This window comes from Acromyrmex echinatior, unplaced genomic scaffold, assembly GCF_024713525.1.
Source record: "Acromyrmex echinatior isolate Ae372 unplaced genomic scaffold, ASM2471352v2 Scaffold22, whole genome shotgun sequence".
NCBI classification, from domain to species: Eukaryota; Metazoa; Arthropoda; class Insecta; order Hymenoptera; family Formicidae; genus Acromyrmex; species Acromyrmex echinatior.
The window spans coordinates 65,380-353,737 of NW_028259056.1; the positions used below are offsets into that span (position 1 = coordinate 65,380).

Below are 288,358 nucleotides of genomic sequence, written 5' to 3' on the forward strand. Positions count from 1 at the left end.
TTAAACAAGAATAAGATAATACACGATGATACACGGCAGAGAGAATCAAGGGAGAGTGGAGCGGAGAATATTCTCTTCTATGATTGATTCCGTCATTTATTATGCACTTCTGCAAATGCGTATATGTACATACACACAATATCAGTGCTGTACAATACTAGTGTGTGCAGCATTGTATGTTCTATCACGCTGCCATATCTTCTACTCACTCCAACCATGATGTAATCCGCTCTAGAATTTCTAGAATTACCAGAGTCTGGCCGTGCTCTAAAAATGGCGTGCGTGTCCGAAATATATATTTGTTTTCAATTGATGATATGAATGTATGTGCGTTCTCGATTGGTACTGCCATTGTGGGCACGACAATCATAAGAGAGGGATGACCACACTAGTTTTAGGGACTCCAGTCCGTTCCATTCTCCGTCTCCCTTGATTCTCCAACCTCCTCTCAGGATTGTGTTCAGATTCCTCATGAATGCATCCAGAGACCCAGAAAGCGTTCAGATTCCTTTTGAGTGCCTTTATTAGGCGCTTAGGTGAAACGTTCAAATTCCTATTCTATCCACTCGAGAGGATGGAAAAATCACTCGGTTCCTTGAGTCGGATGGAATGAGTGGTAGTGGCGCATTAAAGACTTCCTATTCTATCCCAGCATGTTTGATGTGTATCTATACGAAAATTTAAATGTCAGGTTATGTCTGTATCATAAACGATATAATCATAAATCATAACTCAAAGGAGGCCAAGTGCCAAATATTTAATCATTTATTAAATTTTACAGGTTGGGACTTAAGATATTGATAAGATATTTATCTTATATTGCAATTAGAAATAATTTCTCGAAAAACGTCATTTCGATGTCGAAAATAAAAGTCGAAAGTTTTCAAAATTTCTATTGATTTCGATGGATTTTTGGCTCTAATTTCGATAAGTAAATTCGACAAGTAGTGTTAAGGCACTATAAACGTGAGTATTTGCATATCCGCCATTTTTAAATAATAATCGCTCCTTTCCCTACTCCTTGTTCTGTTCCCACTCCGCCGCTGAGCTGAGAAGGTTATGGTTGTTACGGTTGTTAGGTTATAGCTTCTAAGCTGTTGGAAACATTGTAGCTTCGTATTTAAGTATTTCTGCACTTCGAAATTTTACCATAAAACTAAGAGACGAAAAGAAGGATATAAAAAAAAACTAAAATATTATTGGATCATCTAAAAAGTATCCGCGGTTTTTGTCACTAAATGGTGTTGACATCAACACCATCTAGTGACAAAAAACCGCGGATACTTTTTAGATGACCCAATATATTAACGAAGGCAAAAAAATTTATAAAATGCCTTGTTGCGTTGCGGTAAACTATATCAATACATCAGAAAAAGATATTCGATTATTTAAATTTCTTGCGAATAATATTCGTCGATAACTTGCTGCATTGCTGTAAAATAAATACATGACTCATCGAATGAAGTTGTCGCAAGTCGGCTGTCGTTGTCGGAATAGAAGATGGTCAATTTCCATCTTTCCGACTACGATTAGATGAAACATAACTTTCGGATACATTTGTGTATGGATAAACAGATATTTTTATACGGATATATGGATATATTTATATTATATTATGGAATCACTGAATCCGAATAAACAAGAATGGATTAAAATAAATTGAAATGTTTTTCTATTCAAATGCGTTTTAAACAGCGAATATTTTTTTGGATTTAATTGGATTCAATTGGATTTAATTAGATTTAATTAGATGCAATTGGATTGAAAAACTGCATTTCCTATTCAAAATTTTGAATTGATCAGTATTCATGCACAAAAAATTAATATTATTTTTAGATTGAAAGGCATATAGATATGCTCCATGCAATACCTATAAATGAATAAAAATGCATTCAGGGTTGAAAAATATTCATTTTAATATTCGTGAATCAATATTTCTGAAAATCTGAATCCATTTCAATTCATTTCAATCCATTCTCGTTTGCTAGGATGTAAATGAAATAATTATTGATTTTATTCGCGAAAATCATTGCTTGTGTGATAAACGCGATGTGAATTTTAAAAATGTTAGCAAAAAAAGAAATGTGTCAAAAATATCTACAAATTTGAGAAATTGTTATGATATAAATGTCAGGTAATTTTTTATTTGTTAAATTATTATTATTTAATATAAAAATATATTATTTAATATAAAAATATTTTGTAATTTAATTCTTTTGTATCAAACTTAAGAAATACCTATAAGAGCTGACACTGGATGAATTCATGTATATAAATTTATTCAAGTTTAATAACTTGAATAATATATATTAATCATCATTTTGATCTTTTTCAATATTATAAAACTAATTAAATCAATACATAATAGTCGTCAAGTGGAGTCGCATTATTCTACAATTACATGTGTTGTCCATATGTGGTTGTGTAAAATTTGTTTCAAGTCCGAGTATACAAGTACCAGTATACATTTCCAGATTAAATAAGCATTTGTAACGCTGCGTTTAGTAATATTGACAAATTGCTCGCTCGATGTCATTTTAATGACAATCTGTCAATATTATCATGAACAAGAAAGCTAAAAATAAATTTAAATTTGTAATAAATTTCATATCTTTGAAAACAAATAAAATATAAGTAAATTGTATTAACAATATTCATAATAGAGGATAATGAATAAACTAACCTCAATGTGGCTGCAAGACGTATCTCTGTTGGCAAAGGTTTTTCTATGACTATTTTTCTGTAATTTTGGCTTTAGTAAATCATGTAAATAATCAAATTGTGTTACTGACTTATAAGTTTAAAAAATTCATGATCATTCATTTGAAAGTATATAAATAATGCGTGATGAGCATCAAAATTCTGTCTCATATTTGTGATATGAGGTTTTATCCACCATCTTCTTGTACTTTTCTTTTTACGTTTCTTTAAAAGTAAACTTATTTTCATAATTTGCGTCCAAATTAATAATAAATTTGAATATATATTCAACGTTTCAATATTCATTCTTTACATTTGTTCCGACTTTCCGAAAAAATACGACTACAACGAATACGACGAAGTCATGTGCGACATACAACATACGACAAACGACTAGCGACAGCCGACATCGACATACGATTGATTGTAGAACGGGCCTAATGGATGTATAGTTATAACATATCTGTTCTGATGTTATGAAAGAGGCGGACACATAAAAAAAATATAATTAATGTTAAATATAGTAATAAATAACAATAAATAAAGGGCAAAGAAAGAGTCAAATACATTTTAAATTGTAACACAATTAAATAGAATATATTAAGGAAATAAAGGAAAATAAAAATAAAAAACAGTTTAAAATTCAAATATAAAACATTACAAGTTTCGGCTACCGGATTGAGCCCTCTTTAGACATTTACATTTCACAAAAATCGCTGTACAAAATTAGTTCTTGAAAATGCCCGCATATTCCTTAAATTAATAGTTCAAATGAGTCTTGATGTACAATTCGACATTATTCGCGTACTATTGAACAATCAAATGTGTTTCATATCTCTTGGAAAAAAATCAAAAGTCATGTGTAAATTATTCAAACAAGTACGTCCATATACAGGTAAGTACCAAATCCAATCAAAATGTATACAGTTTAGTGGAACATAGTTATGTAAGACAAACATAGTGTATCGATTACAATGTACTCTCGCTGATACGGATTAATACGAATCAATTAAATGTAGTAGTAATGTACAAATGATGATACTTATGATAATAACTTGTTTTTAATAATACTGTAAAATATTATTTTTATTAGCTGAAATAATACTAATTGCTCTAAATGATATATATATATTGTATATATATGTATCATATATATATATATATATGTGTGTATCATATATATATATATATATATATATATATATATATATATATATATGGGTCATCTAAAAAGTATCCGCGGTTTTTTGTTACTACATGTGTGTTGATGGTCATATATCTAGTGACAAAGTACCGCGGATACTTTTTAGATCCAATATGTATCATATATCACTAGATATATGACCATCAACACACATCTAGTGACAAAAAACCGCGGATACTTTTTAGATGACCCAATATATATATATATATATATATATATATATATATATACACAGTGCGACAAATATGTTCCCGGTCACGAACCACATCTCAGCAACCAGTGGCGACATCTGTGCGTTCAAACATGCATTTTAAACATTGAACATTTTGCTATCATCTGTCAAAGTTTCATTCATTTTGGTTGACATATAACGAAAATATGACAGTTCATGTTAAATAAGATTTTGGTCGAGAAATTTACCAATTACTAGTGCATATTATCTCGAAGTTTTAAAGCGATTGATGGGCAGAATTCATTGTATTCGCCCCGAATATCGTGATCCAGAAGATTGGTCTTTGTTGCATGATAATGCACCGAGTCACACTTCATTGATTGTCCGTCAATGTTTGGCTCTTCTTTGGAAATCGTGTCTCTGTGTTAAACTATCCACCGTATTCACCTGATTTGGCCCCCTGCGACTTCTCATTATTCCCAAAATTGAAATTGAAATTGAAAGGACGCTTTTTTGATGACATTCCGATATATATATATATATATATATATATATATGTATTTTTTACTCTAATAAATTTTTTATACCAAATACAATATAATTACTGGAAGTAGTTCTATGTTACGTCATATATCGTTAAATATACTACTACTGTAATAAGTAATAGTGACACTAGTAGTATTTTTATACTTTCAAATGATATTGGAAACTTGTATATAGATCAACATTTAAATTTCATTAATTTAAAAATTGAGGTCGTTTCGATATCGATTCGAGCTAGATTAGTTTAGCTAGACTTTGATAGAGTCAATGATATTTTTCCTTGATTTCGTGCTCATTTATAATAAGAGACAGTTAATAGATTATTCCCTAAAATTCCTCAATAAAAGTGACGTATTAAGATTATATTGGGTCACTAAAAAGTATCCGCGGTTTTTTGTCACTAGATGTGTGTTGATGGTCATATATCTAGTGACAAAGTACCGCGGATACTTTTTAGATGACCCAATATTAAATAAACTACGAAGTACAAATAAAAGTAATGTTATTTAACGGGAGTAGAACAATAAAATAAGATACAAAGAATTACTAGAAGAAAAGATGTAAACTTTATTGACAGTTGTAAAAAATGTTTCGATTCATAAAAAAATTCCACAATTTTCTAAAAAATTATAAAATTATTTATAAATTCTGAAAAATTTTGAGAAAGCTTTTATGATTAGAGCGATATTGCAATTATCGAAATGAAATCGAAAATGTCCTTTCGATCTTTGAACGAAAATATTCAAAATATAAGATCACGTATCACATATTTATACCAAAAATATTAAAAATATATCAAATTCCTTGCACTCTCTACATATGTAATTTTTATCACTCGAAAATGTTGAAATTTCGATGCAAGAATCGACTTTTCCATCGTAACGACGTCGAAACGACGTCTTTTCTGACTTCTGAGAAACTATTTCTAACTGAGATCTTTTATTATTATTGTATTGTATATATTGGGTCATCTAAAAAGTATCCGCGGTTTTTTGTGTGTTGACCATCAACACCATCTAGTGACAAAAAACCGTGGATACTTTTATCCACTATGGACCCAATATTTTAGTTATATATTGGATCATCTAAAAAGTATCCGCGGTACTTTGTCACTAGATATATGACCATCAATACACATCTAGTGACAAAAAACCGCGGATACTTTTTAAATGACCCAATATATTTGAACATGTTTTAGTTTTGAAAATGACAAGTTGCTGTGCGGATTATTGCACAAATTCCTCAAAAAAAAAAAGATTTCGTATGTGCCGAATCCCGAGAGGGGAGAGGAGAAAAGTTTGGTTGAAGCATATTAATTGTGAAGATTTGGATATTGAAAATTGTGAAAATATGCATTTATGTCATGTAAGTAAAAATAATTACGTGTAATGATTAGATAAGTACCTTAATAAGAAAGGAGTGATTCCGGTTACACAAATCGATAAATAAATAAGTTTAATATTGAATCAACATATTTCCAATCAATTTAAGTCCATTTGTTAGATTTTAATTAATATCAGTAATACAAAATTCAATAATTTAAAATATTTAAAATACATCAATTGGTATTGTTTAAAAATACATTTCAATATATTTGAAAACTATTGAATATGATATATTGATATCGATTAAAATCTACATTTTAATTGATACCAATTGATATGAAATCGATAGATATTAAGATTTACTTGAGAATATTGAAAATATCAATTGGAGTCAATCTCTTATTGTACAAGAGTGTTTGAGTGATATGTAAAACATTAATTCATTTTATTTCATAGGTCCATTTTTCTCCTGATATGTGGGAAATATACTCAGATGGTAAACCAAGTTTGTTTTGAAAGCAAATGCTGTACCTACAATTTTCAAACATATGCTTTGGCTGCAACAGGTGCATATAATGAAACATTTCAGAATAAAAATTGTGAATATTTGAATGTGATACAAGCAGATGTACTAATGTGTGTGTGTTGACATTATTTATTAATAATTAAAAATTTTGTTAAAAGTTTTAGGAACTCGAAAAAGTCTTTCTTTAATTATGTTACTTTTTACTTAATCACATGTAAGAATTTGGAGAAATTCTATCATAATTGTTTGTTCATTTATTACAACTTCTGATTGATATTTATTTTATTAATGCATTTACAGACATTTCTACAATAATAACTTGAAAAGACATTTATTCATTTTATTAAGTATATCAGAAATTAAATACAATATCTAAAATTGCACATTAAATTCGTGTATCAAGATATTATAGTAAATGTTAATATTTATAATAAATAGGTGTATCTGAAACTTTCCTGGGAGCTGAAGGTGCATCACAATCGGGTCATGAAATGAATTTTAAGATGATTGAAGTCAGCAATGACATACATGATGCAACAGGTATGTGTAATGAAACTGATTATGATGATTGCAAAAATAATGATTTACAAATGATAAAATAATAAAATAGGATGTAATAATGATTATGTGTTAACATTCATAAAATCAATAAGAAGTAGATTGTAAAAAGAAGTTATTTATAAATGCTGTCATATTTTTAAGTTTACTACTTCATCGCATGTCAGAAAGACCTTTATCATTTATATTTTGAATCAATATCAATATTTTTATCAATATCAAAATTTGTTAAGTTATATTATATTTAGTAATATTGTATCAATAATTGCAAATCTTTATGAAGGACAGTAGCACTTAAAATTTGTTATCATATGTACAAAATGTACATTGATAAATTATAATAAATTATCTTGTTTATTAGTGACAGATACAATTGAAGACTCCCAAGAACCTGTATTAAATTCGGATAATGAAAACACATTAAGCAGGACTACGACATATTTAACGTTTGGTCATTGCAACTGCACTACATCACAGAATTTGAAGAAGCTGCTAAAAAGAAGTGAACAGTTGAGGGTTAAAATGAAAAAAAAGTTTGTAACTATGAAGAAGGAACTGAAGCATTTAAAAAATGAAGTGCGTTTTAATAAAGATCTGTCAAAAATTTTTGATAAAAATCAGATGAAATTGCTTCTTTATGACTATAAAAGAATGCCATTGGTCTAACGAACTCTAGTAAAAGCTTATTCACTAAAGTTTGAATGTGATACGACGGGGTACATCGAACAATATTTTTTAATGCATGCGAACAAAAATATAATTTGTGATTTGCATCGCAAATATATTGGCAATAATGATTAATTTGTATTCGCGATATTTTTATGCTGAATTCTTTCCACATTGACTGATTGTTAGTACTCATATCTAAAATAACAGTTTGAACTGATAAGCCAATATTTTCCTTTACCAAGTATTAGAACTTTAAGGAGAAAATTGGAAAATTTTAAATTTAATAGTGGGATAAGTAAGGAAATTTTTTTATTTTTAAAGATTAAAGTTTCTCAATTAAAAAACCAAAGATAAATATTGTGTGTTAGTGCTGGATGAAATGTCTATTACTCCGAGAAAATTTTACGACCATAATTCCGATACTGAGTATGAACATGTCATTATATCAGAGAAAAAATAAAAGAATACTGTAACTCATGCATTGTGTTTCATGTTAGCTGGGTTGGCTAGTAGATGGAAGCAGACAGTGGCATATTATTTTATAGGAACGAGGATCCCAGAAGATGTTTTGAAATTAATAATAACCAAAATTATTTCAAAATATTGGCTTATCAGTTCAAAGTACCACATGGTTTATTTCAGTTGTACGGCAATGGTTTGATTTAATGTCTAACCGAAAATTATCATTGGCTTTAAGTAAATTAAAAAATGAAAAGTTCAAAGAAGTTATAGATTTTCTTAACGAAGTAATAATATTATTTAGAGACTTAACTGTAGCAGATAAAGGTCATTGGAAACCAACGTTCCAAAGTGCTGTAATTTTATCCATGACTGTAATTAATTTATCACAATATCTTTTAAATGATTGTGACTTTCTATTTCTTTTAACATCGCGTTTAACTCAAGATTGTCTAGAAAATCTATTTTCTGCTGTCAGAAGAAAAAACGTAACTCTAAATGCTGTTCAATTTAAGAATAATTTAAAATTAATTACTATTCCTCAATATATGAAAGATATTAAAAACAGTAGTTACCAAAAAGATGACCGAGAGTATCTTTCAGAATTTTTAAATGTCATACAAAACCATACTTCTAGTACTCACGATACAATCCGACCAGCAATTCGCACAAAGATTTACAATTACTGCAAAATACGCATTATTACTTTAAACAATATAGATATAAACTATAAATTCTACTATATAACTGGTTATTTTATAATGAATATCGAATCTTCAAAAACGATAATGCTTGCAAAGCATGTATATTTGCAACAGGAAATAAAAATGTAAATTTATATATAGTACATTTTATTAACGCGCATTAGAGCTCGTCAAAATAATATCTTATTTTTTATTAATGCAATAACATTACGTTTTTTCATTCAAATCGAGACAAATATATGAACAATCACAAAGAAAGCGTCAACTTAAAGAAACTTTTTATGGAAATCTGTCAAGATATACTATTCACTCTTCCATCTTGTCACAATTTGAAAACTAAAATTATTTTACGATACTATACATTACGTATGAGATTATCATCTAAAAAAATGCGACAAAAAATATAACTTATTCTAGTAAGAGCATGGCAATGCATCATTGTGTGTTGTGATTTAAACATTTTAATTTATGATAAATGTTTATTTTTAATAGTTTTTATAAAATTTATAATAATTTTTATTTGAAAATTTATATAAATTTATAATAAATTTGTTTTTAATATATATTCTTTGTGTTTTCCTTTTTTATTTTTTCTTTAATTACAATCTTAGTCATTAAGAGTAAGAAACTAAATTATGTATTGTGTTTCAAGTGATATAATCATCACTTAGGAATGATTTCATTAATATCGATTAGAAGAAATTGAATAAAACACGGGCACTAGAAGTCAGGTGCAGAAGACGTCGCGCAAATAATACACATACAAAGCATAAAACTTCTTTATTTTACCAAAACGCGCTTATATGTTTCGGCTCACTTTGGAGCCTTCCTCAGAGACAACAAAAACTGACATATAAAAGTTATCCTGTCATGGTGAGTTCCCTTACCTCGAGAATTTAAATGCCAGAAATTAAACTCAAAAAGAGTGAAAGAAAAAGAAAAAGAAAAATGAAAAAAGCAAGGAAATATTGGTTAAGGTAATATCGATTAATTTAATAATTTTCAAATAATTTTCTTATTTAATATATTGAATAAGGTAACATTTCTTATTTTATTTAATATATTGAAAAAACTTATTATTATTGACGTACGAAGATTTTAAATTTGGACCACATTAATTATTGTATTAGGTGTTGGAATTAATTCGTAGCGTTTTACAAGTGATGGGAAGTACTTTCATTAATGTATTTTTTAATGCTCATGTGAAATAAATAACATTCTTTCATTAAAAACGCTACGAATTAATTCCAACACCTAATAATTTTATATCACTGTGACTCTCTACATTAGCATACTTTACAATATACATTTTTCGATTGTGTCAATTTGCTTCTGAAGATGATCAAAATATCTAATTTGTTAATAAAGTACATTTTTTACACATGTATAACCTGTCGGCTTGTATATTGGCGTGATTCTAATTATTTTTATTATTATAAACATATTGAACTATTCCTTATTCTCTATTTCCTATTTCCTACTTCAGCTATTAATTCCTTTTATTGTGTCTTGAAATTCCTTTTATTATGTTTGAGCCTTAATATTTGCAACTGCTAGATCTTAAATTATCGCAATTATTCTCATTTGTACACACTTTTTAAAAATTGTAATTGAATAATACAAGATTTATAAGAAGAATTTAATAATAAAGAGAATTAATTGCAGCATAAACAAACTAATCTTGTATAAATTTTCGGAAAAATAAATTTAGTTGTTTTTCATACTAAAACATTAGGTAATTTTCATTTGTGACGTCATAACTCAGTTGAATGCACATTCCTTTTTCATTCTGGCAATTCAACTGAGTTTTTGTCAACAATTGCACAAACTCGAGACCGTGTGTTTTACCAAGTCTTCTTAACTCACATTAAATATAAGGTTAGAAATCTGTGTTATTATGCGATAAGTTTTCATCAAAATAAACAAGTAGTAAAGTCATTATTTGAATATAAAATATTCATATCACTTCAGATTTAGTATCACTGTGTGTAAATGGAAAGCAACTTTTGTATTTGAATTTAATATGTTTTGCACGTTTTGTCAATTTTGTCTATTTTATCCACAATTCTATATTTACGAAAAACGAACTTTTTCTATTAATTATTCATTATTATTCATTAACTTTGATATAACAAAGTTATAACAAACAAATAGTGATGTATCGAAATTGGCGTTGATATATTGGCGCGCATCTCCAATTTTCCAATCACGTGATTTTCGATTTCATAACATCATGTCGAACTTTGGTCGATTTCTCCTTTTAGTATTTCTAGCTCCATCCACTCACCCAATCACACGCAAATTACGTTTACCCTCTTATCCACTTCACACCTAATAACGCGGACCTCAATGGCCCAATAACAGTCCGATGACTTCCGGGCCAATCAACAAGAAGAAGAGAGGGTCTTCTACATAGAAGTCGAAGACGGTCGTGAAGTATTGTACAATATTAACTCGTAGGAAACTAACCAATCAAATATAAGAATACTTGATTAGAATTGTCAGTTTCCTACGACTCCACGATCGTCTACGACTTCTAAGGTGCTTTCCATTTGATGCTACAAATCGACACAAGTTAATACAAATGTCGTTCTATCTTTGTCACTCTCTGAATGTCAACAAAGATAGAATGACGCTAGTGTCGACATGTGTCATCAAATGGAAAGTACTCTATGTAGAGGACCTTGAAAAAGTCCCTTGATTCTCTGATACACGCAGATGATATTTCCGAACGCAACCCATGCGATGTGAATAATGGAATATTGCCGAATGGAATATTGTAAACGACGCATTACATAAAAATCGTGTTACAGTGTTTTTTTTCTAAATTGTCAATAATTGTCATGTAAAAAATGCCATGTAGTGTAAAAAAATGCGTAAGCAATCTTAAATCAAAAAATAAAGTACATTCTTTCCGGTAAGTAATATTGTAAAGACAGGTTAGATCTCAGCAAACCAATTAACAGTTATAACAGTTATAAGAACCCCGCTCATTTTCATAAGGATTTTGAATTCGCATTTAGTCATTAACTATATATATTTTTATAGATAATAATGGTTTAAGAAGAAATAGTTCAGATCATCAATCTCCAGCCGAAAGTAGTTCTGACTTCCCAATGATGCAATATTATTAATTTGTTAGCTTATCATCAGAACTATCCAACGCGACAAATATGTCATGTACTCAAAAGGTATTAATTCATATGTCATTAGGAAGATATTTAGTCTAAATACTAAATGATCAACATATAATAAGGATAAAGCAGCAGTACGAAAATATCACCATTCTACATGAGCAATAGTATTCTTTAATAACATCTTTTCCTTCATTATTATGTTCTGCTACAATCTTGTAGACATAGTATCATGTCTTATTAACACATTTGTACTGTATTCGAGCTTTAAGAATTATCAATATCAATATGATAATAATTAGGAAGAACAGTTTCTACATTACGGCTGAGTTCTATTCTGTATCATCCAGCCTAGAAAGTAGTTCAGTATTGCTCATCTTGGATGTCTTGATTTTATTATTTATGCTTACATGGTATATACTTCTGAACATATCAATAACATATTTATCGTATTGGACAGCTTTGATAAGCCAACAAATGAATAAAATCATATCATTAAGAGATCAGAATTACTTTTGATAGGGATTTGAGAATCTAAACTTTTTTTAAATGCTATTGTTATCTACAAAGAATATATAATGATAAAACAGGCTCTGTATTTAAAGTAATAATAATAAATAAATTTCAAGGCTAATGAGAATCAATGCAGAAGGAATTGTGCACAGTTATCAATAAGTAAAATTACTTCATAACATTCAAGTCTTCTTTAATTTCGTAATCTTGAATGTTTCAATTCGCTTTGGAGTCATCCTCAGCAATATTACAATTGAATTTCGTTTAATTTGGTTAAAAATGTTAAACGATCCATCTAGAATGAATCGCTCTCAGATTTCAAGAATTGTAATGGATTCTGATATGCAAATATATAATATATGTTATTAATACTAAATCAAATAAAGGAAAGAAAGAAGTAACTCACCTCGAATAGAGCACTCAACAATGTAAGAAGCTTTGGAAATTTGATTTTATTATGCGATAATTCACATCGATAAAATAATGATATGTTAGGAACATTTATAATAAAAACAATTTCAATACGTCTGTACTAGGAATGTTTATCATTATTCGATAATATCGAATATTCGATATTTTTTGCTGCTCAATATAAAAATATCGAATAAAAAATTATGAATAAAATATCGATTAGATATTTTTTTATTATTCATATTCACTCTCCATTTTTATGAATTACTTATAGAGCGAATCTATAGACGTTGCTCAAGATTCAAAATGGTCTTAAGCTAGTGTATGAACCAATCATATTAGCATCTTAAGACATTGCTTGAGATAATGGACTATGATTTCCTTAGGGAATTTTGAGTGCATTCGGTAATCGGTAGGTCGGTACTACGCTGAACCTCAATGAGCTCTTACATTTGTTTGGTTGTACTTTTAGATCCAACAAAATATGCCAATTAGATGCAGGAACGCTCAGTATAAGTGGTGTCGAGTTTATAAAAAAATGATCATTGAATACATTTTTCACCAATTATATTTCTTAATTTTTATTTTTATTTTAGATTTTTAAGTTAATATTTAAAAGCTAATGATTAGTTATTGAGACATAAAAGAAGGAGTTCTATTTATTATAACATTGATTAGGACTATAATAAACGGAACCACCCCCTTTCCTACATCAAATGATCAAATATCACAGATCTTTGTTCGTTTTAAAAAAATTTTTTTTAAATCTATTTGTTGTGCAATATATTCGATATAATGTCTATTCCTTCGGAATAAATATAGATAATTTTAAAAATATCTGAATATTTTAATATCTGAATATATTCATAATCGATATTTTTGCTCGATATTGACATGTCTAGTCTGTACGGTTTTGTGTTATATACGCCTAACAAATACTATTTTATTGTACAGAGGTCAATTCAAAAGAAAAATATTGTTATGTCATAAGTATTACATATAAAAGAGAGATACATCAAGAGACATACATCAAGTCATAAAATAAAAAGTATAAGACCTATAACTGTGATAAAGTTAGTTAAAAACGGAAATTGTAAAATCTAATTAATAAACTCAATAATGATAATATAAGGAAATGCTTGTGTGAGTCAACACTAGATATTCGTATATAATAATATATTACATACATATATTAAAAATTTTAATACAGACGTTTCGATCATAATATTGGGTCCTTTTCAATATAAAAATATTGATAGCCATCCATAGAGATATAAAATAATGTATTTACTCGCTAAGTCGTCAAATCATCGTTAAACTGTTGTCAATAATTGTAAACTTCTATGTTCGCTTGTTATATTTTGTCAGATAAACTGATCATGTTAGATGTACTTTACTAAAATTGAGTCAATAGAATAAAATGGTATGATTAAAATTTAAAATTATATGAGTCAAATTCTCTAAAAACACATTAAAACCAGATTAACAATGGTCTGTTACAAACTATGTGATTACAAAGAGATGTCATTATCGAGTGTAAGGTCGGAACGTAAGAATAACGCAAGTATAGTAATAATGCAATAAGATGTGAAATCTATCACATCAGAGTTCATCAAACACATTGAAAATAATCTATTAAAATTAAAAACCAATAATGTAAATACTCTTTCAGAAATAAGTTTTTTCCATACTTATAGAATATTAAAAATATAACAAAAAACAGATCGACGATGAAATTTTAGATTCTTTAAATGCTACTAAACAATTCGTTAAAGATAATCCATAAATATTACTAATGCGTGCAGACAAAGGAAAATCGTAGCTATGGACAAATTTAATTATATTAACAAAGCTTTATTATCAGACTATAGATTAATATCTACATAATTGTAAAACGTAATCCGAGCAACAAAAATTTGAGGGATCTAAAATCATTGTTAAAAAATTGGAAACGACAAGAATACATACATAATTATCTTAATTCGACGAATACAATATATAGGTTAATGTTCGATTCTACATATTTCGTTTTTAACAGTAATATAAACAGTATTATAAACAATTTTTTGGAATTCCTATGGGATCCTCATTGTTTTCTATTGCAGCGAATTTAGTTATATAAGATTTGGAGATGGTTTCTCTCAATAAATTAAAATTTACTTTAGAATTTTGCTACAGATATGTAGTCGATATTGCTCTATCCATTCAGGAACAAAATATGATGAATTATTTAATCCTTACCCTACTAAGGAAAGGGGAGAGTCACTAATTGCTGAGCGATTCCTGTTCAAGTTTCTTTGCGTCTTTCGGTAATTATAGATTATACATTTTATTATTTTTCAAAATGAAGGGCCAATATTTATTCTAGAAAATTGAAAGTATGTTGGTGAATTTTTAGAGATTTTTTTTATCATTCTGAATACGTGAAAAAAACGGACGGATTCTAGTGTTCCCGTTATTGGATGAAGCAAATTGTATCTAGTAGGGTAATGGTTAATATTGACTTTCAATGATTTTTATCTCAGACTGAAGTTCACAGTGGAATTGGGGGGCGACAGATTGAATTTCTTGGATCTAATTTTGATAAAAAAAAAAGAAATTTATACGTGATGATTGGTATCACAAACCGATTTTCTCGGCACGTTACTTGAACTTTTTTTCTTAGCCATTCATTGTGTCATAAAATAGGCACAATTATCAATTTAATTGACAGAGTAATTTTTTATTGCATCCTGTGTTTTATAACAAAAATTCATTAATATTTTATTGAGAAACATCCGTAGAAGGATAAATTACCAATTTGTTCACGTTCTAACATAATATACAAGATTCATTGTAAGAATTGTAATGCATCCTACATGAGTCAAACGATTGTTAAAGACAAGAATGAATGGAATCACATTAATAGAAACACAGCAGCGAAGTCTGTCATCAATGAACATAGAATTGAGTAAACTATGATTTTGAACGTTTTAGATGAAGAAAAGAACTATAATAAAAGATTAATTTCAGGGGTAATTTTCATCAAAAAACAAAGAAATGGTTTAAACCTACAAAATGACAGGGATTTATTAAATCCCTTGTATCACGAAAACTTAAAGTTTCTTTGTTTTAAATTCTAAATATTTATTAATAATTTTATGTTTATATTTATTTTTATTTCTGTACTGTTGATTGCGTTCTCATACTTGCGTTATTCTTATTGCATTCTGACCTCACACTCAATAATGACATCTCTTTGTAATCATATTTGTAGTCACAGTTTATAATAGACCATCGTGAATTTGGTTTTAATGTAAGTTTTTAGAGAATTTGACTTATATAATTTTAAATTTTGATCATTTTATTCTATTGACTTAATTTTAATGAAGTACATCTAACTAGTCGGTTTGTATATTCAATAAAATATAACAGACGACATAGAAGTTTTCAATTATTGACAACAGTTTAACGATGATTTGATGACTTGGCGAGTAAACACATTATTTTATATCTCTATAGATGGTTATTAACATTTTTACATTGAGGAGAACGCAATACTAGAGTCGAAACATTTTTATTTAAATTTTTAATATATGTATTATATAATATATGAATATCTAGTGTTGACTCACACAGGCATTTCCTTACATTATCATTATTGAATTTATCTGTGAAGCCTTATATTGTAATTTAAACCTTTATATTGCTAATTAATAAACTTATTTAACATTGTCGCGTAGGCGTAATGGAGACCATGTGTGTCTGAATGCAAATTTAGATCATTTTTTGCATATGTACAGTGAGTGCAAAAAACATTTGTACAGAGAAAATATTTTTTAAAAAAGCCTTATTTTTAAAAAGTAAATATTACTCAACGAGAAATGGGTCATCAAATTGATGTCGAGTCGATATCGATACAATGATTTCAATACCAATTCGATGTGAATTTGATGTTTAATTGACGTCCATTTTTTGCTAAGTAATTAACAATTTATTCATAAAGAATAAAATAGATTGTATATTTCTTAAAATTATATATACCAAAAAGATGTATATTAATTATAGAAAATATATCATTTGAAAAATAAGCGAAAATTACAAATTCTCTTTGGATGCTCAAAAAATATTCGTACAGTCGAGAAATTTAGCTTCTAGAATCAAGAATACATGCGAAGCTCATTTGTTTATGTTAGAATAGAATATGTTCATTGTATAAAATTGCTAATTAATGTTTATTTTTTACAAATAAGACTGTTTTTATAAAAAATTTCCTTGTACGAATACTTTTTGCTCTCAGTATATGCGCTTTTTCAGAAAATATTCCAAAGCGAGTTGAAAAGTTCAAGATTACTAAATAAAGAAGACATCAGTGTTATGAAGAAGTAATTTTACTTGTCGATAACTGTGCGCAACCTCTTCTGTGCTGACTCTCATCAGCCTTAAACCTTATTTATTATTATTATTATTACATTATTTGCAAAATTGTATACGATTGATGATGCAGTAAGAAAGAACTTCGTCCAAAAAGAAAAATTCTTTCTTACAATATAATTGACTAATTTAATAACATCTGTAGTTATTGATCTGTATTCATAACACGCTTTTATCGATAAACACTTCATAATTACTTACAGATCACAGTTTTTCATATCAGTTATTATAAAATCAGGTTTGAATCATGTTTATATGATATTTTATGTCAATAATAGTAATACGGATGTTATACTAAACTCGATTAATGCGTAACATATAACAAAAGATTCTAGTTTTAGTTCTACTATAAAAAGAAAGTTTGTGAAGTGTTTTAATACATTGAAAAATATACCAATTGAAAAATATATCAATAAAAATTAAATATTTTATTTATAATTATTAATTTAAAACTATTAATTAATATTTTGCAAAAAAATAAATCATTTTTGTTTAAAATTTAGAAAAGTGTTAAATAATTGTATAAAGAAAGCGCCAAATTCAGTTGAGGCTAGATATTGGTACTTATAAATATTTTTATATAAATTTTAAATATATTTTCCAGTTCATATATAAAACTGAATATTATCGTTAATCAAACTTGAGCAAAATAACAAATTGAAGCTGTTAAAATAATATTATAAGTTAAATTAATTTGATAATGTTCACCTTATCTTTCAGCGTTTGTGCAAAGTAACGAAAGTGGTAGAGAATTCAATTATCTCTTTCAAATAAAATCAGAATTGTAATAGATTCGTTTCATAGATTTTCGAATAATTTCAAATGTACAAAAATATTTTTTCAGCTATCGACTAGAACTTTTGTAAAAATATTCTTCATGTAGGAAGAATAGAAAGTGAAACAAAATTAATTCTTTAAAAAATCAGAGTATTTTATAATTGTTTTCTTTCGCCGCTGTGCGTAACTTGCTGTTTATAATATATTGTAATAAATAACTTCCCGCGTGCCTAGCGATCACAACCGATGAGGATGCATTTAGCATTCACGCTAGTTACATATAGTGTTCCTAATAGTGTTCCTAGATAGAAATACTAGTTGCATACCTTGAGCAGCGCTATCTATTTTTCTATTTGAGTAATTTTTGGATTATCTGTCAAAAGTTGTATACTTCAGCAAGACAATTGAAACGCTATCTGAGCGACAGAAGAATACATTTCTTAGATTTTTTCAAAGATCGATGTCATCCACATCCTAATATAATTATTAGGATCCAATTCTGATACAATTACTAGAAAATAATAAATTAATTATTAAAAATGATTATTATTGAATATGGATTTCAAGAAAAGTGATGGATTTCGAAAAGTATTTCCAAAGGTAGCTGACTTGTAAAAAGTCGTCAATGTATACAACGTGTCCAAATATTGATCTTGAAAATAGATTGGTTGAAGGATCTGTTATCCGAGAAACTAATGCAAATGAATCACCCTATGGAATTAAAATAGAGATAGGTGGGGTGAAAAGTAACCTCCTTGGGAATGAAAAAAATTTTTTTCTTATGCAGAATCTCGCCCAAAATATGGCGTGTTCGCTCAGTACTAATCTTTGTAGCATCTGCTAGCTCGCGCACCTTCACTTTCCGGTCAGCCAACACCATTTCATGTATTTTTTTGACATTTTCCTTGGTAACCGCATCGGAGGGCCTGCCGCTGCGGACTTCATCGGTAGTGGAGTTGCGGCCACCACGAAACTCTCGAAACCAATATTTGACGGTGTAATCTGACGGAGTATTAGCCACATAATATTTATCCAACTTTTCTTTTGTTTCCTTCGCCGTTTTGCCTCTCAAAAAATAATGTTTTATGAGAGAACGAAAATCGTTTTCGCAAACACGTCAACAACAATCAGCTCTCAAAACAAAACTAAGGGCAGTATCGCACTGCCACTTGGCATGTCTGCCTAAATATGAACGGACTACAAGGCACCATAAACTTTTTTGCAGTAGTGGCGCATTCTGGCGGTCAAGGAGGTTACTTTTCACCCCATCTAGTAAATAGATATAAATTATAATCCGAATAATATTTTTTTTATTAAAAATATTTAAAGCTAAATACTGATTGATTATTAACTTATTATTTAGCTAATCAGTCTTAATGTCAACAAATCCATTGAATCAATCTAATATTGTTAAATCTGTATCAGAAGCTGTGCTTCTCATTTCTGATTTTGTTTCAATATTATGTAATTAATCGTGCTTTTTCTTTTAATAGTGATTTTAGTTTATGTAGATACTTCTGTTCATATTGTAACAGAATAGGATACTCAGTTCTTTCGTCTCCAGAGCTTCTGAAAGGTCTGTCCAGCAATTTTCATCTGTCTGAATAGCAATTTTTCGAGTATTTGAGATAAGTTCTAAATCAAATATCTACGTATGCATTTGTAGTAGAATTATTAAAAATTTTGCGTCGCAATATTTCCGCTTATAGCGTACGTAAAGAAAAAATAAAAGCACGTATAATACAATTGGAGTGTAAGCTATCGATTAAGTGTACTTAAAACTCAATCGGAACAGCCGTTATTGAAATCCGATAATCTCGATTTGGCGCAACTCGCCGGTCCACGTAAAGAAGGCATGGCAGTGTCTCAAGCCATGTTTTAGCGTCGAATTTCCAGATTATTTAAGGCCAGATAATTTGCTTGTTTACTCCGGTTTCTTGCTCATACAAATTATTTCATATGAGCCTCAGATACTTTTTATCTCTATCCGAAAAAGTAGATCGTAAATAAATGGATTTCTCATGGGATTATCAGACTTTTTTCCACCAACAAAATGAGCACTGCATATTCTTGAATTTTTACTCTGTGTCTATAGCTTGCCATTTTTTCTGAAATGAATAAAAATATTTTAAAACAAAGATACTGAATCTCTATTCGAATTAATTTTAATTTAATGAAATAATTACTTACTTCAAACGATTCATAGCTCGAATTCATTTTCCTTTTCATTCAAATTCCCATTTCTTACCAAGAAATGAATAAAAATGGAGATCGAGATTTTTTAATTCACTATTTCTGCAATTAGAAATACTTTCGAGTAGAACGGTTCATTTTTAAAAAGATCAACTATTTAACGGATTACTATATTTTGACAAATGTATTTTGACAAAAATTACCCAAATATAACAGTAGATAGCGCTGCTTAAGGTATGCAACTAGCATTTTAAAAAAAGATCCAAGAAAAAATATATTCTTCTGCCACTCAGATAACGCTTCAATTATCTTGCTCAAATACGCAACTAGGATACGCGCGCTTATTTGGCGATTTTTATGAATTAATATCTCGTTAACTATTACATAAATTGCAAAATGATACAAGACTTTTCGACTCACAATCAGTTTAATCCGCTCTATCTTCTCACGAACATTTTCGACAAAATTACTAAACATACTATATGTGTATAAAATTCCAAACTGTATACATGTCCAAAATGGGGATACAAGACATTTAAAGACATAATATGATATAAAATAAAAAATATTATGTAAAATACAAGGGATAAAAGATGTCTTAATGATATTTTTAACATACTTAAAATTTATCTTTTTTTACGTTTTTATCCTAGAAAAAGTTACATATAATTACTCTTCTCTGGAACTGTAACTATTTAGAATGGGTTCTAATTTAACCTCTGAAACGTGTAATATATTTATCGCCAATAACCATATATTTAAAGACAAAACGCATTGAAAGCATGTACAAATAATTGCCTCCACCGCATTTGACATTTTCTTACTTGACATTTTCTCTTTGACATTTTCTTTGTTTATATAAGCATATTATTTATATAAAAAGTACCGGACGGCGAAATTTCTCGAAAACTAAACATTTTAGAAAAAAATATTTCAGATAAAAGTTGTAGGGGATTTAAAGTTATAAGATTTAAAAGTTCTACACTTTTCACTATATGACTTCTGACGTTCTAACATTATTATACGAAGCAGCGTCGCATTGATGCAAACACGATTTTTACAATTATAACACACGACGGTTGAATTTTATTCCAACTTGATGTAACTCTACGTCTTAAGAATATTATTAATTTTACTGAAGATGGCCAGATTGTGGTCGAAACGTTTAATGTTTTTATTGTAATTCGTAATGCAAGAATAATTAAATATCACTAACTATATCTTGTGCTGTGGTTCTTTATGCTCTTTCTTTTCATATTTTTGAAATTATAACCACATTCGTTTTTTACATTTTTTACATTATTTAAAAGATCTATTTATTGGCTATGAGTTTGATTTGAGTGGTGATCGACAAGGTTAGATCAAGGTTACATCAATTTTTTACATCTATTATTAATTTTAGAATCTAATAGCTCGTGTCAAGAGTTTTTCAAAACATTACAATAAAGTTCATTTTTAAGTACTTTTCGAGTTACGAGATTTGAAAGTTACAGTCGCCGATGTTAGCGTTTCCCAAGGTGTCTGACTTATTAAAATCTCTTGTTGTTCAGAGTCCTGAGCAACATTTGTTAAGATCAAGGTTATTAGAGGTTGCTTCTCTTATTTTTATTGCACTAAAAATTTATTTTTAAAAATGAAAATAATAGGAACAATCTCCATTGATCTTGATTCTGATAAATATTATTCAGATCATAATCCTGAACAACATTCAAGAAGTTTTAACCATTGATTGGACACCTTTAGGTAATGCTAACGATGGCGGTACAGTAACTTTCAAGTCTCATAACTCGAAAAGTACTTAATAAAAATTGACCTTCATTGTAATGTTTTGAAAAGCTCTTGACATTAGTTAGATTTTGGAATTAAAAATAGATTTAAAACATCGATCTGACTTTGGCGACGTCACTCAAGGCATCAGTCACTCATAGCATCAGTAAGTAGATCTTTTGAAATTCTACTTTTATTTGAAACATTTTTTCCTTGAATGCTTATGGTGATTTCTGCTCACATGCACTGCTGGGGGAGCGGTGCACTTGCACACAGTTCAATTGTACATACCATATCGGCCGATTCTTAGTATTTCTTTAAATTAGCCGATTAGTCATGTGGGCAAATAATATACATCCCACTCTGGTACTGCTCTTAACATGGTACGAGTGCAGAACCACTTTGGTACTATACCAAATTGCACTGTCAAAAATGTCAATGCAACATTTTTTGGACTCGTTTCAGTTCGTTCGATCGATTCAAATATTAATTCAGCATTACACTGGATTAATTTTCATTTGCCAAATATGACAACAATCTGAACGCACTAATACAGTGTGCATAATCCAAATGTGTGGCATCGAAAAAGTTTGCACTCAGTGCGCACTAGGACGGTCTATTAAATCCGCTATTAGTTTTCGAAATATTTCGCCATCCCAACTTTTTATATATCCTGTATATAGATGCATGTAAATTTTAAAAATACTATTACACCAATATTTAGCTTCAACAGCATTTGACGCTTTCTTATTTGATTTATTGATCTATAAGTGATCCGGTTTAACTTATTGAATAAGCATTGTTTTGAATGTCATAGGTTTCCTCTAAACGATAAAAATCGTCTTGACAAATGGATTGCTGCTGTTGGAAAACCGGATTGGAAACCGACAAAAGCAAGCAGAATTTGTAATCTACATTTTAATAAAAAAGACATTATAGAAGGGATGGGATATCAACGTTCTTATTTACGTAAAAATGCTGTACCAAAAGATTATTCTTCATTTGTCACAGAAAATGAACTGGTTGATACTGTAATGTTAAAGCCAAAAAAGGTTTGCAATACTACAAGTATTAATAAATCTATAAACATTAATGAAACTTGTAGCTTGGAGAAAAGTGTTGCATGGGATAGCAATAATTTAAAGAATAATGTTAGCACGATTGAAAATAATAAATCAAATACATTTGATATTCAAGACCAAAATCAATCAGTTCAAAAAACAATTCCTCATCCTAACACATTTCTCACAAATGAAAAATATAAAATTCAAACTTATCCAAAAGAGATCTGCAATTCTGCAAGCATTAAATCTCTAAGCTCTAAATCTGAAACTTGTGTTTTTGACAAAAATGCTGTACGAAATCACACTAATTTAAAGAACGATGTTAAAACTATAATTGAAAATTATGGATTGCGTATATTTGACACCGAAAACCAAAATCAATCGATTAAAAATCCAATTTCTCATCTAGATAAAAAATGCAGCTTTTTTCAATCTGATTCAAATAAGATCTACAATTCTACAAGCAGTAATAAATCTGTAAGTTCCAATGAAACTTATGTCTCAGAGAAAAGTGTTGCATTAGATCATAACTATTCAAAATATCATAATGTTATTATGAAAAAAAATAATGGATCAAATATATTTGATACTCAAAATCCAAATCAGCAAGCAATTCTTCAGCCAGGTCAAAAACGTAAATTTATTCGAATTGGTTTAAAAAATGTGCCTATTTTGCCCAGTTCCATTAATTTCAACTATAAAATAAGAAGGGAAATAGACTTTATTAATGCAACAAAAAAAATTAATGAATTATCACAAAATGTAAAAGATATGAAAGTAAAGAATAGAACATTACAACAGAAGTTGAGAAGATATAACGAAAGAGTTACTTTAATTAAAAAATTGTTTGACCTATTGCAACAGGAAAAACTGATTTCTGGTGACTCTTTACAATTAATAAGAAAACAGCTTGAACGTCTTATATTACAAACTTCCCAAAATAAAGATAAAAATGAAAGTCAACTACAAATAAAAAAAGAAAATTGAAGAAGGTGTTATATGAATAAGGTAAAAGTATTTGTTTTCTCGATGTACTATATCTTCCCTAAAGTTTATGAATTTTGTCGATAACGTTTTTTCTCTTTCTTTTTGCAGCATTTTTACGAATTACTTTTATAAAAAAAATAATCAAGTTGAGTATTATTGAAAATGTATATTTCGTAATTGCACAAACATGTTCTTTCGAATTTATCATTAAATAAATTGCTGTACAGTCATGGATACTGATGTTGTTACACTTTTTTTTTTGATGGTTTTTCCAGAATACGCAAAAATTTTCAGAGTACGAGTCACTATCTACGAGTGTATGTAATAACACTAAGCGGTTATGCCAGTTGTCGAAGTAATACGGAATTGAAATATACAAGATGAAATTAAGAAATATACCTTGTATGACGCGAAAAACATTTAAAATATTAATTGGGTACTGCAAGATTATATGTACCATTATATGATACATATAAAAAAAGTAAGCCACATGGATAATTTTATTTAATAAAGAGTAGCATAAGGAAGGGATTTCAGGCCTCGCACGTAATCAATTGCCGGGAAGGGTTCCGATAACGCACCGCTATTGGCAAATTTAAAATAAAATATTCTTATTGATAAAGTAGTAAAAAATTACTAGACATTGGTCGATATGAATAGATGTGTGCTCGCACTGTGCGCTAACGGAACCTTCCCGATTGCCACAGGAGGCAAAATGAATACTCAGATGAAAAAATATTATGTACGAAGTTTCATTCCAAAAAAAGCTACATCATTTTCAGATATCGAAAAAAATGTGATTTTTCATTATCTTTTTTCTCCGCTAAATCCAAATGGAGCTTTAAAAGAAAAATCATGGACATAAAGAGATAATCAAAAAGATTAGAGTAAGAAATGTTTTGTTATTTTTGGTCCAAAATTCTGTTTTTAAAAAAATTCAAGAATTAAAAATCGCATTTTTTATATAATCTGAATATTTAACTACTTCTATAATAATTCAGCAATTTATCATATATTCAATACTTTTTCAGATTTTTGCATTTGGTGAAAAATGTCGAAAAAAAATAACCATTTTTTGCCATTTTTTGACCTAAAATATATCAGTTGACATATTTTAAGTTCTTAAATTATACTTACCTTTGATTCTACATTTGCAGACAATAATTTAGAACTTTAATATTATAGAGTTCGCGTAGATTAAACAAGAATCCCATTTTTTTTTGTTTTGGAAATTAAATTTTCGGCGGACAAGTTTTTAATGAACAAATAGCTTTTTGTAAAATATTTTAGGTTTAAACAGTGAATTTTTTCATCATAAGGTCATATTTTACGAGAATTTCAAAGTCTTGCGTTCAAATCTCGCTGAATAGAGAGCGAGTAAAAAGATTTTTTGGTGATCTTTATTTTTCTTTTCAATTTAATTAATGGACCGTTCTCAATATTTTACGTTTCATTTTGTAGATATTTTGAATATCTACATTAGCAATGGATAAAAACAATAACAATAACAATATACCGCAATAAACCGCAACCTTCTGACAATAACCCGTAAACCTTTGAATATTTATATTTTTTATACTGAATTTTTTTTCATACTATCATCGTCTTTCGTTTTATGAGCGAAAAATCTGCTTTTTGCAATCATTCGAATTCTTTTTCATATATTTTTTATATGAGTCACGAGTCTTAAACATATACATTTCTTTTCTGATAGCCTAAAAAATTTTTCGTGAAACGAAATGCCGGCTAAAATTTTTTTCTCCGTTCAAATTCTAATTTTACTGGATTATAAAAAGGAAGAAGCCGTTTGACTTACGCTGAGAATGTGTAGGTATATCTGCAAAAATTAACGAATAATACGATGGAATTTATCACTGGGTTATACTCTAGTACACAGCGTCTAGATTTCATGAGAAATATATTGATTAGATTTTGATTAAATAAGTTTTTTTTTCTTAGTTGCAATTTAGGTATTTTAAAGAAATATAAGTAAATATCCTATTTAGAAGAGTCTCCTCCAATGACTATATATGTTGTCAAGGTCATGACCATAGTGGAATTAATAAGCTAAAACATTGCGCATAATAGTGTATAAAAGGTGATTAAGAATAACCCAAGTGTCCCTGAAAAGACGTACTTCTGATTCTAAGACGATTTTTCTTTTGCGAAAATTTTGTTCGAAATTTAGTTTTCAAATTACAAGAAGAAATAATTAGCATATCGCGGGCTGCGTAGAGGAGCAGGAGTGGCGCTCACGGTTAGATATAGGCACTTTACGCGCGGGGCACAAACTAATCGGACGCATTCACACATTTATAAAAACACGTTTCTTACCTTTCTCCTCTGTCACACTATCTCTTTGTCTTTCACTTTATTCAAATATACTTTATTTAAATATACTAATTTCGTTACATTATAATTAGAATGATGAAATGAATATTGAACTCTTGAAGTATCGGATTGTTTTTTAATTACACTGTTAAAATTGTTAGAGAAATGTTGTAATAGAGCAAAATTAGACAATAATTACGTACGATAAGCATATATAAAACTATCATTGATATACAATTATTTCAGTACGTCGAATTCTACCCAGTGAGAAATGATAATGCAATCGACATCGAATCGATATCGATTCGACGTCGAAAACATCAAATTGACATCGATTCGATATCGATTTCATTCCCAGCAAACGAGAATAGATTAAAATGGATTAAAATTTTTTTAATGCGTACTTTAAATCCATGAAAATAGATTGGATCTGAGCTGACACTAGTTTAATATTCGAAAAAAAACATTCATATTAAGGATTACAAATTTTATTCCTAAGACATTCATAATAATTATACCTCAAATTAATATACTTCAAATTGGTATTAAAAAAAACGCACCTTAGTAGGATTCGAACCTGGGACCTCTGGATTATGAATCTTCTATTGTGCGAGAGCGCACCGCGCGAAAGATTCGAGTGAGAAAACGGCACACGGTTGATATGATAAGCGACAGTAAAGAGAACTTCGTTTCTTTGTAATTTAACAAAATAATTTTCTTTAATATGCACAGTTACAAAGTCAAAAAATATAATTAATTAAATATTAGATTAACAGAATATTGAATGCGATCACCTTTACCAAATTGTATTTGGAATCGCGGTGATAGAAAATCTCGGTGATTTTCTCGGCACTTCTCGAAAAGATTCGTTTTATAGCGGTTTTCACTAAGCAATAGCACGGCGGTTTTACGAAGCGATATAGTAGCAAGACTATGACTCTAAGAACTCTAAGAACTTTTAGAAGTAAGAAGGAGGACGGCGAGATCGAAGCATTTATTGCTTTCGGCCTGGGCTTTCTTCTTGGAAAAAAATCCAATAAAATTTTGCCACAATCGTAATTATTACGTGGCATTAGGTGTGCAAAATTGATTGGCGCTTTGGATTCTTTTCTAACGACGTTCAACGTAACAGTCATGCGCGACAGAAAATCCGTACGTGGGATTGGTGACAGCGCGTGATGTATTCGTCGGAGCGCGGCGCTCGCGTGCGCGAATTGAATTGTTCTAGAACTTTCGATTGTCCGTTGCCGGTAACGACAACTTGTTTGCGTGTAACGAATTGTTTTAAAAAGAACAAAGAACGACGAATCGATGATTTTAACGAGGATTAAGATCATGCTCGAGATGAAATCACGAGCTCAATTTATGCATGCGTTCAATGACAATTAATGTCGATCGACTGAAAGAATTCTTGCCTTTCTTTCGAATTACCGATCTCAAACATCTATGTTACCTACTATACTATTCCTTCAATTGGTAAATGTGTTATTCATTCTCTACTTCAGTTACAACCAGCTAGTAACGAAATTATATAGATGTAATAAAAATATTATAATTTAACAGATATAATAAAGTATAAACAATTTACATTACTATGGGACAACATTGGGTAAGTGTCAAATAATCTAATCTCGCTTGGCCGATGTCGCGCGCCATGATTAGCCTAATATTCGGGCTGTATTCGACTTGATTTGCGAGTGTTTACATCGATCATTTTACTTCTAATCAAAGAGAAACAAAAGAACATAGCTTAATTATTTTTACGTTACAACTTTTTTTAATTTAGTTGGATTAAAACGAAAAATTTCCTACTTATATAATTTTGAATAATTTAAGTAGCATTTATGATCCATTTTTAAATAAAAACTTTTTTATTCAATTAGATTGAAAAACTGCATATTCAGATAATTCAATAATTAAAAAATAATATCAGCAATTTCTGTGCAATGTGAATACTGCTTAATTCAATATTCAGAATATTGAATTGAACAGTATTCACATTGCACAGAAATTGCTGATATTTTTTAATTTAAAAAAACTTTCTATTCACAATTCTGAATTAAGTAGTATGCATAAAAAATGCTAATATTATTTTTAGATTTAGAGATATGTTTTATGCAATTCCTATAAATGAATGAAAATGTATTGAAAAAGATTCATTTTAACATTCATGAATCGTATTTCTAAAAACCTGAATTCATTTTAATCCATTTCAATCCATTCTCGTTTGTTGGGTTGTCATTTCTCACTGGGTAAGAGCGTTTCTTACAATTCGACGTATTGAAATATTTGTTAGACTTAATTGTCAATATAGTCCAGTAGAATTAGACTAAAAAAGTTTCATGAAAAAATTGTAAGTTGACATTTCTTTCGACGAAAATTTTCTGAAGGCCATCAGAAAAGGAATGCATATGTTTGAGATTCGCAACTCGTGTGGGAAATATGCTAAAAAAAATTCGGATAGTTGCAAAAAGCAGATTTTTAATAATATAAAACGATAAAGCGAAAGATATCGATTATATGGAAAAAAGTTTAGTATGAAAAGTGTAGGTATTTGAAATACCTACAAAATGAAACGTCAAACGTAGGGTCCATTAGTTAAATTGGAAAAAAAAAATCACCGAAAAAGGCCTTTTTTTCACTCGCTCTCTATTCATCAAGATTTGAACGTATTTTGAAATTTTTGTGAAATGTAGTTTATTATGACGAACAAATCCAGTCCTGAATGATTGAAATACTATTAACGAGATACTATTAAAGTATTCTTACGGGAGTTTGCATTGTGATTAATGAATTAAGAATTAAAAACTGATAAGATTGTACTAATTTTATGATTTATTAGTTTAGTAGATGTATTTATGCATTTAAGACTCAATAATACTCGATTTTTCTTCTTTTAAGTGTTCTTTCTTTAATTGTGATTTCCGTGTTATCATTAAAGTTTAATTATTATTAACAGAGATGATAGCTGCAGAGAAAAATTTTTTGTAATTTACAATTATTGTATTATAATTTTACAATTAAATAATTGTAATTTTTCTGCATTATATAGGGTATTATGGCTTTACGTATGTATATTTATTTATGGAATAAAAAATCATGAATTTAATAATGTATGAGCCAAATATTTATGTTAATAATGACAAATTTATATTAATTGTTGATAATGTCAGTGATCTTCAATTATCTCCGGGCCCTTGAAACTCTTTTTATATCATCAAAAATTTGCCCATGATTAACGGTCTTTAATAATATCTCGTCTGTGGTACCAGTCAATATTTCTATGATAGCTACTGACTTTAAAGAATACACTCCTATCCTCCCTCTCCTAAAACATAATTCGATCAAGAACAAGAGCAGAAAAAGAGTTCCATATCCAAATATCTACCTTATTCTTTTTAGGTCCGTCTAGAGTCTCTATAAGAGAGTCGCGTCAATCTGAAATAAAATCGCGTCTAACAGGGATTCTATTAGAGAAGAGTTCTAGACTCTTTACTATGTAAAGCGTAGAATCATAGTGAAAGCTGTAATGCGAAGTGATCAGAAGTGAAATTATTTTAGTTTTATCAAAATTATAAATAGGTAAGCCTATATATCATTATAAAGGTTTCGAATTAAAAATATATCAAAGATATAAATATTATGTAGTAGGAAAGTGTCGAAAGTAATATTCTAATCTTGTCTTCAATTATACATTCTGTCAAAAAAGTACCGGGAATTGATCATTTAAAAAGCCCGCTTAAAGGAATTGTCAAAATTCTTTTTGTCGCTAAGTTGGCATAACTGTCCTCTATACTGACGCGGAGTTGGAGTGCCATCTGTCATTTAATGTGATTATAGTGCTCGATTTTATCGAGATGAACTGATAAAACACACTTGAGATGGTTTTGCGATTTTTACAATGAATGAAAAGATCGAACAAAGAATTTGTCTCAAATTTTGTATTGCAAATGGAATTTCGTGTGCCGAATCGCTGAAGATGTTACAGAAGGCTTACGGTGAATCGACTTTATCAAAAACACGTGCATATGAATGGCGCCTTCCAACTGAGCCAAAACCGAAAAAACCACGTCAAAGTCGATCAAAAGTCAAAGTGATGTTAACTGTTTTCTTTGATTGTCGTAGTGTTGTGCACTCGGAATTTTTGCCAGAAGATCAGACGGTAAATAAAGAATATTATCTGGGCGTTATGCGGCGTTTGAGAGAGCAAATTCGTCGAAAAAGGCCAGATTTGTGGAAAACAAACTCATGGATTTTGCACCATGATAATGCACCATCTCACAAGGCTATCATTGTGAACGAATTTCTGACCAAAAACTCAACAAATATCATCGAACAACCACCGTATTCACCAGATATGGCTCCGGCTGACTTTTTTCTCTTTCCAAAACTCAAATTACCACTTCGAGGCACTCGTTTTCAGTCGATAGAAGACATAAAAGAGAATTCGCGGCGAGAACTGAAGTCGATTCCGGAAAATGCGTTTAAAAAATGTTTTGATGATTGGATTATTCGTTGGCATAAATGTATTATTTCGAAAGGAGCCTACTTTGAAGGCGATACAATAAATTTGAATGAATAATAACTATTTTGTGTTTTATTGACCAATTCCCGGTACTTTTTTGACAGAATGTATAAGACACTACAAGACACTTAAAAATTGGCATAATATTTCATATAAAATCAAGAAACGATTTATTATATTTAGGATTAAAATATATTGTCAAAATTTAAAATTACCAATATATAACAATTTGACGATGGCAAGACATTTTATCATAAAATAAAAGTATTGTTAAATGAAAGTGTTATTTCATTACTGTTTCGTATCATTATTTGAATTCCAAAAGTGTAAAACTAGTTCAGCTATAGAAAATAAATCTACTTCTGTCAATATTTTGTATTTTAATATTAATTCTACTTGTTATTGTTATTATATAATATTATAGTATTATTAATATTGTTATTATATAATATAATAGTATTTAATATAAATTCTACTCTTATAATTTCTAAAATCTAAATTACCGCGTTCACGATACTCAAAGTGGGGATATAATAGCATCGATGATTGGTTCCGCCATTTTACTTCAAACCAATGAAAATTTTGACAAAATTGACGCGACTCTCTTATAGGGACTTTAGGTCTGTCAAGACATAAGATCAAAGAGATTTCGTCGCATGCTCCATCCAGTACTATAGATTTGTTCGTGTCGCATGCTCCAAATTAACCCAGAGAGCACTTAGATCACAGGTAAGGTGGCGGTTGCATTCATGTGCTCCAATATTCAGTGACACGAACGGATTTAGGACAAGTAAGCATGTCACCTAACCTAATCCGTGAAACCACTCGAATGGGTCGGACATGTGCCTCGTTTCGTTTCGGGTGTTTTGTGTTATCTCGATTATTTGAAAAGCGTTTTTATAAAAATTAATGCGTTTTTAATAAATATAAAAGTTATATTATATTTTTATATTATATTATATTTTATTATATTAATATTATTTTATTTAATTTTTTAAATTTTATTTATTTTATTTATTTATTCTTTTTATTTTATTAATTTTATTTATTCATTAATTTTATTTTTTATTTTATTTTATTATTTTAATTTATTAATATTAGGTGTAGTAAAAAGAAATCCATTATTTTTCCAATAGATGGCTTTAGTAATCTGTATCCGTCTACGCGTGATACAGATTACTAAAGCCATCTATTGGAAAAATAATGGATGTCTTTTTAGTACACCTAATATTATTGTTATTAGGTGTTGGAATTAATTCGTAGCGTTTTTTAATGAAAGAATGTTATTTATTTCACGTGAGCATTAAAAAATACATTAATGAAAGTACTTCCCATCACTTGTAAAACGCTACGAATTAATTCCAACACCTAATATATTATATTTTTATATTTATCAAAAACGCATTTATTAAATACGTTTCTATTAGGTGTTGGAATTAATTCGTAGCGTTTTACAAGTGATGGGAAGTACTTTCATTAATGTATTTTTTAATGCTCATGTGAAATAAATAACATTCTTTCATTAAAAACGCTACGAATTAATTCCAACACCTAATATATAAAATAAATTTGAAATCTTAGGTGCGCAACTAAGTTCTCGCTGTTATTTTGATGCAACTTTATTGTGAAAAAATGGTTACAAATGAATCATTGAAAGTATTGCCCATCGCTAGCTACTACTTTTTCCCATCTTTCTGGCAGAGCTCGTATACCATCACGATAAAACTGTTCACTTACTGCTGAAGCCATCTTGACAAACAGCGGGAACTTAGTTGCGCACCTAATACTTTTTTCGATATAGTCGTTTTCAACCATTACGCATGCGTGCCTCAATCATCACCTTCTGAGATGAGGCAAATGGAACGTGCTCTTAATTGATCCATGGAGTATGCTCTAACGCGACGCGAACATCTAGTCGTCATATTGGTTCCGGTGATGCGAACATATTGGACATATTGGAGCGTGCGACATGAACAAACCTATTATAAGTGTATTATAGGCGATCATGAATGTATCGTAGTATTTGTGAATTGTGTTTTGACAGCCAGCCGATGTAATCCCCCCCCCCCAGTTTTAATCAATGAAATCTCTCTATCAGATCTAGTGATTGGATTGAAGACATTTCAAGATTTCTCCATCCGGAAAAAGACAGCAAAAGTTTTTTCAGAGAAATATCTGAAATACTCCAAAGCTTAATTGAAAGGAAGCGGATCGGAGCTTCAATATATCAGATAAGTTGTAGTTTCGAAAAAATATAATTGTTTTTACTTGCCAATAAGAAAATATACTTTGTGAGTTGTTTTTCTTACACAAGTAATAATATAAATAAGCGAATAAGATGGTCAACGATGGAGTGTTTGTGGCGAGAAGTGTTTTATTAGAGATAAGTATGGAACTAGGTGGGGTGAAAAGTAACCTCCTTGGGAATGAAAAAAATTTTTTTCTTATGCAGAATCTCGCCCAAAATATGGCGTGTTCGCTCAGTACTAATCTTTGTAGCATCTGCTAGCTCGCGCACCTTCACTTTCCGGTCAGCCAACACCATTTCATGTATTTTTTTGACATTTTCCTCGGTAACCGCATCGGAGGGCCTGCCGCTGCGGACTTCATCGTCATAGTGGAGTTGCGGCCACCACGAAACTCTCGAAACCAATATTTGACGGTGTAATCTGACGGAGTATTAGCCACATAATATTTATCCAACTTTTCTTTTGTTTCCTTCGCCGTTTTGCCTCTCAAAAAATAATGTTTTATGAGAGAACGAAAATCGTTTTCGCAAACACGTCAACAACAATCAGCTCTCAAAACAAAACTAAGGACAGTATCGCACTGCCACTTGGCATGTCTGCCTAAATATGAACGGACTACAAGGCACCATAAACTTTTTTGCAGTAGTGGCGCATTCTGGCGGTCAAGGAGGTTACTTTTTACCCCATCTAGTACATGATAATATTAAATTATATACATTATTATATACGTTAAATTATACACATGATATTATTTATACATATTTCAGAAAAGATATTGGAGATACAAGTCGATGGATAGGTATGCAACTCTGTTTCCATATAATAACAATAAGCATATCTAATTTGAGCTCCGGAGCTAAAACACAAAATCATCAACGCAAAAATTTCAATATGGATAAGATTTCGGGGACTGTAAAGTATTAATACGCTCTTGAGTGATGTTTATCAACACTTTACAGACCCCAAAATCTTATCCACATCGAATCTCTTTGCATCGATGGTTTTGCATTTCGGCTCTGGAGCTTAAATTACATTTATAATTGCTGATGTAACATCCGGTCATATCAAATTTTAACAGTCATAAATGTAAAAATAACTAAGAAATGTGAACCTCTAAAATCAAACCTCAGACATTCCTGCTACGGGGTGTAGATGAGCAGACAAAACTTCTGGTTGTAAAAATTACTATATTAAAGAATTTGTATTTCGTATGAAGAGTTTTGAAGTGCAATTAAAAAGGTTTGTGAATCATTCTATTATAATTAATGAATCTTTTTTTGGACCATGTATTTGAAGAGTTATGAATTAAAAATTTGTGAGTCTTCCACTCTTAATTAAATATTTAAATGTTATGTATTTGACCGAAATATATATTCAGCCGCTACGGTCATGGAAATTTCGTTAGATGCAATTGGTAGTCTAGTATTTCGATACTCCTGATTTTTTTCCGATCATATTCATAACAAAATTGCTCCGTTCGGCAGGAAAAGTAGTTGAGGTTAGAAAATCTGTCATATAGACAATGTAGACAATGGGATTTGTAGACTAGTGCTTATTGGTTCAGGGCGGCTGCGCTGCTCCGAATAAAAAAAATAACATCCTACTCGCTTGGGGTCTAACCGCCTAGAAGTTGCAGCGTAGACAGTATCTGCTTGGAATATTTCTAACCCATGAAGACAATGAGATGTGAGAACAATCTTTTTATAGCGGTCTTTTTACTGTCTAGGCTTCCAGCAAATGAGAATGGATTAAAATGAATTGAAATTTTTTTTTATCCGAATGCGTATTTTAAATAGCGAATACTTTTTTTTTATTTAATTGGATTCAATTGGATTCAATCAGATTTAATTGGATGCAATTGGATTGAAAAACTGCATTTCCTATTCAAAATTTTGACAGAAAAATGCACAGAAAAAGCTAATATTATTTTTAGATTGAAAGACATAGAGATATGCTCAATGCAATTCCTATAAATGAATAAAAATACATTTAGAAAAGCATTCATTTTGACATTCATGAATCAATATTTCTGAAAATCCATTTCAATTCATTTCAATCCAATCTCGTTTACTGGGCTGTAACTTCTAGGTAGTTAGGCCCCAAATGGATAGGATATGGTTTTTTTGTTCGGGCGTAGCCGCCCCGAACCAATAAGTCTATACATTCCACTAGTAAGCGAAAAACAGTTTTTTGCAACTATTCGATTTTTTTTCGCATACTTTCGTCTCAAATCTCGAGTCTCAAATATACGTGTTTCTTTTCTGATGGCCTTTCGTGAAGAGAAATGCTGGTTATAATTTTTTTTTGGTAAAATTCTACTTCTATTGAACTATTCTACTCGAATTTATGAAGGAGATATACTATGTAACGCGCATAAAAAATCGCAAACAATTAAATATCTCGTAAACTTGCGTTTTAACATGATTTATACTATTCTGGATTAATAAGAGATTATACTATTCCTAAAATTTATTAAAACTTATGTTATTTAGAATGCTCCCCACTCTTTATTTATGCTTACGGCCATCGAGCGGCCGAGATTGCCGAGAAAGCATTTTCGGTTGCTTGAAACAAAAGTGATTAGTGTGAGAAGGAGCTTACTGTCTCGTTCACTCTCGGCGCGCCACAGCACATGGACATGGGCTCGTGCTTAAGTGTGTGGCTACCATTTCGCCAGGCCGCCGTCTGATTCTGTGTCAACATAGAGTTCTTGGCTGAGTAGTCAGGAGTCTTAATTAAAACTGTTTGGAAGACTCACAAATGTTTTTAATGGTACTTTATAACTTTTCATATAAAATACGATTTCATGTATGCACATTGTTGAATTTAGATCTGGCTGATTATTCGGTCAAGCACGTGGTCCAAAAAAGATTCATTAATTATAATTAAGAGAATGAAAAATTTTTATAAACTTTTTTAATTGCACTTCAAAACTTTTTATATGAAATACAATACAATTTTAAAATAGTAATTTCTACAACCGGATGTTTTGTCCGATCATATACATTCGAATGAAATATGTTGCCCGCGGTGAGTGCGCACCAGTTCTCTCAGTGAAAAACGCTATTAGTTTACATCGTGCACTTGATATGGGTACTACTGTAGTAACTTTTTATTGAATAATCTTAATTGTAGCGATACGTTGTGTTCGAGATACAGCCGAGACAGACAGTTTTTTGTAGATTCGGCGTACGTGCGACATGCGGATCGGAAGCTTCTAGAAGAATTCCAAGCGTCTTTAGAGTTTTCCAAAACACAACTTGACCATCACCTCGTCAATAAAGTCAAAAAATATAAGCTAAGCTGCATGTCGTACGTACACAAATCTCAACCGCTATAACGGCAAGCTAACTCAAATCGGTCGCAGCGCACGCACGCTCGCTTGACGCGAAACGCGTAACATGCGTACATCCCAATCAGGATTCCTGATTTAGTGGGCGCGCATGGCAATAGCGTACCGCTTGGCCATCACGCTCGAAAATCACCAATCGCCGCCCGAAACAGGGGGCACCTCAAATTTTTTAATTTTGCAAGAATCTCATAGGCGATTAAAAGGAAGCCTTTGTTCTTCAAAGAGGATAAAAGGCAAAAATGAGCAGCAATGCCTGTCTTCGCTGTTCTCGGTCAGAGTCAACACTTCGCATAAGTGCAATCGCCTAGGAGACGCTCCGCCGCCAGAAAACCGCCGCGTTTGACTCGCAATCGACAATTCGCGTAAATCCAACTTCAGCTAAACCGCCGTTTCACTCAAAATTTTTTCGCTAGCGCTCTCGCTCTAACTCGCTCTCGAACACGTTGAAACATATGATATGTGTATTTAATTAATCATTATTGTGGAAAGGTGCTCCTTAATTAAGAAAGTTCCACAAATAAAAATATATTACTCTTTATTCAACTTTACCATATATTATATCATATATTATACAAAGATACCTTTCGATATTTATGATATTTATTGTGGCGCCTTGCGGTGCGTGCGTGCGTGCATGCGTGCGTGCGTTAGCGTCTTATATTTTTTCCTCGGAGTTGGAGTTGGTTCCAAAAAGCTGGTCGCGGGTTGATCTTCCTCTTCTTCTTTCGTTCCGGTGTCCTTGGTCGTAGATTGCTGAGAGAGGGTTAAGCAAATCGGCGACCCGATTTCCCACTCCCGTAATTTCTTCGGCAGCAGTAGCGACGGTACAAGCGGCCACAAGGTGCTCGTGCTCATCTGTTTATTGATACTAGACCGTCATCGTGGATCCCTGACGAGGGTATTTTCTCTCGAAAGCTCTATTGGTATAAGTCTCCACGGAAGGAGAGTAATATCTGGATCGAGCGTCTTCTCCATCGGTAGTTCCTCTAGTGTGCGTGGGAGACCGTAGTGGTCCCGGCGACGCTTCCGTGGTAGTGTGTAAATCTCTCGTTGCCAGGAAGTGAATACCATAAAGGCCCGAATGAGGCTCACTCTGTTTCGCGAAGGCCCGGTAACGAGCTTGCTTCGCGGGGAAATACAAAGGCCCGAAGTGAGTGAGTGAGTTCACTTTGTGGAGTGAAATTCAAAGGCTATTAGAACAGGAACTCGCTTAGCGTGAAGGCCCGAGGGACTCACTTTACCAGGATATGTCTACTACTAGAGTAGAGGCCCTTATCGAGCTCACTCTAACTCTAATGAGAAGATGCAGAAAACCTCCCGCAGAGCCCTTCTTATAAATGGTGAACCATTCTTGCGCGCGGATTACTATGTCGCGTGGCCGTCTCGCGGTCGGTACTTACGCCAGGCGGACGTTCGGTCAGCATCAAGCGCGACACTGGGCGAACGACTCAGTGGCGGCGCGGATCGCGCGCACGCCCCGGCGACTCGATTAGTAGTGTTTTAAGCCGCCACAATTATGATGTATATTGTATCAATTTAGTACATCATTCTTTAAATACATTGCTGAAATTAAAATAATTTAATAAAAAGTTATTAATTAGTACGTGTATCAAGTGCTCGATGTAAACATCGCTAGGCCACTAGCATTGTACTGCACTAGTATTGTGTATAGCCAATATTTGTCGTACGATAAAGATTTAAAATTTATTGATTGACTATATGATAGAGAGATCCGACAACTTCTCTTTCTTGCAACTAATCAATAGACTTGAAATGTTTTGTCGTACGACAAATATAATATTGATAATATTGATAACATATATGTACATACATAATACATACATATACACGCATACACATTTGCGGAAATACACTATAAATGGCGGAACCAATCGGAGTAGAGAACACTTTCCGCTCCACTCTCCCTTAAGGGGATGCTGGAGTGTCCTGTTTTATCATTAAATTTTAAAAGCACCTTTCTCATAACTGTGTTTATGGACTGAAAAATCCTTCTCCACAATTAAAGTATCGACAACAACGCAAAGCGCCAGCTACATTTGTATACGAAAAACGAAAAAAAATTAAAGACTTACAGTTTTGTTATCGGCTTCTGTAGTCAACACATCACAATATGTGTTGCATATAAGAGTTTCAGATCTTGCACGTTCATGAAAAGTAGCTAGCGTATTGTAGAAAACCTAAACGAACAATCCCATGCTTTTAGAAACGCGGTAGGAGTTTTAGTTTAAGAGAAAGGTGCATCCAAAAATTTCGTTTGTATATTACGAGTGAAATTGACGTGAAGCCATGAAACTGAGCAGTATTTTAGTTCCGCGATATTCCGACAGCGGCGCTGTCATGAAAAGTGCGTCGCTGAACCATAGAAATGATCTGAATTATTGACCTACTCAGGCCCATATCAATCAAAACGTGCCCTGGTCAAAGTTTTTTCTTTTGAGAGGAAAAATAATAAAATAAATATGATATTAGTTATTTCAATTTTGTTGAAATAATTTCTTCCTAAACAAGAAACATACCATATTATTTACATATGAATACAAATGAAGATAATTATTTTAATTATACTGTTCTGTCTTTTACATACATTTTATTTAGTAAATTATTGATGCATATATATAAAATAACATATACATATATATATATATATATATATGTATGTATATGTATGTATGTGTATATATGTATATATATATATATATATATATATATATATGCATATATAATAGCATACATACATACGCGTGTGCGTATGTATGCGTGTGCGCGCGCGCGCGTGTGTGTGCGTGTACATATAATATATACAACACATGTTTAAACTTTATTTACTGAATTATTTACACATGCATATCAAGGTTCGGAACGTAATGTGTTTCGGTTGAGCTTTCTTTCTGCTCGGATGTCGGAACGACAAGCGGCAATCTCGTAACAGACGTAGCATATAAATGAAATTTTCGAATACACTTTGTTCTTATACTAAAGCTCGTAACTCGTTTCTGCAAGCATAGTATTGTTCTTTGAGGTTTTCTGTAAATCGCCAGCTACTTATGCAAGGTCTGAAATTATTGTATACAGCACATTTTTGACTCGGATGTCGAGTCTTAGTAAGAAGCGCCATTCCTCCTATCGGTCGCGCGCAAACGAAGTAGTATTGCTATTGAACTATAGAAATGGATTGAACCATTGTAAATAAACCAGCAATATATTATCAGCCAGAAACGCCATAATATTATATATTTTTGTATATATAGAAATATATATCAGGATCGTTGTTTAGAGAAGGAATCGTGCGTCCTTACTGCATCGACGATGATGCCAGAATCGATAGAAATCACATTCTTGAATTGCAGAACGAATTATTGAAACAGAAGTACGACAGAGTGAGACAGAGAAAAAACAAAAAAGGATAGAAACTCCGATTGTAATCGGTGAGACTTCGCATGCCGAGCTGGGCTCGTCGAACGAAACAGCGAGTCTATCCTTCAGAGTCTCTCTCTCTCTCTCTCTCTCTCTCTCTCTCTCTCTCTCTCTCTCTCTCTCCTCTCCTCTCCTCTCCTCTCCTCTCCTTTCCTCTCCTCTCCTCTCCTCTCCTCTCCTCTCCTCTCCTCTCCTCTCCTCTCCTCTCCTCTCCTCTCCTCTCTTCTCCTCTCCTCCCCCCCCCATCTCTCTACGGTCGCTTGTTTCTAGCGACCGAAAATGCTTTCTGGAAAATTTCGGTCGCTCAATGTGTATAATTAAGAGGAGAAGGAACATTATAGATAAAATATAAGTTTTAATAAATTATGCTAATCCTATATCCCTCCAATTTATGTATAATAGCAAAAATAATTTCAAAACACGAATTTACGGGATATTTCTATGATTTTCCATGAGCCTTATATACCACGTTCATAGAAAAGATTTGCAAGACCTCGGCGTGGTCTCACGCGTAAGATACGAGATCTGAATGTTAGAGATCTCATGATCAATTCCTTTTTTCTTTTTTCATAATTTTTTTTTTTAAATAAGTGATTGAAGACATTGTTAACAAACATATATTACAGGCTAAATATATTTTTATTTAATTATTGAAATTATATGTGTATTTCTAAACGTTTTAATTTACCTTTAGAAAAAATCCAAAAAAAAATTATGTTTCTGTAATAATGTAACGTCGATCAGTACTTTCTGTGAAATGTTTTTTTTATAATTATCATCCGAAAGAAAATTCTGATAATCAATCAAATCGCAAAAGTGCGATTAATATAATTATAAGGATGATTAATATAATTATAAGGATGATGTCAATATAATTTTATAATTAACAAATCAAAAAGCCTTATATGTGCCTTTATATGCAACATACAAATAATTTTTTATTTATCTATTAAAGTGATTCGGTATTCTTCCTATAGTTATTGGAATACATTAAATTTTGGGTCGACTTTTGAGGCACTTTTGGGTCGCCTTCTTTTGCCTTCATAAACCTGGAGAATACATTTAAATGACGTATCAATAATAGAACTTCAAAGATAATAGAGAGTCTTTTTACAATAACGTGAATTTAGATACGGTGAACGCCTTTTCTTAATTAGTCGCTAAGGAAAAGATAATGTGATCATGATATCGATTATGTATCTTTTTTCTTAGAGTGATAAATAACAATTTTTTGTATGTATGTGTATTATATATATATATATATATATATATATATATATATGCATACATATATCATTTTGCGTGACGCTGTATGTGTAGAAAACAACGGCATTATACGAGTCAATCAGCTGTAACCAGTATGACCCGCGTTCACAGTATCATTGCCGCAACAGTACTATCAATGTAGTGTAGTGTAGTAGTGTTCTACACATACCATATATATATATGTGTGTATGTGTGTGTGTGTATGTGTATGTATATATGTGTATATGTGTATATATATATATATATATATATATATATATATATATATATATATATATTTATATAGTGTTTTTTGTTCACAAAATAGAAAAAATAGTAGCAGAATATTGTCTGCCTTTGATAAGAGAAGGTTATGGGTGCTTTATAACAAGCGACTCAATACAATATCTCATCCTTGTACAGGGTGGGCCATCTATTGGTACGTTTTTAAAAATGCGATCAAATGAGCATACATTGATATTTTTTATTAATTTTTTTTTTGTTGTGAAGCTAAAAGTATCCGCGTCAAGAATGAAAAACGATTTCGTTCATGTGGCTCCCTCTACTGGCCTTACAGTATGCCATTCGGTCACCCCAATTATTAATGACATTTTGGACTATTGTTTTTCAAAGCTGGAATTGTCTCACACTTTGGGCCACAGCCTCAATATTCTCGGGTGTGCGCACTGTCCGAGCTCTGGGACCACTTCTGTCATCCACTAACATCCCTTTCTCACGAACTTTCCTCACCAATTTGCGTATAGCTCCTTCGGTGCTCCATATTTCTTTTCAAAATTCGTACAGTTTCGGCGACACAGCACTGACTTTGAAAATAAGTTTTTAAAATTTCAAAACGCTCTTCAAGAGAAAACATGTTGTTTCGTGCCGCGGACGGTATGACTAATAAACTGTCAAAATTTCGGGTCTGTAGCTCGTTCGGTGTTGCCATACGACGAAATTCAAAAACGTACCAATAGATGGCCCACCCTATATTATCGTAATATACAAGATTGTAATAATACACCGTGTCACACTGTCTTTTGTTGGAAAGCACTCTAGAAGACCAAAATTGGTTATTATGATGTGTGTTTTTTGTTGGCACCCTATAAAGCCAGAATGAGAAAGGTTAGCATCTTTATGTTATTCGTAAAAATATCACTTTTATTTATCATACAAGTGATATGATTAAATTTATTGTTATAACAATAAATTGCGCTTTGCCTAATTATGATCCAATGTCAGAGGCGTTCATCGTGGGCTGACTATTTTTAATTTACTGCCAGAGGCGTTAATCGTGAGCTGGCTAGCTATAATAAAATGTCACAGCCATAAATCATATTTTGGCTAGTTATAGACAAATGTCAGAGGCGTTCATCGTGGGCTGACTATTTTTAATTTACTGCCAGAGGCGTTAATCGTGAGCTGGCTAGCTATAATAAAATGTCACAGCCATAAATCATATTTTGGCTAGTTATAGACAAATGTCAGAGGCGTTCATCGTGGGCTGACTATTTTTAATTTACTGCCAGAGGCATTAATTGTGAGCTGGCTAGTTATAACAAAATGCCACAGCCGTAAATCGTGCTTTGGCTAGTTACAAATAAATGTCAAAGGCGTTTATATATGTACTGACTATTTTTAATTTATTGGCAGAAGCATTTCGATTATTAAATTTGGTGAAATACAATTACGGAACCAATTTATAGAATTTTGCGTCTGCAATTAAAGAAATGCAAATAGATGCATTGTCATGATGGAATCAAAAGCTAATTGCTTGACATAACCGAAACAAAGAAACTAATGAAGAAAAAAAACTGAATATCAGTAAATAGTTTCTTTGAAACCTTACAACTTTTGTCTGAAACGTTTTTTCTAAAAACGTTATGTAATAGCCTTAGCACAAGGATTGTCGTAATTGAATCGTAGAACGTGAATCATAGGGCAACGCATTATATTTTGGCGTACTATGCATGCCGATACACGTTCACATTCCTTTACGATTAGTTATAGTCATCTTTATATTCAGCTCCTAAATCCGGAGTCTTTTTGGACACCCTATATAATATATATGTTATACATATATGTATGTATACATATTAGGTGTTGGAATTAATTCGTAGCGTTTTACAAGTGATGGGAAGTACTTTCATTAATGTATTTTTTAATGCTCATGTGAAATAAATAACATTCTTTCATTAAAAACGCTACGAATTAATTCCAACACCTAATATATATATATATGTATATATATATATACAACATACATTACACAGTCAATAGTCACATGCATAATTTTTGTACGATGCTGTACGTTTATGAAATGTATGTAAGTATATCATATTCAAAGTGTTTTAGCAAATATATACACTTACAGGTCAATGTACGTTGACTAACAGCAAGTTACAATAAGTATATTTTTACTAAATGAACACTCTGACTGTGACTTAGATATATTTTCGGATGCAACCATGTATTTGAAATACATGTATACACGTGTAATGTAATAGCACTTTTTCCTTTATTCCCAATGTCATTTTAACTTAGGATGTAACATGTCAGTACGTAAATACATTGCACATACATATGTAACTATTCCATCTCTTTTTATTATGTTTAATGGGCCTTTTACAATTATAAGCCATAAATCAGCCATAAATAAGAAGTCAAACGCTAAAAATTGGCTGTGATTGATCAATTTTTAGCTTCTGACTTCTGATTTGTAACTAATGTGTTATTGTAGAAGGCCCATAATAAAAAGAGATAGAAGTTACTCATACTTAGCTTTTCATGCAGATATAATATAGACACAGTCTATTAGTGAATATTAGAATTATATTTTATGTGCATTATGATGTGTACACACATTATAAAATATATTTCTAATTCATATTCACATATGTGTGTAGCTACTTCATCTCTTTTTGTTACGTATAACAAAAAGGTGTACTGATGTCTTCTTTTTTCTACGTTTAATAAAAAGAGATATATTTTTTTAGGATCAAATATTAGTGATATATACTTTTATATTTCAATATCAGAATATACAACGAACATCAGACGTAACATCTTAAAAAAAATAATCAAATTACGAATCCTCTGATAAATCCTCATTTTATGTGTGTGTATGTATATATATATATATATATATATATATATATACATGCATTATATATATTTTATATATGTATACAATTTTAATATTGCACATTTAAACACAGAGAATGCATAAACAGCTTAGCATTGATAATTTCTATCTGCAACGTATGTATATTCACACATTATAGTACATATATGCAATATTGTACAATATTGCCTATGTGTGTATTATATTTAAGTACATCACTAATATTTTAACATGATTAACTTCTACATATTTTTATTAAACATAGCAAAAAATGGTATAGCTATGTATATTATATGTGTAATATATCTATATATAGCTAATACATATCACATCCTGACCTAAAATGACATTGTACGACAGGAAAAATGCTATTATATAGGCCCATGTGTCAATGTACACTGTCAATACTGAAAATCTATAGTTACGTATTTTCAGTACTCGCAATGAATATCGAAATACAGTTGTAGTATCACTTTTTCCTATGATTTTTCCTATCATTTAGAGTTTAGTCAAGATGTAACATATATTACTGTCAATATATGGACACGTGTTTCATATATATATATATATATATATATATATATATAAATGAATACGACATTGCACATACATAATGTAACTCTTTTTACTCTGTCTAATAAAAAGAGATAGATACTTATAGTACTTATACATTACTAATATGTCGACTATATATCTAATATAGAAAATTGTATGTACATTATACTATGATAATTCTAACATTGTTGTAACATATAACAAAACATTATTAGTGAATATAAATTATAATTATATTTTATATGTATTATAATGTACATATACACAATAATGTACAAAATATAATTTTAATATTGCATATATCATTAATTCATTAACATGTTTATGTCTTCACTAATATGTCAATAATATTTTTTGTGTTATTGTGTATATACACATATATTATAATACACATAAAATGTAATTGTAATTCGTATTCATGAATGTCTTTTTATATACAACATTAGAATTACATTTTATATATCATTATACATATTATAATATAAAATTTTAATATTGCAAAAATGGACATAGAGAATATCTGCATGAATATCTATATATATATATATATATATATATATTATGATATTCATTTATGATAATATATTATCGTAACCTAAAATGGCATTGGATGTAAGAAAAAAGTGCTATTACGGTTTCGTATCGATATATCTAATTTAATTAAAAATCTGTATTTTATATATATTACAGACTTTTAGTACTGATGATATATATTAGAACACGGTCTACATTGCATGTGTATATAATAACTAAATATGTATATAATGCAACTAAATTTCTAAGGTCCGATTCTACAAATATAAGATTAACTTCAATTATGTTTATTTTTTTTTCAATTCTAAAATTGGAAAATTTTCCAAAATAAATCTTACATTGTGGGACCGATCCTAATACACGTCCCTGTTAAGATGGTAATGTAGGAAACGGAATAAAAATATCGATAATTAATCGATCGAATTTCCTGCATGATCATATTAACTTCAGAGGGCGTAAGCAGATTATACATTGGAAATGAAAACCTGTAATATCGACCTTGATCAAGTTCGGCCTTCGCTCCAGCATCCCCTTAATTCTCTGAGCGAATCATTTCATCCTTGTTGTTTATCAAATGTTAAATAAGGACAAACGAGCATTGCGATTGTGGAACGCAGCTTCAGTTTTAGCACTTAGTGATTTTTTAATACGATTAGTTCCTACATTTAGGTTTAGCACGAACTAAAGGCAAGAACCAATCATATTATAAAGAATCACTAAGTGCTAACTGAGAGCTTATTACGGTTCTTGAAACGAAATGAAAATTACGAAAGTGAATTTGCTAGAATTACAAAGAGTCAAATTTACTATATATATAATTATATATATATTTACTAGAATATTTATAACTTCATTGGTTAACAATCTCTTATTTACTTTATTGGCTAATACCTAGTAAGTTTGCTCATTTTCGTAATTTTCACTTCGTCTAAAGAACTGTAATCCCGGATCCTCATACGAGCAACAGCGCTTTGATACCAAAAGCTAATTGATGAAAAACGGGTGATGGAAGTAAATTTTTACCCCCACAACTGGCTTTTCAGAAATCAGCGTTCTGTGTTAAAGCGCTGTTGTCTGTATGAAAATCCGGGCTAAGGATGCTTACCCATGCAGCAAAATAGCGTAACGCGGAACGAGAGCGGAACCAATCACAAGTAGGTCTGTACCAATTGCAGTTGATATGGAACGCTTGTAATTTGTTCTGTTCTTGTTTTGCATTATGCTATTTCGCTGTATAGATAGATACCCTAATAAGTCTCCAGGAGACTTATGTTTCCGGCACATTAGCGCGATGTTCGTCGCGTGCGACACGCGATATCTAATGAGTATACAGCTTTATCGATATTCTTATTCTAAAGGTATACTGTCATTGAATATCGCACGTCGCGCACGACTGGTGTGCCGGAGTTATTATTAGGTCTCCGTCCTATAAGTGGAAATTTACAGCGGAACGGAACAGCGTGACTAATCACAACTCTGCAGTTAGCTTTTTTTCTGTAATTGTGATTGATCTCGCTGTTCCGTTCCGTTGTAAATTTCTGTTAATGGGACAGCGGCCTACGGTTCTTTAGACGAAGTGAAAATTACAAAAATGAAACAAACTCACTAGGCATTAACCAATGAAGTTATAAATATTCATTAGTAAATTTGATTACTTTCATAATTTTCACCTTATTTCAAGAACCATAATAAACTCCTTAATTAATTTTTCTTTGTAGGCATTAGCTTCAGTAGATTCAACAGTTGAGTGACCACTCACTGCTATTGATGTATTCTTTCAGACCTAAAATGTTGATTGGATGATCTAAACGAATAATACACCCAATAATAGCGAACGCTTACTCAACTGTTGAATCTACTGAACGCAGCTAATGAAACGCAGTCATTGAGTGCATTCAGTACTACAATCGTTTACTGAGCGCTTAGTGAGCTCTTGCATCTATTTGGTCTATATTTTTGGATCTATTGGAATATATCAATTAGATACAAGAACTCGCTGAGCGCTCAGTGAGCGGTTGAAGTATTGAATTTTTTTCTATCTAAATGCGTATTTTAAATAGCGAATATTTTTTTGAATTTAATTGGATTCAATTGGATTCAATTAGATTCAGTTGGTTGCAATTGGATTGGAAGATTGTATTTTCTATTCAAAATTTTGAATTGAACAGTATTCACAATGCACAGAAAAAGCTAATGTTATTTTTAGATTGAAAGGCATAGAGATGCTTTATGCAATTCTCATAAACAAAAATGCATTCAGGATTGAAAAGCATTTGTTTTAACATTCATGAATTAATATTTTTGAAAATCTGAATGCATTTTAATTTATTTCAATCCATTCTCATTTGTTGTATATAGATATATATTGGGTCATCTAAAAAGTATCCGCGGTTTTTTGTCACTAAATAGTGTTGTATCAACACCATCTAGTGACAAAAAACCGCGAATACTTTTTAGATGACTCAATAGATATATAGATATATAGATATATAATAAAAATATCATCATTTAACAGATATAATAAAGTATAAACAATTTACATTACTATGAGACAACATTGGGTAAGTATCGGATAATTTAATTTCACTTGGCCGATACGCATCGTGATTAGTCTAATATTCGGGCTATGTTCGACTTAGTTTGCGAGTGTTCACATCGATCATTCATTTTACTTCTAATCAAAGAAAAACAAAAGAACATAGCTCAATTATTTTTATGTTATAACTTTTTTGAACTTAGTTGGATTAAAACGAAAAATTTCCTACTTATAATTTTGAATAATTTAAGTATAATTTATGATCCATTTTTAAATAAATACTTTTTTTATTCAATTGGATCGGAAAACTGTATTTTATATTTAGAATATTGAATTGAGTTTTATTTACGTTGCACAGAAATTGCTGATATTATTTTCGAATTTAACTGAATTAAAAAAATTGTACTTCCTATTCACAATTCTGAATTGAGTAGTATTCACGATGTGCACAGAAAAATGCTAATATTATTTTTAGGTTGAAAGGCATAGAGATATGCTCTATGCAATTCCTATAAATGAATAAAAATGCATTCAGGATTGAAAAGAATTCATTTTAACATTCATGAATACATTCCTTATTTCTGAAAATCTGAATCCATTTTAATCCATTTCAATCCATTCTTATTTGTTCAGTAGAAAAAGCAGTTTGCAATTTGTTTGTTCTTTAATAAAATTCTTTAATATGATTAGTTTTGGCCTTAGTTTCTCACTAGATCTAAATGTATAAACCAATCATATCTAAGAATTTTATAACAGTTACAAAGCTGCTTTCTCTACTAAATGCAGTCATTGATATATTCTTCCAAATTTAAAATATTGATTGGATGATCTAAAAGAATACACCAATAGCGAGCGCTCACTCAATTGTTGAGTCCGCTGTTAATAAGCATTTAATGCATTTAGTACTACAACCCCTCACTGAGCGCTCGCTGAATGCAACCATTGTAAAGCCAGCGACACATGATACTTGTTTTTCTTGCAGGATTGTTAGCTGGATTAGAATCTTGCTACCGTATTGGCTGTGGTGCTGTCAATGCTATCATTTTGAGAATATGACAATTGCTCATAAGCCAATCACAGCGTTAAAAAAAAATAATCCTAAATTCCCTATGCAGAAGTTGCTGTGATTGGCAATAGGCAATTGCTACAGTGCGCAATTGCACCGTTCCCCAGCATCGCAGCCATACGGTGGTAAAGAGAAAGATTCTAATCCAGTTAGCAATCTTTTTCTTAGGAAAACAAGCTTGGCAGGCTTAAGGTTCTGCTCATAGTAGAAGGAATAAGGAATTAAGAATAAAGAATAAACGATTTCAACCTATGATCGTGTATTCCGATGTATCCGATTTCTGATAGGTTAGGGGTTCCGTACAATAAAAGGAATATGGAATAAGAATTTCAATCTATCAGAAACTGTGTATTTCACAATACATGATTTCTGATAGATTGAAATTCTTATTCCGTGTTCCTTTTATTGTGCGGAGTCCCTAACCTATCAGAAATCGGAAACCCCTTAAAATCGTTTATTCTTTATTCTTATTATTTCTTATTCGTATTATTGTGTGCAGGGCCTAAAATAATACTCGAGGGCACCCAGGTGATATTTCTGAACGCAGCTATGCCACGGTTCACCGTGACCGTGCCACACTCAACACTGTGTCATTTGCGTCTCTTGTTGAAAAGCTTTCATGCTGCAGACTACCTTCTTGTGAAATCAGCATGTTCCTTTGATTATTTTAAGGCAGCGCGGTCAGTGCTTATTTAACGTTGTATATACAAAGTAATGGTAAAAACTCAATAAATTTTGACATTGTCGATAAATTTGTTATATAAATTCGTAATATATATATATTTTTATACATTATGTCTTTTCTCGAGATGATTTAATTTCAGGATATCATTTCACTTTACTATTAGGAACATTGTAGATATGCATCTATATGATTCAACAATTTGTCGTTTGTGCGCGGCGGACAATGGCAACGAGCATCTATTTATCAGTGAGACAGGCGAGTCGAATCTATGCTCGCTGGTGAATCGTTACCTGCCATTGAAGGTAAGGCGTTGTGTTTTCGAAACGCCGGTTATACGGACTGCAACTTGATTTCCTACTCTGATTTTCATGCCTTCCATACAGTGCTACTGCACTGATCAAATGTTCATCATTTTATACATAGCATGTTTAATTATTTCTCAACTTTTTATTATGGACTTTCTCTCTCTCTCTCTCTCTCTCTCTCTCTCTCTCTCTCTCTCTCTCTCTCTTTCTCTCTCTCTCTCTCTCTCGTTTCCTTTTTGCTAACAAGGATATTTTAATTATTCATATCTTGAACATATTTGTATTGCCTCTATATTACCACTTCGATATAATCATAGATGAATAGTTTTTTAATTAATTGTATATATATATATATATATATATATATATGTATAATATATATATATATATGTATATAGTTTTGTTTACTTAAATTTCTTGCGTGGTTCATCCTTTTTCTTTATTTAATATAAAGAGAGAAAAAAATAAACTGTACAAGATGTTTACCTAAAAAGAATAAACAATATTATCTTCATTTTGTATGTGAACATTAGAATATAATTTAAATTATTACAATGTAGATTATAAATTTATACTTATGTATTAATTATGGTTTTATGATAACATATTTGTAAATTTATAAATGTATAAATTTAAGATTTATGATGATGGAAAATTACCATGTACAATTTGTCCGGGTTGTAATATCCAATTGGAAGCAACAGCGCAATTCTTTGAGTTATTGGTGGCTGGTCAATGTAAAATACGTGAACTGTGGAAACATCAAGTCGAGCAGCAGCGGAAAGCAGAACATTTGCGTAATAGAAAGGAAAATGTAGAATTTGAAGAAATGGAAATGGATACTGCAACTGATAATCAGGATGATCAATATGAGCAACAAATGGTTATTAAAAGTAAGAATTTTTTCTTTGAGTATCTTTTTTTCTTGTGAAACTGTTATATTTCATATTATATTTCATAATATTGATATATGTACATATATATATACAGGATGTTCAGTGAGTTCTTGCCAACTGCTTTTGTGTAGATAGAGCATACTAAACTGAGTCAAAAAGTCTTATACCATTTTGCAATTTTCGCAATCGTTATCAAGATATTAATTGCTAAAAGTCACTAAATATTGTTTTTAATAATTTTTTATTCAAATGTTATCAATTTTATAGAAAAATTGCAAGAGACAAATATCATTAATTTTTTTCTCATAGAATTCTAAGAATATTTTCAGAATTTTTTATTAACTTTTTAGTACTACGTTTTCTTATTTTTCCCAATATGAGAAAATACGATATTAAAAAATTTTGAAAAAATTCTGAAAATATTCTCTGAGAATTTTTTTTTTGCGCACGCACGCACGCACGCACGCACGCACGCACGCACGCACGCACGCACGCACGCACGCACGCACGCACGCACGCACGCACGCACGCACGCACGCACGCACGCACGCACGCACGCACGCACGCACGCACGCACGCACGCACGCACGCACGCACGCACGCACGCACGCACGCACGCACGCACGCACGCACGCACGCACGCACGCACGCACGCACGCACGCACGCACGCACGCACGCACGCACGCACGCACGCACACGCACACGCACACGCACACGCACACGCACACGCAGAGAGAGAGAGAGGGTGTGCTATAAAATCTGTTATCAACCTTTTATTTTGAAAACAGTTCGAAATTATAAAAAAATCGCAAAATACGTGTTCAATTATTTCAAGAGGTCACTTTTTTAGGAGATTTAAGGAGATTGTTCTCCCCAAGGACATGCTCTAGAATGGTTTCAATTAAAAAATTTCAAAATGAACCCCCTGTATTGTAGTATATAAAATATGAAAGAAAATAAAAGAAAGATTTTGTTTTCAATGTAGAGGTTAATAGATTGATCAGTTTGGGAGTTATTTAGTGTCAAATTTGAAAAATTCCATTTGTTATTCCTTTAATACATATTGGATTTATTACAGGAAGCTGTTGAAAATGAGCATGTTCAAATTTTGACAGTAAAATATTTGATTTTAAAATTGCTATCTTATATTTTGAAATATTTTTTTAGATATCTACAAGTTACTGCAATTCACTGTGATTCAGAGCATGCTCGAGCACGCTGGAATCTGCAATAAAATTTTTATGAACACAGACCTTGTGCAAAAACAGTTTGTGCAGTTAAATAAACTATCCCTAATAGCATTGAAGATTTTAAGGCAGTCCTAAAGTGAATCTGTTTTATCAATTTTTTTAAACAAGTATTTTTTAAACTGCTTTTACAGATAAAAAAATCCTCCATAATTAAAATATAAATGATATTGTAGTTTAAATCGGTCGACTTTATGAAAAAAAAAAATGAAAAAAAAGTGGAAAATTACAGTTTTATTACCGACTTTTAACGTCAACTTGTAATAATGTTTGCTTTATATACGAGTTTTATACGTATAAAAAAAATCTTAGTTTGCACTAGAGATTACATGAACAATGTTAAGTACTCAGAATTAGATTTAGATACTTAATATGAAAGATTAGTTAGTTAGAAAATTTGTACGTGTGTGTGAGTGTGATATTGATGTTGTAGTATATAAAGATATGTCGATGTGTCACATTTTATCGATAAAACAGCGATCTCATTAGAGTTTAGGCTTCACTTTAGGATCCCCTTCATGCAAAAATTATGACAGTTTATGAGAAGACATGTCTAAAAAAAACATTTCAAAGAGTAAGATGGGAATTTCATGATCGATTATTTTATTGCCAAAAGTCAACGATGTCTTTTCTGAACAATTATTGTAGTAAATCCAACACGAAGATGTGAATAAATATCTAGAATTTTTTAAACTTTGACACTGAATAACTCTCAAATGGATTAATGTATCCATCTCCGAAATTAAACAAAAAATTTCTATTTTTATTCTATTAAATGATATATTACAATATGAAGAGCTTCATTTGAAATATTTAGTTGGGACACCCCCTTGCAGAAGCAATCTCCTCAATCTTTTTAAAGGAACACATATTTTTCATAACTGTGAATCGATTCTAAAACTTTATAGACATCTTGTGTGCAGTTTGTGCAATTAAAACTATTCCTAATAGCATTGGCACACAACTGCACAAGTATCTGATATTTTGTTATTTTTTCTCTCTCTTCTCTTAGTTATGCCAGATGGATCTATGTATACAGCAGAACATGAAATGAGTTTGCAGATGGAAGGTTTGACTAAACCAAGAAGGAAACGCGGACGTCCACCTAAAATCCACACAGATATAGATTCAATGGTTTGTAACAATAAATTCTAATTGTTAATGTTTCCTATAATACCCATATATTATATACTCGCACTTATTCTACATAAGACAGCAAAAGAAAATCCTGCAGAAGCTATGAGTCAAGGTGAAGAAGATAAGCAGGAAGAAGAAGAAGAACTGGATGGTGATGGTAGACGCAGAAGAAAGCGCAAAGTTCCCAAAAGGTATGTTAAATTGAAAATTATAAAACTTGTAAATTATAATCTACTAATAATCATGTAAATTATAATAACTTACAATTTACATGATTATTAATGATTAATATTAATGATTAATATAATAAGTAAATTTACGCAGATTTTTAGAAGCAGTGCAGGGAAAAGAATTAGAAAGGATATTCAAGGAAGAAGGTGTGATTGATGATGAAGATGATGATTCTGAAATGATTGACGATTCGAAAGATTTGTTAAAAGCTAATCAGGATGGTCAAGAAGGTATACATAATGAAGGTATATATAATGAAATATCAAAGAAGAAATTAAAAAAGAAATTTTTTTGAATTTATGCATATTACATTTTTCAGAAGTAATAGGTCATCTTGAAACAGAAGAGGGTACAGACTTGGGCGAGGTAGTAATTATGAACCGTGGACGAATACGATCAAAATCAAAATTGCGTCGTAGAAAAAATAAGTTTACATGTCAACTCTGCGGCAGAGGTTTCTTACAACGTAGCAGATACATAGTACATAAGTAATATTTCATACGCACGGATTATGTACAAAGATCTTGACTGCTTGAACATAAAATTCTTTTTCTGCAAGTTAAAAGACGGAGTTTAAAAATGACCAATTTCGGCCGTGAATAGAGATTTTTGTCTATCTATGCAGTTGTCTTAAAAGTCCATACATTCATGAAAGAAAATTTATTTTGGCCGCGGAAAACCGTCCAAAAATAATAAAGTAAATTGTTTGAACATTTTGCAAAAAAATTCATTTTGACGAAGTCTAATGAACGATAGATTTCAAAGTTAATGGTGTATTCATATTTAACACACGTTGGACCAAAGATACCCAGATAGCAACGTATCTACCTTGTTGCTTGCTAAGTATGTGTTGCTATCAGAATTGCAGCAACTGAGTCCTTATTTATTTGCAACTTGATGCTTTCACGATATATTAATATTGAGTAACAACTAATAATTTGCTGACAAGTTTAAAATCATCATCAAAATTTGTACTATTGCCATCATGTTGCCATAATAATATACAGCATCATACAATGCTGTCATATTGCCGACAACGCAAGATAACATTGACGCAGCTATCTTGCTATTAAACTGCTGGCAATACATGTACACATTGTTATCTGCATGTTGCTACAATGTCGGTATATTCGAAATCATTGAAGACAAATCTACGGTAAGTTGCCAGTATCATAAGTAATCACGGATTTGATTTTGCTGAGATACGCTTTGCTATCTGGCAAATTAATTTTTTATGTAATATGACTCAAAATAATTAAAGAATTGTTCTGCATTAAAAGTATTAAGGTAGAAATCAAGAAATTAATTAGTTTACGAGATATTTAATATTATTTCATATTACACTATATATGTGCTAAAATAAACTATCTCGTAAATCATTAGTTTGTTTATATCTCTACTTTAACATGCAGAATAATTAAAGGAGTCATACAAAATTTATATTATTCCATTAATAAAAAGTGGAGATAACCTTCATGTCATCCTCACTTAAAAAAATCTATTTTTTTTTTCGAAAATTGATTTTATCATTATTTGTTTCCTTCCGAGCCATACAACTTTTATCTGAAATTGAAACATTTTTGAGTAATTATACCGAATAGGAGATCCTCCCTCTTATGACTTTGACATATGTTGTCAAGGTCATGACCTTGAGTAACATCCAATAAGTTTTAGCTGTCAACCTGTGAGTATATAAGAATCTAACTCTAACCAAACATGAGTATATAATTAACTCTAACCAAACCATGTATGCAGAGTAAAGCAGGAAAAAATTTTCTATTCTAAGAACAAACATTATATAAGAAAATATGAAAATCGTGCGCCCCCAAGCAAGGGGAGAAGGTAAGATGGGAATCGCTTCGCGTGGAAAGTTGAAAAAAATACACTTTAAAGCAGAAAATTTCTTTATATGGAAAAGGGATAATGTATATGTTTTTCTTAAACTTTTTTTTGTTAATAACTTTTTAATGAAGGATGAGCAATGGCTAAAACCTGCTGGAGGTTACTTAAGATCATGACCTTGACAATATATGTCAAGGTTAAGGTTATAGAGGGGGGAGGGGGTCTCGTATTCGGTATATTTATCCATTTTTATCCACTGGGTTTATTTTTCGATATATATTTTGGTTTTACTTTGGCTAGGACATCCTGTTCACCTGTGGATCTCTTTGATAGTGTATTCTTACAGTATTTAATAGGCCAATATGTATTAAATCTAAACGCACCATTAATTTCAAAATCTATCGTTCATTAAAAACAAAATGAATTATTTTTTGTAAAGCGTTCAAACAATCTACTTTATTACTTTTGGAAGAATTTTCAAGCTTCCCTGGATAAATAAGCTTTTTTTTATAAATTTATGGACTTTCAAGATGATAATTGCATAGATTACAAAGGTGTCTTATGGCCAAAATAGGCTATTTTTAGATTCCTTTCTCTTATATTTTATTTTATAATTTTGAATGTTATATATATAAATTGTACGTTACAAAAGTATGTAAATGTTACATACTTTTGTAACGTACATATTTGCAAGTTCTTAAAATTTTTCATTAAAAATTAAGATATTTTTAGCTGTATATTCAGTTTTTTAACAAAAAATTTTTGCTTTAACTTAACTGCTTTAGGAGTTTCCACAAAGGTATTAAACACGAGTGTATACAATGTAAGAAGCTATTTGACAGTAAAGATAATCTGGCATTGCATCAAAAGATGACTCAACATAATTCTTCCGAAGAAAATGTTGAGACACAGGAATCGCATGAGACACACAGCACAGAGCAGAACATTTCCATGATGAAATTAGACGTAACAGAAGATTCCAGAAATACGATTTATATATGCAAAAGATGTGACAAGCAATTTGGAGTTAAACAGGAGTACGAATTGCACATGAGAGTAGTGCACGAGCAGCAAGAATTTACTTGTAATATTTGCGATAAGAATTTCACAAATCAATCGGATTTAAAAACACATACGACAACTCACAACGGGGTTTGTGTTTTATAAGTAATAACAATAAAGTGTTTTATAAAGTTATCACATTATAATAATTAAAAAAAAATTTTTTTTAAAGAAATATTTTCAACTTTTAAATACTTTACATAATTTTATAATTTTTTTTTAAATTGCACATAATATTTATAGAGCTTTTTAAATCTTTATATAATGTTATAGAAAAATAAATCGGATAAGGATTATGCTTGCGATATCTGTGGTAAGGTCCTAAATCATCCAAGTTCCGTCTTATATCACAAGGAAGCTGAACACAACAATGGGCGCCGTTTCGTCTGCAATAAATGCAACAAAAGTTTTAAGCACAAACAGTTGCTTCAACGACATCAGCTGGTGCATTCGGATAATCGACCACACGCTTGTAAATTTTGTAACTCAAGCTTCAAGACAAAGGCAAACTTAATTAATCATCAGTCTACTCACACGGGCCAAAAAAAGTATCTTTGTGAGATTTGCAAACAACAATTCGCGCATAAGACTAGTCTCACTTTGCATTACAGGTAATATGAACATATTATTTATTTTAATGTATAAAAATTCCAAAATCTAAAGAGAAAGAAATATACGCGTTCTTCATAAGAAAATTCTTCTAAGTTATTCATAACTTTTAATTAACATCGTACTTTTTAATTTTTTTTATTCAAATCTCTGAATTAAGATTTAATTAGTCGCTACCGCAAATTGAATATATTATCTTAAAAATTGTACTGTTTTAGATGGCACAACGGCCAAAAACCATACACTTGTACGGTATGTCAGAAAAGTTTCTCGCAGAATGGCAATTTACAGGAACATATGCGCATTCACACTGGCGAAAAACCATACAGTTGTGATTTTTGTGGCCGAAAGTTTACCACGTCGTCGCAATTCAAACTGCATGTAAAACGGCATACCGGCGAACGACCGTGGAAATGCGAGTTTTGCTCAAAGAGTTTCTTGCACAAAGATACATGGAAGTGTCATGTGCGCCGGCACAAGGGAGAACGTCCGTTCCAGTGCAATCAATGCAACCGCCGATTTACAGAGCAATGGGCGCTCAAAAAACACCTTCGCTTACACACTGGTAATTGAAAATGATAAATTATTTTTTTTTTTTTAAATAAAAGGTTGTAATAATCACAAATATATAGATGAATGTTTCTGTTCTTATGTATTATTTTAATTTATGTATAATTCGAAAATATTAATTATTTCATTTTTTGCAGGTGAAAAGCCTTATTCTTGCGACGTGTGCGGTAAAGCTTTTGCCGACTGTTCAAATTTGACAAAACACAAAAAGGTACTATAGCAATTTTATTCTTTAAATTTTTAATAATCTAATAATTATCGATTTTTGCAGGTACACAGGGAGAATAAGACATTAAGTATGAAAAGATCGGAAGGATCTTCGATCGGCGAGGTGTGGCAAATTCTGCCGAACTCACAAGACGAACAGACATTCAATGATCAAATAATAGCCACCGATGAGACATCTAATGATGGAATCCAACAAATTATTTATGTATCCTATCATACACAGGATCCTGAAGATCTTGATCAATCACGAACACTACATTTAGGTAATATAATACGATAAATTTTTTAATTATATATAATTATATATTAATTTATTAATTAATTGATCAATTATTAATTTGATTATGGAAATTTAGTTGACGCTAACACGATCAAAAACAAAGATGAGATAGTAGTAAATGCAAATTCTTTGCCACGTTTAGAAACTAACGAAATTATTACCGATAAAATTACGAGTAATGCAACTAGTAACAATGAGGAACAGTCAGAGATTGAATTATCGGAATCGGATTTACAGTTGCAGGTAAGAAAAATGAATATATTATTATCTTATTTAAACTATATTATTAAGAATTCTAATATTATATGTATTTAGACCAATGAGAATAAATTAAGTGAGAGATCCTGTGTTCGGTCGAAGTGGATCTTAATGTTTTAATGAATATTTCTTGTGTGAATTTATATACATTCGAACTAGAGATAAGAAAACGGTATTTTTTACTTTGGAGAAAAGTATCAAGTAAAAATTAGGGCAAATATTGAAAACAATAGATTCACATTTCCAATGACCTTGATATGTATTGAGAACTTTCCAACAAGCAACACTGATACAGTGATCATCTCATCCTTGTTTAACATTAGTGAACAACAAGGATACAACCATGACGATTTACCATGTCACACTGTATCATTCTGTGTCTCTTGTTGGAAAGGACCCTTAAACAAAAACAATTATATTAAAATATATTACACAAAATCTATAAAAAATACAAATGGCAAAAATAATTGCTATATGATACCATATGTATAAGATAAAATACTCTAGAGCGTTATTCAAAAATTGACAACCATGAGTTCGGTCTTACCTCCTGCTCGCAACAGTGCTCAGCAGTCCTCAATTTTTTCAGTCCTTTGTGGTCCTTTGTTATTATACATTTAGTATCTTGTTTAGTATTAAGGTAATTAGTGTAAAGGCCCCACCTCAAAAATCAATAAAATTAGGCTCATTCGACGCGTTTTTGCATGAAATGAAAGAAAAAAGTTGCTCTACCCCGCGAACCGAGATATTAATCGTTAAAGTTGACGATTATTGAGGTTAGAAAATCTGTCTGAGACAAAATGAGATCTATAATTGTACTGTTGTTGTTGAGGTTAGAAAATCTGTCATGTAGACAGTGGGGTATATTGTTGCTGCTTATTTCATGGCACGGTTCGCGGATCCACAGAGAACTTCGGGAGATGATAAGAGACAGTCTTGTAGTTTTAAGTAGAAATATATTTAACAGTTTTACATAACACCAGTGGTTTCTTATTACAATTCCACTTGGCACTATTCGCGTCACGGTAGATACTGCTACAATTTCGGTGAGACGACGGGCAAAGTAACGCGACAAATTCTGATCGATGACCGCATTCGCGCTTATATATCTTAATTTTCACGGTAATCTTAGCCTTTCCGCATTGTCCCGTCAGCATTCAGCTTATCCGACGAGGACAGCTTTGCACAAATGTCTTGCGCGTTTCTACTGTTTATACTCAGGATCTTTTTTTATATTAATTATATTTAATAAATTCATTTCGGCAATATTTCAGTTTAACTTTTTATTGATATTTTCTGGTATGTTCTTGGCGCAATTGTCACTTGTGCAATTAGCACTCGTGACGGACTTATTAGTTACGCCACCCCGAACAAAATAAAAAACATCCTATCTGCTTGGGGCTTAACTGCCTAGAAGTTGCAGCCTAGACAGTAAAAAGACTTCTCATACGCCACTGTCTTCATAGGTTAGAAATATTCCAAGAGGACATTGTCTACGCTGTAACTTCTTGGCAGTTAGGCTCCAAGTGTTATTTTTTTTATTCGGAGCGGCGTAGCCAATAAGCACTAATCTATATACATCTCACTGTCTACATCACAGATTTTCTAACTTCACAATTACAATTATAGAAGTCATGCGTTCCTTTGCAAAGAGACGGGGGTGAGAGTCGCTTTGCGTGGAAAGTCGAAATCTATATGGAACAGTACAATTATAGACTTCATTTTGTCTCTGTGACACATTTCTCTGTAATCTCAATAATTGTCAACTTTAACGCCTATCTCGGTTCGCGGGGCAGAGCGATACTTTTTTCTGTCAAATTCTTTCATTTCATACAAAAACGAATTGAATGAATCTTTTATTGATTTTTGAGGTAGGACCCCTAAACTGTACAATTACCAGCATTAATATTTACATCATAAAATATATCATCCCCTGCTGTCGGAATACCCAGTGAGAAGTGACAATGAAATCGATATTGAATCGATATTAATTTGATGCTTTCGACATCGATTCGATATCGATTCCATTATCATTTCTTACAACGATATAATATGATTCATAATTATTAGAGACCTTTTTTTAAATACTTTCTTAGTTTATTGAATTTATAATCGCAAATTGGCAACAAATATGTGTAGCGAGCAGTGACGCAACATGTACCTAACTACATGACACTGCTTTATAAATGGCGTCCAAACGTAAAAATCCATTCCGCTCAGCGAAATTCCCTCTCAATTAGGGGTCACAAATCAGAATCACTTTTAGTTTTTGCGCGCTATCGAGTTAGGTCTCCTTCTCTCTTACTTTGTGACTTACACACAATTACATACAATAATCAAAGAATAGATATTCTTTGACATTATGTTTTGATAGTAAATTGTTAAAATTACATGAAGAGCATTCTTCATGCAGTTTTAAATCATATAAAACTGATCTACCATGCAAACTGAACGATGTCGTGGAACGGAAGCGACATCTAGATCGAACTAATTCAGATGACTTTTGATCACGTTTTTTGATGGCCTCAACCATATAAGTTCGGTCTTTTATTTTTTATCTTGCATGGCCCTGATCTTCATACGGGCCAGGGCCACTAAACTGCCATGGTTTTTGCATTACTAGTATTTGTGGCGCCCTCATCGCTATGACAATTGGAAATGAGGAATTAATATTCAATATAGCTGTCATCGTTTCCGCCCGGTATTTTTATCGCCATATTTGCCACATGCTACGTTTGATTACGTTGTGTTCATTAATGTTTCGTTGATTTCGTTAGCTTTTGTACGCTTTTGTGTAGTGTTGCGTCGATTGCGTCTGAATACGACATAATGGAATACGGGCGACAGCAAAAAGGATAGATAATCATTATTCTGTCTTTATCAAGCGCTTTCAACTGAATTTTCGATAGACAGAATGATGATTACCTGTTTTCCTTTTCGCTGTCGCCTGTATCCTAGCAAGGATGTCGTATTCAAACACGGCGGTCGACGCAATACTACAAAAGCATACAAAAGCTAACGAAGTCACGGAACGCAATGAACACAACGGGTGCGTTCGGGCAGACGCTATTCGCATTATTTAGCGTTACAAACTGTTCGCGGAGCTGCAGATAGCGCTAACAAATATGATCATGACGTTACTAATGGTAACGTGTTACGTCAACGCTATTCCTTCCGAGGTAGTGTATTGGTAGCGTTTGCAAGATCTGTGAACGATTCTAGCGTAGCGTTTAACATTCGTTAATATTAGATTAATGTTTGAGGGGATTCTGTTTTCAAATGGCACTAAACTTTTCTCTCTTTAGAATTTCGTAGAGTAAACGTATGTATGTAACGTGTGAATTTTAAATTTTATCGCAGTGAACGCAATCTCAATTTCAATCTCTGCAATTAATAGCTTGCTACTAAGCTGGAATGAACATAATTCTTGCTTATGCAAGGATCATCTTTAACTTTTCAAAGTTTCTGCAGAGTTCAACTTATGTATTTAATTTCATTACAAATGTGAAAGTCGGAGGTATCTTGTTATATTTATATGGCGATTTTTAATTCCCGTGTAAGGAAAAAAGTTACTATTGCGATATAACGCGGCAGAGTATTCTGTTGCAGATTACTTAAGGTCTTTATTAGATCTAGATACGCTTCTTCTCAAATTAACAACAAATGCTCAAGGATTCTTCCTTTTATCTGATTAATTTACTCAGTGTAACTATTAATTTTTTGATCTAGTTTATGTTGTTCACTCTGGCCTCCTAGCAGCAAGCCATCATAGAGATTGTGTTCTATTATTCACTACGAGAAAATTAAAAATTTACGTATACTTTACAAAACTCTAAAAGTTTAAATTACAAAGAAAAGTTTGGTCAGTAGTTGCAAACAGAATCCCCTACATTAACCTCGACGAATGTTAAATCTCTGTTAAATGTTAAGTGCTACCAACGCTAGGATCGTTCATGGACCTTGTTAATAACGTTATCGCGTTATTGCTCCACGAACAGCGTTGATAGCGTTTGCGTCCATAACGCGAATAGTGGCTACATTTAGCGGACTCAACAGTTAAATGAGCGCTCGCTGCTATTGGTGTATTCTTTTAGAACATCAGCATTTTAGATCTGGAAGATTACATCAATAGCAGCGAGCGCTCACTCAACTGTTGAGTCCGCCGAACGCAGCCAACGTAGCTAAATGTAGCATGTGCCAAATGTGGCGATAAAGATGTCGGAACTAATGACAGCCATATTGAATATTAGTTCCTTATTTCTGATTGCTAGCCATGAGGACGCCACAAATGCTGGTAACGCTCGGAATAAGAGGGAAGATTGATGATTCTGATACTGGCAACAGCGCTTTGACACCGAACGCTAATTGGTGAAAAACGGGTGATGGAGGTAAATTTTACCCTCACAATCAGCTTTTCATCAATCAGCGCTCTGTGTCAAAGCGCTGTTGTACGACGATGTCTGTATGACGATCCAGGCTAACTCGAAACGCACTTGATAATAGTTTTATTCGCGTTGCTTACACTTTTTGCACTTAGTATCTTCGCTTTCTGTCTTTTGAACGTCCGAATCTCTATTTATTTAGATCTGTTTGGGTTGCTTGAAATCCCCAAAAATTTTTGAACTTAAAATGAGGTAGATATATGTATATTTGGACGTTAAAAAAAGAGAAAAAGCGAAAATGTTGAATACAAAAAATGCAAGCAACACGAACAGATCTAATGCCTTTTCGAAACTAGTGCTTGAGAACAAATCTTAGGGCGGAGGCACATGGGGTTGCGAAACTGCGCAATGCAGAACAATGGAATGACATCACGAACACTCTTGGCCGTTCCGCAACGGAATGATATTACGAACAATCTTGGCCGTTCCGCAATTGTTCTGCGTGCATCTTAATGCCTTAGCTCATCTACACGACAAGGCGTGACACATAAGGGCGCAAGAGAATTGTTCCCAGTCATAGCGACGTGACACAACGGCGCAACAGAAATTAATTTTATTTCTAACGCCTGCACTTATCCTCATAGAAATTTAATACTATTACTGGATGCATTCACGTATTTTGAGTATTCAAAATATCCACCAACAGTACTTTTAATATTAAAAATAAGTGATTAATTGGCCAATATTAGTATTAAATTTTTATAAGGGTACGTTAGACATACTGTTCTCGTTGATTTTGTCGCGGTTATTTATACAGTTTGAGTCATTGAATCAATGAATCAATGGAGAGCAATGTATCAGAAGGACTTGAGATATATATATTTCCTCATTAGGTTCAATATTAGCTATTAAATTTATGTTTACGTAACAGCTGACAGATGTAAGATTACTGCTAGCAGATGCAAGAAGTCACATCAATTAATTTTTTACCATTTATTCATATCACGACTTCAACATTTAAATATTCATACGCGTCCATGCGCTTGTTTCGGACGTTTCTGTACAGAAGAGCATGATGTAGACTCCTTGCGCCTATGCTTGAGCTTATGCTTGCGTTTTTACGCCTTGTCGTGAGCCTTTAGCATTTTCTGCAGGTTTATGCGGAGCTCTACATGTGCGTGCATATGGCTTCGTTCGGACGCAACAATCAAAATACAATTTCGCTAACGCCATTTGCAGTTTTTCTGTTCCGTGTGATAGCCAACAATCCATTATTCTGTAAAATGTTCAAAAATGAACATTTCAAACGAAGAACAATATGCTTTTTCCGTTCCGCAGACATTCGTTTCTTTACATGTCACATAGAAAAAAAATTCTCCGTGCGAAAAAAGTAACAAATAATTTCAGGGTTTCTTTATGAATTCATTTTCAAATCTATATAATTAGTGTTTGCGTAGATAATGTAATTTGAATGTTTTCTAACAGCAAGTTTTAATTACAACAAATATAGATATTTCCATTATATACTCTTAAGATTACACAAAATATGATTTTCTTGTCATTCCTTATTGCACATTTCCGTAAGTTTTGCTTCATGTGACTAATTCCTACATGTGGAACGACAATTGTGGAACACCTGAGATTGGGTTAAATGTTTGTGATGTCATTCTATCGTTCTGCATTGCGCAGTTTCGCAGCCCTATGTGTCTCCGCCCTTAGGATGCGGAACTACGGAATTCGTAATTAGCGTTGACCAATCGCAAAAGTCTTCTCGTAGATCATTTTCATTAGCACTACTGGAATAGTAGTTGTCATTGGCTCGCATTGATTGTGTATTTGTAAATTCTACTCAATGAAACATAAGGGGTACGGTCAAGTTACCACTATGAATGCTTCGAAGTTTTTTTGATTGATCAGTTAGTAAAATTCTTTCTTCCGATTGGTTAATCAAATGCCTCGAAGCATTTGTAGCGGCAACTCGACCACACCCAAGGAAACAAACTCCTGCAGATCGGAAATCACACCTTGTCTACAATAGTCGCACAGGTTGTGTTGCATGTCGCGAGTAGTAGCATCGTAGGAAAATTTATCGCATGCCTCAAGAGAGTCGCTAAATGAACGTCTACAATAGTCACAACTGTTTGCACGCAATTTGATAACAAATTCTAAACGTTAACTTATTGTGTTGTGATTGGCTAAGCTCATGTGACACGCCTGTCGCAATCGAAAGTTGAAGTTGGCTCAACTCCGACAAGAGCTTTTGCGATTATATGCGACACTTCTGTGACATTTTATATCGCACTACATGCGACACAGCTTGTGCGATTATTGTAGATCGAGGTTTTAGATTTCGCCCGCAGAGCCCTCAAGTTAGTGGAACGGCAAATATTGTGATCGGTCGTGATCGTGATTGTGGTCTAGACTTTAAGTATCACCTTGTATGTATCGTTAAATTCTTGTACATGATTTAGATTTCATACGGATTTTGAAAAAGACTGTAAAGTCGAAATGTCAACCATTGTATCTGTGAGAAAATATATAGATTTAAGCATATTTACATTTTTATTTGTAACTGTTGTCGGTTTAAATATTTTTATGTTTTGCTAAGCAACAAAACGAGCGATTTATTGTTTTGTTTATAATATTGTAGTAAAGAATCTTGCAATATAATATTACAAATTACTGTAATATTACATGGTAATATGTAGATTGCGGATATTTATGCAAAATATTTATCTGAATATTTTGCATAAAATGCATATTTTGCATATTTACTGATGGCAATCTCAACCTTTTTACTTTTTAATATTTTTTTAACGAACAACGGTCAATTGCTAAAACTCCGATGAGTAATATTTAGTTAAGTATTTTACACAAATATCCGCAGTCTAATAATATGTCAGTAACAAGTATAAATATTGCTGCAATATTAAATATCCGCAGTAAATTAATCGCAGAAATATTTTTGCAATATTTCTGTAATATTAAGCAATATTCCTATATATTATGTTAATATTTTGCAATATTGCGATAGTATTTCTATAATATATACAAACAAGTTTACACAAAGGCAAAAGACTATGAGCCAAAAATTTTTTGACCTATAAAGATTAGTAGATAAGTAAAAGTCTTAATAAATTAATTATGAAATTTAATAACATGCCGGCTAATAACAACAAACGTTTCGATCATGATCGGATCATTATCAATGTTTATAAAATATATCTAAACGGTAAAAAACACAACATAAACTCGATCGAAGATTAAACATGTACTTCGCATTGAATTACGATATAATTGTTAGTGTTAATAAAATTAAGAAGGATCTTCATCTTGTTAGTTGAACGGAACAGTAACGCACATAAAATACATACATTAGAATTCATCAGAGAAGTAAAAACTTATACTATGTACGATCGATGAAACTTCGCAACGTCAAGACATCAAAATGTTGGTATCAATAATTGAAAAATTTTCGTCTTAGAAAATTTGTACAGCAAAAGAACGTCAATGTATGATTATTATATTAGTGTATGATTATTATATTAGTTATATTATTATATTAGAACGAAAAATAATGCATTACAGCTGTAATAATAATGTAAAATTATAAGAATGACAGAAATTTGATAAGAACAATACAAAATTGGTATAAGCGAAAGTAAAAAATGTACAAATCTATCAGTCAATTAAAATTAAATAAGAAAAATATCTTTCATAATTATAATAATTGAGAGTTCAATCCAAAAAAAATTAAATAATATGAATAAAGTGCAATAGACAATGCGATGAGAGAAAAATCAATGTCACTTATCTTCGACGTTCTTAGACGAAATAAATTTAAATGACTTTCAGAGAAGGGAAGTAAAGTTGATGTTAGAAAATAGTGGAAAATAAGAATAAAAAATGGGGATAGATAGAAAGGACATAGGAAGGAGATATATAGAGAAGAAAGAAAGATAATTATGAGGGAGAAAGGGTATATGATTTGTGAGTAGGATTCTGGCAATGATTCATTTTGTTTATTTAAACCTCGTTTCTGTCTTTTAATGTGAACACATTTCGGATATTAACAAAAAGACAGGTTCTCCATCAGTTATATTCGATCATCGCGTTAATTGTAATAATTTTAGAATAATAATGTAATAATTTTTGTAATAATTATCATAATTTTAGATGGAATGATATGAGAATTTTAGACAGCGAGTCTTCTTATAACAAAAGATTGATATCTGAAATGATTATAAATATGAGAAATGAGAAATGATTATAAATACGAGAGTGATGATGATTTCATATTGAAAATTGCAAAGTTTGACGGAATGCACGGACTTTGTAAAATTTGTTTGAGGAATACCGTTTGCAGCGGCATAAAGTTCGAACTCCTTTAAAATACGAAGCGCCACTACGGTCTGAATGTTAAGATGTTGAACTATTATATATCTATTATACATATATATTCATTTAAATGAATTAATTTCAGAAATGATAATTGCGTATGATATGGTTGTGGACTTTCAATGCAATCAATCTGAAATATTGGGAGTACAAATTAGTTCGGTCCGTCTTTTTGTGTTCAAAAATGCATTTATTTCAAAACAAAATGAATGAACAGATTAATAATAAATTAAAGTATTATACTATTTTTTCTCAGGCAATTTTCGAATTCCATCTCGAAAAAATGACTCGTCTTTGAAGGCGAATTTTCGATTTCTGCGAAAGAAGTCAACCGATGACGTGCTGCATCCTTCGGAACAATCAGTAATCAGAAGGAGCAATGTCCGGAGAATCGACGGGTGCGGTAAAACATCCCATTTGAGCGTTTCCAAATATTTTTTTACGACTTTTGCGACATGAGGCTGAGCGTTGTCATGAAGAAAAATAACTTTATCATGTTTTTGCTCGTATTCTGGCCGTTTTTCTCGCAATGCACGGCTCAAACGAATCAATTGTAGCCGATCGCCTGTAATGGAATCGCCAGGTTTCAGCAGCTCATAGTAAACAACACCCTTTTGGTTCCACAGATACAGAACATGATCTTCGAACCATGAATGTTCGGCTTTGGTGTTGATGTTGAGATCGATGGCAACGATTGACCGGGCTTAGCGTAGTATTTTTTTCTTCTTGGGGTTGTCGTAGAATATCCACTTCTCATCTCCAGTCACAATCCGATGCAAAAAACCTTTTCTTTGTTGTCTTTGAATCAGCTGTTCGAAAAATCGCCTTTCAACGTCTCTCGGTTTCAGTTCATAAGGCAATTTCCTTGTTTTTGAATTATTTCCATGGCTCTCAATCAGAAACGGCTTGTTGAGTTACTCCCAATGATTCTGCAAGCTCCTCTTGCGTTTGACTTTGATCTTCTTCGAGTAATGCCTCTAATTCTTTGTCTTCGAATTTTTTTGGCTGTCCGAGGCTTGTCTTCAACGCTGAAATCTCCATCTTTGAAACGTCGAAACCATTCCCTACATGATTTATCAGTTGAAGCAGTGTCACCATAAACTTCGACAAGCATTCGATGGGCTTCAGCTGCACTTTTCTTCCAATTAAAACAGAAAATTTTAGAACCTTCCGCAAATGCTGGTTGGTTAACACAAAATTTGACATTTCAAACACAGTAAAAATCAAGGTTTTTGTATGAAACTCAAAGTGATATAAACTGAATATTAGCAGATGTCTAACCTCTCTGAAAACGCCAAAATCAGCTGTCATTATGAACTATTCACAACAGCCGAAGCCATCTTTTGGAAAACGGACCGAACTAATTTGTACTCCCAATATTAATTTAACATAAATGATCTTATTTCCAATCTTATTGTTTATATACGCTTGCCTACAATGTATAACTCTCTCTATACATCGGTTATTGCAAGGAATATTGCTAAGGTCTCGGTAGTCCAAAGGTTTAGGACTATCACGCGTAGACGAGATACAGATTACTAAAGCCACCTATTGGAAAAATAATGAATTTCTTTTTATTACACCTAATATATAATAGTTCAACATCTTAACATTCAGACCGAACTGGCGCTTCGTACTTTAAAGTAATGTATTTAACATAAACGGTCTTATTTTCAATCTTGTTGGTTCTCCTTTAATAAAAAAAAAAAGAGTTGCTACGATTTTTTTTGCAAAGTTATACCACTTTAAAGTAGCCCTTGCATTTTTGATATACTACTGACATTACCTACATTACCGAATATGCACCACGGCGCGATTGCTGGATGGATTTTGCACATCGTATTTTTTCGTGTGTGTAAATTTCAATAATGTTGCCTCCGCGTTGCTTGATTGCTGCTTACAGTCGATTCCTCATATTAATGCAGGCTTTAATTTCTTCCTGCGGAATGTCATTCCAGATTTGTATTAGAGCTTGTGACAAGTCTCTGAGATTGATAAGATTGGCTTGCTAAATCATATTAAACTGATTGATCTCACAGAGAATAAGCAGGACCGTCTCTACCAATCCATTTGTTTAGGAACATTCTATTAAACTTTCTTCGTATTTATACCGTGGGATGGTGCCCATCTAACTGAAGTCATATTCGAACCCTTATTTCTAAATGGAATATCATCCATTAAATTTGAAAAATCATTTCTACGAGAACGAACAAACTTCTCGATTTTTAGAAATTCTTAAAAAAAGAATGGTCCAATTAACCGAACGTCAATAATTTCTGCTCAAACATTAATACTCCCCCGGTATTGACGATCCACAGTTCTCATCCAATGTGGGTTGACTTCCAATAATGCAAATTGTACCTATTAAAACACTCTTAAATGTTGCTTCATCTGACCACAATACAAATCGAAAAAAGTTAGAATTTTCTTAGAATTTATTTTAAGCTCATGTACTGGATCCTCATGTTAAAATCATTCTGCGAATTCTTGGAGTATCGATACGGATGGAACTTATTTTTCCTGAGTATGCGTAACATTGAAGATTGCTAATATTTCTGTCGCGGGTAATATCTTTTGTAGAAACATGTGGATTTGCAATAATTGCAGTCCATACGTCAATAGACACGTCTTCATTTGTAACAATATTTTGTTTTTGTTGTCTTGGCTGAATTTTAACATTTCCAGTAATACGCACTTGATTCGTCAAACGTGTAAAAACTCTTTACAAATTGACGGTTTGGAAAGCGTACAGCATACAAATCAGCCTTTTGCGTAGCAGTTTTGTCTACACTTATCATAAATCATTGACATATCGAAAACTTCATTAGAATACAACATTTTTGAGAAATTACTCGCAGCGTGATCTATATACTTGTCAATTTCAACTTAAATTTGAATATTAGAACATGCTAATTTTCGAATAAGGCAAGAACTCAATGTTTCCAAACAAACGAATCGGTAGAAGCGGTCTTGTATTATTATCCTTTTTTCACAAAAAGTTAGCTTTAGAAGACTACAGGTATGTCTTAATCACCATGGTGAATATTTTGAACAGTCTGACTTATTTTGGCTTATATTCCAATAGTTGAATTTTTGAAAAGATATTCTAATGCAAAGCCATTCAGCTCATTGAACACTATCGACAGAACGAGTAAAAATACTACTTTCTATTAAAAAAAAATTTTACTGATAGTATAAAAATCAAGGACATTTAGGGTTACTCAAGGTATATCCCCCTACTTCTTAGAATTTTGATAATAGGTGTTTTTCTCTTATCTTTAACTATTTTCGAGAAAAAAGTAGTGAATTTTTCAGCCTCATCCTGTTTACTTCCATGATATTATTTGACCCCTTCGCATAATGGAAAAAAAATTAAGAACAGGAAAAAAATATTAAATATTAGAGAAATAAAAAATTAGAAATAAAGATTAAATATAAATACAATAGATACAAATAAGATATAAAACATAATATAATATATAATAATATATATAAAAATTATTTATATTCATTGTGAATTTCAAAATCTGTATTTCTAATTTTTTATATTTGATGCTTAATATTTATTCATTAAAAATTAAAATAGTATTATTTATATCTTAGAAAAATGGCGTTATGATAAAATCAATTATAATAGTTTAACACTGTTGCAATAATATTGTAATGTAATAATTGAACAATATTGCTGTAATATTACAGTGCGATATTGCAACTATTGAAGATATTGCGGCAATACTGCTTGTGCCGACGCACAAGGTGATTTAGAATAACCCTGTGTTCTTATACAGACGTGTTCTTAACTGAATTCTAAATTGATTTTTTTCTGTATGAATTTTATTCGACGCTTATTTTTTTGAGTTATTAAAATGAAACAACCTAACTTATAGGGTGTCCCATTGTAATCGATCACCTCAAATATCTCTTGAACAGTGCATTTTAAGGAAAAATGCTTCAGACAGAAGTTTTGGGACTTTGAGGGATACATAAGATGGTGTCATTGGTTTGACCTTGGGTGGCATCGTCAACGTCAGAGCAAGGTCACTTTGAACTTTTTAAACGGAATCCTTATTTTGTATTACGTATTCTTGTAACTTACCTCGAAAGCTTTCCAAAACACTATAATTAAATTCATTTTAATTAAGTACTTTTCGAGTTATCAGGCTTGCAAGTTACAGCACCGCCGACATTAATCCAAGATGTCTGATCGACGGCTAAAATCTCTTGAATGTTATTCAGGATAACATTTGTCAAAATCAAGGTCATTGCAGATTGTTCCTCTTATTTTTATTTTTGCACTAAAAATTCATTTCTACATAAAAATGAAAATAAAAGATACAATCTCCAATGACTTTGAACTTGACAAATGTTATTCAAAAAATGATCCTGAAACATTAACATTTAAGATATTTTAACCATCGGTCGGACACTCTGCGTAATGCTAATACCTGTGGTACTGTAACTTGTGCAAGTCTTATAACTCGAAAAGTACTTAATGAAAATAAACTTAATTATAATGTTTTGGAAAGCTTTCGAAGTAAGTTATAAGAATACGAGTAGGTAAACAAAGCCGATTCTAACTCAGGTCCTTTGAGGGGGGAGCAGGGGGGGGGGGTATCCACGGCGCGGGGAGGAGAAGTCTACGAGGAGGGAAGAGGGATGACGTCACAGGAGGCGAGGGGATGAAAACAGGTGAGGAGGAGGAAAATCACAGTGAGTGACGTCGCGGTGCGGGAAGATGAGGATATTCCAGGTGCGGAAAATTACGTAGCCGGAACTTACGTAGCGGGAAATTACCTAGCGGGAAATTACGTAGCGGGAAATTACGTAGCGGAGGTGTGTGGAAACTTGCGTCCACATCGCAAAGACGTGACGCGGGGTTAGTGGCCGCCGGGCGCGATTCGCCGCCACCAAGCACGGTCCGCCGGTTCCCGCCGCCGTCTCCGTGCGCGGTCCGCCGCCGATCCCCACCGCCATCACCGAACGCGGTCCCCACCGCGCGCTATACTTACCATGCATACTATCTTTTTATGCGTTGCTATCCTCTTATCGCACGCGAAATGTTTTACTTATTTATTTATTTTATATATATATATATATATACAGGGTGTCATGAATATACGGCTCCACTCGTTTCGAGCAGGTAGTGGACTAAATTGAGTAGAAAAGTCCTCTACCATTTTGTAATGCTCGCAATAATTAACGAGATATTAACGTTTAAAAATAGCCGAATACGCACGTCCTCCCGATCTATTATTGCCGAAAGTACGGCCCACCGAGCGCGCGGGCCGCGAGGAGCAGGGCTTACCGTCGCGAGCATTTAAGCTCAAAGGGCGCGCCTGCTAGGCCATTCCCGCTCCTCGCGGTTCGCGCGCCATACGCTCGGTGGGCCGTACCTTTGACAAAAGTAAGCGGACGCGCGTATTCGGCTATCTTTAAATGTTAATATCTCGTTAATGTCTCGTTAATTATTGCGAGCATTATAAAATGGTAGAGGATTTTTCTACTCAATTTAGTCCACTCTACCTCGGGACGAGTGGGGCCGTACATTCATGACATCCTGTATATATTATTTTAATTTCTCCACTCCAGTATGAATGTCGTCATCCTTTCAAATTGTATGTGAAGACGCGCTGTAATGGAGAAGAATAAACTGTAATGGACAAGAAATAAGCCATTTATAGAGAAAAATTTTTTACAAATAAATATAAATGAAATACTTACAGTTGAATGTATGAATGAAATCCATGTCTTCCGAGCGCCTGATGCAGTAACGTTGCACGAACACTACCTAGAATACACATATGAATTTTAGATCTTATTTCCATTTTACTAAACGTTTTTAAAGAAACGTAACCCTGATGCTCTTTCTGGTATTTTGAACACCAAGTATTAATGCGTGTTAACACATTTCGGAAATCAAATTCCCGATTGCTAATTAAATGCGGGAGCGACTATCAGCCTAGGTTAGTCATTTTACATAGATTGACTTTCCGCAAAAAATCCTTCCGTAAAAAATTATCCGCGGATATTTATGTGACCATTTCCGGCCAATGACATAAAAAATGCAAATGTTAGATTTTATAACAAAAGATTTTTAGAGACATCCGATGATGACATCAATCTGACACTGCAAATTGCAGCGTCAGCAAATTTGCAATATGAGCTTGTCATCGTAACATAAAAATTTTTTTCAAAGACATTTAGCATGTTTCGCAATGACAATGCTAATACGATACAAATGCGATGTTCTCAAATAATATATATATATATATATATATATACAGGGTGGGCCATCTATTGGTACGTTTTTGAATTTCGTCGTATGGCAACACCGAACGAGCTACAGACCCGAAATTTTGACAGTTTATTAGTCATACCGTCCGCGGCACGAAACAACATGTTTTCTCTTGAAGAGCGTTTTGAAATTTTAAAAACTTATTTTCAAAGTCAGTGCTGTGTCGCCGAAACTGTACGAATTTTGAAAAGAAATATGGGTCGTGATAGAGCACCCACCGAAGGAGCTATACGCAAATTGGTGAGGAAAGTTCGTGAGAAAGGGATGTTAGTGGATGACATTATATTACGACTGTTTTGAGTGAAATTGGCGCCGAGGTAGTCCAAAATGTCATTAATAATTGGGGTGACCGAATGGCATACTGTAAGGCCAGTAGAGGGAGCCACATGAACGAAATCGTTTTTCATTCTTGACGCGGATACTTTTAGCTTCACAACAAAAAAAAAATTAATAAAAAATATCAATGTATGCTCATTTGATCGCATTTTTAAAAACGTACCAATAGATGGCCCACCCTGTATGTGTATATATATATATATATATATATATATATATATATATAATATGATATAATTGAAATGCGACGTTGCAAATAGTGCAATATCAACTAATGTACAGCTGCTTTGTCAGTGCAATATAAGAAATTTTTTCAATAGATATTAACATGTTTTGGCGATGATATTGTCAATGTAATTCGATGCAACACCTGCAAAAATGCAACATTTGCAATTTTATCAAATTATAGCTGCTTTGTTAGCATAATTTAAGATTTTTTCAAGGCATGAGATATCTAGGCGATGATATCATTAATAAAAATAGATATAATGATATAAAAATAACAAGATTTAGTTAAATAACGTCATTAATCAATTTGAAAGCGCAAGTGACAACATGGAACGTGATTTGATTGACCAAATTACCCTGCTTAAGTATCATAGACGAATACAGCGCGTGGGAACAGCGATGCGACGAGTTTATCAAATCATTGGAGGAGCAGAGTCATATCAAACACATGCGATATCAATCGATAATAGACGATTATTGATCGCATGTATCGCGTAGTTCAAAAGTCTGAAGGAATCTGTGGAAGATTCATGCATGTGGGCGTCAGATACGGACTCCGTTGGCGTGTCATCGAAATGGTGTTCGAAAGTCGTATTCTGATGGGCACGGTGATAAACCGTGCACGGTGATAAACTCTAAACATATCGAGCATCGCCGATTCCCCGAAAACGCGAGCGAAATTGCCATCCCGGCCCGTTTCGTGTACGCGTTATCATGATTCAGCAGGCAGAGCCCGAGTCCGTCGATCCCATTCCTCCACCAGTCTTTCCCTGGCGTTCGTCGCGGGGGACCCCCGTCGCTGCGACTAAGCGTTAAAGTTCTCCGCGATCAGCGCCGACGCCGAACGCCGCCTCCTGATGAAATCACTCACGGCGTCCGGCGTCCAACTTATAGTCCGCCAGGCTCCAGCTGGGCGGCGGGTAGTAGGCCGCCACACTGACGGGCCTTCACTCGACGAAGGCCCTCCCCTACATCACTTTCCGGTAGAGAGGCGAAGTGGCCCCCCCCCCCCCATTCCTTAGACGACGGAGTCGCACCCGTTGGCCACCCAATTGGAGTGCTCAATGGGGCTCCGCCACTATTCCCGGCCGCGTTCCGCGAGGGAATGCAGAAAGGTCCTGTGCTCCGCGGCGGCGGCCTAGGTTGCCAAAGGCATCCTGGAGGATGTCAAGAAATATCCTATCTCAGCGAGTCTATTGCCTCTTCCGTGGCAATGTCCATCTTTTCGACCACGTCTGGCTGGAATGCAGGGACACTCTCGTAGGAGAGTCTTGCGGGCCGCCCGACTCTGTCGAAGGGGACATCCTCCTCGTATGCCCCCTCTTAGCGAGTGGGCATGTCCTGCCATCAGAGCGGTGGCTCAGTGAGCTTCTTCCCGCATCCCGGCAGGCACGTTGCCTTCGCCGCACAATCCCGCATCGCGTGACCCAGAATCTCTCAGGTAACAACAACTGCTGCGGTCCACCCCACTCGGGCACGTCGCCCTCACGTGGCCCATTCCCAGACACTTATAACACTGTAAGGGTCCTTGGGGGAGGACTTCTACAGTGAGTTCAGCTAATCGGGTGTCGGACATCGGCGGCGATCCTCTTTGCTGTGCCCACCGGGCAGACTGTGCCCAGATCACTTCGGGTCACGTGGATCGCCCTAACTTGGACCTCCTCGCGGTCGCAGCCGCCACAGCGCGCTACCGCCTCCGCGACCTCCCTAGGAGAGACCGAGTCATCCAAGTCCCGAACCCGAAGATATTTCGCATATTTCTGAGGGCGCGCGACTCTTACACTCTCAGTTCGTTTCACGGAACTGAGTTTCGTAGATAGGAGATCCCCCTCCGAGCTCGGAATCTCGATGATCAGGGACTCTGTCACTCCATGCCTGATGCACAGATCCCCAGCTCTTCCAAGCTCACCCTCTCCCTGGCGAGTCGCATTATCTCCACGTACTCCCCAGGAGGGCAGGTCACCGACACCGCCGCCGCCCTGGGGAGCCGCAGCCTTGCCGGGTCTCCCGGTTTCGACACTACAGGTGTCTTTTTCCCGCGTACAGGTCGGTTTTCCATCTTTACAGGTTGCTGCCTCGGATGTTGCTGCGGTCCTCAATTTGGTGGCTCCGACGCTGCTTCGGTGCTGCGGTGAGACCTGCTCCTGTCACCGTCTATATTCCGGCCGTTGCGTTCGCATTAGCCCTTTTGGCGGCCCTGCGCTCCCTCCGCGTTGCCGAGATCGCGATGGGTGTGGTGGGATCCGGCTGTTCACGGGAGCGCGAGGCAGGGGCATGGCCACCTCCGTGCCTGCTCTCCAGGTAGCGGCGAGACTGTTAAACACATAGTCCGCCGAATGATTCCTGCCAGTGAGCGTGTATCTCATTTTTGTTAAGAAAGTGCCGGAAGTGCGCTCTCGAGAGCCGATTTTATCATCCCGGGTATGTCCGCGCGGTAGTCGATGTGGACTAGTGTCCTATTCTGAGCCTGTCGGCTGCTCCTGTTATCTATAAGTGCATAGATTCCTTGCAATGGTGGTCTCCATGCATGGGACCCCCCCCCCGCATCTCCTCCGGAGTGAATGGGGGCTTGGAGAGTTCCTCATTCTTATTGCCACTGCCTCCCAGGGCGCCCCCACCGCAGTCCTGGCGGCCCTTTGCAGCCGGGCACATTCTGCGCCCTTGCGGATCTCGCCCTCGGTGATTAATGCGGTCTCCAGGATGCTGCTCCTCCAGATACCGGTTACTTCGGAGGCAGGAGGGCTGACTTTAGTTCCTTCAGCGACGTAATGCTTATTTCCTGCTCTCGCAGATACGTTGTCTCCTTGTGGAGGTTGGAGATTTCTCTTCTATATTCCTCAAGGCGCGAATCCTCTCTCGGAGGAAGCTGCGGGTCCCCGTGCGCCCTTTTGTTCAACAACGTGCACGAAGATTCTGGTGTTTGCCTCCCAGATAGATATACTTCCGGAATGTCCCATTCAGGTTAGTTGACTTCTCCGCGACTTTGCAGAACATTCTAAATTCTTTCGTCATTATTTCCGAAAGCTTACCGGTAGACCGGTGAACGTATTCCTCCTCAGCATTCAAGCTAAAATTTATACTAAACATCCTGTTTTTTTTTAAATAATCATTAATTACAAATTCAAAATAAAAATGAAGAAAAATATTAAGAATGTAATAAAAAAATGTAATAATAAAAATTATAATATTTGAACAGAAATTTGGCATGTTATATTTTTAATTACTTATTAAAAAGATTAAAGATCTAGGAACTTATTAATATAAAAATTAAAATAAATAAAAAATAGGAAATAATTCTGCACTTATTAAAATATACTATTTATAAATAATAAAATATATTATTAGGTGTTGGAATTAATTCGTAGTTTTATAAGTGATGGGAAGTACTTTCATTAATGTATTTTTTAATGCTCATGTGAAATAAATAACATTCTTTCATTAAAAACGCTACGAATTAATTCCAACACCTAATATTTGACAAATATAAAATCCAAGACAATTTCTTGTTTTTCATAATATCTATTTTTGATGAATTTAATAACAAGTTTCGGTCACATTTCCATCCTTAGTATAGTATAATGAGTTCTAAAAAGAAAAATTTTTTTTTAAATTGAAGTCTATTAATCTAAAGCAAATATTATAAATAATATCTCTATATAAATTGTTACTTGATGTAAATTATTAAAATGAATGAATGTTAATAATGACAATTATGAAATAAAAATTTGAAATATATTATAAATTAATTTATCATCTATTGAATCATCTGTGTTATAGTCAGTTGATTCTAAAATGTTACAGCTTTCATCACTCATCTCAAGTGTTGGCAGAATTAATAATTGTACTGTTTTTGGTGATAACGATTTTAATTTCTTTTGAGATAATTTTCGTAAGCTTAAAATAAATGGATCTGATGCCACCAGCAGCCGTAAAAATACATCTTCCATGGTTTTCGCACGGGTACATTTTTGGCGAAAAGTCTTCTCGAAACCTTTTAATGTATTTATTGCAAGATTCCTGTGCATCTTCAGACATTTGTCCGATCGGTAATAGAGAGGAAGCTATTATTTCTGTGCCATGAATTAAAAGTTTGTGCACAGTAGTTGGCATAAAACTAGGGATACAACTCTACGAATTTGCGTGCCGTTTCTAAGGTATATTTCTGAAATTTAATGAGATGAATTTCATGGTCACTTGAAATTGCTTGTAATATAACGTGAAATCTTTTGATTAAATCTTCATCTACTCTCGTTATAAAGGCAGAAACAGTCGAGTTTTCGCCGAACAGTATTTCCATCATTAGTACTACCAAATCCAGGCTTTAATTGATTGACGATAAGCCCTAATTGTAAACGGAAACCTTTTTGTATAATTTTTTTTGTAAATTTTTTTTCGCGTCTCTGTTTTTTTCTTCTCTTCAGCACTGCGCGTTTGTCATTTTTGTATGTCCAGTTTGTGAGATACATGCAAACAACACTCAAAAAACCGTATCCATGTAACGTAGACAATCTAAATTGTAAATTATTTTTACTGACTTCTTTTTGTAGGATTTCATTGATATCATTAAATTTTTTTGATGTTGCTTTACATAAATAGCAACGTTAAGTAGATGAAGTACTGGTGATTGCCATTGCAAACTTTACCATCTATCATTGTTAGGAAAAGTTTATAAGATATGATTATTTCTTTTCCGTCTACAATTGTTTCAAAAGTTTACTTTCTTGTTCTTTAATATAATCTGTTTCGTTCAGTCTTCCGTATTTTCATGCAAAAATTGTATTCTTATTGATCTACAAAATCGAAGAGATGAAGGTCTCGGATTTTCCCATACAATAATTTCTGTATTTGTTACTTGATCAACAGATACGAACTGTAGTGGTACAAGCGAAGTAAAAAAAATATTCGAATCTGATTTGCTTCCGTCATCATTAAATTTTTATTTGTACATATTTTGGCCAGAGCTGCCATCACAACCACTTGCAAATCAAATTTAAATTACGAACGTTTTCAGAAGTCAAGCTCTTAATAATGTCCATTTGAATCAAAGCTGAACAAAATTCGTTCAACTGTATGATCTAATAAAAACTGTAGTTTTATCTCTGCATTACATTCGGTTATAGCGATTTAAGTGGATAACGCTTCGCTTCTAATATTGCTTTATATGGCGGATATAACTTACAATTATTTTCTATACTTATATTTCATAATCCCTGATACTGATTTCTTGATAATTTCTACTCAATTATAAACGAAAGGGCAGAATCGCCGGAAAGAATGCTTTCTAGAATGAATTCCAAAGATCTTTTGTACTTTTGGGCTTTTGGTAGACTGTCCGCGTTTGATACAATGTCACATCTTTAACAACTTTTGCAGCATCTAATTTTCCTGAGACTCGAAGACTCATTTGGATAGCGTAAAACAGTTCTTCAACATTTGCTTGTGAACGAATGTCTTCGGTCTTCCTTCGCTTTGTTCACTAGAAGCTTTAAAATCTAAAGAAGGGCAACCTGAATTTGACTTTTTTAGCGTTTTTAAAACTTATTCGGTTTTATTGAAAGAAATGAATACGCTTAGCCATTCATGAAATTGTTGAAAAAATGTTTCTTGTGTTCTGTGAACTTGTTGCCACTTTGTAAAATCGTGCAATAATTTGCGTATGACTGGTTTTACATCTCCCGGTAACGTAAAAGAATACTGCAACTTATTGGACATCAGCTTTTCAATTATTTCATGCTATGATCACATTATCATTCAAATGATCTCTCACTAAAAGAAGTTTCCTTTCTCGATAAACCAATTATTTCAGCATTATCAGTAGGTTCTAAAGCATTAAAATATATTTCTAAGAATATTAATTACATGTAGCTGTTTAATTATTATTAATTATTCATGAGAAATTGTTTCAAACAGTGCTAGACAGAATCTACACATTTCGATCGATTTTTCATAGCTAATGTATGCAAATGACTGCTCTACTACGTGCGTTTCAAGCGTACTGGGGCAAAAATTAGAATGGCACCTAGTGGCAGCTGGTTTTTGTTTATTTTATTAACAAATAATATAACCTACAATATAAAATAAATTTTGTTGCAGAACTTATAATTTTTTCTCTATGTTTTTAAAATTTTTACATGCAATTTTACGTTAAATTTCATTACAATTACTTGTAAATTATTTTATTTATTGTTAACATGGTTTGTATAATAGATATTAATATTCTACTTACTCTCAACACAAGGCTCTATTTTGCAGAATTAAAATTGATGAACTGTACGAATTTTGATGTACATGTGAATTTGTCGTTACTTTTTCTCTTTTGTGCGCGCTAAATGTCACTCGTGTGAAGGTCATTAGCACTGGATTTAAAACGCAAATATAAACAGTCAATCCCTCTTGATTGTGTGTTTGACAGTTGAACTATCAGTCTTCCTAATCCAACACTTTAAATCCCCTAAATAGAAAATTTATTTTTCGATTTTTGACCAGTTTTTCGGGATTTGGAACCACTGTGCGATGTTAGAGACGACGTAGAATTTGCCCGCGACAGATTACCAGGCGCCCTCTGATGTGCCGGGTGCCAGTTCGTCCCTTTCCCGCGTAGTTGAAGGATGGGGGAGGGGGGGGGGTTCGGTTGGTCTTATTGTCATAGGACAACACCGTCCACATATAGTCGAGCGGATTCGGCATCTCCTTCATCGCAGTCATTGTGTGTATCCATCGCTTCACATAGATCCTCCTTGTGGTAGACGGGATCCCCGCCATGTAGGCGCAGTAGATGGTTGCCACGTGTTTGCAAGGGACGGGCCTGCTCTCTGCCACCTGTCTGGCCACTACCCAGTATATCCTCTCCCTTCTCAACGTAGTCGTGGAAGCTGTCTCCTTCTCGTCGAAGTTAGTTTTTGATAGATCCATGGATTCCTACGAAAAAACAAGCACTCGGCGATCTCTCCCGATTGGGGGTGGGTCCCAACGAAAGCTGATAAATCATGTAGGGAATGGTTTCGACGTTTCAAAGATGGAGATTTCAGCGTTGAAGACAAGCCTCGGACAGCCAAAAAAATTCGAAGACAAAAAATTAGACGCATTACTCGAAGAAGATCAAAGTCAAACGCAAGAGGAGCTTGCAGAATCATTGGGAGTAACTCAACAAGCCGTTTCTGATTGAGAGCCATGGAAATAATTCAAAAACAAGGAAATTGCCTTATGAACTGAAACCGAGAGACGTTGAAAGGCGATTTTTCGAACAGCTGATTCAAAGACAACAAAGAAAAGGTTTTTTGCATCGGATTGTGACTGGAGATGAGAAGTGGATATTCTACGACAACCCCAAGAAGAAAAAAATACTACGCTAAGCCCGGTCAATCGTTGCCATCGATCTCAACATCAACACCAAAGCCGAACATTCATGGTTCGAAGATCATGCTCTGTATCTGTGGAACCAAAAGGGTGTTGTTTACTATGAGCTGCTGAAACTGGCGATTCCATTACAGGCGATCGGCTACAATTGATTCGTTTGAGCCGTGCATTGCGAGAAAAACGGCCAGAATACGAGCAAAAACATGATAAAGTTATTTTTCTTCCTGACAACGCTCAGCCTCATGTCGCAAAAGTCGTAAAAAAATATTTGGAAACGCTCAAATGGGATGTTTTACCGCACCCGTCGTATTCTCCGGACATTGCTCCTTCTGATTACTGATTGTTCCGAAGGATGCAGCACGTCATCGGTTGACTTCTTTCGCAGAAATCGAAAATTCGCCTTCAAAGAGTCATTTTTTCGAGATGGAATTCGAAAATTGCCTGAGAAAAAATAGTAGCCAATACTTTAATTTATTATTAATCTGTTCATTCATTTTGTTTTGAAATAAATGCATTTTTGAACAAAAAAGACGGACCGAACTAATTTGTACTCCAAATAAAAAATTTTTCATGTATGAATATATATAAATATACGTAACATGTATAAACATGGATTAAAATATAGTTATTTATAATTATATATGAAATATATCTATACATGTCCATATATCCTTCTTTTTTTTTGTGAAACTTCTTTATTATAAATAAAAGAATAATAATAATTAAAAAATATAAATAATTGCAAGAATAATTTTCACATTGTTTTAGAAAAAATCATTTTACAACAGAAAGAATGTATGGATATGTATGGACATATCCAATGGTGATGATGAAAAGTGATAGTAAATGTACACGGAACAGTGATTTTAGCGTCATCCTTATTATAATAAGATGATATCTGTAATAAAGGATGGATAACACTAAAATCACCATTCCATGTATGTTTACTCATTATTCATCGCCATTGGATCTGCTATTTTGAATTCAACAATTGTAATTACAGTAGTAATCAGAGACAAAATTACCAAATATCGATTTTCATGTACTGATTTTAAAAAATTTTTGTTCTCCATATTGAATCCGCCATTTTGAATTGCACATGTTTTACTTAAGATTTGAAATCAGTGACCAAAAAACATTACACAACATGCTGCTGTATTCGGAAACTATGTGTCAAACTCGAGAAGATATCGCGCACTATAAATGATGCGCGGGCTGCTTTGGCGCTTTAAATTCAACTTTAACTTCTAAACAAATGGTTGGAAATTAGTTTTTTAAAAAAGGTTTTAAATTAGAAACATACAGCTATAAGTAGTGTGCCTAATGAATACAAAAAATTGTAATCGAGTTCCAAATTGTATAATATTTATTCAAAATTTTTACATAAAAAAAAGTGTAATCATATATTCATTAAAAATTTTAGGTTTTCAAAAAATATTTATTTACAATGAATATTTAATGAGTATTCATATTCATTCAAACAAAATATAAATTGAAAAAAAGCTCCAATAAGCAATCATTACCCTTAACCGGCACTTTAATGATTTTAAGTAAAAAAACTGAATTTTATTTATTTTTGTCATTGTAATATTCGAATTTTATGAAGGAAATTTAGAAATTTTGAAAAATATTTTAGAAAGTAATACATTTTTAATTTATAAATATCTATTTGATAGAACGTTATACATATTCCGATATAATTCCGGTTACGTCACAGTAATGTCATAAACATGTTATAAGATATCTTGGACGCATCATTCATTATGATCTGTAGACATTTAAATTCTGAGATATTATTTATTTCCAATAAAAATATCTTTGTTTAACCTATAGGTTAAACCTGGACTTATAGGCCCATTGTATAGGTGATGGACTAAGCGCACGGTGTAAGCCATTGCTTTTATAGATTTTTGTTTTCTCTTGCAGGCTTGCAAGCTATATGTGTGCAGATAATTCATAGTAAAAGTGAATACAAAACGAAAATATTCGTAATCATATTCAAAAAATATTTATTCAAATGGAATGAAAAAGTATTTATTCGTTTTTTGACGAATAAAAAAGTATATTCGAATAAGTATTTTTATTTATTTTTTATTCATTTATTCGAATATTAGGTGTAGTCACCCGACACACTAGCTATAAATATAAATTGTCAGATATTTTTAACGATCTTTTTCTTTCGAATTATTTGGTTTTATATTTCAAAATTTGTCAATTTTTCCGGTTTTTACGATTTTTCTGAAGTTTTTTGTTTATGGTTCGCATAAAATATTTTTACAAGCATCGAAAAAATATTTTTAATATTGTTGGAACATTTCTGAGTTAATTGCCACTAAATCATTTTTGTTTAGTCGGAAAAAATTAATAAAGAAGTTAATTCCGATGTTTAATCTTTATTTGATCTGTGAAATAAAATGTACAAACTAATAACGTTATGAACGCAAGGAAGGATACAGATTTTCCAAAACAGGAATACGTTATATAATTCACATTTTATTCATATGGAATATTTACAAACTTGTCGATTATGAAAGATAATATCAAGATTGCATCAGCAACGTCGCCTGTCTTGAAACACGGGTACTTATTGATCTGCTCTCGTACACACACACGCACGCACGCACGCACGCACGCACGCACGCACGCACGCACGCACGCACGCACGCACGCACGCACGCACGCACGCACGCACGCACGCACGCACGCACGCACGCACGCACGCACGCACGCACGCACGCACGCACGCACGCACGCACGCACGCACGCACGCACGCACGCACGCACGCACGCACGCACGCACGCACGCACGCACGCACGCACGCACGCACGCACGCACGCACGCACGCACGCACGCACGCACGCACGCACGCACGCACGCACGCACGCACGCACGCACGCACGCACGCACGCACGCACGCACGCACGCACGCACGCACGCACGCACATTTATAAACATAATTATATACAATATAATGTGGGATCTATTGTAGAGAGAAGCAACGAATGGAAAGAACGACACTTTTACTTTTCATTTATTGAGATCACATTTTATTCTTCACCGATTCGTGCTCTCCATCACTGTCCGTGCTCAACTCGTCACGCCCTTTCTCCTTCTTCGCCGGTAATCAGTCGACACCTATGTGTCGGAGGGCTCCATTCCACATATAATTATATATGAAATATGTCCACATATATTCATCCTTTTTTCTTTTATAAAATGATTTTTTTAAAAACAAAATTATTCTTGCAATTATTTATATTTTCTAATTATTATTATTATTGTTTTTATAATTGTGCGGGAATGCACCGCGCGAAAAAACAAAGCGAGAGGACGACTGATATAACGCACAAAAGTGAGAAGAACCACTTTCTTTGTGGTTTAACAGAAGATTTACTTTATTTCTTACAACAAATTCAGCACAAATTGAAAATTATTGCAAAGTATTATACACAATCAGCTTTTTCGAATTCTTATTCAGTAGCAATAGAAAATCGCGTCGATTTCTCAGTGGTTCTCGAAGGAATCTTCCTTACAGCGGTTCCACGTAGCGTTTTTTACGACGGTTTTCTACATGATACAATAGCGAAACTCTGAATACTAAGAGAGCGAGAGTGGGAGCGGCGACGATTGGCGCATATATTGCCTTCGTGATCTCCTCTTGATAAAATTCAATGAAATTTTGCCACAGTTGTAATTTTTACGGGGCATTCGTTGTATAAGATTGATTGGCGCCTCGGATTCTTTTCTATCGATTTTCGACGTAACAGTCATGCGCGACAGAAAATCCGCGCGTGAGATTGGTGGCCACGCGTGACGTGTTCGTCGGAGCGCGGCGCTCGCGTGCGTGATTGAATCGTTCTCTAATCTTCGATAGTCCGTTGTCTGTGTGCGTGTGTATAATGAATTAAGTTATTGAAAAAAACAACAAATTAGTAGCTCTGGTGAGAATTAAGGTCGTGCTAGAGATGATTTACAGACTCATTTTTATACACACGTCCAATAACAATCAATGTTAATTAAACAAAGAAATTATTACTTTTCTATGAATTAATCTCAAACATTCCCGCCCGTCTCGTCATCTCCGTGACGACATGTGCATAGAAGTGACCTCGGGCGTAGCTTGTTTAATCGAAAGCGATTCTAATTACAAATTTTGAGAACGCGAACATTTAATTTACGAAGTTGATAATTTTATTGTAACCTGCTGTCCCGAGCTTTCAACTGGAATTCATGTGCACGACAGAACACGTTGGTGCACACGTACTAAACACTTGCGCCAAATGAATTGAAATTACAGCAATTGATTGTGAACGTTTAAACAGAAACACGCGGCAAATACGATGAACGCATCCGTGGGAGAACGGTGATCGAGAGTTGTACAAAAAAAAATGAAAATAAAATTGCACAACAATTTATGGACATGCAAAACGACTACTCCCCGCTCTCCTTTTCTTTCGGCGCATTTTTGTGCGAGGTGAACGCATTGGCATCTTCTGGCAATAACACCAATTTGATTAGCGGACGAATCAACTCGGATGAGGCCATTTTGAATGTGACCACTCGCACCACCGTCGTCTCCAGAATGTATCTGCATGATCCGTGCCAATGGCACTTGTTAGGCGGTGCTATTTCGGAGCGGATGAGACACAGCGATCCGATCGTGGTGACAATGCTTCTTTGGTTTACTTCGGTCTGGTAACCAGAGTATGCAAGTACTCGCGTGACCATCTCTGCCAAAAGTGATCTCGCATCCTCTGGATGAGTTGCCACCTAGAAATTAAATTTTTCTTTTCTTCAGTCAATGATTGCTCGGGGATGGCTAACAGTGGTGCCCCGATGAGCAGGTGTCAGAGCCGTGAGGTCGTCGGAGTCGTCTGAGAGTGCATGCATGGGCCGGGAATTCATGCACTTGTGCAAGTAGGGTGCTCATCTCCTCGAAGGTGAGTCTGGTTTCGCCGATGGTTCTGCGCAGGTGATACTTTGCTGACTTCACGGCCGCCTCCCAGAGACCATCAAAGTGTGGTACAGAAGGGGGATTAAAATGCTATCGGATTCCTTCTGATGTGGCGACGTGTGCGATTTGTCGTCCTTCTGAGGAGGAGGCTCGGAGCATCTCTCGCAGTTGTCTGTCAGCATCCGCAAAATTGGTGCCGTAGTCGGAGTAGATGTCCGAGCAAAGCCCTCGGTGAGATGTGAAGCGGCGGAGAGCAGCCAGGAAAGCGTCGGTGGTATAATCTGAAACAGTCTCAAGGTGAACTGCTTTGGAGCTAAAACAAACGAAAATAGCAATGAAGGCTTTGTGAGCGCTGTGACCACGCCCTTTGCTCGTCCTGATGAAAATAGGCCTGGCGTAGTCGATGCCCACTCTGAGAAATGGCCGTGCATGAGTCACTCTCCCTGGAGGAAGGTTTCTCATTGGAGGTTGCGGAGTGACAGCTTTCCACCGAATGCACGTCACGCATTGGTGCAGCCATCGCTTGATCATAGCTCGGTCTGTGGGATCCAGAACCAGAATCGAAGCATCCTCAGAGTTAACTAAACTCCTCCATGAAAAGTGCGGCGATGATAGGCTTCCACCAGCAATCGCGTGAACCACGACTTTGGAAGCACGAGAGCATGCCACTCGTCGAAGGACAGCGCAGCGTGCTTGAGGCGTCCTCGCAGGATTCCATGTCGTCTATGTACAAGTTGAAGGCTCGCAGGTGACTAAGTCTTGGAAGACAGCGTTTATTCGTGATTGCGGTCATTTCCTCCGGATAATGCAACAGTTGCACTGTGCGAATCCATTGCAGGAGTGTTGTATCGAGTTCGGCAGAGAGAAGTGTTGACCAATGGTGCTCCTTGTCCGCTTGTTTGACTGGGCGGCGGCGCCAGTGTAAGCACCAGGAAGTTACTCTCAGGAATTGATGCAATGATGAGAATCTAAGGAGTTCTTCAGGCTCGTGGTTGTTCCTGATGGCTGCGATGAGTGGCCCGTTGCTCCGGAATGTCCTTGATGGGTTCCTTGTCTCCGCTTGGCCATTCCGTCGGATTCCCATGCAGGACCCGTCCATAGGGGATGACCGAGGAGTTCGCGTGGTGTAAGTCCTCGGGAGGCACAGTCGGCGGGGTTATTCTTGCCTGGGACATGGCGCCATTGAGCCTCATGAAGTTGCTGCTGGATCCGGGATACTCGATTGACTACTGTTTTCTAGCGAGAGGCGTGGCCCTGAATCCAATGGAGCGTGATTTTGGAGTCTGACCACAACGTTACTGATGTTGTAGCTAATTTCAACACAGAGTGCGTGTGCACGAGCATGTTTGAAAGGCGGCGCAGAGTTCGAGTCGCGAGAGAGATACGAGTTTGATCGGCGCGACCTTGTCTTTGGCCATTAGTAAGCGAGTCTTGATTTGATTGTTTGAGGTGATGCGGAAGTACACCACGGTGGCGTAACCTCTCTCGGACGCGTCTGCGAAGCCGTGTAGCTCGAGATGAGAGCTCGTGTCGCCGGTGCCGAGCCAGCGGCCGACTCTGAGCTTCTCGAGAAGTGAAAGTTCCTCCCAGAGCCGCTTCCACTTCACAGTGATGATCGACGGCAACGGTGCGTCCCAGTCTAACTGCTGCAACCAGGCAGACTGAATTAAGATTTTCGCTTGAATTATGGCTGGAGCCAGCCATCCGAGCGGGTCGAAGAGTCGGGCAGTTTCCGCCAGCAAGCTTCTCTTGGTAAAAGCGACGACGGTGCGAGGAGGAACGGAGAAGGCGAATTCGTCACCAGTCGGATACCAGCGCAATCCCAGAGTTGAATGGTTGTCTTGTTCTCAAGCTAGCGAGTTTCTGGTGATGCAGTGCTCGGGATGTCGCGGAGAAGCTCATGGCAGTTGGCGACCCATTTTCGCAGAGAAAATCCGCCCGCCATTCCACAGAGGTTGCGGAGCTCCGATTTGTAGAGTGTCGGCTTTGCAATATGCTCCGATTACGATGTCGTCGACGTAGCAGTTGTGTCGCATCTGCGCCTCACGGATAATGAACTCTTTCGTCGTTAGCCAGTTGAAGAGCGCGAATGGCGCGCACGCGAGACCGTAAGTGATCATTTTTAGAGTATATTCGCGTATCGGCTCGTTAACGTTGTGTCGCCAGAGAATACATTGATATTTTTGATCTTCTCGATTAACGACATTTGGCGATACATTTTCTCGATGTCAGTTACTACAAGCGCGTAACGATGCCATCGCCACCGTAGAAGTACGTTCACGAGGGGTGGCAGCAGATTGACACGACCAGAAGATGAATATTAAGTGACTCATCGGATCTTGTATGCTGCGTCCGTTGACGACGACCCTGAGCTTGATAGTGATGCTGGATTTTCAGAACACGCCATGATGAGGAAGCTTCTATCCTCACTGGAATTCGGAGGTTCTCGTGCCAATTCCATATGATCCAAGTCCTCGTATTCCTTCAGGAAGGCGCGGTAGAGGTCTCCGAATCGTGAGTCTCGCTCACAGCATCGCTCCATGACGGTCAAGAGTCGTTCAGCGGATTTTCAAGTTTCAACTAGCATCATCGGAAAAGTAGTTGTACCATGTATGTACCGTCCATGTTGTACCGTCCTTCGGCAGTACGTTGATGCTGCAGTGCAAAAATGTCTTTGCACTGCTGTTCCTTTGGCGTGAGAGTGGCGAGAGCGGGCGTCTCTCTCCTGCTCCCAAAAGCGATGCACGAGCTCGGCTAGCTCATGATCAGCGGTGCACTGAAGCGAGCGGCGCTCCGTCGAGTTGGTTACTTGGTCGCAGCTTCCTGACAGGATCCAGCCGAGCAGAGTTTTCTGAGCGATAAGTGCTTGAAGGCCTCCTTTGCAAAGACCATTTTGGAGGATGATTGAGCATACTTCCGCTCCAAACAGTAGCTCAATGGAATCGTTTGCTAAGTAATTCGGATCAGCTAGTTGGAGCCCCTTCAAGTGCGGCCACTCCGCAGAGACCGCAAGACCGTCTTGGTCTTTACGTTAGCGCCTTGGTACAGCGACAGCGGCAGAATGAAGGCTCTGGCAGTGAACTTGGTCTCCGTGGTTAATGAGGCTGCGTTGAGAGTCACTTTTCCTCTGCTAGGCCCAGAGCTTTTACCGCTGATGCCGACGATCTCGACTAGGCAGGCGCTGGATCAATGCCTCCGAAATCAAAGAAACTTTCGAACCTTGATCGATGAGTACGCGCGTGATATGCCGGTTGCCGTGACGGTCAGCGATGGAAACTTGCGCAGTTGCGAATAGAATCGCCTTGTGGTCGTCGTCGCAGCGCACCGCTGACAGTGAGCTGACCTCTTGGGATTTTGGTGAAACGTACGCGTCGTGCAACATCGAGTGGTGGTGAGACTTGCATGTCATACACGTCCTCGTAGACTGGCACTTCGCGATTGGAAGCCGAAACAGTTGAAGCACAGTCTATGAGTTTCGGCGATGGCCTTGCGGTGAATAGCGGATTTTTCCTTTTCGCACACCATCACGTGGTGCTTGCCTTTGCACAGGACGCACTGTGGAGATTCGGTGTGTCTCTTGACGTGATGCGACTTTGCAGATCGCGGCGGGTCCCCCGAGATCTTGAGGGATTTTGGCTTCGCGGCGTTGAGTGTAAGTGCCCTTTTAATTATGAAGTCTACCAGCGCCTCATGGGTTGGCATGTCATTCGAGGCGCTTGACAGTGACTCCCATTCCAGGCGAGTTTTCGGATCGAAGATTGCTGAGATTGATGAATTGTCTCGACTGCTGAGATTGATGAATTGTCTCCGACAATAGATTGGAAAATGTCTTCGAATGTGCCAGAGAAGGAACGAATCTTTAGGCGAGGCAGAGACATTCTTCCGGAAGGCTTACCATCTTCTGATTTGGAGGCTGAACTCGGTTCCTTCGCTCTGAATTTCTGGAGTAGTCATTGAGGAAGCTTCGTTGCTCGACATACGTTATCTCGGCTGGGTCAGCAAATCCGATCGCTGCGCCGAGCTTTTTCAGATTCGACACTAATCGAGCCATGCGACCATGAATGTCGCTCTGAGCCATCAGCAAATGCAGATCTTCATTCATCACTCCCTCACTTCATTCTTCTTTATCAGCACTAGCAAACTGAACGCGACGCACTCGACACTGCGATTGCCGGTGAGTATCCGGCTCGAAGGACCAGAAATATACAGACTGCACCGTGCGAAAAAACAAAGCGAGAGGACGGCACACGGCTGATATAACGCACAAAAGTGAGAAGAACTACGTTTCTTTGTGGTTTAACAGAAGATTTACTTTATTTCAAACAAATTCAGCACAAATTGAAAATTATCGCAAAGTATTACATGCAATCACCTTTTCCAAATTCTTACTCAGTAGCAATAGAAAATCGCGTCAATTTCTTGGCGGTTCTCGAAGGAATCTTCCTTACAGCAGTTCCACGTGGCGTTTTTTTACGGCAGTTTTCTACACGATACAATAGCGAGACTCTGAACACTAAGAGAGCGAGAGCGGCGACGATTGGCGCTCTATTGCCTTTGTGGCCCGGGATCTCCTCTTGATAAAGTCCAATGAAATTTTGCCACAATTGTAATTTTTACGTGGCATTCGTTGTATAAGATTGATTGGTGCCTCGGATTCTTTTCTATCGACTTTCGATACAACAGTCATGCGCGACAGAAAATCCGCGCGTGGGATTGGTGGCCGCGCGTGACGTGTTCGTCGGAGTGATTGAATCGTTTTCGAACCTTCGACAATCCATTGCCGTTGTCTGTGCGTGTGTATAATGAATTAAGTTATTGAAAAAAACAACAAATTAATAGCTCTAGTGAGAATTAAGGTCGTGCTAGAGATGAATTTACAGACTCATTTTATACACACGTCCAACAACAATTAATGTTAATTAAACAAAGGAATTATTACTTTTCTAATAATGATTTCTAACAATAATAAAAAGTAATTTTACAAAAGAAAGAAGGATGTATGGACATGTACGAACATATTTCATATACAATTATGTATAATTATACAATTTTTATCCATGTTTATACATGTTATGTAAGGTGATTAGGGAGGGGGGAGGGAGGGGGGGAGAAACGCCACATTTGAGCATTTATTTTTGAATAATTTCTTAATGATATTGAATTAAGTTACGAAAAAATATTATTTATATTCTAGAGACCTTTCTTTATTTTATACAAATTTATAAATTTAATGTTTAATATTCCGTATTATTGGAAAAAATTAATATATCATACCTTGCAAAAGTGACACCTTCCCCTGATATATGTACAAGGTGTTTCAGAAATAGTTGGCCAAATTTTAAGAACATTCCACTCATTGTAAGGATGAAAAAAAGTCATATAAACATGGGTCATATAAACATATTTACATCGGACGGTATGCCTCGCTTCGACGTTTCATGAATTGTACTTCTATTCATTTTCTAAAGTAAATAAAGAGTTATTAGATAGATCTGTATGGAATTGGAATCAGTTTTTATTTAAGCATTTAAGAGTAAAGATAGTATTCATCAACATGGCAGCTTATTCTAACATCGAATTGGCAGACATCCACTATAGATATGGGCGAGCTAATGGAAACTGCAGAGAAGCTCAACGTCTTTATTAACAAATCTTCCCTCAAAGACGATGTCCTGCTAAAAATATCTGCAGTTCGGTCCATCGTCGACTTAGGGAAACAGGATCTTTCTTATCCAATACAGTGAATCGAGGACGAAGCAGAACCATTCGAGCAGCTGCAATTGAAGAGCAAGTGATTAGACGAGTCACAGAAAATCCAAGACTTAGTATGAGACCTATTAGAAATGCAAAACATTTCTTTCTCAATTATGTGGAGGATATTAAACGAAATTCTTTTGCATCCTTACAAGCTCACATACAAGCTCTCTTATCAGTGCATCACAAGTAATTTTTGCAACAGTGTATTTTTCCAAATTTTGAAGTGTTAACTTTTCACAGACGAAGTAAATTTTTCGCAGGATGCTGTAATAAATTATTATAATAATCATCTATGGTCATACGAAAATCCGCATAGATATTATTGAATCTCAGCATCAGCATAAGTAACAATTATAGACAATTTTTGGAAACGCAACTTTCTCTAATATTGTATTAGAAGACATTCCACTAGAGATATGCAATCAAATATGGTTTACCATATACATGATGGAGCTCCAGCACATTTCAGCCGCACTGCTCGAGAGTTCCTGAATAATTACATCAATAGATGGATTAGTAAAAGAGGTTTCATTGCTTGGCTTGCATGTTCTCTCGATTTGAATCCTTTGGATTTTTATTTATGGGGACATCTTATAAAGACTCTCGTGTATGATATTCCTGTTGCTACTGTGGAAATGCTCTGAGAATTTTTGAACGTCTTCGATAATTCATACGACGTCGAGGCGAAAGGAAATCATTTCCAGCAATTTCTGTAATAAAAATATAGATATAAGTATAAAATAAAAAATAGATACAAATATAAAATAAAATATAAATATAAATATAAAATAAAATATAAATATAAGTATAAAATAAAATATAGGTATAAGTATAAAATAAAAAATGATTATAACTTGAAAAGAAAGTATTTTCGAACCCATGTTTATATGACTTTTTTTATCCTTACAATGAGTGGAATATGCTTTTAAAGTTTGGCCAATTATTTCGGAAACACCCTGTATATATGGATAAGATGTGTCACCTCCTATGGGAATAGCTGTCACAAACAATTAAATAATGTGATTCAACATAAATTTGCATATTTTACTTATTTATAGTTCATAATAAAGGGTTTAAGGGGTACTGTATTCAGTTAGGAGGTCAAAAAAAAAGACAAATTTTCGTGAATTTTTTCAAAAAAGTATATGCATATACATATTTGTAAGAAAGATTTTATGTTCGAAAGAATCTACTTTGATAAAATTTTCATATTTTTTTTTATGTAAAAATATTAATAAAAGATATGAGTTATAGCTAATGTCCGGAAAGCCGTTTTCTAAAACGCGTTTTGTGGTACTACTATTTGGAACGAGGTTATCTGAAATGAAAAAAATCTGACAGATTTAGTTAATATATGAATTTATCTAGTCTTTAATCGCTCGATATTCCGAAAAATTGACAACAAAATGGCGGCTATTCAAAGTTGAACTTTCAATTTTCAAGAAAAAAATGGACATTTTTTAAAAATACCATTAAAAAAAACGCATTGGAAAAAAAAATCCTGTGATTAAAGACTAAATTTACATGTTTGAAAACAGCATATAAAATTTCTTTGATCAGTGAAGTGATTTTCAAGATATCTTGGTCACCGATTTTGGAAACACAGTTTTGAGAAGCGTTTACAGTTTCAAGTACAGTTTACTACTAAATAAAAAAATTGTTCAACTTACACAAAGTATTATCTATTTCAGATCATATCCAATACATCCACTCTTGAAGTTGATGCTTCTAAAATATCTTTGTTGCTGCCAACGTATTTTTTCCTCCCGTGTACTCTACTGCGCGTGATAATTAGATCTGCGTACAACGTCTTCTCTATAAACATATTAATGGAGATTAGAACTTCTGCTTACTCCCATACATTGTAGCATCTGTAATAATGTTATGGATTCCTCTGTTGTACCGCTTAGAGTGCAAGGGTGTCGCTCCGGGAATTACGGGTCAGCCGTTAACCAGTCTTACCATCACAAGGTACGACGTGCTGCTCAGGGCGTAGCGAAATCACAGATTGAACGTAGCGGTGTCGTTTGGTAAGGGCTCGAGGTCCTCCAATTAATATAGACCAGCGTTCGTGGTGTAAGAAGTTTTATTGTCACTTACGAGTACTCGATGTGTTACAATCTTACGACATCTCGCAGTAACGGAAATTCTCACAGTAGTTGTGTGTCTTCTTGACTTTTCGAAACGTCTTAAGATGCTTACGTTTTTATATATACAAATTAGGCCGAATTAATGCGTAATTGCATTAATTTTAAAATAAAGTATGTCGTTTGAAATCAAAAGTAGGTGACTTGATTTGTGAAACTTTAACTGCTGATCTGCAGAGAATCTGCAGACGTAGATTTTGGGTATGACCTATTTGAGTCATAACACCTCATTGAATACGCAGGCAGCAATATAATGCCACTAATTCGACAACAATTTAGCCACTTGGAATAATTTTCGGGTTGATTTTCCAGATCAATTGGTTATAACTTCCATTATTGTTTTGCGTAAACTCGTCAACACATCTGTGTAGTAAAGTATCTTTACTAAGATCTTTATAAAATAATATTATTGTCTTGCAGCACAATAATTTCCTTCTGTGTTTTGAATTTTTTTGCAGATGCACTAAAGTTTTCCTCACTGCGCTTCGTCATTTTCGGAAGATTAAATACAACCTTCCTTTTACGTGATCTTGATTTTCGGAAACTATCTGATTTTTGTGATTCTCTCGAACCCTTTCTACGATCCATAATTCAGAAGAAAATTAAGCGGTCTATGTAGCTCGACATTACATTGCCAGCGTCTTCAGGTGTGTTCGTGTTGGTGCTTGTGTTCATTGGTCAAAAAGTTTGTTGAATTTGCTGTTACAATATGTCTTACAAGATTTTGTATTTACAAGTATATATATAACACAAGATATTTGCGTTTTTTGTGCAGCTGCCGCGTTAGATTGCTAGGAGTGCTTCGATAGACGTATACTCAAAATCGTATATCTCCATGAAAATACAGCGGATCAACTTGAAATTTTCAGGAACATATTTCTAACATTGTATACTTTAAGAAAATGTGATTTTTGAAAAATCGAGATTTTTTGAAATTTCTAACTGACTACAGGGTGCGGCAGAGAAACTTACTTTTTTTAAAGGTTAATAAAAACGAAACTATTGCAGATATCAGTATAATTCTTTTTTCCCCTTACAGATCACCTCATCAAATTTTTTTTCATGCACTTTTGAAAATTACATCTATCAAATGACGGCCGCCGTTGTCTATGCACTGATTGAGTCGATTTCTGAAGTTTCGCGTCACTCTCTGAAGCATGTCCACCGATATTTCGGCGATGGCGTTCCGAATGTTTGTCTTCAGGTGAGCTAGGGTCTGTGGTCGATCGTTGTAAACGATAGACTTCAAATAACCCCATAGGAAGAAGTCGCATGGAGCCAAATCTGGAGAGCGCGCCGGCCAAGGGAGATCGCCTCTGAGAGAGATGAGGCGGTCAGGGAAGTGTTCCCTCAACAATTCCATCGAGGCCCCTGCTGTGTGGGCCGTGGCTTCGTCTTGTTGAAACCACACATCCCCGACGTCCATTTCTTCCAGATGTGGAAGGAAAAATTCTTCGATCATCTCCCTGTATCGAGTTGCATTCACCGTGACAGCGCGCTCGTTTTCCTCAAAAAAATAAGGATCAATGATCCCGACCGACGAAATTGCGCACCAAACGGTAACACGTTCACAATGGAGAGGGATTTGGTGAAGTTCATGTGGATTTTCAGCACTCCAGTAGCGCATGTTCTGTTTGTGGACACAGCCGGAAAGATGAAAGTGACCCTCGTCGCTGAAGAACGTTACCGCGTCGTGGGGAAGGCTTTCAAGGAGAACTTCACATGCAGTTTGGCGGGTCACGAAATCGCGGTCAGTCAACTCCTGCACAACAGTCAGTTTGTACGGATGAAATTGAAGTTCGTTGTGAAGGATTCGTCTCACAGTTCGGTCCGAAAGCCTCAGAGCAGCCGCATGTTTGCAGAACGGCGGGGGGACTGCAAAAATGACTGTCTCACTCTCTCAACATTTTCCGGAGTCCTGGCCGTTCTTACTGCTCCTAACCTGCGTTTAATGACGCTACCAGACTCCTGAAATGCGGTAACCCACGAAAGAATCGAATTCCGGCCGGGGATTGGACTGCGAGGAGGAATAATGAAGCGCGCTCGAAAGGCACGTTGAGTGGCGACAATGGAGCGGCCATTACCAAAGTATGCCTCGACGGCGAACGCGCGATGCTCTCTCGTCCAAAGCATGATCGAGATTGGCTGTGGGGGGAACAAAAATTGAGGACCTATCCTCTCGGACGCATCCCCTCCTAACTCCCTACCTTCACCCTTTGCCGTTTGGCGCGTTTTTCAAAAAAGTAAGTTTCTGTGCCGCACTGTATATTCTCAGTTATAAGGTAAAGGTATGATAAAACATAAATTGACGAAATATGAAAGATAGTAATGTAGAAAGTAAGTTGAACATACTTTTATTCGTTTAAATAGCATTTTATTAACTTAAAATATTTCGAATTATATAAAGCATCCAAAATTTTAATTCATAAAATCTTTTTAATGACGGTTTCAAGCAGGAAAAATTGTGTTTTGTATTTACTGTTATCTTATCCCCAAGTATAAGAGGAATATTCAATTGCAACTTTTATACATATAAGAATATTACAAATTATAATCCATATTATCCACATATGACTTTCAGGGAACACTTAAACCGTACCGGGATTAAAACCGTATATCATTTGTACGGTTTTACAGTAAACATCGAATTAGCTATTAGTATACCAAATATTACAAAGAGCATGTTTTATGACCTAGATTTTGTATAATCTTTACCAATCGACTTTGGCATGAACATGTTCATTTCTGCAGATAATTGCGCGACTGTTTATTACACGCTTTCGCACAGTCAACATGCCCAACGCACGTTCTATTAAAAAACTATAAATAAAGTGGTCTTTCCTTTTGCAGCATCTTCTTCCTTCAAATTACCTTATATTTATATACAGAGTATTCCAGAATAAAAGCTTATTCTTAAAATGACGTATTCCTGACATAATTCTAAGACAATTTTTCCTTTGCCAAAGTTCTATGCGTAGCTTAGTTTTCTAATTATAAACGAAAATAGTGAGCGAATTACGGATTGCGTACGGAAAGTAAACAGGGGCGCAACGCACTATTTGACGCGAGAGCTGAGTTAGTTTTTCAAAATATTCCCTGCGTTTGGTTTTCTAATCCCATTTTTGAGGAGTTACAGTATCATGCGTATCAATTTAGTTTTAGAGCCTCTTTGGGGAGCAGAGGTTCACTTATGTTTTTGCATTTGGTAGTAATTTGCATTCTTACTCCTTAGAGTTTGTCAATACTCGAGAAGGTCTACAGTTTAATGTCGAATTCGAACGGCGAAAAATCGCGTATATGGAGCACAGGTGAGATCGAATTTGGATTCATAGATCATGAATCAATCGCACTAAGCGGCGAACTACTCGGCATCCTGGGGAGCTGAGTTTCGATCAGCTGCTTGCTACGCGTGACATGATACGCGCACGCACATTTCCTCCCTCTCCCTCTCTCTCCTACCTTGTAGAGATGTCTTCATTCCACAGTTGAGCTAAAAAAAGGCAGGATTATTTCGTGACCTTGAATTCCGAGAATCTCGTAAATCCACACCAAATAATAAGTTTTTGTTTTTCACATCAATTGTATCACGATCATATTTATACAAATTTTTGTTTTTTTCATTAATTGTATCACTTATAATGTTTCATACACACTTGATTGATTTACAAACGAATTTATCAATTTGTCATTATTATAATAATTTGCCACTATCGATTAATTACTGTGTGACTAAAAATTAAATCCAAGAAAGAAATTGCATACAGCAATTAATAGTCAGAAGTTTTTCTTTTGTAATATTGTAAATTGTATCGCGTGTCAATACGTTCACGGATTTATCCACGCACTTATAGATAGAAGATAGAAGAAACTTTTTACAAATGAATCTATTGACTCATTACTATTAATCACTGCCGATTAATCATTTAGCAATTGAAAAATATTACAAAAAAGAAAACATTGCACACAAGTCACAGTAATCACAAAATCAAATTCCATCACAAATCAATACGGATTGATTTACACAAGCACTTGAACGACAAAATGAAGAATTTCTGACTTTGTTCTAAGTTTACTAACTTTTCTAAGTTTACTAATTTTGTTACTAACTTATTAATCACAATCAAATACTACCGATTAATTATTCAATGAGTTGAAATTACTTGAGCGCATTATACATATGTTACTCGACAGATTCGATGTAAACAAGTCAATAGGTTAGGTTGGTATGAGTTGGTTATTAGTAAGAAGGATAAATAATGCTTACTGCATGGCGTTATGATCGCGAATGGAACACCCTGTATATAAATATATATAAACATATATATACATTCGTAAACATAATTATATATAATTATATATGAAATATGTCCATATATATTCATACATCCTTCTTTCTTTTGTAAAATGATTTTTTCTAAAACAATGTGAAAATTATTCTTGCAATTATTTATATTTTCTAATTATTATTATTTTTTGATAATAAAACAATAATTTCACAAAAGAAAGAAGGATGTTTGGATATGTATGGTATATTTCATATACAATTATATATAATTTTAATTATGTTAATAATTTCCTAATAATAATTAATATGGTATTTATTGCATTGGTAATATCCTTTTACTTATTCCATATTGATTATTGGCACTGTCATGGTTCATTTAATTTTTTATTTAATAATATTTAATTTGAGACAGAAATTATGAAGGTTAAAAAAAACTGAGATGTGCATTATAAAGTATGTCAGACAAGGAAAGATTGAGTGTACCAACTTCTCGAAATATGTTTCGCGTTTCACAGTTAGTAGTCCTTGACTCTCACACGACATCCATAGACACAGAGAGTGGAGATTTAGAGAGAGAGAGAGACCGTCCAACTGCACACATCGGGTGCGTTCGAGGAGACACTATTCGCGATATGGACGCAAACGTTACCAACGCTGTTCGTGAAGCTTGCTAACGCTATCTCACCAATAGCATGATAGCGTTAGCAAGCTTCACGAACGATCCTAATGTAGCTTAATCCAAGTATCCATTGGTAGCTTAATCCAAGTATTTGTTAACTAAGCTAGGAAAAAGAAATTTATTTGTTATCGATCTTCATTTGTTTATTAATATTTAACGAAAGAAGATGAAATGGAAATAAAATTATACATTAGTGTTTGTTAACTAAACTAGGAAATGATAATGCCAAAATTTATTTGACTTAGACTTTCATTTATTTCTAACTTAATGTTTAATAAATGGACATTGGATGGAAACGAAATTATTCACTAATATTTATTAACTAATGACAGTAAGAACTGTAAGAAATAGATAATCTCACACCGTGACTGATGCGCCACTTGCGCTATTCGACGCTACTTCATCTCAGACTCGTTACCATCTCGACCCTTAACGACGGCTATTTATAGAAATGACAGTCGACTTTTGTTCCGATCATAGTAGTGATAAGATCGCTGTACTGATTGATCTATTTTCTTTATTGTAAATCAATTAAAGAATTAAACCAGACTTATTCGATAAATCTTTGTCCACTTAATTAAATAATTAGAAGAATACTAATCGTTGCCCTTCAATAGAAATACTTCTGCAAACGCTCGCAAATCAAAGCATCTTTCAGCTTAGAAGTAGGATAATACTAGTTTATGGTCTTGCGATCTGCTTCTGGAGTTGTTTATGGAGTATTCGAGTCCGACGCTTTTATATCAGTTGTCAGACAGTCTTGACCTTGAATAAATTAACCATTAAACGAATTCATGAAGAAGCATTCAATAAAAGATCAGTTATCAGTCAATATCTTATTTTTGAGACGACGGATTAGATTCCTTTCGCCTTTTGCATTGATTTACTCTTTACAATTATGGGGGACGCTTTTAGACGATCTTTCCATTGAGGAACTAAAAAATGAAGCACGCAGCTTTGGGCTTGTGTCTGCCATTTCTCGGGATTTGTTGATTGGTCAAATTATATCGCATTTGGAACGAAATGATTCTCTTGCTGATTTTGATCATTTGCTAATAAATCTTCCTCTAACTCTGCACAGATGTCTTTGATTTAACAATCTTGTACTTCGGGTTCTTATCCTCCTGCTTCTGATTCTTCAATGCATCAAATGTTTGATTTCTTCTCGGAACTATTGAAGCAATAGAGCGAGATGATGCAGTAGGTGACTCAGCTAGTTTCGTCAAACCGTATTATCAATGCAGATCTCAGGGAACAGTATCTTCTCCTGATACTTCTGGAGCTGCAAAGACCATAGGCCTTATTCACTGTTCCTGTGGCTCAGGCTATTTGCTTACCTCACAACTTCCCTTATTTTCTGGATTGGAAGATGAGAATGTTGAAATATGGATTGAAAAGATAGAACGTGTTTCCCGTATTCACGCAGCCTTCAACCAGGTAATACTTTTGACAACCTGTAGCAAGTTGAATAAAATCGCAAAAGACTGGTTAGATCCCAACTCAAATATCGTTAATGATTGATTCAATTTAAAATAAATCATTTCTCGAAAATTTAGAAGAGATATTCCTTATCATGTAACTTTTCAAAAGGTAGAAAATCGTAGATGTAATTTTACTAAAGAGTCTTTTCAGGAATACGTCATGCAGAAATTGGAACTGATGCAAAACCTTCGATTGCCTGAAAACGAAAGCATAAATTTCTCAATCTCAGAGATTGGAAATGCCTCAATTAGAGTTTCGATTTCAATGATTCAAGTTAAATCTTTGGATCAATTTTTATAAAAAATGCATGTACTAACTGTAGCCTATAGGGATACTTCCAAAAATCTACCTTCTCTTCCTTTTAAGACAAACAGGGATAAAGAAAATATAAAAAATGAAGCGGTTATTCCTGGAAAGCTAGATTTTTACCTGATTCTTTCTAGGATTTATTCTGTGTCTACTGCCGGATGAAAGGATACGCTCGAGACAACTGTGCTCATCTGAAAAGAAAAGAACAGAACAGACCTGTTTCCTCTTCTACTCAATCCTCTTTGATCGCTTTAATCGGTTTCAACATCTGCGACAATGTTAAGATGACATTTATGAATGACGTAAGTTGTTCATTATACCATTCATACCGGTATCTTTTATTCGTCCTTCTGAATCTTTACAAGATTCATTGACATTCCTTTCTTTCAGTTGAAAATGCCTTCTCGAATGCCTTTTAAAACTTTAAATAAAAGTATAATAAAAATTCGTGGAGAATTTACCTTAGATTTTCAGCTTGCTATCTTCCGGAATAGAACTTTTAAAGTTTCTTTTCTTGTCTTGAAAGACGACGAACTTTTCGTAGATCTAATCCTTGGTCGCGATTTCCTACAAATGTATAAAATCGTTATTATTTGTGAAACTTTTGGGAATGAGAGATTAAAGATTCAATTATTTTTTGAGATAGTTTCTTTAAATGATAAAGAAGTACTTAATATTAATATATTTACCGATACCGATGAATCAACATTCGAATCTGATTTCGGATCTTCAATCGATGAAAAACTTAAATTTTTATCTATAAAACAGAAAATACTCATGCTGATTACTTCAATCGAAGATGGTCATGCAGTTACTGTATCTCTCAAAGATAATACGATTCATGCATACTCATTTAGGTGTTTTGCTTGGGCTGAAAGAAATCAGATTCGAGAGATCTCTTGAAAAGAGAAATAATTAAGCCTAGTTTTCATCTTATTGCACTGGAGTGGTACCTCTAATGAAAAAAATAGATGCGATTATGTATAGATTTACCTTTAAATGAACGTGTTGTTAAACAAAAATACCTCTTTTCTTTCATCGAAGAGTGCCTTACTCACCTTGGCAACGAAATAGTTTTTTTGTTACTCGATCTTAAAGACAGTTTCCACCAAATAGATATACATTCGGATCATATAGAGTATTTTGCTTTTGCGACTCTTAATGATCAATTTGAATATACAAAACTTCCTTTCGGTTACTGTGAGGTTCTAGCTGAATTTCAGAAAAGGATGATTCAAATTTTCCAACTTTTAATTCGAGAGGATAAAGTCCTTATTTATATAGACGATATTTTGATTCCACCTGTTACTGTCGAGGAAAACTTATTTAATTTGAAAGAAGTACTTTTATTGTTTAAATGTTATAGATTTAAGTTGAACTATAAAAAGTGTCATTTTCTTAAATAAAAAATTGAATATCTAGGCTTGTACGAAATTGTCTTTTGTTGAAGGCTGTTGTCCACCACATCATCTCGCAGTACGATTATGTCACGAGGTATGGTCGAAGAATCGTCTATTCTTTTTGATTAAGTTAAGTTAGTTTCTTTCTTAATCGTATGCACTTTCTTAATCGCACGGAGGCACTTTATTCGCTGAATCAAAAGAAACATCACGGTTACAATGGCGGCTATGTTTTTCGTTCTGTTGATTGAGATCTGAATTTTTCTGACGCCGGTCGATAACGGCGCCGCACCGCCACGCGTGGGGAATCAATCTATGAGCGCTGCAAAACACGCCTGAAATAGTCCATAAGTATAGGAAAATCGCGTGATAACACAAATAACTAAATTGATTCGTACATATCGAACAACGCCGCCCTCTTGAAAAGGTAACTTTTAATGATGAACTAAAGCGTCATAGCAAGTGGTAAATTCTTCGCTGGAAATGTGCAATGGTGAGCTTGTAGCGCTTGCTAAACTTAATCTACTTAATCTAGTAATAAACATTGCCGAAATGATTACAGCATATACTTATATAACTAAACAGGAAGAAATAACAAAATGACGCAAAAAAAAGAAAAAGAAAATTAGTAGTTATCACGATCAATATATATAAGTCATAGTAGTTATCATTGTCGGAATGTGAGTTCTCTGATTCTAACAGCAGTACGGCAAGCTTAGACAGTGGTCTCACAAAGAAGCCTTAGGCGGTTTTTGCTGTGGCGGTACATTGTCCGCGCCCGGATGAATTTTCTGGATGCATAGCATTCATTGTAATGGAGTTAGGTTTTGCTGTTTTATCAAAACAAGTTGATTGGGCTGTAGCTGAAGGCTTCTATTTCCCTTCATTTCATTCGCTCCTGCAGAGAATGGAAGTATTTCGTGTTCCCACTTCGCCAGAAATGTTGTCTCATTTATTTAATTCGTTGCTAACGAATCAGGCGATTCTCATTTACGTCGCTCACACCTCTGCAAGGAAAAACTGTTCAGTGGTTCGTCAATCAAAAAATGATCCGGTGTAGGATAGTCTAGATCATTAGGATCCGTACTTAGCGGAATAATCGGTTACGAATTGAATATTCTCTCGATTTCGCTCGCTGTTGAAAGTGCTGTTTGCAATTCTTCAAATGTTAGATGTGACTAACACATGATGAAGCTCCATGAAATGGATTGTTCATGTAAGAATTGTTGTATATCTGATTTCGCTCGCTGATTATAATAAAAATTATACAGTTTTTTTATTTGATTTCAGGCGTCCTCGAAAGAGGTTCCATTGTCCGAATACATTTTAGAGGGTTTCCCTCTACGCGATATGAATTGTTTGAACGTCGCGATGAATGCGTCCGACGTTAAATCGCTGACAAGCTCTATATGCACAGCTCTTGTTGTAAAATAAAGATATACACATAGAGTTGTAATGCGAGACACGTTGGAGTATCTCGCATTTCGTCTTTTGTTTTCTCTGATCGAAACGAGATCGGCGTAATCAATTCCGCAGTGTGTAAATGGTCTTGAAGCGGTAACCGACCCGCCGTAATAAGCTCATGATGGCTTCAGAATGACGCGGTTATGCAGTCCTGAATTACCTTGCGCATAGCGGAGCGCAACGATAGTAGCGAAAACTGCTTCCTGATACTTGTCATAGTGGCCTGTACTCCCGCATGTAAATTGCGGACGTGTTTTTGTTCTATGAGTCGAATGAAAATATATGGTTACGCGGAAGCACTATGGCATGACGCGCATCATTTTGTAGATTTGAGTTGCCTAATCTACCACCGACTCGTATGAGCCTCGACTTATCTATAAACGGTGCTGGCGAAAGTAGGTTACTGGTGGTGACAATCTCCCTTCCGTAATGCTTCGTAATCTCTTGTAAATGACTGCTTCTGTACAATCTTACATATATGATATTTAATGCATACGATGCCTCTGTAGAAGTTATGAAGATTGATGGAATGCTTGGACGATGCCTTTTCGAAGAATGCAAAGAATAGGCCATGGTTTATACGATTCTATTGACACAGAACATATACCAAAGAGAAGCGCAAGCTCTGTGTTGAGTGATGGAAACAGAGAATGATCGTCGCGCCTCAGTGGACTGGCAGAGAATTAATAAATCCTATAAATATATATGTATGTGTTACAGCATGCAACACACTTACACATTCCCAGATAGAGAGGGGGGAGAAAAGAAGGGAGAGGGGGAGGGAGGGGGAGAGGGGGAGCGAGATGAATAAATAAATGAATGAATGAATGAATGAATGAATATATAAAAAATATATATAATAATATAGCTCAATAAAAATAAATCAATTATAAAATAGAAGGGCTACGAGCCAAACAATAATTTTTAATATTCAATAAATAAACATGTTTCGACAACGATTGTGTCATTATCAATGTACACATAAAAATAAATTAAGTTTGAACAAGTGACATCATTTTATCGGTTGAGTAAAATTATTACAAAAGAAGTAAGAAATTAACATGATTTGCTTTCTCTTAGACGATCCCTCTTATAAATATTTGTCGCCAAACATGGTACGTAATTGAGTCACATATAATATTGTAGTCATTTGGGAAGTTGCAGATATTAATCAAATACTGAGATCTGTTAATAGGATTACAATAACACAATAACTTAATAACTTAATAAAATCACAGAAAGAACTAAAATCTGTATATAGTCATAAAATGGTCACAATTAAATTATAACAATTACTGATATATGAAAGATTAACAATGCATATCATTATAAAACGGTCTCAATCGAATTAATAAATATACACAAATTATAATAACGTATATCTTAATTTAAATCATAAGTACTGTTTAGCTTCATTGGTGTCAATTAATAAATAGTCGCAGTTAAAATTGTATCGCCAATTAATAAAATATAAATAGGCAACATGAGAAAGAATTCTAAGATAAACGTTCACTGTTTAAAGACGTTATAACTTGACATGACGAAGAAGAGAGAAGAAAAGTGTATGTGAGATGAGAAAGGTGGGCGGGGAGGGGGGGGGTAAAGTTGAGGAGGGGACAACAGTCGTTGACTGCGACTATTTATTAATTGACACCAATGGAGGTAAACATGACTTAGATTAAGGTATATATTGTAATTTGTGTATATTTTTGTCAAAACTCGATTGAGATCATTTTATGATGATATGCATTGTTATTATCTTTCGTATATCAGTAATTGTTATAATTTAATTGACTATTTTACTACATACAGAGTTTATATTTAAAACTAAAAATATAAATATATTTGTCTTTCCCTATCATTTACTGACTATTTGAATTATATCTTAAATATTTAGGATATATTCCATTTTTTATTTTAAATATCCAAACTCAAACATTATACTCAATCCTTTCTTTAACTGACATAAACCTCAAGTATGTCCTTTATTCTCGTTCTTATATTATCAGAATAATTCTCATTCTCTAATTTTGCAGCTTTTGTAAATGATCCAAGTTTGCTTTATTTAATCCCACTATAATCGATGAGCAATAATCCAACACTAATGCCACAGTCGATTTATAAACAATACATCTCATCATCGCCGATAAGTTTGCATCTCTTCTCATTACACCTAATTTTGTTCCTATCTTTTTACTCGTATAGTTTATATGTTTCGAAAAATTTAAATTTTCATCAATGATTACCCTCAGGTATTTAATTTTATTTATTACTTCTAAATACACATCATGTATTTTAATTTTAATATTTTCTAATGCCAATTTTTTCCTCACTCTATCATAATTTTAGTCTTATTAATATTCAACTGTAATTTATTTATCTGCAGCCACTCTTTAACACTTTTTATTTGCTCATTTAGCTGATCATTAATTGCAAGACTCAAATATCCTGTGATATAACTTACTGTATCGTCAGCAAATAATCTCAATTCACAATCTTTATTAATGATCATATTCATGTCATTTATATATAACAAGAACAACAACGGACCCAAAATCGATCCTTGTGATATCCCTATTACAACTTCAGCTGATTCAAAGAAAACTCTATTTTCTCTGAAGGGAGAGAGGGAAGGAGGAAGGGAGAGGGGAGAGCAGCATTTATTATGCGCTCTGAGACAAGTCCCCTTAAGCGCAGAGACTAGAATGATACAAAGAATCAGTTTATAATGTTTATATATAGAGAGAATCGTATTACTTAATAAGCAAAATATAAAAAAAAAAGAAAAAAAATGTTAACACCTATCATTAAAAATGTAAGATTAACGTGAATAAAAAACACATATGCAGAGAAATAGAAGATGCCAATAGTTACAACTCTAACTAGAAAATCAATAAGCATGCCAACCGTTTTAACTTACTTAGAACATTAATAAGCAAGTAGAAAATAAGTCATCACAAAAGAAAATACTTAATATAATAAAAAAAATTCAATACTTTACAGATGCTTCTATGATTTCGAGAGTAAATGCACATAAAACTTCTGCTTAAAAACATTTACCGAACACGATGAGCGCAAGTCCGGTGGGAGACTGTTCCACAAACTTGTTGCAGTTGAACGAAAAGATCGCTTATATAAAATTCGGTATGATACTGTGGTAGGATCAACAGATTACTCTGGTCTGTCTGCTTGTTATTTGTTACGAACGAAGTCAGTGAGAAGTCCGCTGTTTTCCTTAAAATATTATAGGAGACAGCAGACGAAGTACTATCTTCTGACATCGATCTTCAATCAGCGTGCATGCTTATAATAAGGCGTGATGTGACTCTTCTTACGCCATAAATAAGTCTTAGGCAAGCATTAATGGCTCTACCAAGCCTGACCTCCTGTTCTACTATCCGTGAATGCAGCACAGCAATAGCCCAAGTGAGGGAGGATCAGAGCAATAGCCAGTTTAAGCCTAAGTAGCATCAAGTGCTTACACAATTTAAGTTGGCAATTTAAGTATAGCTCCACTTTTATTTTCTTTGTCATTTTATTCACTTGTCTCTCCCACGATAAATTGCTAGCCACTACCGTTCCCAAATATTTGACTTCCTTAATAAACTGAACTGGAGTCTCGGCAACTATGACACTGATAGTGTGTTTAAATTAATAGAATTAACATAGCGTGAGATATCTATAATAGCTTGCGTTTTAGCCTCATTCAATAGAAGCCCAATCAACTATTGAAACTACTCTCCGTTTATTTTTTCTAATATTTTCACTAGCCTGCCCGGCTCACAATCCATATAAATAATCAAGTCATCTGCATAAAAATTGTATTTGCAATTTTTTAAATTATTCCTGAAGTCCGAAAGATACAGACTAAAAAGTGTAGGCTCAAGAACAGAACCCTGTGGGACTCCAACAATAATGCTGATCAGGGCGGACACAGTGCCATTCACTCTATCCCTAACAATGTGTCCTATCTGTAAGATATGATATAACCCATGTTAGCACCGAGTAAGATAGACTCATACCCATTTGTGTATCAAGATCTCGTGGCACCCTGTCAAATGCTTTTGAAAAGTCGAACAGGACGCAAACAGTCATCTTCCTCTGATCCGTTGCCTGTCGTATATCGTCAAGTGTTCCAATTAGACATGTTGAGTAAAATGAACTCTCCTGTAAGTAGCGGATCAAGCAAGTCCGACCTCTCAAAGAAAGAGTAAAGTTGTTCACATGCAATTTTCTCCAAGACTAGACACACCACTGCAGACTTCCACAGGAAAAATTCCATGCATCAAACAGTGATTAAAAATATATTCAAGTATAAGTAGAATATATGACGCTACAAGTTTCAGCAATCCACGTGAGACTTCATCAGATCTAACCGAACCAACTCTACAAATGTCTATAGGTGTAGCATAATTCCAGTAAAATTTTTGATCGTCATCAAATTCTGTTTCCATTATTAAATCAATTCTATTGGCGCTATGACCTGTATGAGCAAAAAATTCATTAAGTTCATTCATTTTGTGCCGAAGCTGAGAACCGCTACTTTTGACCTTGTTACGTCACGTTGCTGTTGAAATTTTCTCCGTTTTTTGAGTCAATGCATTTAAACAATTTACCCGGGGATCGGAGATCAAGTTGTGCGGTTAAGAATGTTCATTGGGAAGTATTGGATAATTATTATTCGGAAGAATAATCTTGAACTTGGTGCCAAAAAGATTACGAAGCTTATAGGCGAATCTATGTAGATCTATGTGGATGCTTTCCGAATGTCGTTGTAATTAGGAAACGTGAGATTGATCTCCAATTTCTTGAGAGTATATACATGTTCGCGGGTTGAATCTGCCGGTTTGTTTTGATCTAATAACTGCGCTAATTTTTGAAAATAAGGGAAAGGATCGTGATTTGAAAAGAGAGCTGATTTTATTTGAAATCTTAATCTCTTCTTTCGCTGTCTTCGTCCACCTTTAGTAGGCATAGAGATAATACAAAAAAATTATCAATGTTTCGAAGAACTGCCGTAAAACGAGGGCTACGCTATTAGCAGCGACAGTCGCAACAGCCCCCCTACTCATGTATACGTATTTGTATGTAATTGACTGGGACGCAGAGATTTAGGTTTTAGCCAATTCAATTCATTTATTTTCGTTTAATAAGAAAAATAGAATGCGAAAAGAAAAATATACGAGTATGTTACTAACGAAGCGCGAGGATATTTCTCACCTTGATCTAATTAATTTCCGATTATACTGGATAGGTTTCTACATCTGCTTTTCGAATGAATTGAATGAATTGTTTTTGTTTTTGGCAGTTCCTTTTGAAAATAAATGTGGGAATGATCCTTTCAGGACCAATTAATACTTCTCAAGGTTTGGTAGAACCTATACTCGCGCTTGTTTTCTTAAGATTAGGCAGCAAGGCTTCGCGTAAACCCTACTCCCCACTTTACAAGTTTAATCTTAATAGGTAATAATTGAGAGTTTTAATAATTTATAATAAAAATTCGATCTTCCTTAATTAACATCCTTATGCGAGGCGAATCTACTACATTCTGAATCATATATCTAAAATTGGTTTAATTTTATTGGAAGAAGAAAAAAAAGAAGAAAAAGGTATTCCTCCCATTCGGGAAGATTTATATTTTGCTGTTAATTGCTTAATTGCTAAACGCTAATATAATATACATTATATCACTAATATAATGTTAATATATGCTTTCATTTATTATCTCATAGAAAGACTTCTTTGAGAGAGATCATGGGATATTCTTAGACATTTTTTAGGATAGATATGAGTAACATAGGATGCATAATAATCATGATTTTGATTGGTTGAACGTTCTAGACATCGAACCGTATATCCAAAAACGTTTAATATCTGAACTGGTATATATTAAGATACAAAACAATGGTTAAATTTACAATCTGACGCTGAATTTTTACATCTTTCATATGTATCAATACTTAATAATTTACATGACTAACTGTTATTTCGGATCTTTATCTTTATAATTATATAACTCTTAGTCATTTTGTTATAAAATCACTGTTCGATTGTTTTGCTTAAGGGGGTCTCCTACATTAGAGGTTAAAAAAATTCGATTTTTTTTTCATAAATCGATAGTACTCTTCAAGAATATGTCCCTAAAATTTTAGAACGAAATTCGAAGTCCTTCGGTATAAATTCAGTCCTTATATGGATATACAGGTTGCATATACAGGGTATATGTACATTGAAAACTTTAAACGCTTTTTTCTCGAAATCATTTTTTGCATTTTCTGTAATTTGTGTACACGATTGAGGAAAAAGTATTTGTCCGATCGACTTCTTTTAGAGCTCTTTAACTAATAATTAATTATCCTAAATAAATTTAAAAAATTAAATAAAAATTAACATTAACAATTTTTTTGCATAAACAAACGGCTGCCTAGTGAAAATCATAATTTTTTTCTTTAAAGTCGCACATAATTGTAATTTATATAGAGTTAAAAAAATTTGTTTAGGACGATATTCTATTCAAATTAAAAATCTTTTTTGATAAAGTAAAGTGAAGGACTCTTATAATAAAAAATAAAGTTAATGTATCGACAGGATATTATTAACACAATAAGAGTTAAATAAGTATCAAAAAATTAAAAAGTTACATATATTAAAGGAAAAAAAAAATTATTTTACACTTTACAAATATTCAAATTAAAAATCTTCTCATTACAAAAATTTGCATAACATGTTTCGGCTACGAGATTGAGCCATCCTCAAATGCATGAAAAATTACTAATTCTTTGGAGAATAACGTAAGTTGCAGTAAAAATTATAAGAAAATAGTCAGAAGATCTTGAGAGGCCGATTTTCTGATCATTTTCGCTTATCATTTTTATTTATATTATTCTTCAAAGAATTGGTAGAAGTAATTTTTATATCTGAGGATAGCTTAATCTCGTAGCCGAAACATATGATGCGAATTTTTGTAATGTGAATTTTTGTAATAGGAAGATTTTAATTTGAATATTCGTAAAGTGTAAAATAATTGTTTTTTTTATATGTAACTTTTTAATTTTAATTTGATACTTATTTGATACTTATTTGACTCTTGCCCTGTCGACATTAACTTTGCTTTTTTGATTTTTTGGTTCAGGGAAGAATTACAGTCGCTAGGATGTACACAAAATTGTTATGTCGTGGCGAACTAAATGTTTATGTTTTTATTATTTATTTTTTTTTCACATCAAAATTTGTACATGCTCCACAATAATTATATTAGAATATGCAAAAAGTTTGAAATTGATAAACATAAATCTTTCTTATGAAAAAAAATTATGAAAAATCACATTGTTTTTGGCTTCCTAATGTAAGAGACCCTTTTTTTTTTATATCGGAAGGGAAATGCCTAACGCATACCCCTCGGGGAAGAGCCCGGGGTTATGTGGGGCTTGCACCCACTAAAATCCTTCCGGGTGTCCTGAACGGGCCATAGCTGAGGGGCTTCCAGGAACGCGTGCAGCATACTTCTGGGAGCCCCCCTGGCCGGTCGGCTGTTGCCGAGTCGATCCCGCCCGGGAGATTTCGTCGGAGAAACGACGCGTGGCACGGACTCCTGTGGAACGCCGCACGACGTGTCCCTCCGCTGCTGGAATCCCTGTTTGTCATGGAACTCCAGCTGCCTGTTCCGGAAGTAGTCCTCTACAATGGCCATCAAGTAAGGGGGCAGGAGGTGGTGTTCTCTCATTGCCCCCACTACCTGGCCCCATGGCACACTGTTGAAGACGTTGGCGATGTCGAGAGACATCACCAACGCCACCTCCCCGCCCGCGGTCATCTGCTCCGAGAGGGCATGGACCTGTCTAATGGCATCTACCGTGGATAACCCCTCTCGGAAGCCGTATTGAACGCGGGACAGATTAGGACCATCCCAGGATAGGTGCCGGACGATGCGGGCGGCGATGATGCGCTCTAACAATTTTTCCGCATCGTCCAGCAGGCATATAGGCCTGTACGCGGAGGCACTCTCCGCCGGCCTGTCCTTCTTGCGTAGAAGGACAAACCGAGTCCTCTTCCACGATCTGGGAAAGCTTTCCTCTTTGAGGCAGCTCGTAGAGAGACCCGGAGCGGTCTACGGTGCTGGTGCACCTCTGCTGCACGTGCCCAGCTTCTAGGCACCTGTAGCACTGTAGGCTCCGGGCCGGCAGTAGAGCCACCCTACCCTGACACGGGAGGCGGTCAACAGTTTTTTGGCCGCCTCTATAGGGCACCTCACCCAGCACGATCACAGCCCGTTGGGGGCCCTACTGACGTCCCCCACTTTGAATTCGCGCGGGAGACGTCCACAGGCCTCCGCGAGCTCTTCGGCCACCTCCGTGGGGGTTATCGAGGCCGGAGACCCGAATCTCGGCCGTCTTTGACACCCTCACGTTGTCCCGATCCGCGAAGACAGCCGACAGCCCCTCCGCCAGAACATCGGTTTTGGCCCGGCTTTCCGAGCCCCTCACCTTCCAGATGAGGGCCCCGGTAATGGCCCTCCTAGGACGCAAATCCTCGATCCCCACATTTTTCAACGAGATCGAGGATCTCGCCTTGCCCACTACCTCCTGGTATTTGGTAGAGTCGGCGCACGTTAGTGTGATTGCCGTCGAATTGGGCGGTCTGAGCTTCGGAAGGGAAGGCCTCTTGTCGGAGGCTTTAGGGCCTCCGGCGGTGCTCCCCTTCCTCGTTCTTCCGCCCCTTTTTGGCTCCGCTCCCGGTCTTGGTGGGAGCGGAGGCCCCGGGTTTTGCACTTTTAGGCGGCCGGCATCTCGGCTTTTCTCCCCTTGGCGGCCACCCTTTTAACCGCCGTTGAGACGACCTGTGCCCAGGCCTCGTTGGCATTTTCCGCCGTGCCCGTTACGTCTCCTGGTTGGGAGATCTTAGTCGCGAGGGGCGGCAAGTCCTTCCTCGCAGCGGGAGGGGGCACGTTGGACGTGCTCCCCTTCGCCTTGAGGACGACCTTTGCGGTGGCCCTCTCCTTCGCCAGTTGAGCGAGAGGCTGGCCGCCCCGTTTGGCGGGTGGTCGCTCCTCTCTCCTGGGTCCATTTTGAGACCGCGCCGTCGTCGGGGCCATCCCCATCTCCCGCAGGAGGCGAGGCAGAAGCCGCTCGAGGACCTGCTCGATCCTCCGGTCCTCGTCATCTCCACCGTCTTCCCCTTCCTCTTTTTCGCCGGCGACTTTTTGCCGGCGGGTGCGACTTTATCCGTCGGCCGCCAGGGGGTTCAGTTGCTTCGTAATCTCCTGCAGAGGAGGCCTGAAGTGCGGTGTCCTCAGGTCCTCCTCTGTGATCACGACGCGGGGTCGCGGCTCCTCCCCCTCCGCGGGAGCGGCCTGTCTCGCCGCGGACCCCCTTCGCGTTTTAACGGGACTGCGGACGCCGGTCGAGCTCTCGAGGTCCGATCATTCCATGATCGAGTCCCATTCGAGAGCCGGCGCCCCGTCCCGCTCCGACGCTGCCGTGCAGCGGGAGGTCAATCTCTCCCTCTCTCTCTCTCGCGCTCCAAGATCATGTTCCTGGAGCGGAGGAGCACTAGCTCTCGATTGAGCTTTCGCCTCTCCTTCGCCCAGGCCTCCGATTCCTTGGAATCCGAGGAGGAGATCACGAAGTCGGCCGTTCTCTTTCGGCCCTCCCGGCTTTCGCCCCCGAGGGACCCCAGCGAAGCTGTCTATGCGGTCCTCGACGCGAGCTCCGATCTTGCTGCAAGCAGGGCCGGGACGCGCCTTCCGAGGGTTTCCTCCACCCTCTGTTTCGCCCGTGATTGGGCGACCATCCGCCTCGATGCTCTTCGTTAAGCATTCATCGTCCGCGTTGTTTTTTGATGATGAGATTGACATTTTATTTATGCCCACGGCCCGCAGCGGCTTCGCCAGCCAGGATGTACCCTCACCTCTCCACCGGAACCTGTCCAGGAGAGGGGACCCCAAATTTCCCCGGGGAGTTGGCATATGGCTCGGATCCCCGGAATGTATCATCGGGGACACTGACCTCCAGCTCCTTACTTCCTGTGAGCGGATATGGTGCAAGTCCACTCACGAGTTTCGGGGGTCTCCCGCCTCCGATCACGAGGGCATCGCTGCGGGTGGCGCCACCCGGAGCGGCCTCACGGACGGTTCAGGTCACAGAAGCGGCGCCCCTTCCGGACCCTAGCCGCCGTGGCGACCAGCAATGATATCCGCCGCTCGGTGTCCCGCTTCGAAAGGGACGCCGTCGCGGAGATATCGGGCTACTACTTCTCGGCGCCTCCCTCGCCCCGACCTCGGAATATGTCCGAGCGGCCCGGAGGAGCGGAGGCCGCGCGCCTTGCTTCGGAATATGTCCGAGCGGCCGCTCCCTGCTCCAAAAGAGACGGAGAGCTCCGCGACGGACTGAGAAGTCCGCGCGGCCCCGTCCTCCCCTACAGACAAAGTCCGCCTCTCTCGAGGCGGGAGAGGCCCCCGGTGCAATGAGTCGAAGCTCTCGGAGACCCCTTCCCCCCCCAGCGGCATGGGCTAGCCCGCAGCCAGGAGCACCCAGCATACGGGCCGACCCGCCTTGCGGGAGCACCCGCTCGACGCGTTCCACATCCGAGAACCCGAGGGAACCCCCCCCCCCCCCAGGGGGAGGGCCCCACGGGACCCCAGGCGCAGTGGGGGTCGATGCCCACACCCGCATGGGTAGAGAATAGAAATTCCCCCTAATGGTGTCACCGGGCGATTGAAGTCAGGGCCGCCAACCCCTACCGGCACATTGGGGACCCGTCCCGAAGGGACGAGATCCCCAGGAGTCCCTCCCTCGAGGAGAGGAGATCCCCTTGGGGTGTCGGACTCGGCGGACAGATTCCTCCCGTTACGGAGGAGTCCATACAGGTTGCTCTTAGACCCCCCCGAGCCGCGAAGCGACTCAAGGGGGAGCCCCCTCACCACGACAAGGTGGCAACCCACGAGGGGGATGTAAGAGACCCTCTGAATGTATCACTCATTTTAAATTAGTTTCTTTGTACGAACAGTTAGCGAATTTTGACACAGTATTAGTTGCTAAGATTTTTATTAAAATGTACTGCGGAATTTATCTTATAAATTTCTTGTGTCTGGATCCTTGAGGTAAATTACTTTTATAAGATTTGTCTCCTCTTATTAAATGACTACTTATGATCTTATATTTTCTTATATTTTAATTTTTAATTACTTTATCAGTGTGAAATAACGAAATCAATCTCGTTTATTATGACTTGCATTGGAATTCATGCAATGACAACTTGTGATAACAAGTTCTCTCGCCAAGAATTCAACTTAATCTATGTAATCTTGTGGATTATTGTTGAAGATGACTCGAACGTGAGTCGAAACATCCAAATACATTGAAGATTTATATATAAAAATTGCGCAACGCTTACAGCGCTTCACTCTCATTAGTCTATTTCTTCACCTTTTAATTTTTTTTAAATAAAGTATATATTTTTACCAAGGTTGTAAGTAATTAATTATTTTTAAAATTAAATTACACGTTTAATTAATAATTGAAACGATCGAATTCAACTAAATATTATTCAATTGACAATTATTTTAAGTATATTTAATTAAAACTTTTGATTGACGATTAATTCAAGCGGAGTTAATTAAAAGACATTTAATTGAAATGATCGAATTTAATTGAACATCATTCAATTGATGATTGATTTAAGCAAATATAATTCAAACTTTCCGATTGACGATTGATTCAAGCGGAGTTAATTAAAAAATGTTTAATTGACAATTAAAATGATCGAATTCAATTGAACATCCCAGATAGCAAGTTTTCCACATGTTGCTATAAATTTGATACAAGTTGCATCGCCTGAATTGGCATCTTTTTTGAGGTAAGCGGCTTCCGATTTTATTTATGATATTGGCGGCAATATATACCATAAATGGTTATGCACAACCGGAGAGGAACGGTTTCCCCTCTTTGTTTTAATAAATTTTATAGGTTAGAACAATCGCACGGCAATATGATGGAAACTAATTCTACATAAAACAAATTTATTAGCAATTTGACAGTAATATTAAATATTAAAGAAACTGTTGTAGTAAAAAGGGTTAATCTCTAACAATGCTATCCTGTTTAAAATTGTGTGCGTGCGTGCGTGCGTGCGTGCGTGCGTGCGTGCGTGCGTGCGTGCGTGCGTGCGTGCGTGCGTGCGTGCGTGCGTGCGTGCGTGCGTGCGTGCGTGCGTGCGTGCGTGCGTGCGTGCGTGCGTGCGTGCGTGCGTGCGTGCGTGCGTGCGTGCGTGCGTGCGTGCGTGCGTGCGTGCGTGCGTGCGTGCGTGCGTGCGTGCGTGCGTGCGTGCGTGCGTGCGTGCGTGCGTGCGTGCGTGCGTGCGTGCGTGCGTGCGTGCGTGCGTGCGTGCGTGCGTGCGTGCGTGCGTGCGTGCGTGCGTGCGTGCGTGCGTGCGTGCGTGCGTGCGTGCGTGCGTGCGTGCGTGCGTGCGTGCGTGCGTGCGTGCGTGCGTGCGTGCGTGCGTGCGTGCGTGCGTGCGTGCGTGCGTGCGTGCGTGCGTGCGTGCGTGCGTGCGTGCGTGCGTGCGTGCGTGCGTGCGTGCGCGCGTGCGTGCGTGCGTGCGTGCGTGCGTGCGTGCGTGCGTGCGTGCGTGCGTGCGTGCGTGCGTGCGTGCGTGCGTGCGTGCGTGCGTGCGTGCGTGCGTGCGTGCGTGCGTGCGTGCGTGCGTGCGTGCGTGCGTGCGTGCGTGCGTGCGTGCGTGCGTGCGTGCGTGCGTGCGTGCGTGCGTGCGTGCGTGCGTGCGTGCGTGCGTGCGTGCGTGCGTGCGTGCGTGCGTGCGTGCGTGCGTGCGTGCGTGCGTGCGTGCGTGCGTGCGTGCGTGCGTGCGTGCGTGCGTGCGTGCGTGCGTGCGTGCGTGCGTGCGTGCGTGCGTGCGTGCGTGCGTGCGTGCGTGCGTGCGAGCGTGCGTGCGTGCGTGCGTGCGTGCGTGCGTGCATGCGTGCGTGCGAGCGTGCGTGCGTGCGTGCGTGCGTGCGTGCGTGCGTGCGTGCGTGCGTGCGTGCGTGCGTGCGTGCGTGCGTGCGTGCGTGCGTGCGTGCGTGCGTGCGTGCGTGCGTGCGTGCGTGCGTGCGTGCGTGCGTGCGTGCGTGCGTGCGTGCGTGCGTGGGTGCGTGCGTGCGTGCGTGCGTGCGTGCGTGCGTGCGTGCGTACGTGCGTGCGTGCATGCGTGCGTGCGTGCGTGCGTGCGTGCGTGCGTGCGTGCGTGCGTGCGTGCGTGCGTGCGTGCGTGCGTGCGTGCGTGATGCGTGCGTGCGTGCAGTGCGTGCGTGCGTGCGGCTGTGCGTGCGTGGTGCGTGCGTGCGGCGTGCTGTGCGTGCGTGCGTGCGTGCGTGCGTGCGTGGAGTGGCGTGCGGTGCGTGCGTGCGTGCGTGCGTGCGTGCGTGCGTGCGTGAGTGCTGTGCGTGCGTGCGGCGTGCGTGCGTGCGTGCGTGCCGTGCGTGCGTGCGTGGTGCGTGCGTGCGTGCGTGCGTGCGTGCGTGCGTGGTGCGTGCGTGCGTGCGTGCGTGCACGGCGCTGCGTGCGTGCGTGCGGGCCGTGCGGCGTGCGTGCGTGCGTGCGCTGGTGCGTGCGTGAGTGCGTGCGTGCGTGCGTGCGTGCGTCGTGCGTGCGTGCGGCGTGCGTGCGTGCGTGCGTGCGTGCGTGCGTGAGTGCGTGCGTGCAGTGCGGCGTGCGTGCGTGCGTGCGTGCGGGCGTGCGTGCGTGCGTGCGTGCGTGCGTGCGTGCGTGCGTGCGTGGTGCGTGAGTGCGTGCGTTGCGTGCGTGCGGTGCGTGCGTGCGTGCGTGCGTGCGTGCGTGCGTGAGGCGTGCGTGCGTGCGTGCGTGCGTGCGTGCGTGCGTGGTGAGTGCGTGCGTGCGTGCGTGCGTGCGTGCGTGCGTGCGTGCGTGCGTGCGTGCGTGCGTGCGTGCGTGCGTGCGTGCGTGCGTGCGTGCGTGCGTGCGTGCGTGCGTGCGTGCGTGCGTGCGTGCGTGCGTGCGTGCGTGCGTGCGTGCGTGCGTGCGTGCGTGCGTGCGTGCGTGCGAAATTCAAAAGAGAACTTTAAGATATCTTTAAGAGTTCTTTAAGAAACATCTTTATGATATTTCATAAAGAACTCTTAAAACTCTAAAGGATATCTTAAAGAGACTTATAAGTTGATTTTAGACATTTTACTCATTTGGTTAACAGGTATAAGTTACTATGAATAAAATTATAATGCAGAACAATATATATACTAAAATATTAGGAGATTTTATTTATTCGGTACATTTCAAAAAAAGTATTATATCTTTCATCTTAGAGCCCTTGGGGGTCACTTCAAAAAATTATATTATTAGAACACAGCTGAAAAATCTTCTGCGTCTTTTATTCCATTCTATGTTGTTTGTTAAAATCGAGATTTTACTCGATGCATTCTTCTGATAGCATTACTACATATTGCTCGACGATACTCCATTCGATTGACAAAAATATGAACTAAATATTTTACAAAAACGATTTCCAACAGAGCAACATTTATGGAAATAAGTTTGTTACAGCATTTCTGCTCGTTTGCGCAAACAACCGTTGTCCGCATAATGCCTCTAGGTTGATTTAAACGAAATTATTATTGTCCTCGCGAGCATGACAGCAACATGATGGCAATTGAAAAGAAACTTGTGCTAAGCACTTATTTCTTTTCTTATGCCAAGGAACGTTTTGTTATTTGGCATCATTTAATTGATGATTGTTTTAAGTATAATATATTTAATTAACTTTTCGATTGACGATTAATTTAAGCAGAGTTAATTAAAAGACAATTAATTGATAATTGAAATGATCGAATTTAATTGAGCATTATTCAATTGATGACTGATTTAAGTGGAGTTAATTAAATATCTTTCAATTGGAAATAGGCGAATTCAATTGAACATCATTCGTCATTCAATTGACGATTGATTCAAGCAAATTTAATTGAAACTCGTTTAATTGACTATTGAATCATTAACCAATGAGCGTGCACTATGATGACAGTCAGAACAGATATGCGCTTATTTGACGATTTAGAAATTAATATCTCGTTTATTATTGTAAAAATTGCAAAATTGATCATTTTTTTAAATTCAATTTAGTCTGCTTTAACTAATGAGAAGTCATTCTCAGATACACTGTATGTATATATCTATATACACTACTCAACAAAATTGAAGGATCTGTTTTACCTTGCAAAAATAAGCAAATTTTAAGATAAAATAAATTTGTCAAAAATTATCGTATCAAGATATTTAGAAAAGCATTTGTACAGCTTTCAATCTCTACTTCTCAGATCGGTGTTTTACAATACAATCTTACTGATATTTTATGGAGTTACATAAATATAAATAAAAATCAAATCTCAATATTTTTGCGCACACACGCATATGTATTTACACTACTCAACAAAATTTAAGGATCATATGTTCCACCTGCAAAAATAAATTTTAAGAGTATTACATATATATATATATATATATGTATATATATATATATATGTATATATATAGATATAGATATATATATAGATATTAATAAAACATCTCATTATGATTTTTAAATTGAATTGCCCTATCTGTCAAATTTTAAAGAGATACGATCGATACATCCCCAAATAAGTGCTTTTCTAAATGAGGATCCCCATTCCTCGAATGCACAGTCTAGAGATACTATATTTTTTACCAGATGGTAGTTTTTAATGTCCACGAAATAAAAAAGAAGAGATGAAACTCAGGAATGAAGATCTATTTTACCTAGGGTGAATTCGCTTTTCAAACTCATTAAAGTCATTAGATTTATAAAGTATCAATAAGCAATTAATTTCTGAAATGTTGCGTCAATATGTTGGAAATGCACATAGTATACGATTTCAATTACACAACGTGCAAAATTTTTGTAGACATTTATCGGTATCTTCTTTGCTCGAGAATGTTGAGATTATTTCACGTGTGTTTCATCTTTTGAATTGTATTTATATGTATCCTTCGTGCACTTTTATGCACTAAACTTTTGCACAAATAAACCTGTGTCATATGTGTCAGTAGTAGTCAACTTGTATCTTACAAAATCAGTGTTACCAAAATTAATATGGCTGTATACGGTGTCATCAATCAATCGTCAATTGAATGATATTCAATTGAATTCGCTCATTTCAATTTTCAATTAAACATCTTTTAATTATTTTTGTTTTCGTTAATTATTAATTTTAAAAACTGTAATAAAATGAACAACCCTGATTTTACACTACAATCTGTGTTGGCTCTAAAAAGCTCTTTTTTTATTTTATTAATTCATTCATTAGAGCTTAATTTGAATTATTTGGAATGTATTATTATTTTCAGATCACGGATGAATACGGAAATCCAATTCCATTGTCCATTCAAGAGGCTCGACAGCTTCTCTCTCAAGGACATTTTATCAGCCAATTGAACGACAATCAGATTATTAGAGTTCATCCTGGAATGTTTGCGCAACAACTCCAAACCTTAAATATCCATGTCGATGAAGATACTATAGACGAAAGCGGAATCACGATGCGTCCGAACATGACCAAGAACGAGACGATATCGGCAATTCAAGCAGATGCAGAAGCAATCGTCCAGGCGCTTGAGGTAATTTCTAATATAAATAATAATGGAGTTAATATAGCGCAACTTCATCTCTTGTAAGATTCGATATCTACTGCTAGACAATTAGAATCATGACACACAAAAACTTAAAGCAGTAAAATATAAACAATAATGAAATTGGATTGGCTACTCTATATATATAGTATATATATATATATACACTCGTATATATATATATATATATATATATATTTACGTTATGGCCTTATGGTTTTTACTGCGATTGATCAATTCGCTTACGTTTTATTGTTTAAATATTTTTATGCCATGATCCTTGCCACTGCTTTGTTTTACTTTTCATATCGTAACATACAAATGAATTTCACTCGTAACATAAATGGAATTTTTATATTTTTCATCCTCTTACTAAAGCTTCTAACTCATTTCTCTACAAGCATATTAATTTTTCATATAATTTCTAGTGCAGTCTAAGTTTATTTTAAACGTACGAAGTCTAAAACTCTTATATGTAACATATGCTGTCACGAGTCGATTGCAGAAGTTGATCACAAAACTAAATTTTTCAATTTTTTTTCGTTATTTGTATAAAATTATTGTCTGTTATTTTGTTAATTATGGCAAAGGATTTTTAAATCTGGTATAAATACAATTAAAAGATTGGAGGATCTGAAAAATAATAACATTTGATGGGTAAAACATCAGGATAACGTCAGCATCCCTTTAAGAGGATCCTAAAGACGATTAGTCATATTGAAAATAGCACTTACACACAGACGATTTACGTGTCATTGATACATCACTATATGAATATCTTACTCATGTCACACATACACATAAATCTTCGTATAACAATTACGTTTTAATTAGACGTTTAAGTTCAATTTTAAGAACTCCATACTGTTTCTTCAAACTACTAGTCTGTGGATTACTATTTTGTAAGTGCAGATTGCACAGCTTTTATGTGAAGCAAATGTTGACACGACAACTTTGGAGCACCATATTGGACTACGAAATGATAAAGAAGAGCTCAATTTCGAAATTTTTTGTCATTCTCAGCATTGAATTCACCTCATAGACACATATTAATGTGCATACTTTAATCTTAGAAAAGGATTTTCGAATCAGTAAGAGAGAAAAAAGTATTTGTTATACAAAAATTATATTATTAATTATAGGGGATTCTACAGACATAGAATTGACAGTACAGATAGCAGACATATCCAAACAGTACAGACAAGTAAAAGTTAAAGCCAACGGTCAAAACTGGATCTTAAATGCTTAAATAATTGCTATGTGAATTTATATATTACATATATAGTTATTTGAACTGCACGCCGAATTGATTTTTTGGACTTAACTGAACTATTATAGCAATATCACAAATTAAATTGACAAGCAATTTAATAATTTGATGCTCAATCAGATATCTTATTAGAGAGATACTGTGCTGGAAATCTATAAATAAATTTTTATCATAAAAAATACGAGTAATATTACCGTACATGTTTCCGTTACGTTGTAAATTAAATATGCGTTTCATAAAAGATTTATATTGAATATTCATTGATTACTATAAATTTGATTGATTTTACATAGAAATAATAAATATTAAATAAAAAAGGGAGGAAAAGGAAGTGTCGACAAAGACTCAAAAGCCAGCGATCCAGCGATTATTAAACAAGAGCACTACCCATTGCGCCATGGGACTCATTGAAACTTGTTCAACGTTCAACATACATCGGAATTTTTCAAAGTCGATTTTCTCGATAATGGCTAAAAAGTGCATCTTACTGCTTGGCCAAAGTAATGTCTGAGTAATACACTTCACCATAAGTTTCAAATTTTTCTAAATTCCGAACGTCTGAATTTAGAACTCCTCTCCTTGTGAGTTTATGAAATTATTGTAAGATTAAAGAGAAAGATTTATATCGATCTGCAAATTGCGTACATACGAATGCTGAGCGAAGGCTCGAAATGGTAAACAAAGCAGTAATTGTGTCTAGCAGTAGATGTTCGATCTTGAGGTGGCTCTGGAATATATTATACACAATGCGACAAATATGTTCCCGGATACGAACCACATCTCAGCAACCAGTGGCGACATCTGTGCGTTCAAACATGCATTTTAAAGGTTGAACATTTTGCTATCATCTATCAAAGTTTCATTCATTTTGGTTGACATATAACGAAGATATGACAGTTCATGTTAAACAAGATTTTGGTCGAGGTAGAAATTTTAATATGGAACAAAGAGCAGTGATTAAATTTAACGCAAAACTTGGTAAAAGTGCATCAGAAACATTCCGATCGATGCAACAAGTTTACGGTAGTCAATGTCTAGGTCGTACAGCTGTTTTTGAGTGGCATAAGCGTTTTTTGGAAGGCAGAGAGATCCTTGAAGATGACAAAAAATCAGGACGGCCAATTTTGGTTCGAACACCCGAAATGATCGAAAAAGTACGTGATTTTGTTGCAAATGATCGCAATGCATCACTAAAAATGATGGAGGAGGCTTTAAATATCAGTAGAGAAACGATTCGAACCATATTACATGAAGATTTGAGTAAAACGAAGGTTTGTGCGAAGTTTGTTCCACACACATTAAGAAGCGATCAAAAATCAGCGAGAATCAATTATTCCAGAGATATCGTTGCAGCCGCAGAAAATAATCCAAACTTCCTAAAATCAAGTGTTACGGGTGATGAAACATGATGCTTTCAATATGATCCAGAAACTAAGCGTCAAAGTGCGGAATGGAAGTCAAAAAATTCACCATAAGCAAAAAAAGTACGAAAAGTTCCATCAAAAATCAAGACAATGCTTTGATAGCAAAGGTATTATCCACAAAGAGTTTGTTCCAACTGGCCAAACAATTACTGGTGCATATTATCTCGAAGTTTTAAAGCGATTGATGGGCAGAATTCATCGTATTCGTCCCGAATATCGTGAATACCTATGATCTATCCAGAAGATTGGTCTTTGTTGCATGATAATGCACTGAGTCACACTTCATTGATTGTCCGTCAATGTTTGGCTCGAAATCGTGTCTCTATGTTAAACTATCTACCGTATTCACCTGATTTGGCCCCCTACGACTTCTCATTATTCCCAAAATTGAAATTGAAATTGAAAGAACGCTTTTTTGATGACATTCCGACCATCCAATCGGCTTCTACACAGGCACTAGAGGCAATTCCGCAAACTGAGTTAGAACATGCATTTGAATCACTATTGAATCGCTGTAACAAGTGTATTGAAGCCAGAGGAGAATATTTTGAATAATAAAACCAAAAAATATGCATATTGTTGTTTCAATTATGATTTTCAGGCCCTGTCCGGGAACATATTTGTCGCACTGTGTATAAGGACAAATACATGTGTTTAAGTGAGATAAAATATAAGAAATGAATAAAAAATATCATTATTATCGATTTTTTTTATTTAGAAAATTTAAAAAATCTGTACTATCCATATCGATCAAGTTCGGCCATCACTCCAGCATCCCCTTAACTCTTTGTGATAATTTAATCCTTGAGTTGAGTAAAATAACGCAATTTTGTAATTTAGTTAAATATCGTTGCGAGAATATCGCTGCATAGGTCGCTGATGAAGGCGAGAAAAGCTTGCCTCTAACGAATTCGTTATTTTATTCTGGAGCTCCTTTTGGAACGTCTGTACAGCGACAATTGTACGATTCCCCGACTTCTCAATTCTTGTCGGTCGCTCGTATTTTTCTCGAATTTTTCGTGAAATGTTATTATTGTTCGTCTTTGTTATCTACAGTTGTTGAAAACGGTTTTGTTTAAATTCACGGAGTATAAGTTATAAATACTTCAATTTTCCAATCGTTATAGCCTAAATTATAAAAGCTAAAATTACAAGGCGTTTTTAGCATATTGCATGCGCTGACGATATACAGCAGAGATAGTTTTTGTAACCAACAAAAAATTAAAGGATTTAAAATAGCTTCTATCTAAATCTCATCTCATTGTCGCGTGCCTATATATGTATGTGTTATGTATCTGAGCTCCACTAATTCCTTTGCTCGTGTGGCTATTTATAATTCTGTCGAAATTCTTTACATTCAGCCGAATTCATGATTCCAACAACGCGATCGTCACAGTGAATATTTTAAAGAAAATTAAATAATTACTAATATACTTGGGCTCGAATAAACAAAATTTCGAATAAACATACTCGAGTTTTATTTTTAAAAAATTAAAGAGTTACTAATCTCTCTGTTTCTTTCTCTCTCTTTATTGGAATTTATTTTTTTAAAGTAGTTTTATGTAATTAGTGCAATTTAAATGCTTTATATCATTTTTTGAAGTACATATGTATTTTTTTAGAATTCAATGGTCCAATTCTTGGTGTCAGTTATTATCAAATCAGATATCAAAATTTTTTATACAAATATATGTCATTTGATTTTTTAAATTTGATGTTATAGTTTTTTATTCGAGCAACGTACCCATTTGCCGCCTTTTTTTTCTTTAAAACATACATATCACTTTTTACATAATTTTTTTAATTTGGTACAACGATTTTTTGTTTGCGCAGCGTAACTATGTATAAGTAATACGTTATATATTTTTTACTATTCCAACCCAAGTAAAAGTAGTTTTGATTCTTCTTCCCTTTACGTACGTTAGGCCTCTGGCCTGTTACACCTTTCTCATATGTTTGTAGTGCGCACGCTGATTATTCAATTGCCACAAGCATATGGAACCTACAGTATTACTTTTAATACCGGTTCCGAACGGTGAATTTTTCTGTGTTTCTATGGGCAACGATACTTTCGGGAGGTTGCTGGCCTTTTCCAAGAGGAAACATGAGCGTAAATATTTTAGTTCCGACTAAGATCGGACCTCTTGAATGATAGACCAGTGTGCTGTTTACATATCACGCTTGCGCTCAAAGTTTTGATTATTCTACAAAAATATTTTCATCGAAGGTCTTTCTATTCCAATTCAAGTAATAGCAGCTTTTGTTCTCTCAAAAAACCCTCCTTATTGCTCCTCGAAAAATAGAGATGATCGTTATCTTGATATTTTTCCTGACATTTTTATTTCTTTCGATTGAGTCGTCCACAGAGGGGGGAAGGAGGAGCGGGAGTCGCTTCAGGTGAAAGTCGCGCGCTCCTCATCTCATCCCTCCATATTTGAGGGCGCGCGACTTTCACTTGAAGCGACTCCCAACCCACCTTCTTTCTTCTCTGCTTGGGGGTGCATGACTTTTATCTGAAGCGACTTCCACTCTACCTCCTCCCTCCTGCTTGAGGGCGCACGACTTTCACTTCCCTCTGTCAAGGGAAAATACTGCTGAAGTATGTACTCTATGTTAGAAATTGTGCGCTTTCATAAAAATTGTTTTGTTCGTAACTTTTTAATGAATATCGAGCGACGGAAAAAAGTCAATAACCTTGATCTTCTTTAGGAGGGAGTCCTAGATGCGCACAAAAATAATCGGACACAACAGATTGTCCAAATCGAACACAGTCCCAATCGAAAACAGATAGAAGGGAACATATGACAGCTTCCATCGGACACAAGTTGAAATGGACATACGACGGTTTCAATTGGACACAAGTTGAAACGGATACACGATAACTATTAAGTTTCCTTCTATCTGTGTCCGATTGGATCCATCGTGTATCTGTTTAATCCGTATTTGATTGGAACTGTGTCCGATTATTTTTGTGCGCATTTAGGACTCTTCCCCTTTAGGATCAAGGTCAAGACCACTGGTCATTTAGAGCTGTTTGTGTTTTCAAGGGAAAATTTTACAATATTTTAATTTAAATCTTCCTATTTTAATTCAAATAATAGTAGCCTTAATATTCTCAAAAATTATTACTCCTTGAAAAAACTATTGTACTCATTTGTACTAAATTAAAACCTAAATGTAGATGGGTGCATGGGTGGGTACGCGCGCGCTACTGTCTTTATCAAGTTAAATTCTATTAAATTAAAAGTAATAAAATCCAAATGATAATATCTTTATTATTTACTTAACTCTTGTAATATCTATCATTTCTTTAAAATATTTGATATCAACAACTAGCGTCAAGTTAAACTCTATGAGTAAATAAAATAAATAAAGAATATAATTCAAGTGAGACTAATCTTTAATTTGTATACAATGATACCTAAGTATACATATTTGTACTCTTATTGAAGGATTTTCCAATGCATGGATTTAATTCTTTAATTCTTTTTAAAAGAAATTATATCACACTTCATTTAAAGACATTTTTTTCTAATCAAAATAGTACTACATGGGCTGAAAAGTCCTGGGATTTTTAATGAAAATAAGCGTTTTTTGGGCAAAGTTATATTTATTCCTCAACATAGTTGCCTTCGAGGGCGATACACTTGGTGTATAGCGATTTTCCAACATTTCGATGCCCTTTCCGAAACGTCCAAGCCTTCAAAATACGCCTCGGTTTCCGCGATGATCCTCATTCGATGTGAATCTCTTTCCCTAGAGCCACCGCTTGAGGTTTGGGAACAGATAATAGTCGCTGGGGGCCAAGTCTGGAGAATACGATGGGTGAGCAACCAATTCGAATCGTAATTGGTCCAATTTGACCATCGCTTTCAAGGACGTGTGTGACGGTGCGTTATCGTGATGGTACAGAACTTTTTTCTTCGCCATATGGGACCGTTTTTTCTTTATTTCGTCGTTCAGTTTGTCCAATAACGCTGCATAATACTCTCCCGTAATTGTTCTTCCCTTCTGCAGTTAGTCAATGAAGATTATGCCATGCGCATCCCAAAAAACGGGGGCCATAACCTTTCTGGCCGAGCGTTAGTCTTTTGGTTGCTTTCGTGGCTTTTCAGTCTCTGCAGATTGCCTATTGGACTCAGGCGTATGGTAATGGACCCACATTTCATCCATCGTCACAAAACGTTGAAAAAAGTTCGCTCGATTACGCTGCAACAACGCCAAACCGGCCATTGAATCATCAACGCGCTGCTGTTTTTGGTCGATGGTCAGCAAACGCGGCACCCATCGTGCCGATAGCTTTTTCATCTCCAAAACATCGTGCAAAATGTATCCCGCCCGTTCTTTTGAGATGCCCACGGTCTCAGTTAACTCGCGCAACTTCACTTTACGATCACTCAAAATTCGATGCACTTGCTTTGCGATTTCCGCATTCGTAGCCTCTTTTGGCCTTCCAGAGCGAGGTGCATCTTCGATGCTTGTATGACCCATTTTAAATTCACTAAACCACTGATAAACTGTTGTTCTCGAAGGAGCAGATGTGGGATAACATTTCTGCAACTATTTCAATGATTGTTCAGAAGTATTTCCCATCAAAAAACAATGTTTGATCAAGATGCGATATTCCTGTTCTTCCATTTTTTTTACGAAGGCGAAAGTAACGCCAACTTAAACGACTATAGCTTGTAAACGAATGAACGAAATGTCATGAAACTTCATACATAAACTAATGACAGAACCTCTCGAAATGAATCATGTTCATTTTCTAGTGGCGCCACCTATTGAAAAATCCCGGGACTTTTCAGCCCATGTAGTAATTTAATTCTGCGTCAAAACATTATTATATTACAAAATTACGTTTGCTCGGTTTAGGTGTTACCAAAAATTAAAGAAGTAACAGTATAAAATTAGTACTCGGGTAACATTGTAAATTGACACCTGTCTACCCGTCAGTCACGTTGTTGCACACGGGTGAAAACCGATTCCGCGGATACCTGTATCACACGGGTATCCATGATACGGTACCCATATCATATAGATGCTCACTTTATAGTTTATATATGTAAGTACCCATATTGCACAGATACTCGCATGAAATGGCTAACACATCATATTACGAATAATTTAATATAACAAAATAGCTTACACATAGAAATATTTAAAAATTTATAAAATGTAAAATAATTGTTATAATAACATATTTTTCTACAAAATTTGTGAAGATAAGATAGATATTGATTAAACAATTTTGCAAAAGAGAAAAAAATAGAAATTAAATAAAAAATTACAAAAAAACTATCGGCCGAAAACCTCATGTCCCGACAAAAAGGTTTTATATCAGAACGTATACAAATATTAATAAACAATATAAATATATAAATATGTATACAGTTATAAGAAATGTGTCCATTATATATTCATGTTAGCTTTTTTTTTTTGAATTCAGTCCGACACAAAAATTAATAATAATGAGAAAACATGAAAAAATTAAAGGAATAATTTTTACAATTCACTGTTACCAGAATTAAGTTTCAGAAAATGAGAAAAAATTGCCATATATTTAAAACAAATTAAGCAAAGTCGTGACTTATTTCGAGCTTATAATTAGACTGACTTTAAATTAATACAATTAACACAATAAGAAGATAAATACTATATATAGTATTTATCTTCTTATGATAATCAAATTGTATTAAGATAGATTACATAAAATAAGAAGAATGGAATACTTCGGTCAAAAATAGATTACTGTAATAAGACATGATGTCCTTCGATAAAAATAATTTTGTCAAATTCCTCGATTAAAAATGGGAATTCAGTTTATCGCAGACTTGAATCAATCAATTTGAGAGTTCAATTGTTACGAATATTTTATGATATATTATATTCTGTAGAACAAAAAGAAGTATTAAAATAATATAATTAGTGTGAATAAGAAATACAGAATCAAACCATAACTCACGTTAATTTGTATAAAATACTTTATATAAAAATCTCAATCGAAGATCTGGTCGAATACATTAAAATTAGAAGTTGACTGTTACTCGTTTGAAAATTGATATATGATAAGACTATTGACTGATATGATAAGTAGGTCAAATAAAAGAGTAAATCAATAAAAACAAGTCTGTTCAAAACTGTGACAATTTATTAATAATTTTTTTTATTAGTAATTTTTATATTCACGTATGTCGTCCAATATGTTAAAATAAGAGGTGTCCAATAACTCAGTATCTTTCATTAAATTTAAACCGTATTTTTGTTTTTTAATATGAATCATTTCAGAAATATTTCTTTTGCGATAATTCTTTTCAAAATCAAATAACTTTTTCCCAATTAAAATTATGATTTGTTTCAGTGATATGTTTCGTGATTACTGAAACAAATCATAATTTTAATTGAATGTTTGGACTGGTCTAATTTTATTATTGTGATGTTCTTTAATTCTTATCTGTAGTTGCCTCTTAGTTTGTCCAACATAAGAGGCATCATAGTTATTACAATTTAATTTGTATATGACGTTATTATTTTTTTTCTGTTGATTTTTGTCTTTATGAACTTTAATAAATTTCAAAAATGTAAAAAATGAATGTGGTTATAATTTCAAAAATATGAAAAGAAAGAGCATAAAGAACCACAGCACAAGATGTAGTTAGTGATATTTAATTATTCTTGCATTACGAATTACAATAAAAACATTAAACGTTTCGGCCACAATCTGGCCATCTTCAGTAAAATTAATAATATTCTTAAGACGCAGAGTTACATCAAGTTGAAATCAAATTCAACCCTCGTGTGTTATAATTGTAAAGATCGTGTTTGCATCAAAGCGACGCTGCTTCATATAATAATGTTAGAACGTTAGAAGTAGTCATGTAGTAAAAAGTGTAGAACGAGAGAATTTCCAGATTCTAATTTACAATAATTTATTTTATTATTAATATCTTTTAAAACGGAGTATAAAACAAAGGAAATATTACCTGTTTTACAAAATAATCGATTACAAGTATACTCATTTCACAGATAGAAATTATCGTGACGAACATTATAGATGGCCAGATTGTGGCCGAAACGTTTAATGTTTTTGTTGTAATTCGTAATGCAAGAATAATTAAATATCACTAACTACATCTTGTGCTGTGGTTCTTTATGTTCTTTCTTTTCATATTTTTTAATAAATTTATTAAACTTGTTTGTAAAGTACCTATAGCCAATCATATTTGTTAATAGGTTTAATAATTTTATTGGAAATGGATTTTATATATGGGAAAACCATTAAGTTTCTTAAAACTTCACCATTGTCATCGACATCCGAGCTAGTGTTATTATTTATCATTGAGGACTTTTGTTGGCCAAACTTTCTTTTATTGATACAATTAAAGATCGTTCTTAAAGGATAGTCGTTATCCTTCAAAATCTCTATTATTAATTCTTTTTATTATAAAATGCAGGATTCGACAATAATATCATTCTATTAACAAGATATCAACACTATATATAGTTTTGATCTTTGATATGTGGAATGATTCAAAAAGAAAGATAAATACCTGCCTGTCTTTTTATGGTACCAATCTAAAATAATTGTATTATCTTTATTGACCGATAGATCCAGAAAATTCAAACAATGGTCTTCCTCATATTCAGTAGTAAATTTGAGTCTGTCATGCTGTTCATTAAAAGAATTTAAAAGTAAGTGGGAATCCGAAATTCTAGAGAATTCAATACTCTTTCTTCTAAATCTTACATTGCAATAGATAGATCAGATATAATAGGGGAAAAGGGGAAACCTATAGGTATGCCAAATGTTTGTTTATAAATGATTTCACTAAATGTAAAATATGTTGATGTTAAGACAATTTTAACTGCATTAATAAATTCATCCTTAGGGATGTTTGTAGTACCTTTAATGAAGTCCCACTATTTCTAATCCTAATTATAAGCTCGAAATAAGCCAAGATTTTGTTTAATTTGTTTCGAAAATATACGAGCATTTTTACTCTAATCATATATATTTATATATACATTTTTAATTCTCTATATGTATACATGTGTGGTTGCGCGTGTGTGTGCGTGTGTGCCGCGTGTATACGTGCGTGTACACGATTATATACCAATCAGTCAATTTTTTTCATTTTTCAAATTTAACTTTTTGTGAAGGAAAACAATGCGAAAATTTTATCTTATTAATTATTAATATTTGTGGGGAAAGAAAATTCGCGCTTGATTCCAACTATTGATATTTAATGAATCACACTCAATACAAAATTGAACATTGATTTCGCAGTCGCGACAACATAAATCTTACTCGCTTCGCTTTTTAAGGCCTGGTTGCACTTTAAACAAGTTTTAAAACTCTCTCGTTTTAAAGCGAAAGACAGACAGAGACAGAGAGAGTTTTAAGCCTTGCTTAAAGTCAAAGTAATGTTGATGCAATTGGGCTTAACTCGTAACTTCGGGCACGCGGCGATGTGTGAGTAGACAATAAAGTCGGTATTCCGCGCGCTATCAGAATCGTACTAACATTTTTATTAGACTCTAACAATATTATTCATGTTAATTACTTCATATATTATATTAATATTACATCGCCTAATCATTATTTTTTGGATAAAATTCTATCCATGTATGTTAATTTTTTTTCCATGTAGTTTTTTTTCTAAAATTTCTGTTTATATATATAATTACAATATTTATATTCATATATTTATAAACATGTATTCTTTTATAAACAATTTTTGGTAATTATATACTGTAACGGACACCGCGCCGATGACCTTGACATATGCTGTCAAGGTCATGGCCCTGACTGACCTTCGACAGGTTTTAGGTGGCGACCTTCGTTAAAAAGTTATTAACAAAAAAAATTCAACTATATAACACGAGAATTCCCTGCTTTAAAATATGTTTGATAGTCGTGCACTGTAGGGGACATCGTGCCGACGACCACGACTTTGACATATGTTATCAAACAGTACAATTATGGAAGTCCGCTCCTTTGCAGGGGAGGGGGAGGGGGGAGGGAGGTGAGAGTTGCTTCGCGTGGAAAGTCGAAAGTAGAGTTGCTGAAATAAAATAGTAGCTGAATGAAGTATAATACATATTTATTCTTTCCTAACGGAAAGATATACCATATAAATTAGACCTTTGAGTGTAAATATCTTAAGAAACTATAATAGTCCGACACTTAGTTGCTAAGGCAAAGTTATTCAGAATCATGACCATGACAATATATAATGTATTAAAGTCAAGGTCATCAGTGCGGTGTCCGTTAATATATACGTCCTAGATTCAGACGCTACGATTCTTTTCTTCGGCTTCACGTCGCGACTATGGTTAGCGTCTGCGAGACTCGAACGGAGTCTTCTGATAACGGTCAGACAGAACTGAAAAGAGGGATCGGACAAGTTCTGTGAAAACTCGTAAACGCCAATCAACCCGGAAGGAATAACAATCTTAATGCAGGTTCGACAAGTGACAAGATTGCAAAAGACATTATAAATGCACCGAAGTTACGCAATAGTAAAAATTCAAGTTTTGTCCCAGATTGACTAACAATTTCATCTTAGGAAAACAGGCGCCACGTCGCGCTTAAAAAATCATAAAACGCATGGGATTCCCACGATAGCGTAATCTAAGATCAGACTCGCAACTGGACAATCGTTGCCCTGCACGCAAAACTAGTTGTGCACGGTAACCATCTGTTTATCTAGTCATATTTTCCGCGAGGATAACAGAATTCGTCATCCATCTGGAATAATCTTGCCTCTTTAAAGAAAACGTAAATCACCTTTTCTTCTCGAAACTTCTCTAACGATGCACTTTAGATTAACAATAGGTCGCTATAAAAATCCTAAATCTCACGTGACATTGCAACTAACTATTGCATCCTAGACAAAGAGCATAACGTCCTTTTTTCGGGGTATGAATAGAGGTTCCGCGGAAGCGCAGAGCATCAGTACAAAAGTCAAACTCACTCGGTTCACGTTAGTACAGTTCACGTCAATGAAAAACCACGTAAGTTCACATATCTATACTTGAGTGCATCAAATCATTGTTGGAATCAGCTGCGGTCAGTGCGATCAGGCTACGAGAACTTGCGATAGTCACGTCAGTTCGTGTTTTTTATCTAAGTGCAAAAAAAAAAGATAAATTGTGGGCAACAATCATCATTGGGATCACTCAGTCATTGCCACTGCGACTGCCTTTCTGGCGCTCTTCCGTGGACAGCGGGCCTTTTCATTTCAACCGATAGCTACCCGAGATCTCGTAAACTCACCAGCTAACCAGTAAATCGCCCTGTCATTCCTTCCGGTTTATCCACACGTCTCCCCGCATAAAAACAAATATATATATATATATATACATACTTATACGCGCTTCTAACGAAACATAATATTTTACCCTTCGGTTATAGTGCGCGCTAATACGTCAATTAAAAAATACAGGGACGAACCTCTTACGTCAGGAGGAATAGGCGGAACCATCCGCATAGCCAAGTCACAACCGTGTCGCCACAACCGACCGACGACAGCTGTCTTGAGATCTCATACTCGCCAGTCTCGGATCGGACACAACCATTAGACCTCACCTCTCTCCCTGTCATCGATCCCGTCATCCAAGAAATCCTGAATTATTCCCCTCCTCTCGAGGAACGATTCCCTCTTCCTCCTCTCGAAGAAGAATTTCCTCTCCTTCCTTTCTTAAACCAGCTTCCAACTCCTCCTTCTCAGTTGGATCCTGTGCCGACTGGGATCGGCTCTTTAGACTGTATTCTTCCCCCTCCAATGAAAGGGACAGAATAGTTACAGTCTATATCCCTGGAAATCCCTGGAAATCCCACCCCTTGCACCGTCCTATACAAGCACCTCATCCCGATGTGCTACACCACTTTCCTCGCCTCCAATACCCAATAACCTTATTTCCTCTTCTCACACACACACGTACACGCACTCCCCCCCCCCACACACACACACACTCACACACATCTCCATAACTAAATTCTTACTCAACCACATTAAACAAATCAATTATAATTACACGTACAATGATAAGTTTCTTCCTTACTTTAAGTAAAAATATGTATAAATATCCTATATAAACCTAATTTTCTTTTTTTTTAATAAATATAAATAATGCACTTATATTTTCCTAGCTGCCATTTATTTGAATCACCTCTCGCATTGTTTTCCCTTTAAACGTCTGAGATCGCACGAAGTCTAGTTTGGATTAAGCTCCTTGACCCAAAAAGTAGGATCGACGTTCGCACTGTCCATCGAAACAGGTGTCTTAGCGTCCCTTCGGGACGTTGACCCGTATTCCGGGATCGAAAAGGTGCGTACGACTCACAGGTGTTCGCCTCTGCGCGTATACCTGTGAGATTGAGTCTGGCCGTTCCGAGTCTAGTCTTCCATACCCTTTTCATTTTCCCTCATTATCTCTTTCACCGAATTTCTAAGGGTTTGGACGTAACAATATAATTACTCAATTTTTTATCGAGATATTACAATAATACGTCAATATAACTATACTGTTGCAATTAAACAATACTTTATTTTGTAAAACATAAATATACATACATAATGGAATGCACTTCTATTGAAATTGCTACCCTCATACATTACGCTTATTATAATTAAATACTAAAGGTTAGAATAATTTATTATACTTAAATAATTAAATTCACATAATAGAAAAAAAATGCTAATTAAAATGAATCCTCTATATACAGGGTGGGCCATCTATTGGTACGTTTTTGAATTTCGTCGTATGGCAACACCGAACGAGCTACAGACCCGAAATTTTGACAGTTTATTAGTCATACCGTCCGCGGCACGAAACAACATGTTTTCTCTTGAAGAGCGTTTTGAAATTTTAAAAACTTATTTTCAAAGTCAGTGCTGTGTCGCCGAAACTGTACGAATTTTGAAAAGAAATATGGGTCGTGATAGAGCACCCACCGAAGGAGCTATACGCAAATTGGTGAGGAAAGTTCGTGAGAAAGGGATGTTAGTGGATGACATTATATTACGACTGTTTTGAGTGAAATTGGCGCCGAGGTAGTCCAAAATGTCATTAATAATTGGGGTGACCGAATGGCATACTGTAAGGCCAGTAGAGGGAGCCACATGAACGAAATCGTTTTTCATTCTTGACGCGGATACTTTTAGCTTCACAACAAAAAAAAAATTAATAAAAAATATCAATGTATGCTCATTTGATCGCATTTTTAAAAACGTACCAATAGATGGCCCACCCTGTATGTGTATATATATATATATATATATATATATACATACATATATTATGTGCGTGCGTGCGTGTACGGGGTGTTCATTTAATTGGCTTTTTTTCTATTATGTGTGTAGTATATATATATATATATATATATGTATATATATATATATATATACCATTTATATATATATACATATACACATAAATATCTATATATGTTGTATACTCATCGACTAAAAGATTGCAACATTTTTCGTTTAATGGGTTTTGCAGGCTGCTCATCAAGCAATTGGTTTTCAATTGTATCAAATAAAAATTAATCGCTCGGTGAGGCTGCATAGACTGCATTTCGAAAATCATAGAAAAAAAACTATTACAACCTTTCAATTGGTGAGTATATACAAATGCATACATATACACACATTTGCCATAAATTTTATTTTGGAAAAAAATTGTCTGTTTTCATATAAAAAAAACTGGAAAGTTTGTTGTCTCTGAAGATAGGCTTCGTTTGCGCGTAACAATATGTGTATTACCTGCTGATGAAAAAGCTCTTTCCGAACCTGCAGATGTTGCTCATATGATCAAATAATTTTTTCGTAAGTTCTGTTAGTGCCGGACATTTTTTTATTCGCATCTTTTACCATTCGAGGGGTGATTCATTATGATTAACTATTGTCTTCATTAAAAAACGATCCAATTGTTTTTGCCAACTTGTTCCCACATTTAAATTTTCTTTTTGAAAAATGAAGTCTAAAGCAGTTATAATTTTCTGCGAATTTTCTTCGGGTGCATCGACTGAAGCTAATGTCGGTAATAGATATTTTCTATTTTAATTCAATAACAAAAAGTTGTAAAAACATTTAAAAGAAAAACAATTGTAAGGAAAACTTTAAGCTTTTATGATACATAGTCGAAAATGTTTGCAAATTGTTTTTGTGCACATAAAACAGATTTGCAAAGTAAGAAAATAATTTACCACTTTGTGCAGCTTGTAATTTTTTTTATATGCAAAAATTATCAAGCTCATAAAAAACTAAAATAATATAATAACTTTTCGAAAGTAGAAACTTCAAACATTAAAACTCGTTTTTTAAATTTAAATTTCACTCATTTTTTGACGAAGATGCATATACAATTTTGAGCTTAAAAAATAACATTACTTTTCTTCCAATTCAATATTAAAAAATATATACAATATATATTTACAATCTAAAGAAGTATTAGATAAGAAAAAAATCCTACCTGTAATTTTTCCTTAATAAAATCTTTTATTTTTATTTTTTCGACTTCGCATAATTCGGCTATCAATTCCTTGTGGCGAGGATCGAGAAAACTTACGACTTGATGTATGCTAACTTTTTAATTATTCGCTGGTATCATATCGAAGCGCCTAATAAGAGATTGACGAAGTATACATTTCAACGTGCAAACGAGATTTCCATCCAAAATATCTTCTGCCAGATGATTGTCTATGATGTCACATACTACTGGACGAACCAAAGATACCGTAATTTCAGATGAGGAGCAAAATACGATGGTTATAGGTTGCGAAGGTTTCAAAAGTAATTCATTCACTAATTCATTTATAATCGATTATTCGTTCGCGGTCATTTCTAAATTTCGTGCTTGCGCTGATTTTATCAGGGAAGTATTATTCAAGACTGCCAAAATAGGAATTCTGTTTTTGTATAACCATTCACACATGTAATATGTTGAATTCCATTTTGTGGGACAACTTTGAACAATGCTTCTTCCGGAAAATTAAGTTTTATTTAAGTTTTATGTAGCTCTTGTGTTGCCCGTGCTTAAAGTGTCTTTCAATTTTTCTTGCTTTTTGTATGATAAATGTAGATGCTCCAAATGCAATGCATCATTTACGGCTAGTTATAAAGTACGTGCATAATGGTAATATGTTCCCTTGAACTTTGTAACATTTTTTTCCGCGATTATCATATTAGATGCATTATCGTGTACTAATGTAAAAATTTGGTTTTCTATATCCCAATCAGAAAATACCCTTAAATAAAATAATAAAATACCATTAAATAAAATACCATTAAAGAAAATAAGAAAATACCATTAAATAAAATAATAATAATTTCCAAATCCACAGCTATAATATATTTTTAGCGGTATGTCGTTCTTCTAATCCGATCGTGCATAAAGTATAATGCTTTAGTTCCCATTTTTCTTTACCGATATAGTGCGCCGTAACTGATAAGAATGCATCTTGTGAAAGAGATGTCCAAATATTCGTCGAGCATGATATACTTGCATCTTGACGTCGCATCTCATGCTATATGATTTTTACTTCATCGTAAATTAATTATAGTCGCGAAAGAATTGTTTTTGTTGCAGGGACCACATAGCTAGATTCTATTATTGCCATGTATTGGCGATAGCCTTTGCTTTCAACAAAAGATAGCGGTAATTGATTTATTACAATTAAACGGGCGAACGCTTGAGATATTTTTTGTTGGCAATCTACATTACATACTCTATCAGCCTTTCATTTTCTTTTGGGCGGTTGTCTTGTATTATCTGTTAGCAGTATAAGGAAATTGTTAGTATTCCAGCTATTCATTGCATTTTAAGACTGAAAAAGATTTCGGCATTCGAACAGACGGTTAATAGTAAAAATCAAAATCAAAATTTTTATTAGGCAATAAGATTTTTAATATTATACATCATCTTACTTATGTTTGAAGTGTTCGAAGATGACGAATGGAGCTGTCAGTAATTAAATTTCTTACATCCTGTATATTTTCTGTATTCCCTTCATCATTCGATAAATCATCTCTGACGACGAAAATAAAATATAATGTAATAAAGTAGAATTATTTGTGACATAAAATCGTATAACATGTATTATGTATATTTTATTTAAAATTATCAATATATGTTATAACAATCATAGAAAAATATAAAAGTATTGAAATATGACGTTATTTTTTTGTAAATAATGCTACAATTTGAATTATTTATTGTGACATAAAATTTTATCATATAATTTAAACTGTTTGAAAGTTGCTTAAAAATACAAAATATAAATAATAGGAAGCACAACACAATACAGCCACAACATTAGATGTTTTAAACGGAAGTCATATATTTAAAATTATAATATAATAACGTAGACGTTTCGGTCAAGATTTGATCATCATCAGTACATAACAATATCAAGATGTTAAACAAAGAAATACATAAAATTAAACAATGAAAGCTAGTCAAAAAAGATAAAAAACAATTTTACAATCGCTATGGTACGAGTTAACAGAGTAAGTCGGAGTCCAGAAATTGAAGTTGAATAATATTCAATCGCTTATGAAGTATTTTCTATTACGTTTAGGATTCCTTATTACAAGAAGTAAAGTACGACTTCGTGTAAAAAAATGGAATTTCTAGATTCTATTTAAATTAAGAAAGAAAATACATTTTTCAACAATATTATTTTACAATACATTATTGGTGAGAATCAGTTAAGTTTCATAGTAATACAAGTAATTGCTTACCACGTATTTTGTGACGCAAATCCTCGCAAGTGTAATTCGGAGTTAATAGTATAAATTAAAGGCAAAAATTAGGAAAAATTATTGCTAACAAAAATGTGATGGCCCGTAGCTAGCGACAGTCTTTATACATTGTTAAAGAAAAAGGAGAAGAAATGAGAGTGGAGAAGGTTATTCTATTGGTGAATAGAGGGGCTTTTTTCAATGATTGGTAGATAAATTTCAGGAAAGTTCTGTGTCACTCTGCTTATTTAACCCATTTCTTGTCTTTTGATATGTATCATCTCGGAGACCATACTTTTATAATAAGATTGTTCGGAGTCAAGAATGATAGTATTATTTCAATCAATCATATGGTCATGATCTAGTTTGTGACGAGAAATAACAGATAAAGTATTCGTTGGTTTTTTGAAATCATTTGTATGTTCTTTTAAACGTGTCTTCAGTTTTCTTTTTGTGTGTCCTACATATGAATACTTGCAATCGAGACAATTTATTTTATATACTTCATTTGAGTGATTTTTTTGTTTAATTTTATCTTTGTCTATTTTAATGAAGGTATTCATACAATTCATTGAACAATATTGAAGTCAAATTTTTTGTGATAGATTTAAATTTTTCAGATATTTTATTAAAATAAAGAATGGTGAAATATTTTTTAGAAATTTTAGTGGAATCCAAGCTGACATCTTTGTGTTCATTAATATTTTCGAAATTATTTTTAAAAGACAACGCTTTTTTCTATTGTTAACAGTTGCGAATAAAAATTCCGATGGGTATCCATTTTTTTGAAGAATATTAATTAAGGAAATAATATTTTTCTCATGAGAAAGGGGAATAAGATTCTGTCTAACAGTCCGATTACAACATCCCTTTTGTGTTTGCACTTTGCTTCTTGTAATAAGGAATCCTAAACGTAATAAAAAATATTTCATAAGCGATTGAATATTATTTCAATTTCTGGACTTCAACTTACTCTGTCAACTCGTACCATAGCGATTGTAAAATTGTTTTACCATCTTTTTTGACTAATTTTCATCGTTTAATTTTATGTATTTCTTTAACATCTTGATATTGTTATGTACTGATAGTCAAATCTTGACCGAAACGTCTACGTTATTATATTATGATGTTAAATATATGATTTCCATTTAAAATATCTAGTGTTGTGGTTATATGCTCCCTATTATTTATATTCTGTTGTTAACAGTTGCGAATAAAAATTCCAATGGGTATCCATTTTTTTTAAGAATATTAATTAAGGAAATAATATTTTATATCAAAGTAATGATTAAAAAAAATATGTAAAATCTTTAAATTATGTCAATTATATTATAAACAAAAAATACATTCTAAAAAATATATAAAAATAAGAGTATTTAATTGAAATGTGCGTTACTACAGTGAGCAGTAATTTTTTGTTGAAATGCTAATGTTGTATAACTATTTTTAAACAATGAAAGTGATCCTATAATACTTTTAATTCTTCTTAAAAATAATCTTTGATTTCTTTTAGCTAATAAAACCATAATATTTTTATTTTTTAGTTAAATAAAAATAAAATCCAAATGCTAAATCTTTATATCTATTCCGAATCTATCAAAGTAATAGTAACTCAAGTAGTATATTTATATTTATTAAAAAATAATCAGTATGTGATATCACATTTAATCTCCTTAGGTTTAGAATCTGTGTAACATTTGCAAAGTTATAAGGGAACTACCATTCAATATTTATAATGACTTTTTTAAATCATAGCAAATTGCTTTTAATAAGAACTATAATAAAAAACATAATAGGATTTTTAAGAAATAATATTGGCTGGAAAAAAGATAAAATACAAATAATAAAAATAAAGTCACATAAATCATCTACTATGTCACAACTCAGAATCAATTTAATACAGGTGAAACTAAAAGATTTTCATTTGAGAAACCAAATTTAATTTCTGACATGGAAAATCATAAAGTAGTCCTTAAGACTTTGGAGTTTAAAAATAATTTTGATTTTTCAACTGTCAATGACGAATGGTTTATTAATCTTTTCAATGTTAACATACCGAATGATATTTCAACGATTATTACAACTTGATGAAGAATTTTGTCTTCTTCCTAACAATATAGAAAACATGAGATTAGAATGCATAAAACACATTGAGAATAATTTATTCAAAATGAAAATTGTGAACAAGAATGGTTTTTCGTAATAAAATTTTCCCATGTTTGGGAAAAATAAAAAATAATAAAACAAATATTGATATGATTTTTGAATTATTCTGCATTAGCAAAAAAATTGCTTAAAAATCCAGATATTTTATTCTCTTGCTGATAAGGATAACACTGTTGTTATTTTAGATAAATCTGATTATATGGGTATATTGGAATCAATGTTGTCGGATGCAGATACTTATACATTATTGAAAAAGAATCCAGCAATATAAGTTAGTTAATGATCTCACAATCATGTTAAAGAGGTGGAAGGATAAAGAATTTGTGTTTAGCGCTACGCATAATTTTTTAATTTCGTCTAATCTTACGCTACCAAGGATTTTTTATGGATTATCAAAAATCCATAAACCAGATAATTCATTGCGTATTATTATCTCATCCATTGGTAGGCCTCTCTATAATCTTGCAACTTACTTAGATAGAATTCTCGTTTCAAGGAGAATCATGTTAAGAATAGTTTTACGCGAGGTTTTACGTTAATAAAAGACATCTCTCAAAATTAAAAATTCCATAAGATTTTGTACTTGTTTCATCGGATGTTGTCTCACTGTTCACTAACGTTCCGGTCGATTTGGTTATAAAAATATCGAAGAAAGATGGGGAATCTTTCTCTAATCTAAATTTTTCTCTAATCTAAAAAAAAAGTAATAGTTTATCATAATCAGAATTTATTGAGGCCTTGAAAATAGTTTTTCCACGTTTTTCACATTTAACGTAATTACATTTAATGTAATTACAGAGGTAGTATTATATGTGGATGACATATTTATTATTTATTGCAATTTGTCCGTCAAATATAGATTTATTATTGAAAGTTTTTAATGAGTATCATTCGAAATTAAAATTTACAATTGAATTAGGCGATGGTAGACTTAATTTTCTCGATATCACAATTATAAAAAAAAATAATTACTCACATGAGAAAAAGATATGATACTACACATGATTTTTATCATAAATCTACCTTTTCTTTCAGATATCTCAATTTTTATTCTTACCATCCAATGTGCCAAAAATTAATGTGATAGATAGGTTTTAGTTTCATAAATAGAGTAGTGATTGTCTCACCCCAGATTTCAGGAAAAGAATTCAAATTTATTATTAATATTCTTCTCTCTAATGGATATCCTTTAAAACTAATTTTTATTTAACAATAAATAACAAGAGGGGGCTATTACCCAAATTTTTATATATTTCAGATTTTTAGAACATACGTTTCGACTTTATTATTAAGTTATCTCAGTATATACATGTAGAGAACGCAAATTTAACAAAATTAATAAAACGGTTAGATACAATTTCTACAGATTATAGTTACGTAAAGTATTAGTAGTATTTCTTTATATCTATTTTCTGTCGCAATAATGTAATGCTTTCAGTCTTGTAATATTCTCAATTACATTATATTGGTCGCAATTAGTGCATAATGATGATAAGATTATTTAAACATGTTAAGTCATTCAATAAAAATGTATCAGCACACATTCTATTATCAAATCAGTATCATAAATTAGAAATTAAAATAACAATGAATAAATAATCGTTATATTAAAATTATTAGTATATATAATCCTTAATTTAATATAAAGACAACTATATTAAAGTCTGTTTTAATAAATAAAATTATTGTACATATACCTCAATTGCGAATGATTAACAAGAATATAAACCAGTAATTGAAACAATGAGTCAAATTGATTCACAAGAAGCAAATGTGATCAGAGTTAAAATTGAAGCCAGTTTAGTCAAAAATTACTTGTATTGTATTATAGAGTGTGAGCGACATTCTGTTGCTTTTATAATATCTTTTTGAGAGAGGGGATGAGATTGGAAAGAGAATAGAGATAGAGAAGGAATAAAAGAAAAAGGAAGGGAAGAAAAGGCTAGGAAGGAGAAAGAGGCTGCAAAATTTATAAATAAGAATTAGTTAATGCTTCCGTGTCGTTTTGTTTGTTTAATCCCAATTTTTATTTTTTAATGTGAACCATTTCAGAGATCAATCTTTTATTATACGGCGATTTCTTGTCTAAGATCTTTACATCTCTTTAATTAAAATTATGGTTATAGTTAATATAATGGTTAATATATCAATAATCACCGATGGAGAATCAATCTTTTTATTAATGTCCGAAATATGTTCATTTAGTCTTGTTTTTAATTTTCTTTTGATTTGTTCTGCATAACTAGCTTATCACAAGAAATTTTATATACAACATTTTGATTAGTTAAATGATCTAGTCTATCTTTATCTCTAGTTATAAGAGACTTTTTGTATTTGGGATTGAATATAAAAAAATAGTTTACAATTACATTTATATGCTATAAATAAAAAATTTTTCAGAGATAGATTTTATATATGAAATTGTAAAGAATTTGTCTTTAACATGGATATTATGTATATTATGGTATGTAGTTAACATTAGTCAAAAAATTAATAATTACGTACATAATCGTTTAAATTTGACATATAATTGTTAAGATGTATCCGACATTTTAAATATATACAATGTTAACTACAATGTGCTTCTTGAGGAATATCAATTGTCCGTTGATCACATTTAATAGAATGTATCTATAGATACTATAATCAATTAAATAATTATTATCTCTGTTTTTATTAAAAATTAAATTAGTTACATTACCTATATTCTTTAAGCAAACCGATATTGTCAAGACAAACAATACAAGTCGACTTTCCTCTGGGATGAATGTTATATCAAATGTTTTATAAACAAATTTTCATATATTAAGTAAAATAGTGAGGATGATTAAATATTAAAGGGGATCAGAGACTCAAGATGAACAAATATGTATCAGATAGATATTCCGTGTCATTTTATTTGTTCAATCCAGCGCTTTATATGAATTATCTCAAATCAATTTAATTTTCAAATTGATGTTGATTCATTATCCAATATATTAGCACATTGTCCTAGTCAAATTTATGATTTTTTTCTAATCTATGTTTTGAATAACAGAGAGATAATAACAGAGAGAAATAACAGAGTGAATCTTATTTCTAGTGAATCTAGTTTATTTTATTTATGTCTTTTTTATACTCATTAACACTCTTGTTGCCTAACTTTCTTTTTGTCTGTCCCACATAAGAGGCCTTATAATCTAGACAATTAATTTTGTAAACTATTCCACTACTATTTTAACATAGATACTATCTAATTTGTCTTTCTCCGTACTTCCTACGAACTTATATAATTTCTTGGAGATTGTATATGCTGTAACTTGGTTTATTTTCTTTGAAATAGCCGAAAATTTATTAGGCATTGATATACTTGTATGATATAGTGAAAAATTTATTCCTTACTGATTTATTAATGATATCTAATCACTATTATTTGTCTTTATGAAAGTGATATTTTATTTTTTTATTTACGATTGCAAATATAAATATAAGACTGTCACTATATCTAATTAGTCTCAAATCTAAGAAACTTATTTGATAGTCATTTTTTATTTCAATAGTAAATTTTAAATGTTCATATAACGAGTTAAACATTTTTTAAGTATTATTTAATTTTTCTTCTGGAGCTGCTAGTAAAGCTAGTTTTTTAGTTATAGCTAGTTTTATAGTATATAAAAAAATCCTTAAGTAAACAATCCGTATAATAAATCAAACTAACCAAGATTTATAAATCAAAGAATTGGAAAGGATACGGGCAATAGGAGTCAAGCGCAGAAGACGTCGCGCAAATAATATATCTATGAAGTGTGAAACTTCTTTATTCATTAAAACATGCTTACATATTTCAGCTTACTTTTGAGCTCTCCTCAAAGACAACACAAACTAACATAAATAAATTGTAAATAAAAATTATCCTGTCATGAACTCTCCTACCTCGAGAATTCAAATGCCAGAATCAAACCCAAAAAGAGTGAAAGAAAAAGAAAAAAAAATGAACGAAAATAAGGAAATGATAGAAACATCGGAATAGAGAATATGAAAAACTAATTTATCAAAAAACTTTAAGATTATAATTAATTATCCCGAAAATAAGGATATGTGATTTCACCCTGATCACAAATCACAAACTATATTGCAAACATTACTATGAATTATTCAAAAATCGGTTTTTGATATTTTGACTAGTCAGTATCAGACACAGTGAGTCACTTTAGTTTTAGGTAGTATTATTCAAATATTATTACAAATGGAAAAAATTTAACATTAAAACGTTAATCAATTTCATGAAAATGAAAGTTGGAAAGTAATAAAAAATCACGCCAGAAAGACTCATTACTGTCAGAAAAACTCGTACGAACAACATTGACGTGACAACAATTGTAGTCTTTAGCTTGTCTATGATCGGGAAGTAAGCCATAGGAAGTCCCTCCATATCCGTCTGTAAGTTGAGTCCGTGCGTCTGTCTCCTAATGAATATCATCTCCGAAATCAATCTTTTTCTGTAGTGAGGCTCCTCGTTCAGTATTATAACATTATCTCAATCAAAATCATGGCTCTTTTGTAATTGATGTTCCATTGACATTACGAGTAGAGGTGTTCCATCGGATGTGGTTCTTATGCGTGATTCTTGATCTCAGCTGTCTACACGTCTGTCCCACATAACTTGCATCACAACACTTACACGAGATCTTATAAACAACATTCGATTTCTTGTCACGCGATTAAGGGTCCTTATGCACCCTAATGAATTCTCGTAATTTATTAGTGGAACGATACCCTCATACGCTCGCTATTCAATCTGCTTAACTTCTCAGTAATACCACGAACGAAAGGTGCACACGAAGGCTACACTGCTTCAACCCTATTATCATTAACAACACTCTTCCTATTACTAGCCATAATAATTTTCTTCAAATGATTATTAATATTCTCAAAATTAAGTTCAATGGATAATCATTCTTTAACAATACTTTAATAATGAAACACAAATTATCAAGGTGAAATTTAGGATTCGAAAGCGAAACTACTCTATCAACTAATCTCATAATTGTATCTATTTTTTGAGAAACTGGATGCTGTGACCAAAAATTCAAATATCTACCTGAAAAAGTCGACTTGTTGTACCAATTGAACTCTCTCAACTCATTATCTCTAATCACTGTAACATCCAAAAAATTCAATCTATCATCCCTTACCTCCATAGTGAACTGAAGCCTAAAATGCTGAGAATTAAAAGTATCAAGAATGGAACTAACCGAAGACGCAGATGCCGCCAATAATATATCGTCAACAAATTTATAGTAAAAGGGCAATGGAAACCGAATCAAAGACAAAGCTCTAACCTCCAATTTTCGCATGACTAGATCCGCGATGACGGGAGATAACGGAGAGCTCATTGGAGTCCCATAATGCCTATGTATAACACTATCAAAAACAAAGAAAATAGAATCTAAGACAAACTGAACCGCTTTGATGAATTCCTGCTCCGGTAAACAACAATCTCTAGGAATAAATTTCCAATGATCTTTAATACAGTCCATAGTCAATGGGGACGTTAGTAAAAAGGCAGTGATATTAACTGAAATTCATTATTCATATGTCTACTATCGAGTCCCTTAACAAGTTTAAAACTATTTTCGATATGACTATCTGCCTTAGGGATTGTTTTTATGATAATATTATGAAGACACACTGCTAACGAATACAAAGAGCTATTTATCGAAAAAACTATTAATTATAAAGGGGCAGTCCTGCTTATGTATAATATCTTCGGAAAAGCGTAGGCCCTTGGAAGTATCTCATTATTACTTAACAAACTTCTACATGTGGAATTATGATTTTTTCCTTCCAAACTAACTAATACAGCGCGTAAGCCCGTTACCATCCTCCTCAGATCCCTTTCAACCTCATAAGTATTCATATCCTGAAGCATTTCATTTATCCTAGAAATGTACACCTGTCTATCTAATGCTACTCACATTCCCCTTATCCGCACGAGTAAAAATAATCTTATCTTTCATATCTCTTAAAAAAAACCCTAGTGTCTTTCGCTATCTGTGACAAACTCTTATCCACCTCCGTACAATGTAGAAAACAAGAAGCTAAGTTATTTAATACAGAATCGAGATCCGCTTATCAATAGGCAATTTGTAAATATTACTTTCAATACTTAATAAGATCGACCGTTAAATCCAATCTATTGTTCAAAGGTAAGATAAAGTTATCTCTCAATTGTACAAAGTTCTGTATATTAGGAGGTATGGAAACAATTGATAGATTTACGAACCAGCCACCTTCTTTTGTGAGGTAAATGAAGAAAAAGGAATCAAGAAGAAAGGGCTGAGGATCAATCTTGTATTTCTCTAACTGCCTCAACATTTGGATTCTGTACGTTAGGATACAACGACAACCTAACACTAACACTACTCTCCAACATTCCATCCCTGCCATGATTAACGTCAACAGAGGACACTGTCTTCTGATAATAACGAATAGACCTGATATTTTTAATATTATTATTTAGTAATTCTTCCCTCCGTTTCGGCAACAGCCAGCAACACTTCGAATCAATTCTACTCCTTTCGCGCAAGAAGAAAAAATATAAAGATTTCCCTTGTTTATCAAAAAAGGCGTCGCAAATATGAATAGGAAAGCAACGGGAATTATTAAAGTATTGTTAGAGAATGATTATCCATTGAATTTTATATTTTTATACAGAATATTAATAATCGTTTGAAGAATATTATTATGGCTAGTAATAGGAAGAGTGTTGTCAATAGGATTGAAGTAGTGCAGCCTTCGTGTTTCACTGTTAAACAGATTGAATAGTGAGCGTATAAGAGTATTGTTCTATAGTACTAATAAATTGCGAGAATTCATTAGGGTGCATAAGGATCCTTAACCGCGTAACAAGAAGTCGAATGTTGTTTATAAAATCTCGTGTAAGTATTGCGATACAAGTTATGTAGGACAGACATGTAGACAGCTGAGGTCAAGAATCACGGAGCATAAGAACCACATCCGATGGAACACCTCTACTCGTAATGTCGTAACGAAACATCAATTACAAGAGGGTCATGATTTCAATTGGGACGATGTTACAATACTGGACGAGCAGCCTCACTATAGGAAAAGATTGATTTCGGAGATGATATTCATTAAAAGACAGACACATGGACTCAACTTGCAGATGGATATGGAGGGGCTTCCCAAGGCCTACCTCCCGATCATAGACAAGTTAAAGACTACAGTTGTTGTCACGTCTAGTCAGTCAGTGTCGTCCGTACGAGTCTTTCTGGCAGTAATGAGTCTTTCTGGCGTGATTTTTTATTACTTTCCAACTTTCATTTTCATGAAATTGATTAACGTTTTAATGTTAAATTTTTCCATTTGTAACCTTGAATAATACTAGATAAAACTAAAAGTGACTCACTGTGTCTGATACTGACTGGTCAAAATATCAAGAATCGGTTTTTGAATAATTCATAGTAATGTTTGCGATATAGTTTGTGATTTGTGATCAGGGTGAGCGTCCTTATTTTCGGGATAATTAATTATAATCTTAAAGTTTTTTGATAAATTAGTTTTTCATATTCTCTATTCCGATGTTTCTATCATTTCCTTATTTTCGTTCATTTTTTTTTCTTTTTCTTTCACTCTTTTTGGGTTTGATTCTGGCATTTGAATTCTCGAGGTAGGAGAGTTCATGACAGGATAATTTTTATTTACAATTTATTTATGTTAGTTTGTGTTGTCTTTGAGGAGAGCTCAAAAGTAAGCCGAAATATGTAAGCGTGTTTTAATGAATAAAGAAGTTTCACACTTCAGATATATTATTTGCGCGACGTCTTCTGCGCTTGACTCCTACTGTCCGTATCCTTTCTTTAAATAGTAAACAATTAATTAATAAACTGGAGGATATAAGATTGGAGAATGAGTATGTTTTAGTATCATTGGATGTTGAGTTTCTCTTTACAAATGTACCAATGGATTTAGTTGTATCAACAAAAGATAGGATTTCATTATCATATTTCTTGAAACCTAATGCAATCTCGACATTAAGATATAAAATGTGACGCAACAATGTGATACAGAATGACCATAGCTGCGACGAACGTGTCAATAGATGACTCGAAATTAACGGAATTAATACGATATCGGGTTGACACGATCACGCACTGCGAGCTCACAAATGCGACACAGTTACTCACAAAATACCAGACTCAACGAAACTCGACGTTATAAATGCAGATCCATGCGATCCCTTCGATCTAGAAATCAACGGCTTTACAATATATTACGCTCGTCTTATCACGAAATCCTTCTACTCCTGCACCTGCTCTCAATATGCCTCGATCTGCGATAGAGTGCGTCCTCTCACACACGTCCTGCGCCAAACTTAGCCACAGAATAAGTACCGGACTCCTTTTGGGGGCAAGCAGGCGACCGTAAGCCCTTATCGCGTCCTGATCGATCGCGAACCATCTCATGAATCTCCCGCGAATCGCTATAACGTTGCGCGCTCTATATCCTTTAGATAGCAAGATATGATTTCTGGTTGATATCCTCTTCGGCTGCTTGTAAAACTCCTCTGAATTATCTTGGCGGAATATCTTTAGGATTCGATGGGCTCCTTGTTTGGACGATCTCCGGGTTTGACGTCTTCTTCCAGCAGAGGTTTCCTTACGACATCGGCAGTGTCTCTCGTACTATGGCAGAGAGTGGCTATTCCTTCATACTGCTTTAGTCGCTCCCTTTTTGTAATTGTCTATAAGAATTCGGCGACAAGATGATAAGTTGATAAACAGGACATTTTAATTTAAAAATTTCAGAATGGTATCACCTGCGCGCTATCTCTCCTCTGAGTGGCCTCATGTCTTCGATGTGAATCTTCTATTTTTTTCCTTGCCGCCAGTTGAGATAATGCCTTGTACAACAAATCATATACTGGAAGCACCGATTAGCTTAAATAAAATCGCGATATGTCCGTCCTTCATGTTAGGAGGACACAGGATGAAAATATCGCGCCATTTCGGTCAAGTTGGATGACTCTTGTGACAGACGATGAAAAACATTACCACGCATACCAATCTTTTAGTTTCACAATCTATGATTTTACACCCTTGCAAGTATAAAAGTCCACTGTAACGCTTTTTCCCCCTGCTTTGGGGCGTACGACTTTTTATGAGAAACGACTTTCATCCCATTTCTCCTCCTGCTTCAGAGCGTATGATTTTCTACGCGAAGCGATTCCACTTCCCCTTGCTTCAGGGCACACGACTTTCACGCTAAGCTATTCCACTTCCCCTCCCCCTACCAAGGGACACACGACTTCCACTTCCCTTTCCCCTACCAAGGGACGCCACGCGAAGCTACCTTTTTTTTAATTTTTAAACTATACAAAACCTGAAGATAAAATCTTCATAAACAATCATTATATATCGTACAATATTGTCTGTAAAGTTTTAGCTCAATTGGAAGAGCGTTCCACTCGGAAGAACACTCTGGGATAGGCCACGATCGCCGTTTTTATTTCGCGCCATATTTTTCCGGATTTCGTTAGTATCCCCCCCTCTCCCCTCCCCTCAGCATATGATGTCGTGAAAAACTGGTGAGAAACGATTCGGTAGTCTTCATGCATGTTCGATCGAGTTCGAGGCACCGTATACGAGGACTTAAACCGGTAAAAGAAACGATAATCTGGGGTGCATTGTTACAAACGTAAAAATAAATGATATTTAAAATTTTTCTTTTTTTATACAAAGTCGATTATTTGTAATAGTTATTTTTGTATATACTTAATTATGTATAAAAATTTTGTAATTCTGTTAAGCTAATTCAAACCAGAGAACATTATACAATACCATTTTAAGGCGGTATTCATTTTTTATATTCAAGGCCGTCTTAAGTACAGTCTTAAGATGTCACGAACCAATCAGAGGACCGTATTAGCATCTTTACACTATTTGAGATGATCTTAAATTAAGAACGAACTATGAATACCGACCTGAAACATCTAAAAGATGTCCTAAAATCTTATACATTTTTTTAGGATTTTTTACTCTTACGAAAAAGACGTCTATGGACAGTATTAGTTCATTCTTATTTTAAGACCGTCTTAAGTAACGTGTTATTTTAATATGCTAATACAGTCCCCCTCCCTCTCTCTCTCTCTCTTTCTCTCCTCCGATTGGCTTATGACATCTTAAAATTGTAATTTTAAACATTAAAAGATCCAGCTTCGACCGTTATAAACCTTTAATTTCTAGTATTGATTATGTTCTCACATACGATCTAAAATAAAGTTTCTTAATATTTTAAGACCATACTTAAGACAGTTTCCAATATAAGAATCGACTATGAATATCGGCTTATAAGATATTTCTCACTTTATGCCTTTACGGCTTCTTTCAGACGTTCTTTAATGCGGGGTCTATAATGGAAGTCACGCGGGGTCACAGACGATCATGAAGTCTTAAGTTGTAGGAAATTGATCGTAATCATATGATTACAATCATAATCAAATATGGAGGAAAATAATCGACTATGATTGATTAGTTTCCTATGATTTAAGACCCTACAACCATCCACAATTCCTATTGTAGATCCTGCATTAGACTTTTTACATTTTGTGTCTTTTAGTTTGTCTTATAATAATTTTGATATTCTTCGATTTAAGTTTATATTATATATTAGCTGTATTTCGATATACACTACTGAAAATCTGTTAATATTGATAGTCTAGAAAATATTGATTGAGAATATTGAATACATCTTATAAGACATCAAAGGACATCTTAAAATTTATATATGTTCAGGAAATATAAGACGTCTTAGATATCTTGAGAACATCTCTATGACATGATGTTTGAAACACATCTTGATGACATCTTCAGGACGTCTTATGTCCACATTTTGGATATATTGTTCTCAGGGTAGTATCTTGATTTGATAGTACACTTGGTTCTCATAGTTTCGATAATTGTAATGATATCTACAGCTATATATTCAATAATATTAATAAAATACTTTAATGGTATTTTTATAGGATGAGAATACCGATGCTACGACCGTTGCGACGATTAATCAACTTGGGAATATTGAGCAGGCTGGACTGTCGGATAGTGGACAAGCGATCGAATTCATGACTCAGGATGGACAGAAGGTTCGCGTCTTAACATCGTATCCTATCGATCCGATTCAGTTAGCTTCAGAATATCTAACTATTGTATAACGAAAGAAAAATTAATAAATGCGTTCATAATCAATGCTGTCTCTTTTGTGAATATTTTGACTATTGAGTCATTAGAAATTTATATAGAAATTTATAATAGCAAAAAAGAAGAGAATCTCTTCAAGAGATTATTTGATATCTTCATTCTAACATGATTGTGTTAAACATAATCTTGCTATCTGTAACGTTTCTATTGGATTAATGATGCAATTTATTCGAAATTAGAGCGGAGCTAATACGTCTAAGCATAAAATCTTTTAAATCGCTAAGAGATATAAATGCGATACAAATCGAAAACAGTGTACACAGGATTATAATTATTATCATAACTATTATTCCATTAACCATTTTCACCAATTTCTACTAATAGCTCAATGATAATTGATTTCTTATATAGTGATATAATATTAATATATTATCACTATATAATAATATTATTATATTATTATATTATACATGGTAATAATATTATTATATTTGATAAATCTCGTAAATTGATTTTTTTTATTTCACTCTTAATACTTTTATATGTGGAATAATTGGAGGAATAATATTATGTAAAAAAATCCATAAAATATAATTCCATTTTAATAACTATAGATGCTCTTTATATCTTTTTGGCGCCTTCACCTAGAAAGAAATAATGTTTTTTTTGCATCTTCTATATTTTTCGAAATATGTTTCTGTTAAGATCAAAATACATATATCACCTCGTATGTTAATAATTATATTATTATTATTATTATTATTATAAAAATTTGATACAATATGTGTACAAATTTATATATTAGCATTTATAGCACCATGCGAACTTAGATTTATCGGAGCATATGCTGGTGTATGCGTGCGTACGTGTGTGCGTACACACATGTTTAGTTACATGTATACAGGATATTATCTTCAGGAAATTTACAACATACTCAAAAGAATGAAAGAATGATCTGTTCGAACATTTTTAGTTTTAAATATCTCGTTCTAAATTTTTTCTAAAGTCAGGTTTTAATTTTGCTGAATGCTACTTAATTTAAGTAAATAATTATAAAGTTAGATTAGTATTTAGAAAATTATTATGTGAATTTTTAGTAAACCTTTACATTAGGAGACACCTCTTCGATGACCTTGACATATAAAGGTGAAGGCACTGATCAACTTTTCCTTATGAATTAATCAGCGATCTCTTATAGTTTCTAAGATATTTAGATCTTTGCTTTACTAAATGACTCGCTCTTGTCAAGGGAAATGAAAATAGGACGTCTCTGAAGCAAGGAAGGAAGTGGAATAAAATTCGCTTTGTGTGGAAATCGCGCGCTCCTAAGCAGGAGAAGGGGAGGTGAGATGAGAATCGTTTCGCGTGGAAGTCGCTTTTAAGCAGAAAAGGGGGAAGAAGTGAAATGGAAGTTGCATGCTCCTAAGCAAAGGGAAGGAGATAGGGTGAAAGTCGTTTTACGTGGATAAATCGTGCAATACACAGAAAATAATGAAATTTTGAAAACGAGTTTTATGTAAATTAATAAGAATTACTAGTTATGGGCTCTCGAAATTAAAATAATATAGGAAATTAGGCAAATGAGAGTTCGGTGCAGTACTTGATGCACAATAAATGATTATATGTATATATAAATTATGTTCTTGACTTGAACGAGTGTACAACAAGTCAGAATATAATTTATATATACATATAATCATTTCTTGTGCATCAAGTACCGCACCAAATTCTCATTTACCTAATTTCCTATATTATTTTATGTAAATATATCTCGAAAACTATAAAAATCCGCCGATTAATTTATAAGGAAAAGTTGATCAGTACCCTCACTTCTATAACATATATCAAAGTTAAGGTCATCGAAGAGATATCCCCTAATATAAAAGAATACTGAATCTTTTTATTGCAAGAGTGATCCGTTTGACCACGTTGCGATTGACTATCAGCCATTGATTAAATGAGTCCCTTTCATTTATTACAAGTATCTTGAGACGACATTGTCGAACATGCATTATTTAAAACAAAAGTTATTCAATTTTGCTTTAAATTTGTTGCTACTTTTCAAAAACACTCTATATACATCATTGTACATATGTATCAGTCATCATAATATATGTTGTGTAACATTTATTTTTGCTATACATGTCACTAATATGTTTATAAATTCGCGAATTAAATTAGTTTATCTTATGTGTACATATAGTCTAATGTTAGATATATTATTTTACAACATAGATATATTATTTTACAACGATAGATAATGTAGAACGTTTTTTTATATTTAGCCATGTTAATGTAAATTGTGTTGATTTATTACATATTTAACAACGTTGTATATATGATATTAGAGAAGAAAGAACATTTTAATTTATATGAAAAAAATGCTCCTCGAAAGCTCTCTTGTTTTGTAATCAAGCTTCTGAATAAATTTTAGCTGTTTTCAACAGTTTTTTTTTATTACATTATTTCTATGAGTAATAACAATATTTTTGAAAAGATTAAAATTATTATTTTATTAGCATTTTTCTTCTGTAATAAACGTCACGGGGGATGTGTGCCATCCAGGATTGTAAGTAATTAATTACTTTTTAAATTCAATTACATGTTTAATTGATAGTTGAAACGATCGAATTTAATTAAACACATCATTCAATTAACGATTGTTTTAAGTGCATTTAATTAAAACATTTCGATTGACAATTGATTCAAACGGAATTAATTAAAAGACGTTTTCCAGAATTCAATATTGCCTGCACGTCCGATTTATGAGGTCGCGCTCGCGGACGCGCACACGCACTCCTGAATCGCCGAAATGAACAACACAAATGTTAAGAAGAAGAACAAGGAAGCGTTTATTAATGCAAAATACAGAACAGAACACCGCGAAAGATATTAAATGGAACAATCGAGAGATACGTCCGTACGTGCCGACAGCTCACATCCAAATTTGATGATCTTGTTGTCAGACAGACGAATGCCTAATCGTCTCGGCAACGCGTGCTCTTCGCTACACCACAGACGTAGCGAAAAACATGGCAAAACATGGCATAACAATATTAATTATAATTGGCGCATTATCTAACACCAGATAATAATAACTAAAAAATGGATCATTTTTCAATTCAAGTGCGTTAGTTTTAAACGTTACGACTGCATCCAAGATCTGTTTAATAAAACAACAGCTGATGTCTACTAAGCAGAATAATTTACAATTTCAAGTCTTTTCCAAATAATACAACATCTATTTTTACACGATTTCTATATTGAATAAGGCTCACAATTATACATAACCGGAGTAGGACATCCACTATGAAGATTTTTATATTGTATTTTTGTTATGTCCAAATTCCAGAGTTCTTTTTTTCGATTAGAATTTTCGTCATCACCATAACAGTTATTAACAAATAATATCAGTAGATCATCTGTTTCTATCATAGGAAGTTACAATAGTGACGAACCGAATAACATTCGCCTTTTTAGACTAATAATCCACTCGGCACGAATTTTTTTATTAAATATTTGAACCAAGTGCCGAATAGACGAACTTTATCCCGAGGAATAGAAGAAGTAAATAGATTAAGAATTATAAACTGAAACAGTAATAAGTTGTCTTGTAACTGAGTAGTTGTCTGTAATAAATGACCCATGTTTAAATTATTGAGCCTCCGATAAATGGTCGATGACGGAAGTTGTTTTAGATACATATCCCAGTATTCCATTTCACAACCGATATCTTTAATCCTAATCTTATATTAGATTAGTAACATACGCGAGGTCCGCACTATTAACTTGCGAATATAAAAAGGAGATCCTTCGTGAACAGTCAAGCTTCATCTCCGATACGAAACTCTGCCGGTTTGTGACTATACAAGTTATTTAGCCAGCCGACACTCTGCCGGTCCGCAACCGTATTGCTTCATCGATTTTAGTGGTTGAGCCGTGATCAGTTCGATCAAGCGATCTTATTCGCTTATTACTCGACCGAAGTCTCCAAATCGCTGGATCAACCCTCCCCTTGAAATCCTACAATCACAGAGATCAGACCTCCGACAGTTATCCTCGAAAACCAAGACTTGCAGAGTAGAAGTAAGTCTCTTCTTAATTTATATATATATCCGTATATTTACCGCAAAACCTAACCCAACGCAAAACCATAATGACACGCTTAAATCGCCCCACAAAGGATAGCCTAGAAGCCGAAAGACGGAAGAGCGGAGACTCCTGGACCAAGCGTACCAAGAGTATCTTGAGACTTCTCGAGATTGGACGCAGCTGACGCATTGCCTCCATCACCTTCGCTACTACCTGGCTTCGTCAGCTCTACCTGTTAACCGAGACACGTTAGAGGTGATACCTTCTCCTTCACCTTTCCCTCGAACTCCTTCACTTCCCCCTGAACTCCTTCACCTCCTCCTCGAACTTCTTCATCTCCTCGAGCTCCGTCACCCGTTTTCGGACGCTCTGACAGAGCGAATTTTCACTGACACCCCTCCGCTAATACCTGATATCATCTGTCATCTCAATCTTGTTTTCTTCCAGAACTCCGTCTCCGACGAACTCCACGAACAGCATGGAGTTCCTAGAAGAAATCCTCCACCAAGATCCTATTTTCGTATTCAAGAGAGTGACTCATTTGAGTCACTCATTAGACAATTCTCGCGGATTACCGAACCTATTCCCGAGAGGATTTTTACGATCGAGCCCCATTATTTTGATTCACAAGAAATCCGGAATACGGGCCAACCTCCTCGTTCCTGTATTCCGGTGTTTATTCTGAATTCCGCCTATCCATATTTAGTTCCGGTGAAATTCTTCTTCAATTTTTTTCCTCCTTCCTCTGTTACTATACGCGAAATAGAATAAATAAAAACCTGTCTGCTGTGTTCGCCTTAAATCTTTATTCTCTGGCGATTATATAACGTGTAAATAGTTGATAATAACTATCTTGTCAATTTATGAATTTTTTTTTCTTTTTATTATAATAATCATATTAATTAATGTATAAATTAGTTCATAATAATAAATTTATTAATGTATAATCTTTTTCTTTATTTTATATAATGATATTATATTAATTTGTAATCCATTAATGATAGATTGATAATAATAAACAATAATTTTACATCTCTCTCGTTCTCTAAATTTAAAACCCTAAAACCTCATAGTCGTTAATTTTGCCTTTTCAGAGATCACACGTGGTCCACTCCCGAGTTAAAGGGATTAGATTCCTTGACTCGAAATTCAGATCGCACTGCTCATAGGAAACAGGTGTAGCATCTTTACGGGACGTTGACCCATATTCCGAGGCGAGTACAAAAGGGTTCGATTCGCGGTACTCACTTTTGTGCGAATACCTGCGAGAGTCTGACCGTCCTTTCAGGTATCCTCACTATTTCCGCTCCTCTTCTCTCCAATAGGATCATAAATTTAAAATTTCCAAGGGTTTGGACGTAACATTTAATTATTGTCATTCTATACGGACTGTAATGTTATTATAATTCAAATGACAATTAATTTTAAATTGTATTTAGCAAAACATTGAAAATGACTCAATTAGAATTGAAACAGTTTGTTTTAATAAACTTATGTTTTTGTAGTTAATCCAGCATTAAGATCTAGCTTGGCTCGTAATCCTTGTTTTATTTTTAATTTTAAAAAAAGATGTTTAATTGACAATTGAAATGAGCGAATTCAATTGAATATCGTTCAATTGACGATTGATTTAAGCAAATTCAATTAAAACATTTCGATTGACGATCGATTCAAACGGAATTAATTAAAAGACATTTAATTGACAATTGAAATGAGCGAATTTAATTGAACATTATTCTATTGACGATTGATTTAAGCAAACATAATTCAAACTTTCTGATTGATGATTGATTCAAGTGGAATTAATTAAAAGATGTTTAATTGACAATTGAAATGATCGAATTCAATTGACCCTACATACATACCCAATTCATCTCTACATACATACTCACACAGCATGTAATCCCTGGTGAAAAAATTTCATTAAAATTATTTCATGTTTTGAAACACTTTTCAGCAAAATTTCCGCATTTTAGAAAAATTTCAGTTTAATTTCAATTGAAAAATTCATTTTTAGTAAAATTTCAGCAAAATTTCAGAGGAATTTCAATAATTTCAAAGAAATTTCAGAAAAATTTCAGAGATTTTTCAATATGTTAGCTAAAAAATTTACTTTCAAAGAAATTTCAACAAATTTCGTTGAAATATATCGCATGCAATATTAGTACAACAGCTCTGAAATGTTATAATGCATTTTATCTAGGATTATCACAGACCTGAAAAACCGGGAAAATCGAGAAAAGTCAGGGAAATTGAAATTGGTCAGACAAAATCGGGAAGACATGACGTGGCGCTAAGCATGGCGTGAATTTGTACTACGATAGTGTCACGGTTTTTCAAAAGAAAATCGGTAAAGTCGGTGTAATAATAAAACATGCTGGTAATTGCAAAAAATTAGGAAATATAATTTAATTTAAAAATTTAAAAAGGTTTATTCGATCTCGACCTTCATTTGTTTATAATTTAATATTTAACAAAAGGAGATTAAATAGAAATGAAATTTTTCGCTGGTATTTATTAACTAAGCTAAGAAATAATGATGAAAAACCGATTTATTTCTATTTATTTATGATTAATATTTAACAAAAAAAGATCGGAAATGGAATTATACATTGATATTTGTTCGATAATGTCCTCTCCATTTGTTTATAACTCAATATTTAACAAAAGGAGATTGGATGAAAACAAAATTACACGCTTATAATTGTTCTAGCTATTTTAAACAAATAGAGATAAATCACTTTTTCATTATCATTTCTTAGCTTAGTTAACAATTACCAGCATAATTTCGTTTCCATCCGATCTCCTTTTATTAAATATTGAATTATTGAGTTATAATAAAGAGATCGAGGTCGAATAAATCGTCATCATCTTCTGGCTTAATTAACAAATATAGTGTATAATAACATTTCCATTCGATCTCCTTTTGTTAAATGATAAGTTACAAACAAATGGAGATCGAGATCGAATAAATCGCTTTGTCATTATCATTTCCTAACTAAGTTAACACAATATGGTATTTACTGCGTTAGTGATATCATTTTATTTATTTCATATTGATTACTGATACTGATTGTTCATTTAATTCTTTATTTAATATTTAATTTAAGACATAAATTATGAAGGTTAAAAAGAGAAACTAATTGTAAGATGCATTACAAAAGTATATCAGACAAGGAAAGATTGAGGGCCGGTTTCACTAGCGCTGATCAAGCTTAATCGTAATGTAAGAAATTCACTAGATATACACACAACAGAGATACTAACAACGTCAGGACTATGTGGCTCAATGGCAGAGCGAAAGTCTACCAATTCGGAGGAGAGAACAGGCCTGGGATCGAGACGAGGAGCGCCCTGATATTTTTCTCTGTTGTCGTCAATTGTTTACAGTGATTACAACTGTCAAACCGCATTTGATCGATTCTACTAAACAACAAAGCCGATTGGTCAACGGCCGATTAAGCTAACTGGCGTTGGTGAAACTATGAGTATGCCAACTTTTAGAAATATATTTCGCGTTTCACAGTTGGCAGCTTTTGTCTCTTATGCGACATTCATAAAGGAACCTTTTCATGCCGCTCGATGTTCATTTTCAGCGTCGAAATCAAATGACGTTTGATATTCATTAATTTCTATTCTTAAGCCCGATGCTAGAAGCCAGTTAGCTTAATCGGCCGTTGACTGACGAATTGCGTTTGCTAGAATCGACCAATTGCGGTTGATAGTTAATCACAATTAAGCTTGATCGGCGTTGATGAAACAATCTTAGAAATCGATCCGAGATCTCATCAGACAGAGAAGAAATTAACAAATCATTTAATCGTATGGCCATTATGATCGGTCAATTCTTTCTTCATCCGAGGTCTCGGACTGATTTTTAGCATTGTAGACACAAAGCTGTAGACAGAGACGACGAAGATTTAGAGAGAGATACGTTCCAACAGAACACACCATGATATTCATAGACGGATCTTATATTTAATCTTAAGTATAGTCTTAAAATGTCATGAACCAATTAGAAGATCGCATTAGCGATTTAAGACATTACTTAAAGCCAATTCTACATTAATTGCAAGCTGATCGCAAGTTTATTGCGACAGCCAATCTGAACCTTGGTTTTGAAATCAACGTTTCATATTGGTTATTGCAACAAACTTGCGATTAGCTTACAACTAATATAGAACCGACTTAAAACGGTTAAAATAAGAACCGACTATAAATATCGGCCCATGAGAGAGTCGCAAATTGCATCATGAACGACAGCGTCCAATCAGGACAGGGATCACATGATTAGTTTTCTTCAATCTCTTCTTCCATGCCTATGGAGCTTTGACGACCGCGCTCAATCAGAAGATCAGAGGAGATGGATGACGTAGTTTGCTGTTCTCTCCCTTTGAGATTCTCTAATCGCCATTTTCTTTATTCTCTTCTCCGACCTCTCGTGTTTCTCGTGGGCGGGAATAAGTGTGACCGGCTTCAAACGCACATTTACAATAATAATAATTATATTATATCTGGAGACGATGGCTCGGCGTGTTATTTTTCACCGCATAAGAATCGACAAGAGAGATCCGTGAAGATCTCTAGTCGAAGATGAATTTTTTTATACCGAAATTACGACTAAAAATACTGGATGGATAGATCGCGTTTTAATTGCGACATTCGTAATTAAATCGAGAAAAGGCTCCTGAAGGCTCATATAGAGCGATTTTTTTTAAAAAGAGAAAAATAAAAATTTGTTCTGATATCTCATTCGATATACAGTATAATACAGTTGAGGTGAATGTCTTATTAATAAAAATTTTCAAGAATCAATTTGCAAAATCTGACTCTGTATGAGCTTTTCCAGCAACAAAGAAATCCCAACAGGTTTCATAAGAAAATATTATTTCTTTGAGAAGAAAAATCAGCATAACTGCACTTATAAAATGCATACCTTTATGCTAAAATTATGGCTAAAATATAACATAAATCGCATTTTAATTGTGATATTCGTAATCAGAAAAGACTCCTGAAGGCTCGTATAGAGCTTTTTTTTTTAGAGCTATTTTTTTGTTGTAAAAAAGGCATAATAAAAATTTGTTTTGATATTTCATCCGATGTGTACTATAATGCAATTAAGTGCACATGATTTTATTTTAAAAAATTTTCAGAAGAATCAATTTGCAAATCCAGCTCTATATGAGTCTTCCTAGTAATATAAAAAAGAATTCCCAACAAGTTTCATAAAGAAATAATATTTCTTCGAAAATAAAAATGAGCATAATCTAGGTCATCAGAACTGCACGTTCTGCTACAGCTGATTGCTAATCATAGAGAAATTCTTCACATTGAGTTGAACAAAGAAAGGTAATAGGTTTCCTTGTCTTGATGACATTGACAATTCTCGCCTTCGGCGTGCTGAGAGTAGCCGAGAGCGAACTAAACAGCATGAGACAATCTGTTGGAAAAAATCCCTCTTTCGATCTGTCGCGCTTGATAGAAATGACCGAAAACCAAAAATTCTTTCTCGGCAATTTCGGCCATTTGGCGTATATCAATATAGGAGCGGAGGGCATTCGAGATAACATACAATTATGGTTTAACACATTTTAGTAATCATATACCCCTTCTATTAACGCATAATAGCAAAAATGATTTCAAAACGCAATAGTTTATAAGATATTAATTATTTACGATTTTATATGGGAGCTATATATTGCGTTTATAAAAAACCTGTAAGAATTCCATGTGGTTGTGTGCGTAAGGTGCGAGTATGCTGGAGATGCCACGTTCTAATCCTACGTTTTTTTTTCCTTTTTTCACATATTTTTTCTGAAATGAAGTTATTAATAAACATATTAGGACGAGCATATTTTTATATATTTTTATAATTATTGAATTTATACGGGTACTTTTAAAAGTTTGAAACCAACAAACAAAATATAGTCAAACATTAGAAAGAATATAGATAAAATTACTAAAACTATATCAAAGGTTGACAATATAAATAAATTAATTTATTAAATCTTCATTATGTCAATGAGTAAAAAGTTCAAATCGGATCTACACTTTGTTGAAAAATGAGAAAAATTGGAACCATGAATTAAAGTATTTATAATTACGTTATATGAAGTTAGATGATGAAATCAGCTACTTTATCTTGGCCCGAATTCATAGTTCGTTTTTCAAATCTCAAGATTGGTTTCAAATCTCAGATTTTCAATCTCCAACCAAAATTTTAATGCTAGTGTCTAATCAATTGAATTCTTCGTGACTGTTCGTGACTGAGCGGGAAATGCGAGAATAAAATAAAACGTGGTGACTAATGAGGTTACAAAATATAACGGCTGAACATTTAGAAAATTCATTTTTTAAAGAAAATATGAAGTAAAGAATTATAATATATATTTGTTATTTGGGAATACAAATTAGTTTGGTCCGTTTTCCAAAAGATGGCTCCGGCTGTTATGAATGGTTCATAGTGACAGCTGATTTTGGCGTTTTCAGAGAGGTTAGACATCTGCTAATAATATTCAGTTTATATCGCTTTGAGTTTCATACAAAAACCTTGATTTTTACTGTGTTTGAAATGTCGAATTTTGTGTTAACCAAGCAGCATGCGGGAGGTTCTAATTTTCTGCTTTAATTGGAAGAAAAGTGCAGCTGAAGCTCATCGAATGCTTGTCGAAGTTTATGGTGACACTGCTCCAACTGATAAATCATGTACGGAATGGTTTCGATGTTTCAAGGATGGAGATTTCAGCGTTGAAGACAAGTTTCACTCTGGACAATCAAAAAAATTCGAAGACAAAGAATTAGAGGCATTACTCGAAGAAGATTAGAGTCAAGCGCAAGAGGAGCTTGCAAAATCATTGAGATAACTCAACAAGTTTCTGCACGATTGAGAGCCATGGGAATAATTAAAAAACAAGGAAATTGGGTACCTTATGAATTGAAATGATTCAAAGACAACAAAGAAAAGGTTTTTTGCATCGAATTGTGACTGGAGATGAGAAGTGGATATTCTACGACAACTCCAAGAAGAAAAAATACTACGCTAAGCCCGGTCAATCGTTGCCATCGACCTCAATATCAACACCAAAGTCGAACATTCATGATTCGAGGATCATGCTCTGTATTTGATTGGACCAAAAGGGTGTTGTTTACTATGAGCTGCTGAAACCTGGCGATTCCATTACGGGCGATTTGTATCGGCTACAATTGATTCATTTGAGCCATACATTGCGAGAAAAACGGCCGGAATATGAGCAAAGACATGATAAAGTTATTTTTCTTCATGACAATGCTCGGTCTCATGTCGCAAAAGTCGTAAAAAAATATTTGGAAACGCTCAAATGGGATGTTTTATCGCACCCGCCGTATTCTCCGGACATTGCTCCTTTTGATTACTGGTTGTTCCGAAGGATGCAGCACGATTTGGCAAGTCACTAGTTCACTTCTTTCGCAGAAATTGAAAATTGGCTACAAAATTGGATCGTCTCCAAAGACGAGTCATTTTTTTGAGATGGAATTCGAAAATTGCCTGAGATGGGAAAAAATAGTAGCGATGGACAATACTTTAATTAATCTGTTCATTTATTTTGTTTTGAAATAAATGCTTTTTGAACACAAAAAAACGGACCGAACTAATTTGTACTCCCATATATTTATAATATTTGTTAATATAAAATATTAATAATTTCCTGATGAAAAAATTTCGCTGAAAATATTTTACGTTTTCAACATTTCAGTGAAATTACTGAAAATTTATTGAAATTTCACTAAAAGTGAATTTTTCAGTTAACATATTGAAAAATCGCTAAAATTTCTTTAAAATTGAACTGAAATTTCTTTGAAATTTTGTCGAAATTTCTCTGAAATTTTTACTGAAATTTCTCTTTTTACTGAAATTTGACAAAAAATTAATTTTTCAGCAAAAAATCGCTGAAATTAAACTATGGAACGCCGTTTTGCTATTTATTAATAATGTATTAGGTGTTGGAATTAATTCGTAGCGTTTTACAAGTGATGGGAAGTACTTTCATTAATGTATTTTTTAATGCTCATGTGAAATAAATAACATTCTTTCATTAAAAAACGCTACGAATTAATTCCAACACCTAATAATAATCTCAAAAGTGGAAATTATAATGACATTCTGTGAAAAAGACTTTCTTCAATCAGTTATTTCTTACTTAATATTGTATTTACATGATTTCATAAATTATAATATTTACCTTTACAAAATATCCCATTTAATACATTTTGTGAGGTACAGTAAAAAATGTTTCAGCGTACATTGTTCAAAATATAACGTTAAAAATTTTTTTACAATATCAATAATATTGCACTTAATCAATATTTCTTTCAAGGTATATGTTATCGTGAGAAGTGAACATAATCGTATTAATTCATGGCTTTCTTAAAAAAAAATTTCTTTTTTACAATCATCAGAGTAAAAATTCATTATTTTTCACAATTGTCACTTAATTGTAATAATCTGTTTTATTAAACGTCAGTATTTTTTTAAATTATCGTTATAATGTAAAAATTACTGATTTTATGCTATTATCGATTTTATGCAATTGTCGAATAAATTTTATTTTATGCGATAGTCGTGTATTGCTTAAATTGTGGTACACATGTGTCGCAATAAATATTGGGTCATCTAAAAAGTACAGGGTGGGCCATCTATTGGTACGTTTTTGAATTTCGTCGTATGGCAACACCGAACGAGCTACAGACCCGAAATTTTGACAGTTTATTAGTCATACCGTCCGCGGCACGAAACAACATGTTTTCTCTTGAAGAGCGTTTTGAAATTTTAAAAACTTATTTTCAATGTCAGTGCTGTGTCGCCGAAACTGTACGAATTTTGAAAAGAAATATGGGTCATGATAGAGCACCCACCGAAGGAGCTATACGCAAATTGGTGAGGAAAGTTCGTGAGAAAGGGATGTTAGTGGATGACATTATATTACGACTGTTTTGAGTGAAATTGGCGCCGAGGTAGTCCAAAATGTCATTAATAATTGGGGTGACCGAATGGCATACTGTAAGGCCAGTAGAGGGAGCCACATGAACGAAATCGTTTTTCATTCTTGACGCGGATACTTTTAGCTTCACAACAAAAAAAAAATTAATAAAAAATATCAATGTATGCTCATTTGATCGCATTTTTAAAAACGTACCAATAGATGGCCCACCCTGTATCTACATGTGTGTTGATGGTCATATATCTAATGACAAAGTACCGTGGATACTTTTTAGCTAACCCAATAAATTCCTTAGTCATATCCAATGATAAGTCGAGATGTCAATTTAAGATCAGGGAATTTATTTATTGCGCCATGTGTACTGCAATTTAAGCAATACACGACTGTCGCATAAAATAAATTTTATTCAAACATCGATAATTGCATAAAATGAATTTTTGCAATACTTTAATAATTGAAAAAAATAAATAATTTTTGCATTATCAAGAGATTTTACATTACAATATTTACAATTATAGCAATTATCGATATTTTGAAATGCTGTGCGTATTGCAAAAAAATCTTTAATAATATAAAAATGTTACATTGCAATCTGTAAAGATTTTCCTAAAAATTCATTTCTACGATTGCTTCTTAAATGCTAAAATTATATCTTGAAAAAATTTTTTATTTTGTAAATATTAACATTATGTCAACAGTGACTTCTTTCTTATATCGAAGTATTGCAAAATAAAACTACTGATATTATTTATACGTCCGAAATATTTTGGCAAAATTTGTATTTAAATAAACAAAACTTAAATTTCAGGAATAAATGATATAAATTTTGCTAATATATTTTCGATGTGTAAATAATCGTTTTATTTTTATCAATTCTTTGATATAAAAAAGCAACTACTGCTGACATAAAGTTAATATTTACTAAAAAAAAAATTTCTTCTAAAATATAATTTTAGCATTTTAGAAACTAATGTAAAAATGAGTTTTTAGGAAAATCTTTATAGATTGCAATGTATCATTTTTATATTATTAAAAACTTTTTTGCAATACGCACAGCATTGCAAAATATCGATTGCTATAATTGTAAATATTGTAATGTAAAATCTCTTGATAATGCAAAAATTATTTATTTTTTTCAATTATTAAAGTATTGTAAAAATTCATTACTTTTTTCAATTGTCGATTTATCGTAAAAATGTGTTTGATTCAATATTAGTACTTTTTGAAATTGCTGCTATATTGCAAAAATTCATTTTATGCAATTATCGATGTTTGAATAAAATTTATTTTATGCGACAGTCGTGTATTGCTTAAATTGCAGTACACATGGCGCAATAAATAAATTCCCTGACCTTAAATTGACATCTCGACTTATCATTGGATATGATTAAGGAATTTATTGGGTTAGCTAAAAAGTATCCACGGTACTTTGTCACTAGATATATGACCATCAACACACATGTAGATACTTTTTAGATGACCCAATATTTATTGCGACACATGTGTATCACAATTTAAGCAATACACGACTATCGCATAAAATAAAATTTATTCGACAATTGCATAAAATCGACAATAGCATAAAATCAGTAATTTTTACATTATAACGATAATTTAAAAAAATACTGACGTTTAATAAAACAGATTATTACAATTAAGTGACAATTGTGAAAAATAATGAATTTTTACTCTGATGATTGTAAAAAAGAAATTTTTTTTTAAGAAAGCCATGAATTAATACGATTATGTTCACTTCTCACGATAACATATACCTTGAAAGAAATATTGATTAAGTGCAATATTATTGATATTGTAAAAAAATTTTTAACGTTATATTTTGAACAATGTACGCTGAAACATTTTTTACTGTACCTCACAAAATGTATTAAATGGGATATTTTGTAAAGGTAAATGTTATAATTTATGAAATCATGTAAATACAATATTAAGTAAGAAATAACTGATTGAAGAAAGTCTTTTTCACAGAATGTCATTATAATTTCCACTTTTGAGATTATTACATTATTAATAAATAGCAAAACGGCGTTCCATATTAAACTGAAATTTTTCTAAAATGCTGAAATTTTGCTGAAAAATGTTTCAAAACGTGAAATAATTTCAGTGAAATTTTTCCACCAAGGAAGGTTAAATAATGATATTTTAGAGGTACAAATAAGCTACTCAATTATAATTCTCTTTGTCAAAAATTCAATTTTACTATGATATATAATTATAACGAAAATAATTACTTAATAAATATTCATAGTTTTTCAAAATAAAGAAAAATCACAATTCAACATTTACATATTATATATTGTCATTTTATAGTGACGCCGGCTGCTCACAGTTTGGACAGATATGGCAACCGGTTGTCTCTTTGGATCCGCTCAGTGGCCGCATTAGACGCACACTCATAGAATTATGTTAATCCTAGCGTACGATAGATCGTTACTTAGCATCTTCATTAAACAAATCAGAGCGGTTGTTTTCAATGCGTTCACGATGTACTACGATGTATCACAGCATAAACCATATGATTTATTGTCTGTAGAATTTAGCAGTGGACAAGAAGATGATGATCTGTACTTAATATTATTGGTATCCTTCAAGTTACCATTGGAAGATGTGCCTGTAATTGGAAAATATATTTGGCACAAGCTTTCTTGCAGCCCGTCTGCCACAGAACATGACTGTTTCTTTAAAAGTCGTACGTTAATTGTATACAAATGTTTTATTAAGCAATTATTTTGTTTGATGAAAATGAATGGTACAAGATACACAGGAGAATATAATATACAGTAATTTTTTTACTATAATGTTAACATTGAAATTATCATAGTCTACACCAATGACTTTATAACAGATATTAATACATAACAGATTTTATATTTTTAATTAATCTAAATAAGCTACATATAATAATAATCTTATTATATTTAGCTTATATATATATATATATATATATGTATATATATATATTTTATGACAAGAAACTAAAGTATTAATCATAAAATAATATAAAGTAATACATTGGAATCAAATTTTTCTTCTTAAAAGTTTAATCAATTCCCAGTATAAAATTTATCTGGGAATCTTGTACCATTCATAAATTATAAATTGTAATGTATAAAGCAATATAATGATAGTATAATAGCATACAAATTTCACAGTATATTTATTATAATATGTATATTTGAAATTCAAATTGGATAATTTAAATTATAAATTATTGTGTATAATTGTAACTATAAAAAAATTATTAAAAGCCAAGTTTATAAATTTGTTTAAAAAAATTCATTATTGAACATTACATAAAAAATATTTAAAATTGTTAAATATATTTGAAATTTTATATTTACATATATGCGACTAAAAGTTAGTCTTTTACATGCTCTTGTTTATGCAAATTATACCACTCAATCAATATCTGCTATATACAATGTAAAAATTGAAAATAAAGATAATGTATTGAAATAAAGTGCAATAATAATAACAATAAGAATTAAATAGAAAAGTATGAATTAATACGTATGCATTAACTGATATTAACTGATACTATAGAAAGAACTAATCTTCAGTTGATAGGATTTCCTCTTAATATTACACAAAAAAGTAATAAGAAAAATTTCTCCGAAGTACGATGATATTTTTCCCGAAGATTTTTTATGCTGAACACGATGCTATTGGCAGAATTTGTCTAGCATGTCAGAATTTCGAATAAATGGGAATGAAATGGCTTTTTTAACTATTTAACCTAAAAATAGCGTTTTTAACTATTTAATAACTTCTCTCTGTCGTCTGAGTGAGTAGTGCTGACCTGCTGTGCAAATTCTGCCAACGGAATCATGCTCAGCATAAAAAAATCTTCGAGAAACTTCGTGTGTACTATCACACTTCGGAGAGAAAAAGTTTTTGCCATACTGTGTTATTAATCAATCTCGTTAATAATTCAAACTTTATCATTTTACTTTCAAGTGCATTATACTTTGCATTCCAATATTTAAGTTATGCTTGCATTTGAAAATTTGCAACAATTTTCATTTCTTCCCAATATTCGTATTCTTTTTGAATAATTCTTAGCTTTTCTGTATGCAGCTCTGACTGTTGCATTGTCGACTTTTTTAATTTTTGTATTCTCAAATCTTGCTCAATTTCCAAACCAGTCGGAAATTTCGTTTTTTTATTCGATGGTTCTTCATTGAAGTCTTCTACAAAAATTTAAAAAATAATTAACATTAACAAGGATTTCAAGGCTTAGGCTCGGTTGCACCAACGTTACTTTGACTTTAAGCAAGGCTTAAAATTCTCTCCTTCATTTTAAAGTGAAAGAGAGACAGAGTTTTTTTTTGCAACCGGGCCTTAAAATTCAAACAAGTAAGAAAAACAAGCCAATGAGCTAAGCTGTCAGCGCAATAAGTTTTAAATCTATATTAATAAAATGGTTCCATGAATAACAATGAATCCAATTGAATAAAACGGTTTAGACTAAATCATCTTTAGTTTATTTAGTGGGTAAACTTATAATAATAATTAATACATATTGTTACAAGTCACACTATATTACAATTGTAACACTGTTAAAATTTACAATCCAATCAATAAATGTGTCAAAATGTTTTATGGAATGTCGTAAACATCTGGAGAATAACACTGTACTACATGGATCAAACTACTTTGTCATTGTGAACGATTTCTGTTTCCACACGTACATAAAGCGTACAGAATTTTGATATATTGCAGATTTTTGCAGCATGATAATTAAATATAATGTAGCGTTACTTGTCATAACATGAATGGGTTATTATTGTAAATTTACCCACTGAAGATGATTTAGTCTAAACCGAAATATGTATATATGCATATAAACTGTATATGTATATGTAATTATATATGTATGTGTTGTGAATATAAATATAAATTGTATTATAAAAATTATATATTGTATATTGTATTTAAAATTATAAATTGTATTATATTATAAAATATAAATTTATTGTAATCGTATATCCATCCATCCATTTTAATTAATATCTTTGCACTTCTTAAGTCGATTCTTTAGAGCATCATTTCTTAATAATATATTTTGAAAAGCATTCAGAGGTTTCCGTTGTGTGCTACTTCCTGTAACAATAAAATATAAATGTTATATTATTAATACAATAATATACCTATATTACATATATATTGTATATATAGAGGAAAGTCCCCATGAGATAGGCACCTGTGAGATAGCAGCGTTTCTGCTAAATCAATAAACGCCATTTATTGGTTCCGCCATGAATTTATTGTTCTTGGATTGAAAACTATTTAATGGAACATTCATTATTAGATCATGCTTATAGTCAACTAACTCCGGTCTACCCTATTTACCAATTGCACTAGACTTATTATTAGAAGAATGTCTGTTCAAGGAAATATCAATATTTTCTAGTATTTTTTCAATTTCACTCCTAGTATTATTTATGGTTAAACGTTTGTTTACGTCTTTTGAACCTGCACATATTTTATAAAAAAATTTTCCCTTCTAATGATCATAATCCATGCTAAAAACAAAATAAATTTTTCTTACTTAAGCGAGCAATGTCATTTGAATCAGCAGCAAAAAGTACATAATTATTTTCATTATTATCATTGTAGTTTTCTCTTTTATTTTGATTAAAATTTAGCTTATTTCTCATTTCTTCTCCTTTAAATAATGTTCTATATCTTCCATGTTTTCTGAATTATCATATTTTTTTTCAAATTTAGGAAAATGCATTAGTAAAAAATAGAAATGAAATAGAAAAAGAAATGAATATTACTTTCGATTTCATATGTATTATCCTATTAATTTTTTTATCGTAAAATCAATTGTTGGAACAATACTGCGAACTTTTTCGTGCATGTCTTCATCATCGATTATTATTGGTGGACCAGTTTGTAATTGATGCTGTTTCTTTTCTGAATCTGATCTGTCTGATCGTCTGCATCTGTCATGTAAAAATGTTTCATATATAGTATTATATACAGGATGTGAAGGAACAAACGTCGTCTATTTAGACAATGTTTCAAGGCCGAAAAATCACTTCGCGCATTTCAAAGGATTATATACGTAGTATATAAATTCACACAGAATCATACAAGCATTTAAGATCCAGCTAGAGCGTTTAAGGCATTGTTCTATAGTTTGTTATCACATATAGTTAGTTATCACATATACGGTCCTAAGATATTATATTAAATAAAATAATTTACCCGATATATTCATTTTAGTAATATTCTAATTTATTCCAAATGAACTTCTTAGAAATAATTTTTTAGTTAATTCTTTATATATTAGGTTGCAGGAAAAGTTCTGCGGATTTTGTTAGTTCAAAATTATATATACAATAACTTCATTAAAAATGAACAAAATTTAAATTAAAAAAAAAAAGATTTTAAAACTTGAAGTCTCTACAAAAATCCGTAAAACTTTTTCTCTGACCTAATACATCTACTACTGGAACATAATAATATATTCATAAAATACCTATATTTTAAATTCACTCAACATTTCTTTAATTGTGCATATGTTCTTACAGGAAAGCCATTGTTTGTTGCATTATTTACATATTGCTCTGTAATAAGATCCCAAGCTCATTGTCTTCTTTCTTTCTAAACTTGGACTGTTAGTTTTCGTACTCTCCACAATGTCTTTTACATCTTCAATGAGTTCCAATAATAACATTTTTTCAGTGTCCGAAAATTTTGGGGTTACTGTTTTGATAATCCATTAATCTAAAATCATAAAATTAATTATTTATAACTGATAAAATTAAAATTGAAGCAATAAAGTTCTGGTGAAAATTTTTAAAAAAATTTTTTAAACAAATTAAAACTTTTTTAGGAATACTGAAAGAATTTATATTTTCCTCAAAAATTAATAAGAAAAATTATATAAGACGTCCCAATTGGATAATTTAAGGCTAAAGTGATTTTCATTAATTCTTGTAACTTAACGATTAATATAATATTATATTCATTTAATCGTAGGTAGAAATTATAAAATTCTGAAATTTACATAAAAATTCTGAAAAATTATATGAAAAATTTGAAGAAAAATTTGAACTTAATAATAATATAATTTGAATTTTTACTTAAATTTCAGAATATTGCACATATATAAAAAATTGCAAATATATGAGAAAAAATATAAATATTCTGAGTATTTATGAAAAAATGTGTTCCAATTCGTATAAAAATTCTGAGAAAAAAATTTCCAAAAAATACATAAATCTACACTTTGAAGGAAGATTATTACGTATCATTTATATCTCATTATAAACCGACATCTTATAAATCGCCAATCAAATATGATGGACAATATCAAAGATAACTTATCAGAATTTTTAAACACAACTGTGAGATTTCGGGCATAAGTTATAATATTTTATTAACATCCGAAGATTTGTTTACAAACATTTGTAATTTAGCAACAATACAGGGTATCTCTTAAATAATGCTCAATAATCATCAAATGCTTTCCCTGATAAGAAAAAATTAGTCGAAAAATCCTATAATTTAGTCGAAAAATCCTATAACATTTTGCAATTTTCGTAATAATTAACGAACAGTATTTCTGAAACAGTATTTCTTATCTTGAAATGTGTCGAATGATGAATTGCAATCGATAATCTAATCCATTCATATTACGAGGAGGATCAGCATCAAATATATTGCATTATCTAGCTCTACTTCATTGACTAAAACATTTTCATTTGGGCAATTGATATGGATGTATAAGTTCCACAGAATTGCTGTAGTATAAATGATAACAACAGAAGTATCTAACTTGTTTAAAAGTCCTCTTTGTAAACAAGAAAATTTTCTTTTCTAACGACCAAAATGTCCTTTCTATATGATTTCTTGTTTTTTTATGACTTTTGTTATAATTACGTTCTGTCTGATTAAGTGGTTGTAAAATGTAAAAAAAAACAGGAAATATGACAAAATATTCATTATCACTTAAAAGTAGACCTACAAAAGAAATAATAATTATATTTCTGTTTTACTCTTGTTAGCTTTAAAGTTTCACTTTAAAAAAAAAATGTTTTATATTTATACCTTTTATCCTAGTCTCCCGAATGTTACGCTTAGGTGTTTTTATATATGCAACTTCTGTCATATTCATAAATTCCAAAAAAATCTTCTAAATCTTCCATGTTAATCTAATATATATATTATATTGGGTCATCTAAAAAGTATCCGCGGTTTTTTGTCACTAGATGACCACCATCTAGTGACAAAAAACCGTGGATACTTTTTAGATGACCCAATATATATATATATATATATATTTATTCCTCAGCACTCCGTGTGAGTGTCCTAAGCCTTTAGCTCATCGAGGCTTTAGTTGTTTGTAATAGCGGATATATAAGGAAATAATGCATATTTAACAATTTATTAGAATTATATAATGTGAATACACAACGAGCGATGCTGAGGGATCCGGTATCGACTCTCAGCCAAAGTAATATTTTTCACAAAAAAATTTATTTACAAATCTCCAGTATATCTCCAGTAAGATCTAACTCTCCAAAGGATGGCTATTGAGCATCAAATATTATCAATCAATTATTATTAGTTCAAAATTTCGTCTTCTTTCACTCCCTAAAATATTAATCAAGAATTATGGGTCACCCTGTATGTATATATATATATATTCAGGTTCGATTCCCTTTCGTGTTAAAATGATTCACATGATGTGTCTCCTGTATATATAGAATTAGAATAAATTAAATAAACGCTGAGAGATATTTAATGAGAATAATTCCTTTTTTTATGAATTTGTTTCTAAAGAAAAAGATACTCACAGGTCTATAATCAAAGATAACTTATCAAGAATCTTAAAACAATTGTAAGATTTGACGTAAGTTATAATATAATATTTTATTTTCATCTGAAGATTTGTTTACAAACAGTTATAACTTAGCTATACAAGATGTACCTTAAATAACAATAATATATAGAGGCTATTGGAGATTATTTCTTTTATTTTCATTTTTGCACTAAAAATTCTATTTAACAATTTTAAATATTTATTTAATATCTATTAGGGGTTTGCATTAAAAGCACTGTTCACGTTTAGATGGCAGTAACTGCGTATGCTATGGTCAGAGACATCTGCTACTTATATCATTTTTAAATGTGAACATTTCCTACTAAAATTCAGTCAACAGACGTCATCCTTGTTTACATATGTGCTTTTCTATAACTGAATTAAAATGGAACGTAATAAGTTGTTTTTCCGATGTATACTTTTACACTATTTTGATTTGAAAAAAAGTGCAGCTGAAACTCATCGATTGCTTGCGGAAATTTATGGTGAATCTGCTCCATCGGAAACAGTATGTAGAGACTGGTTTCGACGATTCAAAAGTAGTGATTGTGACGTTCACGACAAACAACGAACAGGTCAACCGAAAAAATTCGAAGATGAACAACTGCAAGCTCTATTGGAAGAAAATCCAGCTCAAACACTTAAAGAATTGTCTCAACAACTGAAAGTCGATAAATCAACTATTTTTCGACGTTTACAAGCTATGAGAAAGATTCAGAAAGAAGGAAAATGACAGCCACATGAATTGACCGAAAATGCCATTGCCAACCATTTAAACATCTCAATTTCTTTGCTTGCAAAGCATAACAAGAAGAGTTTCTTGTGGCGTATCGTGACCGGCGATGAAAAATGGATCTTTTTCAACAACCCAAAACGCAAAGAATCATGGGTTGATCCTGGCCAACCATCAATATCGACTCCAAAGCGAAATATCCACGGTCACAAAGCAATGCTCTGTATTTGGTGGGATATGGAAGGTGTCGTGTATTATGAGCTGCTTAAACCGAACGAAACAATCACCACCGAGCGTTATCAACAACAATTGGAACGTTTGAATGATAATTTGATGCAAAAACGACCATCAATTGCATCAAATCGTCGAAAGGTGATTTTACTCCATGATAACGCTCGGCCGCATGTTGCTATAGCCGTGAAACAAACACTGATAGATCTCGTATGGGAGGTTCTCCCGCACCCAGCGTATTCTCCGGACTTAGCACCAAGCGATTATCATCTGTTCCGATCGATGCAACATGCTCTAGAAGATACACACTTCCATAATTATAGCGAAGTCGAAAATTGGGTTGCTGAATAGTTTGACTCAAAAGACAGACTATTCTTTCGTCGTGGAATTCAACTTCTGCCTGAAAAGTGGCAAAAAGTCATAGCTTCCGAGAGAAAATACTTTGATTGAGGTATTCATATATTTTGTTATTGAAATAAGTGCTCAAATATAAAGAAAAAACAGCGGCTTTTAATGCAAACCCCTAATACTTCTATTTAATATCTATTTAATATCTATCTTAATATCTATTTAAAATCTACTTAATATCTATTTCAAATCTATTTAACAATTTTAAATATTTTTTATGTAATGTTCAATAATGAATTTTTTTAAACAAATTTATAAACTTGTCTTTTAATTTTTTTATAGTTATAATTATACATAATAATCTATAATTTAAATTATCTAATTTGAATTTCAAATATACATATTATAATAAATATACTGTGAAATTTGTATGCTATTATACTATCATTATATTGCTTTATACATTACAATTTATAATTTATGAATGGTACAAGATTCCCAGATAAATTTTATACTGGGAATTGATTAAACTTTTAAGAAGAAAAATTTGATTCCAATGTATTACTTTATATTATTTTATGATTAATACTTTAGTTTCTTGTCATAAAATATATATATATATATATATAAGCTAAATATTGTTTGAGATCGGTAATTCGAAAAAAAAGGTAAGAACTCCTTCGATCGACCGACAGTGATTGTTATTGAACGCACGCACAAGGCGAGCTCGTGATTTCATCTCGAGCCTGACATTAAGTCTCGTCAAAGTCAGGGATTCATCGTTCTTTAGTCTTTTCAAAACAATTCGGTACACGCAAACAAGCACCGGCAACGGACCATCGAAAGTTCTAGAACAATTCGCGCACGCGAGCGCCGCGCTCCGACGAATACGTCACGCGCTGTCACCAATCCCGAGTTTCTTAGAAAAGAATCGAAAGCGCCAATCAATTTTGTACAACCAATGCCACGTGATAATTACGATTGTGGCAAAATTTAATTGGATTTCTCCCAAGAAGAAAGCCCAGACCGAAAGCAATAAATGCTTCGATCTCGCCGTTCCTCCGGGGCAGATTGCTTAGATAGTTTACACCGCTTAGACCGTTTACACCGCTTAGAGTTCTTAGACTTCTTAGAGTCATAGTCTCGCTACTATATCGCTTCATAAAACCGCCATGCTAACCGCTTAGTGAAAACCGCTATAAAACGAATCTTTTCAAAAGTGCCGAGAAAATCGCCGAGATTTTCCATCACCGTGATTCCAACTACAATTTGGAAAAGGTGACCGCATTTGATATTCTGTTAATCTAATATTTAATTAATTATATTTTCTGACTTTGTAACTGATCATATTAAAGAAGATTCTTTTGTTAAATTACAAAGAAACGGAGTTCTCTTTACTGTCGTGTATCATACCAACCATGTGCCGTTCTCTCACCCGAACCTTTCCGTGCGGTGCATTCTCACACAAATATAATAACATTATTATATGTAACTTATTTATATTAGTTAAAAATATAGAATTATCTGTTATGTATTAATATCTGTTATAAAGTCATTGGTATAGACTATGATAATTTCAATGTTAACATTATAGTAAAAAAATTACTGTATATTATATTCTCCTGTGTATCTTGTACCATTCATTTTCATCAAACAAAATAATTGCTTAATAAAACATTTGTATACAATTAACGTACGACTTTCAAAGGAACAGTCATGTCCCGTGGCAGACGGGCTGCAAGAAAGCTTGTGCCAAATATATTTTCCAATTACAGGCACGTTTTCTAATGATAACTTGAAGGATACCAATATTAAGTACAGATTATTGCCTTCTTGTCCACCGCTAAATTCTACAGACAATAAACCATGTGGTTTATGCTGTGATACATCGTGGTACATCGTGAACGCATTGAAAACAACCGCTCTGATTTGTTTGATGAAGATGTCTAAGCAACGGTCTCGTATGCTAGGATTAATCGTACGCTAGAATTAACATAATTCTATAAGTGTGCGTCTAATGCGGTCCAAACTGAAGCAGATCCAAAGAGACAACCGATTGCCACATCTGTCTAAATTGTGGACAGGTGGCGTCACTATAAAGTGACAATATATAATATGTAAACGTTGAATTATGATTTTTCTTTATTTTGAAAAACTATGAATATTTATTAAGCAATTATTTTCGTTACAATCATATATCATAGTAATTAAAATTGAATTTTTAACAAGAATTTATAACTGATTAGCTTATTTGTACCTCTAAAATATTATTTAACCTTCCTTGGTGGAAAAATTTCACTGAAATTATTTCACGTTTTGAAACACTTTTTAGCAAAATTTCAGCATTTTAGAAAAATTTCAATTTAATTTCAATGATTTTTTGTTGAAAAATTTATTTTCTGCCAAATTTCAGAGAAATTTCAGTAAAAATTTCAAAGAAATTCCGACAAAATTTCAAAGAAATTTCAATTCAATTTTAAAGAAATTTCAATGATTTTTCAATATGTTAACTGAAAAATTCACTTTCAGTGAAATTTCAATAAATTTTCAGCAATTTCACTAAAATGTTCCAAAACGTAAAATATTTTCAGCGAAATTTTTTCACCAGGAAATTATTAATATTTTATATATTACAAATATTATAAATATATTATAAATATTATAATTCTTTACCTCACACTTTCTTTAAAAAATGAATTTTCTAAATATTCAGCCGTTATATTTTGTAACCTCATTAGTCACCACGTTTTTTATTTTATTCTCGCATTTCCCGCTCAGTCATGAACAATCACGAAGAATTCAATTTCATGATTAAACATTAGCACTGAAAATTTGGTTGAAGATTTGAGATTAGAAATCTGAGATTTCAGATTTGGAATCAATTTTGAGATTTGAGAAACGACTTGAATTTCACTTTTGAATTCAGGCCGTGATCTCTTTTTCGATATGCTATTCTTGTTTTACATCTAATAAATAACGAAGATGGAATAACAGAAATAGCGATAATGTCTTCCCGAACGCATTCGTCAATTTCAATTTCTATTTAAAAGTTGTTTTGTTTGTGAAAATAATTTCGGTATCAGAAGAGTGGCTTTTTATCTCAACACATAAATAAAAGCACATGTAGCGAAATAAAAAACTAATATTTTACAATGAAAGCATAGTATAAACTAAATTAAACATTGAATTAATTAATCAACATTTGGGTAGGTAATGTATGAAGAAGTTATTGTTAAATTAGTAAATTATTAAAACAGGTTTTAATTAAAAATATTTTTTGCATTAATGCACTAAAGAGTTTATTTAATCTTAAAACTTTATTACTTTATATACAATATATATTCATTTATATTTTTATATCAAAATTAAGGAGAAAACCACAGAAAGAGAGAATAATTCTATTATTATTTTAATATTAATATTTATTTTTCATTAAAAAATATGCGTGCGTGCGTTTCATGTACAATCGTAATTTTTATCTTACCATAGTTTATTTGTTGATGACGTTCTGCCATATTGAATGTGCTTGCTGATACGTCTGCACTCTTATACACTTTGCAATAGTTGTGTCCTGGCTAATGAAGATAAAGTTCTCCCCATTTTTCTAAGCGAGTCGCGGCAAACGCAGTGAATTGCACATAGTTCAAAGTCCGGAAATATATATAAATTTGTACAGTGTATTATTGAATCGTAATTATGGGGAAAAATAGATTGTTAAATAACAAAACATATTTCTATTAAGAAGAGAATGCATGATGTTCGAAAATCTATTACAATTTCTGTAAATACGACATCCAATATGTCATCTTATTTGCAGGATTTTAAAGAAATTTTTCAAAATGTATCGCAATTATGTGGTTCAGTTATGCATGAATCATATGCATGTACTGATGAAAAGAAATGATGTATCAATACCGCGATACATCCACAGATAGAAACTGTCTCTGAAATTTTCAATGACAATTCTGTCGGTTCTGTATCAAACGTTTTTGCAGCAATAATTTACACATGTATATATATATATATATATATATATATATATATATATATATATATATGCGAGTATGATCAGAAATGAATTAGTTAACGATACGTTAACATTGCTGTCAAACACAAAGTTTCAAATGCCGGTGAATGAATGTATGGTAATTGATTCAAGTAATATAAATAATATAGATAATGAATATATTAATAAAGATGATGAAATCGATAACACTGTCTTGCATGTAGGTGGAAATATCGATGCATGTTGTTTACATTCTGTAGAGATTAATGAACCATCCTTCTGGGATATATTTTTACTGAAATGCAAAAAATATCTACTCACTGGATTGGCAAATATCGTTTTGATTTTGTAATAACGAAAATGAAGCATCGCATGGTCTTAAAACTCAGTATTTTGTCGAATGTCAAATGTGTCATTTCCAAGATAATTTTTGGAGTGAACCAATGAATGACAAAATATTGGATATCAATAGAAGTGCCATATGTGATACTATAATGACAGGGATTAATCATAAGCAACTTGAAGAACTTCTTGCTACTACGGATATTTCATGCATGAGTAATAAACGTACATTAATTATCATAATAAAATGTCGGAAGCTTTTACCGCTGCTGCAGAAGAAGAAATGCGAGTAACTGGCCAAAAGGAAACGTGTTTGGTAATTGAAAAGGGAGATGTAATAGACGGCATTCCGCATATACCTGTAATAACAGATAGATGAAAAGATCCTATCGCAGTGTTACGATTCTCTATTCGATGCAGCTATTATTACGGAATATTATTCTCAAAAAGTTTTATTTATCGGTGTAAGAAATAAATATTGCGTGGTTTGTGCATGAACAGCTAAAATATCTTTAACACCAAAAGAACATAAATGTTTTAAAAAATTAGGAAAACAATCAAAGTTCTACCAGTATGGAAAGTGATATAATTCTTGAAGGTTTCCGATGTAGCTTAGAAATGCATGGAATAATCTATAGTAAATATATTGGTGATGGAGATAAAAAATGTGGCTCAATAATTAAGAGATTTTCCACCATATCCAAATATTGTGGAGAAGATTGAGTGTACTAATCATCTTTTTCGCAATCTTTGTAATAAAATACGTGAAGCAGGAAGTAGTGGTGGCAAAAATATTTCAAAATTAAAAAAGGTTGTAACGAACAGCGTGATGAAAATTCAGAACGCTGTCATAAAAGCCATCTCATTTCGCCGTAACAGCGAAGTATCTTGGCAAGATAAAATTGCAAGATTAATTAAAGATTTACAAAATATACCTAGTCATGTATTTGATGAGCATAAAGATTGTCCCTCTCTTCATTATTTTTATATAGGAGAACGAAAAGAAGGTGAGGAAAATCTTATGCCCCAATTACAAAAGGCAGGATTATTTTTAAAAATTGAAATTGCAATGAAATGTATTATAGAGAATGCTGATAGTTTATTATATCAATTTACTAGTAAGTATCAATTTACTAGTAATTCCGTGGAAAGTTGCAATGGAATTATTAGTAAAATGATTGGTGGCAAACGTATTCATTTTGCGAAGAGAGGTTCTTATGAGACGCATGTAAAAACATTTGTAGTACAAATGAATACTTTGCAAGCATTGAGTTCTATTTGTCATATTATAAGTAAAAAATCATCAGCACATAAATAATCGAACGTCGAAATATGAAAAAAATAAAGCTTACCATGAACATGTTCGCACGGCAAAAGAATTATGAATTATCTATTCATATATCAAAATATTTTGTTAAAACATTTACGTCCGATAAAAATTACGGACCGAATGCAAAACGGCCTGATAAAGAAGTATGTACGAACAGCTGAAATCTAATTTTTACGAAAAGTTAATAGAACAACAACGTGATCGCTGTATTGGAATGTGCTACGCGCGGTTAGCATGAAAACTCGCAGTGACGCAACATGCGGCGAAAACTTCTCACTGCTTCAAATTTTGGAAAAGTTTGTAATAGAAGAAAAACAACTTCATGCCAAAATTTTGTAAAAGCAATTCTTTACCTTCCTCGTCTGACAAACACAGCTGTTGAGTGGGATAAAAGAAAAGAGATTGTGGCACGACAGCAATTGCAGGTAGAGTTGGGAATAGAAATAAATGATTGTGGATTATTTATTGATGCAGAATTCCCATATCTTGCTGCAACGCCTAACGACCTAATTATCGGAGATGATACTATTGTTGAGATTAAATGTCCTTGCCGCGGCGCGGAAATGTTTCCTATTGATGCAATGCTCAATAAGATTGCAGACATTCATAGAATTTTTGATAAAATAGATAACACTCGTAAGACGCGTACTATTTTCATCTACAAAGGTAGATATATCCATATAACAAAAAGAAAGGATTGTGTTTTTGCTGTATAGACGCCCTTTGGATTAAACGAGCGTGATGATAAGTTTTGGGAAACAAAAATGTTACCATTGCTGAAACGATTTTACGAGGACTGCTTGATTCCAGAAATAATCGATAGTAGAGCGGCAAGAAATATGCCAAATCGGGAATGGCATTATATCATCGAGGCAGAAAGCAACTCGGAAAGAATGTCATTGAACTATTGTTTCAATAATAAAATGTATATCCGTATATGTATATATGTGTATACACATATATATATTTATATGTGTATAAGAATTCAAAATCTTTTTCAACAAAATCGGGAAAAAAATGAAATATTATATTTAATATTAATATAATTTTTTTAATTTTCTAATTTTCTTGTTGGACAGTAAGGAGTCTTTTTTTACATATATTTGAATGATTGTGTAAAAAACATGTACAATCTATATCTAATTTGGAAAATTTATGAATCCGTAATATTATCTAGTAATTTTAACTCCTTAAGGTGCTTTTTCATGGTTAAATTTAATGCTTGATATTCGTCAGTTTTTCTGATCTCGTAATTTGTTTTGACACTAAAAATGAGCGTTTTAAGGGATACCACACACAAAATTCTACAATAGTGACCATAAGACGTGAACTTAAAGCGATGAGCCAATCAAGATATTGCTTTAGGTTACGTAACGGAAATGGAAATAACAGCTAGTAAATTTATCCATAACTTCGCAATAAGGCGAATTTTAACTGGTTGAAACTCACCTTAAAGATAAGTTTACTATGCACATATGTAATACTACTATATTGTTGACGCAACCTCTTTTTGAGAATAGGGGGTGTGCCAAGATAGTGAGATAAAAAATCGACTTCTCGCTTCCACAATTCGTGTACTTGCTTTCGCTCATTGGCTTAAGTTTACGTTTGGTTATTATTACGGATTGTGTGCGGCAGTCCTAATTGGATCTAATATAACATCTGTAGTTAGAAATTAGCTAATGATGCTATAATATCTTATATTGCCGTAAAATAACAATTTCTCTTTCTACAGTTATCATTTTTGATAATTGTACAATTTTGCTTTAGTATCTCAAAAATCAATAAAATTAGCAATAATTCTTCGCAATAACCAATATATGTAGAGAGTAACGCATTTTTTCAGCGCGCGCGTATAAACAACAAGATAGGAAACAAAACCGTTTATGTTAAATAACATTACTTTAAAATCCGAAGTGCCACGGTCTGAGTATTGAGATGTTGAACTAATATATTAGGTGTTGGAATTAATTCGTAGCGTTTTTTAATGAAAGAATGTTATTTATTTCACATGAGCATTAAAAAATACATTAATGAAAGTACTTCCCATCACTTGTAAAACGCTACGAATTAATTCCAACACCTAATATATAATTTCAAACAATTGAATTAATTTCAGAAATGATAATTACGTGCCGATATGGTTGTCGGCATTAACGCAATTGATCTGAAATATTAATAATCCCCCCAAAATTTCCCAAATTAATCTTAAAAAACTGTAATAAACTTATTTGCGAAAAATATTGCCTCGGCCGGAAGTCAAACCCGGATCTCTTGCATTCCGTGCGAGCGTTCTGAGTCTTTAGACTATCGAGACCTTAGCAATAATTCTTCGCAATAACCAATATGTATAGATTTTTCGCAATAAGTTTATTACAGTTTTTTAAGATTAATTTGGGAAATTTTGAGGGGATTATTAATGCATAGTCGCATAACCGCATAAAAATATGCATATAAACATATGCATAAAAAAAATTATCTAAGCACATTTTATGTCTTTATAAGAGAAATGCGATTAGATAATTTTCTTTATGCATACGTTTGTACAGTTATACAAATTTGAGTAGATATACTCTAATAAGCCATAGGGAGCCCGCACACATCTTCTCTAAAGCCCATTCTATTGTACATTAGGGTTTGAGAATAAGAATTGTCATAACACTTACTTAGACTTAAATTGTAGACGTAAGTAACGCACAAGCTTTGGCGTATGTGACGTACAATTTATTGTCGTTTCTTGGATGGCTTATTATAGAAAGCCTATAACTCCGGATCTACAATAGAGTTCTAAGCCTTAAACCATAAGAAATGGACGAATCATAATCGATTATTCTCTTCAAATTCGACTGTAATTAGTTAATTTCTTATGACTTAAGGGGATGCTGGAGCGAAGGCTGAAGTTAATCAAGGTCGATATTACAGATTTTTATTTCCAATGTATAAGATGCTTACGCCCTCTGAGTTAATATGATCATGCAGGAAATTCGATCGATTAATTATCGATATTTTTATTCCGTTTCCTACATCACCGTTTCTTACATTACCATCTCAGCAGGGACGTGTATTAGGGTCGGTTCCACAAATGTAAAATTTATTTTGGAAAATTTTCCAATTTTAAAATTGAGAAAAAAATAAACCATAATTGAAGTTAATCTTATATTTGTAGAATCGGACTTTAGAAATACAGTTGTATTATGTATACATGCAGTGTAGGCCGTGTTCCAATATATATCACCAATATTAAAAATCTATAATATACATAAAGTACAGTTTTTAACTTTAATAGCTATATCAATACAAAACCGTAGTAGCACTTTTTCCTTACGTCCAATGTCATTTTAGGTAATAATAATATAATATCAATAAATGAATACGACATTGCACATACATAATGTAATTTTTTTTCATAAATATTCATATATTAGGTGTTGGAATTAATTCGTAGCGTTTTTAATGAAAGAATGTTATTTATTTCACATGAGCATTAAAAAATACATTAATGAAAGTACTTCCCATCACTTGTAAAACGCTACGAATTAATTCCAACACCTAATATATATATATAATGAGTATATCTGTACACATAAAATGAGGATTTATCAGAGAATTCGTAATTTGATTATCTTTTTAAGATGTTACGTCTGATCATCTGCGTTTGATTTTCGTTAGCTTTGATTTATGTTAGTTGTATGTATATTCTGATATTGAAAATATAAAAGCATATATCACTAATATCTGTATATTTGACCGTAAAAAAACATATCTCTTTTTATTTTTTCAACGTAGAAAAAAGAAGATCAGTACACCTTTTTGTTACACGTAACAAAAAGAGATGAAGTAGCTACACATGTGAATATGAATTAGAAATATATTTTATATTTTGTAATGTGAGTACATCATAATGCACATAAAATATAATTCTATTCATTAATGTGTCTATATTATATCTGCATGAAAAGCTAAGTATGAGCTAAGTATGATATAACTTCTATCTCTCTTTTACGGGCCTTCTACAATAAGTCATTAGTTACAAATCAGAAGTCAGAAGCTAAAAATTGATCAATCACAGTCAATTTTTCTGACTTCTTATTTATGACTGATTTATGGCTTATAATTGTAAAAGCCTATTAAACATAATAAAAAGAGATGGAATAGCTATTAGGTGTTGGAATTAATTCGTAGCGTTTTTAATGAAAGAATGTTATTTATTTCACATGAGCATTAAAAAATACATTAATGAAAGTACTTCCCATCACTTGTAAAACGCTACGAATTAATTCCAACACCTAATACATATGTGCAATGTATTTACGTACTGAAAATGCATGTTATATCTTAAGTTACAATGGTATTGAGAATAAAGGAAAAAGTGCTATTATATTATACGTATATACATGTATTTCAAATACATGGTTACATCCATGGAATGAAAGATATATCTAAGTCACAGTCAGAATGTATTTAGTAAAAATATACTTATTGTAACTTGCTGTTAGTCAACGTACACATTGACCTATAAGTGTATACATTTGCTAAAACATTTTGCTTTGAATATGATATACTTATATACATTTCATAAACGTACAGCATCGTACGAAAATTATACATGTGACTATTGACTGTATAATGTATGTTATATATGTGTATAACGTATATATTATATAAAGTGTCCAAAAAGGCCCTGGATTTAGGAGCTGAACATAAAGGTGACTATAACTATAATCGAGTAAAGGAATGTGAATTATACTTGTATCGGCATGCATAGTACGCCAAAATATAATATGTTGACCTATGATTCACGTTCTCTTCTATGATTGAATTACGGCCATTCTTGTGCTATAAGGCTATTACTTAACGGTTTTAGAAAAAACGTTTCAGACAAAAAAAGTTATAAGGTTTCAAAGAAGCTGTTTACTGATATTCAGTCTTTTTTTTTCTTCATTAGTTTCTTTGTTTCCATCATGTCAAGCAATCAGCTTTTGATTCCATCATGACAATGCTATTCACATTTCTTTAATTGCAGACGCAAAATTCTACAAGTTGATTCCGTAATTGTATTTTACCAAATTTGATAATATCGAATGCCTCTGCCAGTAAATTAAAAATAGTCAGTCCATGATGAAGGCCTCTGACATTTATCTATAACTAGCTAAAGCACGATTTACAGCTGTGGCATTTTGTTATAGCTAGCCAGTCCACGATTAACGCCTTTGGCAGTAAATTAAAAATAGTCAGCCCACGATGAACGCCTCTGACAGTAAATTAAAAATAGTCAGCCTACGATGAACGCCTCTGACATTTGTCTATAACTAGCCAAAGCACGATTTACGGCTGTGGCATTTTGTTATAGCTAACCAGCTCACGATTAACGCCTCTGACAGTAAATTAAAAATAGTCAGCCCACGATGAACGCCTCTGACATTTGTCTATAACTAGCCAAAGCACAATTAACATCTCTAACAGTAAATTAAAAATAGTCAGCCCACGATGAACGCCTCTGACATTGGATCTAATTAAACAAAGCGCAAATTATTGTTATAACTATATCACTTGTATGATAAAAGTGATATTTTTATGAATGACATAAAGATGCTAACCTTTTCCATGCTGGCTTTATAGGGTGCCTTCCAACAAGAAACGCACATCACAATAAGCAATTTTGACCTTCTAGAGTACCTTCCAACAAGAGACACAGTGTGACACGGTGCATCATTACAATCTTGTTCGCCAATACAAGAATGAGATACTGTATTGTACTGAGTCGCTTGTTAGAAAGCACCCATAACCTTCTCTTACCAAAGGCAGACAATATTCTGCTACTACATTTTTTTCTATTTTGTGGACACAAAACACTATATAAATACACACACACACACATACACACACACACACACACACCACACACACACACACACACACACACACACACACACACACATATACATATATATGGTTATGTGTAAAACACTACTACACTACACTAAATTAACAATTCTGTTACGCGGCAACGATACTGTGAACGCGGGTCATACTGGTTACAGCTGATTGACTCGTATAACGCCACTGTTTTCTGACACATACAGCGTCACGCAAAACGATATATGTATGCATATATATGCATACATACAAAAAATTTTTATTTTTCACTCTAAGAAAAAAGATACATAATCGATATCATGGTCACATTATCTTCTCCTTAGAGACTAATTAAGAAAAAGCGTTTCACCGTATCTAAATCTACGTCATTGTAAAAACTCTCTATTATCTTTGAAGTTCTATTATAGATATTATATATTATTATAGATATTATAGATCATTTAAATGAATTCTCCAGGTTTATTCCACTAAAAAAAAAATACAAATAGATGACCAGATATATGACGCGGTAAACTAAAATTCTATATTACATTCTGTGGTCAGTAGCCCTTTGAAACTGAATGTATCATAAAAATAATAAAGTAATATTTTAAAAATACATTACATTCAGTAAAATGCATTAAGTTATTATGATATTCAATCACCATTATTAAGAAAATACAATATTATGTAGAAAGGAAAATATTTTATTTTATTTTATTTTATTTTCATGACAATTTGCTAGAAGGTATGGTCGCAGCATACTGTTCCTTATACTGTGACGTTCTTGAAATGCACTTTCGTGCGTGAACGGTTCGGCCGTCAAGCATCAAGCGGTTATGAAGGAAAGTAGGCAGCATTTCAGAAATCGGCCCGAAATGCGAAATTAATTTCGAGCTTCATTGAAGTACACGTATATAATTTCTGTAATTTTAAAAAGTATATTTAGAGTAATATAATATAATAATAGGTTTATTAATAACGTTATTTATTAAAAAAAAAATTATGAAAAAAGGAAAAAGTAGGATCGAACATAAGATCTTCAATATTCTGATCTTGCACCCAACGCCCGAGACCACGCTGAGTTCTTGCGGATCATTTCGACAAACACGGTACATATAGCGCACGGAAAGTCTTAAACTATTGTATATCTCATCAATGTTTATGTTTTGAAATCATTTTTGCATTTGCATTTTTGCTACGTTAATGAGAAAGATATATGATTAATATAATTTAATAAAAAGAAAATGAAAGAATTTTAATTCACAAATACGGTTGCCAGCTCTCCGTTTTTTTTTGCCAGACTTCGGTTGCTTGGACTAATATTTAATACTCCAGCAGACGATAAAAATTGGAGATTTTCACATTTGCTGAAGTATTGAATATTAGTCCAAGAAACCGAAGTCTGTCAAAAAAAAAACGGAGAACTGGCAACCGTGTTCGTGATTTAAAATTCTTTCAATTTCTGTTATTTCGATAGAGCGAGACAGAGAAAAAAACAAAAACGGATAGAAGTTCCGATTGTAATCGGTGAGTCTCCGCCGAACTGGGCTCGTCTAGCAAAACAATGAGTTTGTCTCTGTCTTTCTCTCTGTGATCGCTTGTTTCTAGCGACCGAAAATATTTTCTCGACGATCTCGGCCGCTTGGCATGTATCATAAGGAGGAAAGAGACATTCTAGATAATACATAATTTTTATTAAGTTATATTAATCCTTTGCCCTACGATTTAAGTTACGATGGCGCGTGCCATAATTAACAGCCTGGAACATATGTTTATGTTTGGCCTGACAGACGTACCACGGCTCTCATCAATGATACTTATGTTTGGCCCGATTTCTTTACCACGAGTTTCATATGATATTATAAGTAAAAGAGTTAATCATATACCTTTCTCATTAATATGTAATAGCAAAAATGATTTTAAAACGTGATAGTTAACGAGATATAGTTTACGATTTTTCGTGTATTTTATGTACCACTTTTATAGAGGCGGTCTGCAAAAACTCAACGTGGTTAGGTGCGAGATCAGAATGTTGAGGATCCTATGTTCAATCCTGCTTTTTCCTTTTTTCTTAATTTTTTTTTAAACAAATAACGTTATTAATGAATATATTACTCCAAATATATTTTTATAAAATTATAGAAATATATGTGTATTTCAGTGTGCTCAGAACTAGTTACACATTTCGAGCCAATTTTTGAGGTGCTGCCTATTTTTCCTTTACAACCGCTCAACAGTCGACGGTTGAACCGCTGGATCGCGCGCGAACGTGCATCTCAGGAGCGTCACAGTATAAGAAACATGGTGCTATCATACCTTCCAACATGAAAATTATCATGATAACATTTTAGCATGAAAATTATCATAAAAATATTTTCCTTCTTACATAATTGTTATTTTCTTAATAATAGTGATTGAACATCATATTAATAAGTATATACATTTTACTAAATATTATGTACTTTTAAAATATTTACTTTATTATTTTTATACATTAGATTGATACATTCTTTTTTCTTTCAAAGAGCTACTGACCACGCTTATGTGCCACAAAATGTAATATCTTTTAATATAGAATATTGATAATATCAATTTAAGACTAATAAGAGTCGATACAGAACGAGATGCGTAATTTTAAACTGGAATGACTCAACTTCAATAACTCCGTGATGTCTTCTTTATTCAACATGTGAATAAAGAAGGCATGTTGAATAAAGAAGACATCACAGAAGACTAAGGAAAGTAAAGGATTGATAATTTGCTAGAAGATACGGAGCATATTTTTTAGTGCAACGCTCCTGAGATACACATCCGCGCGCGATCCGGTGCAGCTCAGCCGTCGAGCATTGAGTGGCGGCGGCGGGGGGGGGGGGCGAAGAAGGCGATGCTTCAAAAGTCGACCCAAAATTTAACATATATTCCAATAACTATAGGAAGAATACCGAATCACTTTAATAGATAAATAAAAAATTATTTGTATATTGCATATAAAGGCACATATAAAGGCTTTTTGATTTGTTAATTATAAAATTATATTGACATCATTCTTATAATTATATTAATCATCCTTATAATTATATTAATCGCACTTTTGCGATTTGATTGATTATCAGAATTTTCATTCGGATGATAAAAAAAACATTTCACAGAAAGTACTGATTGACGTAACATTATTACAGAAACATGATTTTTTTTTTATTTTTTCTAAAGGTAAATTAAAACTTTTAGAAATACACATATAATTTCAATAATTAAATAAAAATATATTTAGCCTGTAATATATGTTTGTTAACAATGTCACTTATTTAAAAAAAAAATTATGAAAAAAGAAAAAAGGAATTGATCATGAGATCTCTAACATTCAGATCTCGCATCTTACGCGTGAGGTCTTGCAAATCATTTCTATGAACGTGGTATATAACGCTCATGGAAAATCCTAGAAGTATCAATATCCCGTAAATTATCATGTTTTGAAATTATTTTTGCTATTATACATAAATTGGAGGAATATAGGATTAGCATAATTTATTAAAACTTATATGTTATCTATAATGTTCCTTCTCCTCTTAATTATACACATTGAGCGGCCGAAATTTTCCAGAAAGCATTTTCGGTTGCTAGAAACAAGCGAGATGGGGAGGGGAGGAGAGGAGAGGAGAGCAGAGAGAGAGAGGAGAGGAAAGGGGGAAGAGAAAGGAGAGGAGAGGGGGAAGAGAGAGAGAGAGAGAGAGAGAGACTCTGAAGGATAGACTCGCTGTTTCGTTCGACGAGCTCAGCTCGGCATGCGGAGTCTCACCGATTACAATCGGAGTTTCTATCCTTTTTTGTTTTTTCTCTGTCTCACTCTGTCGTACTTCTGTTTCAATAATTCGTTCTGCAATTCAAGAATGTGATTTCTATCGATTCTGGCATCATCGTCGATGCAGCAAGGATGCACGATTCCTTCTCTAAACAACGATCCTGATATATATTTCTATATATACAAAAATATATTATTATGACGTTTCCGGCTGATAATATAATACTGGTTTATTTACAATGGTTCAATCCATTTCTATAGTTGAATAGCGATATTACTTCGTTTGCGCGCGACCGATAGAAGGAATGGCGCTTCTTACTAAGACTCGACATCCGAGTCGAGTCAAAAATGTGCTGTATACAATAATTTCAGACCTTGCATAAGTAGCTGGCGATTTACAGAAAAGCTCAAAGAATAATACTATGCTTGCAGAAACGAGTTACGAGCTTTAGCATAAGAGCAAAGAATATTCGAAAATTTCATTTATATGCTACGTCTACTATGAGATTGCCGCTTGTCGTTCCGACATCCGAGCAGAAAAGAAGCTCAACCGAAACACACATCGCGTTCCGAACCTTGATATATGCATGTGTAAATAATTCAGTAAATAAAGTTTAGACATGTGTTGTATATATGTACACGCACACACACGCGCGCGTGCGCACACGCATACATACGCACACGCGTATGTATTTGTGCTATTATATAATATATTATATATATATATATACAATATATATATTAGGTGTAGTAAAAAGAAATCCATTATTCTTCCAATAGATGGCTTTAGTAATCTGTATCTCGTCTACGCGTGATACAGATAACTAAAGCCATCTATTGGAAAAATAATGGATTTCTTTTTACTACACCTAATATATAAATAAAATGAAATAAATATACATATACGGGTTAATTCATTGTTCACATTTATTTGCTTCTTCCTTCATATCTTCCTTCTTTTTTATCGCGTTATGCTCGATTGTATTGTAGCGTTCGATAAATCGCACTCTTATTATTGCGCAGTGCGAATAATTGTTAAAGAAACTTAATAAAAATAAAAAAATAAGATAAAATAAAATAAATTAATAAGTCAAATATTTCGCGTGCAAGAAAAGGAAAGCGACATATAAACGGAAAAAATGGTAAATTTAATGATAAGTATACATGATAAGTATAGCGCGCGGTGGGGACCATGCTTGGTGATGGAGAGGACTGGCGATGGCGGACTGTGCCCGGAAGCGGACTACACCCGGAGGCAACGGTGGGGATCGGTGGATCGCGCCTGGCGGCCATTGACACCGTGCCACGTCTTCACCGCGACGCGAACGCAAGTTTTCGCACATCTCCGCTACGTAATTTTCGAGACATCCTCGTTCTCCGCACTGCCATTCCCGCGACGTCATTCACTGTGATGTCATTTTCCTCCTCCTCCCCTGTGACATCATCCCTTCCCCATGTGACGTCACCTCCTCCCCTCCCTGCGCCACGGGTATCCTGTCTTCATTCCCCCTCAGAGCTCCTAGGTTAGAATCCTCCTTACTATATATTTTATTACAGTTATATATATTATTACAGTTAAGTAAATAACAAGAGATAGTATCATTTCTATTTTTTAATTTAATAGAATTTAACTTGATTGGTTAAGATTGTAGCATCTGGGTTTTAATTATATATATATATATATATATATATATATATATATATATTTGCAATGTTATTGCATATATATATTATATATATACATATATGCGTATGTATAAAGAGTTTTCTATTAATTGACTAGTTTGACGACTTTTACAAATTATCAATTTTATTGCATACAACTGCATACAAAGGTGTACATTTATTCCATGATGGATATATTACATTTATTTGTTAGATAAAATGCGTATATGTGTATGTATAAGATATTTTCTATGAATCGATTAGTATCCCAGTCAGAAATAATTTCTCGAAAAGATCGTCGTTTCGCTATCGAAAATAAAAGTCGAAAGTTTTCGAAATTTCTATTAATTTCAATGGATTTTTACTCCAATTTCGATTAATTTTCGAGTTGGAAATAAATGAATTGATCTAGTTAGCATAAAAATATACTACTAGTATCACTAATGCAATAAGTAAATTTGATAAGTAATATCACTAATAGAGGAGAAAATTTCATTAAAGTTTCATTGAAATTTTATTGTAAACAGTAAGTATTATTGATTAGCATCATATTTTAGAGGATACGTGACAAAATTATAATATAAAAAAAATTTATTTTATGAAGAGAGAATTAATTTTGAGAACTAATTTTATGATGCACCCATATGCGGTCATCCATTCGAATCAGAACCTACACTTACCATGTTTCAGTTTTGTGATTGTACGGAAACTGCTCCTTCGAAGAACCATAAACATCTATAATGCTAATGGATGTATAGTTATAACATATCTGTTCAAAGATGTTGTGAAAGAAGCGGAACACATAAAAAAAATATAATTAATATTAAATATAGTAGTAATGTACAAATGATGATACCTATGATAATAACTTGTTTTTAATAATACTGTAAAATATTATTTTTATTAGCTGAAATAATATTAATTGCTCTAATGATATATATATATATTAGGTGTTGGAATTAATTCGTAGCGTTTTTTAATGAAAGAATGTTATTTATTTCACATGAGCATTAAAAAATACATTAATGAAAGTACTTCCCATCACTTGTAAAACGCTACGAATTAATTCCAACACCTAATATATATATACATATATAAACTTTTCCAGCAGCCAATGTATATATATATTAGGTGTTGGAATTAATTCGTAGCGTTTTTAATGAAAGAATGTTATTTATTTCACATGAGCATTAAAAAATACATTAATGAAAGTACTTCCCATCACTTGTAAACCGCTACGAATTAATTCCAACACTTAATATATATATATATATATATATATATATATATATATTGTTTGAGATCGGTAATTCGAAAAGAAAAGCAAGAATTCTTTCAGTCGACCGACAGTAATTGTCATTGAACGCATGCATAAATTGAGCTCGTGATTTCATCTCGAGCATGATCTTAATCCTCGTTAAAATCATCGAATTCGTCGTTCTTTGTTCTTTTTAAAAACAATTCGTTACACGCAAACAAGTTGTCGTTACCGGCAACGGACAATCGAAAGTTCTAGAACGATTCAATTCGCGCACGCGAGCGCCGCGCTCCGACGAATACGTCACGCGCTGTCACCAATCCCACGCACGGATTTTCTGTCGCGCATGACTGTTACGTTGAACGTCGCTAGAAAAGAATCCAAAGCGCCAATCAATTTTGTACACCTAATGCCACGTAATAATTACGATTGTGGCAAATTTTTATTGGATTTTTCCCAAAAAAAAAGCTCAGGCCGAAAGCAATAAATGCTTCGATCTCGCCGTCCTCCTTCTTACTTCGAAAAAGTTCTTAGAGTTCTTAGAGTCATAATCTCGCTTCGTAAAATCGCCGTGCTAACCGCTTAGTGAAATCGCTATAAAACGAATCTTTCGAGAAGTGCCGAGAAAATCACCGAGAATTTTCATCACCGTGATTCCAAATTGTATTGGAAAAGGTGACCGCATTTAATACTCTGTTAATCTAATATTTAATTAATTATATTTTTGACTTTGTAACTGAGCATATTAAAGAAAATTCTTTTGTTAAATTACAAAGAAACGGAGTTCTCTTTACTGTCGTGCATCATATCAACCTTGTGCCGTTTTCTCACTCGAATCTTTCCGCGCGGTGCGCTCTCGCACATATATACATATATAATATATATATAATACGTAGGCTGCTGGAAAAGTTTCTGCAAACAATATGAAAAAAAAACATATAAAATTCGGTAAATGGCTTTATTATTTTTCGAAATATTCGCCTTTAAAATTGATACATTTTTGCATATGCTCAAATCAATTTTCGAAGCATTTTTTCCACCTGAGGCTGTAACCTCAGAAATCAGTGTACGAAATGTTTCAACAGCTGCTTCAGGTGACTCAAATCGCTCACCACGCATTTTCTTTTTAATGTTTGGGAACAAAAAGAAATCATTAGGTGATAAATCAGATGAATACAGACAATGAGTCATCAATTCGACATTTTTACTAGATAAAAAATCAAGGGTTTGACGTGCTGTGTGACAGCTGGCGTTGTCATGATGAAGGATGATGCGACGATTTCAATTTGTTCTACGCAATTCGTTTATGACTTCTAGATAGATTTAGGGCGATATTTTTTATTGGCTTTGGTAAGGCCGAACACGATCTTACTTGACTTACTGTGTATATATATATATATATATATATATATATATATATATATATATATATTGGTTAATCTAAAAAGTATTCGCGGTTTTTTGTCACTAGATGTGTGTTGATGGTCATATATCTAGTGACAAAGTACCGCGAATACTTTTTAGATGACCCAATATATATATATATATATATACAGTAAGTCAAGTAAGATCGTGTTCGGCCTTATCAAAGCCAATAAAAGATATCGCCTTAAATCTATCATGAATCCATAGAGGGCACCTTTGTCCTTGATGCACTATCAAGGAAGATTCAGTTGTCATTGAACTTTCTTAAAAGAATCATATTAAGCGCCATGAGTATCAATCGCGCTATGAAGTTGTGTTCCTCTGCACTCACCCAAAAATGTTACAATTAGCGGCTGCTAAATATATATTGGGTATGAGAATAAGTTTCCGCCCATTGCAGAAAGATGTCGTTAGTAGCATTGCTCGTGTGTTTGATAGAACGGCAAGACATGTTTTTGAAAGGTGTGTGTCCAAACTTTTGAGCTCAATAGATGGCATTCGTTCGAAGCGTAACAAAGAGTAACTTTTTTTGCGTTGAAGATGTCGGAATTTATTCCAAAAAAGCAATATTTGCGGGAAGTTTTATTCCATTATTTTATTTTAAAGAAAAGTGTTGCGGAAACATATCGTTTGCTCGTAGATATTTACGGTGAGCATGCTCCATCGAAAACTAGTTGTAAAGAATGGTTTCGGCGATTCAACAGTGGTGATTTTGACGTGCGTGACAAAGAACGCGAAGGTGCACTGAAAAAATTTGAAGATGCAGAATTGCAAGCATTACTCGAAGAAGATTCGTGTTTATCGCTCGACAGGTTGGCAAAAGAGTTAAATGTTGATAGATCCACTGTTGGAACACGTCTACACGCAATGGGAATGGTGCAAAAAGAAGGAAATTGGGTGCCATACAAATTGAAAGAGAGAGAGACATGGAAAGACGTTTGGTCAGCTGCGAGATGCTTCGTCAATGACAACAAAGGAAGGGTTTTCTACATCGTATCGTACTGACGATGAAAAATGGATCTACTACGATAACCCTAAACGCTTGAAAGCATGGGTGATGCCAGGTGAACCAGGTCCATCAACGCCAAAACGAAATATCCATGCTTCGAAGATTATGTTGTGCATCTGGTGGGATCAAAGAGGTATTATATATTATAAGCTGCTCAAACCATCCGAAACCATCACTGGCGATCGTTATCGGCTACAACTGATACGTTTAAACCAAGCTTTGAAAGAAAAACGACCGGAATGGGACAATAAGCACAACAAGCTGATTCTGTTACATGACAACGCTAGGCGTTGCAAAAACACGTTGCAAAACCGGTCAAGAAAGGAAACTTGGAAGGAGTAGTGGAAAATTCTGCCCCACCCGCCGTATTCACCGGACATTGCCCCTTCAGATTTCCATTTGTTCCGATTCATGCAGTCGGCCCTTTCTGGAGAACGATTCAATTCTTATGAAGGTATCAAAAAATGGCTTGATGAATGGATCGCTTCAAAAGAAGATTTTTTTATTCGAGGAATCCGTTTATTACCGGAAAGGGAGAAAGTTGTCGCTTCCGAAGGAGCATACTTTGAATAAACTCACTTATATAGATTTGTTTAAATAAACACATCTTTTTCATTGAAAAAGGGCGGAAACTTATTCCCATACTCAATACATTTTGCAAAGTACAATTCTTTGCATGTTTTCCACATCGTATAGTATTACAATCATCCAGATTAGTTAAAAGATTCCATGTCTTCGTAAATTGCATCCAAGGTCTCGATGTACATGCGTTCTCGCTCATCGTCCAGAAACAAATTCCACAGCCACTTTCGTTTTTCGTGTCCCTTGACGTACACAATAGCATCATCTTTAAATAAAGCCGTCGTGATCAGGCGTGTCGTCTCGTTATACGGACCGTCCTTCCAATTCATAGTGATAAGCACTCAACCAGGAAGCGCAAGACCTGTCGGATCTTGTCAAAAATTTCCAAATGACACGGGATTCGTAAAAATGTAATGTATGAGAACGGTCTTCTGTTTCAGCTACTTCTTTGACGATAAATTTCTTGTTAACGATGAATCCCTTTCCACAAACGTTGGTATGACCATGACGAGCAATTTTTCAAGACTGTGCTTCATCCCGATTTTTCACTCTCTTTTAAAGTTCTAAATTTTTAAAGTTCTAAATACTTGCTGACCTTGCAATTTACATAATCTTAGCGTTAGACAACGGACAGTATTCGATTACACGATCGTGTATGATGAGGCAATAGGCAATAGTATTGGCGGGCACATTCTCCTTGCAATCAAATTCTATGTCCACAGTGATGCTCTTGACGGATTCGTTTTATTGCGAGCAATCAAATCATCGCAAAAGCCCTTTTTCGATAAATGAGGGCAGCATTTCGAAGCAGTTGATTCCATAATATGCTTTACGAAAATGCGCGTATCAAACAAGGTGGCATATCTCTTTTTGCCAAAATCCAGATTTAAATCATCATACGGATAAAATTCTGAATTTAGATATACTTTCACGTTACTCAAATTACAATCGTCGAACACGCTAACATCTCGTGACACGACATTCTTTCGATTGGTTTGCAGAGCAAAGATACATATCGCAGCTTCTCAAGTTGAATCGCTATTTTAATAGCATAATGCTTGGTCTGTAACAGAAAATACTCGATCTTCGATTCCATGAGCGAAAACTCATGCTCAGATAACGACCGCTTTCCAATGTTCGTAGCATTGATAATTTATTGATATTATTTAATGCAATGTGAGACATCCGCCACTGCATTTTGAATAATTTAATCTCAGGATCCGTTAGGATTTTCCATCAAACAACTATAATTGTTGCGCGCTCGTATCAAAATCAATTCGTGGCGAACATTGACGACCACGCGTAATCTTCATAAAAGTCTAACAGCATGTTGAGTGGCACGCAAAAATTAAAGTATCCTTCCTCCGTGTCTAGAGTTCAGGGCAATCAAAGCTTTATCGTATGTCATTGACATATAGTTCTTGATGATATTGATAATTCCAATAATTCTGTTGCGTCAATCTCCACACCGTTGAGTTCATATCGAATTTCATCAAACATGAACGCCACGCAATTCCAAGCGTGGTCGACATCTTATCGTTTTTCTTCTTCACCATCAATCTTCCTTCAATGTAGAGAAAACTATCGCATGGCAACATGTGATGCACAAATTCTGCTGCTGTATGGGTATCTGTATCTCGTCTATCTATATCCAAACGTAGTGTTGGCGTACGGATTGTACGTGTGAGTCTCAATCTTGACGATGCAGTCATCAAAGATCAGCTCATCGGTAATATTCAGGATATCAGCCATTTCGCATGATGAAACCCAACGACTTTAAGAATGCAACGTTGGACACAGTGAATTTCTCTCCAGATATAGTCTTTCCAGTAAAAGGTGTATCTCTCTGTTTCGGCTGTTCATTCAACACAAGCATCTTACGTTAGCATCGCTGTACATACAACCTAACTGTGATTTCTTCTCCGCGAAAATCAAACAATCGACCGTTTTGGTCCACCACGCGAATCAGATTCGTAATGCTTCATACAATGATTGGAAGGTAAATGATCTGCGTCGGCCTTTCCGATATCTTATATCTTGTACGCTATATCCGGCAAAAATTCGTGTGTCGTAAGCACTCATCTGTCATTGCTGTACTCACCCGCGGTCACGTTGCACTCGATATATATGATATTTACGTATGATATTTATCGGCAAGTCCGACTCATGCTACTGTCGCGGCTTCAGCACGCGATTCGAAATTCCAGCGAGCCAATGTTGTGAGGTTTTGCAAAATCTATCCGATAGGCGCATTTGATCTCACTTCTCATCATATTATTGTTGGCGCGAATAATCAGCGGGAACTCTTCATTCTTCTTACATCGTGAGAACGTAAAATTTCACATTTCAGATACCGCTCTATATCACGCAGTTCGTATGATCTTTCGGGAATGACAATTTCTTCGTTGCCATAATAAAACTTGTTGTTTGTTGAATTTACATTGGCTAGAGTATAGTACGTTTCAAAGTCCGTTAGACCGAGCTCGTAATCGCCCAAATCTACCGCTGGAGTAGCTCACGGCGAGGACGCTACTCTTACCGATCAGCGTAAACGTAATGACATGTTTCAAACAAGCACTGAGTTAAACAGCACAATGTCGGTCCTTAAATTGCTTGTCAACCGTTCGTAGAAACTATAGACAAAGCTGTTCGCAATTGTTCTGACTATAACGTTGATGAGGCGATTGTACTTACACTGTTTGTTAGATACCGTTCAAGTTCTTTTAGCGGTCGAAGATTACCGAAACTGTCAAATGTACATGACGCGATTCCCTCTTTTCGCATATGCTACCTAATGCGTACCGGGTCCCTCGACATTGTCCAGATTTACAATACTGCTTTCGTTTTGACGTACTCCTTCGACCGGTAATGTAGTACGTATAAAGATGCCTCTAAAATATGGAATGCGTATACGGTTTATAAGTTGTTGCAGTTGCACATCAGTAGTTATCTCCCTCGGCATTTTTAACATTTCATCGATGTTTTTATTTTCTACGCGCGATACCTTGTCCGCGCTTGTAAGGAGCGAGATAAATACCGCGATTTTTCATGACGCGATTATGACTTTGCAGTTCTTCCAACTGACACTGAGCCGCTTTGTTATCGTTTACTGTTTTGGCAATTTCCGCTGCGCCGTCGACCAATGACCTGAGAAGCGGTAGAATAGGCAGGACGCCGTAGGAAGTATCCGCATGCTCTTCTTCGTTTTATCAGTTTTAAACCCATATCAACCTTCGTTTTGGCCTTCATAGCTATCCAAACTGCTGTGGCTACAGCTTTTTCTCTGAGAATTGAATCACCCACGGTAATGCGTTTCCGCGCCTTCTCGAGTATATTGTCAGCCGCGTGTCGTTCAGCGAGATCGTTGCTGTGCGAATACGCTATGTCGTGATCGCGACACGCAGCATCCAATGAATTAATGCCTTGATCACCTCTAGCAATTGCTTCTCCAATCGCGTTTCCAAACCGCAAAACTGATATCCGGGAATATGTAATTCGAAAGAAAGGGCGTTTAATCGGACGATTTAATAAACCTCTCGACGACATTTGCTACAGACATTTTTTATCATAAACGCTAGACTATCAATGCGTTTGATGACTCGGTAAATTTTAATTAGTGCTTCAGGCACCAATAGTATCATCGTATCTCCGAATCTGCTCGTATATGTTCTGGTAATCTGTCCCACGACACATTTATGCAATTTTCAAACTCTCGCAGCAGTACAATTTTCGTTATGTATTCCAGTTCTTTTGAGGTTAAACTGTGCACATCATCCGACACGACGAAAGATATTTTGATTATTCAATTTCTCTCTACGTGGCTCTATAAATAGGCCTGCTCGCGATATCGTTTTTAGTATTTTGGGGAAAGAGAAAATATGCGGTTTGTGCGCCAGTCACGGATGATAAAAGTGACGAATCTTGACGGCAAAGTGCAAACCGATAAAGAGACGTGCAAGTGTGGCGACATGCTATCGGCCTCTATACGCGCTATCGTCTGCGGATCGTTAAATTGATAAATATGCTGATAAGGAATGTGCCTATTGGAAAATCTTCACGGCGTGCGATTCGAGAACGTGTACTCGAAATTGCTGCAACAGCCGAAATATCGATACATGGCGAATTTGTTAGCATCGAGGAAAACGGTTATTTTACATTCTCCAATAACAGCGACGTCATTCCACCGAACGAGGCGCTTCCGAATTCTATCTTTATTTTTGATGACGTGGCATGCGACAAGCAGGACGCGATAAGAGAGTACTTTAAAATGAGACGATACGCGGACGTCGAGTGCTTCTATCTCTGTCAGACGTACGCAAAAATACCGAAGCACTTTATACGAGACAATACAAATCTGTTGATCCTGTTCAAATAGGATGGCACCAGTCTGAAACACGTGTACAACGATCACGTGAATACCGATATGAAGATTTCTGCGATTTATGTCGTAAATGTTGGCAGAAAAAGTATGGATTTCTAATTGATAAGGACAGTGCGCTTACCGATACAGAAAAGGATTTAATGATTTTACAATACCGTGATGTAATCAGTTGACATCGATACGTGGACAAAGATCGTGAAAAAATAGCTAAGGAGATTGCGAAAACGAGCGATTCGATTCGCAAAAATACCGCGCTTTGAAGATTAGTAAAATGGAGGAAGACATCGCATTGGAGAGACACTTCAAACCTATTCTCGATCTTCTGAAATAGATTGTCGAAAACACCGTTGAATCCTGCAAGGATCTTATCATGATTGAAATATTCTTTTCGGAAGAAGACGAGCAACCAAAACCCAAAAGAAAACGACCGAGTGCTTTGTACAATCCTATACAGACTTCCACGGCTATGAAATCAATGTTGAGTCAATCGAAAATCGTAGCATCCACTTTGAACGAAGTGTCTAAAATAATACAACCGCGTGATTTATTGTATGACCACGCTCCCACTGTCAAAGAAATTTTCGAGATTGCCGATGAATCATTCGTAACATCTATTCGACATCTGCTTCAAACATCCAAGGTGTAAGGAAAGCTGCATGCAAACTACGGTCCATTGGGACAGAAATATCTGAAAGCGGTCCTGAACGGTAAGAAAGCTGTAACATAGACATTGTGTATGGAGTTTATTCCAGTGACGAGGGAACGATGCTTGATGACAAACGTATCACCTTGCACAAAAACGACGATATAATTATAGATGGGAAAAGATATGATGAAACACCGGGCTTGTACGAGTTAATTTTCATGAAATTTCCCAATAAAAGTATCTGTTGATGATGACGTACAGATCTACAGGAGTATTCTGCTGATGATAAATGCTCACCGGCGCAATTATAGCCCGAGTAATCGTAATGGGTAGTAAGAAATACAAGTATAAGAACATAATAGTGCCATTGATGTCGAGTAAAAAGTTGGAACAGGAATAAACAAGAGTGGATTTACCGCATACGATGACGCTAAACTATAATAAGATCAACTATATCTATTGGGACGATCCCAACAAAATTGTAGATCGTCTGCAATTGCTCGAGGCCTCGCACTAGGCGGGTCACGAGATTATATCGATTATCGAAGAGCTTCGCGAAGCCGATCTGATTATAAATTAACTCGTTCTACACACATCGTTCAGTTGACATCGCAATGCCGATCAATAAATTTGGACTCTCGCTTGGAGGAGGAATCGAATCGCACTATCAGTAGCGTGGATTGCTCAGAAATTACGTGCGCGATAACGCTCTTTGCATAGCCGACTTTGACGCAAAGTCGCGCAAGATTCGACGAGTAGCGCTATCGGTGGATGATGTTGACGCAAAAAAACGATACGTGCAGCAGAGTGTTCAAAATTTGAAAGATCATCTGAATGAAATCAAGAGGAAGATTGTAGCTTTACAAAATAATGTGCAGGTTATGCTAAACGAATTTAAAAAGAGGATTTGAGAAGTGCATTGTGCCGAATAATTATTTGCAATGTCTGAGAAACGTTTGCTGATGAATTGCAAGCTCCGGCGAGAAGAAATTTTCCATGAAGATACGTCACAGTACACGGATACCTGTGGCAGGCGGATGTAATCGAGATACGTCCTTACGAGCAATTCAACAGAGATTACCACTACATTCTCATCGTTGTCGAGAGCGGGAACGAGGTGACGAAGGAGATCGCAAAGATAATTCGAGACGATGGAAAATATCCGAAAAATTTGCATACTAATAGAGGAAAGGAATTTTACAACTCGGATGTGCAGAAACTCTTGAAGAAGCGCAACATCAATCATTATTCTACGTATTCCGTAATGAAGGTCTCAGACGTCGAATGGTTCAACCGCACATTGAAGACATGTGGAAACAATTTATGCACAATGGAAATTATAAATGGATCGACATGCTACCAAATCCAGTCTCGTATCAAATTACAACGCGCGCAAGCATCAAACTATTAGTATGCGTATCCCGTCAACGTTACCCCCGCGATCACCGACAGGTTTGTAACCACGGTTTACAATCGCGTAAAAATTGCCGCACCCGCGCGATACAAAGTGGATGATTCGGTACGCGTGAGCAAATTCAAGGCAGTCTTTAATAAAGGTAACACGCCGGTGTTTAAAATTATCAAGTGCAACAATCCAGTGACGTATCTTTTGGAAGATTATCGCGGAGAGCCTATTGCTGGAGGATTCTACATATGAATTGAACAGCGTCACTAACCCTGATGTGCATCTCATTGAAAAGGTGTTGCGCAAAAGAAGGATCGAGGTTTACGTAAAATGATTGAGATTTGACAATTCGCACAATTCGTGGATACATAAAAACAATGTTATAAAACTTAAATGTATTATAAAAAAATTTAAATATGTATTATATATATTATAAATATCAAATACATATTGTATTTACATACTATATTATACATGTATACATGTTCGAGATACGGCCAACATGTACATAATTTCCATATTTGGCGTTCGTGCGACATATGGATCGAAAGCTTCTAGAAGGATCTCAAGCGTCCTTAGAAGTTTCCAAAACATAAACTCGGTTATCACCTCGTCGATAAAGTCAAAAAACAACTAGCTAAACCACACGTCGCACGTACGTAAATTTCAACTGCTATAATGGCTAACCAATTCGGATCGGTCGTAGCGCACGCGCGATCGCGTGACGCAAAACGCGTAATATGCGTTCATCCCAATCAAGAATCCAGATTTGACGGGCGCGCATGGCAATAGCGTGCCGCTTGGCCGTTGCGCACGAAATCGCCAATCGTCACCCGACACAGAGGATCATCTCAAAATTTTCAATGTGTAAAAATCTCATAGGCGAATGCAAAGGGAAGCCTTTGTTCTCAAAAGAGCATAAAAGGCAAAGCCGAGAAGCAATAACTCTCTTAGTTTTCCGACTCTCTTAGTTCTCCGCAACTCTTAGTTCTCCGCATCTAGTAGTTTTCCGACTCTCTTAGTTCTCCGCAACTCTTAGTTCTCCGCAACTCTTAGTTCTCCGCATCTCTAAGTTCTCCGCAACTCTTAGTTCTCCGCAACTCTTAGTTTTCCGCCGTTCTGAGTCAACGTATCGCTATCAGTGCACCGCCAAGGAGACACTCCGCCGCTAGAAAACCGCCGCGTTTGATTCGCAAAGAAAACCGCCGAGTTTGATTCGCAAGGAATATTTTTGGATTGAAGCGAAATACAACTAAACGCCGTATCACTTTAAAATTTCACGTCAGCGCTCTCGCTCTGACTCGCTCTCGAACAATATATGTTATATATATTAGGTGTTGGAATTAATTCGTAGCGTTTTACAAGTGATGGGAAGTACTTTCATTAATGTATTTTTTAATGCTCATGTGAAATAAATAACATTCTTTCATTAAAAAACGCTACGAATTAATTCCAACACCTAATAGCATACATATTATATATATTATACATGTTACATACATATTAAATGTTATACACTATGTTATACACATACATGTTACGAGGGGTATCCAGAAAATAAGTTCCGTTTTTTTTTTACAAATAAAGTTTTTATTGAAAAAATCTAAAATTTACATGGATAATACTTGACAACTTCTAGTCTTTTTCTACATAATTCCCGTCAATCTCAATACATTTTGTATATCTGGAAACAAGCTTCGAAATCCCTTCTGCATAGAAACTTCCCGCCAGTTCTTTAGTCCAGTTAGTTACAGCTGTCTGAACTTCCTCGTCGCTTTGGAAGCGTTTTCCGGCCAAGGACTCCTTCAGTTTCGTAAAAAGATGGTAGTCCGATGGTGCTAGATCCGGGCTATACGGTGGGTGGGTCAAAACATCCCAACTAAACTGACTCGTGTGGCCTTGTGTAGAGGAGTCAGTTCTCTGGGAACCCAACGGGCGCAAACCTTGCGAAATTCGAGTTTTTCTGAAACGATCTCATGGATAAGACTTCGGGATATCTCTGGAAAAAGGTTGTGGAGTTCATCTAAAGTTAAACGACGATCATTGCGAATCGCATTTTCAATTTTTGTCGTCAACTCATCCGTGATAAGGGAGGGTCTGCCTCTCCCACTTTCGTCTTCAAGCGAATGTCTTCCTGCCTTAAATTCTCGGACCCATCTCCGCACCATAGATTCACTCATCACACTCTCTCCATATACAGAAACAAGCTGTTTGTGAATATCAACCGATTTAAAATCTTGAGCAAAAAGAAACTGAATGATGCCGCGCAAAACAACTCGAGAAGGAATCGGAATGGAGGTGGCGGGACGCGAAGTGGAGGACTCCATTTTGATAACCTCTCCTGACCGTGTTTCACGAGCTACTGACGCCGAACACCGCTCATTCTATTCGGTAGCTTCCCCTCTTCAATGCTGTGTTGCCAGCTCGCTCATACATCGACCTTACTAAACATATAATACAAACGGAACTTATTTTCTGGATACCCCTCGTATATACTATACAATACAAATGTATTTTATTTACATCGGTAATGCCCCCATAGCAGCGTGTCGGTAGAACCTGACACAATATACCGCTCGTCATGCGGACTTAGAGCGATTTTTGTTTCTGATATCGTGTACACCTCGTGCAATTTGGATCTTATGCATGACTGTCTGCGCGTCATTTCGATTACATCATTCAAACACCGCGTGTAATCCTCGATCGAACGTTATAGACATCGCTACGACGTTGCTTTTGACGCCTTTTGCCTTCTTCGTATCCTTCTTTCCTTCTACATGCAAGGCATGCATTTTCGCTCTAAACCCAACGAATTCGATCATGATGACATCGTTCTCGTCTTTCATAAGGCCAGAAACTTTTTTATTTGCGAGCGGAATGCCGTACGCGTTGTTGTTCGAGTTCATGTCAAATCTATTTATATCGCGCTTCATAATATCGTAGATATTATCACATTCTACATAATATATGAGGCTATTAATATCGGTATACATAATTTTGCATTTTTCGCGAAACAGCAGTGCCATGTACTCGTGGTGAAATTCGTACAAACGTTTTGGATATGTCGAGGATACATGTATCCACGTATATCGGTTTGTCAAACTTCACTTCGAGTTTACGCAGTTCTATGGCGACCAGATTCTCCGAAGACGCTACGGCTGCGGAAATTTGGTTATGCGATCATTGTCTCATCACTGCTTCCCATTTTGTTAATATTATAACTTTACGTCGACGCGATCACACACGTTCTCCATAGTTTTGCCAAATATTATAAATTTGTATAAATTTTTTCAAAATTATTTTTGGCCAAAGTTCTAAATTTTGTGTTTAGTTCTATATAATCATATAGCTATAGAAATTGCGCGAATTGCAGTATACGGTGAACCTTTGTGATACGAAGACCGTGAATACACTGCTTACGATAATGTATGACATAACACTGTTTATCGCATAATGTTGCGAAGAGCTTCATCGCGCTTGTCGGGTGGTTTTTCGCGCGTCGAACATAATGGTAAGTCAGTATGCGCGTCATGAAGATATTGCGGGAATTCCACCTCGAGAATGTAGCTTATTGCCGAATCTAACGCGATGGTCATAAAGTCAAAATTTTGTACGTCATCAATTCATTGAAAATCGGCATAAGGCAATAATTGACACATGCACACAGTTATACAGATTGTTGACGACATAGTTCATCAAGTACGATGACGGTTTCAATGAATCGTATGACAGCATGTATTTGTTGTTGACTCATGCATACCTATTTGAACACTGGCTCAGACCACCACGTATACCGCGCTTAATAAACATTACCAGGTCAATGTCCATAAGCAGTTCAAATCTTATCGTGTGTTTTAACATGGCGTCCCGGTAAGGTGTAATAATACGCGGGTTCGAGCCCATAACTTGCGATGCAACTATCGCAGAAATTTTCAAAGTCAACCAACAACAATATGTCCGTTTTCAGATATAAATTGCTATATTTACCGAATATCCGGATGGAGAACCGCTGCCACACGTTGACGGCGTGCGCGTACGTGTTCTCAGATACCGTGTCGTCTGTCAATGAACTGTAAAACTTCGCGAGGCGGTAACGCAGCTCTTCCAACTTTTCGACACAATCAATATACTTGTACGGAAAGACATCCTTTCGTGTCAAAAGATTAAAATTTTCTTCTGATAAATTGGAAAATTCGTGTTGCAGTATCCGTAGCTTATCTTTACTGAGAAAAGATGCCAATTTGTCCAAACTAGAAACGAAAAATTTATATGAATCTATAAATCGTTTTACACAATTTTTTTATCAATTTTGGTAACTATCGACATGTTTAATAAACGATATATTTTTCTTTAGTTATCGATAAAAGATCAACGCGTCCTTCGTACGCGGTAGCAATTTCCTTGATGATGAAATGCATGTCGTAGCACGATAAATTATGGAAAACTACGGATATGCAATGCGAATCCCTAATTTAGATTGCAATTTGAGTGCGTGGGACCTCTGTATCGTCCGGTTAAGTGGCAGTGATCGCGTACCCGCATGTCGTCTGATTTCTCGCATATGTGGCAGTGCGTGGCATTGTTATATTTTTGCCAATCGTCTCGCATGAAATCCGCCATGGGTACGTTAGCCGAAATTATAGACTGTACACTGTGCGCCAAAGTTCTTCCGTGAACCACGCTATACAGTCCTTATCACGACGAAAACGATACCGGTGCTCACATGCGCGAATCTTTCATGCACAGACTCTGAAGCCGCGCGCTACGTGTGATCGGTGATTGTCTATTACTGTTTGAGATCGGTAATTCGAAAGAAAAGCAAGAATTCTTTCAGTCGACCGACAGTAATTGTCATTGAACGCATGCATAAATTGAGCTCGTGATTTCATCTCGAGCATGATCTTAATCCTCGTTAAAATCATCGAATTCGTCGTTCTTTGTTCTTTTTAAAAACAATTCGTTACACGCAAACAAGTTGTCGTTACCGGCAACGGACAATCGAAAGTTCTAGAACGATTCAATTCGCGCACGCGAGCGCCGCGCTCCGACGAATACGTCACGCGCTGTCACCAATCCCACGCACGGATTTTCTGTCGCGCATGACTGTTACGTTGAACGTCGCTAGAAAAGAATCCAAAGCGCCAATCAATTTTGTACACCTAATGCCACGTAATAATTACGATTGTGGCAAATTTTTATTGGATTTTTCCCAAAAAAGAAAGCTCAGGCCGAAAGCAATAAATGCTTCGATCTCGCCGTCCTCCTTCTTACTTCGAAAAAGTTCTTAGAGTTCTTAGAGTCATAATCTCGCTTCGTAAAATCGCCGTGCTAACCGCTTAGTGAAATCGCTATAAAACGAATCTTTCGAGAAGTGCCGAGAAAATCGCCGAGAATTTTCATCACCGTGATTCCAAATTGTATTGGAAAAGGTGACCGCATTTAATACTCTGTTAATCTAATATTTAATTAATTATATTTGTTGAATTTGTAATTATGCATATTAAAGAAAATTCTTTTGTTAAATTACAAAGAAACTGAGTTCTCTTTACTGTCGTGTATCATACTAGCCGTGCGCCGGTCTCTCACTCGAATCATTTCGCGCGATGCGCTCTCACACAATTACCGATAATCGCGGACGTTTGATACAGTTCTTCTCCTCCAATAATTTTATAAATTCGCATCACTGTTCCCACACGTTGTACTCGTCTATAGTACTAGGCAGGGTAGCTTGCTCAATCAAATCGTGTTCCATGTTATCACTTGCGCTGTCAAATGACGCGGTGCACCTAAATCTTGTCATTTTTATATCATTATGTGTGCTATTTTTATTAATGATACAAACATCTCATGCTCTTGAAAAAATCTTAAATTACGCTAACAAAGTAGCTATACTTTGATGAAATTGCAAATGTTGCATTTTTGTAGGTGTTATATCAAATTACATTGATGAAGTCATCGCCAAAATATGTTAATGTCCTTGAAAAAATTTCTTATATCACGCTGACAAAGTAGTTGTATATTAATATTATTATCATATTGCATTACAAGGTGCATCACCAAAATCCAACAATTTGACAAATCGAACAATTTCTTTAAACAAAATGTTTTTAATGAAAAATTAAATGTAATTAAACAAAAATTCCTTTTACATGGCACTTGAGGGATCCCTGTAGAGCAATTATACGATATATCCTCCATTAGTTTGAATGACGGCCTCTATTCTCGGTCTGAAGCGTTCGCACACACGCTGTAATATAGCGCTGTCCATGCCGACGAATGTTGCTTCAATAGCAGTCTTTAATGACGTTACATTGGGATGTTGAGACTTGTTTGTGATCCTTTCAACTACGCTCCATATACATAATAGTTCAAGGGATTTAAATCTGGGCTGTTGAAAGGCCAGAATACCTTGGACCAAAACATATCGACGTTGTCTGAAAGCCAATTTTGAATCAAATGACTCGTATGAGCCGATGCATCGTCCTGCTGAAAAACATATGGCCTTCCGGACGCCACAATTTCCATCCATGGCTTCACTACATCCATTAGAACGCGCAACGATTGTCCTGGATCATCCGAAATCAGCGCTTGAGTCCTTTCGACGATTGCGGGGCGTTCTTTCGAGTGACTCTTCCTCACTGGCATACTGGAACCTTCATTGGACTGTTCTAAAGCTGTATATTTTGCCACAATGTCATAAATGATTGATCTCAGGTATCCAAAGAATCAAATTATTTCCGTTGCTGAACGCTCAGCGCGAAGGCCTTCGATGATCGCGGCTCTTCGATTATATTCCGCACTTGGTTTCAACATCGCGGCTATTTTGAGAATACACAGTGTGACAAATATGTTCTCGGACACGAACCACATCTCAAGCAATCGGTGGCGACATCTGTGCGTTCAAACATGCATTTTAAAAATTGAACATTTTGCTATCATCTGTCAAAGTTTCATTCATTTTGGTTGACATATAACGAAGATATGATAGTTCATGTTAAACAAGATTTTGATCGAGGTAGAAATTTTAATATGGAACAAAGAGCAGTGATTAAATTTAACGCTAAATTTAACGATAAAATTTATGTGAATTTATATATTACATATATAGTTATTTGAACTGCACGCCGAATTGATTTTTTGGACTTAACTGAACTATTATAGCAATATCACAAATTAAATTGACAAGCAATTTAATAATTTGATGCTCAATCAGATATCTTATTAGAGAGATACTGTGCTGGAAATTTATAAATAAATTTTTATCATAAAAAATACGAGTAATATTACCGTACATGTTTCCGTTACGTTGTAAATTAAATATGCGTTTCATAAAAGATTTATATTGAATATTCGTTGATTACTATAAATTTGATTGATTTTACATAGAAATAATAAATATTAAATAAAAAAGGGAGGAAAAGGAAGTGTCGACAAAGACTCAAAAGTCAGCGATCCAGCGATTATTAAACAAGAGCACTACCCATTGCGCCATGGGACTCATTGAAACTTGTTCAACGTTCAACATACATCGGAATTTTTCAAAGTCGATTTTCTCGACAATGGCTAAAAAGTGCATCTTACTGCTTGGCCAAAGTAATGTCTGAGTAATACACTTCACGTACCATAAGTTTCAAATTTTTCTAAATTCCGAACGTCTGAATTTAGAACTCCTCTCCTTGTGAGTTTATGAAATTATTGTAAGATTAAAGAGAAAGATTTATATCGATCTGCAAATTGCGTACATACGAATGCTGAGCGAAGGCTCGGAATGGTAAACAAAGCAGTAATTGTGTCTAGCAGTAGATGTTCGATCTTGAGTTGGCTCTGGAATATATTATACACAGTGCGACAAATATGTTCCCGGACACGAACCACATCTCAGCAACCAGTGGCGACATCTGTGCGTTCAAACATGCATTTTAAAGGTTGAACATTTTGCTATCATCTATCAAAGTTTCATTCATTTTGGTTGACATATAACGAAGATATGACAGTTCATGTTAAACAAGATTTTGGTCGAGGTAAAAATTTTAATATGGAACAAAGAGCAGTGATTAAATTTAACGCAAAACTTGGTAAAAGTGCATCAGAAACATTCCGATCGATGCAACAAGTTTATGGCAGTCAATGTCTAGGTCGTACAGCTGTTTTTTGAGTGGCATAAGCGTTTTTTGGAAGGCAGAGAGATCCTTGAAGATGACAAAAAATCAGGACGGCCAATTTTGGTTCGAACACCCGAAATGATCGAAAAAGTACGTGATTTTGTTGCAAATGATCGCAATGCATCACTAAAAATGATGGAGGAAGCTTTAAATATCAGTAGAGAAATGATTCGAACCATATTACATGAAGATTTGAGTAAAACGAGGTTTGTGCGAAGTTTGTTCCACACACATTAAGAAGCGATCAAAAATTAGCGAGAATCAATTATTCCAGAGATATCGTTGCAGCCGCAGAAAATAATCCAAACTTCCTAAAATCAATTGTTACGGGTGATGAAACATGATGCTTTCAATATGATCCAGAAACTAAGCGTCAAAGTGCGGAATGGAAGTCAGAAAATTCACCACAAGCAAAAAAAGTACGAAAAGTTCCATCAAAAATCAAGACAATGCTCATCACATTCTTTGATAGCAAAGGTATTATCCACAAAGAATTTGTTCCAACTGGCCAAACAATTACTGGTGCATATTATCTCGAAGTTTTAAAGCGATTGATGGGCAGAATTCATCGTATTCGCCCCGAATATCGTGATCCAGAAAATTGGTCTTTGTTGCATGGTAATGCACCGAGTCACATTTCATTGATTGTCCGTCAATGTTTGGCTCGAAATCGTGTCTCTGTGTTAAATCATTCACCGTATTCATCTGATTTGGCTCCCTTTTCATTATTCCCAAAATTGAAATTGAAATTGAAAGGACGTTTTTTTGATGACATTCCGATCATCCAATCAGCTTCTACACAGGCACTAGAGGCAATTTCACAAACTGAGCTAGAACATTTGAATCACTATTGAATCGCTGTAACAAGTATATTGAAGCCAGAGGAGAATATTTTGAATAATAAAACCAAAAAATATGCATATTGTTGTTTCAATTATGATTTTCAGGCCCTGTCCGGGAATATATTTGTCGCACTGTGTATGACTTTACTCAAAGCATCAGGCTTTCTCGGACGCCAACAACAACTTCTGGCGGAGGCACAATATAGCAGAAAATTTAAATTGAAATTTGTTCGGATTTTGGTGACGCACTCTGTATGTGCTCGATACATTGTTCAAGTTCAAGCATAAAAAGTATATTAGATTATACACAAACACTTTTCACATAAAGATAATTTCACATTGTCAATATCATATATTTTAATAAGTTCAATGAGTTCACAAGGTCCAGTATCATTACTTTTGATGGCGAAGATGACTGCACTAATCGCTGGATATCTACCCGTTTTTCGATTTTTTTACATGAAAAATTTTTTTATTAAAATTAAATTTTTTCATTTTATACAGTTACTTCTTTAATTTTTCGTGATAACATTTAAATTAAGCAAGGTAATTTTGTGATAATGCTTAGTATTATATATTATTTTGAAGGAGAATTAAATAACCACTACTTTAGTTGGAAGAGAAAATGTCTTTGAATAAATTATGATATAATAATTTCATTTAAAAGGAATTTAAACCATTTAGATTGGAATAGGAAGATCCTTCAATAAGATATACGTATTCATTTATATTTTATTATATAAAAATTAAAGATAGTACTAGTTGAATTAAGTAAATAATAAAGATAGTATCACTTGGATTTTAATTTTTATTTTGATAGTAGAATTTAACTGAGCGCCACAGTTGATATCAAATTTTTTATACAAATGACATATCATTAGATTAATATTCATTATTTATTTAATTTGGCATGGTATAAAATAATGGGATTTAACTTGGCGCCAGTTCTTGATATCAAATTATAGGAATGATATATATCATTAAATTTAATATTATTTATTTAATTTGATATCCAAATTACATGGAATTTAACTTGACGCCAATTTTGTTGATATCAAATCTTTTATACGAATGATACATATCATTAAAGTTAAATAAATAACAAGAGATAATAATCATTTGTGTTTTATTTTTTGATTTGATAGAATTTAACTTGATTGATTAAGATTGTAGTATCTGGGTTTTAATTTTTCATTTGATACATTAATTTTTTTCGAAGAGTAATCATTTTTGATAGAGAATTAAAGTTGCCATTACTTGGATTGGATTTTCAATAAGAATATCCTTGAAAAAAAATTAAAACTACTATTAACTTGGGTTGGATACTAGTATTATGTACAAAAGACCGATTTCATCAACTCGATTAAGTCGAATCGGTGATTAACTATCAACCATAAGTGATCATTTCTACTAAATAGCAAACACGATGAAACCTAAATGATTCTTTACGAAAAACATGCACGCTTAGTGCTTTTTTTACTTTTTTTTTTAAAAAAAGGCAAGTTTGTACAAATAACAAGCAACAGTACCATTTGTATTTTACTTTTTAATTTGTAAAAATATAGTGCTAATATTGCAGTACATAACTACTGGACATATACAGAAATTTCAAAATGTAATGTTAATGTAAAATATCCTTTAATGTGTTTGTATGATATTGTATCTAACATAAATGTAAAAAAATATATTTGATATATTACAAAGGAGCACAATATACAGTCCTGCAATTTGAAACACAAAGCCATATAAATCTTCGGTCGATACCAGGGCGTCCAAGACGCATAACGATCAACAATTATTAAACTTGCATTTCAGTTCAAGAGTCCGGATTCTGTGTAGTTATTATTATTGAGTTAAATAATAATATTACTTTTAATTTTTGAATTTTTAATAATAATAAAAATGTTATTTTTGAAATTATAAATTTATAAAACGAAAATTTAGCATTTACTTTATTATTACTTATTACGATATATTTTATGGTATCCGAAGAATTTTCCGAAATATTTTATAGTATCTTAAGAATTTTCCGCTGCTCACAAATATATTTTTTTCATTTCATCATATATAAGACGATTCTGCATCACTTTAACAGTTATCATAACCCATTATAACTGCTGATTATAGGCGTTCAGAGTTGATGGTTTGTTTTGTCAGAATTTTTGCGCCGAAAATTATCGAATTAAAAAGTGTTGCAACTTTTTAGTAACTGACTGTACACTGATAGTACACACGGATATGCAACTTCCGTTTTTGCCTCAATTTGATGGACCAATCATCAATCGTTACCCTATTGGCCGTACTCTTATTATAGGTACTATAACTCGGGATGCGTTCCAAAACTTGATTCTGTCAACTCCGAGTATCTTTTATCTTTATTTGGTGACCAACAAAGATAAAATGATACTCGAATTGAAAGAATTAAATTTTGGAACGCAACCCCGATCAGGAATCTGAACTCAGCCTAGTGTAAACATCTGTGATCTACAATTTACGTTACGTATACTGTACATTTTCAGCAAATTTTGGAACATAAGCCTTTGTATGATTAAGCGGGAAGCATAGACTCTTGCGTAACGTATAAAACATGACGAATAAGAAAATCAACCAATTAGAGTCCTTATTTCACGGAAAGGAAGGAATAAAGGACTTTGATTCATTTTCTTATGCCTCATGTATTATGCATTATGTAAGAGTCTGTGCTACTGAACTATATATACACTGGAATGGGCATCGAGAATGATTAGTGGCCATAATTGATCAGCCGCCATTTTAGTTGGGACGATATTTGAACGAATCAGAAGCGTTCGCGCGTGTGCTGCGATCGATGTATCGATCGATGTACTATTGATGTATAGAAATCTATATGGACATGTATGAATGATATGTAAACAAAAATAATGTCACTTCAATTTTATTAGTACATTCAATAAAATAACATTAATAATTTTTCATACTCTACATTTCGTTAACACATGTGCAGGAATTGATACATTTAATACAAAAATTCGTACCTATGAAATAAAATGTCCTTTTCTACCCACACCTAACACACACAGCATTTCATGTTGATGCTTTGCACATTTTGCAGTCATGCGATTTTATAATCTTTCAAAGTAATCTTTCAAATATAATTCAACACACACACACACACACACACACACACACACACACACAATGATCTTGCTGCAAATGCGTCTTATTAAAGAATATTAAACGTAAGTGCGCATGAGCACCAGGAAGCTTCTGATTCGCTCTTATATGACCAAATTAAAATGGCGCTGATCAATTGATGCGATTTTCTATGCTTCACAGTGGAGATGCCCATTCCAGTGTATATATAGTAGTTCAGTGGTTGTGTTCTCCGCTTTAGTAAGTCTAATATGGCGGACTTTTGCGCTACTTTTATTAATATAGAGTTTTAGCCGCGAGTGGTCACGACTCGCGAGCAATCCATCTGATCAAAGTACAACGAAGTACCGGACAGTACCGGATTATATCCATGCTTACGTCGATCAATATCGATCTCCGACGCTCGTCTTGCTAGATTCCACGTTTGAAAGGGACGATCGATCGCATTAACAAACTTGAAAGTTGCAGGTTGGATGATTGCCAAAGCATCTTGGTGTTGTGATCTTGTGACTCATCCCGAACATATATACATACGTCCATACTATCCAATGCGTGACATGTCGCGCCTGCTTCATTAAAGTGGATACGGTCAACGCGATGCTACAAATGCTTTCAAGCAATTTTTGATTGGTCAATTTGTAAAATTCTTTTTTTCTAATTGGTCAACCAAACGCTTCAAAGCATTTGTAGTGAGACTTTGACCGCAGTTAATGTCACACGTTTAGGAAAATTCGTAAATAAAGAGTTTGTCAGGTAAAGAGACGGATAGAGACGTATGTTCGTGTGTATCTCCCATTGTGTACTGTACCCGTGTACCGTGCGCGTACGTAGAGAATAGAAATCTGATGTGACACGTACAATAGGCAAACATCCGTAAGCAGCTGTCGCTCTCGCTATCGTCGCAGCCAGGGCCAGCACACACGTTTGTATGCGTACGTCGAGCCGTGAGCGAGGCGCTTCGGAACACTCTGCTCGGATCTCTTTTGCATGGTAAGCGGATGTTAGGTTAGAATCCACCAACTATCATTAACCTTCGTTAATGGTTAACCTCGCGCTTGTGACAACTGACAAGTATCATTGTTTCGTTATCGGTTTCGTCATTGATTGCTAGCTGTCATCAACCGATCGCGATCTTATCGCTGCTCTCGTGAGCAGGAAGTGCATCTTCGTTTCTTCTTGGAGTTCTTGGAGACAACCTCGTTCTCGTCTCTTTGTTTCGCTTGGTCATTCTGATCAGGTGATGCTCGATGGACAACTCTTGAGGTTAAATTGTCTCAGCACAGATGACCTTTCTCTCCTTTGCTGTTTCTCACTTTGTCACACTCCTTTCCTGCAGTCTCCCTGAACTCGAAAAGGAAATTTCACTATTATCGTTTCTATTGCGACTGGATACTAATGGAATTCTATTAAAACTCTACAAACTAACAATAACATTACTTCAATATTATAATTAATTAACACTCAATGATATAAATATGATACAATATTTGTAAGCATGATATTTTGACTCTTTAAGTTAAGAAATCTAAAGAGCTATTGAGAAAAAGAAGAGAACATTGTTCTTATGTAACAGTTATATTGAATAGTAAATTTTACAACATTAATATTATATTATTATTATTTGGTATTTGGTGACTATATAGGTACATTACCAGGAAATTATAACATTGATATAATGTTATGTTAATTTGGGTTCAGTGGAACAACTATAGTTCGAGAGTCATTTGAATTATGTAGAAATCCAAAAGGTAAATATATTTGTGTCATGTATGATAGCTAGTCAGTTCTTATATTTAAGACTGGCTTAAGTATGTTAAGATGTCAATTCAATGTTTTATCAATTCAGTCAGGAATCAATTGTATTCTTATCAATCCTTGTTAGTAATCGGTACTTATTTCAAGATCTCTTAAGGGATTTTATGTAATATTTTAAGATACTAATCCTTAATACACACTTTTGGGCTATTCAATTTGTGTCTTGTGCATTTCTTTTTTTTGAAATACTAAGAGCCTGATCAAATACCGATCTCTTTTATTTCTAAAAAAAGTTTGGCGTCTAGAGAACAAGTTTATTGTCAGCTTCAATTCGTGAGTATCCTTTAATTAGAATAATTCCAAAGTTCATCTCTGGATCACAAATGATCATTCATCGTGTATACAGAGGCTGTGTTCTAAAATTCATTGCCAGTGCTGAAAATGTATAGTATACGTAACGTAAACTGTAGATTTTCAGCGCTGGCAGTGAATTTTGGAACACAGCCAGAGTGTACATTTTTCGTTACTAAAAAAATTTTTATTTTTTTCTTTATTACTAATTCTCATTTGTATTGCAGAATATTTAGCGAATTATAAAAAAGAATTTAACCCTCGAACAATATATTAACCCTTAATAAACACAATAGTTTTTGGCACTCTTATGTTAAATATTGTCTGTAATGTTATAAAGAACATTTTCCTAATAAATCATAATATTTTTTTTAACATAATAGCAGTAATATAACATGCATTGTTTAAAATGTAAATGCAATATATCCTCAATTTTTGTTATAGCCATTCATGCATATTAAAAAAAACATCATTTTTAGGTTATTAAATAATTTAATTTTTTGACAGTCAACATTTGAACTATTTTTTCTTTTATAGGTTGAAATGTCAACTTTAAGATATTGTGTGAAACATTTTTCCTTTAAATATTTTTTTGTTTTACATTTTTATAAAAAAGTGCATTTTTCTCATCTTGTTAGCTATATTTAGTTAACAAATTTAGTGTAATAATTTATATACAATTTGTTATAAATATATAACTACAAATATAAATTTAAAGATGTCAAAATATACATAAAAATTGCTTAATAATTTTTGTATACTTGTAAAAGTGATGAAAATGAATCCAGGACACGAAAGACTCATCTTGTGTAATAAGGGTGCCAAAAACTAAGGTTAATGATTTATGAGTTTATATCTTACAATTATTAATTCTTTGGAGCTGGTGTGATCAGTGTTAGACCCTTCTCGGTTATATGCTTCCAGAGTTAATGATAGTTCACTTTTCTGACTATTCAGTAATGGCTAACAAAGATTCTGATGAGCAAAAATAATTCTCTGTGAAGTAATGTTAAGATAAAAAATACATTGTAATATTTGAATTTACTATTAATTCTTGTAGCTATTGTAGCAATTGTCATTTTACATAAAAATGTCAACAAATTCAATTTTCTTTGTGCAAAGAGTTTGCGGGTTATCGCCATATCATGATTCATTGCTAATATCAATATTTTGTGAACCTTGCCGTTCTCTTCATCAGAATGAAGAGCGTATTAATATATATACATCAATATCAATATTAGTATGTCCTCGTCTTGATAAGGAAAATAAAATTTTTCCATTACCTTTCTATTTTCTATTATTTTCCAGAAAGAAAATAGAATTTTTTGACATTTTTATGTAAATTGACAATTGCGCAAATCTTTTGGCACATTTGAAGAAACTACTTGCGAAAGCCTCAACAGTATTATCAATTTTTTTTGTGTTATATCTACAAATTTGAATTATTCTTATTAAAACTAAACTTATTTTTTTTATATATATATTTATTCTTTTTTGTTTATGTCATTTTGAAATAAATTAATGATTTTTAATCAACATGTATTAAATATGAATAGTTTTCACAGATCCAATTGTCAGTAATTGTTATAGATTTTGACGTTAGCTTCGAAGGATTAAGATGCTTTGCTTAAAAATTGGTTACAAATTCCATTCCTTGATGCTATGTCATGCAAAGCTGCAATAATGTAGCTGTACTCGATATTTTGATTTATGTTTTTCATAATATACACTTATTGTGGAAGGATATGAAAGAATGAACCTGCATTTATATCATTTGAGTGTATATGTTTACGTATTTCTCATTTTGTATTATTTTGGTTGTGTGGCGACATATCATTTTAAATCTATCATATAATATTTAGTTTTTATCATATTTAATATGAATAGTAGTTTAATATGAATAGTATAATAGCATTTTTCTAACATCATGAACATTTCTTAAGCATATTCTCCAGTGGAGAGTAATAAAAGATATGTCTATTTTTTTTTATGTTTCATAAGGTGCATACATTCTAAGAAAACATGCCTCTGTTTGGAAAGTCTCAAAAGAGTCCAGCAGAAGTTGTGAAGGCCCTCAAGGAGGCGGTAAATGCATTGGAGCGCGGCGACAAGAAGGTAGAGAAGGTATGTTGTTGCGGATACACATTGGTTTCTACGATGAAATACATCCCCTTTTAGGCGCAAGAAGATGTAAGCAAGAATCTAGTGCACATCAAAAACATGTTATACGGCACGGCTGAGACAGAGCCACAGGCAGACATCGTGGTGGCACAGCTGGCGCAGGAATTGTATAACAGCAATCTACTACTTCTGCTTGTGCAAAATTTAAGTCGCATTGACTTTGAGGTACGCTGTCAATATACGTGAAATAGATCCAAATAAATCAAACGAATATTTTTTGTGGCAGATAGAAAGATGTATGTATGCGAATTTGTTACTAAATGTTAGAATATTTATTAGAGCGCGCCATTAAAGTGCTCGCCCAAGGTGTAAGAAAGAAAATCTAATTTTTAAGTAATATTTAATATTATTCAAGTTGTTTTAAGACACATCCCATATTTATCATAATAATAATATAATTCAGAAATTATTGAAAATTATTGAATTAAAAAACTAAACATAAAAAAAGTAAAAATCTATTTTAAAATACATTTTTACAATCTTCCATAGTTATTACATCAAAATTGGAAATTAATTAATTTAAAATTAATATTACAAAATTTTTATAATTCAAAACATTCAAAATTTGTTTTTAGAGTTGAGTTATAGCAAATTAGTGACATTAAATAATATTTAAATAATATTTAATAAAATAATTTACAGCTTTGTGTTTTATTTAATTTGTTAACGCGTCATTAACGATTGTTATGAATTTAATCTTTCTAATTAAGGGAAAGAAGGATGTCGCACAGGTCTTCAATAACATTTTGCGAAGGCAAATTGGAACTAGATCACCCACCGTAGAATACATATGTACCAAACCTGAAATTCTTTTTACACTCATGTCTGGGTAAGTCTCTTTTTTCTTTATGCTATATTAATAGAATAATAAAAATATGTTACTATTATTGATTGCACTTTTGTCTTGCAGTTATGAGCACCAAGACATTGCACTCAACTGTGGCACAATGTTACGAGAGTGCGCAAGATATGAAGCCCTGGCCAAAATCATGATCTACTCGGATGACTTTTATAATTTTTTCAGATATGTTGAAGTTTCTACGTTCGATATCGCATCTGATGCTTTCTCTACGTTTAAAGTATGTTATGTTCTACAACGCGAACAAGAAGCATGTGATGTTTTTCTTTGTTTATTTACATTTATTATTCACAATTTATTTTGTTCTTTTACTAAAAATATTTAAATATTTACAAAAACCGTTTTAGTCGCTATATATGTATTAATATTATGTTGTTTAATGTAATTAAGTGATTTATAATTTTGTCCAGGAATTACTCACGAGGCACAAAATACTCAGCGCCGAATTTTTAGAGATACATTACGATAAAGTTTTTTCACACTATCAGAGGTTACTCAATTCAGAAAACTATGTAACACGACGACAGAGTTTAAAACTGTTGGGCGAGCTATTACTCGATAGACACAATTTTACAGTAAGTATCTGGCTTTGTCTTAAGCGATATCATTTATATAATTATACAAAAAAAATTTTTAAACAGATCTCTAATAGCGTTTTCTCTTGAAATACGTTGGGTGCAGCCTCTCATCGCACCAATTGCGTGTATGCGCTACACTCAGTTACACTACACTAGAGTGATATACACCATAGGTCAATAATACTGTCAATATTAACAAATACTAACAATATTATTAATTGTGTGGTTAATATTGATGGATTGACGTAGAATATATAGATGGTGATCTGGATTTTGATTCTTGAGCATCAGTATCGTTTTATTAAAATCCAGTGCATTAAATCACAATGCAATAGATATTATACATAAAACTAAAGTGAAATATATTGTTAGTAATATTAATAATGTAATTAAAAATACTAAATATTATATATTAATGCGTACTAGTATCAGTTTTACTGATTCAATATTACCGATTAGTATTATTGATCGTGTAAAGTCAATCACCTCATGATGTACATTACATCATTATTATGCTAAAACTCTATTCCCGTTTGACTTCCATTTTCAAATTTTAAATGTTACACTGGTTCTATACTGTCCCTTTGAGACTGTGTAGCAAAATCCCACTTCGTGCATAAAATTTGCATTACACTTAGTCACGGAAACATGGTACACTATCGAGTATTGCACTAGTGGGCGATGCCAAGAGAAAACGGTACAAGAGTATAAATTAATTTTTTTACACGTACACATAAATATTCAGTTGCTGGAAGTATTACCAAATAATATACTAAATATTATACTTCAGCTGTTTAATAATTATAGGTAGTATATTTTTTTCTAGAGAAGGAATATACAGGATGTCTGGAAAATTTTTGGCAAAGTACTCGTGTGTAGATAGAGCGGACTAAACCGAGTCGAAAAGTCTTCTACCATTTTGCAATTTTCGTAATAGTTAACAAGATACTAATTACTAAAAATCGCTAAATTTTGGTCTTAAATAATTTTTTACTCATCAACTTGACAAAAAAACAGCAAGAAACAAAAATTTATTTTCTTCTCATAAAGTTCTGAAAATTTTTTCAGAATTTTTCAGAATTTTTTAATATCATTTTCTCATGTTAAAAATAAAAAAATGTAGTACTAAAAACTTGATAAAAAATTCTGAAAAAATTCTTGGAGTTCTATGAGAAGAAAATAAACAATTTTTATCTTTCACAATTTTTCTGTAAAGTTGATAGTGGTTAGAAAAAAATTATTGAAAACTAAAATTCGGCAATTTTTAGTAATTATTAGGTGTTGGAATTAATTCGTAGCGTTTTACAAGAGATGGGAAGTACTTTCATTAATGTATTTTTTAATGCTCATGTGAAATAAATAACATTCTTTCATTAAAAAACGCTACGAATTAATTCCAACACCTAATAATATTTTGTTTTAATTTGCGAAAATTACAAAATGTAGAGGACGTTTCGACTCAGTTTAGTCCGCTCTACACACGAGCGCTTTGTCAAAACTTAACAGACATCCTGTATATATTTTGCTGGTACATGCTTCTCGATAAATAGTCAATATATAAAATATTAATAAAATAAAAAATTTAAGAAATAAGCAATAATTTGTTTAAACAAAAATTCTTAATCCCCTAGCTCGCTATTGTTATTTTTAATGATCTTCTCTTGATGTGCTACATCTCTGAATTGAATGTATACTTTTTAGCTTAAAACATATGAAATCTATGCTTCAAAATCAAACTAAGATAGATAAATATGAATTACAAAAATATTTTATTTTCAATTAATTATAATAAAAAGTTCAAAAGATTTTTATTGGAACAATTTGTAAAAAATAGTTATTTTTGCAATTCTCAAATTTGTAAATTTAAATTTTAAATCAAAAATCGGGTTTTTTAATTTATTCTTTAGATATTTAACAGATAGAAGGACTCTTCATATAAAAATTAAATAATAATAAAGGGCAAAGTAAGAGTCACATTTAAAATTTAACACAATCAAATAGAATAAGATACAAATAAAGAAAACAGTCTAAATTCAAATATGAAACATGTAATTAATTAGAAAATTAAACAGATTATCGGATTGAGCCCTCTTCAGATATTTACTTGTCAAGAGTAGATCGAGAAAGATCTATGTACAAAATTAGTTATCGAAAATACTCGCATATTCCTTATAATATTAGCTCAAGTGAGTCTTCATGTAGAACTCAACATTATTCGCATACAATTGGACAGTCAAATGTGTTCAATGTTTTTTGGAAGTCTAAGCAATAAATAAGATAAAAAAAAATTTCTTACGAAATACTAAAACACATTAAAGTAACATACCGGAATTTTAATAATTCATCAAAAGCCATGTGTAAATTATTCGAACAAGTTCGTCCATATAAGTATAAAAACCAATTAAAGTCCAAATAAAAAGAAGTATAGCATTAAGTTTCGCAATAAAATTGAGCTGTATATAATGTATACAGTCTAATAGAACACTGATATGTAAGACAGACATTGTGTGTCGATTATAATGTACACTCGCTGATAGACAACATGGACTGATCAACATGGACTGAGAGAGGAGATGGACTGTCAGTATCGAAGAATCAAACTTTATTTACAATAGGTATATATGCCTTATGGAGACCTTCAGTGTCAGTTTCTAAATTTAGACTATTTCTCTGCTTTTTAATATTGATCTCAGAAATTAAGCTTTCTTATAGCAAGGCTCTTTATTCAAAATTTTAACGTTGTCCCGTTGAAAATCATGACCATACTGCAATCTGTGCTCAGTTATGACAGAGGGGCAGACAATTGAAAACCAGAATTACAGAACACACACACACACACACACACACACACACACACACACACACACACACACACACACACACACACACACACACACCGTAATCATATTAGACAACACTTCTACCCATTCTGTCATAACTGAGCACAGTATGATTTCCAATGGGACAATGTTAAAATTTTGGATGAAGAGCCTTGTTATAAGAAATGCTTAATTTCTGAGATGTTCAATATTAAAAAGCAGAGAAACAGTAAATTTACAAACTGACACTGAAGGTCTCCATAAGGCATATATACCTATTGTAAATAAAGTTTGACTCTTTAACGGACTGACAATCCGTTCTCCTCTCTCAATCCATGTTGATCCGTATCAACGAGTGTACATTATAATCGACACACAATGTCCGTCTTACATATCTGCGTTTTATTAGACTGTATACATTATATATGACTCAATTTTATTGTGAAACTTGACGCTGTACTTTCTATTTGGTTCTTTTTATTTGGACTTTAATTGGTTTTTATACTTATATGGACGAACTTGTTTGAATAATTTACATATGGCTCTTGGTATGGCTTTTTAGTTAGAATTCCGATATGTTACTTTAATGTGTTTTAGTATCTTGTAAGAAGACTTTTTTTTATCTTATTTATTGATTAGATCTTTTTCCAAGAGACATTGGTCACATTTGATTGTCCAATCGTATGCGAACAATGTTGAGTTCTACTTGAAGACTCACTCGAGTTGATATTAAAAGGAATAAGCGGGTATTTTCGATAACTAATTTTGTACATCAATCTTTGCGATAAGTAAATGTTTGAAGAGGGCTCAATCCGGTAGCCGAAACCTGTTGTTTAATTTTCTAATTAATTAATGTTTTATATTTGAATTTAGACTGTTTTCTTTATTTTTATTTTTCTTTATTTGTATCTTATTCTATTTAATTGTATTAAATATGTTTGACTGCCCTTTATTTATTGTTATTTAATTATTCTTTAGACTAACAAAAAAAAAATAGTACAACATGAATTGCTCAAAAAAATAATTATTTTAAGTATCGAAAATCGAATTTTTACAAAATCTATATATCATGATTTTACAATTTAATGAATAAAATTTTATTATTTAGAACTATCTACAAAACTACCTATCAGTAATTGTGCTTCTTTTATCTCTTGATTTCAATAGAACCGAGATTAATAGTTTGATACAGCTCGGTGAAGTGATAGTAAATTGAGCCCAGCCGATTCCTCAAGACTAATAGGCCACAAAATTTCTACTAATTATACATGCCAAAATTATTATAGTGACTTCAGCATATAAAAACGAGTAAAAAATATCTAATAAACATATATCCAATTTCGAACAGTTTCAAAGTTATGAGATATTGAAGTAAGAAAACATGAATCGTACAGTAAATGTTGTTTAATATTTGTTATTCTGTTGTTATAAATCTTTTTCTGATAGACTAGATCTTTCATTCATCCCCAAAATGTAAACAAATAGACGTTAAGGATGACTTCCTGTGCAAACGTTTCTCCATGATCACTATCCTCATTGGATTGGAAAAGACTAGGACGCTCCTATTAAATGGCCAGCGAGAAGTCCCAATCTCACATCACATGAATTTTTTTCTTTGAGGACGAATAAATCAGGAGACAACGGTAGTGTCTCGGCGCTAAGCCAAGCGTCTAGTCTACCAGAATGAGATTCAGAATGCAGAATAGTTATGGCAACTAATATTTAACGTTACTGATATCCGCGAAACTCCAAATATTTGTCACCAAATTCGAAACAATTTATTAATTCGTGCTAGAGAGTGTGTCGAAGTCGACGGAGGAATTTTTGAACATCTTTTGTAAAGCATTAAATAGAATAACGAACATTAAACAACATTTACTATAATTCATATTTTCTTACTTTAATATCCCGTAACTCCGAAACTATTCGGAATCGGACATATATTTATTGGACATTTTCGATTTGACAATAAATGAAAAAAACGAGTAATTAAGAACCTAAATTCGTAATAATTGGAGCGATTATATCAACATATATTTCTCAATACTACATATATACATATATATATATATATATATATATATATATATATATATAATATATAATATATATAAAACAAATACCGAACGTTTCGGTTTAATTCAAGCCATCTTCAGCAGTCTAGTATAATAAAAACTCTTGATAAATAATTCGAGACATCTTGGTAGTCTCGTATAATACAACTTCCTTAATACAATTCAAGTAGTCGTAAATCAAAGTAATCGAGTGCAGTAAGGGAGTCTTCCAGATTATCAAATAGTATGTAACCATTACGGCTATTTAAAAAAAAATTATCTCAATATATAGGATGTCTCTGCATATAGTGTTTCGGAAACGTCTTGACATCAGCTTTAAGAATATGTATTAGGTGTTGGAATTAATTCGTAGCGTTTTACAAGTAATGGGAAGTACTTTCATTAATGTATTTTTTAATGCTCATGTGAAATAAATAACATTCTTTCATTAAAAACGCTACGAATTAATTCCAACACCTAATAATAGAAAAAGAGTTTCCATTTAAGATTTCAAAGTTGACTTTCACGATGTCCTTCAAGGTCACATGAAAGTCATTTCAATATAACCATATAATAGATCACTTGATATACTAAAACTTTTGTATTGAACATTTTCTTCTATAATCATTATTTTCCAAGATATTTGACCGTTACGGAACTTTCTCCCATTACTGTATATGTAGTAGAGAGAAATATATGTTGATGTAATTACTACGAATTTAAGCTCTTAATTATCCGTTTTTCATTACTGTTTAGTTTTTATCTCAAGAGCCTAACTTTAATTATTCATTTTCGACTGTTTTCATGTGCTAAAGCCGCTGTAGCAGTTTTGGTACTACATGCAGAGACATCCTATATATTGAGATAATTTTTTTTTAAATAGACGTAATGGTCAAAGCTAGGTCTTTAAATGCTTAAATAATTCACTCTGAATATATTATATATTGGGTCATCTAAAAAGTATCCGCGGTTTTTTGTCACTAGATGTGTACTGATGGTCATATATCTAGTGACAAAGTACCGCGGATACTTTTTAGATGACTCAATATAATACACTATATATACTATACATATACTTGCATATGCTGGGTGTCCCAAAAAGAACACCTGAATATCTCGAAACATATAAGAACTGTAACTTTCAAGCCTTATAACTTGAAAAGTACTTTGTGAAAAATAATTTTATTGTAATTTTGGAAAGTTCTTGACACCAGCTATTATATTCTGAAATCAAAAGGATGTCCCATATTAAAAAATCGATGTGACATACAACTTTTATCTGAAATACTTTTCTGTAAAATTTTTATTTTCCGAGATATTCAGGTGTCCCGATCTTTTTGGGACATCCTATATACCATATTTATAGTCATTTATAGTCATTCGAACTGCGCGCGCCGAATTTTTTTCCGGACTTATAAACACAATTACTATTGTAGTAATATCGCGAATTAAATTAACAAGCAATTTTAATAATTCAATGCTTAATTAGGCATCATATTAAAAAGTTAATATGCTGTAAATTAATTTTATTGTTTATATCTTCTTATTGTTTATATTATGTCGCCTGAAGGAAAGACATTTCCATACATATACTAATTATTGCGAAGAATACTAAGGCCTCGGTAATCTAAAGGCTTAAAACGCTCGTACGAAATACAAGAGATTCGGGTTTGACTTCCGGCCAAAGTAATATTTTCGCAATAAATTTTTTTACAGTTTTTCGGCATATTGACATCTTTTTAATATGTCTGATTAAGCATCAAATTATTAAAATTGCTTATCAATTTAATTCGTGATAATATTACAGTAGTTTAATTTATAAGTCCTCGGAAAACTAATTCGGCGCGCAATTCGAATAAATGTGGTATATATGCAAGTATATGTATAGTCACCGACGAGATATTATTAAAGACCGTCGGTCCTGGGCAAATTTTCGTGACTATCAATGGGGCCCGGAGATAATTAAAGAATGATGACGTTATCGACAATTAATAAAAATTTATGATTATTAATATAAATATTTCATTAATACATTATTAAATTCGTGATTTTTTATTATATAAATAAGTAAGCACACTTTTAATGCTATAATATCTTATATATTGCCGAAAAATTACAATTTTTTCTCTGCAGTTATCATCTCTATTGATAATTAAACTCGAATGATAACATTAAAATCACAGTTTTAAATAAAAATCGAGTATTATTAAATTTTTAACATATGTACACACATGTCTACGAAACTAATAAATCATGAAATTAGTACCGTATTATTAATTTCTTACTCTTAATCACTTAAATTTTAACAAGCAAACTTCCATAAGCGCCGTCTTTAATAGTATCTCATCGATGATATAGTATATATATATATATATATAGTAATTCAGATTGAATTATTTAAGCATTAAAAATCTAGCTTTGACCATTACGGCCATTACTTTTGTTTCTTATTGTTCATTTTCAAACAATTCAGTAAAATTCTTAATTTTTTTTTATTCTACAATTTCATGTATTTATGGTAAATGTTAAGTTTAATCCTCCTCACGTCCAATCTTGATGAAACCAAATTTATTTGACGGATCTTTACATAAAATGGTAAATGTTAAATTTAGCTACCCCCCCCCCCCCCTCACATTCATTATTTTTATTCAACCCGAAATTCGGTAAACATATATTTAATAAAAAATGAAAAGATATCCAGAACACCGAAAACGAACTAGCCACACATGGCCTCATTCCTTCGTCGAATTTTCGTGTTACTACTCTTACGTTGAGAGTGACGTAAAAAAAAATTGTCTGCAGGCTTATCGCGCGTATCTATGGATAATTAAAGTTTTTCCATCTAATATTACACCAGTACATACCGATATATACCACAAAATACAAGATCTATAGAAAATTCGTTCTAATTATGACAATTGTTTGCGTTCGGAGTACAAGTCTTAATATAATCCCGGTCTTTATACAAAAATTTTTAAATGTAAACCAAGCAATTTAAATGTGGTAGTGATAATTTTATTATACTGATGATGACCTGATGTAAAAAGGTCGAAACGTTTGTATGTATTTATAATTGTTTATTCCACAATAAACATATAATATTGTATAGCAAGTTTGGCTTCTTAGCCTTTTTACGTTTTGATAATTTGAAGTTTTTTCCTCAAGCTGAATTCTACGATTCTCTTCAAATTATTCGAATGACTACAAATGTGATATATATGTATGTACATATAGTGTGTGTGTATATATATATATATATATATATATATATATATATATATATATGTGTGTGTATAAAATAATATATATATATATATATATATATATATATATATATATATAAATTCTTTAATACTTAAATAATTCATATTAAATTAAAAATCCAGCTTTGACCATTAATTTCAATTAATTGTGTTCTCACATGTATGCTAAAATAAGATTTTTCAAATTATATTAGGAAAAAGTTATAACAATGTGTGAAAATTGCATATGATACATTGTATCTTAAGATGGCGGGCTAGGGTTAAGATATTCTCATTTGTATTTGTATTTTTTTGTCAAAAGTGTTGTTAGTAGAAATTGCAATCAAGTTGCTTACTATCGATAATTAGAAATATATTGCAATATTTATAGTAGTAAGAATACAAGTAGAAATTTTTGTCTATATTTCCTGATGACTTGAAATCTTAATGCTTCTTTCATTGCATTTGTGAGAAGCTGTTGACAAATAATAGCAATCTGTATTAAAATTAATTCTCATGTTAAAATTGTTATAGGTTATGACACGATATATATCAAATCCAGATAATTTAAAATTGATGATGAACATGCTGAAGGAAAAGTCTCGCAATATACAATTTGAGGCTTTTCATGTTTTCAAGGTATGATAGTGCTCAATATTGACGTGAATTTTCAATTCACAATTAATACTAAAATATCTTAGTTTTTCAATACTTGATACATTACAGTATAAAATTCATTTTTCTCAAGTTTAAGTAGTCATTTAAAAAAAATACATAAAAAATGATTTTACCAAAAGAGAGAAGATAGATTAAAACGAATTTCATTCCTTTGGAACCAAAACGTATGATTTGAGTTATACAAGTATCAATTATTAACATTAATGTCATTAAACTAAATAAAAATAACTAGTTTTATTAAATCTGCGCATTAAGTTCTGTGCAGATTCCCACGGCCTTATTATTATTTTTATTCATTCCTTCTGATTGTGTCTAGGTATTTGTGGCGAATCCCAACAAACCAAAACCTATTCTAGACATATTGCTCCGCAATCAGGAGAAGCTGATAGAGTTCCTGACGCGCTTCCACACGGATCGTTCCGAGGACGAGCAGTTCAATGACGAGAAGGCGTATCTGATTAAGCAGATCAAAGAACTTAAGTCTGTACATGATAATTAAGTCAAGGAAATACAATTATTGCTACCGCTACGACTAACTACCATCATTGAGTGCTTTCCAGCAATGTTTACAAGTGACACTGTGTAACACAGGGTGCGCTTCCATGCTTTTTAATTGTGACACAAACATACAGCTAAGATGCTGTGTTCGACTATGTCAATTTATATCACTTCATAATATCAAATTTTTATATTTCATTATCATTTCCTAGAAGTAATATTTCAATAAGAGGTGTTGTATTAAGTTTAAGATTATATTCGGATATAAATGATATGAAAATTTTTTCTTTATTTCATTCTGATGGTGAAATAAAAAAGCTAAGCAATGGATGCGTTCAGCAAAGAAAATTAATCAGTTAGCGCTGAATGATTCTTTAATATGATTGGTTCTTGCTTTAGTTTTTCGCTGAATCTAAGTGTACAAATCAATCATATTAAAGAATCATTAAGCACTGATTAATTTCCTCTGTTGAACGCAACTAATATTTCAGTTATAAGTCGACACTCTGTATTACTGTGTCATACAGTGTATAATTGTGTTTCATTGCTAGAAAGCACTCGTTACTAGAATCTACTGCTGCTGTTGCTAATTACGGTTTTATCACTATTATATAATTATAATTCTTCATCATCATCATCATCATCATCATCATCATCATCATCATCATCATCATCATCATCATCATCATCATCCTCATCATCATCATCATCCTCATCATCATCATCATCATCATCATCATCATCATCATCATCATCATCATCATCATCATCATTCATCATTCATCATCATCATCATCATCATCATCATCATCATCATCATCCTCATCCTCCTCCTCATCATCATCATCAATCATCATCAATCGTCATCGTCATCGTCATCGTCATCGCCATCGTCGTCGTCGTCATCATCATCATCATCATCATCATCATCATCATCATCATCATCATCATCATCATCATCATCATGATCGTGATCATCATCATCATCATCATCATCATCATCATGATCATCATCATCATCATCATCATCATCATCATCATCATCATCATCATCATCATCATCATCATCATCATCATCATCATCATCATCATCATCATCATCATCATCATCATCATCATCATCATCATCAACAACAACAACATTATCATCACTGTCATCATTATTGCCATCATCATCCCAGCATTATTATTATTATTATTAATTTTATTTGTGAGTAAGTAATTTACTGTGTAAATAAAAATTACATTTATATCTTATTGTACTATACTACATATAATATATAATCAATTGAGTTGTCATCGTTCTACCACGTTTTTAGGAATGAGTCGGTTATTAAAATAGAATGAAAATAATTGTTTCTTGATTTTTGTGGTTTTATTTGATATTGTCAGCTTCTTCGTTTGTAGTTTTATCATATTTAAAAAATATCTTACCGTCATATTTTAAAATTGTTGCAAATATGTATAAGTATTTTTCGAAACATTTATTTCTAGTCCTCGCATTTTTTAATTGTCTCTTTAAAAAGTTCAGATTTGTAGCTTACATTTTTACGATTTAAATCTACTAAGCATTGGTTAACATTCAGACCGATACTATGCAAACAGAATTTTTTAAATGTAACAAATATATATAATTTACCAACTTTGATATATCATGTGCAAATTCTTTTAACAATAGCTGTAACGGCAATACTCATGTCGGTAAACAGACGCGGTTTCTGCATTGCTAAATTATTTCGATCAGGTTCACAATTGGGATATAATTTCTCTGGGTCCTTAAATTTTTGGAGTTTTACCACTATGGCATCCTTCAAGACTTTTTGTTGAATATTTTTCATTAGATAATTTGTTTGTGGACACATTGATATAGCCTGAAAAAATATTGAAAAATATATAAAAATAGGAAGAAGTCAAAGAGTAAAGCTATACAAAAAATTATCCAAAAGTATATAAAAAATTATTAAAAAGCTTAAAGAATTTGAGACTAAAAAATTTAATCCTCAACTACATGAATGGATCATTTGGACCAGGGTGAAAATTTTAGTCGGCTGCTATTTTTGTACAGTTAATATTGCAGAGTTGAAGTGACTTAGACCCATCAAATATAAATTCGACAGATTTTAGCCGAAAATGAAAATTTGTTTTTAGAAGTGCCTGTTTATTAGTACTGTATTCGTGTTGTCTTCTTAAAATTAAAACATATATTCATTGTCAAAAAAAAGTATTTTTATGAAAGAGGCATCTTGACAAAGATCGCTCTATTTTCTCAGAGTTATACAATCGTGAATAAACAGTGTTGAAATCATATATTTGATATAAAATATTTTCATTACATTTTTAAAGAAGAAAATACCCAACATATCTCTGATATCATTATTCAGAGCATGTATAAAAATGTCCCTGTTTCACTCGTACAAATAATTATACTTTTTGGAATGAATCAATATAATGTATTTTTTCTTTTTTGAAGATCACATTTTTTCGAAACACTATTTGTTTTTATTTGTACTTTTTTATCAGATATGATTTTTTGGAAAAAAAAAACTACTACTTGTACTTTTCACAAATTTTTAAAAATATTTTTTGGCATAACTTTTTCAATTATCAAAATTTTTTTATGTTTTGATATTTTGATTCTGTATAGTCTAGCATTTTATTAAAAAAAATATATATATATTTTCCATTGAGGATTTGTGATAATTACAGAGCTATTTAAAAACACTGTGATTGACTTAGACCCAGACATGTAAAAATTGAGACTCTTCTAAAATAGTCTAAAACGAAAAATATAGTTGAGGGTTAAGAATATAAAAATATATATATGATACAAGATGACGAGTGCTATAAAATTTAAGAATTTAGAAATTATTCTTTGCTTAATTTAGCAAGCTGTACCTTTGCGTAATCTTCATTCTGGCTAAGCAACCATATTAAAGTAGCACAATGCAGAAATACTTCCTTATCTTTCAGTGATCTGTTTAAAAGCTTTACTAATGCCAATGCATATTCTTTCTAAAAATTAACATGAAATATTTTTTTATTAAATGATATGTTGAATATACACACACACACGCACGCACACACACACACACACACACACACACACACACACACACACATACACACACAATGATAGAAGGAAGATAAAATCATCGGCTTTTTCTACCTTAAGGACATATTTTTTCGTGTAGGAGTACTTCGACAAGGTAATTAAAATGCTGCATGCTCGCAGACAGACTTTCATCCACGGTAGTGATCTGTTGTTTTGCACTATTGTATTGTAAATGTCGTCGGCTAAGTTCAGCTCACAGAGAATAATACAAACGGTTGGAGACAGTATCGTTATAGTATCTGTGTATAATGAATATAAATTTTATAAATCATTTAAATAAAATAAATTCAAGATTAATAAAAATGAAGATAAGAGATAAAGTTGGTAAAGAAATGAAATATTAAATTTATTCGGAACAATATGAAACGTTTCAATTTTACTTACAAGGAAACACAACCGAGAATCTTTTCGATTTAAATGAATTTTTAGTATGTTGTTCTATGAACAAAAATAGGAGACACGTATTTTTTTATATGCTGAGTCGCACGTTAAGAAGGTGAAATTCTCTCTTGAAAATAATCAATTTTTTCTTTCAGATTGAATGTCGTCAAAAAAAATTTGCAGAATGAAAATTGAAAGATATCAAGAGTATTTTAGAACTACAATAAACATTTTTTTTATAAATAAATAATTTTTATTATAAATTTAAAAAATATTTTGTATTATATTATAGTTCTAAAGTACTCTTGAAGCCATTCGATTTTCATTCTGAAAATTTTTTTCTATCTCTTACAGTTTCAATGATATTCAATCTGAAAGAAAAAACCGATTTTTTTCAAAGGAAGATTTCACCCCCTTAACGACTCAGCATATATAAAAAAAATATGTCGTATATCTCCTATTATTGTCCATAGAACAACATATTAAAAACTCATTTAAATCGGAAAGATTCACTTGTTCCCTTATTAGTCACTTAAATCATTTTCAGTCATAATAACGAAATTGTTAAAACGAAAAAATTGAAATAATTGATTAGAGTGTTAATAAATAACAAAATTAAAATGTTAAAAATAAATATATAAGAGGACTTTTGACAACAGCTTCTTATGTGCTTATTTTATAACGTTTTAATTGATTTTGTTATTCATTCGTATTGCAATCAATCTTGTAAGTTTATTCTAATTTTGAAAAAACGAAAGTTGTCAATTATATAATTCCACTGAAGTTTTAAATTTAAATGAATTGTCATAATTTACAATTTTCGTCATTAACAATTTTCGTTTTTTCGATATGACTCGTGCTTTGCGGAGCTTCGATACGCTGTTCATTGCTACCTAACTTTTGAACCATGTGTCAACAGGAACGATTTTGAATTATTACTCGTCCTCCGTTTTACATGAGGAGGTAGAATTTTCATTTGACATAATAGAGATGATTCGAAGTACAGCCGAAACGTCTAAATCAGCTTTGTTATAAATAAATAATATAAAAATTATTTTGCATTGATTACCGCGTTAAAACTCTTATTAGCCCTTAATTACTTTTGTTATTGTGCCCTAGTATAGCGCGCAAGAATAAAGTCTTATACTAAGATAGCACAATTTACAATTAGATATGTAGTTTTATTTTAGCTAGTTGAACAACTGATACAAATGTAAACGTTAATTGTTTCAAGAATTGTCAAAAATTATTTTTATTATAATTTCTTTTATTATTATTTAAAAGTAAGATTTTAGTACCAATGTTAGCACAATTTTAAAAAATTGAAAAAAACGCAAAAGGAAGAGGCTGATTTAAAAATCATTTTAAGAACTTTGTTAATGTATCTCTCATATTACAATTTTAATATTCGGGCACAATATAGCACAAATCTAGCATAATTCTCAAAATAAGTAAATTCTAAAAATAAGGGGCTATAAGTTCATATAGGTTTTATAAATTATTTATTTCTTACTGATATCATTAAGAAAAAAAATTCATTATTTAGAAAATGATATATAAGAAACAGAATTAGAAAAATAAATTTTTTTCTTCATCCAAACTCTTTTTTGTCTTTTTAAAACATCATTGTCACTAATAACGCTTAATCATGCAGTATTATTCCCGAAATAAGAATGAATTTACCTAAGCTGTACAAACAAGTGAGCAGCATCCCGACGCTGTTGCAGCTGCGTAATACATTGATCTTCTTTTGCCAGTAGTCGCTGTTCGCGAGTTTTGTGGTAATCATCTGGATAGTTTCTCCACATTCATCTTGAATTTTTGTAGCAAGTAAAGCAATATCATTTACATGGCATTGCACTTCACGTTCTATTTTCTTTCTCTTATAACGACGCTGCAACATGATCGTTGCTTGGCGTAAAGACAGATAACGCAGTCTCTCTTCTCTACCAACGATGTAAGCTCGCCAATAGGCTTGGATGACCATCGCGGCATACTTGCTAGCTTCGTATCTCCGTATTGCGACTTTCATTCTGTAATACGATTGAATGACTATTGTAGCCTGACGCAATGCGATGAATCGTTTTCTCGCTGTCAGGACTCTCCAGTGTGCTTGCACGACAATAGCCGCGCGACTTAACAAGTACTCTCTCCTCATGGTGCGAGCGGCTTTCTTTGCACGCCACCTTCTTTGTATCTCTAATATGTGAACCATGAACCGTTTATACTCGCTCCTCGTTTTGATCATTCGCCACCAAGATTGAATAATAACGCATGCTTTCCTTTTCCTTAAATACCGCTGGCGATCCGCGCGAGCTAAGACACGTCGATACCAATAAATCTGTAAAAAAACGGCGCTCTTGCGAAGTTGTAAGTACTTCCTCCGTTCTTGATGAGCTACCATAATGTTGCGCCACCAATTTTGTATGCGTATTGCAGCACCTCTCATTTTTAAGTAACGTCGTCGAATGACCTTTGCTGAATTGGCACGGCGGTACCATGATTGTATCAGCAAAGCTGCTCGTCGCTGCTTCAAATAATCTCTCCTGATTGTTTTCGCCCGCCAATTCCTCTGTATAATATACACTACTTTCTGCAGCTGTAGGAATTCCAAGTGTTGATGTCTCATAAGCACGAGTCTACGCCACCAACGTTGCAATTTCAGGCAAGAATATTTCTGAAGTCTATACCTATGTGAGTACATTGCAGTTCTCCACCACGCTTGTATTTTCAAGCAGGCGACTTCTCGTTTGCGCATTTGATATTTATTCCATGTTCTCTGAATGAGAATGATATTCTTTCGGTAGAGAAAGAACTTCTTTCTGTCGAGCACACTCAGCCACCATCTTTCAATGTTACGCACGGCAGCTCTCTTATGCAGAAAATCATGGCGTGCTCTTCGCACCAACAAATGTTGCCTCCACCAAGTTTGAATAATACAAGAGCTCTCTCTGCTGCAAAGAAACCATTCACGATGTTTTTGCATGACTTTCACAGACCTCCACCAGGATTGCACTATCTTGGTAGCATCTCTGAGCATAAGATATTTAGAACGCTGCAATTTCATTGCTCGCGTTGCTCTCCAATGAATTTGAATCGTTAATGCAGCATTCTTTAGATTGTGATACAGACTTTGTTGCATTTGCATTAGCAACGTAGCTTTCCATCTTCTTTGCAACATAATCACCGCTTTATGTCTCTTTCTTAGCTCTTGCATCTTCGTACTTTTTCTTACCTGTTTCCACCATCTCTGAATTTGTATCGTGGCTGCTCTGATGCACAAGTACCGTTTGCGTTCCTCAAGATTACCATCAGTTTCGATCATGTGCAATGACTGTACCTGTTTGCATCTCCACATACGTTGGATTACTGTTGCAGCTAGATTTTTACGTGTGCGTAGGAAGTTTCTCACATAAATGTACCAAAGTTGCGCCCGCCACCACTTTTGGATCACGCGAGCCGCTCGATCAAATCGCGGCGCCTGGTACTTGTGAATGATTTGCCACAGAAGCGACAAAGTCTTTTCGCAATGGCCATCGACAATGCTTTTCGCGTCTATATTGCCCTCCAGGACATAGCCAACCTGACACAAAGCACTTAATGCCATGTCTACGTTGTGTATCTTCTGGAGACGCGATATTGCTGGTACCCGACAACGTTGAGCCAATCCTCGAATGCCGGTAATTAGTTCCATTGCGCGACAAAGTCGCACACCATCACGTAAATCGTGTCGTATATTCACTACTGCGTAATCATATTCCTCGATGTAAGTTTGTCGATAAGTAAGCACATAGTTATGACCACGCAGCATTCTAGTCACATCGCCGATACCACTTAGAAGCTCGCGTGAAAAACTTAGCAAGATTTCACGACTTTCCTTGTACTGGGCGCGTTTATGAAATAGACATGGATCATGGCCGATTAACTTATGCTGCTTGGCATAGTCCAGAAAATATATTAAAAATAGGAATTTTCTCAAACTAAACTGATTCAGCAATGTAACAAACTTTTGGTTTGAGTCGGTCTTATGATATCCGGGCATTTTCGTCAATTGTGGATTCGAAAAGAATCTTGTTAGTAAGAAGCGAGTCAGACCAACAATGTCATTGTTCGAGCGTAGTGAAATATTTTCATTGTATACAGTTTCTAAGCCGATACGTAGCCATAGAGGATTATAACACAGGAATAAGCTCAATATCAGTTTCTGCAAACCTGTTAAGTTTAAAATATTATTTAAATACCTAAGATTTAAGATATTTTGTTTGTATAATCAAAGTTTTTTTTTTTATCATAAAGAAAATTAAGGATAAGGAATTAAAAATTGGATAATTTGTTTAATTTCAAAGATAAGAATATAAAAAAGAATTATTTCTACACACCAATATCACGATGAAGGTTACGATCTGATCTAATACATAAAGTTCCTTTAATAATATATATATTGGTATGTGAAAGAACTTGCGTGACTTCGTCCCGTTTGAACATAGCACTCGCGGCTTTTCGTAACGTATTTAATCGTGTATTCGTGTGATATCTGAAAAAAATTATAAATTAAATAATTATTGGTTGATGGTTATTTAAAATTAATTTTTCTATCAGTTTTTAGAAGCAGACTTTTCTATATTAATCATTAATATAATGCACACCTAGCGGATACAGCCTCTTTAGTTTCAGCCAGTACAGTATTTTTTTGTGCTTTGCATGTTTGCCATACTTTGCCGATGTCCACTACGGCAGTTTCAATGTCAACAGATAAATCCTCTGGCGAAGATAGTAGAGTGTTCAACCACTTTGTGAACGCCAATTCTTGCTGCAGCAGCCACGGCTCGTTAAAGTATACTGTACTATAATAAAATGATAAACATGTTCAGATAATCAGAATCAACTTTTTAGTCTGCAGTGTCAATTAATAATTTACGTTAATAAAAGGGTAGCAATTTTTAAAAATTAATTTTATAAATAATAAAAAAGATTAAAAACGATTATAAACAACAAAAAGTTCTATAATTTATACAAGATGTCATATAATATTATACAAAATGTTCTTGGGTTAAATTTAAACTTTAAATTCAAAATATGAATTTAGGACTTAAAAAAACAAATCAAAATTTTCCTCTGGAAGTTTGCTCATAAACGCAAATGCTTCGTTTAACAGATATCGACTTCTTAAGTTACAAAATTATAGGAATGAATAATGTCAAAATAATCTAGGTATATTCCCTTTATTGTTTAATAATCAAAATGTAATTATTCAATGTAATTATTAAATATTTCATTCAAAATTATGGCTTCCAGCCCTCAGACAAAATCTACTAATGAGAGAACGAGTGACTAACTGACATTGTACGTTTGTAATTTCTTGCATGCTTGCATTATAATTTCGTTTACAGCACAAATGGAAGCCCATCAATAATCTTTGACCTTGAAAATAAAATAAGAGATATTTCAACATTGTCCATTTCTGTAATTTAAGAAGTTAATATCTTTTAAACAAAGCATTTGCGACCAAACAGAGAAAAATTGTTTGTTTTGAGATTCTACATTCACATTTTTAATTTGGCGATTTAAACCCAGATATATCCTATAGATTAGAATCTATAATTTATAAAGTGTAAATTATAAATCAAAATCTATTATTTACATATAATATAAATTATAGATTCTGAATTTAAATAATATTAATATAAAGTGTTTTCTCTATATAAATTATACAGCTTAGCTTACTTTTTAAGAAATGGATCCTCTATTGTAGATGGTGCAAAAGGATCTAATCCACATGTTTTGTATATAAAGTACTCCTCTTCGTTTCGTATTCTGAAACTCGAATCTCTAGACAATGAAGTACTTTCAGTATACCACTTTGTATTACGCAAAGTATTACTGAGGGAAAATTTGTTTATTTTGATTGCTGGTATATTCTTCATATCATTTTCTGTAATTATAATGTACATCAGTATCGATATTATTAAAAATACAATTTTTTTTTTATAAAGGCAGAACTCACTTGTAGCAATGTTCACTTGTAACTTTTTTCTGTTCCTACCATCACATAAATTATTTTTCATAACTCTACCGATTCTTGCACTGTTCACCTTTGATACCATTTTAGAGCAGAAATGCTTCTTTGGTGGAGAAATCTCGATATACATATCTCCGATCTTCTTTGCTGCTGTGTCATTCCTAGGAATGACCTCAAAACTGAAGTATTCGCAATTAGTTGTTTGGATATTTGGATTTTTGTCTACCATAAAATGGTTTATGTATTTGTTAGAATCTGTTGGTATGTAATGTTGAAATTGAATCGGCGACGATGAAATTAAATCCTTGATATCAGTCATGAGAGAGCATTTATCAGATTTAATTGGTGACAAGTTATACAGACTTGCTGATTGTAATATAGGTGCTGCATTGACAGTAGTTTTTGTATCATAAATCGCGGACGTATCAAAGAATTGACGACTGATATTGAATGTCTTATGCTTATCTATGATATGAGAAGTTGTGGATTCTGTAGATTCTCTTCTTGTTGGTGAACTTGAAATTACGTCTGTAGATGTGAATGTAAATTTATTCAGAAGTATGGAAAAATCGGACTGTGTTTTGTTTTTATTACACTTCATATTTTCATGAATTTCTTTATGATGCTCGTACAATATACTGTTGCAAGGTTTCCTTTCTTTAATGTATGTTGCTCTACGTATATCTTGTGGTGCATTTAATGGAAGCAAAACTTGTGGCAGAATACTACTGTCACTCCACACATTTATATTTTGCTCGCATAAGATATTTTCTGGTTTATCATGCCTGTTATGATGCATCTCGTCAACTCTATAATCTTTTGTTTGCAATGCATAACTCTTTGTTCCATTATTTTCATTCAAAATATTCTCTTTATCCAAATTGTTTTCAAGCTTGTATTGGTTTATTTGTGTATCAAGATTGTTGGTCAAAGAGGAAGATAGGGACTGACTAATAGATGGAACTTCCAACATGTTATTTCGATGAGATCGTTTGCTTATTCTTAATGTAGAAACACTTGACATATTTGATAATGCACCTGGTTTCAGTCTTTTTGTTTTGTGCTTTTTTTTATCATCCTTAGCTGTCGTTGCTATAATAATGTCATATTTAATTCGCCTACTATCAGTAAGTTGCAACACATCTCGCCAGCGTCCTGCTTCCCTAGGTGACCATTTGATACATAACGTACCATTGCTATGTCCTTCAATTTCTAATTCAGACAAACTTAGATCAATCCGACGTTTTACAGACGGTAGCTTTGTTACAGATACCTGTAGAAAGAATATTATTAAATGAAATAAGTTGAATAAAAAATCAAGTTATCTGAAAACTTTTTATACAATTTTTGTATGATATACAATCCTACATAAAAAAAGATTAAAAAGTATTTAATGCATTTCCTGTACGTTTAATGTCTTGTCGCCAGCATTTTTCACATCTAAATAGCATTCTACATTGGTGTTTATCTTTGCTTCCAATTCAATTCTTGTTGCTGGCTGGAACGGGGCAAGTAGTATACTATATCGAAACTTATCCATAGACGGCTCTCTGATTTCTGGCGCAGAGTACGGATTCATCACATATAATCACTTGATAAACTGTAATTCAGATACACATATAGATTATAAATCATTAAATTCCCAAGACAAAATCGCTGTAAATTGTTCCATTATAAAATGTAATATTGAATATTAAATTTAACAAAAAGCGTGTTATGTCAAATAAATCAATTCTCACATCACAAATTACACGTTTTTAACTTAAGCTTTACTTATTTTCTCAAAATAAATCTACGGAATCTTTACACATGTAAAATAAAATTCATACTTATATCATACAGTAAAATAATAACGGACTCTAATCAAATTTGAACGGGCGCAAAACTAACCTACGAGCAGGGTTGTCAACCGTCAACCATAGACAACGATCGCATTCAGCAGACTAAAGGTGCATTCACATGCAAGTGTCAAGCAGCGGAAATAGCAATCAACCAGCTGGACGATACTGGCAGTGGTGTATCACGTCTCAGGATGGTCCGGCCGATTCCGGTTTCGGATTAATCTGTGTCACGTCCGCAATATTTTAAAATCTTGTCCAAATCATCTTTGGACAAACCACGAATATTTTATCACTTATAGATCGGTGCGGTACACAAGACCGCAAGGACCATACCTGACGCTTCCCCACTATATGCGCCCTAACAGGACGGGAATCCCTCTCTTTGTCTTAAAAAGGACGCTCTCGGAGCATTGAAGTTAGAAGAACAGTAGTAATCGAAACAGCGTCTTAATGTCTGGGCCGAGTGCCCTCGGACGAAAATCTTTTTCAAATCTCCTTCCGTCGGCGAATCGTCTCCCTAATTTTGCGCGCCGCGTATGAATTATAATTTAAATTAATTGTAACTCACGAAATCGTTTCAACCCCTTTAAAAGTAAATCTAATTCAAATTCTAAATCTGAGTAACTCCAAATCTAAGTAACTCTAAATTTAAGCAATTCTAAATCTAAGTAATTCTAAATTTAAGTAATTCTAAATCTAAGTAATTCTGTGAATTATAATTAATAAACATCTTAGCTGAATCTGAGTGAGTTATCTCAACAAAATCCTTCCCGTGTTTAATTCATACTAGTGACGATCTACTTAGTGAATTTAGGCTACTGTGCACACGAGAGCTGCGGATCGACGAGGACGAATCCGACGTCAAGTCAAGGACAGTAGTGTCACGTCCACGGTACATATAAAACTTGTCCAGAAATATCCCCAGGCGAATCACAACTTTCTTTATCTTAATAAACCGACAGGGCACAAAAACCGCCTAGACCGCTCCTGACGCCTTCCCCACCACTAGCGCCCCACCAGCGTGGGAGGGGATCCTTCGGAAAAGCCCTCGGGATAACCGAGTAGTAGTTAAGTTAAGATTAAGTCCTCAACTGGTTTCCCTTTTTTACTCTCTCGTGACAAAAGTTCGGACCGACACCATCTCTAACTCAAATTCCTAATTCGAACTTGAATCTATATCCAATCTTCCATTTCTATTCGTATAAGCAACTTCATCTAATTATATAAGTAAAACTCTATTCGACCTTGTCAATTTTAATCACGTTAGATACTAACCGCAGTATAAATTTAGTCATGTATTTAGTGCAACTTAATAACAGTAAAATATATAAGTTGTTTTCTGAGCAAAGATAAATACGCGAGTGTGACCTTTTTCTCAACGAAACCTTCCCTACGTAATCGGCATACATCACATGAAATTGCTCCTCACTTAAACTCACCAAGTGGACGCGCGAGTGAACGGCAGCCAGCATTGGACCAATCCCTCTCACCCACGACGGACTCGACCAACCAAGATCCCAACCAGCCCGCACGTAGCGTACCACGGATCGTAACACCGCGGAGCCGCTGAAAAGATCCGCAAACAATCATCGTATGGTAAGTACAGTTTGCATCCACTATTAGTCCTAGGTTTGTCCAGGTATTGATTACCGCCGGTCGGACCTCAGGACGTAACATTTTTGGTGACAGCGGTGGGATAGCGATTAAATTCACCACGCGCCATCCACCCACCAACCTAGGGGTCTATAGTTTAAATTCGTCATACTCCCACGCTCCGTCATGGATACTCGCGCAACGAAGAGAGATGACGGCGTAAAGCTCGGGGAAGAGGAGTTGGAAACGCTACGCCAAGCGCTCGCAAAGCAGGAAGAACGCCTGCGAAAACAGGGCGCAGCCTTGGATCGAGAGCGCGCGGAGATGGGGAAAGAGCGCGAAACGGAGAGGGCGCGAATACAGGCCGAACGCGACACTCTCGCGCGCGAATGCGAAACCGAGAAAACACGACTCCGGTCCGAACGTAGCGCTTTGGAACGAACCCGCGAAATTTTGAATCAAGAAGCAAGCCGCGAACGACCCGCCGACCATAGAACAGGACGTGGACAACGGCTCGAACAAAATGACGGACCGCATGCTTACGAAGACAGCAATATCCGCGAGCTGCTCTCCTCGTTCAAAGACGAAATATTCCGCGAACTTAATAACCTCCGTCGTGATGTAGATAAAATGAGACTCCACGATCCTCTCCTTACGCCATCCGACGGACAACGACAGTTCGAGTCACAACCTCACGCCTTCTTACATGAAGAGAGCTCCATAGAATCTTCCCAGCCACCAAAAGTTTCGTTTCGGGAAGCCACGGAGTGCATTCCCTCCTTCGACGGATACAACATTCCCTTATCGCAATTCATTCGAGCTTGCCGCCGTGCTAAGGAAACCGTCCCTCCCTCCTCCGAGAGAAACTTAACCAAAATACTCGTAAATAAATTGAGAGGGCGCGCTTACTACGCGGTGGAGGACGAGCCATGCGATACAATAACACAATTGATAGACCTCCTGAACGGGACCTTCGGGTCACCTAATTCAATCGACCAATACCGCGGCGAATTAAGTATGTCGTATATCCAAAGAAATGAACACATACTAGATTATATCAGCCGAGTGAAGGACCTGCGTACCGCAATCCTTGACGCCGAACGTCGTACGAGAGGAACCCTACATCATCGAACGGTAGCCGAGATAGATGCACTCACCGCAAGATCGTTTTGCGACGGTCTCCCCCTCCAATACCGATTACAAATGACGTCGGAGCACCGCGAAAACCCATTCGAAGCGTTTTCCGCGGCCAAGTCCCTCGCGAAAAGGGAGGAACTCGACAAGCAGCGATACGACCCTCGAAATACATATGGAAGCACACTCCAACGACTACCCCTTACAAACCTGATTCAACGCCCCCTCGCCCACTCAACCCCGCGACGCGATGAGCCTCCTCCTAGATACCGGTCAGAAGAAACGCGAGGAAATTTCGGTAATCCAAGAAACCTAAATTATCCACATGTCAGGAACACGCGCCCTCCCGAACCATACCGAAGCCGCGAGAATCGCGTCAACAACAACATGCCCACGGATCGCTACACCAATGCCCGTCCCGGCAAATGGTGCCGTTATTGCAAAAACGCGGGACACGAAATAGAGGAATGTCGGAAACGTGACTACAACAACTCCTGCGTTAGACCGGGAAACTTCTCAGACCCCCCGAGGCGAGCGGACGAACCTCGGGCGGCAAACCCGCGAGAACAGCAACGTCCGATAAGAGCGATCGAAACACAATCGACCGAAGCGACAGAGGGCGAATCGCAGTCTTAAATCCCCACGCTTTCTCCCATGCACCAACTATCTGTATCTCTGTCGATGGCCTGCTACACGACGTCGAGTTTATGATCGACACAGGTGCCGCGCCGAACATCATTAAGAGACGTAATTTGCGTCCCGAAATACCAATCAAAACGGATCAGATACTATTGCTTAGCGGAATAACCGAAGGTAATATCAAAACTCTCGGTTATTCTAATGTCCATATTATGGGATATCCGGTAACCCTGCAGATTGTAGCAGATAATTTCCCGATCACACAAGAAGGAATCCTAGGATCAGACTTCTTGCGGGACGCTACAAAAATAGACTTCGTAAAGCGATCGATCTCTTGGCAAAATACGGTGATACCGTTCTCGCGACGCGACACGGTAACTATTCCGTCGAGGTCTCGCATTACCATACCTATCCGCATCGAAAATCCGACCTTAGCGGAAGGATACGTGCCGCGGATCAATCTCGGTGACAACGTCTACTTAGGAGACGCGATCGTCACGAATCGTGGTGGAAAAGCGTTCATTGGAATAATCAACGCAAGTGAAAAAGATCGGGAAATAGAAATACCCGTGGTTCAGTTGGAAGAAATAGAATTCATTTCCCGACGTAATCCCGACATCGTAGCAAAAAATGCGCCTAACGTCTCGCCTTTAGAACTCGAAACTTCGTGTAACGGAACGCACATAAAACCGAGTCAGGTAGCTCCTGTGTCTCTCGAGAACGAACTTAGGTCGCCTCGAGAGATACAAATAAGTAAACTTCTGAGACTAGACCACTTAAATCGTGATGAAGCAAACCATGTCGAAAAACTAATAAACAAATATAGCGACGTATTCCAAATTACGGGCGACAAGCTCGGTTATACAAACGCGGTGCAACATAAAATCGTTACCACCGACGACCAACCTATTCATACAAAACAATATCGTTACCCCCCGACTCACAGGGAAGAGATAAATAAACAAGTGAAGACTCTCCTAGATAATGATATTGTTTCTCCTTCCAACTCTCCCTATAACTCCCCCCTCTGGGTGGTCCCCAAAAAGCCCGACTCACTAGGGAATAAGAGATGGCGAATGGTAATTGATTTTCGCGCCCTAAATGAGAAAACCATCGGCGACGCATACCCGCTCCCGAACATCACAGAGATACTCGACCAGCTCGGAAGCGCTAAATATTTTAGCGTTTTCGACCTGGCTTCAGGTTTCCATCAAATACCGATGCATGAGTCGGACGCGCAAAAAACGGCTTTCACTACACCCTATGGACACTATCATTTCAAACGCATGCCGTTCGGTTTAAAAAATGCGCCGGCGACGTTTCAACGACTCATGGACCAGGTTTTGTCGGGCTTACAGGGAATCGAACTGTTTGTCTATTTAGACGACATAGTCCTCTACGCTAGCTCATTATCCGAACACGAACTTAAGTTTAATAAATTAGCCGATAGACTACGCAAAGCGAATCTTAAACTCCAGCCTGACAAATGTGAATTCCTGCGTAAGGAAGTCACTTATTTGGGACATATAATAAGCACGAACGGCGTCAGGCCAGACCCGCAAAAAATAACGGCCGTCGAAAACTTTCCTAGACCCAAAAATCCGAAAGCCATAAAGCAATTCCTGGGCCTAGCCGGATACTATCGACGGTTTCTGCCCGGTTTTTCCAAAACAGCCCGACCGTTAACTGAACTACTCAAGAAAGATGCGGAATTTCGATGGTCCGACTCGCAGGAACAAGCGTTTGTAACACTGAAAATTTCATTATGTAAGGAACCTCTCCTCCAGTATCCTGATTTTACACTACCATTCGTGGTAACCACTGACGCGTCGAAATACGCCATTGGAGGCATCCTCAGCCAGGGCGAAATAGGCAAGGATCGACCCATTGCGTACACCTCGCGGCTCTTAAATTCTGCGGAACAAAACTATTCCACGATTGAGAAGGAACTGTTAGCTATAGTCTATAGTGTAAATTACTTCCGACCCTATCTTTACGGACATAAATTTACCCTCGTGACCGATCATAAGCCGTTAGTCTGGCTAGACTCTGTGAAAGATCCTACATCAAGACTCGCTCGTTGGCGACTCAAACTCGCCGAATATGAATATAAAATTCGTTACAAGGCAGGAAAAATGAACTTGAATGCCGACGCCTTGTCGAGAAATCCAGCCGTCGCGTCGACTGACAAAAACGCAATCACAAAAACCAATAACCATAAACCCTTGTTTCCGCTCGCACGGAACGAAAATCCGACCCAGCATAACCGTCCCTCAGACCTGATACCTGCACCCACGACACACACAAAAAATAACCTTCCCGAACAAAGCCACGATATTCCGGAAGACGAGTTCTCTCCTGCAAACGACGATACTCTAAGCGAAAGCGACACAGACTCAGACGAGAGTAGCGGAGATAGCGACCCCCCCTTACGCCATACACCCAATGCCCCTCACCAACGATTCAACGTGCGGGAAGTACGCGATAGTTTTATTACGCGAAAAGATAGTTTAATAATTTTTTCTACACAAACCGGCGAACCCTGTGACCTAGGAGCACGCATACTCGCGGAACAAGGACGCCTTCCGCGAATCGAGAACGCCGTCCCCGGGCGCGCTAAGGTCATCAATGACAAGAATCGTTACATTATCGTATTAATAATTAAGGAACGTATATCTGAATTGATAACTCGTCAAACCATAATCGAAGCAATCTCTGCGTTATTAAGTGTTATCGACGAGATCGGTTTAACATCGGTCTCAATATGTAAAAGCGATATAGATAGAGTGTCATGGACAGAAACAAGAGGTATAATAGACGAAACATTTAATAACCACGGCGTTAAGATAGCAATATGTACCAATGAGATCTCGATTCCCCCGATTAGCGATCGCTTGCGAATTCTTAGAGAATACCACGACTCCGCAGCGGGCGGACATAAAGGCATTACCAAAACGTATTGGCGTATAAAATATCGTTACTACTGGCCAAATATGAAAGCGGACATACAAGCCTATGTACAGGGCTGTAGGGACTGTCAAAAAAAAAAACTCGTGCGTGTAAAAACGCGTCAACCGATGATCCTAACCGACACCCCGGCCGTAGCTTTCGAGAAAATATCTATGGATATCATGGGCCCGCTACCTGAAACCCGGAGTGGCAACGTGTATATTTTAACGATACAAGACCTTTTATCTAAATACTCTCTTGCGATACCGCTTAGACAAATAACCGCCATCGATGTGGCAAACGCGTTCGTAAACGAAATCATCTGCGTCTACGGCGCCCCTAAGGCACTCCTCACGGACCAAGGCACGAATTTTCTGAGTGCTCTCATGCGCGCGATCGCGAGAAAATTTAGGATTAAACAATGTAAAACAACTGCGTACCACCCACAATCAAATGGTTCGGTAGAAAGAAGCCACCATGTGTTGTGGGAATACCTGAAACAGTACGTAGACAAAGAGCGGGAGTGGGACGAATTATTGAAGTTAGCGACATTCTCATACAATACGAGTGTGCATGAAAGCACTAAATATTCACCACACGAGCTGGTATTCGGCAAAACAGCCAGAATTCCGACAAGTGATCCAATTTTGTCAAATGATTTGTGCAAAACGTATACTGACTACCTGACTTCACTATTCGACCGACTCCGCGACTCACAAGACGCAGCAAAGGAAAACCTATGCCAAGCGAAACAAAGATCTAAACGGTACTACGATAAAAAATGTAACCCGCAAACATTCCAGCGTGGCAATCAGGTGTATCTGTTAGCGGAGCCGATAAAGGGGAAGTTTGCCGACCAATATAGAGGACCGTATGAAATCCTCGAAGTTCTTAAGAATAATAATGTTAAGTTAGCAGTAAGTAAGAATAGGACTCGTATAGTGCATTGCGATAAGCTGAAGAAACTGCGGTACATCGGAGAACGAGGGGCGCACCTACTGGACGACGATGCCCCCACCCTGGACCCAGCGGCCGCAACTAGTACTCCGTGATTCATGCGACCACCAGTTTCGAGCTCTACTCGCGTTAAGATGGACAGAAGAGTTCTCTTTCTCGTTGCCGCACTTTTATCCCTCGCGCCATCGTCGCGCGGCCTGATAGGCTACGACTGCGGCGGCAAAGATCTCAATATTACGACGCTCTCCCTCTTGGACATCGGGAACTGCGAAGTCGAGGACATCGAACCAATCGCAACAGGCGTCTACGTCCAACTATTACAACTCTCTGATTTCGATAAAACGCGGGTAATTCAATGCAAGGTCGAGGTAGACCGCACAATATTTTATTGCGGCATGCACTCCCACGTATCTATAGTCCACGGCGGAAGAAGAGCCTATCTCCATGAGATGACAGCCGACAATTGTAAACGGATACACGAAACCAGATCCATGGACCTGGGAGGTAAAGAGGGATATATCGTGGGACTCAAATCAAATAGCACCTCCTCCAGGAGCATCACGCTCGCTGGACATGCTGCCGCGGATGGCCGTTGCTCAGGGACTCAATATAGCGATCCATACGGAACATGGGATAGCGTGGTTGTACAGGCGACAGTCAAAATCACTCTTAGAGATTTTGAAGCCTCTATACGCCGCAGCTCGGACGAGATTGTCCTGCCCTCCGGATTGCATTGCAAAGTTGCGACCGGAACCTGCCTGGATATGGACGGAGGAGAAACATTTTGGTCTACCGTCCCTCCTGACAACTGCCATTTTAGCCATTACGACGTTCTATACGAAGGAAAAGCCAGTAAATTGACCCCCAGAACTAATCAAACCGCGCCTACAGTCTATACGGTCACAACGAAAGAAACTACTTTCGCGCTCACCAAAACAACTGAAATTAGTCTTTGCGGCTATACCTTAAGCCAAACAGAGCATCCTAAGCTTTTTATTTTGGAGACGCAGCGCGACCAGACGTTCAGAGTGCGATCAAGGATCTCCGTAGACAATTTGGACATCTTCGCATATGTAAATTCTAAATTTATATATGTGGAAAAACACATTAAAACTCAATTAACGTATCTCTATCGAGACATTCTGGAGCAAAAGTGCGCTCTGGAAAGACAAATCCTCCAGAATGCACTTACATTATCCAGCATCGCACCGGACGAGATGGCCTATCGGATCATGAGGGCCCCCGGATACACCGCTGTAACGGCCGGGGAAGCCATACATATAATCAAGTGTATACCCGTGGAGTGCAGGATTCGTCACGTGGAAAGCTGTTTCACGGAGCTACCAGTGACCCATGATAATAGATCCGTTTTCCTATTACCCGGATCTAGAATAATAACACATGCCGGGACACCAAGGGACTGCAGTGAGGTTCTGCCGGCAATGTACAAAATATACGGGACTTGGTTCCGCTTGATGCCGCGCCCCGTGGAGTCTCTATCCCCACCTACCATCCAGCCGCTGACACGACCCGCCTGGAAATACGTCAGCCCATCGGCACTCGCCACCAGCGGAATTTATTCTAACGAAGACCTGGATCGCTTGCGCAATCATATAATGTTTCCCGTAGAAAAACCACAAATGCTAAACATTCTAGCGCGCGGAGCAATGGGGCAAAGCATCCCCTCAGGAAGTATAGCGATGATGAATCTCTTCGATGAAAAATCTCTCGAGAAGATCGCTGAAAGCGCGGGAGCACGCCTATGGCAGGGCTTCATCACCTTTGGCTCAGCAAGCGCAGGCGTAATGGCAATTTTCCTAATAATTAAACTTGTACAATTAATTATCGACACAATAATCCACGGATATGCGCTTCACTCGGCGTACGGGTGGAGCCTCCATCTACTCGGAGCCATCTGGAGTTCCATCACACATCTATTACTTCATTTAGCCGAGCCTCCTGGAAAGGACGTCAGCAAGAATCAACGGGAGCGGGAAACTCCCCCTCTCACTACAACGAAGTGCCCCCCCCAAAACCTTTCTACGCCAGAAGCTCGACACCCCTCTCCCACCGCTCTAGTGCCAAATGAGAACACAAGTGGAAAACCTGTACAGTTCAGTGAATTACGTGCACTGTTGAATAAGAGAGAAAAGAACGAGAATGACTGAGTCGAAACAAGTAATAAAATAATCATAGCAGATTAAGTACCCATGTAAACCTACTTATACTCGATAAAATATTGGACGCGGTCCAATATTTTATTCCTAGGGGGGGAGGTGTCACGTCCACGGTACATATAAAACTTGTCCAGAAATATCCCCAGGCGAATCACAACTTTCTTTATCTTAATAAACCGACAGGGCACAAAAACCGCCTAGACCGCTCCTGACGCCTTCCCCACCACTAGCGCCCCACCAGCGTGGGAGGGGATCCTTCGGAAAAGCCCTCGGGATAACCGAGTAGTAGTTAAGTTAAGATTAAGTCCTCAACTGAGTTCCCTTTTTTTACTCTCTCGTGACAAAAGTTCGGACCGACACCATCTCTAACTCAAATTCCTAATTCGAACTTGAATCTATATCCAATCTTCCATTTCTATTCGTATAAGCAACTTCATCTAATTATATAAGTAAAACTCTATTCGACCTTGTCAATTTTAATCACGTTAGATACTAACCGTAGTATAAATTTAGTCATGTATTTAGTGCAACTTAATAACAGTAAAATATATAAGTTGTTTTCTGAGCAAAGATAAATACGCGAGTGTGACCTTTTTCTCAACGAAACCTTCCCTACGTAATCGGCATACATCACATGAAATTGCTCCTCACTTAAACTCACCAAGTGGACGCGCGAGTGAACGGCAGCCAGCATTGGACCAATCCCTCTCACCCACGACGGACTCGACCAACCAAGATCCCAACCAGCCCGCACGTAGCGTACCACGGATCGTAACACCGCGGAGCCGCTGAAAAGATCCGCAAACAATCATCGTATGGTAAGTACAGTTTGCATCCACTATTAGTCCTAGGTTTGTCCAGGTATTGATTACCGCCGGTCGGACCTCAGGACGTAACATTCGATATTATATCCCAGAGTTCTGATTGGATGGCTCATTATTCCCTGTTGCCTGTGCCTATTGCCTGTTTATATTGTGATTAAGCTTTTACTCTTTGTCTTTTTCTAATTATTAGAACTAGAAAAAGACGAAGAGTAAGTTGAACTGAGATTAAAGTTAATCTACATTAGTAGAAACGGGAATTATAGTTTCTACGTTGGTAGAAACTCTGAATGCAGCTTACTCACCGAACGATTGGTTCTTATTCATAAATCCACAAATAAAAATCAATCGCTCGAAGAGCGATACATAAGCCGCATTCCAAAATCCATCGAAAAAAAGTATTGCAACTTTTCTGTGACCGACTGTAGTAGAAAAAATTTTCACTTTAGGCATTTCACATCAGAGCTCTGACAGTAAATTTTAAGGTGCCTTTTCATGCCGACGATCAACGCTCGTTTTTGATATCAAAATAAGTCCTGTGACAAAAATTGATGAATATCAAGCGTCAATCTTGATAGTTGTACGTTTATAAAGTTTTTACAAAATTGTATATATATAATAAATTGTATATAAATTATGTACAATTGTTGTATATAAAATGAAATGTGCAGGATACAAATGACCTAAAGGGTTAACAATAGTGATATAAATTACAAATATTTACAAACAAATGAATATTTACAAACAAAATTGCTGTAAGATAGATATTTAGAACTTCTTGAAGCTTTTCTTTGATCCTGTTCCTTTCGACACCTTTAATACATTAAATTTTACTGTCTTGCTTAAAGGTCAGCATTCTCCAATGGTGACTACATCACCAATTTCTACATCTCTGAAACATAAAGTTCGTGAATATGAATGCTAAATTAATTGCTCATTTTTCTTTAAACATTATTTCGTAACTCAGATATATAATGATCATCAAAATATCTCAGTAGACCATCGTGATATAAATTATCAGCATAAAATTGAAAATTAAAAAAACTTTAATAGAAAAAAAATGAAATTTTAATGCAATCTTCTAGAGATTCACTCTAAATGTACTACTGGAGTAATGCAGTGTTAATGTTTATTATTACAATGCAATTTTTATGAATTTTGAAAAAATTTCTGTAAATTGCAATTTTAATGCAATTTTCTAGGGATTCACGCTAAATGCATTATTGGAGCAATGCAGTGTTAGTCTCTATCATTGCGATGCAATTAATTTGAATTACAAAAAAATTTAATTTTCTGTAACATGCAATTTTAATGCAATTTTCTAGGGATTCACTCTAAATGCATCATTGGAGCAATGCAGTGTTAGTCTTTATCGTTACGATGCAATTTTTGGAATTTTGAAAAAATTTCAGTAAAATGCAATTTTAATGCAATTTTCTAGGGATTCACTCTAAATGCATTATGGGAGCAATGCAGCGTTAGTCTTTATCGTTACGATGCAATTTTTTTGAATTTTGTAAAAATTTCATTTTCTTTAATATGCAATTTTAATGCAATTTTCTAGAGATTCACTCTAAATGTATTATTGATCCCATAACTTCTTTTCCTAAATAACAATCAATATTTTAAATAAATAATATTAATTACTACACCATATCTTATTAAATAAATCATTATTTAATATTTAATTTAAATTAGGGGTAAATTAAATTTAATTATAAAGAAACTAGATCTTTAAACAATAAAATATGAAACAAGACCGTTTATGTTAAATAACATTACTTTAAAATCCGAAGCGCCACTACAGTCTGAGTATTGAGATTGAGATGAACTAATATATATATTTTCAAACAAATGAATTAATTTCAGAAATGATAATTACGTTCCGATATGATTGTCGGCATTAAACGCAATTGATCTGAAATATTAATAATCCCCCCAAATTTCCGAAATTAATCTTAAAAAACTGTACTTAATAAACTTATTGCGAAGAATATTGCCTCGGCCGGGAGTCGAACCCGGATCTCTTGCACTCCGTGCGAACATCCTGAGCCTTTAGACTACCAAGACCTTAGCAATAATTCTTCGCAATAACCAATATAGAGAGTAATGCATTTTTTCAGCGCGCGTGTACATATAAACAATAAGATAGGAAACAAGATCGTTTATGTTAAATAACATTAATTTAAAATCCGAAGCGCCACTACGGTCTGAGTATTGAGATATTGAACTAATATATATATTTTCAAACAAATGAATTAATTTCAGTAATGATTTAATAATTTCAGATGATTTAATGATTTCAGAAAAATATAAAAATATAATGAATTAATTTCAGAAAAATATAAAAATATAGATCTTTAAAATTGACTAGAATATCTCCACTAATAATTTATTTTTAAAAATTATTATACATTAATTAACATAAAATTAAATTTTACTATTATTAGCTCTTTTAAATTCAAGAAATTTAATAAATTTATAAATTATATTTTAATAAATCCTACAAAAGGTACACTCAATCAAAATTACTTTTATATGTATATCTAATTTAAATTCATTTACATTACTTTCACTATAATCTACTATAATTATTTTACATTAATTAATAAAACTAAATTAAATTTTAATATTTTTAATTATTATTTAGGATTCCTTTCTACTAATTTACAACCATATATTATTTATATAATCAATAATTGTTACTTTATATGCTAATTATTAAAAATTAATTCATTAACTTCCATACATAATCTTTATCTACAATATTCCATCTAAATATACATTTCTGTACATTTATTTTGTTACTTTTCTCAACTATTTTTATTTCTGAAAATGACGGGCAATTTGTACACATTTTATTTAAATTTCAATTTATTAAATTTAATAAATTTGCTATTAAATCCGCCTTCATTTAAATACTTAAAATTTAAAATTTTTATAATAATTTATTCAAATGTAACTCATTTTTTTCTAATAACTCTACATTTTGATTTGAAATCAAATTAAAAATTTAATTTATTAATTATATATTTCTAATAAAATAATTTTCAAACAGCAATACATAAAAATTTTATCAGGACTTTCCTATCGTGGTCTATCATTTATAAAACAAATTTCTCTAACTATTTAAAATAAATTATTTAAATTTAATGTTTCAACATTTAATTTTTAATCATCATAAATTTTATTTATAATAATAGGATATCTAATTCTAATTTTTTAACTAATTTAACTATTTAAAAAAATTTATTATCTCTTTTCCATTTAAATTAAATTTTTACATATTTCATCATATAAAAATTCCTTTTATTTAGTATATTAAATAATTAATAAAAATATTAATTAATAAAAATTTACAATATTTATAATTTATAGTTTAACCGCTATTGCTGGCACTAAAATTTATAATTATTTTTAATATATAAATTACTAAATTTAATCGAACTAAAGAGAAATAAGCTCAGAGTGGAGACGAGTTGGCGGGCGGGGGGATGGGAAGAAAGGATAGAGAAAGGAGAAGGAGGAGAGATTGGGAAACGGTGTATGTTGGAGAGGAGGAAGGAGGAAAGGAAAAGTGAGATGATAGAATGGACGAGAGAGAGTCTAGAGAGAAGAGACTATCTATGGAGGGGAGGCGTTAGTGAGGAAAGTTTAAATGGATGGGGGGAGAATAAATGGGAGAGAGTGAGAGAGAAAGATATTGAGGTGGATGAGCAAGAGAGAGGGGAAAAGGTAAGGAGATCAAGATCGTGTAAGAACTATGAAAGAGTCCATGGTATACCTGAGTATATTCGAAAGTGCGGGAGGAAAGAAGGGAAAAAGATGGTAAAAATAGCAAGATGGAGGTGTGGAAATGAAGAGAGAGGAAACAAGTACTGGATGAAAGAAGAGGACAGGAAATGCAGACTGTGCGGAAAAGAAAGAGAAGATGTGGAGCATCTGAAGAAAAACTGTGAATACGTAAAGGAAAAAGGGGGAAGCAATCTGAGGGTTTTAAATGAGGATGGAAGGGGGTATGATTGGATGATGAGAATAAAACGATTAAGAGAAGAGAAAAATAGAAAAATAGAAAGATAGACAGAAAAGAGAAAATGGAAAATGTTGTGGATATTTTGAGTGTGTCGAGGGTATGAGTGTATGAAATATATGAATGAATATGAGATGGAAGGAGGTGGGTGTGTGAGTGCGGGGGGGAGAATACGGATGTGTATGAAAAGAGAGAGAGAGAGAGAGAGAGAGAGAGAGAGAGAGAGAAGGTGTAAGAGAGTATGAATGAAAAGAAATTGTCAAGTAGGAGAGAAAGCGGAGGAAATGCAAAATGTGAAGTAAAATGTAAAACGAGAGAGAATAAGATAGGGAAAGGAATGTAATAGAAATTAAGAAGCTAAGTTTAAAGTGTGATTTAATTTTTGGAAGTCTTTGTAATCACTTTGTGTGAAAGCAAATAAATAAATACTACTACTACTACTAAATTTAATCACTTAAATTTAAATTATTATAAATATTATTTTTTATAATAAAAATTATTTAAATTTTTTATAAAATTTATTATATTTAAAATTTTATTTATATTTATAATCATAAAATAAATTCTAAAATATAAATAAAATTTTTTATATTAGGTGTACAAATAAGTTTCCGCCGTTTGACAAAAAACGGCGCCACTAGCAAGCTATGGTTAAAATTGTCTGATGTAAAATATTATATCGTAAAGTTGGACATCTGTCAACAACATAACCTTGAAATACTAGCAATTTTGTATCAGCATCATATATTTTTTTTGTGCGGAAATGCCGAGTTTTGAGCCGAATAAGCGTCATTTGCGGAAACTTTTGATTTACTTCTTTAATTTGAAGAAATCTGCAGCTGAGGCTCATCGATTGCTTGTAGAAGCATATGATGAGGCTGCCTTAAGTGAGAGAAGTCGTCGTGAATGGTTTCAAAAATTTAAGAACGGTGAATTTGACGTCGAAGACAAAGAACGTAGCGGAAGGCCGAAAGTGTACGAAGACGCGGAATTGGAAGCATTATTGAATGAAGATTCGTGCCAAACGCAAAAAGAACTTACACTTATATTTTGACTTACATCAATAAAACATTATGTTTCGTTCTTTCATAATAAATGCTTAATTTTTGATAAAAAACGGCGGAGACTTATTTGTACATCTAATATCTTTTTTCTTATAATGAAAAATAAAAATTTTTTGTATGTATGTGTATATATATATACACATATATATATATATATATATATGTGCATACATATATCGTTTTGCGTGACGCTGTATGTGTCAGATAACAACGGCGTTATACGAGTCAATCAGCTGTAACGAGTATGACCCCGCGTTCACAGTACCGTTGCCGCGCAACAGTACTGTCAATTCAGTGTAGTGTAGTAGTGTGTTCTACACACAATGTGTGTGTGTGTGTGTGTGTGTGTGTGTATTTATATAGTATTTTGTGTCCATAAAATAGAAAAAAATGTAGTAGCAGAATATTGTCTGCTTTTGGTAAGAGAAGGTTATGAGTGGTTTCTAACAAGCGAATCATTAAGTACAATACAGTATCTCATTCTTATATTAACGAACAAGATTGTAATGCACCGTGTCATATTGTGTCTCTTGTTGGAAGGTACTCTAGAAGGCCAGAATGGGAAAATTAAATTAAGTTCCTGATTATAAATATTGTAAGAACTATATAATAAGAATTATATATTGTACAATTACGTTATATATAAAAGTAAATGCATATTAAACAGTTATTTAGTATTTATTATTTAAAATAAGTCCACGTTGATTTTCCCTGATTCGCGAAAAATTGATATTAAGTATTAATTATAGGCTGTAGCTATAAAAAAAACTGAAATGTTATATTTAGAAATGTATATTCGTATATTCAAATAAACAAAATCATTAAAATATTTTTTATTTAAATACTATTTGAAAGTATATAAATATTATATATAAATTATTTAAATAACTAAGATGATGAAATAGCCTATATGGTCAAAGTAAATCTTTATGTCTTGTAATATTTTTTACGTAAATTTTAAAATTTTCAGTTTAAACAAAAATTGTAAGATTATAAAATTTACTTAAAAGTATTGTTGGGATTAAGATCCGTTGGGACTAAGACCGTATAGGTAATTTTATTATGTTAGTTATTTGAATAATACACGGTTCATAAATATCCTAATGCAATAAATTATATTGTTATAAATTATACATATACACGTGTGTATGCTTACGTGCGTCATAACAAAAGTTATGTTTCACTTTGGTTATGTATTACTTGCATTTCGCACTCACATCTGTGATTTTCACTCTCGTGAGCATAGGGATATTGATTGCAACCTTGTATAAGATTCCGATAAGATCTGCTTCAAATTGGTGAATTCACGAATTAGATTCCATATTCAAAACGATAGGATTTTTCTATCGTTATCTATCAACTTTTTTTATCAGGACTCTCTGACAATGTTAATATTTTCTATATTTGTATTTTTTTTTTCGCAGAATGCCTCGAACAAGGAAACGCAAAACGGAATGAAGCACAAAAGAAATGTCTTTATATGAACAAGCACTTGAAGAGATTACAAAGAACAATTTATCCATTATTCGTGCGGCTGCAAAAAAATATAACTTGTGCCATGTATCTCTGATGAGATATAAAAAGAAGAAAAATTTTGCGAATGAGAAAGATGACACAGAATTCTCTGTTACTATGAGATATAAAAGCTGCAATAAAATTTTTATTACAAAACAGGAAAAGATCATGGTAAATTATATTGTAAGAGCTGCCGAAATATGCTACGGTTTTTCGTCTAAAGAAATTCGGCGATTGGCTTATGAGTTAATCAAAAAATAAAATTTGAAGAGATTTCCTCAATGGGACGAAAACTGTCTAGCCGATCAAGATTGGTTTTCTTCTTTCATGAAGAGAAATTATCAATAAGATGTCCACTTACTAGTCTTTCTAGAGCTTTAATCTTACAAATGTCAATTTATTTTTCGACAATTTGGCAAAAGTGATAGATATCATTTTGAAGCTAAAGACATATATATAATGTTGATGAAACTGGTATGACTACTGTCCAACGATCTAATAGAGTTGTAGCAAAGAGAGAGACAAGACAAATTGGAACTCTGACATTGGAGGAACGTGGAACATTAATTATGGTTAGCAGTTAATGCTATAGGAAATTCTATTCCTCCTATGCTCATTTTTCCGCTGATTCGATATCGAGAACATTTTGTGACAGATGGTCCTGTAGGATGTATCGGAGCTGGTAATGCCAGTGGATGGATGCAGGAAGAAGAATTCCTCATATTTTTGAAACACTCAAAGTTATACTAATTCATCAGTGAATTATAAAGTTTTACTCTTGCTTGATAATCACTCTTCACACATTTCTATACAATCCTTAGATTTCTGCAAAGAAAATGGTATTGTAGTTTTGTCGTTTCCATCACATTGTTCGCATAAATTGCAACCGTTAGATCATTCAGTATATGATCCTTTCAAAAAAGCTGTCAATTCTGCCTGTGATAATTGGATGAGAAATAATCCGGGAAAAACAATGACCATATACAATACTCCAGGAATTGTAAAAACAGCTTTGCCTCTAGCGCTTACCCAAAGTAATATTCAGGCAGGATTTAATTGTACTGGGATTTTTAATAGAGATATATTTAGTGAGTTAGATTTTGCCCCATCATATGTTACTGATAGAATGTCTGAATCAAATATTCTACATTCTTCTGTAAGTTCACAATCTACAAATAATGATACTGAACCTTAAACATCATTCATCGGAAATAAAGCTTCTCTTGATATAATATCAGATATCCACAAATACTGATTGATGAATGAAAGCCAAAGATTGCCGATCACATCTAATTTTGTTATTCCGCCTATTCTTGAAACAGCCAAAACCAATACAGAATTCCAACAAGGATCAGACAACGTTATTGTATTTTCCCCAGAAAATATTAGACCATTTCCCAAAGCTCCTCCTAGAAAATCAACACGACAAAGGAAAAAAAGAAAATCAGTCATCTACACAGATACGCCAGAAAAAGAAAATATACGGATTGAGTATGACGAAAAACAAAAGAAGAGGGTAAAAAAAAATTTACAAACCAAAGAAATCTAATACTATTGAAAAACAAAAAAAAGTAAATTTTTATACGTTGTTCCTTTATATTTTAATTTTATAAGAGTTTTATTAATAAAACTAATAAAATAATCATTATTTTATTTATAAATAGTTTGATACAATTGTCCCTCTCTACTGTTACAATTGTCCCAGGAGTTGGGACGCTTGTAACAAAATTCCTCATAGTCTTTAAACAAACATAACTTTTTTTCTAGTTATTATATATTAAAAAATTGAATCAAAGAAAATTTTCTAGCTAAATAAATTCTACATTTAACGGTATACTTTTTTAAATGTAAATATTATATTTTAACTGTTATAACACTTCAAAGTCAAAATGTTACTTTTGTTTCCGGTCTCCCCTACTTATGGATCTTCATGATATTCAAGGGCTACAATTGCGCTACAATGCGAAATATGGAGAGGTATTCATAGAGGTATTCGTTTTTATTTTAAAACCGTTAAACCGTTAAAACCATCTTAAATGTAATATCTTAGAGTATATCCACACAAACTTGCACAAGCTGCAAAACAAAACGTATGCATAAAGAAAATTATCCAATCACATTTTACATGCGTCTATACAAAGAGTCCCACGTAACTGTGATCACGATTTTTCCGGCACTTCTGGTGATCTGACAAAAATTAGTTTGGATAAAAGTTAATCAGTTTTCGTTTAATCGGCTATAAATTGCAATATTAAAAATTTGCAAAATACTCTTTTAGAAAGAAAGTTACTCTAATTTTTTTAAATGGAACTACATATTTTTTACTTCATAATATTGTAACTGGTGTCAAGAGTTCAATGACCTGCTATACTATGACCTTGAGATGACCTTACAATTGTGAGATTAATGAACGAAAACGTTTTTGTGAAAAATTATTTTATTTGTATTAAATTTTTTATATGGACTATTTTACAGTAGAAAAAGATTTTTGTATCTGCTACTTTTTTACAGACATAGATTCTTTTTTAAATGAAACTACATACAAAACAACAAATTATAAACAAAAATAATAGCACAACAAAAAAGCAGAACAAAAAATTATAACAAATTTAATGAAAGAAATTTTGCAATTACAATAAATGTTCGAATTGTAGTCCATTTTCTTGTAGGCACAATTCTATTCTATATAATAAATTTCCATTAGTTGCTCCTATAATGCTGTCATGGCGAATTTCTTCGCATACTGTACGGATTCACTGCTTTAAATGTTCCATATTTTGAATTGATACCGCGTAAACTATTGATTGCAAATGACCCCATAGAAAAAAATCTATTGGTGACAAATCGAGGGATCGAGGTGGCTAAGGAATTGGTCCGTAAGTTCCCAACCAACGTTCTCCGTATTTTGAATTTAGATTTGAACAACAATCCGAGCGTTATGAGATGGACAACCATCTTGTTGGAAATAAATACGTTGCACAACATCATTCAAAAGTACTTGCAAATGTTGGAAGTTGAGAACGAAGAAAATTAAAATAAGCTTGGGCTGTCAAATTCTGTTCATAAAAGTAAGGTCCAATCAGATGACCGTATACTAGACCATACCAAACATTCATTGTAACTTTCTTTGTTGAAAATTATGTTCTCAGAACCAATATGGATTATCCTTCGACCAAAAATGATGATTATTATTACGGTTAATTACACTATTATTTGAGAATTTACATTTATCTGTCCATAGGATATTCTGTAATATTTCAGGATTACTTTCGTATATGACAACTAGTCATACTATAAAATTTAGACGACGTTGTGAATCAATTATATGTAAATATTGTACTTTGGTCATTTTGTAAGGATGATAACGATTCTGTTTTACCTTATGAATAGAACTCTTAGATAAACCAGTTTCAGTAGCTACACAAATGGAAGTATGCGGATTTTCTTTTAAATGTGCTAAGATCATAAGAGTATTGTCTGCAGTTGTACTTAAATGTGGTTTGTTCCTTTTCTTCTTTTCAATTTCTCCATAATTTCTTAAATTCTTTTCAATGCGTACGAGTGATGTCTCTGTGGGTACCTTGTAGCATACAGAATTGCAGCTTCACGTGCATTCCTTTTTACATTCACCGAATATTAACAGCATATCAACTTTCTCATTATAAGAATACATTTTCGACAAACTGAGACTGAACTATGATTTGCTCTAACAACAAACTAAGACTGAACACAAGAACTGTTGAAGCGTTCGAGCTACGCTATAATACAAATTAGGTTGATATTTTTTCATACTACATACACGTGTACTATATGTGTCGGGAACATCACGAATTCCGAAATGACTACGTTTGTTCTCACGTGTGAGACTGCGTTCGGAAACACTCACTGATGTGCTAATACACAACAGCCGTTCGGAAATGTGTACTCGTGTGTATTCGATGTGCACTAGTGTAAGATCGTTCAGAAACGTCGAAAGAATCACACCGAGTGCTATTAAATCACCCGTATGAAAAGCAAGGGGAATCGGTGTGAGCCGTGTGTTATAGCTGCAACACAGACTTGCATAACGCATAATGCATAAGAGAATCAACCAATCGAAATTCGAAATTTAGAAGGAATGACTTATTCCTTTCTTTTTACAATCATATATCACCGTCGTTCCTCTTTACAATCATTCTACCGCCTTTCTTCATCAGTAAATTGTTTAGTTCGAGATTAGGGTTAAACGTGAGCGGCGAGGTGAAGTTGAGATGACACACACGCCACAGTCACGGAAGCCGTTCGGGAACACTCACCACCCAAAAGCACACGATACCCCCACTACTTCTTCACTGAAGTCACCAAAACACACCAACGAGTGATGTTTCCGAACGCAGCCTGACTGTAATGTCATCTCAAGGTCATAGTATAGCAGGTCATTGAACTCGTCTTCATACCAGTTACAATATTATAAAGTGAAAAATAATGCTATTTAAAAAAATTAGGGAGACCTTGACTTTTTTCCTAAAAAAAAGAGTATTTTGAAAATTTTTAATATGCAATTTGTAGCCGTTTGAAAACTGATTAACTATTATCCAAACTAATTTTTGTCAGATCATCGGAAATGCCAGAAAAATCGTGATCACAGTTACGTGGGACCCTATATAAAAGAAATGTGATTGGATAATTTTCTTTATGCATACATTTATGCGACTATGCAAGTTTATACCCTTATGGTCGCAGCACAGCTCTTGTATAACACATAATGCATAGTACATAAGGGAATCGACCAATCGAAATTCTTCTTTTTCATGGAATGGGAAGAAAAGAAAGATTCTGATTAGTTAATTTGTTTATTCACTGTGCGTTATGCGTTATGCAAAAGTTTGTGCTGCGGTCTTTAAGATGTTAATACAATCCTCGGATTGACTTATGACAATCTTAAATATAAGAATCGACGATGAATACCGAATTATTTTGTGTCGTGAAGTTAGTACTGAATCTTTCCTTGTGCAAAAAAAGTAAGAATTCACTAATCACAGTCAAGTATTCCCCTCTTATTCAACAGTGAAAAGGGAATTATACTCGAAGGTGATTGGTCAATTTTTACGGATTACGTCATTACGGCATACGCCATTACTGCATATAGCATTACGGTTATGGCCAATATATTGTAAATGCTCCCTTACTGTAGCTTGTAATGGCTCGTGTCTGTTATTGGAAAGCTCCCCCTATGTGTATGAGCACGCCATACCACATAACCAAGCATAACCACGCAAAGTAAGTTAAATGGCCGTTATTAAGAGCTAATTACTCCCTATCTCTATCTCGATTAGCTCGTACTGCGATAACATCTGTCAAATCCAGTGCGGTGCATCTGATATATGTACATACATATATATACGGCAATAGTGTATTTTTTTTAGATGAGATCACCTCTGCCTATTTGATTCACGCGCATGACGACGCAATCATATTGAATTTCCAAGTTAGGGATAGATTTCTGAGATGATTGAACCAAACTTGGATTAATCAAGAGACCAAGAGACTACTATTGCTTTCTATTTACACCGATTTTCAGATAATACTTATGACGTCGTAACTCAGTTAAATTCGCGTTTCTTTTGCATTCTGACAAGGGAGATTCAACTGAGTTTTAATCTGCACAAGATCGAGACCGTGTGCTTTAAGTGAATCTCGTAAACTCACTTTACAAAGTTCAAAGTGAGGTTATGAATGTGTTGACACGTGATAACTTTTTATCAAAATAAGCAAGTAGTGTCGTCATTAATCTGAATCTGAATCTGAATCTGAGAATAAGATACTCGGCACTAACACGTTAGACAGTTTCACTTGTGTGTAAATGAAAAGCACTTATGAGTCGGTTTCACCAACGCCGATTAGGTACTTGTTGATCGGCCGATTAACTTTGTCACCAGAATTGCCAACAGCAAGGCTTAAAAATCTTAATTTCTAACCTATTCATGATAAGGAAGAAGTGTAACGTGGATAATTAGATTTTGATAAATTAGATTTTGAAATATAAATACATTTTGAGTGCATATTCACAAATACGTGTTTTGTAATAGATTCATTGTCAAGAGATTATAGGTTAAACATGATAAATTTTTATTTTATCAGTTGGCAACAAAATTTAATCGGCGGATCAAGTACTGATCGAGGTGACTGGCGTCTGACTGGTGAAATATCATCAAACATGGTGAAACCGATCCTATGTCGATAGGATAATTTCATTGACTGAAGAGAATCGTATTAAGGTCACCAAAGATGAGATTTAAGACAGTCTCAAGTATAAAATCAGACTTGACTAGTGATTAACTTGTCGAATGCGATATTTCTAATTATGTGATTAATCGCATAATTTGTTCGGCGATAATTGCTTGCTGTTGGAAAGAAAAAGATTAGATCAGCGACAACGAATTGTATATATAAAAAATATATAGTAAAGTAAGCAATAAACTGCTCGTCGATTAAGGCTGCTTTCTTTTTAGGAGACATATATACCGACAGTTTAACATATACTCGAACACAATTTACCACATTGAATGGAACGCGATATGTGCAGTGTATGTCACCAACTTTTAATATCTAACCTTTTAAAAAATTTTAGATCAAAGATGGTCAAAAAATAGAACAAAATGATGGAAACTGGTTTGTGTATACATCTCTTCTCTAGCAGAGGCAAAGTGTGTCGATTTGTGTCAAGTGTATCAACTGTGAGGAAAGCAGCTCTCCTAAGAGGAAAGCAGCTTAAGCAGTCCATATTAATCGAAGTTTAGTCGAAGTTACAAGAAAATCAAGAAAATCAAGAAAATCGAACGAAAACAAGCGCCACATTTTTGTTGATTTCCTGTACCTGCCAGCAGAGAGACAGCAGAATCAGCAGAGACCTCTGCTGCTCTGCTACTTGCGGCTGTTCAATTATCCCTCTCTCTCTTTCTTTCTCTATTTTTCTCTCCTTCTCTTTCAGCGTGCCTGTTTCGTATGAGAATTTCTCTTCCGGTGGTTTAACCACAGCAGCGTCGCAAGAAAATTGTTCAGTGGCTTGAAACAACTTTAAATGCGATCCTGTTCCTGTCCTGGCGTGAGTCGATTCGCGACTGTGGCCGGTCACCACACTCTGTAGGAAAATGGCGGCAAGATAGACCGGTGTTATTTTGAAAGGTGCGTTTCTCCTGTGACGAGCGAATGAGCACGATGGATATTTCGAGTATGCTCGAAGTACAGGTGAAAGAAGAAACAGACGTCAAGGAGAACGGTAAACATAATAATAAACATAGGTGTGAAGGAGTAAACGACAGTGATGCGTGGCTCTTGTGTAACTAGGATAATTTTCAACGATTATTATTTATTCTAACCTGTTGTCGTGGTTTTCTGTTCAGTAACACCAGAAAACGATCAGGCGTCCAGCGTGACCAGCATGGCCCTCGCTCCATTCTCTCAGGAGGAGAGCAATTACCACAAGCTCATATTCGGCAACGGTCAGCTCTCTAAACAAGCATGCCTTGGCTTGTAACGTGTAGTTCCTAGTTTAGTTTGTAGTTTAGCTTTCTAATTGCGCTCTAGAGCCTAAGGTTTGTTTGTATAAGGGATATAAATTACAACGACGGAGATTTGCTTCTCACGAAACTGTGAGAATCGTGCATCATAGTGTAAATTTAATGTCCAATTTTATTTTTAGATATCGCATCGGTGCGATTCCGTAGAATTCATTGTACAGCCTGTGACATACACATTGGTTCGGCTCCGGCACAAGCGCATAATATGTTTGAACATCCTGTACTTCGTACATTATTGTGTTCAAGTTGTCGGGATTTTTATGGCGATGGCTGTTTTGAGCAAGGTAATGTTATAATTAATGTATGTTGTCTTATGTGTTCCCCACTTATTTGTGCTTGTATCTGGATATAATTGTTTGAATAATCTGTATTTTTATTTTGCTCTCAGGTGATGACGCTACAGATATGTTCTGCCGTTGGTGCGCTAATGGTGGCAATTTATACTGTTGCTCCTATTGCAGCAATACATTCTGTTACAAATGTATAAGGAGAAACTTTTCGTCTTTAGTGAGAAAGAAGATCGAAGCTGATGAAAAATGGAAATGTTTTGTGTGCCATCCAAGTGATTTGTATAACGCAAGAGCTGTGTGCTGGGCTCTACTTCAACATGTACAAACAGTGAAAAGGTATCGCAAAAATATTACATTACACGAATGCATTAATTTTTATTCAATTATATTTCATTCCAGTGTGGAAATCTTTATTGACATTCGTATTTGATGCGGTGCTATTTTAGGATACTTTCGCAGGACAAGAAAATGAGCGCTCAAGAGATCGAGGAGAAGATGAATTTGGATGAATCAACGTGTTGTCCGCGCAGAAGTAAACGTAAGCGACGAAGACTCGAATCCAATTCCGAAGAAGAAGACGAAACGTATTCACCTAAAGTCAATGGGATACCGGGACATATAAAACGTAAACAACTGAGGAGATTCAGGCCGATGATGCAAAATGGTATTGTTACGAAAGGAGCACAGTTTACTAACCGAATGCCAATTCCTATCAGACCACGCCCGACCGCGTTCCTTACCGGTCAATCTTTTAATGCCGAGTCATCGAAATCTGTCGTCGGTCATAAAAATTCAACTGTAACCCCATCAGAGAGTATCGTCCTTTCATCGCCCAGTGTGATTAATTCAAATACTTCGTTACCGTCGAGATTCGATCCCAGTGCGTTGCAGCAGCAATCATCTCCCTTGTATCGCACATCTTTTATGAATCCCTCGGGATCCACTGCTTACATTCAAACGCCTATTCCGGTGAATCGGATTATTCTCCCGCAGCCACAGCCACAGCCGCAGCCGCAGTTGACGTACCAGCCGCAGCAAGCGAGCTCTTATCAATCGTCGCAGTCGCTTCAATCTTCGCCAAACACAATGGTGTCTATACCAAATCCAGTGGATAGCAGACCTCTATTTATTCTTCCAAAGCCAAAAGATTTGGGTATAACGTTAACTCCTAACATAATCGAGCTCGATAGCGATTCCGATGATGAACCAATAGTTGTTGAACAGCAAATTGATTTGACGATCGACACAGAAAAAGACAACACGGACATCGATAAGATTGTACCTGTTGCTCTTACCTGGGAGAAGAGTGACGACGATGTAAGAGATGGTGTAAGAGAGGAACAGCCTCTGAAAATAACATGCGCGACTATAAAAAAGGATGTCTCCTTCAGCGAAATGATGTTGCCACATAATCAAGAATTGGATAAACTTTTAAATGATGCAAAGGAAAAGATGTACAATTTCTTTGACTTGAACAATACAGTCGAAAACATTGAAATAAAAGCGCGACAGAAAATCGTGCATTTCTATTGCAATATGCGTGATACGGTTTTTCAGTTGGTACACATCAACGATAGGATAGTACGCCAGTACATCGAATGGAGGAGATCTCAGAAGACGGAAATGGAAACGGAAACATTGTCTCCAGTTAATGAAAATTCATTGGAATCGTCTCAAGAAAATGTAGATATTCCCTTAGATATGATTTGCGTCAACGATTCTGATACCGAATCTGACTACGAAAATCAAGAATGTCAGATAATAGAGCCATCCGATTTAGTTAAAGATAATAATATTATTAAGGATTTATTATTTTGTAAAAAAAATGTTGTGCATCGTGGTATTGGTGATAGTAGTGTGCACTTGTCTGTAGACAAAGCAATTCAGGTGTATGATATTGTCTCGAGGGATTATGAGAAATGCATTGGTTATTCTATGCTAACGAAAACTGCCTATGATCCGAAAACGAATGATAGTGTATTGGATTCCCCACTTACGTCTGATAAGAATTTCGGCAAATACGAAGAACAGTTTATCTACTATTTACAGCACATAGAGGATAATGGCATTGAGACAGAAGATTCGAAAGGTTTGATAGATTTGGAAGAAACACCACTTCAGGAATTGCAAACGGATCTACCATTCACTTCGCATTTGTTTCAAAATATCGATTTACCTGTTGAATCTACTGATCAATTGAAAAATTATCGCCAAGGAATAAATGTCGATGTATCTATTGTATCTACCAATCAATTGAAAAATTCTTTATCAGAAGAAAATACCGAGTCATCTGCTGTATCTAGCAGTCAACTAAAAAATTGTCAACAAGAGGAAAATATCGATTTATCTGTTTTATCTACCGACCAATTGAAAAATTACCAGCAAGAAGAAAATAATGATTTGTCTATGCCTGCCAAACAATTGGAAAACTGTCAACAAAAGAAAAATATCGACTTGCTTATTGTATCTGTTGAGCAATTGAAAAATTGCCAACAAAAAAAACACTTGAGTAATAACACTGACTCGGTGACCGAAGATGACAAAAGTGACACACTGGATAAGAACGACGAAGAAATTGTTAATAATTCTAATATTAAGGTACAAGAAATAAATATAGAAATGAACGACAAGTTTCAATCAACGGAATTGCCAACAATTCATATAGATACAATGAACGATAATGTGATCGTATCACATAATGAAGCAAATTCAAATAAAAATGATATAATAAATATAGAAGTAGCTGCTTCCACGGAAAATGAAGAGGATTGTACTATTATCGATGATTAATGAGAAGGGGTTATTTATTAATTGTATTGTTGTAGATTAAATACTCTTACCATTCAATTTTGGAATTGATCATTATAGTAGAAATGCGTCTTGATTTGAAATTTTGATATTTTGCGATATCTCAAAAATAATTTGTATTGTATAAAAGTTGTACATTTCATTTCTAGATTTTAAAAAGATCCGATATAAAAGAATATATTGCGAAGTAAAAAAAAAGTTCGTTTTCAACGGGAATTCGAATTTATTCCAAATATACATTTTCACAACATTAAATTACTGTTAAGAATATGCTTTAACAAATATCTTAGAAAAAAAAACTGAGATCTTTCTAAATCTTATCTAGCAAATTAACAATAAATAATACAATTTTTTTAATTCTATGATTAAATGTAATAATATATGTACATATACACATTTTTTCTAATTTTCTATAAATTTTCCTTATTCAATAACAAAATCAAAAGCGTTAATCGGTATTTTTAACAATTTATGTTTTCGTTACTGAATAAATAATGTCTTAGCAACACAAATTTAAATAAAAAAATTTCAAAATTAAAAAATTGAAATCATAGTGGAAAATTTGAAAAAAATATGTAAAATTAGAAAGATGACAAATTAAATATCCGTATACATACTCTTTGATATTTTTGTATTTTCTAGTTTTCACAAAAAGGCAGCTTACCATATTTATCTTTTTTTTTTTCATCAATTTTTAAATTTTCGGCAGTTTAAAGAAATTTCTTTCTACTTAAAACTCTTCGTATATTGAGTATTATTCCTATAATTATTAACTATTATTAATTATTATTCCCATAACAATTGATATACGAAATATTTCGTACAGGTATAATAATGTATCTCGATTATGAAAATAATCGATACAGATATATTAATATTTTTTCTTACATATTAAACATACTGAATTTATTTCTTTTTATATTGATTACATATGAAAAAAGAATAACACAAGTGATGATTATTATTTTACTTTAAATTTTAAATAGCACAAAGTTTGCAATAAAATACGAAATATGATTTTATTGAAAAAAAATTTTTTTCTTTATTTTCCACTATTTAACAACAAAAATCTTTCAATTTTGTTTAAATATGTAGTTTACATGAACTTGTACATAATAGCAGTAAATGCTATGTAAAAAAATATAAATAAGATGTTAAACGATTTTTCTTATAATATTAGCTTGACGGGTTATATTATATAACCGATCATTGAATATTCTTTATTATTTCTATCAGCGTGTGTGTGTGTGCATATATATATATATATATATATATATATATATATATATATATATGCTACTCAATAAATACAAACATATATGTCATATCTAATTACTTGTAACTGCAAACTTATGCGTGTATGTCACGTTAAAATTTTGTGAGGAAAGAGAAGAAAAGTGTACGAAGAAAATAAATTGTTATATATCTATATATAAAACACATAAACACGCTAGCCTACTTTAAATTTAATGTAACTTATCGTAACGCAAGTCTCGCGGTTAGGCCATTAGATATTTTCTTTCAGCGGCTATAATCATGTCAGCAACGTTGAAATTCTGCTCAGCACTGCATATAAATAAACTTATAATATACATATATTATAAACAATCAGTAAATGGTAATACCGTTTCTCTCCAACGTGTTTTTATTTCATTTTTCTTGTATACATTTATATCAACTCACAGAAACGTAACATTTGTCTAGTCAAATAGACCTCTTTTATTGATGTACTTATCGGATTTATATTACATGTGAAAACGCATATAAGTCTCGCTGTAATAATTTCACCAAAAAAAGTTTATTCAGTTTTAATTGTATATACCTCAGGTATATATCACAAGAGTATTATGTGAATGTAAAAGTAATTGTATTAAAGAAAAAGGAATTTATAATAGAAAACTAAAGAAATATTAGAAATATTACTTGTCGTTTTCGTGGACGTTTTTGTACATAAAAAATGTTTTCCTATCTCTTTTTGTTACTGCGATACGTGAAAATTATTCGCGTTACACTGCTCGCTATATGTATATGCTTACGCTTTATGATTACAAATAGATACTGATATAGCTCATAGAACGTACTTGAGCAAATAGTGATCCTTGTGATAATAATTCATTTAAATAATAAGAAACAGAAACAGTAATATGTCGAGTCGGCTTAAATTAACAAATGACGATAAATACGCAACGCGAAATACTTGAGAACACACACTTGGTCAGCACTTGGTCGCTGATGACATTTATACGTTGCATTGTGGAATCATTGTTGCAATGTTGTTTCTAGAACTCTTCATTCGTTCGTACACATAATGTTTCAGTATCGAAATTGACCCTTTCTGCCCATTCCATTATGGTATACTCTCAGCGGCGCGTAATTTCCATTTCCATTCATTGCTATATTTGTAAAATTGTAAAAAAAAAATTATGAAAACGATGAAAATTAGAAACATAGCACGCGTTCGGAAACATCACAGTTCTCCATAATACATGCAGAAAAGGGTGGCATTTCTCGAGAAAATACTGCAGAACTGATTTTTTTCTCAGATCGTGATGTATTTCAGTTTATCGTTAAAACCAGAAAAGTCAGTTCTGAAGATTTCCGCGTAGATAAGATATATTATTAGGTAACACATAAATTACTCATGTTCTGAAGAATTTGAAAGATGTATAGAAAATTTTGAACATGTTCGATCACTTACTCAATTCGTAATCCCTTATGGCAGCTTGTAAAGCCAAAATTGAAGTTAGAAGGAGTACATTTAGGATTTTGATTAGCCTAGATACGCGCTATTAAAGCACCTACGCTTACCTTGCACGATTGTGGAGGGTTGACGAGGACTCTGGATGGTATGTGCATGACATCTCGGCTTCAATATTCCATGATACAATATGAAATATAGACTAGCAACGATGGCCGCTGCTACCGCCATACAACGAAACACGAATCTCAATGATTGTACGATGTCCTCGTCGCCGAGATTGATATAAGCACCGATGACGGATCCGAGACATCGGCCTATGAATTAATCAGGCAGAATCAATATTAATAATTCAGTTCTATTTGTTCGTTCTCTCATTGTCGCAGTTATAGATTAGAAACATACCGATGCAAAAGTGAGCTATCACAGGCCACGCTTGGGCAGTCACGGTCAAATGACGCGGTACCAAGTGTCTCAGATAGAGAATGGCAGTAACCCACATTATTCCTAAGGTGAATACTTCTAAAGCTTCCGAGATGAGAGACCACCAGGGATCAGATACGAGACTCAGTCCGATGAATCTGACCAAATTTATCAATATATAGTATTTATCAATAGAATTTTATACATAGAATAATACTCTTTGAAATGAATGACAAATGATAAAACCTAGCGACAAGATCTTGTTTCAGTTAAACTGACGATTATCAGACTGGAAAAAAAAACTTACCTACCTGATTATGTACACCGTAAAGGCAGTGATGAGAAGATTACTGTGTCCACAGTAATCAACAAGATGTTCAGACTTCCAGAGGAACAAGAACGCAGGTATCGCTCCGACGGTCATAGCGACTCCGATGGAAAGCTCATCGCCTCCTAATCTTTGCAGATGCCTGTATCAAAGAAAAGAAATTCTTAATATTTCAAACGAATGCATTATTCCTTCAATGATCTATCTTAACGAACTCTTACAAAGGTAGGTAGCTATCCATCGCGCTCCAAAAGGTTCCCATGACTAGCAGGACAAAGATCAGAGCGACGGTCTCGCTGCCGTACCTCTTGACAGCGCTCATTGGCAACGCCAGCATGCCGCTTCTTGTGTGCCACCACCATTCCGGTGGACTAAGGGGCATGCCATCCGCCGACAAAGCAACGATAGCCGCGAGGATCATCAATACAGCGTGTAGGACGAGAGGTAGCCAATAAGCCGGTCCGATGTTGCTCGTCAGAGTGCTCAGATAGCCGGTCAGTGGTCCTAGCAAAGCGAAACCAAGGGAGCCGAAAGCCAATTGGCGTCCTACGTCACCGCGACCACACGACGTCTCCCTTGTCGCAATCACCACCGCTGCGTCGATCAGGGCGACAGCGGTCGTCGGAAAAATATCCGCGACCGATCGCACAAACAGGTACATCCAAAACGCTGCTTCCGTCCAAACTCCGGTATATTGGCATCGGCTTTCCATCAGTACGCTACCTGAAACATCAACATTATCATCATAATATATTATCATATCGTATGTGTATATGTATATTATTATCACCGGTATAAAGGAATTGGATATTCTTTTGTTTCTCCGCTCAGGGTAGATATAAAATCGAATAGAGTATGAATGAAGGTGAATTTTTATCTCGGTAACTACCATGGTGGAATCAGAAAGGAATCCTTATTCCACCTTCTAACTACTGCAACAAAAATTATTATATCTATGCTGCAGTCACGTAAGTGTTAGAACGTGATTATTGCAGTAAAAATTTGATCTTGAGAATATATATTATAATATATATGTACGATATATATAAGGTGCGTCAAAATCCGGACAAATCGAACAATTTCTTTAAACAAAATGTTTTTAATGAAAAATTAAATATTACAAAAAATCCTTTTACATGGCACTTGGGAGATTTCTGTAAAGCACAATTATTCGATATATCTCCCATTAGCTTGAATGACGGCCTCTATTCTCGGTCTGAAGCGTTCGTACGCATACTGTAATGTAGCGCTGTCCATGCTGCTGACAAATGCTGCCTCAATAGCGGTCCTTAATGGCATCACATTGGGATGCCGAGACTTGTTTGCCGATCCTTCCAACTACGCTCCATATGTAGTAATCCAAAGGAATCTAGGCTGTTGGAAGACCAGAATGGGAGCCAAGGCGAGCAACTCGACTTGTCCTGGCAGCCTCAGAGAGCATCTGTCATATCTTCAATGTGTATGATTTGTATCGAAGATCCTCCTCGGCAATTCGATGCATTGTTGGCTCGCTTACATTAACAATGCTAATTTTTGCAATGATTGCTCTGGGTCATCCGAAATCAGCGCTTGAGTCCTTTCAACGACTGCGGGATGCGTTCTTTCGAGTGACTTCCTCGCTGGAACCTTCGTTGAACTATTCTAAAACCGTATATTTTGCTACGTCATAAACGGTTGATCTCGAGTATCCAAAGAACCGACTTATTTCCGTTGCTGAGCGCCTAGCGCAAAGGTCTTCAATAATCGCAGCTCTTCCATTAATCGCACTTGGTTTCAACATCGCGGCCATTTTGAGAATATAATTATTTACTAGAAGCATCAGGCTTTCTCGGACGCCAATAACAACCTCTGGCGGAGGCAATATAGCGGAAAATTTAAATTGAAATTTGTTCGGATTTTGATGACGCACCTTGTACACACACACACACACACACACACGCGCGCGCGCGCACGCACGCACGCACGCATATTTCAATACTATATTTCTAATCATTTAATCATTAAATTTAATAAGATTTGAAGATTCTGCATGAAACTTGATATTAAGTCTATATACAATTAGATCATTACCCGCGAGAGTATATGGATCGACCAAGTCGCATTCTACGGAGCAACTCTGATTGAATGGGGCCATGGAAGCTTCTAGTTTGTGTGGTATTCGACAGGCAAAATATTCGGCTACGGGATACGCGCACCATTCATCCTCGTTTTCGGGATTCAGTGCCTGTCCGAGGCTACCGTTTACTGGTAGCGTGCCAGAGTACTCTGTGTAAACGTGACAGACGACGTTATCGTTCTCGTCCTTGTAGCACATGTGTGGCGGCTCATGTTCGATCATGACGTAACGACGAGCTTTTTTTGTCTCGTCACGATTCTCCTGCAGGGACAATAACTTATGTAATTACCAAAAAGTTTTGTTTAAATCTAATAAAGAAAAAATAATTTTATTAAACGTATCTATCAGCTAATTTGTTACTTCGATATACATATATATATATACATATATATATATATATATATATATATATATATATATATCAGCATAAAATAACAAATATGTATTACAAATTTCAATAAATTAATAATAAGAATATGCTCGATCTTTCGATATCGTTCACTTCACTTACTTTTGCTGCAAGTTTCTCAAACTTTATTGGACGCATGTAATACGCATGTAAATCTATTTATAACTAGATATAAAACTTTTTATTTTATTAATTTATATTGTGTTAAATTTCTTACATTACAATAAAATGAATTAATTATTGAAATATCGCGTCTTGTACTGCATCGCTGTTTTACCTGCGCATAAAGTTCAGCATTATCCAATGGGGCGACGGTAGTCTCGCCACTGCCATCGAAAAGATCGGTTTCGACGTCGACGTTGCTTCGGAACGTCGTCGTACGTGCGGTCAGTTCCAAATGCCGTCGCCAGCCAGTTGGATAACAAGCGTAGGTACATTTTTTTAGCAGCATGGCACCCACGCCGCTATCATAATCAGCCCAGCGATGGCAGCCAAAGCGATCCTTGCATCTCTCTTGCCGTACCTATATGAGTTTAGTTAGAAAAGAGCTAGCTTTTATACCTAAATAGAAATCGAATACTCTATCGTTTCTCCCTCTACATCTATATATACGTACATATATTATAATATATAATTAAAATATTCTTCTGTAGATGTACGATTTCGATTTTTTCTTTTGTCTCTCTTTTATCCTTTTTTTAATTTTTCATCATATCTCACAGCTAGTAAGCATAATATGTATAAGCTTACCATCGCACCGCGCCAATCGCAATTGAACTTGAAACGCGGGCCTGCTCCGACTGGTAACGTGCGGTCCACCGCGGGAATCAGCATCAGCAGCGAGTAGAAGAGTGCCGAGAAAATACAAGCGACGGCGATCATCACGCGGAGGTAACGACCAGTTGACGATTTATCATTGGTGATCTGATGGCTGGCGAGCTTGTCGGCGATCGGTCCCGCTATCAGCGGCCCCAGTATCGCTACCGCTGGCGAGATCATCGACACGAATCTGACGTTTTCGATGCTTAGTCCCACCTTGGTCATGTGCAGTGGAAGAAACGGGAAGAGACAGCCGATACCTCAAGAAGAATAAAATCGTACATTATGCGATTGCGACAGAGAGAGAGACTATTAACTCATGCTTAAATTTCAACGACTGCAGGCAAAATACGCCGATCGATTGATGCTTACCTCCGAAAAAGATGAACAGAAGACACTTGAGCGATATGAGATTCATGTTGATGAGCTTCTTCTTCGGCAAGTCTTCCTCCGTGTCCTGATGCATCTTCTCCGTTGACGCCGTCGTCGCCATCGCGGACGCGAGTAGCCCGGTTTCTCTTATTATTCTCAAGAAGGATGGTGAGCGTGCAACCCGGTTGATCGGGAGCCGTCTACTATGCTGACTGATTGCCTATCTCCTGCATCGTCCAACCTATACATGAATATGCACGCTTAAGATTATACATCAAAGCCTAAGAATAATTATGGAACAAGCTATTTATAGCTATTTATAGCTATACTTTTTGGGATGGAGAGCGAGCAACATGTGCTAATAAACATAAAGCGGCATTTCGATTAATTAACATTAATAATTATGCTTAAAAGGATAAATCTTGTTCCTGCGTGGTAAACACTGGGGATTATGAAAAGAAATTTATTTATAGTAGAACTGCCCGGATATAAAACGGAATTTATTCCATTGCTATATATAATTGAGACTTATTGTTATTGTAGTTGTATACAGTTAGTCGTCGCTGAAAAATTGATTCCAACACGTCGGCGAAATAAAAAAAGCTTTACGAGTTCGATCGTCGACGAGGCAGGTCGTCATGCGAATCGGCCACGTGTACATACGCGTTATAGTAATCGGGCAGGAAGACCATTGCACCTTCACGCCGTTCACGCGCGTACGACCGGAGCCGGAACATCAAAGGCAATCCGTACGGATGTGATGTGACATATCGATCGACCCGTCTGCTGCACGTATGTTGCGTGCAGGTTCGTCGGTAGCGTACAAAGACAAACGACAATAATGAAAGCCGTTCCGTATCCATATTTGCACCTCTAGGCACTGATATCATTGGTATCATTGGTATCATTGGTACCGTGACAAATGCGTGCTTCGAAAGCAAATTGTCCAATATATGTATATGCCGAGTAGATCGCGATCTTCTAATGTGAACAAATAAGTACGCAAGCTTGTAAAAATCCTTCTCTTACGTTTTTAATTTTGCAATGTGCATATCCTAAACAACATCCTAATAGATATATTATTAGGATTCCCCCCTCCAAATGTACAGATAAAAAAAATTAAAAATGACTATCCTGTTGCAGATAAGATGAAAATGTGATTGTAAATAAGAATTGTAAGATTAATTGGCATTCGTTGAAGCGCAATTCGATTCGTCCTTGGATGAAAATTCACGCTTATTATTAGATATTATATTGGAAAAATCTTCCAGATTATTAAAAGCAGTAATTCAAGACAGTAGGTCGGCAATTAATATTCCATAGCATTCCATACGCCATGTTTTTTCATTCCCCGCAGCGCTCACGATAAAATCTTCATCGAGAGCGTTTGATATAATAGAAAGAGTATGCGATACCGAAACTTTTTCAACGTCACATCTGAAGCATAAAGAATAAAGAGAATAAGGGATTCGAGGCATTTTTCGTGCTTCTGTCGAGAAGTGTTCTATGTGTATATATACAAACATGACGATTATCCATGAATGAACAGCACGTGTGTATATCTTATGTGTGTTGAGAATTTGTGCCAAGGCAAACGCGCCTATACAATTATATGGATGCGCTTCTCAAGTATAATTGCCATATCAATCTTCCGATCCAGATGTAACAAATTCAAGGCATTCAAGATGCATGCATTACTTACTGCACTTACGTACGCAAGTGTGCGTGCATCGTACTTGCTGTGACGATCGATTTTTACTGAGCGCACGGCATGCCGGTGATACGCTAATTATAATATAACAAATTGCTCTGTTTTCCCGCAACTATGTCACTTTCATTGAAAGTCGACCTTTACAAATCTGAAGCTCTATTTTTGAAACTTTCATTTAATCAATAGAGCTCTCTTCTACCTCGTCCACAAAGTGGAGATACGTATACACATATACATAAAATAAGTTGCAATAATTCCAGGTTGCAATAATTTTGGTTAAAAAAATTAAAAATTTACCAAGTACTCGTAAATGAAAATCTGACATTCATTGTAAATTCAAATATAAAAAGTTATGTCAATGCGTGCGGTGCGCGCGCGCGCGTGTGTGCGTGCGTGCGTGCGTGCGTGCGTGCGTGCGTGCGTGCGTGCGTGCGTGCGTGCGTGCGTGCGTGCGTGCGTGCGTGCGTGCGTGCGTGCGTGCGTATGTGTGCGTGCGTGTGTGCGCGCGCGCGCGCGCGCGCGCGTGTGTGTGTGTGTGTGTGTGTGTGTGTGTGTGTGTATGTGTGTGTGTATGTGTGTGTGTATGCGTGGTTTAGTTCTTCGCGTAAAAATAACACACTATATATACTGCGTACAAAAATGAATTTACACAATGTATAGTGTTATTTTTACACCGAAAACTAAATTATACACATATATCATATATTTATTAACTATATTTAATTATTATAAAATTCTTTATGATTGTACTAACTTATCCTTAGTTCCTCATTGAATATAAACATATTAAAGAATTTCTTTTTTCTGCAGTCATTGAAATCACTTTTCAGTTTTTACGCACTTGGATTTACAATGTTTTCTTGAGGACTGATACTTCCGAGCAACCGCAAGATATTATAATCGATTCGTTTCTCATAGCTTTTCATCTATTTTCCTTTCACATTATTTCAAATATTTTCTTTCCGATTCTCACATACATTAGGTATCTCTTATTCAATATTATTTCTATTCAGGACTCAGCAAACATGACTTGGCACTGTTATATAATTTTTTTGTCATTATGCAGATGTCTCTGTTTTGTACAACAAGACAGTTTTATGGCGTAAATGAGATAGTCTGATATAAATATGATAATTTTGTTACATGTCTTTGTTATATATTTAGCATAACATAATTATGTAAATTAAATTACATTCATGTACCATTCTATAAGACATAAATACAAAATACATTTACAGCACAGTTTATTTTCCATAATGGAAAAAAATGTAAATTATATATGTTTGGTTACATCTGCAGTATATATATATATATATATATATATATATACTGTATACTGTAACTTTATAACTGTAACAGTTATATCACTAAAATTATGAGATCGTACTTTCCTATAAATTATATATACGGTCTTATTATATATTATATTATGAAATTAAGTTACATCGTAAACAAACTATCGAAATCAAAGTCTTAAACGACTTAGCTGGATCTTAAATGCATGTATGATTCTTATGTGAATTTATATACCGAATTTATACGACCGAATTTATATGAAAGCCATCGAGTTCATATTATCTTCCACCTATTTTAAATTTAACAATGTCATATACAAACAGACGTATGAGACTCTGATCTGACCTTTTGATAATAGTGGAGGATGATGTAATAAATGTGGATTGGTTTCAAAAAAAGACTTACTCGAGGAGATGCCTATTTTATTTGTTTAACCACCCACGATGTCATACCATATATAGTCTTTGATTGATCAATTTTATACTTTCACAAAATTCTATCAGAAAAATTCGGAAATGGTTGTGGAAGTACTTCAAAATAACGAATACCCGTTAAAAATGATATTTAAACAAATTAACTCGAGATTCAAAAAACTCCTTCTCTCACCAAGGGTTACACACAGAAATTTGCAAAGCAATGATCATGAAAATACTAATATGAAAAAATTCTTTATGTTTCCATTTATCCACGGTGTTACATAATTCGCCACACATATGATTAATAAAGTAGTCTATGCTGTGGGTTACAGATGCATTAACAAGTTAAACAAATTTATTAAAGTACATAAAGGCAAGAAAGAATTTTTTGATAACAACGTAGTGTATAAGATTTTATGTAATGATTGCAACTTCTTATGTGGGAGAAAACAGATTAGGAGAAAACTCAACACGAGAATAAATGAACATATTAATATAAAAAAATAGATTCATCCAGACATTCTGTTATAACAGAGCATTCGTTATATTATTAGGTGTAGTAAAAAGAAATCCATTATTTTTCCAATAGATGCGTAGACGAGGTACAGATTACTAAAGCCATCTATTGCAAAAATAATGGATTTCTTTTTACTACACCTAATATAATCATAGCTTTAATTGGAAGAATATTAAAATATTAGACTCAGAATCGAATTACAATAAGAGACTTATTTCGGAAACATTACATATAAAGAACATATAAAGAACAGGTTAATGGTATAAATTTAAAGAAAGATAGAGAATCTCTCGATTTATATGTTTGTTGAGTTTGTTAACAACAAAAACGTTAGCGAATAATTGGTCCCTTTCTCTTCGTCCGACACCGCCATATATAAGCAACAGCATTTGCGATTTATTGTCCGGTGAAGATCACATCATTGTTAAGAGAATTCAATATTACATGTTGCAAAGATATTGAGTTAAAGAAAGAAAGATTATGGGGAATAGGACCTTATATTTGCTATATCATTGTAAATAATTGCATTATTTTATGTGACAACTACAACCTTTTAATGGTTTTTTACGCTCTTTTTTAACAAGTAACTGTGTATTGCGACATTAACAATATTATCCTTTTAAACTTTAAAAAAATGTTTACGTTATGTTATACGATTTTGTTTAAATTCACAAATTATTATACTCATTTTATATAAGTCTGCGACATTATTTAATCTTTGTTTAACTTTACAAATTATTATAAAAATTCAATATGTTAATTCAATATGTACAACTCTGCGACACTTATTAATAATAGTTATAATTCTTATTAGCCGTTTATTCGCTCTGCATCACGTGGATGTTACATATATTTTTCATATATACTATCATCTTTAACTGGAAATAATGTTACTAAGTTATTGACTGGACTTTCTTTTCTGACTATACATTGATTACCCTTTCTCGCTGTTAACCGAAGAATTGATTTGAATCTACAATTTATATACGTTTTTTATAATTTAACTCAGTATAACATGTGGTTAAATTTGTAACATACATTTTTTGTAATATATGTAATTGTGAATGAGATGATCCGATTAATACATTTTTTTATATCATTACCGAAACTAATTTCTAAGTTTTTAATATATCTATATAAATTATTGTTTAGGGGTTTTTATTTCATTTATAACACGGCTGATGAGGACTTAGTATGGTCGAAACATTCCGTGAAATTATAATAAAAGAATAATAAAATTTACTGTTTACACCTTTCAGAGCTCGTTTATTGAAGTGATAGAAGCTCCTCATTTTATTGTTTGAAATTTATACGAGCGAATTATCTAATATATTTTCTATTGTAATTATTTATAATCAGTATAATTTAGCAAATAAAGTCTATTCAAAACATACATTAGGTTCTATATAGTTTGCTTCTATTATGCTATAGTTAAATATTTTTATGCAGTTAGATAATAATATATTTGATTATCATATCGATTTTTATAAATATAAGAATATAAAAAATAAGTATTTAACATCGATAAATTATTATCATTTCTTAACTAACAATAAGTGAATAAATATCAGCTATTATATGTATATATTATTTCGTTTCCATGTAATCCCCAAATATTGTATTAATAATATTAAATTATCAGCAGAGGCACGAAATTAATATAGGAATGATATAAACAATAAGAGGTATAAGTAACGTTAGCAATGACTCGATTACAAGCATGCGATTAGTTTAGCGTAAATGTTATTAGACTACCTTTCTAGATATCGTTCAAATCTTGGCGGCGATGCGATGCGTTTTTCAATAATTATTTTATAATTAATAAGACAATAATTAATAATTAATAAGAATATAGGTATGCGAAACAGTAAATAATAAATTGAACTAAAAAAATAAAAGTAAAATAACAACAAAAAAATTACTTTTTTGTTAAGATAAAACTGCAATCTTTTTATTATTTAAATAAAAAAATAGTTTTTATTTAAGAAAATTTATTGTTACGTATTAAAAATATATTTGTTTCATTTTAAAAAAGTTGCAAAACTATATAAATTATTTTTTTAATTCTAATAGCAGAAATAATCAAAAAAACTTCTTCAAATCAAAGAAATCGAGTCAATATAATAATAAATAATAAATAAATAACAATTTTACTCATTTGTGATGTCACAATGACAAATTTTGTATTGCATAAATGTTATGCATTTCATTTCAATACATATGATTATTATGTATCAATTCTGTCACCGTTTCGTATTTAAATCATATCATTATATGATTCGTATGTAAATCACTTATGTAACTATTAGGTAAAATGGGACGATAAATTTGAGAACATTCTCCGTAAATTCACGTAACTTTTGACATAACTGTTACGAGTCAAAAAATTACAATTACGTATGAGTTACATGTTTGAGATATATCTGTGTTTGCTGAGGGATTAAATATAGAGGAACAAGTGGGCGGTTGCGAAAACGGTCGCAATTTATCTTTGTGTATTCTTTTGTCTTTCTGTATTGATTACGTCGCCGTCGTAATTGTCGTCGTTACGACGAGTAAGCGTTACAAACTCGGTTACGTACCTAAGCTATCTCACCATTCTTTTAGCGCGGGCTTCTCGTCCTACGCCAACTCACATCACAATTAAACGTCCCGCCTCCTCTTCATTCAGTCGATCGGCACCATCCGCCTGGCAAAATTTTGCGCAATCAGCAACCACGGAAGTTAAGTAATATATGGACGAATTTTTGAAGAAACGAACTTTTTGAACTTGGGCGAAATCTTACATCGAATTATTTTTGTATCTTTCGCGTATACTACGTAATAAAAGAAATAGTCATCAACAAATGTTACTTAATAACTTTTATCTCTTTTTCTCTGCTTTATTCTATCTAATTTTGCAATGTTTTAAGATGTTTATTAGCATCATTATTTAAATAGACAATATAATTTGTAATGTTATTTCCAACTATAATTTATCATCGCGTTTTAAGTCCAACAATTCGAATCGGCGCGTAGGTTTATAGAACGGCAAAAAGATATTTATATAAATCTTGATATTATACTTGTAAATTTTATTAAGCATCAAGTCCACTTCTCGACTGAAAATATAATTCTCTCTCTTATTTAATTTATTCTTATCAATATAATTTCTATTTATATTTATTTATAATTTTATACTTGATTTATTTTAAATTTTATATGAAAGAGATAATTTCATTCGTATATATATGTTCTCGATGTGCGAGCGACCAGCATTTTTTCCCTCAATAGCTTGCTTGAAGTTATGGGCACAATTGATTGCAATTGCGACATTAATTGTTGTACTCTTATCTAGGGAATCAGTTTGTCGGTTTTGAAATGATTACGAAACAGACTAAAAGCGGACGATGTGTACGCTGGAACGGCATTCCTAGCTAGATTAATGACAGATTGCGAAAGCAACCTCGGACGTTTTGCTTAAAAAAGCAAATCTGTCGTACTCGCCTCTTATAAACGTGATGTCGACATCTCTCTCTCTCTCTCTCTCTCTCTCTCTCTCTCTCTCTCTCCCCCTTCTCTCTCCCCCCGCCCCTTTCTCTACAATAGCACTCGTCGTAAAATGGGACCTAAATTCTAGTCATGTGCAAGTTCTCTTCCTAGAAGACCAAACTGTTTATCAATATACATATTGTATATCCATATATCGATTACTTACTCTAATCTCAATTACTCTAATCACAAACTCCGTCCGTTTCGCTTCTACACCGAACAGTTTTAATCCTTGGCGCAATTTGCTACTATAAGTAAAAAAAAAGCTGCATACATAAAGATTTCCACGTATTTTTCACATGTATTTTATGATTGATGGCTATAAATAAACGTTTATAAGTGACTAGGTGAGTTTCATCTAATCTAACTTTATATCCAATTCCGCAATACTGCAATAGACGAAAGTCATTAAGTCTGTATGTATCACAAGCGCAATACTACAAAATATTAGTCTAATATATCTTTCCCGCATTTATATCAATAGACAACTTTTTACGAAGCATTTTAAATCGTCGTACTTTTATAAATAATAAACCACTACTCATCCTTCGATTTGCAGTTTTCTGTGTTTTCTAATTTTTATACATACATATGTGTATATGTATGTATACATATAATCTGTCTATACAAAAGAGATTTAATTAATGTTTAAATTTTACGAATCGCTTGAAGAAAAATTGCATTTATTTGGAATTGAAGTTCGGCCAAGGAAATTTGATGTATGCGAGACTGCAATGTCCTGCACAAATGCAACAACTGCGCATTAATTTCGGAGCAGTGTCCAGAAAGTGTAAGGTTTCTTTCCTTCCTTATACCTTACAGCTAATAATCTAGGTAATACACAAGTGTCCTCCGTCAGACTGCTAGCTGCGTTACGTCACCGATAGAACAGGTCCGCTCCGCAGTTACGTCTGCAATATCCAGCTTCGTATCGTCACGAGCCACTGAATATCTTACTTACCGTTGAATATCTTAAAGATCATGATGTATAGTTTGAAGTCGCTAAAAATAGTTGTTACGCGACTATCATATACATTTAAAAACCCAACGGGCAAATATACCTCTTCAGTAACCGTCAATCAAAAACATTTCTGATTGTTTCCTCAGAACACGAATGCATTAACGCAATGCATGGGCGATCATAAAAATTATCGTTCATTGCATCGCTGAATTTTCCTTCCTTTGTACGGTCAGGACAAAAGACATTAATTTACGCATCTTAATTAATATTATACTTTATAGATTGGAAGGATATACTTAATTTGGACGGACGCGGACGAGTTGCATCGCAATCGTCTCGATGCATCGCATCTCGCCGAAATCGAGGAGACTTTTTTCGCGATGGCAAGTAAAAAAATTTTCCCCTTTCCTTCATGAGCGAAAAAAAGCGGTCGCCTCTTTCTCATCTATAGTATTATCCATCCTCTCTCTCACACACACACACACACACACACACACGCGCGCGCGCGCGCGCGCGCGCGTATGACACGTACGACAATTTGGACGACAGTTATTCACGCACGATTGTCCTCATTTTCTTAATTTCCGATAATGCAATGGAGGGATTAAAAAAGAAAAAAAGGGGGAAAAAATCGTAAAACGCAATTTGCTCTTCTTCACACGCAGGAACGAAAGTTTCCTCTTCAATGGCGAGGCGCGAGAATGGCGAGCCCTTGGCCCGGCCGAGAAAGTGGCCCGGCCCGGCAAAATTAAACCTTTCCAAAAGCATGCAGTTGATCGCGTACGTGCATACGAGATCAGGCATGCTTCGATTCTCTAAATATAGCCTGTTTTATTACGGCCCACGCCACGGTTCAATTGCGCGCACGTGCTGTGCAACTAAATGAAGCGTGAGAAATCGCGACTACGAATGCGTAACCGTTGTTCGTTGACGCCTCAAAATAATACAGCAAGTATTTTGTAAATATAAATAAATAAAGCCGATGGCAGCAATGGCAGCTGCAAGCTGGATTAGATTATCTTGCCACCGTATATTGGCTGTGGCCAGTCAATCCAGATAGCAGCAATCCAGTAAGAAAACAAGCCATCGGCTTTAGTATTATATATATATATATATATATATATATATATATATATATATACATACGCTATTATCATGCATCAATCTTTACTTTCTTCTTTTTCTGACAGATGGAACGTGCGAAGAATTTGTGGGATACGAATAAATATAAATTTCTTTTAGAATTACAAAACGATCGAACCTAATATAATAAACCATCAGTGACTATACATATAGTATAATATGTATACATATAGTTTGCCCAAAATCGAGTACCGGCAGAGCAATGTCCACATGAGAAATCGATCGTAAGAGGCTCCGCACAATAAAGAAATAGAGAACAGAGAATAAGAATTTCAACCTATCAGAAATTGTGTATTGTGGAATATATAGTTTCTGATAGGTTGAAATTCTTAGTCTCTGTTATTTGTTCCCTGTTCCTTTTATTGTGCGGAGCCCCTTCGATCGTTACATGAGATAAGACTCACGGGGGGGCGCGCGGGTATTTTTCTCAAGCAGATCCTCTACTAACTATACTTACTTCCTGTTGCAGCTATCGCCTATCGTTTACTGCACATACACTTATAATCACGCGTTACAAACAATCGTCGCCATCTTGCGCGCGTTCTCATCACTCATCAGGTCGTCGCGCAACACGCAAACGCATGGCTATTACCAGAGATTTCTCTTTGCTATTACTCTTATTACGTATACCTACATATGTATCAGTGCCACTATATACAATAAAAGTATGTGTTATGTGTATGTACATGTACATGGAAATGTACGCAGCGCCGTGTCATCGCGCGCGTGCGTGCACGTAGCCTTTCGCTGTTCCCGCGGATAATCTAACGTGCGACTCTCAAAATTGGGTTAATGAAATTGTAGAGGAAGGGAGAAACTATACCAGGGCATGAGCTCACCCGATGACGATCGCACGCCGCCCTTTCCAAGTTTCCACGGACGTTCCGTCAATTGTGAAATCGCTTCGTTCGGTACGACTTCGTTCAGTACTCAATACTGTACGAGTCGATTTCGCACAGCAATCGCATCAGTCAGCAGCACTAGAATAATTTTTATATTGATACCATATTTTTTCCCCTTTCTTTCTTTTTTTTTTTTAATATCTTTGATAGTTTTACGAGGCTCGCCTCTCTCGTAATTCTAGCACGATGGACGTGACACTTCGGACGGGGCGTGCAAGTGAAGATACGAGATTACTTTTTTCTCTTTCCTTACGAATCGAAAATGGAAAATTCGCATCGACGACCAGAATGAGGATTTGTAACGTATTTGTAATGATGTGCGCGAATATATGTGCACGCGTGTGTTGGGATATATATATATATATATATATATATATAGGAATGGAGGATTTTAATATTTGTTATTGATATACTTGTGCGAGCGTACGTGCGTAAAATACTTTAGCACAATTGGATTTTCAGAAAATGAAGGAGAAATTCACATATGAATCGGGAGGGAGGGGGAGGGAGGGGGAGGGAGAGAGAAGAGAATGTGAAAAGTTAGCGCAAAGATTTTTATCTACAATGTTTACATCATCTGTTTCGGATGTCACTCGCACATTCTTGGAAGAAACATAGGGTGACATCTTTACGATCCTCCAGATTCGCCGTGTCGTAACGTTGACAACCAGAATATAGATCGGTCTATCGTATATCTACTACTCTATATACTAAGCAAAGACATTAGGTCGTCCCAAGATCTTTCTTTTCCAAATCATCAATTTTAAGAAAACAGAATATGTACATCGAGTGATTTTAGCTGCCACATGAAAATATCGAAATAAAGCAAATAATTGCATAAATTGTATTCGATATTTAAAACAAAAGCGGTTTCTTAATCCTTTGTCAGCAACGTGAAATTTTAATCCTTTCGTCCGTAAGTTTTAAATTTCGAACTTTCCCAAGTCTTTGAACTTGAGTGTAGATTTTTATATTGTTCCTAATGATAGTAAAATCTGAAAATATTTTTACTATTTGTATTTTATTTATTATTTATAGATTTTAATTTATCTATCAGAATTTACAATAAAAAAATAGAATGTTAGTAAAAAAATAACCTTTAAAATCCAACATTGCCGGCGGAAGGTTAATATAGGTATATCCTCTAAGAGAGAGAAATACACGGAAACGAAACAGACAATTTATATTTTAACTAACGTACCGGAATTATGCTATTCGGATGTCATGCATGTAAATAGATGGATAGTTGGATACAGAGTGTACAGATACACAAGAACTATTTTTACTCATGAATATCATCCACTGTTTTACACAAGTTGCCACGCAGATGCAGGAGCATATTGTTCCCGCAAAACGCTAAACACCAACACCAAATGGTAGAA

At 34.3% G+C, this 288,358-nt stretch overlaps 10 protein-coding genes, 7 long non-coding RNA genes and 9 pseudogenes across 65 annotated transcripts in view; 16 read left to right on the forward strand and 10 right to left on the reverse strand.

Moving 5' to 3' along the window:
- Positions 1-1,701: 1,701 nt before the first annotated feature.
- LOC147906516 (uncharacterized) lies at positions 1,702-3,630 on the reverse strand. Its single transcript, XR_015548371.1, has 2 exons — positions 2,684-3,630; positions 1,702-2,575 (listed from the first exon to the last, which is right to left on the reverse strand). It is a non-coding gene; the product is annotated as an uncharacterized LOC147906516 (long non-coding RNA).
- A 1,111-nt stretch (positions 3,631-4,741) lies between these two features.
- On the forward strand, positions 4,742-8,012 carry LOC105147648 (uncharacterized). Of its 2 annotated transcripts, XM_087416425.1 has the most exons (4): positions 4,742-5,984; positions 6,401-6,510; positions 6,909-7,010; positions 7,390-8,012. In XM_087416425.1, coding segments are annotated over exons 1-4 (519 nt in total). In that variant the 5' UTR covers positions 4,742-5,982; the 3' UTR covers positions 7,695-8,012. The 2 variants fall into 2 exon arrangements, with proteins under 2 accessions (XP_087272551.1, XP_087272552.1); XM_087416426.1 differs by having other exon boundaries at positions 4,742-6,510.
- A 3,330-nt stretch (positions 8,013-11,342) lies between these two features.
- LOC105147646 (peroxynitrite isomerase THAP4-like) lies at positions 11,343-31,035 on the forward strand. 13 transcript variants are annotated; one of them, XM_087416418.1, is made up of 5 exons: positions 11,343-11,777; positions 11,909-12,051; positions 17,535-17,569; positions 22,886-24,140; positions 24,228-24,353. In XM_087416418.1, the coding sequence occupies exons 2-4, from the start codon at positions 12,034-12,036 to the stop codon at positions 24,117-24,119; spliced, it is 1,287 nt and encodes a 428-aa protein (XP_087272544.1). In that variant the 5' UTR covers positions 11,343-11,777; positions 11,909-12,033; the 3' UTR covers positions 24,120-24,140; positions 24,228-24,353. The 13 variants fall into 13 exon arrangements, with proteins under 13 accessions (XP_087272544.1, XP_087272548.1, XP_087272543.1 ...); XM_087416417.1 differs by lacking the exons at positions 11,909-12,051; positions 17,535-17,569 and adding exons at positions 24,395-30,526; positions 30,908-31,035 and having other exon boundaries at positions 11,347-11,777; positions 24,228-24,264; XM_087416413.1 differs by lacking the exons at positions 11,909-12,051; positions 17,535-17,569 and adding exons at positions 24,395-24,600; positions 24,902-31,035 and having other exon boundaries at positions 11,347-11,777; positions 24,228-24,264.
- A 2,965-nt stretch (positions 31,036-34,000) lies between these two features.
- Positions 34,001-152,396, forward strand: LOC105147649 (uncharacterized). Of its 11 annotated transcripts, none has more exons than XM_087416402.1 (16): positions 34,001-34,023; positions 49,920-50,058; positions 50,699-50,954; positions 53,218-53,339; positions 53,418-53,533; positions 53,667-53,818; positions 53,893-54,061; positions 56,201-56,567; positions 56,751-57,088; positions 57,305-57,651; positions 57,794-57,867; positions 57,928-58,147; positions 58,241-58,407; positions 120,260-120,529; positions 135,743-135,859; positions 152,177-152,396. In XM_087416402.1, the coding sequence occupies exons 1-16, from the start codon at positions 34,016-34,018 to the stop codon at positions 152,360-152,362; spliced, it is 3,048 nt and encodes a 1,015-aa protein (XP_087272528.1). In that variant the 5' UTR covers positions 34,001-34,015; the 3' UTR covers positions 152,363-152,396. The 11 variants fall into 11 exon arrangements, with proteins under 11 accessions (XP_087272528.1, XP_087272525.1, XP_087272530.1 ...); XM_087416399.1 differs by lacking the exon at positions 34,001-34,023 and adding an exon at positions 49,606-49,751; XM_087416404.1 differs by lacking the exon at positions 34,001-34,023 and adding an exon at positions 49,612-49,788 and having other exon boundaries at positions 49,896-50,058.
- LOC147906517 (uncharacterized) lies at positions 40,284-41,795 on the forward strand. The gene is made up of 2 exons (XR_015548370.1): positions 40,284-41,483; positions 41,585-41,795. It is a non-coding gene; the product is annotated as an uncharacterized LOC147906517 (long non-coding RNA).
- Positions 56,730-64,636, reverse strand: LOC147906518 (uncharacterized). 2 transcript variants are annotated; one of them, XR_015548372.1, is made up of 3 exons: positions 60,336-64,636; positions 58,970-59,084; positions 56,730-56,863 (listed from the first exon to the last, which is right to left on the reverse strand). It is a non-coding gene; the product is annotated as an uncharacterized LOC147906518 (long non-coding RNA). The 2 variants fall into 2 exon arrangements; XR_015548373.1 differs by lacking the exon at positions 60,336-64,636 and adding an exon at positions 59,155-60,329.
- Positions 74,094-78,527, reverse strand: LOC147906519 (uncharacterized; annotated as a pseudogene).
- On the reverse strand, positions 78,809-79,534 carry LOC147906520 (uncharacterized; annotated as a pseudogene).
- LOC147906521 (uncharacterized) lies at positions 84,271-93,814 on the reverse strand. The gene is made up of 2 exons (XM_087416424.1): positions 93,037-93,814; positions 84,271-92,839 (listed from the first exon to the last, which is right to left on the reverse strand). Exon 2 carries the CDS (start codon positions 87,469-87,471, stop codon positions 86,950-86,952), a length of 522 nt encoding a protein of 173 aa, XP_087272550.1. The 5' UTR covers positions 87,472-92,839; positions 93,037-93,814; the 3' UTR covers positions 84,271-86,949.
- On the forward strand, positions 100,402-103,056 carry LOC147906522 (uncharacterized; annotated as a pseudogene).
- LOC147906523 (uncharacterized) lies at positions 135,869-146,669 on the reverse strand (annotated as a pseudogene).
- A 16,840-nt stretch (positions 152,397-169,236) lies between the features above and the next one.
- LOC147906524 (uncharacterized) lies at positions 169,237-172,169 on the reverse strand (annotated as a pseudogene). The gene is made up of 6 exons (XR_015548384.1): positions 171,927-172,169; positions 171,220-171,387; positions 170,970-171,136; positions 170,789-170,911; positions 170,448-170,539; positions 169,237-169,621 (listed from the first exon to the last, which is right to left on the reverse strand). The product of XR_015548384.1 is annotated as an uncharacterized LOC147906524 (transcript).
- A 7,724-nt stretch (positions 172,170-179,893) lies between these two features.
- LOC147906525 (uncharacterized) lies at positions 179,894-180,465 on the forward strand (annotated as a pseudogene).
- LOC147906526 (uncharacterized) lies at positions 180,428-196,622 on the forward strand (annotated as a pseudogene).
- A 4,274-nt stretch (positions 196,623-200,896) lies between these two features.
- LOC147906527 (uncharacterized) lies at positions 200,897-203,546 on the forward strand (annotated as a pseudogene).
- A 12,102-nt stretch (positions 203,547-215,648) lies between these two features.
- Mo25 (calcium binding protein Mo25) lies at positions 215,649-230,476 on the forward strand. Of its 11 annotated transcripts, none has more exons than XM_087416433.1 (9): positions 215,711-215,898; positions 216,156-216,420; positions 219,538-219,660; positions 219,715-219,882; positions 220,428-220,546; positions 220,628-220,796; positions 220,987-221,151; positions 229,804-229,908; positions 230,264-230,476. In XM_087416433.1, exons 3-9 carry the CDS (start codon positions 219,559-219,561, stop codon positions 230,444-230,446), a joined length of 1,011 nt encoding a protein of 336 aa, XP_087272559.1. In that variant the 5' UTR covers positions 215,711-215,898; positions 216,156-216,420; positions 219,538-219,558; the 3' UTR covers positions 230,447-230,476. The 11 variants fall into 11 exon arrangements, with proteins under 11 accessions (XP_087272561.1, XP_087272563.1, XP_011065527.1 ...); XM_011067220.2 differs by having other exon boundaries at positions 216,184-216,420; XM_011067221.2 differs by having other exon boundaries at positions 216,294-216,420.
- On the forward strand, positions 221,158-225,740 carry LOC147906528 (uncharacterized). The gene is made up of 2 exons (XR_015548377.1): positions 221,158-222,027; positions 222,618-225,740. It is a non-coding gene; the product is annotated as an uncharacterized LOC147906528 (long non-coding RNA).
- Positions 230,477-231,798: 1,322 nt separating the features above from the next.
- Positions 231,799-242,395, reverse strand: LOC105152782 (uncharacterized). Of its 4 annotated transcripts, none has more exons than XM_011067217.2 (10): positions 241,848-242,395; positions 241,366-241,557; positions 239,943-241,230; positions 239,663-239,870; positions 238,585-238,782; positions 238,318-238,472; positions 235,622-238,150; positions 233,612-233,796; positions 233,341-233,457; positions 231,799-232,316 (listed from the first exon to the last, which is right to left on the reverse strand). In XM_011067217.2, exons 2-10 carry the CDS (start codon positions 241,534-241,536, stop codon positions 232,098-232,100), a joined length of 5,070 nt encoding a protein of 1,689 aa, XP_011065519.1. In that variant the 5' UTR covers positions 241,537-241,557; positions 241,848-242,395; the 3' UTR covers positions 231,799-232,097. The 4 variants fall into 4 exon arrangements, with proteins under 4 accessions (XP_011065519.1, XP_011065520.1, XP_011065517.1 ...); XM_011067218.2 differs by having other exon boundaries at positions 241,798-242,395; XM_011067215.2 differs by having other exon boundaries at positions 241,787-242,395.
- A 919-nt stretch (positions 242,396-243,314) lies between these two features.
- On the forward strand, positions 243,315-245,161 carry LOC147906529 (uncharacterized). The gene has a single exon (XM_087416432.1). It carries the CDS (start codon positions 243,578-243,580, stop codon positions 245,159-245,161), a length of 1,584 nt encoding a protein of 527 aa, XP_087272558.1. The 5' UTR covers positions 243,315-243,577.
- A 4,043-nt stretch (positions 245,162-249,204) lies between these two features.
- Positions 249,205-251,823, forward strand: LOC147906530 (uncharacterized). Its single transcript, XM_087416431.1, has one exon. The coding sequence runs from the start codon at positions 249,205-249,207 to the stop codon at positions 251,236-251,238; it is 2,034 nt and encodes a 677-aa protein (XP_087272557.1). The 3' UTR covers positions 251,239-251,823.
- A 793-nt stretch (positions 251,824-252,616) lies between these two features.
- Positions 252,617-263,839, reverse strand: LOC147906531 (uncharacterized). Its single transcript, XR_015548374.1, has 2 exons — positions 262,057-263,839; positions 252,617-252,960 (listed from the first exon to the last, which is right to left on the reverse strand). It is a non-coding gene; the product is annotated as an uncharacterized LOC147906531 (long non-coding RNA).
- LOC147906532 (uncharacterized) lies at positions 256,966-258,876 on the forward strand. The gene is made up of 2 exons (XR_015548375.1): positions 256,966-257,757; positions 258,587-258,876. It is a non-coding gene; the product is annotated as an uncharacterized LOC147906532 (long non-coding RNA).
- On the forward strand, positions 259,287-260,799 carry LOC147906533 (uncharacterized; annotated as a pseudogene).
- Positions 263,840-263,865: 26 nt separating the features above from the next.
- On the forward strand, positions 263,866-269,730 carry LOC105147602 (uncharacterized). 5 transcript variants are annotated; one of them, XM_011058746.2, is made up of 6 exons: positions 263,866-263,936; positions 265,648-265,935; positions 266,060-266,158; positions 266,359-266,520; positions 266,625-266,862; positions 266,973-269,730. In XM_011058746.2, exons 2-6 carry the CDS (start codon positions 265,866-265,868, stop codon positions 269,314-269,316), a joined length of 2,913 nt encoding a protein of 970 aa, XP_011057048.1. In that variant the 5' UTR covers positions 263,866-263,936; positions 265,648-265,865; the 3' UTR covers positions 269,317-269,730. The 5 variants fall into 5 exon arrangements, with proteins under 5 accessions (XP_011057048.1, XP_011057047.1, XP_011057045.1 ...); XM_011058745.2 differs by having other exon boundaries at positions 263,934-264,042; XM_011058743.2 differs by lacking the exon at positions 263,866-263,936 and adding an exon at positions 263,944-265,124 and having other exon boundaries at positions 265,288-265,935.
- A 1,231-nt stretch (positions 269,731-270,961) lies between these two features.
- Positions 270,962-288,358, reverse strand: part of LOC105147601 (uncharacterized) — a 24,058-nt gene continuing 6,661 nt past the window's right edge. For 2 of the 7 annotated variants that reach the window (XM_011058740.2, XM_011058736.2), the window contains exons 2-12: positions 276,500-276,740; positions 276,059-276,387; positions 275,586-275,831; positions 275,411-275,431; positions 274,854-275,160; positions 273,005-273,506; positions 272,767-272,925; positions 272,438-272,613; positions 272,143-272,349; positions 272,033-272,056; positions 270,962-271,727 (exon numbers count right to left, since the gene is read on the reverse strand). In XM_011058740.2, coding sequence (XP_011057042.1) covers positions 271,648-271,727; positions 272,033-272,056; positions 272,143-272,349; positions 272,438-272,613; positions 272,767-272,925; positions 273,005-273,506; positions 274,854-275,160; positions 275,411-275,431; positions 275,586-275,831; positions 276,059-276,387; positions 276,500-276,620 — 2,172 coding nt within the window. In that variant the 5' untranslated portion in view covers positions 276,621-276,740 and the 3' untranslated portion in view covers positions 270,962-271,647. The other 5 variants (XM_011058739.2, XM_011058737.2, XM_087416430.1 and 2 more) reach the window with 5 other exon arrangements.
- LOC147906534 (uncharacterized) overlaps positions 287,285-288,358 on the forward strand; it is a 4,516-nt gene continuing 3,442 nt past the window's right edge. The window contains exon 1 of the long non-coding RNA XR_015548376.1: positions 287,285-288,358. This exon is cut by the window's right edge and continues 3,130 nt beyond it. This is a non-coding gene — a long non-coding RNA (uncharacterized LOC147906534).

Coding starts and splice junctions, on each gene's coding strand:
- LOC105147648 (XM_087416425.1), top strand. Junction 6,511..6,908: donor ATATGCTTTGGCTGCAACAG/GTGCATATAATG, acceptor TATAATAAATAG/GTGTATCTGAAACTTTCCTG. Junction 7,011..7,389: donor TGACATACATGATGCAACAG/GTATGTGTAATG, acceptor CTTGTTTATTAG/TGACAGATACAATTGAAGAC.
- LOC147906529 (XM_087416432.1), top strand. CDS start 243,578: ATGGATACTCGCGCAACGAAGAGAGATGACGGCGTAAAGCTCGGGGAA.
- LOC105147649 (XM_087416399.1), top strand. CDS start 49,621: ATGCCACGGTTCACCGTGACCGTGCCACACTCAACACTGTGTCATTTG. Junction 53,340..53,417: donor ACACAGATATAGATTCAATG/GTTTGTAACAAT, acceptor ATTCTACATAAG/ACAGCAAAAGAAAATCCTGC. Junction 58,408..120,259: donor AATCGGATTTACAGTTGCAG/GTAAGAAAAATG, acceptor TATTATTTTCAG/ATCACGGATGAATACGGAAA.
- LOC105152782 (XM_011067217.2), bottom strand. CDS start 241,536: ATGAATCCGTACTCTGCGCCAGAAATCAGAGAGCCGTCTATGGATAAG. Junction 241,231..241,365: donor CTGGCGACAAGACATTAAAC/GTACAGGAAATG, acceptor TTCTTTCTACAG/GTATCTGTAACAAAGCTACC. Junction 233,458..233,611: donor CGAAAAAATATGTCCTTAAG/GTAGAAAAAGCC, acceptor GTTAATTTTTAG/AAAGAATATGCATTGGCATT.
- LOC147906530 (XM_087416431.1), top strand. CDS start 249,205: ATGGACAGAAGAGTTCTCTTTCTCGTTGCCGCACTTTTATCCCTCGCG.
- LOC105147646 (XM_087416412.1), top strand. CDS start 11,713: ATGCCATGTAGTGTAAAAAAATGCGTAAGCAATCTTAAATCAAAAAAT. Junction 11,778..22,885: donor AATAAAGTACATTCTTTCCG/GTAAGTAATATT, acceptor TGAATGTCATAG/GTTTCCTCTAAACGATAAAA.
- LOC147906521 (XM_087416424.1), bottom strand. CDS start 87,471: ATGGACGGGTCCTGCATGGGAATCCGACGGAATGGCCAAGCGGAGACA.
- Mo25 (XM_087416435.1), top strand. CDS start 219,559: ATGCCTCTGTTTGGAAAGTCTCAAAAGAGTCCAGCAGAAGTTGTGAAG. Junction 220,547..220,627: donor CTTTTTACACTCATGTCTGG/GTAAGTCTCTTT, acceptor TTTGTCTTGCAG/TTATGAGCACCAAGACATTG. Junction 221,152..229,803: donor TCGATAGACACAATTTTACA/GTAAGTATCTGG, acceptor AAATTGTTATAG/GTTATGACACGATATATATC.
- LOC105147602 (XM_011058746.2), top strand. CDS start 265,866: ATGAGCACGATGGATATTTCGAGTATGCTCGAAGTACAGGTGAAAGAA. Junction 266,159..266,358: donor CAAGCTCATATTCGGCAACG/GTCAGCTCTCTA, acceptor TTTTATTTTTAG/ATATCGCATCGGTGCGATTC. Junction 266,521..266,624: donor CGATGGCTGTTTTGAGCAAG/GTAATGTTATAA, acceptor TTTTGCTCTCAG/GTGATGACGCTACAGATATG.